The 256,796-nt window shown below is 35.1% G+C and overlaps 27 protein-coding genes, 1 long non-coding RNA gene and 5 pseudogenes across 39 annotated transcripts; 16 read left to right on the top strand and 17 right to left on the bottom strand.

The window, feature by feature from the left end:
- The first annotated feature begins 466 nt into the window (after positions 1-466).
- On the top strand, positions 467-2,958 carry LOC125214882 (Regulator of Vps4 activity in the MVB pathway protein). The gene is made up of 7 exons (XM_048116089.2): positions 467-643; positions 735-867; positions 1,242-1,345; positions 1,428-1,599; positions 1,716-1,856; positions 1,940-2,028; positions 2,107-2,958. The coding sequence occupies exons 1-7, from the start codon at positions 558-560 to the stop codon at positions 2,813-2,815; spliced, it is 1,434 nt and encodes a 477-aa protein (XP_047972046.1). The 5' UTR covers positions 467-557; the 3' UTR covers positions 2,816-2,958.
- A 77-nt stretch (positions 2,959-3,035) lies between these two features.
- On the bottom strand, positions 3,036-4,880 carry LOC125214883 (outer envelope protein). Its single transcript, XM_048116090.2, has 5 exons — positions 4,770-4,880; positions 4,039-4,101; positions 3,749-3,925; positions 3,479-3,677; positions 3,036-3,393 (listed from the first exon to the last, which is right to left on the bottom strand). Exons 2-5 carry the CDS (start codon positions 4,095-4,097, stop codon positions 3,199-3,201), a joined length of 630 nt encoding a protein of 209 aa, XP_047972047.1. The 5' UTR covers positions 4,098-4,101; positions 4,770-4,880; the 3' UTR covers positions 3,036-3,198.
- Positions 4,881-5,670: 790 nt separating this feature from the next.
- On the top strand, positions 5,671-10,681 carry LOC125214564 (thiol-disulfide oxidoreductase LTO1-like). Its single transcript, XM_089068930.1, has 7 exons — positions 5,671-5,991; positions 6,088-6,403; positions 7,469-7,725; positions 7,808-7,920; positions 8,370-8,517; positions 9,608-9,745; positions 10,005-10,681. The coding sequence occupies exons 1-7, from the start codon at positions 5,863-5,865 to the stop codon at positions 10,083-10,085; spliced, it is 1,182 nt and encodes a 393-aa protein (XP_088925056.1). The 5' UTR covers positions 5,671-5,862; the 3' UTR covers positions 10,086-10,681.
- A 29,567-nt stretch (positions 10,682-40,248) lies between these two features.
- On the bottom strand, positions 40,249-44,567 carry LOC125211050 (putative prolyl 4-hydroxylase 10). The gene is made up of 8 exons (XM_048110730.2): positions 44,260-44,567; positions 44,080-44,164; positions 43,600-43,697; positions 42,411-42,508; positions 41,570-41,699; positions 41,305-41,492; positions 41,053-41,159; positions 40,249-40,439 (listed from the first exon to the last, which is right to left on the bottom strand). The coding sequence occupies exons 1-7, from the start codon at positions 44,454-44,456 to the stop codon at positions 41,086-41,088; spliced, it is 870 nt and encodes a 289-aa protein (XP_047966687.1). The 5' UTR covers positions 44,457-44,567; the 3' UTR covers positions 40,249-40,439; positions 41,053-41,085.
- A 7,321-nt stretch (positions 44,568-51,888) lies between these two features.
- LOC125209636 (uncharacterized) lies at positions 51,889-53,205 on the bottom strand. The gene is made up of 2 exons (XM_089066487.1): positions 53,187-53,205; positions 51,889-53,090 (listed from the first exon to the last, which is right to left on the bottom strand). Exons 1-2 carry the CDS (start codon positions 53,203-53,205, stop codon positions 51,889-51,891), a joined length of 1,221 nt encoding a protein of 406 aa, XP_088922613.1.
- A 2,556-nt stretch (positions 53,206-55,761) lies between these two features.
- On the bottom strand, positions 55,762-56,460 carry LOC125195192 (secreted RxLR effector protein 161 pseudogene; annotated as a pseudogene).
- Positions 56,461-70,087: 13,627 nt separating this feature from the next.
- STR16 (sulfurtransferase protein 16) lies at positions 70,088-72,210 on the top strand. The gene is made up of 7 exons (XM_048111109.2): positions 70,088-70,245; positions 70,344-70,439; positions 71,033-71,143; positions 71,237-71,310; positions 71,561-71,631; positions 71,703-71,756; positions 72,009-72,210. The coding sequence occupies exons 1-7, from the start codon at positions 70,175-70,177 to the stop codon at positions 72,081-72,083; spliced, it is 552 nt and encodes a 183-aa protein (XP_047967066.1). The 5' UTR covers positions 70,088-70,174; the 3' UTR covers positions 72,084-72,210.
- Positions 72,211-80,742: 8,532 nt separating this feature from the next.
- On the top strand, positions 80,743-82,757 carry LOC125210721 (NEP1-interacting protein-like 1). The gene is made up of 5 exons (XM_048110300.2): positions 80,743-81,008; positions 81,532-81,710; positions 81,847-81,930; positions 82,022-82,189; positions 82,304-82,757. Exons 1-5 carry the CDS (start codon positions 80,825-80,827, stop codon positions 82,424-82,426), a joined length of 738 nt encoding a protein of 245 aa, XP_047966257.1. The 5' UTR covers positions 80,743-80,824; the 3' UTR covers positions 82,427-82,757.
- A 4,072-nt stretch (positions 82,758-86,829) lies between these two features.
- On the bottom strand, positions 86,830-90,996 carry LOC125212027 (la-related protein 1C-like). Of its 2 annotated transcripts, none has more exons than XM_048112036.2 (6): positions 90,158-90,996; positions 89,225-89,810; positions 88,975-89,122; positions 88,802-88,892; positions 87,716-87,787; positions 86,830-87,438 (listed from the first exon to the last, which is right to left on the bottom strand). In XM_048112036.2, the coding sequence occupies exons 1-6, from the start codon at positions 90,590-90,592 to the stop codon at positions 87,301-87,303; spliced, it is 1,470 nt and encodes a 489-aa protein (XP_047967993.1). In that variant the 5' UTR covers positions 90,593-90,996; the 3' UTR covers positions 86,830-87,300. The 2 variants fall into 2 exon arrangements, with proteins under 2 accessions (XP_047967993.1, XP_047967992.1); XM_048112035.2 differs by having other exon boundaries at positions 90,143-90,995.
- Positions 90,997-94,035: 3,039 nt separating this feature from the next.
- On the bottom strand, positions 94,036-97,544 carry LOC125212028 (la-related protein 1C-like). 2 transcript variants are annotated; one of them, XM_048112037.2, is made up of 6 exons: positions 96,864-97,544; positions 96,324-96,753; positions 96,083-96,248; positions 95,906-95,996; positions 94,856-94,927; positions 94,036-94,659 (listed from the first exon to the last, which is right to left on the bottom strand). In XM_048112037.2, the coding sequence occupies exons 1-6, from the start codon at positions 97,185-97,187 to the stop codon at positions 94,537-94,539; spliced, it is 1,206 nt and encodes a 401-aa protein (XP_047967994.1). In that variant the 5' UTR covers positions 97,188-97,544; the 3' UTR covers positions 94,036-94,536. The 2 variants fall into 2 exon arrangements, with proteins under 2 accessions (XP_047967994.1, XP_047967995.1); XM_048112038.2 differs by having other exon boundaries at positions 96,083-96,227; positions 96,864-97,539.
- Positions 97,545-98,924: 1,380 nt separating this feature from the next.
- LOC125212029 (rac-like GTP-binding protein RHO1) lies at positions 98,925-102,256 on the bottom strand. Of its 2 annotated transcripts, XM_048112039.2 has the most exons (8): positions 102,134-102,256; positions 101,762-101,899; positions 100,934-101,021; positions 100,700-100,809; positions 100,503-100,566; positions 99,592-99,656; positions 99,399-99,464; positions 98,925-99,294 (listed from the first exon to the last, which is right to left on the bottom strand). In XM_048112039.2, the coding sequence occupies exons 2-8, from the start codon at positions 101,858-101,860 to the stop codon at positions 99,193-99,195; spliced, it is 594 nt and encodes a 197-aa protein (XP_047967996.1). In that variant the 5' UTR covers positions 101,861-101,899; positions 102,134-102,256; the 3' UTR covers positions 98,925-99,192. The 2 variants fall into 2 exon arrangements, with proteins under 2 accessions (XP_047967996.1, XP_088924241.1); XM_089068115.1 differs by lacking the exon at positions 101,762-101,899 and having other exon boundaries at positions 100,700-100,804; positions 102,134-102,253.
- A 139-nt stretch (positions 102,257-102,395) lies between these two features.
- ATRAD17 (RADIATION SENSITIVE 17) lies at positions 102,396-108,783 on the top strand. 4 transcript variants are annotated; one of them, XM_089068114.1, is made up of 12 exons: positions 102,396-102,722; positions 103,907-103,964; positions 104,405-104,484; positions 104,567-104,614; positions 105,359-105,415; positions 105,550-105,652; positions 105,786-106,096; positions 106,176-106,530; positions 107,141-107,260; positions 107,503-107,689; positions 107,759-107,819; positions 108,266-108,783. In XM_089068114.1, the coding sequence occupies exons 1-12, from the start codon at positions 102,516-102,518 to the stop codon at positions 108,479-108,481; spliced, it is 1,803 nt and encodes a 600-aa protein (XP_088924240.1). In that variant the 5' UTR covers positions 102,396-102,515; the 3' UTR covers positions 108,482-108,783. The 4 variants fall into 4 exon arrangements, with proteins under 4 accessions (XP_088924240.1, XP_047967989.1, XP_047967990.1 ...); XM_048112032.2 differs by having other exon boundaries at positions 107,135-107,260; XM_048112033.2 differs by having other exon boundaries at positions 102,638-102,722; positions 103,907-103,954; positions 107,135-107,260.
- Positions 108,784-109,202: 419 nt separating this feature from the next.
- Positions 109,203-111,088, bottom strand: LOC125213249 (L-ascorbate peroxidase 3-like). The gene is made up of 9 exons (XM_048113682.2): positions 110,951-111,088; positions 110,738-110,862; positions 110,592-110,641; positions 110,456-110,521; positions 110,336-110,384; positions 109,868-109,950; positions 109,718-109,797; positions 109,541-109,643; positions 109,203-109,454 (listed from the first exon to the last, which is right to left on the bottom strand). Exons 1-9 carry the CDS (start codon positions 111,049-111,051, stop codon positions 109,272-109,274), a joined length of 840 nt encoding a protein of 279 aa, XP_047969639.1. The 5' UTR covers positions 111,052-111,088; the 3' UTR covers positions 109,203-109,271.
- Positions 111,089-112,180: 1,092 nt separating this feature from the next.
- LOC125213247 (pentatricopeptide repeat-containing protein At5g08510 pseudogene) lies at positions 112,181-114,594 on the top strand (annotated as a pseudogene).
- Positions 114,385-119,416, bottom strand: LOC125213248 (uncharacterized). The gene is made up of 5 exons (XM_048113681.2): positions 118,903-119,416; positions 118,402-118,438; positions 116,932-117,168; positions 116,786-116,833; positions 114,385-114,988 (listed from the first exon to the last, which is right to left on the bottom strand). The coding sequence occupies exons 1-5, from the start codon at positions 119,205-119,207 to the stop codon at positions 114,557-114,559; spliced, it is 1,059 nt and encodes a 352-aa protein (XP_047969638.1). The 5' UTR covers positions 119,208-119,416; the 3' UTR covers positions 114,385-114,556.
- A 3,322-nt stretch (positions 119,417-122,738) lies between these two features.
- Positions 122,739-123,320, bottom strand: LOC148930476 (50S ribosomal-like protein). Its single transcript, XM_089067894.1, has one exon. The coding sequence runs from the start codon at positions 123,207-123,209 to the stop codon at positions 122,868-122,870; it is 342 nt and encodes a 113-aa protein (XP_088924020.1). The 5' UTR covers positions 123,210-123,320; the 3' UTR covers positions 122,739-122,867.
- A 6,214-nt stretch (positions 123,321-129,534) lies between these two features.
- Positions 129,535-132,870, bottom strand: LOC125210664 (putative lipid phosphate phosphatase 3, chloroplastic). Of its 4 annotated transcripts, none has more exons than XM_048110225.2 (9): positions 132,740-132,870; positions 132,143-132,208; positions 131,066-131,287; positions 130,897-130,984; positions 130,676-130,785; positions 130,483-130,573; positions 130,174-130,362; positions 130,033-130,092; positions 129,535-129,888 (listed from the first exon to the last, which is right to left on the bottom strand). In XM_048110225.2, exons 3-9 carry the CDS (start codon positions 131,279-131,281, stop codon positions 129,710-129,712), a joined length of 933 nt encoding a protein of 310 aa, XP_047966182.1. In that variant the 5' UTR covers positions 131,282-131,287; positions 132,143-132,208; positions 132,740-132,870; the 3' UTR covers positions 129,535-129,709. The 4 variants fall into 4 exon arrangements, with proteins under 4 accessions (XP_047966182.1, XP_047966179.1, XP_047966180.1 ...); XM_048110222.2 differs by lacking the exon at positions 132,740-132,870 and adding an exon at positions 132,388-132,612; XM_048110223.2 differs by lacking the exon at positions 132,740-132,870 and adding an exon at positions 132,312-132,507.
- A 2,019-nt stretch (positions 132,871-134,889) lies between these two features.
- Positions 134,890-136,894, bottom strand: LOC125209640 (putative pectinesterase/pectinesterase inhibitor 51). The gene is made up of 2 exons (XM_048109227.2): positions 136,006-136,894; positions 134,890-135,661 (listed from the first exon to the last, which is right to left on the bottom strand). The coding sequence occupies exons 1-2, from the start codon at positions 136,892-136,894 to the stop codon at positions 134,979-134,981; spliced, it is 1,572 nt and encodes a 523-aa protein (XP_047965184.1). The 3' UTR covers positions 134,890-134,978.
- Positions 136,895-141,226: 4,332 nt separating this feature from the next.
- On the bottom strand, positions 141,227-141,583 carry LOC125209641 (uncharacterized). Its single transcript, XM_048109228.2, has one exon. The coding sequence runs from the start codon at positions 141,581-141,583 to the stop codon at positions 141,251-141,253; it is 333 nt and encodes a 110-aa protein (XP_047965185.1). The 3' UTR covers positions 141,227-141,250.
- Positions 141,584-142,621: 1,038 nt separating this feature from the next.
- LOC125211735 (putative pectinesterase/pectinesterase inhibitor 51) lies at positions 142,622-145,133 on the bottom strand. The gene is made up of 2 exons (XM_048111649.2): positions 144,141-145,133; positions 142,622-143,416 (listed from the first exon to the last, which is right to left on the bottom strand). Exons 1-2 carry the CDS (start codon positions 145,030-145,032, stop codon positions 142,740-142,742), a joined length of 1,569 nt encoding a protein of 522 aa, XP_047967606.1. The 5' UTR covers positions 145,033-145,133; the 3' UTR covers positions 142,622-142,739.
- Positions 145,134-156,369: 11,236 nt separating this feature from the next.
- Positions 156,370-158,566, bottom strand: LOC125216392 (putative pectinesterase/pectinesterase inhibitor 51). The gene is made up of 2 exons (XM_048118086.2): positions 157,583-158,566; positions 156,370-157,275 (listed from the first exon to the last, which is right to left on the bottom strand). The coding sequence occupies exons 1-2, from the start codon at positions 158,457-158,459 to the stop codon at positions 156,593-156,595; spliced, it is 1,560 nt and encodes a 519-aa protein (XP_047974043.1). The 5' UTR covers positions 158,460-158,566; the 3' UTR covers positions 156,370-156,592.
- Positions 158,567-169,442: 10,876 nt separating this feature from the next.
- LOC125209110 (uncharacterized) lies at positions 169,443-171,769 on the top strand. 3 transcript variants are annotated; one of them, XR_016136770.1, is made up of 7 exons: positions 169,443-169,760; positions 169,848-170,410; positions 170,617-170,735; positions 170,821-170,862; positions 171,024-171,122; positions 171,302-171,388; positions 171,498-171,769. It is a non-coding gene; the product is annotated as an uncharacterized LOC125209110 (long non-coding RNA). The 3 variants fall into 3 exon arrangements; XR_016136769.1 differs by having other exon boundaries at positions 171,024-171,107; positions 171,498-171,765; XR_007174304.2 differs by having other exon boundaries at positions 169,443-169,768; positions 171,024-171,107; positions 171,498-171,765.
- An 11,295-nt stretch (positions 171,770-183,064) lies between these two features.
- LOC148930475 (non-specific lipid-transfer protein 2P pseudogene) lies at positions 183,065-183,505 on the top strand (annotated as a pseudogene).
- Positions 183,506-184,506: 1,001 nt separating this feature from the next.
- Positions 184,507-185,107, bottom strand: LOC148930474 (protein SEEDLING LETHAL 1, chloroplastic-like; the record flags this gene model as incomplete). Its single annotated transcript, XM_089066988.1, has 1 exon — positions 184,507-185,107. A coding segment is annotated over one exon (558 nt), but the record flags the coding sequence as incomplete, so codon positions are not given.
- A 2,039-nt stretch (positions 185,108-187,146) lies between these two features.
- On the top strand, positions 187,147-187,592 carry LOC148930473 (non-specific lipid-transfer protein 2 pseudogene; annotated as a pseudogene).
- A 14,286-nt stretch (positions 187,593-201,878) lies between these two features.
- LOC125213744 (putative glutamine amidotransferase GAT1_2.1) lies at positions 201,879-203,720 on the top strand. Its single transcript, XM_048114453.2, has 4 exons — positions 201,879-202,135; positions 202,261-202,988; positions 203,061-203,249; positions 203,333-203,720. Exons 1-4 carry the CDS (start codon positions 202,045-202,047, stop codon positions 203,573-203,575), a joined length of 1,251 nt encoding a protein of 416 aa, XP_047970410.1. The 5' UTR covers positions 201,879-202,044; the 3' UTR covers positions 203,576-203,720.
- A 2,542-nt stretch (positions 203,721-206,262) lies between these two features.
- Positions 206,263-211,481, top strand: LOC148930472 (uncharacterized). The gene is made up of 6 exons (XM_089066486.1): positions 206,263-206,289; positions 206,726-207,256; positions 207,350-207,599; positions 210,943-211,094; positions 211,191-211,277; positions 211,323-211,481. Exons 1-6 carry the CDS (start codon positions 206,263-206,265, stop codon positions 211,479-211,481), a joined length of 1,206 nt encoding a protein of 401 aa, XP_088922612.1.
- An 809-nt stretch (positions 211,482-212,290) lies between these two features.
- Positions 212,291-213,071, bottom strand: LOC148930471 (uncharacterized). The gene is made up of 2 exons (XM_089067397.1): positions 212,979-213,071; positions 212,291-212,893 (listed from the first exon to the last, which is right to left on the bottom strand). The coding sequence occupies exons 1-2, from the start codon at positions 213,069-213,071 to the stop codon at positions 212,291-212,293; spliced, it is 696 nt and encodes a 231-aa protein (XP_088923523.1).
- A 4,970-nt stretch (positions 213,072-218,041) lies between these two features.
- On the top strand, positions 218,042-221,087 carry LOC125213743 (LEAF RUST 10 DISEASE-RESISTANCE LOCUS RECEPTOR-LIKE PROTEIN KINASE-like 1.4). The gene is made up of 4 exons (XM_048114452.2): positions 218,042-218,912; positions 219,351-219,377; positions 219,472-219,807; positions 219,906-221,087. Exons 1-4 carry the CDS (start codon positions 218,120-218,122, stop codon positions 220,793-220,795), a joined length of 2,046 nt encoding a protein of 681 aa, XP_047970409.1. The 5' UTR covers positions 218,042-218,119; the 3' UTR covers positions 220,796-221,087.
- Positions 221,088-223,729: 2,642 nt separating this feature from the next.
- On the top strand, positions 223,730-224,320 carry LOC125209642 (uncharacterized). Its single transcript, XM_048109230.2, has one exon. It carries the CDS (start codon positions 223,822-223,824, stop codon positions 224,212-224,214), a length of 393 nt encoding a protein of 130 aa, XP_047965187.1. The 5' UTR covers positions 223,730-223,821; the 3' UTR covers positions 224,215-224,320.
- Positions 224,321-227,637: 3,317 nt separating this feature from the next.
- LOC125212180 (zinc finger CCCH domain-containing protein 14-like) lies at positions 227,638-229,434 on the top strand. The gene is made up of 2 exons (XM_048112275.2): positions 227,638-228,327; positions 228,848-229,434. The coding sequence occupies exons 1-2, from the start codon at positions 227,692-227,694 to the stop codon at positions 229,160-229,162; spliced, it is 951 nt and encodes a 316-aa protein (XP_047968232.1). The 5' UTR covers positions 227,638-227,691; the 3' UTR covers positions 229,163-229,434.
- Positions 229,435-244,515: 15,081 nt separating this feature from the next.
- On the top strand, positions 244,516-248,209 carry LOC125212115 (calcium-dependent protein kinase 28-like). The gene is made up of 12 exons (XM_048112180.2): positions 244,516-245,248; positions 245,683-245,813; positions 245,918-245,959; positions 246,056-246,167; positions 246,236-246,314; positions 246,420-246,589; positions 246,823-246,949; positions 247,024-247,139; positions 247,262-247,369; positions 247,468-247,530; positions 247,610-247,783; positions 247,858-248,209. Exons 1-12 carry the CDS (start codon positions 244,769-244,771, stop codon positions 248,020-248,022), a joined length of 1,767 nt encoding a protein of 588 aa, XP_047968137.1. The 5' UTR covers positions 244,516-244,768; the 3' UTR covers positions 248,023-248,209.
- A 4,090-nt stretch (positions 248,210-252,299) lies between these two features.
- On the top strand, positions 252,300-253,794 carry LOC125215903 (U-box domain-containing protein 21 pseudogene; annotated as a pseudogene).
- Positions 253,795-256,796: the final 3,002 nt, after the last annotated feature.

Below are 256,796 nucleotides of genomic sequence, written 5' to 3'. Positions count from 1 at the left end.
ATCAAGGAATATATATAAAAAAATTTCTCACCAAGTAAACTAATATAAAACAAATCCATGAAGTGACATTTTTTCTAAAAATATAAACTTTGAGCTTCTTTGAAAATAGAATAAGATATTCGTTATAAAAAACATCAAGGAATATTCAAAACAAATTACTCACTAAGTATATTATAAAACAAATTCATGAAGTGACCTTTTTTCTAATAGAAAATACTCTTTTAGATTATTGATCATTCTATAATGTTCCACCCTGGAAAAGAAAAACTTTTTAATAATACATTAAATTTACAGCATGTTACTTATTTTAATTTTAATAATCCTACATAGGATTCCATTAAGCCATGTAACGGCTCTCTACCCCATAAATTTGTTCATTCCTCGCCGAAAGAGCATTCCCAATCCCCATCCGCCACGTCCCTAATAATTTCTTAAATATAAATAAACAAATCTCTATTTTCCATCCGACCGTTGTACAGACCTTTTCCACTCTCTCTCCACGCTGATTCTCTCATTACTAAAAAGTAAAAACACACATTTTTGTCGAAGAAAATATCATGCCAAGCGCCGCCGCCGACCGCTGGAAGAAGGCCGTCGCCATGGGTCTCTCCCTCTTCGGTCGCACTTTCAACCCCTCCAAATGGTTCTCCTTCCTCTCTCTTTTTTTCCTGCTCTCTTTATGTTAAAATGTGCTGACATTCTGCTTTTCCCCCTTTTTGCCCAATCTTTTGAAGCAAAACCTCGGCCAAAATGGCGGTGGCGAGGATAAAGCTGCTGAGGAACAAGCGAGAGGTGGTGATCAGACAGATTAGGCGCGATATTGCTCTGCTTCTCGAGTCCGGCCAAGACGCCACTGCTCGTATTCGAGTAACTCATTTACCTCTGCTTCATTTTGCGTTTAATTTAGGGTTGATTTTGTGTATTTTAGCTGTTTTTGGGGTTATTAGAAAGCAAGGTTTGCCCCCATACCCTTTTAATTTGTTGGCAAATGCATTACTTGTAATCTATCATCCTTGATTTTGAGCTTATTAGTGGCTACTTTGGATGTTAATTTATGTAGGTAGAAAAATATTGGCTAATCCACTACATACTCTGATAGATTGAACAATTCTGAACTTGTTTTATCGCTTATTATCGATCTAACCTTATAATCCAATGTAGATTTCGTGGTTGCAATGTTAGCCTTACCTCAAACAGTTTGTGTTGTTGCTCCTTACTAAATGCTTCTCATGGCTGTGTAGGTTGAACATGTGATAAGAGAACAGAATATTATGGCAGCGAATGAGTTAATCGAACTTTTCTGCGATCTAATTGTGGCAAGGCTCTCTATCATAGCAAAGCAAAGGTTGGTTTGGATGAATTTGGTGCCATTTGACATGGAGTGATGTGACTGGTGAAAAACATAACGTTTCTGGTGATGGTTGCAGGGAATGCCCGCCTGACCTTAAAGAAGGGATATCGAGTTTGATATTTGCTGGCCCTCGATGCTCAGAGCTCCCCGAGTTACTGGCCATACGAGACGTATTCCAGAAGAAATATGGCAAGGATTTTGTTTCTGCAGCTACTGATCTGCGACCCAATGCTGGTGTCAACCGATTGGTATGTGTTCTCGTTCATAAATTTGAACTTTATATTTGATCAGACGAGTTCTGTTGTTTGATAAGTTGTACAACTTTACATGATGAAGCTTGCATTTGACTCTTGTCTGCTTGCAGCTTATTGAAAAGCTCTCTGTTAAAACGCCATCGGGTGAAGTGAAGCTGAAAGTTTTGAAGGAAATTGCGAAGGAATACCAGGTTCAATGGGATACAACAGAATCGGAGGAGGAGTTGCTCAAGCCTCCAGAAGAGCGTATCGTATGCCCTCTCTCAATCTCTTTCTCCCACTCCTATGCATGTTCCAGCACACTCTTAGTCTCCAGTCTTGTTTTTTACCACAGGAAGGTCCAAACGGTTTTGTGAGTGCATCGGGTATGCCATTGAAGCCTGTCCAAAAGCCGTCTCTCGAGCCAAATGATGCATCAAACAGGTAAAACTCGATTACTTGCACGAGTTGTTATGTTGGGGCATCTTCCATTTTCACCACAAAGTTAATACTTTTGAACAGGGGACAACAAGGCAATGTCATGAATTTTCAAGATGTGGCATCCGCTGCTGGCGTTGCTGCTGAGAAAGCACTTGCTGCTGCTGAAGCAGCAGCCGTCCTAGCTGCCTATGGAGGTAACAAGCAGATGCCTGCTTCTCACAACAGTGGGGGAAGCTTCAACAACACTTCTCGTAAATCCAGTATAAAGTTTAAGCCAACTCCCCCGGCTGAGTATTCCACCATTGATGATCAATCTGAAGATGAGAGAACAACAATACAAACAAACGGTTATGAATACTACACTCACTCGGGCGTCGAAAATGAGCAGAAGGTTGATGATGGTAGGAAGGTGATTAGGAGGCAGAGCTATAACTGTCAGAGAGCGCCTACAGGCACCAAGTTTGATGAAGAATCAGACTGCGATGAAGAGATTGAGATGGAGGAGCCACCAAGCGCCAACGCGGGGAGGATTAATCGAAGACATAGCTATAATAATGCTCCTCCACCCGCACACTCTGGCGTCAAATATGATGAATACAGCGATGACGAAGAAGATGAAGAAGTCAGTGATGATGAGTTTCGCCAGCCTGCAAGAGGCACTGCTGATCGGCCACCAGAGCGCCCGGCTCCACAAATTCCAGCGCGGCGTGTGCACCCCAAGCTGCCTGACTACGACACACTGGCTGCTCGTTTTGAAGCACTGAAACAGCACAAGGCGCAGCCTAGGTAAATCAGCCGGTGCACATTCGTATATGTTTGTCAATGAATATAATATACTACTGGACGTTATACCCATCTTTTGCCTCTTGTAATTCGTTCATTTTATGGATACTGATATTGAAGAATATATACATATAATAATATTGTAGTTTATCCCTTACTTTGCCTCCCATCTTGGGTCTTGAATCAAATGGTGCAAAGCTCTATGTTGTTTACAAGACATCTCAAAGTGAAAAAACTGTATCACTTTATGGCTCAACACAAATCGAACTGCACATTTCGTCTTTGCAGTTTCCAAACATAAACTTAAACAGAAATGTTCAATTGTGAACTTTTTTCAATATATATCATTAAACCAACGGTTACAGCAAAGAGTCGTAGTATCAGGGAGCATTACTTATCGTCTAACTTTGTAGATAAATGTTTCTGCATTGCTAAGGCTGACTCACGAGCGAAATGCTTTTGCTTGAGAAGTACATAGGGGTATCCAATAAACGCCAGAGGGTTTGCTGGCTTTGAAAATGAAAGTATTTCGTACCACACATCGTTCTGTTCATCCATTGTAATCGAGAAGCATTCTTCTCCTGCCTGCTCGCAACCAATACAGACCACCATATAAGCATTCATTTATGTTATCGAAAGAACTAAATAAACCTGAGCTCCTAAACTGTACCAGAAGGTGCCCCTGAAGAGTCCCACTACCATAACTATATGAGGCCACAGCATTTCTTTCTTTACTGGAGTCATCAACGTAAACAACTTTCAGTGGCATCAGAAGCCAAGGGAAAATCGCTTTCGTGCACACACAAAACTTCACCCCGCTCTGAATAGGAGTCTTGGGGTCAACGAATGCCCAGTTCAGATTGAAATGCCTGCAAGGTTGAACAATTACATGAAATAATTTTTACTTTGCATTGCTTGTACAGATGAACGTCCCAACTACCTCCAATTCTGAAGAGCGCTTTTGCCTTTCTCAAACGTCTCAAAACCTGAACCGACTAGAACTCTGGCATGGTTAATCAGAAAACTGCTATCTGAAAGTTCCTTGTCTTCCTTAAGAGAAGAAGCTGATTTAGCAGTAGCGCCTTTAAATTTGGCGTCGTAATTAAAGTCACCAGACCTGTCGATGGAGGTATGCAGAGTATAATCATGCATAATGCAAACAGAGATAAACACCTAGAAATAAAGAGTAAACAAAAAGAAAAGCACATTTCAAGAAGAGATGAAGCTTACTTCTTAATGCATTTCTTCTGTTCTTGATTAGATGGACGGTACATAGATAGGAAAAACATCTTCCTGACATGGAGACGACACTTACATAAAATTAATAACTGAAAAACAACTATATCAAGAGACATGCTGTTCACAAATCACAACAAATCATTAAGGAAATATTGCTGCTTAAATATGCATACAGTTTATTTTAGGAGCTAGCTCTGTAATCCTCAAAATTAGATTAGAACGAAAATGTGATGACATCTGATTTTGAAGTCTAGTTTAAAGTAATACTCCATCAAGCAATAGATGCATTTCTTTTTGGAGCAAAAAGTTCCCAACTTTTTAATTTTCTACTTGTACACAGTTTGTCAGTCAGTAATCAGTATAACAACAAAACAAGAAAAAAGAAGAAACACACACATAAGATTAACATAGTCAGTCATGTAACACAAATTCCGTGAATTTGACAGAATTATTTTCTCATTTTGATTCAATTCTGTCAAATTATATCGAGCCTCCTCGTTATACCGATTTTCCAATGCTAAATTGGATAAACTAATTCAGGCTAAAATCTGCAAAACTAGGCTACTCTTCCTATCGATTTTAATCGGATTTTTTCATGTATGCATAGCTCAAAACAACAATCAATTTGGCTAGAAATTGCAATTGAGAAGACAAATTTAGGGTCGAAAGAGAATCCCCATAGTTTGTAGTGGGAAAAGAGAGTGAGTGTGTGTGTTAGTTACCTGAATCGCAGACTACTCTTCAGTCTTCGCAGTTCGCATTAAACAGAGCACGGAAATGTAGAGAGCCGCAATACCCTTGCATTTTAATTACTACTCGTATTTTTCTCGCATATTAATTATTTTTAATGTGATATTGACATACGGAGTATTTCCCTATTTGGTATGCAATAAATTTAAAATGAAACATAATTTTTTGAGGTACTAATATCGAATATAATCACAATATCTGAAGATGAAAAATGCCACATTTTCTTCTAATACTCCCTCCGTTCCGCCATAGTTGAGTCATTTTACCATTTCGGAAAATTTCTTCATAGTTGAGTCATTTCCATATTTGGTAATTTTTTTCTCCTTCTTACTTTACTCTCTCTTACTTTATTCTTTCTACTTTATTCACTTTATACTTTATTCTCTCTACCTTTTCTTCTCTCTTACTTTTTTATCTATTTATTTAACACACCCAACATTCATTTCTAAAACTCCCTTCCCAAAAGTTCCGCCTCAGTTATGGCGAAACGGTGAGAGTATTACTTTTTATTTGGTGTTGAAGATCAATTTAACACCTAGGTATGTGATTGGTTTTGCAACTTTGCATGACGTGAAAACAGGGGAGAGGAGAGGTGAAGTAAGTTGCTTTGCGGCTACAATATGTATGAGAGAAATGCCACTTGCTGTGGCACAAAGATCTGATAATATGACAAATTCAACAAAAATAAGAACGACCCCAGATTTTAGATGAAAACCCTCTCAATTTTAATTGTTAGAATAGTCTTCATGTTGTGTTGTCTTTTTTGACACACAAAGTCAAACACTCAATAAGTCGAATTACAATATATTGTTACTAGAAGCCTAACTTTATAAACATAATTCTATATAAGATTTTCCCAAACAAGTTTATCGCACTGATGGACACTCCTTCATTAAAATGATTTTAACATTTTAAAAAAGATATCGAATTAGTGATAGTGCTGACTGATTGAGCGACGCACAGTTGTAAACAATCGATCTCCCCACATTAACTGCGCCACCGCCATACATCACCTTCAACCACCACTGCGCCGGAAACCGCTAACACCAGCACCTGCGCGAGCTAATGGCGGCGGCGGCGTCGGCCAGTTTCTTCAGCATAACGCCGTCATCATCTTCATCATTTCTATTTTCCAATCGAACTCCATTTCTCTGTCCGACTTCATTCCCCGCTACTTCGCTCCCCCAATTCAAGGTCAGACGACTTCCTGCCTTCCCGCGCCTCTCTTATTTCTTCTCTCCTTCGTGCAATACGATTAATTGGTGTTTGTAATTGATTTCGAATTGGTAGAGAAGAGTTCCGGTGCTAGGGCACGTGTTGGTTCAGGTGAATTGCGTGTCGGAACGTAGCAAGCAGGCTGCTGAATCGGAGCCTGAAACTGCTCCATCGCCTTCGTCGGAATCTCCATCTTCTTCTGCTGCTGCCGCTGCCGATGACGACGATGCGGACGTTTCGGCTTATAAATGGATTGCTGCTCTCGGAGGAATTGGATTGATGGAGACGGCGTATTTGACTTACCTTAAACTCACGAATTCCGACGCTTTTTGCCCCACTGGTGGAGGCTCGTGCACCACCATCCTCACCAGTGATTACTCTTCTGTTTTTGGTAATCTTTAACCTCGATTTGGTTCTGTGCTAGATTTGTGTAATCTACGTATTAGGGTACTGTTGCGGTATGACATATATTTGCTTGTATTTTTGGTATGAGTGGCAAGCATAGAAGATGATAGTTTTGGGGGTTGCCTAGGAAATGTGAAAGGCTTTAGAGAGGACTGTGGGAATTTAAATTGTTCGAACATTCACGAACCAATCACAAACGAAATGCTGATGAGATCAGGCCACATTTACTAAGCAAATATTGACAACATTTATTTATGTATAATATAGAGGTTGAAAGGTTCTACTTACGGAGATGAAAATGAATCAAACTTAGGACCGGACCAGATGCGTGAACTCACATGCTTTCACTCTCTTTGTCTGAATCTTGTTGAAGAAATCCTATGATTTTGAGACATTTGAGATGACTGAGAATCCTCTTTTATGTAAGGGCTTCAAGTGCTTGACGAGTAGGAATAATATATATTACCAACTTCTATCCATCTCTATTGCATTATGGAGTATATATTAATTTTTTTTGTAGGTTCCCCAAATTCTATTGCAGGTTTATGTATATTTGCTCCTTCATACGCATAGTACTTACACTCCAATTTATATGAATGAATATCTTTATTTATGATTCCAAAAATAGTAATTAGGAATTGATTGAGTTGGTGAAATTAAAAGAAAACCTAAAAAAGTATGTGTTGGTAATTAGACTCGGATTGTAAATTGTAATTGTATGTAAACCTTCTCTGGTAATCTTATTGCTTACCAATCATACCAGCAGAATATGTTCTTGCTAGCAAGTATGTTGACACTCAGTTTAACTTCATTTTACATGTCAGTCATATAGTTGTTGGTATCACTCCCACTTTCTCAGCATGTCAGCTGATGCTGATGTTAGAACGATTGTGTTGCTGATGTTAGAACGATTGTGTCTTTAGCAATGTTCTGATGAAAACTTATTTGCTGCCTCATGTTGGCTGCCCGCAGTCTCTGTCTCTGACACAGGTGTTGATCACTTTTCAGTCTCTGTAAAATATAAATTGCTTTCGTTTTTTCTTATTTCCAGGTGTTCCTCTGCCATTGTTTGGCATGCTAGCATATGGTTTAGTTGCAAACCTTGGCTTACAATTGGGTAGGGAGAAAAGGAAATTTGATACTGGAAAATCTAATGACGAGATCATCTTAGTTGGAATAACTACCTCTATGGCAGTTGCTAGTGCATATTTCTTGTACATTCTGAGCACTGAGTTTGCTGGAGAGTCATGTTTATATTGTTTGGCATCTGCAACATTGTCCTTCAGCTTATTCTTCATAACGATAAAGGTTTGTCGCCAGCAAAATGCTTAGTCTTTTTTAACTGCTTAGTTCTATTAAATTACAAGAATGTTTGGGGTCCAAATTGCAGAGGTTTGGACTGCAAGAACTTCAAAAATTATTCGGCTTACAGCTATCTGTAGCTAGCTTGGTGGTTATTGTGTTGACTGCATCTTATAATACTGCCCAACCAGGTTCATCAAGGTAACTGAGTTCTCAAGTGATGTGATTGTAATTGAGGTGTGGTACAGCGACCTTGTGGTAGGAGTGTTGAGTGTGGAGTTGAACCCAAAGAAAAAATTTTCCCGTATCATTGTGATATCAAGTCTGAAAATTTAAAAAGACCAAAAGAATGACCGACTCACTTGAGAAGTTCTAATGATTAAACTTTGGACCTCCTAGTAAATTGATCATCTACTTGAAGATTTGCTCCTCTAGGTTGCCAAATTGTAGTTTTTCTTAATTCGTTCTAAAATGTGCACCTTGGGCACTTGTAAATGTTGCTTTCGTACATTGGATGCATAGTTAGTTTCGTATATTGAGTAGTGATTAGACTTGGCTTAGGTACTTCTGGGATGTGCTATAATCTGCTTTATGACCTTATGCTCAATGCCAACATATTCTGTGTATATGACCTTATAAATGTGCAACAGCATGTTGGAGACTGAAATACCTTACTTTGAAACTGAGATCACGAAAGAGTCAAGTCCTTTTGCTATTGCTCTGGCAAAACATTTACATTCAATTGGAGCAAAACTATACGGGGCATTCTGGTGTTCACACTGTCTTGATCAGAAAGAGGTACTTTCCTTTATGTTTCACTTCCAACTGATTCATATTGGTTGTTACTAGGACAAACATATTATCTGTTGTTTTTAAAAAGATGGATTTGCCGAAACAAGATATGCCTGTATAGCGGCTCTGATAGGTCTTGGTATCTAAAGAACTAATGGATCATGAAAACGACAAGAATGATCTCAGACATAAGTTAAAAGACATCCTTCAGAACATGTGTCATGGGTTGGTCAAGTTACTAGATTAAAAAGTTTGCTTGGTTTCTGGGAAATTGAACATTTAGTCTCAACTTGTCAGATGTTTTATGCTATAAGAAATATCAAGTTGTAACATTGGATTCCCATTTCACTTCTAATCTGCTAGAGATTATTTTGCTTAAACTAGTATATTTTCAACAGTGATTTTACTTTCCTCCAATACAGAATAGGACTCATCAAAACGTGATACTGTTACTGGTGGCCGGCCCTGCCTATGAACTTTGTTGCACCCAGGCTTTAAGATAGTGCTCGACTGCCTCCATATACTAATAATAAATAGAGAATTTTTGGGGAAAACTATGAATTTTGGTCAGTTTCTGTTTCTGGTATATCCCGCATCTTGGAAAATCAGCCTTAAAAAGTAGAAACCATGAACTTGAACATTTATCTCAATTTTCCCATGACCTAAAAATCCGATTTCCTATTTGTAATATGATGTTGATTTGGCGCACACATGTTTCAAATTGATGACGTGGTTGTGTTATTTGTTGTGTTGAGAAAAATGATAAAATTCATGGGGTGGTGTTGTCCTTGTCGAATTTTTTTGGATGTCACATTAGATACAATTTCACTCAAATTAGATCCCATGAGGAAAGTGAGAAAAATGTTAAATTCATGATTTTTACAGCTGATTTTCAAATTTGCGGGGACACCAGAATTTGAACAAAATTCATGGTTTTCTGGCAATTTACCCTAATAAGTACTATAACTTTCTTATATCAAAAAAAGAGAAAACAGTCGCACACATGATTCATATCACCAAATATAACCATTCCAAATTTCGAGATTGGATGGTTTACCGTTTACAGACTAACTTTTGTTTTATGCTGGCTTGATAGTTTTTTGGGAGGGAAGCAGCAAAAATATTGGATTATGTGGAGTGCTTCCCTGATGGTGTAAATAAAGGAACTAAAATGGCCCAGGCCTGTGTAGATGCAAAACTTGAAGGATTTCCAACCTGGATAATAGACGGTCAGGTATACTCGCAGTCTAAATGTCTTTTACTTGGACTCTAATGATTAATTTCTTTTAAGAAACTTTTTTCCTGTTTTGTATTCATTAAACTTGGTCTGATCCCTCGGATGGCTGTCTGGCCTATCCCTTCACCTTTAAACCTCTCAATGGGTCTATACTTTGCCAGTACCATCAAGATGAAAATGATATGCTGTTTTCAATCCCTCATTGCTTGTTTATGTTGAGAGAGATGGCCACACGGTAATATGATTCCTATTGCAGGTTTTGAGTGGGGAAAAGCAATTGTCAGAGCTTGCTACAATATCTGGATTTGGACTTGAAGATAAGGCTGAGACAAAATAGGATGTTGTTCCCTCCATTATTGTCTTGCATTCCCTTTTACAAGACGATGATATCATCTCACTTACCGTCTTACTCTAATATACAATAGAATTATCATCTCGATAGTAGCCCTATACGGAGTAGGTATTGGGGTAAACTAGCTAATTCAGTAAATGTTTCATCACTTCTTGAATAGAAATGAAGAGCATGGGTGTAAAGATGGATAACAGTGTAAAGCGGGACTTGCATTGTTTGGATGCGATTACCAAAGAGATCTTCCGCTTCTTCCTATGTGCCGGGACTTGCATCGTTTTGATGCGATTACCAAAGAGATCTTCCGCTTCTTCCTATGCGCCGACGTGAAACCCAGTACATTGAGTTGTTAGGGATGTGACTTGAGGCTATCGTTTTCAGGATCACGTTCTCCACTCTTAATGAGAGTATGAACAATATTTATGATGTATTGCGCTTTTAGGTGACATGAATATATGTATTGTGTTATGCAGATGGCTCGAATAATCATATGTTATAAAGCTGATATTACATGGAGTAATTGTAAAACGAATAATTTTGCAGATCCAAAGTAGTTGCAGCAATTAGGCAATTCTGTTACTCTATTATCTTTTTGCTTACATATATGGTCTTTTTCTTATTTGTTTGGAGCGTTTAATTTGAAAGATTATTTTTCATTATTGAATACTATGTATTAAATTTTTAGTTTATGAGATTGAATCTCATAACTTAGTAGTCGATGGATAATTATATAATAATGAGTCATAGACGCCTTCCTTCAACTTGAGTAATCTCACAATTATATTCTAGCTCGACAATCATATATTAATGAACCACAGAAATCGAAGGGAACCATTGTGTATATGACAAAACTCAAAACGTTTTCTAAAGCCTTCCCTTATATTTGGTTGTTAAAGAGAGTAGAATAAACCATCAAGAGTAGTTAAACCATAAATGCTTATACAACTGGCATTATGGTGTTGCAAGAAAAAAAAGTTAGATGTGACAATTGGAGGTCACAATTTCAATTCCAAGATCCGAATTCCATGGTGGTACCGAACAAAGCCAAATAGGATTTCAACGTGGAATGGCCAAACCTCATGGAAACATAGTACACAATATATTAAACAAGAAAAACCTCATTAGAGTACATCCGTGACCACAAGCATTCAAATAGAATCAAATGTGAAGGTCATGACTACACCATAGTTAGCACAAGGATATAGTACTTATTTACAAGTTAAACCGTTTACCAATTAAAATACTTTCAGCTGCATTTATTATTCATTTGTCCAATTGCAAGAACCATCTTACATATCCAAAGTGGAGTCTGCTCAGCACGACATATCAGTGCTATTTTGTTGCTATAGAAGAAAAATATCACATCAATAAAACATCTAGAAATTGAAGCTCACCGGTCCCATTGGCATGATGATATGGTAAATCAGGCCTTGTACCCAAGAACGTAAATAAATTGTGATAATTTTTTTTTATAAGCATGAATATATGTAGTTTATTCCATTATTGTCATCATCACCATAGGATGATTATAGATTTTTTTATATTCTAGTATATCTACAAGTTAATTAAGCCGAGTCAAGCTCGACTACAACCCAATTCGAGCTTAGGTCTTATTGTTCGAGTTAAGCTTACCAGTTGCAAGCTACCAATTATCGAGCATAAACATCATTTGAATTAGGCTCCTGAAATAGTCAATAATATCATGTTCGAGTTGGAGCTTGACCTCAAGTTCAGTTCTTCTGACATTCAAATAATTGTAATAAGCTCGAGTACATTAAAATCTTGTGAAAGGCTTGAAAAAATAAAAAAAATCGTGCTCACTCAACGTATTACTCGAGCGGTTGAGCTCAACTGAAGACTTGATTAAAAGTTCAACTCAAGACTTATATACTTACTACTACTAGCAACCGAATGTTCGTCTAAGAGCTTGACTAATATGTTCATGAAAAGTCAGATGAAGTTACGAACCGAACACAATTATTCAATATGAGCTTGGCGAATCGATCTGGAGTCTCTGCTTACGCTTGCTAGTTTTAACTCTCCTTTTACATTCATACAAACTCTTAATTTTCCCTGAAATTCACAAAGCTCAACGCTTGAGAGCTTGAAATACGTAGGGAACTCATCACTTGATTGAGACTGACCTTTAATAGAGACTTTGAACTTATGATAAAAAAAATTATGTAGGATAATATGAAAACATTAATTCCACTTTTAACTAAAAAATAAAAAAAAAATGGAAACTTTGTTCAAAAATATGAAAATTGATGATGATTAGGAATGCAAGAGAATCACACACCACAAACAAGGTGGAATTGGGTCAAAGTATTCTGCAATTTCTTTTGTTTGAACAAACTAGTGAGTAAATAAATCACATTACACAAACACAACTACTGCAAAACAAATCCAAACACAACATTAACTCATTTTAAATACTAGTAAAAGAAATGAATTCCTAGAAATAGAGTTACAGAAGAGTAGCTGCTGCAAAACAAATCCAAACACAAAAACTGAACTGATCTTAAATAAAAGAAATGTAGAGTTACACAAGAGTCCTTAAACTCAAATCCAAGACTTGATCACAATATCTTAAAGCTGATTGAGCTGAGTAAAACTCCGATAAAATGGAACCATAGAAGAGCACCTGACCTTAAGATGCATCCACATTCCCACGGTACGATCAAACACCACTAGCTCATCATCAACTAAGCTTGTAAAATACAAGAGATTACCATCATGTGAAAACCACAATGGCCACCCAAGAGTACAAGTACGGAAAAAAGTCTCGATCATCCACGATCCATCATCGCTCAAAACCCAAAGTTGAGGTTCACGAAAGGCCTCACCTGCACTCGCAAGAACGCATAAGGATCCTTTATACTCTAGAAAATCATAGCGAATCCCGTCCCTATAAATGGTGGGTGTGGGTAGGAAGGAAAAGGTTTCAGTAGAAATGTCAAATGAAAGGATACAAGGGCCACTGCCTTCTAGATGTGCTACACAATAAAAAACCCCGGATATGCAAGCAATGCCGTTGTCTGTTTCAATATAATCAAAGTCGTGAGTGCATGGTATTTGCCTCCATGAATTAGTTTTGAGCGAATACAATTCCAAGTGATAAGGCGAAATGGCATCTACAAGATGCATCAGTTTGCAATCTTGAGATTCATGGTCAGACCACATTGTAAATCCAAAAGAAAGATGTTCTCTGACAAAGGGCTTATGAAGGGTCTTATACTCACCCGTTACCGGGTTCCAAAGAACATGACTACCCGAGTTTTGAATGTGAAAATGAAGTAGACCATTAGAAGTAGCCCCGGTGAAGATATAACCTTGTTTGGGTAGAAAAGAGGGAGGATATACGTAATGTTGGGGTGCGAGGTCAAGAGAATATGAAGCAAAAAACTCACGATCGTGTACATCACGACATCTCAAGAGAATGTCTGGCTTAGGATTAGGATTAGGCTTCGGCTTCAAGCATGATGTAATAGTATATTTTATCTCTTCGACCATGGGAGGAGGTAAGTGTTGGCGGAAGAAACAGCTATGGCAGATGCAGGCAGGAGGAGACTGGCATGGAGGATGGAAAGCTACAATTAAAAAACAAAATGGAATCTTTTTTCAAAAACAATCTAAATAGTGAAGAATTGAGTTTATGATTTAGAAAGCTAAAGCAATTATTCATCATACGCGGGGGACCGAAGATTAGCTTATTATCCATAATGCTATCCTGATTGATGATTCTGTCATGATCCACCGCCTCTCTAACCAAACTTCACAATTAAATTTAAACAAGTTAGTACATACAGTACTACATCAATTTCCTTTTTTTTTTTTAAATTAAAAAAAAAAAAACAAACCTGCGGAGGAATTGAGCTCTTGATCCAATACCCCGCCGTGAAAAGAAATTCATAGATCGAACACAACGACGCGCCGCGGAGGAAGCCAAATGGGCAGCCATGATAAATTAGGATTTAGCTGGTGACGAAATAAGATTTGAGAATACAAGAAATCAATTTATTGAATAAATTCCTAATCAATTTCAAATCTTTTGTTTGGTATAATTAAGGAATTGATATGAAATGGTATTATAATTCCAAATTCTTTATTTGGTAACTTAAAAAAAAAGATTTGGAATTCTAATGCAAAATTTAAAACAGTTTTACTTTTGTCCCATGCTCTCTAATATTCAAAATAATTATACTATTGTGCTGATTGATCTGATCTATGAACTCGATTAGACAACAAGAAATGAAAGTTTGGGTGCATTATGCACATACATTTGGAGTGATTAATTAATAAGATGTACGTGCTACATACCAATTCATCTCACATACAATAATAATAATATCATCTCGATATATGGAGTAACCAACTATTTAGTAGTAGTTGTAGTAAATGTTTCATCTCTTCTTGAATAGAAAGGAAGAGCATAGGAATACGGATAGGTAAGAGAAGAGATCTTGAGTTGTCTGAGGCATGTGACTTGAGGTTATCATCTTCATGAACACGTTCTCCACTCTGAATGAGAGTATGAACAATAATTATGATGCATTGCGCGTTTGGTTATTATATTTGAAGCATATGAGTTGTGATCAATGTCGAACTAATTTTAAAGACCGAACTAGAGACCAAATCTGGACCATTAGATCTAGTGTTTTTGATGAGATGTGCTGTTGTGTAAATTTTTTCTACTTCATTACAAGCCCATTTTACTTCATTGTATAGGTATATTACTTCATTCCATACGTAATACCTTGAAACTACAACATGTTTTTACTTGCTTCCAGTAGGTTTTGAAATGATTCACCATATGCTTCATTCAAATTCATTGACTTGAGTTTTTACTTGATTAACATTTTAAAATGCAATTTATTCAAGTGGGTTTATTACTTCATTCAGAAACATTATAACTTCATTGGATAAGATTTTTACTTCATTCCAGTAGGATTTCAAATGCTCTACACATACTTCATTCCAATAATTTATTACATTATTCCATGTGTTTATTAAACCATATCAGCGCCGTGGAGGTGGTGATAGATATTGTAGAGAGAAGAATGGCACGCGACAGCGAAACCGCATTTACGTACTGGAATGAAGTAATAATCCTATTGGAATGAAGTAAAAACCTTCTGGAATGAAGTAATATATTCTGGAATGAAGTTAAATCTTCGTAACATGTTAGTATGACTTATTTACCTTCGCATGAATTAAAATAGGCTCGTGCTGAAGGCGAAAATAATTTATAAATTCGTGTATCTCATCCATAAAAAATTAGATCTAAAAACCCTAATTTGGTATGGTTCGGTAGTTCGATCTTTAAGAGTGGATTTGTGGATAATGCAACTCTGAGCATATTGTATAGAATTATTTTAAAGTTAAAATATAGATTCATCAAAAGTAGACTTAGACATGAAATCCTAAACCTTTTGGATTGATATGCACTTCATCGTCTTCTTATTTTAATATATTTATTATATATAATGTGTTCAAATAAACAATTGAGGCTGATTTTTCTAATTAAAATTTGTAGATAATTAATAGTAGAAATATCTAGGAATAATAAGAATATATAAAAAAAAAAAGTAGAAAACTCTAGAAGAGAAAAAAATATGATGAAATCTTTGGAACAAATACTTAGGTAGTCTATATATATATATATATGCATATGGGGAGTGATCAATTGTTAACTCATCATTTAATTGTTAACTACAACTAATTTAAGACCATAGGATTTTAGAAAACTTGTGGCTGTACCTCAATGTCCTTTTCCATCGAAGTTGCATCCTCAAACTTCACAGTGGCCACACAAACTCTTTGTTGCTGCAATAAAACATATAATTCCAAGTTAATTGTGAATATAGCAATATACATCCAATCTATCAGTTGAGAACTTATTTTGTAAAGAGAAAAATTCATGCTCGTCGACATTCAGAATCCCCAATTTAATAGACTTGGTATGTGGCAGCGGAATTCGATAAGTCGAAACATAAAGAGCCAAATCAGCCAAATATGGGTGGCGCTGATCTCCCTATCGCAGCCCATGGAAGGCTGTTGTCAAACGAAACATTGTCATAAGAACATAACTAGCGAAGGGGGATCTTTTCAATTCGTACAAGGGTTTAGCCAACATAAAAACTCCACAACACGGTTCACAACCGTGCTTGTGAAAAGCTCCAACCAATCCTAGCGCTAATAGAGGTTGTCCAATATTACACAAACACTTCATTCCAATCTCTAAAATTGGGGGATTTATCGGCGCTTCATCTCCTTTATACAATCAATGGCAACGTCATAGTATCCCCTCTCCTCCATACGACACAACAGTCTTGTAAATGACATGATATGCGGATAAGGGCTTGCCATCATTCTTTGAAACCGGATCTTGGCTTCAAGTTCATATTCCTACAATTGTTCAATTCATAAAGAATGCTATAGACAAAGAACATAATCTATTGGACTCGAATCAGACAAAACAAATTCCAAAATTTAAAGAGATCACAGATATCTAAGACATGAATGCGTAAACCATTTTAGATATGAAAATGGATTCAAATCAGAGACGGTGCCTAGGATCAATTCAATTCAAATCACACAGAACGAATTCAAAATTAAAAAGAAAACAAATATACTCAAGACATGATTATGAAGAAGACTAGAAGAGTAACTGCATTAACCATTGAGATATTGAAAGTTGTTTAAAATCAGAAAATCAAATGAACAAATTCAAAATTGAAAAGAAAACACAGATTTTCAACACATGATTATGAAGCAGACTAGAAGATTAACTGCATTAACCATTGAGAATAGTTTAAAATCAGCAAAACCACTTCAAAATTGAAACAAAAACACAGAGAAATAGTGCCTTGGATCGATTTGATTCAAACCATACAAAACAATTTCAAAATAGAAAAATAACACAGATAATCAAGACATGAATATGAAGTAGTAGCTGCATTAACCATTGAGATAGTGAAAATGGATTCAAATCAGAATTTAAACAAACACACCAAGGGAGATGGATTAGAAGTTACCATTGGAAATGTGGAGGAAGCAGAGGAACTCCGATGGATTTGAGGCACAATGCAGCGCAACAGCAGGAGATGACGGAACACAACGGCCATGACGTGAGAAATTGAGAAATTTTGGAGAAGATTGATGGTTATGGAGGGTTGAAGATGGTTTTGGAGGGTTGAAAGAGTGGTCACTTGATCATGCAAGGGTTTGACGCGATATGTTTTAAAGCAATATTTTAACCATTAAGAAGATAGCCTTTTTAAAATACAAAACTTGCGTTTGCGTTTTACATTGATAGTTTTGCAAACGCGATTTATTTAATAAATCTTTTTCACCGAGCTTGTTTAGCTATACATGGGATTATGAATGATTAGCTATAATTATCCATAGATAAAATTTAAACTTTAAGCGAATCAGTGTTATAAAATAGGAGAAGAGCTAAGTGATTCCTATTTATGTTTCTAATAATTTGAGTGGTGACTATTGGGAATCAAAACAACCCAAATTTTTTTTTCAAAAGATATAATAAAAAAAGCTATTCAAGGTATATATCTAAATACTATGATGCAATCATTTCCTACTGTATAAACATGGAGAATCAAAGAAGATGTATTACTATCATTTTCTATCGTCCCAATAACGTGTAGAATCAAATAAAATACTACTATCATTTTCTGCCAACGTGTAGAATCGATACAAGTTTGGTGTATATGTATCTTCTTTAGCCAAATATTAAAGTCGAATCGAAATATAAACATGTTTGTGTTGGAATCTATGCCGGTCAATGGACTTTGACCAATTATAATTTCAACGAGACATTTAATTTTTGTGAAATTAAATGATATAGCGTCGATCTACGTTCGGAGTAGATGACTGTGGTATATTCATTTTCTCAAATCCAATTCCCGGTGAGTGAGAAATAATGGATTAAAGTTGTGCAAAATTGCAAACTTAATGAGCTACGAGAGAAGCTTAGGGAATAATTAAGAGAGTTAATTATCCCACATTGGAAGTTACAACCTTATTAAACTAGTATTTAATAAGAAGGATTATTACATGTAATAATTATAGTGGACTAAGATGAGCTGTAGAGCCCACACGCGCGCGCCGTGGCCGCTCGCCCCGCCGTGAGCCTCGAGCCCACAGCGTGCTCGTGTCCGTGCCCTTGGACTTGGACTTGGTCTTTGGGCTGTTCTTTGGGCCTGGTCCGGGCTTGGTGCTTGGGCTCGACCTAAGGCTAGTGAGTCTAATTCTTTTTAGAACACCACCGTTTCCACGTCAGCGAGCCAAGCGGGATGACACCTCGTCAGTGTGACGCGGGAAGCCAACGTGGCTGACACGTGATAGTCCACGTCATGATCGAATCTAGAAGCTTCTAGATTCAGCCTCTCAGCTCTGTAACTGCTTGTAACGCCTCGTAACCGACGACTATTACGGTCTAGCATTGATGACAGCCATCATGGATGTTGACCCCCTGCAGTGGACCGAGCCTATAAATAGGCTAGCCATTCCATGCATTCTACACATCATCAAACAATAGAAAGCATTCTGCATCATAAGTTCTCTCCCTCTCTGCATTGTTTTTCTGTCGAAAGCTCGGCCCTTTCCTCCATCCAGTTCGCCGGAGCTCTGCTGATAGCGGTGCTGCTTCACCAGAGACGTAACCATTTTATCTTTGGGGACGAAACGCCAATCCTCTAGCACTACCGGGGCGTATCTCGTCTTGCGGAAAGAGGACTCCTCGACTCGGCTAATTCTTTTACGGTTTACAGTTTTGAATTTGTATTTGTAATATCGTTTCAGCTCTTCTTCCGTATTCCTTTTTTTGGATTGTATTACGCCCGGTATATATCTTGTAAATTCAGAAACCAACAGTTTGTTTGCATTTTCGATCGATCACGAACATCCAATGGTAATGGATGCCCGTTGATCTATTGGTATAATTAACAACTAAAAACATAAAATAACACCAAATCGAATAAAATTTAAAGGAGAAGTGAAGAGAGGAGAAGATAGATGAAAACGTGGAGAATACCAACTCTAAAACTCTTCTTTATATAGGTGAGGTGCATCTAATTTTGGTATTTAGTGGCATTTACTTTCATAGAATGTAAGTTTCAAAGTTTTGAAAATTAGGGTTGATAATGGTAAGGGCCCATATCTAAATTGTGATTGTTTTTTTTTTTTTTTTAAATAACAGGGCCGTGAGTCGTGTCTTATAAGAAATATTGGATTTAATGGTTTCATTATTATATATGATGATTCCTATAATTACAATTGTAAGTTGGTTATTGGTCTATATATAGGAGTAAGTTTTACATACGAGAGTAGGGATTTTGTTACATGTATAGATATCGATGATATTTATTAATACTAGTTTAATGGAGTACTATAGTGTAGAAGTTAAAATAATTAAAATCACTGCGGATGTAATCCATTGCTAACTAATTATCAATCTCAAATTGAGACCAATTTTCAATCATTAGATTAGAGAATCTTGTGGTTAATATAATGCCAAGTGCAATATATTTTAAATTTAAATAATAATTAATTAAATTAAAAGGGTATTAATGTGAAATCCTATACGTAGTAATTATAACTAACTATTTTCTATCTTCTCAAAATCATCTCAAATCTTTAAATTTACGTAACTCTCTCAATTTAAATTATTTTTTCGCAAAAAATATATCAAATTAAAGATAATTTAATAAGGATTCCAACGAGATCTCAATTGCATATGTTCCGACGATGTTCGGGTGATGAAATTTGATAATTATATTTCAATTTTCGTACATGTTGATAAGCAGCTATTTTCAACAAATACAACAAAAAATCTCAATATATTGTAGACAAAATCTCAATATTATGCATGTCCAATCTCAATAAAAATGTGTTGATATTTTCTTGTCCTTGTGTTGATATTCTAATGTCATATTGTTGATATTTGTAATACACAATGTTGATATAAAAAAACACTCACGAAAATTATCATATGATAACATAATGACGATATTACCCTTTTGTTGATATTTTGTCTACTATTTATTGAGATTTTGTGAGCTTTAATCTCATCCACTCATTTTAAAATCAAGAATGGAGATTTAGTCTTGATTTTGGATTAGGGTGCTATATGCATTAAAAATAGGACCCCCACTGTTATTGTTTTAGTCAAAAATTATACTTTTGAAGTTATGATCTTTTGACATATAAGTATGGATATATTTATGACGTAATTGAAAAAGAATCCTCTATTTATTATTGTGAATCGAAATTATCTTCAACTTTAGAGGGCTATTGTAATATTTATAAGTTTATATAGTTAGTTTCTTAAATACAGTAATTAATTACTAGTACTATACTACTTTCCAAAAAAAGAGTGATGAACAATAAAATCATGATAAAGTTGGGAATGCAGTTATTTGCAATATATATGTATAGACGCGTGATTTAAGGATAAATATAGGAGTGATACTTATTTGCTTTCAATTGAGTTATACTAATTTATGTTGTTATTTATTATATTAGGCCCTATACGTTGAAATGATTTCAGAATGTGAAGCAATTTTAACATTCAATCTGCAAATTAGCATCACTCATTTACATAACAGGCGTCCATTATATATAGTAACTGAATTCAATTAAGAAATAGCGTTAGAAATAGAAATAAACTTTATTATCAATTTTTAACTGTAGTAAAATTTGAATATTCATTTGAACATATTTATGGAGTTAATTCTCAATCAATTCTTAAAGTTGATTATAAGTTTTGTGTTAAAAAATTCAAAAGTTACGGAAATTTAATTAGAGTAGGATTATGGAGCGGAGTTAATTATCAATTAATTTCGGAAGTTAATTATAGTATAATAAGAAGAAGAGATATTATTATCTTTTCTTATATGGTATTATAATTATACTTTAGTCATATGTTTGTACTTTAATCGTTATATTTTTCTATTATTGATATTATACCAAAAATATGTTCCGTTTCACTATAGTTGAGGCGAAACTTTTGGGAACGGAGTCTAAAAAAGGAATGTTGGGTGTGTTAAATAAATAGATAAAAAAATAAGAGAGGAAAAGGTAGAGAGAATAAAGTATAAAGTGAATAAAGTAGAGAGAATAAAATAAGAGAGAGTAAAGTAAGAAAGAGAAAAAAGTTACCATATATGGAAATGACTCAACTATGAAAAAACTTTCTGAAATGGAAAAATGACTCAACTATAGTGAAACGGAGGGAGTATCATTTAAACATAATTTTCAAATTTGTAATGAAACCACAAAAATGATCTTATAATTTGTTATGAACACTAATAAGGCGCCAGCTAGCAAAGATCAGGGATATGACCACTGCATTACAGCAAAATCATTGAACACTAATAATACTTGCAATATTCTAGCCGAACTTTGAATATTGACTACAACTCTCTTCATCAATTTAACTTAGTCAATATCATCATCATGTAGTGATTAACACCCCTTAATCAAGTTGTTTAGTTTATGTAACAAATACTAGTCTATACCTCAATGGCCTTTTTCATCGAAGTTGCATTCTCAAACTTCACATTGGCCACACAAACTATTTGTTGCTGAAGAAATAAAACATATAATTCCAAGTTAATTGTGAATATATCAATATACATCCCATCTATCAGTTAATAACTTACTTTGTAATTTCTAACTTGAATTCCATTATCTGTTATGGTGCCGAATTGGCAGAATATGTTGCCAATAAATTCTTCAGTGGTACTCATAGATAGTCCAACTATATAAACGGATAACCCTCCCACTACTGCATAAAGGAAAACATGTAAATCTATACATTTACACAACTATAACCAAAGCCAAGATGAAAAGAATACAGCGCAAAAATAAATGTTCACCCTCTCTATGAAATTCATGCTCGTCAACATTTAGAATTCTCAATTTAATAAACTTGGTATGTGGCAGCAGAACTCGATAAGCCGAAACATAAAGAACCAACTCAGCCAAATATGGGCGGCGCTGATCTCCCCAATGCAGCCCATGGAAGGCCGTTGCCAAACGAAACATTATCACATGATCAGTGAAGAAGGACCTTTTCAATTCATATAAGTGTTTAGCCAACATAAAAACTCCACAACACGGTTCACAACCGCGCTTGTGAAAAGCTCCAACCAATCCTAGCGCTAACAGAGGCTGTCCAATATTCCACAAACACTTCATTTCAATCTCTAAAATGAGGGGATTTACCGGTGCTTTGACCTGTAGCATCTCCTTTATACAGTCAATGGTAACGTCACAGTATCTCCTCTCTTCCATACGACACAACAGTCTTGTAAATGACATGATATGCGGATAAGGGCACTTTGCCATCATTCTTTGAAACCGGATCTTGGCTTCAAGTTTAGATTTCTACAGTTGTTCAATTTACTGGCATGACTTTTAACTTAGTGAGGGTATGTAAAATTATCTAGGAGGGAGAGCAGCTTCTTCATCCACTGTCAATTATATAAATAATAGCTCATTAGACATAATTTGCTGTTAACAAGCAACTAATTTCAGCCCATTGGTAATTAACACGATGGACAACAGTGTTAATCATCACTCATATATTATATACTCATTTACAACCGTCAACTAGCAACGATCAGGGATGGCCACTGCATTATAGCAAAATCATTGAACACTAATAACACTTCAATATTCTAACTGAACTTTGCATGGTGACTATTGAATCCTGAAATATCACAATGGAAACACAAACAACTTGTTTATGCAACAATCATGTAATTCCAAGTTAATTATAATGGTGTGAATATAGCAACATACATTATTTATCCATCAATCAGTTAAGAACTTACTTTGTGATTTCTAATTTGAATTCCATTATTTGTTATGGTGCCGAATTGGCTTAATATGTCGCCAAGAAAATCCTCAGTAGTACTCATAGGAAGTCCAATAATGCGAACAACGAACCCTTGCACTGCATAAAGAGGAAAACATGTAAGTTTGTACATTACACAAGAATAACCCGAGCAAAGATGAAAGGAACACAGCCAATAATATGTCCACCCTCTTTATGAACTTCATGTTCTTCAACATTCAGAAAACCCAATTTAATAGACTTGGGATGTTTCACCGGAACATGATAACGAAAAACATAATGAATTAAAATCAGCGCGACAGTGATATCCCCATGGCCGGCCATGGAAGACTTCTACCAATCTAAACATAGTGAGGATAACGTAATTAGTATAAGGGGAACCTTTCAATTCCTCCAAAGGTTTAACCAAAGCCAAAAGTCCACGGGAAGGCTGACAATTGCGCTTGTAGAATGCTCCAACCAATCACAGAGCGATCATGGGGCTATCCGATGTTGCAAAAACACTTGATATCCACCTCCAAAACGAATGTATTTTGAGGTGCTTTGAACTCAAGCATTTCCTTAATGGAGTCAATAGCCAAGTCATTGGATTCCAACCTCTCCATAGTTCGCAAACGTTCTACAAATCTATAGACATGTGGAAATGGGCATTTGGCCATCATCCTTTGAAACTGAAAGCCAAGATCAGTTGCCTACAAACAAGATCAGCTCGACTCAAAACACACAGAACAAAATCAAAATTGAAAAAAGTGCTTTGGATCGATTCGACTCAAATCACACAGAACGATTTCAAAATAGAAAAATAACACAGATAATCAAGACATGAATATGAAGTAGCAGCTGCATTAACAATTAAAATATCGAAAATGGATTCAAATCAGAGTTGAAACAAACACACGGATTCGAAATTACCATTGGCATTGGAGATTTGGAAGAAACAGAGGAATTCCGATGAGGCACAATGCGGCGCAACAGTGGCAAGAGACGACAGAGCAGGAGACGACTAAACATGATGTGAGAAATTGAGAAATTGAAAGAGTGGTGACATTCATTCAAGGGCTTGGCTCGATATTTTAACTATTAAGAAGATAGCTTTTTTTTAACATACAAAAAGTGTGTTTGCGTTTTATACCGAGTTTTGCAAACGCAATTTATTTAACAAATCTTTTTCACAGATCTTGTTTAGCCATACATAGGATTATGAATGGTTAGCTATAATTATCCACAGATATAAAATTTAAAAGTTAAGCGAATCAGTAGTATAAAATAGGAGAAGAAATAAGTGATTACTACTACGTTTCTAATAATTTGAGTTGTGACTATTGGGAATCAAAACAACCCAAAAAAATTAAAAAAATAAATAAAGTATTCAAGGTATAGATCTAAATACTATGATAAAATCATTTTCTACTGGATAAACGTGTAGAATCAAAGAAGATGTATTACTATCATTTTCTACCGTCCCAACAACGTGTAGAATCAAATAAAATACTACCTATCATTTTCTACCAACGTGTAGAATCGATACAAGTTTGTTGTATATGTATCTTCTTTAGCCAAATAATAAAGTCGAATCGAAATATCGAAATATGCACATGTTTGTTTGCATTTTCGACCGATCACAAATATTGAACTTTGCATGGTGACTACAACTCTCTTCAGCAATTTAACTTAGTCAATATCATGTAGTGATTAACCCCCCTTAATTAGGTTGTATAGTTTATGTAACAAATACCGGTCTTTACCTCAATGGCCTTTTTCATCAAATTTGCATCCTCAAACTTCACAGTGGCCACACAAACTCTTTGTTGCTGCAATAAAACATATAATTCCAAGTTAATTGTGAATATAGCAATATACATCCCATCTATCATTTAATAACTTACTTTTTAATTTCTAACTTTAATTCCATTGTTTGTTATGGTGCCAAAGTGATACTCATAGATAGTCCAACTATATAAACGGAGAACCCTCCCACTACTGCATAATGAGGAAAACATGTAAGTTTATACATTTACACAACTATAACCAAAGCAAAGATGAAAGGAATACAACGAAAAATAAATGTTTACCCCCTCGATAAAATTCATGCTCGACAACATTCAGAATCCCCAATTTAATAGACTTGGTATGTGGCAGCGGAACTCGATAAGCCGAAACATAAAGAACCAAATCAGCCAAATATGGGCGGCGCTAATCTCCCCAACGCAGCCCATGAAAGGTCGTTGACAAACAAAACATTGTCACATAATCAGTGAAGGGGGACCTTTTAAACTCATACAAGGGTTTAGCCAACATAAAAACTCCACAACACGGTTCACAACCGCGCTTGTGAAAAGCTCCAATCAATCCTTGCGCTCGCAGAGGCTGTCCAATATTACACAAACACTTCATTCCAATCTCTAAAATGGGTGATTTACCGGTGCTTTGACCTGTAGCATCTCCTTTATACTGTCAATGGAAACGTCATAGTATCCCAATAAGGGCACTTTGCCATCATTCTTTGAAACCGGATCTTGGCTTCAAGTTCAGATTCCTACAATTGTTCAATTCATAAAGAATGCTATAGACAAAGAACAGAATCTATTTGACTCAAATCAGACAAAACAAATTCCAAATTGTAAAGAGAATACAGATATCCAAGACATGAATGCATAAACCATTTTAGATATAAAAATGGATTCAAATCAGAGATGGTGACTAGGATCAATTTAATTCAGATCACACAGAACGAAGAAACCACAGATATTCAAGACATGATTATGAAGAAGACTAGAAGAGTAACTGCATTAACCATTAACATATTGAAAGTCATTTAGAATCACAAACTCAAATCACATAGAAAGAATTCAAAATTGAAAACAAAATACAGTTATTCAAGACATGATTATGAAGCAGACTAGAAGAGTAACTGCATTAACCATTGAGATATTGAAAATCGTTGAAAATTAGAAAAATCACATCAAAAATTGTAACAAAAACACGGAGAGATAGTGCCAAGGATTCGACTCAAATCACAATCACACAGAACGGATTCAAAAGTCAAAAGAAAACACAGATATTCAATACATGAATAAGAAACATACTAGAGATTAACTGCATTAACCATTGAGATATTGAAAATCGTTTAAAATCAGAAAAACCACTTCAAAATTGAAACAAAAACACAGAGAGATTGTGCCTAGGATCAATTCGACTCAAATCACACAGAACGATGTCAAAATAGAAAAATAACGGAGATAATCAAGACATGAATATGAAGTAGTAGCTGCATTAACCATTAAGATGTCGAAAATGGATTCAAATCAGAATTGAAACAAACACACAAAGAGAGATGAATTAGAAATTACCATTGGAAATGTGGAGGAAGCAGAGGAATTCCGATGAAATTGAGGCACAATGCGGGGCAACAGCGGCACCTGTGGCAGGACACGACGGAACAAAGCTGCCATGATTGTGGAGAAGAAGGTTTATGGTTTTGGAGGGTTGACAAAGTGGTGACTTGATCATGCAAGGGTTTGCGTTTTATACTGATAGTTTTGCAAATTGTTTAGCCATACATAGGATTATGAATGGTTAGTTATAGTTATCCACAGATAAAAATTAAAAATTAAGCGAATCAGTAGTATAAAATAAGAGAAGAGCTAAGTGAATACTAGTATTTACGTTTCTAATAATTTGAGTTGTGACTATTGGGAATAAAAAACAACCCAAAAAAAAAAATTCAAAAAAAATAAAAATAAAAAAGGTAATCAAGGTATAGATCTAAAAATACTATGATACAATCATTTTCTACTGTATAAACGTGTAGAATCAAAGAAGATGTATTACTATCATTTTCTACCGTCCCAACAATGAGTAGAATCAAATAAAATACTACCTATCATTTTCTACCAACGTGTAGAATCGATACAAGTTTGGTGTATATGTATCTTCTTTAGCCAAATAATAAAATTGAATCGAAATATCGAAATATGCACATGTTTGTTTGCATTTTCGACCGATCACAAACATCCAATGGTTATGGATGCCCGTGGATATCTATTGGCATAATTAACAACTAAAAACATAAAGGAGAGGTGAAGAGAGGATGGATGAAAATGTGCAATTAAAAACATAAAGGAAAGGTGAAAAGAGGAGAGGATGGATGAAAATGTGGAGAATACCAACTCTAAAACTCTTCTTTATATAGGTGAAGTGCATTTAATTTTGGTATTTAGTGGCATTTACTTTCATAGAATTTAAGTTTCAAAGTTTTGAAAATTAGGGTTAATAATGGTAAGGGCACATATCTAAATTGTGATTGTTTTTTTTAAAAAAATAAAAGGGTCGTGACTTATAAGAAATATTGGATTTAATGTTTTCATTATTATATATGATGGATGATTCCTATAATTATAAGTTGGTTATTAGTCTATACTAGTGTTAATCCACGTGCGATGCACGACAAAATATTTTTTTTATCACATATTTTAAATTGTTAATTGATTAATTAAAATATGAAAATATAACTATATAAAATTTAAAAATAGAAAAATATACATATAATAAAAATTCAATAAATATATGCTCCTCGATGCATTTTACACTTAAAAACATAAAGTTAAACATATTTGAAATGGAATCAAGGTAGACACAATTATTTGGACAACGATGAAGAGACTATATCAAGTGTTAGACACATTTAAAAAATATGTTTAAAACAATCCTTCATATTTCTCAACTAAAAATAATGTATATCACACTTTTAACAAAATAATAAATCGATAACTCATAATATTCAAAATGTCAAAACTATGAACATAAAAAAATTCAAATGATAAACTATACAAAAAATATTACATTAATTGGTTGAATTAACACTAGGGTTGGCACGGTACGGTATACCGCACCGAGAATGTCATACCGCATACCGTACCGCAAATTGCGGTATGACTAAATGCCATACCTATACCTTATCGAATTTTTCATTATACCGCATTGCGGTATACCGAAAATTCGGTATGTCAATATTTGAAAACCTTTACCTTACCGACATTTCGGTATGTCGTACCATGTTGCGGTATACCGCGGTATACCGCAAATCATACCTGTTTGATATATAAAATATTGAAGAATTGAGATTTAGAATTAGGGCAGAATAATGAATTAATGATGGCTGCTACTGCTTTACGAATTATGCCTCTAATCTTTCTTTAGTTTTAAAAATATAAATATTATAATTTTATAAATAATATATATATATATATATATATATATATATATTAAAAAAATATATTTATTAACGGTATATACCGCAAAATTACGGTATATACCGTAATTTGCAGTACATACCGTAATTGCGGTATGATGCGGTATACCGCGGTATATGCAAAATTCATACCTTTATCGTACCTTAATCTACTCGTAAGGTATCATACCGTACCGAAAAGTGCGGTATACCGAAAATTCGGTATTTTCGGTATTTTTTCGGTATGGTAAGTGCGGTATTTCGGTATTTCGGTATGTTTTGCCAGCCCTAATTAACACTATTATATTAATGAATAATGATAGCCCTTTTGAATGTTGGAACGTTTACCTTTATTTATTGTACATTTAAACGTGGCTTGTTGGAATATGAAAAATCTATATTATTTTTTATGCTACTTTACAATTCTCAATGCTGCAAATTTTCTTTTTGTAAAATATATTTAATATAAGTATATATTTTACTTAGTTGATCACCTATATATAAGATAATTAGATTCTCTATAGAAAATCAGTTGTATCCCGGAACAATTAAGTGTCAAATCCTAATTTCAACAATAGTATTATTAGTAAACCAAAATTTGGTTGTAAACTATTTTATTTTGTTTGAACAACTCTATTTTGAAAGGTTTAATTATCTCATTGCAAATATACATATTATGCACCACTTATTAATTCATCATAAGTCATAAAATATTATTTTTGAGACACCATATAATATAATTACAGCACAAGTTGGAATATAAATATATAAAATAATAAATTGTGTAAAGATGAAGATATACATTATGCTTGTTTGAGTTAAGGATGTTACAATTCTTCCATCTCTAAGAATTGTAAAAAATATTAGCATAGAATTCTCGAACCATATACACGCAGTACTCTAACTATTGCAATAAAAAAAATGAAATGGAAATTACAACAAAAATTATAAAATAAACCGAACTATAAGTCTAGTTGAGAAAAACCCTCTTTCCGCACGACAAAGTACATCACGGTTAGTACTTTCGAATTGACGTATTATCCCCAAAGATGAAACGTCTTCCTCCTAACGTGTATAACTTCTCAAACCCCCTGGCACCGATGAACTTGATGGAGTTCCAAAAATTGAGCAATACTCTAAAATATACAATAAAATGTTGAGAGCTTGAGAGAGAATGGTGAATGTGTAATTCATCTACAACTCTATGCTTTTTATAGGCACAAAATTAGAATATGAGAAATCATGAAATTAAAACATCATAAATTATAAAATTAAGAGAATAGAGGTTACAAAATTTGTTAAATGCTCATTATCCTATTTAAAGATTAGTCAAAGCATTAAAATATTTAAATAAATATTCATGAGAGTTACATATTTTATAATAATTCAAATTCACCCCATAACTTTTAAATATACCAAATTACGACCAAAACTCGCTTTTTATATATGTATAGATAGATATAGTAGGGCTGGCAATTTTTGACACGACACGATAACACGACACGAACTGGCACGAAATTAATGGGTTTGGGTCAGAACTTATCGTGTTCGTGTCCTTATCGGGTCGACCCATTGAGGACACGAAAATTTCGTGTCGTGTTTGTGTCGGGTTCGTGTTATCCGTTAACAATGCGTGTTCGTGTCGTGTTCGTGTTATCCGTTAACACATAATATTTTAATATTATTATTCTTATTATTTTCATTTTTCAATACTTATTTTCGTGTCATTAATGGGTTCGTGTCGTATACGTGTCGTGTTGACCCGAATCGGTTCGTGTCATTAATGGGTTCGTGTCGTGTTCGTGTCTGAGGGTAGCAGGTCGTGTTCGTGTTCGTGTTCGTGTTTGAGGTTTTCTTAACGGATCGTGTTCGTGTTTGTTGTTATCGTGTTCGTGTCGTTATCGTGTCGACACGATAACGACCCGACACGCACAATTTGCCACCCCTAAGATATAGGAGTAAGTTTTACATATAAGAGTAAAGATTTTGTTACATATGGATTATATTTATTAATACTAGTTTAATGGAGTACTATAGAAAGTTATAATAATTAAATTTTTATCATTGTTATTGTTTTAGTAAAAAATTATACTATGAAATTATGATCTTTTGACATATATGTATGGAGATATTTATGACGCAATTGAAAAAAATCCTCTATTTATTATTGTGAATTGAAATTATTTTCAACTTTAGATGGCTATTATAATATTTATACGTTTATATAGTTAGTTTCTTAAATAATTAAGGGATATTGGTCTCTAAAATCATGAACTTTGGTCAAATTTTGGTATTTTCCATTAACTTTAAAATTGGTCTAGAATATTACAAACTTTACATTTTGATTGTTATTTCCCATGGCAGCCTAAATAAGATATCTTCAGCGAAAATCTTATTATATGTGGGCAACCGTGAAATGTTTATAATATTTTTTTATTACTTTTTAAGTTCGTGACAAGTAGGATAAAAAGCTACATAGAAAATCACGTTGATTTAGTCGTCCCAAGCAGGATAAAAAATGCACGGAAGTTGTTGGATATGGTGTTTGACCTACCATTGGAAATAACAAACAAAATATAAAGTTTGTGATATTTTAGACCAATTTTAAAGTTGAAAATACAAAAATTTGACCAAAGTTCATGGTTTTAGAGACCAATATTCCAATAATTAATTACTAGTACTATACTACTTGCAAAAAAAAAAGAGTGATGAACAATAAAATCATAATAAAGTTGGGAGTGCAGTTATTTGCAATATATATGTATAGACGCGTGATTTCAGGATAAAAATAGGAGTGATGGCCATTAAAACCGGTATTAACTTGACCGTTACTTATTTGCTTTCAATTGAGTTATACTAATTTATGTTGTTATTTATTATATTAGGCCCTATACGTTGAAATGATTTCAGAATGCGAAGCAATTTTAACATTCAATCTGCAAATTAGCATCACTCATTTACATAACAGGCGTCCATTATATATAGTAACTGAATTCAATTAAGAAATAGCGTTAGAAACAGAAATAAACATTATTATCAATTTTTAATTAGTAAAATTTGAAAATTCATTTAAACATATTTATGGAGTTAATTCTCAATCAATTCTTAAAGTTGATTATAAGTTTTGTGTTAAAAAATTCAAAAGTTATGGAATTTTAATTAGAGTAGGAGTATGGAGCGGAGTTAATTCCCAATTAATTTCGGAAGTTAATTATAGTATAATAAGAAGAAGAGATATTATTATATTTTCTTACATGGTATTATAATTATATTTTAGTCATATGTTTGTACTTTAATAGTTATATTTTTCTATTATTGATATTATCCCAAAAATATGTTATCATTTTGACATAATTTTCAAATTTTTAATGAATCCACAAAAACGATCTTATAATTTGTTATCAAATTTTAAAGGATAGTAGTATTTTGTTTGTAAATTCAAAACCTAACACTAATTTGAATTCCATAATTATAAGGATAAATTTTAACTGATTCATCTCTATCAAAGACTCCAAAGAAGAGTATTTTGTTTGCAAATTTTAAACAAACACAAATTTGTCTTCCATAATTACAGGGATAGATTGTAACTAATTTGTCTATTAAATATAGCGCAATATTGTTGCTATTTAAAGTGGAGAATGGGAAAAAAATAGCGTAGTCATATGTTATACGTACTCACATGGCAAAAATTAATGTACTCATATATCTATCTATACATATATAAAAGTCGAGTTTTGGGCATGATTTTAAATAATTATTAATTTTGAACTAAATTTTGAATATTTATGAGCTTTATACTATATTGTGAGTATTTATAAATTTTGGATAGTATTCTCAATAATTTAAATATTTATAGTAACTGCCATGAATATCTATCTATACATATATAAAAGACGAGTTTTAGCCTTAATTTGAATATTTATAAGTTTTGGGAGAGATTTTAAATACTTATGAATCTTGGGCAAAATTTTTAAATAATTTTAAAAAATATAAATTATTTTCCTGCATCATTATTGCAAGCAACATTTTTTTTTCAAAACGTGAAAAAGATTATGTGATGTTTTAAAAAGTTTAATTTATATATGCGTGGTTAGTGGTACATGTGATTGCACTATCGATATTGCTTATAAAAAAGTTTTTCAAAACATATGAACTGCTAATATTTTATTGTCATCATATAAACTTATTTATGTCATGCATACTTAGCTATTCTACGTATATATTTTTTAATTTAGACTCTTTAGTATTAATGATTATTTGTATATTAACTTTTTGATGTGAATGATATTGAAAGGTTTATGTTGTCTATTAATACAATATAAAATTGTGATAGTTGTTTTATGGTATACCTAGATAAAAAAAGTGATTATTGGAAACTTTGAATAATTTTATAAATATAAGTGTATGCCCTTGTTTGATTTAAAAGTAGTTTAATTTTATGCTTTGGGATTGTACATTTAAATTGTTTGCATGTTTGTGATTTTTAACCCTCATATAATATAGTTGTATCTGACTTTTAAGTAGTAATTAATTTCAAATATAAATTTACTATGATGAATTAAATCTATCCGTATATAATCCGGGTGTGTCACTAGTTAAAATATAGCGCTAGATTGGTGCTAATTAACATGTAGAATAGAATCATAACCGTCGCCTAAACATTGTATTAACTATCATGTACTCATTAACCAATAATCATTACTAATTTATAACGTTAGCAACCGTTATCTTCGGCACTATAGATAATAACGTACAGATAACATTGATGACATTTACTTCCATTTATATGCATGATTAGCCTCCGATAGCATTATGTGGCCACATTATGGTCAGCTATAAACTGGTTTTATAGTAAAAAAATCGATTTATTTAAAATTTTCGGTTTAGTCAGTAACTGATTTTACTTTTATATCCTTTTCATATTGGGCTCTTTGCTCTTCTTCTTTTCATATCCCAGCTGGTATTAGTTTCTCTCTCATATTTGGAGCCATGACATTTTGTGTCGTCACTACTCTCTCTCTCTCTCTTCTATCATGTTCAGCATTCTCTCCCCCATGTCTAGAGCCTTTCTCTCTCATCTCCACAAAAATATGAAAAAAAATAAAAATTGATGCAGCAGCGAGACTTTGAGACTGAAAATATCTGGAACCCTCACCCATTTTTAGTTTCTCTCTCCCATATCTGGAACCCTCACCCATCTCCACATAAATATGCAAAAAAAAGTCCCCATTTTGCAAATCGACGAGAATAAGATTGAAAAAGAATATGTGCAGCAATTCTCAGTCACACATTTACATTTTCTTGGATAAAATTTGAATAGGTTTAGAGGCAAAAAAGCCCCGATTTACATGTTTTAGACAAAATTTGAATAAGTGGAGAAGTTCTCGAGAAAGAGTCTACGTAATTTTGATATTTTGACTGAAGTTCACAATCGATATAGCGGCGATGGGAAAGACTCCAGTGTGGATATTTTTGGTTTTCTATGAAGGTATTTTTGATGTTCTGTAAATTTTTGTTATTGTTTTTGGTTAGATTCATTGTAAGATAAAGTAGAAATTTATATTGACATGAGCACAGTGTGTGAGTTGATAAAATGTCAGAAGGAGTTTATTAGTATTTCTTGCTCTACTCATTGCTACTGCCCTTTGTTGATCTCTAAAGTGTTCCATCAGGGTCATCCCTTCTCCCATGAATGAATAATAAGGGACAATTGGAGTGCAAGTCCAATTATGCAATTAAAGGTTAGAATGCAAAAGTTATCTTCCTAATTGAATGGACAAATAAATGAACGAAAAAGGAGCAGGAATTTAAATGTACATTATACAACTAGTGGAAGCAGCATGCTTGTATTGATAAATGGACCAATAAATGAACGAAAAAGGAGTGGGAATTTAAATGTAGATGTTGTAGACAATTAATTGAAATCTTGCAATCAAAGAAGCATCCTATCTATCATCCACAATTTTAAGTAAATAAAATCAGTAACTCCATCGCAAATTTTAACAATAAAATCTGATTCTCAGTTGATTTGTTTAGTTGAATTTAAATTCACCTTACCTGTCCAATTAATCTAAAAATGAATGCAAAATGTAATAGATTAAATTGATAATTTGATATACATGTTTGTTTGACTAAAAGTAAAGTTGCCATGAAAAATTACTCCAAAGAAAATGAATCCCGAAAATATGATTTCTCTACGTTTGGGTTTAGAAAATGTCAAAATATTTCAATTTTATATATAATTTTATTAATTATATTTAATTTTATTTGGATTTTATATTTAATTTTATTTATTTCAACTAAATTAAGAAAAATGTGGAATACAACATAATATTAATTAAAAATAGATATAAGAATAATTAAGCAACAAATAATCCCTGAATAAATTAAGTTTAATCTAAAAATCTAGTCAAAATTTAAAAGTATCGAATCCGATTATCTAATTTAATACTATTATATTAATTTGGTGTTTGATTCAATTGAGTTATTAAATTAAACAATATAATTGAAGTTATATTCACATGAACAATTCAGTTGAACTTATATCAAAATTTAAAAGTATCGAATCCGATTATCTAATTTAATACTATTATATTAATTTGGTGTTTGATTCAATTGAGTTATTAAATTAAACAATATAATTGAAGTTATATTCACATGAACAATTCAGTTGAACTTATAATCGATTGAACAATTTAATAGTGCATAGATTTACTTGAATTTGAAAATCATATTTATTGTTCAATTATATCTAAACATGCTATATAAAAAAAATAATCGATTAAATTGATACACTTGACAACTTGAGACTTTACTAATACGCCACTACTTAATTCAATCGAATCTTAGAACAAATTGAACAATTCGATTGTTTAAATTCACCCGATTAAAAGATGTAACTAAATAATTCAATTGAATTTAGAATCAATTGAACAATTCAGTAGTGCTTATATTCACTTGGATTCTTCGTTTGAATTTGAAATTCACCTTTGGCCAATTGCATCTAAACATAGTACTACTCCATATAGAAGGTAATCAATTAAAATAATACACTTTAGATTTGTTACATATACTACTTAATTCATTTGAATTTAAAATTTACCTTTATTCCCAATTACATCTAAACATAGTATATAAAAGGTATTTAATTGATACACTGATACTACTCAATTCAATTGAATCAAAAACCAAATCGAACAATTCTACTATTTAGATTTAATCGTATAAGATGTGTCTAAATAATTTAACTGAACTTAAAACCAATTGAACAATTAAATAGTGCCCAGTTTCAGTTGAATTGTTCATCTAAATCTAAAATTCACCTTTATTGCATAATTACATCTAAACATAGTATATAAAAGGTAATTGATTAAATTGATTCACTTATGTTTTTTTTACTGTTACTACTCGATTTAATTGAATCTTAGATTAAATCGAACAATTCTACTGTTTAGATTCTGTTTAGATTCACTTTATTATAACATGTAACTAAATAATTCATTCAAAAATTCAATTGTGCTTAGATCCACTTGAATTGTTCATTTGAACCTAAAACTCACCTTCATTGCCCAACCACATCTAAACATAGTAGTATATAAAAAGTAATCGATTTAATTGAATTACTGATACTACTCAATTTAATTGAATTTTAGATAAAATCGAACAATTCTATTGTTTAGATCCACTCGACTGTAAGATGTAATTAAATAATTCAAATGAACTTAGAATCCATTGAACAATTCAATAGTGCTTAGATTCACTTGAATTGTTCACTTGAATCTAAAATTCACCTTGCCCAATTACATCTAAACATAGTACTGTAGTATATAAAAGGTAGTAATCGTTTAAATTGATACACTTGAGATTTTTATTGGTATTATTCAATTATCAAATCCAACAATTCCACTATTTAAAAATTCACTCGATTATAAGAAGTACTACCTCCGTCCTCCAAATTTTCCTACACTTTGACCCGACACGGGTTTTAAGAAATGTAATGGAAAGTGAGTTGAAAAAGTTGGTGGGATGTGGATCCTACTTTTAAAGTATTAGTTTTATAATAAAATGTGAGTAGGAATGAGTTAGTGGAATATGGGGTCCACTACCAAAAATGGTAAAAGTGAAGTGTATCAAATTTTCAGGGACGGACCGAAATGGTAATATGTATCAAATTTTCAGGGACAGAGGTAGTAACTATTTAGTTGTTCATTTGAATCTAAAATTCATCTAATTGTTCAACTACATTTAAAACTTATAATAATAAAAAAAAGTAGCAGATTAATTTTCTCTAATTGAGTTACTAATACACTTATTTTTAACTTTTCATTTAAAAAATTACACTTCATGCTAACTAAGATTCAGTATTATATGTTTCAAATTTATAAATATATTTTGTTAATATATAATTTAATTTTGTAGTATAGTAAACAATATATTAATCGATTGGAAATTTAAATAGAACTCAATTAATTAGTGTTTGCTTTGATTCAAATTCCAATTAGAGGGCTATTAAATAGGAAGTGGAGTAGTTATTAATGCAACTTTATTTAAAATATTGAAATTTGAAATAGTATACATATTCCCTCCCCGTCTGAAAATTTGAGATGAGAATAAATAAATAAAAATAAGGCAAAGGATATATAAGTAATTTTAAGTCATCCACAAACTATAACTAATATTATATTTATTAATGTATACTTAAATTTACTAATTTAACCTTGTGTGGTTGGCCATAATGTGACCATTTAGCTTCACTCTTTTTTAAAATTATGGCTAGTGATATTTTTCAATTCATAGGTAAACGTAGCTTTTAAAATGCCTAAAAAGCTTCACCAAAACTCGCCTTTTACTATATGTTAAGACATCTAAGAGCATCTCCAATGGTACATAGGTCAGCAATAGGCTAGCCATTCTCTCCCCTGCCACGTCAGCAACACTAAAAAATCTACATGCCACATCAGATTTAGGCCAGCCGCAATAAAAATAATTCAAAATATACTACATTTACGGAATTAAAATTACGATTAAAATACGAAATTAAATTTACGAGACATATACGGGAAAATTAATCCATTCCATTAAAAAAAAGTACAAAGATTTAAGAAAAAAAAAGTACATGATTTTTTTTTTTTAAAAAAAGGGCTTCCACACACGAGCCCCGCCACTCTCTACTCCTCATCGGCGTCCTCGCCGTCGCCGCCGCCGCTGCCGCTGCCGTTGCCGCCACCCGTGATATCTGAGCCCACGTCGGAACCCGCTAGCCGTGCCTCGCGATTTCCAAATCAACCCGCATGCTCTCGAGCATCGAGTGAAGAAACATCTTCTCCGTGGGGTTAGTGGCGGTCCTCCAATCTTGGAAGACCTTGTACATCTGATCCCGCGTATGGTTACGCGAATGAAGAGTGTACTCGAGTGGGGCGGGTGGGAGGGTGGAGGACTGGACCTCGCGGGGCGATAGGGGGGATCCGCCCCTCGCAGCCCGTTGCGAACCGGGCGGGGGCGACCAGCAAATGAAGGAGGGGATGGAAACTCCTCAGCATCCGAGGGGAGGTCGTGGGATCCGCCGCTGCTGCCGCTGTAGTCGCCACTATAGTTCAGTCTCTGCTTCTTCGGCCACCCAGCGTCGCACCCCGCCCGGAACTTCTCGAAGTCCTTTAGCAACAAGAAGCACTCCCAGAAGGTGAACTCCTTATACTTCCCCGCCAAGGGGAACTGACTCTCGGCTATCCTCCGGGTGTCGTCCTCATTCTGCCCACTACTGAGCTGACGGAGGGCATTGGCGTACAAATTCGCAAAACGGTCCACCGCGGCCCTGGTGCGCTCCCACCCCTTCCGGACCTCCTCCCCGCTGAATTCCTTCCCATGCGGGCAGTGCCTCCTATAGGCAGCTCTGATCTTCGCCCACATGTTGACGACCCGCTGGTTGTTCGCAACTAGCGGATCGTCGCACACCTCCAACCACCCCCTGGCCACCCCGGCGTACTCATCCTCCGTCCACTTCCTCCGGCCAGGGGTGTCGTCAACAGCGGGCTGCGATGACTCGCCGACCGCCTTGGCCTTCCCCCTCGTCTTCTTCTTCGGCGCGGCCCGCCTCGCTGGAACGGGAGTATCCGGATCCCCGAGATCGATCCACATATCATGCAATGACAGAAGGTCATCGCCAGTGAACTGCGTCTCCACTGGGGTCGACGTGTGAGACGAAGCCGTCAAAAAATCAAGCGAGGGACGATATACCGTGTCCCCTCCCGGTGACCCCTGCACCCCCCTGCATCCCGGGATGCATACCGTGCTGCATTCCCCCCCTGCATCCCGCCCTGCCATATCATCCCATCATCTGCTGCAACATCATCTGCTGCTGCATCTGGGGCATTCCCCTGCCCCCCGCCGGCATACCCCCTGGTTGATATGACCACGGGTGCTCGACGTCAAGGGTCCTCCCTTCGGCGTGAACCATGGGTTGATTGGGGCCCAAGGATGAAAGAGAAGACATGCCAAGGATCCAATAAAGCTAGAGGGCCTCCCGAGGGTGCGAGGAATAGAGAAGGCTTGGATTTGAGGAAAAATCCTTTCCAAGAAGGGGAGGATGATACGATCATGGAGGCTGTGCGTCAAGGATTTCAGCTACAGCTGGATTCAACCGAAAACCGTCCTATCGAGATGCTATCCGAAAGCTATGAAACTGCCACCATTTTCTTCGTCTTGGAAACGGCTTCGCGTGGGTATCTTGCTCATCCCAATCGGAGTCCGAATGAGGGAGTTATGGCGGTTTTACGGAAGTCGCGCAGAGAAGGCCGGGAACTTCAGGAAAAACGCCCAGCCGGGCCTTTTTTACCGTGCAAAACGCCCGGGGACAGGGAAAACGCCCGGGCGGGGCATTTTGGCATGTGAAAAAAGCCCGACCGGGCGATTATGCCGATTTTTAGATTTTGTAGGCCAACTTTCTATTTTTGGACCCATAGTATAAATATCTCTTGATGTCATTTTTCATTCTAGATAAGATTGTGATTAAGATATCTCCTTTGTGAGTTTTTCCTCTTTGAGGAATGTATCGAATTCCTTCCTTGAAGGTTGCTTGTTTCCATCTTTGATTGATTCAAGTAGAGGTATGCATCAATGGAGTGTATCCATTGAGTAGTGGAGCCAAGGGGTGATAGAGCTAATGAAAGTTGCCTAGGGTTGTCTCCATCTTTTTGGTTAAGGTCCTATGATTGTAGCTCTCTTATCTCATCTTTATACACATGCTTTACATTCCTAATCTTCCATCCATTCTTGTTTAGATTCAATTTTTGTTGGTTGGATCTTTATTATCTTTTGTCTTGTGTTGATAAATTGAAAATCAATCTCACAAAAATAGTTAGATCAAGCATCATTAAATGGGTAATCCTTGGGAAATGGATCACAAAATACATGGATCCACATCACTGGTTCCCCCCCAGCACCCCCCCCCCCCCCCCCCCCGCGCACCGGCCATCATCCCCATCATCTGATTCCAAGGGATGTTAAACCCCGGGCCCATCTGCCCCCATCCAGATCCCATAGGTACCGTGGGAGTCTGAGATCCACTCGTCGCTGGACTGGACTCGTTGTTGTGATCCATCGCTCGATGATGCTCTTGTACAGAAAGTTAGAGAGAGAGAAAACTCGTTAAAACAAGTGGTGCAAATGAAAATGAAACGAAAATCGCGTTTATATAGGTTTTTTAAAAAAAAAAAAACAAAAAACAAAAAATCGGCACTGGCCGATCGGGCCGCTACAATAGCGGCTACCCGATCGGCCAGTGCATCGACCAGCCCACGCCGGTCCGCTTGCCGATTTCGCGCTGGCCGCCTCCAATGGTTCGGCTAGCCGATCGGCCAGCGCGAAGAATCGGCTAGCCGGTCGCTAGCCGACCATTGGAGATGCTCTAAAGTTATAAAATAAACTTCATGTCGTCATAGTAACTGAAGGGTGCCAGGAGTATATGACTTCGAGTTCTGTTTTCTGATGATTTCCTTTATAGTCAGTCAGCTGTTAAAGAGAAGAGAATAAACCATCGAGAGTTGTTAAATCATAAATGCACAAATCCATATAAAAAGTTGTTACAACGTAGTCCTTATACAAATGTATTATGGTGTTCCCAGAAAAAAAAAAAAAAAAGGTTAGCTGTGTAAAATAAATTAAAGTATAACAACAGCATAAATGCCAAATTGTCTCCCAAAGAAGACGCAGTGTTGAAACCTCATCGTTGACCCTGCCAACAAAATCAAATGGATTATCACCACTTCACTCAAAATGAACTATTAACCATGGTGATAATAGTTTTCATGTGATTGGAGTAACATCATATGTACACAAAAGAAACATTACACAGTAAATGAAAGTCATTTTCTGGTTAACATCTTAAAAAAACAATAACTTGCAACTGTAAAATCAAGAACACAAAACCGAAGTAGTACTTGTTTATTAGAAAATTCAGACCGATTAAATAGGATTTCAACCTGTACTGGCTAGACCTCATGGATACCTAGTCCGCAACAAAATGAACCAGAAAAACCTGATTAAAGTCCACCCGCAACCAATCAACATGTGAAAAAACATCCTATGGTCATGACTTGCTGAAATGTTAATTTTCTCTCTTAAGTGCGACTAAGCTAAAGTTAACATGGATACATACCTATTTATAAGTTAAAAACTAGTATAACCATAAAAAAAAAAACTTTCATCTGCATCTATTACTCATTTGGCCAACTGCAAGAACCATCTTGCATATCCAAAGTTGAAACTCAGCATGACACATTAGTTCTATTTTGTTGCTATTGACATAAAATGGCACATTAACAAAACATCCAAATATTGAAGCTCACCACCAGTCACCAGTTGCATGATGATGCGTTGAATCAGGCCTTGTATTCATGAACACGAATCCATTTTGTTGAAGACCACTTGTTCCCTTTTATAACAGGACAGCCAGCTGAAGAAGACCAGAAGCATGTTTTTTTATTACTCCATTAAATACATAATGCATCATAGAAGAGAAGATAACTGCCTGGGGATATATCGAAAAGATCAATATACTTAAGTGAACACTTAAACTACTTGTCTGAACCACAACTAACCGTGCAAACTTGATGAATCCAAAGTTGCATCCGGCTTCATGCTCCAGAAAAGTAGCGCATCGCCCATTTTTGGTCTAACTGAAAGTCCTCCTTTCCCACATTCAGATAGCTCATTCCAATAGGGTACCGAGCTAAAATTTCCCTTTGCAGCGGGAAATACAGTTTCACCTCCTTCTTCAACATCTGATCTGTATTTCACATTAAACATTCAGAAGAGGGAAAATTTGCATGTATACTTTAGTGCTGAAAAAGAGAAGCCACTTACAAGTACATTAGAACAGTGGCAATCCGTTGGCCACCATTCTGAGTGTTATATTCATCAAGAAAATAGTCGTAGTGAGGCTCATACTTTTGCCCAGGTTCATAATGAAGAACTTGAAGGCCTTCACCATGCTCTGCAGATTAAAAACAATGATATATGCGAAGCCCAAAATGTGAATAACAATACATGGAATGAGACTGATGATACATTAATACTTCCACATATCATAGGTGATGTAGGGGATATCTGTTTTAAAGCCCCAGGGAATCTATAGAAAGTCATAGCATGTATATTCAGTAAATTAAATACAATAAGGCCCAAGCAACATAAGATCTTTTATGCAGGGGCAAAAACAACATAATAACTTAAGCAAACGATTAAACATAGAATTTGATGCAATACAATTGCCAATGAAAAAAGTATTTACTTTCTTCTCTAATTGCAGATACATATGATACTAGAAACAAATTCATTTAAGTTTCCCTATGAAAACTAGGTTACGATCTGTACCAACAGAAAGGTTTTGGCACTCCACAGTTAAAAAACAACTGCATTTGGCAATGTTGAATGAAAATATAACTCAAATTGATTTTAAGAATGTTTCCCTAGCTCCCAATGCCATAATAGTCCATATGAAGTTTATCTAGCATGGTGGCAAGAAATTTATAGCGCAATCTGCAATCAGATTGCAACATAGAACTACCTTTCACAAGTATTGGCGACAGAGAAAGACACTGAAGTGTGTCACTGATCCAATATGATTCAAAATAGAACTACTTGTAATCTAATGACCAGATTTCTAAATTGATTTCAGCACATGGACTTTTCAATGCATATTGCATACCTACAGGGAGGAATGTAAAATCAGCAATTCTTTTCTCGATTCTCTGAACAACTTTATCACGTCCTCTCGTCAGAAATGTTCCATAACTTGTACGAACTCTGCAAAGATTCAAACGAAAATCAAGAAAGAACACAATAGTATGTGTTAGATTTTCCTTCTTGGTGGTGCATAAGACATGGTAAGTGAAAAGCATGTAGCTATGATTAGTATATGATGAATAATCAGATTGATATGCAGAATTTGTGAAAGGATCAGAAAAGTACCTAATTGCTAGAAAGAAAACTATTAATGCTTTTGGAAATTTTTGGAAATCAGAATAAGATCAAGTATTCCTATTGGTTTTTAGTCGGCTTAGAAGAATGAACTGGTACTTTGGAGACTGGAGGTGAGTACACCAAAAAGGCAAGGCTGGAAAATATTGCTTACACAGAAGGCAAGAATTTGAGGCTAGGTAAAATAGGATTAAAGCTGGTTGGGTTACATAAGAGCAGATCAGATCAGCTCAGCTTAAGGATCTCACATGTCACAAGGCAGCTAAGAACATACAACAAGATTCCATAGGATCTCACAACTATGTTATGCACATGAAATTAAGGTAAAAACAGAGTGAGAAAGTGTGAGAAATGGAATTGAAAGTGTCAGAAAGTCAGTCATGGTAATGTTTATCCAAAGGTAATCTTGTGGAAGGCGCATTTGAGTATTGTAAGACATACACAGTAAACAGATAGACTAGTTAATGAACATGACTTGAATAATATTTCTAGAGTGTAAAGACATGATGCGAATCTGCAATCCACTGCTTGATTCCTAACTTTCATGTTTTTTAAAAAAATCAAGTCAATGGTTTCAATATTTATTCCAGATCTTGGTGGTTTTCTAGTAGGTTCTCTGAATAGTTATTGAAGCTGTTTCCATTTCATATACTCAGTAGACAGGAAGAACAAAGAAATTATGCACGGTATACAATCTGGTATTAGTAGATTTGACAAGTAGAGTCAATGTGATTTTAAGAGAAAGCAATTTGAATAACATAGAGCAATGTATAGCAGAACATATTAGAACATTGTGATATAACATTGGCATAGGCCTGTTCTGTGAGAAAGAAGGTTAATCATACTACAATAACTCAGCCTAATAAGTAATAAATGAGTTCAATTTGATAAAAATAAAGGAATTAGAATAGGCAAACCTGCTGTCTCTGCTTTTTCCAGTTTCAGAATCGACAACAGTTGACTTTTCCATATGAGGCTGAGCAATACTAATTAGATATTCGCATTCCTCTTTTGACTGTCAAGAAAAGGATGAAAATGTTTTAGCAAACAAGCTTCCCTCACAGATACAAAAGGTAATCTGTGTGCTGAATGAAATCTCTAATAGGCCATGCCAACTGGATCTTCCTCAAACACCAATTTCAAGATCTAACAGTCAGACAATTAATAGCAACCAGTTATACTTTCCTCTCACAAACATTAATCACACCTAACCTACTTCCATTGTCTAATGTAAACTACACAGTAAAAAACATGGAATTAAAACCAATGAAATCAGACCTGCAGAGTATACGGATTTGAATTTACAGGATTAACAAGTGCATGCCTAACATAAACGACGGATCTAAATAAATAAGAAGCTAAAACTTTCGATTCCGAAACATAAGAGAGAGAATCACCAAGAAGTGATGAAAAATTGATGCTCTCGGCTCCCAGGAAATAACTTCAACCCATTGATCCTTGCTCTCCTCATCGCCACCACGTCTGAAACACAATCAAAATCGCACAAATCATCAAATCGCAACTTCGAATAAAAAAAACAAATCAGAATTGAGGTTTGGCGAATTGAGTAGAATTACGCGTGTAATGAATCGTGAGCAATGACGCTGAGGTCATGCGCTTTATGCTTTGAATTGCTGCTGCTGGAAAGGATTCCGAAAGCCAAAACAATCACAATCAGCAATGACAACAAAATCAGCCCGTACAGCACCAGCGTGGACGACGCCGTCTTGCGCCGCGGCGCGCTGCTGTAGTGCTGCCGCCCCTTCCCCGCCATGGGTGATCGAGTGCAGAATTAATTAGGATCTGGATTGCGAAAGAGGAATTGATTCGATTCGACGGAGACGTAGAAATCCGAAATCCTTGAGCTAGGAAGAACGAGTACGATTTATTAACTCGCCTCATTTCAGCTATTTTTATTTTTACCTGTTTTGGTCAACTCTATAATTTAATAAACAATCTTTTTCCTCAAGAAAAAATTGATCCTCCATCTTAAAACACTGGATTTATTGCACACCAATTAAATTAGGTGGATTATTTATTTCAATTGTTTTAGGAGCCAGATTATTAGTCGTCGTGAAAAAAAGTCTTCTTTTTTTATTTCATCGCATTCCTCATTAAAATTAATGTTTATCTATTTAATAAGATGAGTTTCATTCTTTATTAATCATATATTAACAGCTTTTTTATATCTTATTATTTTAATAATTTTGCATTAAAATTCATATAGTTTATTACCAAAACTAATTTTCTTATAGATGTACATAACACGATTTGGAGTTATGCTAAGGTTTATTTTATTTTTTGAGATCAATAATTGATTAATTGTAAAATAATGGTGTCTAAAAAGATGGTCATGAAAGCATATTAATACGCAATACTGTAGTGTATGTATGCTATGACTTCAAATTTGATGGAAATGATGAATATATTTTGAATTCATTTGATTGTTTAGTATTCATATGTTCGAAAATTATAACAATACAAATTCGTTCGTACTGTATTTCATATAGGCGGGTTGCATACTTATATATTCAGATAACTGAGCCGTGACCTTGACATTATTGCTATATCAATATTGATATTATTTTTTTTAGTTTATATATTTAAATTGTTTTTAATACTCAAAATTGTTATTTATTTTACAAATTACATAAAAATAAATCTTAATTTATTCTTTTTTCCATTAAAATTTCAAATAAATAAACAATATATGCTTGGAGTTTTCTATAATTTTCAGAATCAATCATGAGAATAATAGTCATTTTTAGATATTGAATCAAACTAAACGTAGAAAATAAACTAATGTGAAATGAGAACGGTATCTGTATAAATAGGTAATACATATTTTCTCTCTATCTAATATATCCATGTTCCAAATACATAAAAGTAAGTAAAATCAGTTCAAGTTTTAAATGTAGAGATATAGGCTCTAGTAAGTGTTTGAAAAACATGTTTGATGTTTTAGAATTGTCAATGCCTAATTATATTTAAGTGGCAAAATTAATTAATCACAAATTGCTCCTTCGCATGTGATTTAAGGTTTATTTCTGCTGACGAATGGTGGCACCATTATATGAAAAATAAACATTTGTATGTTTGTGTGTGATGTGGTCTTTTAATTAATTACTAGTGTCTACCCTCGTGCGATGCACGAATCAGTTTAATTTTATCACTTTAGATTTATATTTTAAATTAATTACTTAAAACCAAATACGACTAAGGATTAAAACTCACAAACATATAAAACAATTTAAATGTGTAATCCCAAAACATAAAATTAAATAAATTTAGAAATCAATCAAGTGCTAAACATATTTAAGATAATTGTACGAAAGTTGCAGTATTTATAAAATAATTAAAAGCTTCCGATAACTACTTTATTTATGTATACAACATTTTAAATTAATTACTTAAAATCAAATACAACTAAGGATTAAAAATCACATACATATAAAACAATTTAAATGTGTAATCCCAGAACATAAAATTAAATAAATTTAGAAATCAATCAAGTGATAAACATATTTAAGATAATTGTACGAAAGTTGCAGTGTTTATAAAATAATTAAAAGCTTCCGATAACTACTTTATTTATGTATACTGCATTTTGTAAACAATATTAATAGTTAATATTCAAACCATCTGTATCATTAAGCATGTAGATACAAATTACAAATTTCAAAATATTCACACAATGTCTCTCCTATTTAGGAAAAAAACTATATTGCTTGCACAATTATGCTTAAAAATTTATTTTCAAACCAAACCCAACGCTCAAAACTCTAAGCACAAACTTAAATGTACTTATAGATTAAATAAACAAAAGAAATCTTAACCAAACAAAAACAAAAACACAATGTCACATCTTCTTCTTCTATTTCTCCTGCAATCAACCCATGTTCATCCTTATTCTCAATTAACTGGTGGTCAGACATCAAATTTCATTATCTCAGAATGCATATTTTTAACTTTTAGATATATAAATTAAAAGAAGGAAATATTGACAACTCAATATCAGTTCTCGAAATAAACTACAAATCTCATACTTACATGAAATAACTTTACTTTTATACGTAAACAATTGCCTCTAATGCCACAATTCACATAGTGTATATAATTCCTGCAATTATGTAAACAATGAGGGTTAATCAAAACCATTCTGTCACACTTATAGATTTATGAAACTATTGATTATAAATGTATTCCTTAAAAATATAATTGAATATAGATAATGTAAGATCTTGGAACTACATATATTTAACATAATTAATCATAAAATATAATAGGATCGAAAACTTCTATACCGAAAGCGATTAGGGAAGGAGAAGAAAGCTTCCTTGAACTCTAGTGGTGCTACTCCAATTCTAAGGAATTGTTTCTCTCTCGTTCCTTCATTTTCATGTTTTCAATTCCAAGGAGTAATGTGTATGACTTGATGAACTTAATATTTATGGGCAGAAACATGACAAATTTTAGTCTATTTCCATTAAAATGGTTATTTAAAATATTTAATAGGAGTGTTTCTTTTATTAAAAATAGTTGACCGATTTAATTAGAATCCTATATAGGAATTGATTCACTTAAATTCTAACGGTTAAATTAAAAATTACAATTGTACACTAATTTGATCAGATTTATAGGAAAGATATAATTCATAAATCGGTTATGATGATTAATTAAATCAAAATTACATGATTTGATTATAGTAAAGTCACTACCAAATTGATTGCAATATATATGCCCATTTACCATATTAGTCGACCAAATTTGAATGGCTAATTAATTTAATGCTAATATATAAAAATATTATATATATATATATATATATCCATTTTCATATTAGTAATATACTATTAGTCTATTAGATATATTAGTCATACAATTAATTATATATAGATGTTATGTTAATTTATGAAATATATATCTGTATAGAGAGATATATTGTGGCTAATTAATATGATGATTAAGGAAACGTCACTTTCTAAACACTCCAAAACGCACAAATATTTGCAATTGCTATTTATAGTCTAAATTAATTACTTATGCCGTTTATAGCCTAAATTATTTCATGGCCTTTATTATACATAAATATTCATTAGTTATTATAAATATCCAAATTGGCCCAAAATTTATAATTATTAAAATTCATGCCCAAAACTAATAAATATTCAAAATGAAGCCAAAACTCGGCTTTTATATATGTATAGATATAGATATATAATCGAACATAGAGCAATGTATCATCTGATGAAATCATACTCATATCGATATCATAATGCAATACTACAATTAAGGGGGTTAATACGGAAATTAGACGATCTCTTCCGAAATAGTACAAAATCAAAATTAACATGGTCAGTCAATCTAATCTATAGAAACATTCCATGAAGATTTCAAACCAGCTATGGATCATAGCCATATAACTTAATACCTACTTAAATTGATTAATTCCTAAAATGGGGCAGATGATGTGCGATGCATGATTCTCTTCTCTTCACATTTCTCACCATCTGCTACGCCTATGCACACCTGCCAAATTTGACTCCACTCAGTACAAGTTTTGACAATACATAGTACTATTCGTTTCTAAACTTAAGTTAAAATCTTGTATTGATCGTGCTCACTTTTATTATGATAAAAGTCAAATTATTCCAGTTATTCTTATAGATTGAACAAACCAATATGGGGGTATATGACTTGGTTCAATACCTTTTTTTTTTTTTTTTAATTTTTAATTTTATAAAGGTCATGACTCGAGAAGAAAGATAAACAAACTAACTAAAGAATTTAATAACCTACCATGCTTTGATTATTCTTTTAGTACATTTCACGAAATATATAATACTATACCTGTTGCTGTTGCTGTTTCTTGAGATTGGCATTTTCTTCCCGCAAAAGACTCACTTGTGATTCTAACTCCATCGTATATGCCTGTCAGTCAAAATGAACGTACAACTTGTTTTCATCTCATTGTTACTTTATCAAAGTGCAAATTAGTTTAACACAACAAATAAAATGCGCTAACACAAAATTATCATCAAAACATGAAAAGCTCTAACTTATTTTATGATTTTTTATGAAAGATGACGTGCATAAATGCTAATAAAGAAAATCCATATATTTAGTGTTACCGTAATGGTAGAGTGGTTAGTGTTCTAAAGGAAGATCGTTTTTAAAATGAAATGAAATGGAGGGTTGAAAAAAAAATGGTAGTTTCCTGCTTTCTAGCTCGTGAGCGAGCGGCGGAGACTCGGTTCTTCATCATACGCTTGCGGCTGCGATCGCCGGAAAAGGTCTGAGATTCCGGCGGCAGTGAGCGGAAGTGGTGTTGCGCAGTGAGGGGCGGAGGGCGCGAGGCGGGGATCGGCGGCTCTTTGGGGAAAAGGTCCTGCAGGATGAGGCCGGCGGAAGGGTGGCGGGGATCGGAGGGAAGGATGACGTCATTCCAAACTTGTTCAATGGGAAAAGTAGGTTTGTGGGAAGTTGAAGATGATGAAGAAGATGAGGCCCACATGGAGTATATATCAATGGAGATTGTCTGAGGAAGTTTGCCACTTCTGGCTTCAAGTACAAGTACAATATATATAGAATATAGATGGTAGGCTCTTAATATGGTGAGTATTTTCAGGAAAGCTTCCAACCTTGTGGACACAGTATCGTAGTGCACCCACAAATGAAGTAGCTGTAGCTATGATGTCAACTGCATCTGTTCACTGGATTTCATGTCAATCCTACTTGGGTAAAATTTGGACGTCAACTAGTTGGATTATAATTTTATCAAATTAAATATTTTCAACTCTAGTCCTGACTGATTGAGTTTCGAGTTAGCCTAGTGAACCAGTTAGTCTAAAAACTATTACTACCTCCGTCCCTGAAAATTTGTCTCATTTTCCATTTCTGCCCGTCCCCCAAACCCATTTCATTTTTACCATTTTTGATAGTGGGCCTCATATTCCACTAACTCACTCCTACTCACATTTTATTATAAAACTAATATATAAAAGTAGGACCCACAATCCACTAACTTTTTCAGCTCACTTTCCATTACATTTCTTAAAACTCGTGCCGGGTCAAAGTGTGACAAATTTTGGAGGACGGATGTAGTACCAACTAAAATTATCTTGTAAATTTTTTAATCATAAAAATTCTATATTTTCTATAAATAATACTGTACATACACATCTACATCATTAGAAAATTAACAATATACACTATAAATAAAAATACATTTTGTATTTATTAATATTAGAAATATAAAATAAAAATATAATGTGGATAATAGATAAAACATCAAAATTCATAAGAAATCACGGGAATATAACTAATTCTCACTCAAGAAAATATAATCAAATCTAGAGCATTTATCTATATAAAAAATATGTTTTGTCTTTTTATTTTTAGTTTGAGACAATAATAATCCGTATAGGAAAAAAAAAGAAGAAGAAAATGTATAAGGAATGATTTAAATAAAATGGTGTGACGCAATACAAACGAAAACAAGTAAAAATCATATTTCCTTGAAGCCCAATGATCCGGTGCGCCAACCTGAACGGGCTAGACTGATTTCTAATCGGGTTATAATTTTCTAGCCATAATACTCTAAACTAAGCGGATTAATCGGGTCATTACATTGGGTTCAGGTTGAACTAATATCCCTAGTTGTAGCGGCCTAACAAGTCGCTGACCTAGACAGTCGCACACCACTCCATTCTGCATCATGCAGTGGTAATGTTGATGAAGAACACTCCAACACCAAAGATCTTGTTCATGATGGTGTAGAGATTATTGATTGAGCATTCTAAAAAGAAATCTGCAAGTTGCAATTAGATGCACAATTAGCAAGCAAGACAGTAGAGAAATAAAATCCTAATATACTTGCAATGTGTATTAGTTTGTAGATCTTAAAATGTCTCACGTGTTTCGTTCAATTCAACCCTCATATCTTCTAACTCATACTATGAACACTTGGATATTGCGTGTTGCAAACAAGAGGATTTGAGCAACAAATTAAATGCATAAATCGGCAATTTAGAATTTAACATATTCTTTCTTTAAAGAAAATGAAAAATTAGTGTACAATTTTGAAGAACTGGTGGAGGGCCCCTACGTGTCTCAGTCGCAATAACAGTGTACCAATTTTTTTAAGTAGTTGTCACACTCATATTCTTCAGCTTTTATATACCAGACTTGTCATAAATAAAATTTGCAGTGGCTTGGCAGCTTACTAACTTGGTGTGAATTTGCTTACTCGAAAGTCCTCAAGAAATTAAAATCAATAGCAAATACCCCTTCCGTCCCCTGTTAGGAGTCACTCTTTGACCGGACACGGGTTTTAAGAAATGTAAAGAAAAATTGATTGAAAAAATTAGTGGAATGTGGGACCCATTTTTTATATTGGTTTTATAATAAAATGTGAGTGAATTGAGTTAGTGGAATGTGGGACCTACTTACTATTTATGGTAAAAATGAAGTGTGACTCTTAATTGAGGACGAATCGAAATATAAAAGTGTGACTCTTAATTGGGGACGGAGGGAGTACATGTATATAATCACATAGTACTACAATTAATTAATTCAAAAACATACAATGCTTTTACTTCAAAATATAACATAAATAGCTTAAATAAAAGAAATAAAAAGTTAATGTGGGAATGCAAAATCGAACAAAGTACAAGCTAAATCTAAACAACTGCATATAGATTAGTAGTATTACTATTACTAGGTTGGATGTGTAATAGAAGGACACAGACGTGCGCTATCGTGCATGCTACCATTCCTAAAATGAAAAATCAAATCAAAATTAAAGTTATTGTGTGTGAAATGTGGATTGAGTTCATCAAGTTTAATTAATCATAAATGGAGATGATCATCTTTCTTAATGAGGGTAAAATCGACATAAATAAAGGCCCTTCAACCTATTTTACATAAAAATATATAAGAGCATCCTTAACCCCGTCCCGGATTTGGGCCGCAAGTCCCCTCCACGTCATCATTCCCTCAAATTAGGGGTTCCAGGCCACAACTCCATTAATACCGCAGGCCACAACTCGGGCCACAACTATTCATTTGCACTATTCACAACATATTTTAATCGTAAAATAGAATACGTTGAACAATTTAAACCGGGAAAATTCATTGTTCAATCGGAAAATAGAAAATTACAACATTGAAATTTAAAAATTCGAAAAAAAAAATTAAAACATAAGTCAATTGCGGTTCCAAATTACTTCAATTAGATCCACTTGGAGGCGTGTGTGTTGATCTTCTTGGCGCATCGCCGCTGAACGGGCCATGACATTACGCACGTCGGGAGGAACACCTTGCACGGCCGGATCGGTGATAGTGTAGCTACTGCTGGCGCTGGCGAGCGGATCGTCGCTCCAGAAAGTGACGTTGTCTCCCTCGTCCTCAACGATCATGTTATGCATTATGATACATGCATACATGATGTCGGCGATTAGGGGACGGTGCCAACCACGGGCCGCTCCCTTCACTATAGCCCAACGTGATTGGAGAACTCCAAATGCGCGCTCCACATCTTTCCGAGCCGCCTCTTGCTTTTTCGCAAACAACTTCCTCCTATCCGTAGTCGGAGATGTGATGGTCTTCACGAACACGGGCCATCTAGGGTAGATCCCGTCTGCCAGATAGTACCCCATAGTGTACCGACGGTGGTTGGCCGTGAACTCTACGGTAGGCGCTCGCCCGGCACACAAGTCGTTGAACAAAGGAGACCCGTTCAACACATTGAGGTCGTTGTTCGACCCAGCGACTCCAAAGTAGGCATGCCAGATCCACAACCGTTGGTCGGCAACGGCCTCCAACACAATCGTTGGATGTGTGCCCTTGTGCCCGCTAGTGAATGCTCCTCTCCAAGCCATTGGACAATTCTTCCACTGCCAGTGCTTACAGTCGATGCTGCCCAGCATCCCCGGGAAGCCGTGGGTCTCCTCGTGCATTTGCACCAATCTGCGAACATCGTCGGACGTTGGCTTTCTCAAGTATGTGTCCTTGAATGCTTCGATCACTGCCCGACAGAATTTGGCTAGGCAAGCGCGTCCAGTATGCTCGCTCACATGGAGGTACTCATGAAACATATCTGCAGTTGTTCCGTAAGCGAGTTGGCGGAGGGCGGATGTGCATTTCTGCAAAGTCGATATACTTTGCCGCCCGACAGCATCGAAGGTTTGCATAAAGTACGCGTCACGAGCTACAACTGCGTTGACAATGCGCAGGAACACATGCCTCCGCATCCGGAACCGGCGACGGAACATCTGATCACTCCAGCGAGGATCTGCAGAGAAATAATCCATGAAAAGCCGCAAACTAGCTTGCTCACGGTCTCGGTGGATATACATCCGAGTACGCGGTACCCGGTCGTGTTGCTCGTTCCACGCTTGGATAGCAGCTTAATAGCGTTCCACCTCGTTGTTGATTTCTTCTTGGATTACGGGCATCGCCGTCTCTAACATTCGAGCCATTTGAGCTTCGATTGCTCGTTGACCTTCACGACGAGGAGGCATTTTTCGAATTTTATTGTGAGAGTGAGAGAAATGAAGTTGAAGTAATATGAAAATGGATGGAAGAGTGGTATTATATATAAATTTTTTGAATTTAAAAAAAAATTGAATTTGCGTCCCGGCCCTGCCCGAACCCCAAATAACGCCGGGCCGGGACTCACCGCGGCACGACCCAACACAAATAACGCTAGGCCGGGACGGGCCTCGGGACCGTCCCGGGCCGTGACGCCAACATCTCCAACGCTAAAAACGGGCCGGGACTCGTGAGTTGCGGCCCGGCCCAGCTGCGTTATTGATGCTCTAATGACTCAACTCAAAACAAAATAAAGGTAAATGTATTATTTTTGGTCCGTCTTAAGATATTATCGTTTTAAAATAGCATTTGAGATCCATACTTTTCACTTTTTTTTAAAATAATTGAGCAAAAATAATCCAAAGGTTATGAAGAGTAATCCCTCCGTCCCACAAAAGATGTCACACTGTGGAACGGCACGAGGCTTTAGGAGGTTTTGTTTTGTATGTTAAATGGAGAGAGAAAATATAATTTTTATATTCATGTGAGAGAGAACTTTTTCCAAAAAGGGAAATGTGACATCTTTTGTGGGACGGAGGGAGTATTAGTTATCTCCCTTTCTTTCTTCTTCCCTTTCTTCCTTCTCTGTTTTTCTCCCTTTCACTAAATTGATACTATGTCTTAATGGTTAACTCACGCACAGTTCAACCAAAAAGAGAGATATCAAAATTAGTGATAAGTTATGTGAATTTGTATTTCTCATCTATGCATCAAATCTTCATTCCCCTATCACTTCTTTGGCAATTCATGTTCTTCTTCTGTAATTGGCATGAAGTCTTGATTTTTCGGTGCATAATACAAGAGATAGCGGTTTGGGAGAGGGCACAAGCTCCACTTGGTCCATGCTCTTTGGTGGAGCTTTACTAGCTGCTAAAGGAGGTCCTCGAGAATTTGTAGACCTCTTTTTCGCAACAATAGTTTGGCATCCACGAAGTGTAATCGGAGAAGCCTATAGTTCGACGACTAATGAAAAACAACAAAAATTAGTGAGGATCTGTAAAATTATCAAAATGAAAAATGTTGGGTTTTCTTGTATTCATCTAATGAGCGCAGCGGAAATTGCATACAAGAATAACAGATCTAGATTCATAATTATATTGCAAGTTGAGCATGTAAAACACAACGGAACTAAATCTTACTTGTTGTGTTGTTTTCTTCTGCGATTGAATCCTGCAAGTTGAATCCACTACTATCGAGGTCCACGTGCAATCCAATCCGATGCAGGAACTATCCCGGTACAATTGCTCCGTAGAAGAATGCTAGGAATTCTCTCTACAAAGCTTTACGTATTTTCTCTCTAATGTTACGCTATTTCTCATGTCCCACAATGGAGAATAAATAACCATTATATAGATGAAGAGTCACTAGGGTTTCATGATTGTTGGGCTTATGAACTAATATAATTATAGCCCAACTATAATTAATTAATCCATATTAATCTAATTCTAGCCCATTTCCTTTCAATCTCCCACTTGGACTAGCATTAGATATAATACACAGTTCCAACTTTGTACCCTTGAGCGGATCAAAATACACTTATAGTGTGACCCTTTAGGCCCTCATTATCGACGACGATCTAATCGAAGTCTGCACAAAACTCCTAGACTGCGTTGGCAACGTAGCTCGATATATGAAGGACGTTTACGTGAATTCGGTAAACAAGCCTTTACATAAAGTTTATAGTAATATCCTTTCATTCACGAACCACCCGATTGAGCCTAAGATTTGCTATGTGTCATCCAAATAGCTCAATCACTTTATCTCATCTTTATTAAATGACCCATTCGATCATATTCAATTACTTTAATCGAATATATATTTGCATTGGCCAATGACTTAGTGGTCAAGTAATATAGAGAATTTGAGTGTTCTCTCGAAATTCTAATCGAGGAATGAATCTCATTCTTGGCTCAACTACCATTTTCATTTATCTTATGATATACCCAATACATGTCCGTGTCTCAATCCTCCTTTGGGAGGCAAAGCGTTGGACAAGATCAAAGCACACCACTCAACAAACAAAATGTGTAATGACCTCAGATCCAAGGACTATTACATACTTTATGCACTAATAAACTGTAGACACTTAACAAAACAGTTTAATAGTAGGGTATACCAATACTCTCCAAAGTATACCATGGGTCCATCACGAATATCTGATATCTCATAGTTGTGAGAACAACTACATTCTCGAAGAATGTGATGCAAACTCCATGCTAACCTATAACATATCATCAATATCCCATTTTTGATGATCATTGGTTAGGGCTATTTTAGAATTATACTATATCTTTAATGTCTCACACCATTAACGACAGTCATAATTCAAGGGAACAAATATTTAGAATAAAGACAAACATTTAAAACAATTATTCCAATAAGTGCACAAAACCCATAGAAAATTAAATTTTCATAGAATGTGATCAGGTAATATTGTCTCAACACAAAATGTTTCTAAGACATATAACACTTTAACTCCCACTGATTCAAAGCCATCTACCAACATGCTTAACACCTAAGCTCTCAAAGTGCTTGTTGTGTTTTGCTATACATAACGGTTTAGTGAAAGGATCAGCTAAATTATCATCAGTGGGTACTCTTTCTAATTTTATGTCACCTCTTTCAATTATTTCTCTGATCAGATGATATCTTCTAGGAACATGCTTGTTCCTGTTCGTAGCTCTGGGTTCTTTTGCTTGCGCAACAGCACCAGTGTTGTCACAGTACAAAGGTATTGCACTACTGGCACTCGGAACAACACCCAGTTCCTTAACGAACTCTAACAAAGCAACAGCTTCTTTGGCAGCTTCAGATGCAGCAATATACTCGGCTTCGGTGGTGGAATCGGCAGTTGTACCTTGTTTGGAACTATTCCAACTCACTGCTCCACCATTGAGGATAAAAACATATCCCGACTGAGACTTATAGTCGTCATGGTCTGTTTGGAAACTAGCATCAGTATACCCAGTAACTGATAACTCTGGTTGTCCACCATAGACTAAGAAATATTCTTTAGTCCTTCTAAGGTACTTAAGAATAGTCTTAACAGTTTTCCAATGTTCCTCACCGGGATTTTGCTGAAATCTGCCTGTCATGCTAAGCGCATAGGCCACATCTGGCCTAGTAGATATCATGGCATACATAATAGATCCTATAGCCGAAGCATATGGGATCCTTTTCATGTTGTCTCTTTCTTTGTCATTAGAAGGACAATCCTTCTTTGACAACACAATGCCATGTCCCATAGGAAGAAAACCTTTCTTAGAATTCTCCATTGAGAAGCGCCTTAACAACTTGTCTATGTATGTGGATTGTGATAATCCCAACATCCTATTTGGTCTATCTCGATAGATCTTAATTCCAAGGATATAGGAAGCATCACCCAGATCCTTCATCATAAAGGATCTAGACAACCACTCTTTCACGGATTGCATCATGGAACGATCGCTTCCCATAATCAAGATGTCATCAACATATATGATAAGGTATACGACGTTTCCATTTTCGCGTTTACTATAAACACATGGATCCTCTTTGCTTCTGACAAAACCAAACAATTTGATTGTTCTGTCAAAACAAATATTCCAACTCCTCGAAGCTTGCTTAAGTCCATAAATGGACTTCTTTAGCTTGCACACTGCATTCGGCCTTTCTTTCGATACAAAACCTTCGGGTTGTGTCATATAGACATCGCCTTCTAATTCTCCATTTAGAAATGCGGTTTTGACATCCATTTGCCAAATATCAAAATTGTAGTATGCAGCAATTGCAAGTAATATCCTAATGGACTTGATCTTAGCAACTGGCGAAAAGGTTTCATCATAGTCAATGCCTTCGCGCTGACTATAACCCTTTGCCACTAACCTAGCCTTGTAGGTTTGTACTTTGCCATCTGCATCTCTCTTCTTTTTGAAGATCCATTTGCAGCCTATGGGGTAAACCCCATCTGGCAAGTCAACTAGTTCCCAGACTAAGTTGAAGTACATCGAGTCCATTTCAGATATCAAGGCTTCTAGCCACTTCTCTCGATCGGTGTCTGACACCGCCTCAGCATAGGTCTTAGGCTCATCGTCATCTAAATCAACTTCATCATCTTGGTTCTCAACCATTAGATTCAGTCTCTCAGGTGGACGACGAGTCCTTCTAGGCCTATTGAGTTGGTTTTGCTCTGGATCAGGCTGTTCATTCTGTATGTGAGAAGGTTCAGGAATATCACTATGATCTTCTTGAGGTGGAGGTGATGCAACTATTGCATTATCTTGTCTTTGATGCATCTCATTGTCTTGAGGTGGTCCCTCGAGAGTCTCTCTAAGGTCCTCTCTAAGAGTAATTTCCCCTCCCAATAGATCATCAAAAACTCCCACTGAGTTATTGTCCAATCCAGTGGATAATCCCTCATCCTCAATGTTATCCTGTGGTTCTTGAATTTCTTCAAGATCTACTATATTTTGACCTTGTTCCTTGGAGACATAACTGTCTTCAAGAAATGTCACATTCCTAGAGATTATCACCTTGTGATCTCCAGGGCAGTAGAATTCATATCCTTTAGTTTCTTTAGAATATCCCACAAAATAACATTTCTCACTTTTAGTTTCCAATTTATCAGTCATCATTTTCTTAACAAAAGCTGGACAACCCCAGGTCCGAATATGGTTAAGACTTGCTTTCTTGCCACACCATAACTCATATGGTGTTTTCTCGACTGATTTAGAAGGAACCCTATTTAGAATGTAAATAGCCGTTAGTAAGGCATGGCCCCATAGGAATAAAGGGAGACTGGCGAAGCTCATCATGGATCGAACCATATCTAATAATGTTCGATTTCTCCTTTCAGATACTCCATTCATTTGAGGTGTACCAGGAGGTGTCCAGTCTGACTGGATTCCATGTGACTTCAAGTAATCAAGAAATTCTCGGTTCAAGTATTCCCCTCCTCGATCTGATCGAAGAGCCTTGATACTTTTCCCAAGTTGTTTCTCAACTCCACACTTAAACTCTTTAAATTTCTCGAAGGCCTCAGATTTATGTTTCATAAGATACACATATCCATACCTTGATAAATCATCAGTAAAAGTTATGAAGTACGAATAACCACCTCTTGCTTGAGTTGGAAACGGTCCACACACATCTGTGTGAATTAACTCTAGCAAATCCTTAGCACGCACCCCTTTCCCAGAAAATGGTTTACTTGTCATTTTTCCTTTGAGACAAAATTCACAAGCTCCATATGATTCTAAATCAAATGAAGTGAGATAGTCTAACTTTCTCAATCTTGCTATTCTTTTCTCATTAATATGACCAAGTCTGCAATGCCATAGATAAGTTGCATTATTCGTATTACATAGCTTAGGTCTTTTGTTTTGCACATTGAGAATATTTCGTTTGTATTCAAGCATATATAATCCATTTTCAAGAGCGGCATTTCCATAAAACAATCCATTAAAAGAAAACGAGCATCTGCTGTTTGCAAAATGGAAGGAAAAACCTTCAATGTCTAACATCGGAATGGAAATAATATTCTTAGAAATAACTGGAACGAAATAACAATTGAACAATTCTAGTCTATGTCCTGAGGGAAGATCCAATCTGTAAGTCCCCACGCATTCGGCAGCAACTCTTGCTCCATTCCCAACACGCAAATCAACTTCCCCAAGCCTCACTTTCCTGCAGTCACTTAGACCCTGCACATTATTACAAATGTGTGAGCCACAAGCTGTATCTAATACCCAAGATTGTGATTTATTCATAGACATATTTATCTCAATGACAAACATACCTGAGCTCCCACTTTCTGCACCTTGTGCCTTGAATTTTGGGCAGTCTCTCTTCCAGTGTCCCTTTTCATGACAGAAAAGACACTCATCCTTTGATAACTTCGACTTCTTCTTAGCCCCTCCACTCTTAGGCTTTAGAACAGCATCCTTAGATGCTTTCTTCTTCTGTTGCTGCTTATTCTTCCCTTTGGAAGACTTCGCAGAAGAGCTCACCATGAGCACAGATTTTACCTTAGTAGTGGAAGACTCATAAGTCTTAAGCATGTTGTGCAACTCTGGCAGCCCAACCTTCGTGTTGTTCATGTTGAAATTCACAATGAAATTCTCAAAACTACTAGGAAGAGACTGAAGAATTAGATTTGTTGAGACATTTGCGGGAAGCACCGTTCCAATCGATGCTAACCTCTCAATCAAACCAATCATTTTCAGCACATGCTCAGAAACCTTGCCTCCATCATGAAGCTTGCACTTGAACAGATCGCGAAGTATCTCATACTCCATAGTTTGAGCTTGTGAAGCATACAAACTCTCCAAGTGTTTAACCATCTCATATGGAAGCATGTGCTCATGTTGTCTTTGAAGTTCCAAACTCATGGATGACAACATGATGCACTGAGCATCATTTGCATTTTCAACATGTTTCTCATGAGCAGCTGCGTCAAACGTAGCAAACTCAGAAGATTCCTTACTGGGAACGACACCAATTGGTTTGTCCAAGACATAATCAATTTTGTCATGCCTTAGCACCAAGCGCAAACAACGGAGCCAATCCGTGAAATTTGACCCAGTCAACTTGTGTGTTTCCATCAAACACTTGTAAGTCAAGTTTGACATTTTATCTGAACAGAAAAATACAATGAAAAGTAAATTAGAAAAACATATAAAGATCACATTCGTATCTCTAATCAAACAAGGGTTTATTGTATTGATTAGCTCCCACTAATTTAACATATATTATGTCCCCCAAACATAAAATACGAATTTATATCAAATATAAATTTTAGTGGTCCAAGATCCAAGTCCATATCATCGCAGCCCCTGCTTTGGCTGATCACTACAATAATATTACAAGGTAGGCCTCTAAGCCAATTGCAACAACTATTTTGCAATTCTTGGTTTATTAATCCAATTAATATGCATCCATAAACTATTTAGGTCGCTTTGGCTTTACTAAACAATTTAAGCAAGTCAACCCCATCACATGATGTCAACTATGCATCTATGAATGAGCCTAGACCTTGTGGATTTAGAGTAAACGCTTTGGCGTAAAACTCGTGGTCAAAAAGGCTAGAAACATCAAACAATTATGATGGACGATGCATTTGTTTCAAAAACAAGACTTATATTTTATGGGGATAAGTGTGATACTAGTTATGTGAATATAATATCCAATATTAAATTTCAAACAATTACTGAGCGCCGCCTACCCAGACATAGTATAACACGGACTACAAATACTGGGCGCCGCCTACCCAGACATAGTATAACACGGACTACACATACTGGGCGCCGCCTACCCAGACAATAAAACGGTCTCTAACTACTATAGTTAAAATAAATAAGCATAAATCAAATAGCATGCTTATCACATAGGATATCAAATAATGCTCAATAAATAAAATCAAATTTTATTCTCTAATTAAATGTGGATTTAATAAATTATACTGATTCTAAATTAATATAATATATATTTAGTATTAATTCAAAACTAATATTAAATGCTTATGTACTGTTATCATTACCAAGGTGATAAACGCAGTACGACTTACTAATCAAATTAATAAGCTCATTTATGTAATTGGGATTTTATTACTATTAGTTCTAAACTAATAAAATATTAAAACTTACGGCCCATCGAAATAGGCACAATATTTAAAATTAGGTTATTAGAAAATTGAAATCGTGGCCAAGCCACTTTCGTTATCTTCTTCCACACGTTACCCAGTAACGTAGAGCATCCCTACACTGTCTCACCATCGTGTTACTGCCTAGCAGCAGCGTGCCAGAGGGTTTTTCCCTCCCATGTCTCCCAGTAACATCTCCGGGATGCTACTCACGCCGTCACGGTGTTATGCCAAGCAAAATCGGTGTCGGCGCATTTGCGCAGCTAATGAGAATAACCCAACGCCCAGCCATTGAGCGCAGATAAGACGTGTAGAGGAAGTCAGGAAGATGAAGTTTGAATTTTGGATTTTTTTTAAACATAAATTTTCGAGAACACTGAGAAGAGATTTCGGTATCTAAAACTCCCAACAAATTTATGATTTTGAAAAACATTGACAAATCATGGTTTGAAAGGATTTAACATTGATATCTATTTAGACTTTCTTTTCCAAAAAATTCGAAAAATTTGAAATCAAACTCCAAAATCAGTTTGCAATTTTCGGTAATTTTCACAAAATACTTTTGAAGGAATTGAAATCTAATTTCAATTTCCAAACAATTTCGGAACCAGTTTCTTAAAGTTTTGAAATCAAATTTCAAAACAGACCAATCACATAATTCGGATTTCTAAAATTATTCCACGATTAATTAGATTACAAAATTAATTAAGAATCGAGCCCTGGGCTCTGATACCACTGTTGGGTTTTCTTGTATTCATCTAATGAGCGCAGCGGAAATTGCATACAAGAATAACAGATCTAGATTCATAATTATATTGCAAGTTGAGCATGTAAAACACAACGGAACTAAATCTTACTTGTTGTGTTGTTTTCTTCTGCGATTGAATCCTGCAAGTTGAATCCACTACTATCGAGGTCCACGTGCAATCCAATCCGATGCAGGAACTATCCCGGTACAATTGCTCCGTAGAAGAATGCTAGGAATTCTCTCTACAAAGCTTTACGTATTTTCTCTCTAATGTTACGCTATTTCTCATGTCCCACAATGGAGAATAAATAACCATTATATAGATGAAGAGTCACTAGGGTTTCATGAGTGTTGGGCTTATGAACTAATATAATTATAGCCCAACTATAATTAATTAATCCATATTAATCTAATTCTAGCTCATTTCCTTTCAAAAAACACAATCTCTGCCCTTAGTACCCAAAATAAATCACCTTTCTTTTTACTGTAAAAGTATCATAGACCACAACTGAAAAATTTAAATCATGTAACTATAAAACCCATCAACCACCAAACTAATTTTATATCATGTACTCCCTCCGTCCGCGAATAGGAGTCCCATTTTTCCATTTTCGTCCGTCAACGAATAGGAGTCTCGGTTTACTTTTACCATAAATGGTAATATGGTCACATCTTCCACTAACTCATTCTACTCACATTTTATTTAAAACTAATATATACAAGTGGAACCCCTATTCCACTAACTCTTTTCCATCCACTTTTTTTTAACATTTCTTAAAACCTGTGCCACTAAAAAATGGGACACCTAATGGCGGATGGAGGGAGTAGCTATTAATCCCCTTAATCTGGTGGTATAGTTTAGGGGTGGTGAATTATACCGAAATATCGGACTTACCGTATCGAAAAAATACTGATTTTTCGGTATACCGTAGTTTTCGGTAGGTATGATATCGTACCGGAAGATTCGGATAACGGTATTAGATTTCCTATACCGTGGTATACTGAATATACCAGTATATACCGGCACAATGCTGATCCAAGCAAATATGAAAGGAATGTAGCCAAAAATATGCCTTCACCCTCTAGTTGAACTTCGTGTTCTTCTTCATCATCAAGTTTGGGAATCCCCAACCTTGAATGTGTTGGTGGTAGTCACCATTCCGTGTTGGTAACGGTTAAGCCCGGTGTAGCTACACTCTATCGGCTATCTCATAATGGGGAGCTGGATTTCTTGGATTTGAAGGACCATCTGCCACTCGGTGGACGTGTCTGTCTCTCTGAATCTATTTGTGTTTCTCTTGGGCGTAATGGGCAGCTTAAGGTTTTTGATGCGGTAATTGGTACTTTCTCTCCACTCGAGATGGTGATTTGTTACGGCGCTGCTTGTGTATGGTTGTTGGAAGCCGTTTTGTCTTAGTTGCGAATCGCGATCACCTCGCTCTTTTGCATGCTTGATCTGGATGTCTTATTAGTTTGTAACACTGTATCTGTTTTGGCGAATTCGTATGAGAGTTACCCCAAGTTTAATATCTGATCTGGATTTCTGTTTAATTCGTAACAGTGTATCTGACTTGGCGAATTTGGATGAGAGTTACTCCAATTTTAGTGACAAAAAAAAAAGTTTGGGAATCCCCAATTTAATAAAATTGGATCACCGTCGCCCACAGAACGCTTTTGCCAATCTAAACATTGTCGGCACAATATAATCAGTATACGAGGACCTTTTCAATTACACCAGAGGTTTAATCAATATAATAAGTCCACATCAATATAATAAGTCCACAGTAAGATTAACAATCAAGCTTGTGGAAAGCTCCAACTAATCCTAGAGCTAAAAGTGGCTATCCAATATAGCAAAAGCACTTCATTCCGACCTCTAAAATGAACGGATTTGAGGTGCTTGGAAATGAAGCATTTCCCTTATGCTGTAAATAGCCACGTCATTGTATTTCATTCTCTCCATGAATTGCAAAAGTTCTACAAATGAATTAATACGTGGAAAAGGGCACTTTGCCATCATTTTCTGAAAATGAATCTTGGCTTGAAGATCAAGTATCATTCTTTGAAAGTGAATCTCGGCTTCAAGGTCAAGTGCCTACAATTATTCAATTTATATAAAATAATCTACACAAGAACATAATCGATTCAACTCAAATTAGACAGAACGAATTCAAAATTGAAAAAAAACACATATTCAAGACATGAATATGAAGTAGACTAGAACAGTAGTTGCATTAACCATTGAGATATTAAAAATCGATTCAAATCAGAAAGAACCACTTCAAAATTGAAAAAACAACACACACAAAGATGGTGCCTACAAACCGGATCGATTCGACTCAAATCACACAGAACGAATTCAAAATTGAAAATAAAACACAAATGTTCAAACTAGAACAGTAGCAACATTTAGAAGTGCCCAATGTTTACGGTTCCGGTGGTTAACCGTGAAATCGTAACCGATGGTTACGGTTCCGAACCGGAACCGTGAGAAATTACTCGAACCGAAAACGTTGATTTTAGAACTGTGGTTCGGTTTTGGTTCAAATCGCCGAAAATTAGTGAAACGGAACCGTAAAAACCGCCGAAAACCGGCAGTTCGGAACCGTAAAAAACCGTTAAAATCACCAAACAATAGTGAAAAACTAACCGTTAAAATCACCGAAAAACAGTGGATAACTAACTCATTTGATAATAAATTGAAGTTTATAGACTTCAATTGTTATTTTAAAATATTACGGTTCAAAAATGTTATCCTGATAAAATTTGCAAACAAAACGAAAATTTCATTTCCCTATATGTATAATAGGGAGCAAAAATTTAGTGGTCAGGCATACCAAGTGGCAAGATGACTTTGTATGTCCCACTAATAATACTTTGACCAATGGATTTATAGAAGTCCCAATAAATACTTTCATTATTTTTTTAAAAATGGACATTATTATAAAATTTAGAAATTATTAAAAAATTAGAGTACTTTTATTTAATATAATGAATGCATATATATTTGACCAAAATACTTCCACTATGAACTAGTAAAAAAAAATTCGTCCTTTTATATTTCTAATTCTAAGAATACTTTAATAAACAAAATAAGGAGTATGTAGTAATTATCTTATTATATTTTGATTTTTAGAGTTTTTTATGGTACGTTAATGATAATTTAATATGATAAAATTAACTTTTATGTCATTTTCTTATTATTAGCTACTTATATATTTAATACTATAATTATTCATATAGTCTTTATCAATGGTAAAATAAGTATAAAAATGTAACTATATAATCAATCATAATTACAACGTTTAATATAACAAATTTTGTTTATGATTTAGTTTAAGGGTATAGTAATCATTTGTAATTTGCATATATATAAAACAAGAAATAAAGTAAACAACAAATTTAAGTTATCATTACATTAACTGAGCGAAAAATAAAAAATCTATTAATATATAAAACGACAAATTTTTGGAAGCCCATGTGGCATACTTTTGGACGGGAAAACTATCTATTGGGCAATTTAAAGACAAATATTATTGGATAAAAATTGGTCCAATGAAATGCAGAAAAATTGACTTCTACAAGAAGTTTAAGACATTTATATTGACAACATTAATTGAATCTGCATTTTTGTGGACTGATTTTCTGAATTTTGATTGCAGCATAGCGTGGTGCTTGGAATCCGGCGACAGCTCCGACGAGAGGGTGGTAGGCTGAGGGAGACGGGGCGGTGGCAGAAAGGCGGCGGCTGGCCGAGAGGATAGGAGGGATCCGGAACGAGAGAGATGGGAGGAAAGTTGAGAAGATGAGAAAGAAGAGGAAGGAGAGAGAGAAGTACGGCGGCGGCAGCAGCAGATTCATTCAAAGATCTGATCTTTCTCGTTGGAGAATAAGAAAAAGGAGAGGAAAAGAGAAGAGTGTCGGAGTCGGGAGATGAGGGAGTTGGCGGGTGAGGTGAGCCCGGCGGCGGCTGAGGTTCGGCTGTGTGTTGAAGGGGCACAAACTGGAGGTACTACTGCGGCGACATGGAGATTGTTGTTCAGTGGGCCGACGGACAAGAGGAGTTGCCCGGCGGCGGCGGCAAGTTGGTGTTTAGCGGGTTCCACCGATTAGAGGGAGAGATAGAGAAGGAAATGAGGGAATGAAGGAAGCAGTTGGCGCTGCTCACCGGCGAGGTATGTGAGGCGGCGGCGGTTAATGGAGAGAGACGGTGAGAGAGAGTGAGAGTGGTGCATCATTAGTTTTGGGTTTCATCTGTTGTATACTAATTGAGCTCTAATTTGGGCTTTTAGTGTATGATATAATTTCAGCTGTAATAGTGTAGCAGTAGTATAGATTTTATAATTAATGTTTTTATTTATTTAAATAGCATTTTAATTTGGATGTTGAACTCTATTATTATTATTATACTTTAAATGGTTCTAATTTAGACTTCTAAATTATTGTAGTTTGTATAATATATATTTTATTAAGTTAAATTATTTTTTAATTGAATAATTTGAGTTTTAAATTTGGGTGCCATGACTATAATATTATTATGTCTTAAAAGTTTGGTTTTATTTGACTACTAAGTATTACTATTATTTATTCGTTCAAATAGTTTGGTTTTATTTGACTACATTCATATCAAATATTAAAGGGATATTGACATCTAATATCACGAAACTTTCAAAAAGTTGAGTTTTTTCCACGAACTTTAAAATTGGCAAATAATATCACGAACTTTACACCGTGTTTGTTTTTTCCCACGAATGAAAAAATTTCCACAAATAATATTATGATACGGATTTTTTTTCGTAATTTCTCGACAACAATTTTGAAAGCTTCAAGTTTTTCAATCTTTGAAGATAGTTTTCTTGAAGCACACCCTCCAAAATTATTCTTCAATCTATTAAAATAACATGAATTTTTTCATTCGTGGGAAAAAACAAACTCGGGGTAAAGTTCATGATATTATTTGCCAATTTTAAAGTTCGTGGGAAAAACCCAACTTTTTGAAAGTTTCGTGATATTAGATGTCAATATCCCAATATTAAAATAGTATATAATCATCTGCTAAAATATGAAATGTTTATATTCTTTTTACTTCTCAAAAATTTGGAATATGTTTATACTGAATTCAAATATGGCTAAACCAAATAATTATGAAACACCAATAAATAATGATATAAAGTGAAACTAAATTAATATCATTATCAAACAAATAACAATATTTGTATGTCTTATTCTATTTCATCCACACATCTCCTCTTTTGTTATTTCTTTTATTTTATACTACACTCATATCAAATATTAAAATAATATATAATCATCTACTAAAATATAAAATGTTTCATTGAGAGTGGGTTGTACAAATATTTTTTTGTCGTTGTTTATAATATTACAAATACTTATGTTATAATTACTCCCTCCGTCCCCTATTAAGAGTCACACTTTTCCATTTCGTTCCGTCTTCAATTAAGAGTTACACTTCATTTTTACCATAAATAGTAAGTAGGTCTCACATTCCACTAACTCAATTCACTCACATTTTATTATAAAACCAATATAAAAAAATGGGTCTCACATTCCACTAACTTTTTCAACAACTTTTCTTTACATTTCTTAAAACTCGTGTCCAGTCAAAGTGTGACTCTTAATCGGGGACGGATGGAGTAGTTCTTATCTATAAATATATTTTTATACTTATTTACTCTATACTATTTATTATAAATTAATATATCTTCATTATTTAAAAATCTTTTGTCATGTGCATAACACAGGTGTAAACACTAGTATATAAACTAAATTATAAATAAAGTTCAGTGGCATTACAGTAACTATGCATGCGAAATCAGGAATAATTATATAGTTTCATTTTTATATTATTTTACCATTGCATATATGAATAATTAGGTCATCCACAACGCTATCTCTTATCCATCTCTTAATTCCCTCATCTCTTCACTATTCATGGACCCCACTGTACTTTTCACTTCATCTCTTAACTAAGAGTATCACCTACATACATCCATCTCTTAACCATCTTATCTCTTAACTATTCATTCAATTTTATTTTTTATTTTTATTTTCAACAAATCCAATTAATAAAAAACACACTTCATTAAATAAAATAAAATTACAATTTAAAATCCTAAAAATATAAAAAACACATAATTAAAATTGAAAAAAATTTACAAATAAAAATAAAACGGCTATAAACAGCTAGTATAATTTTTGGAATTTTTTTATATATTTTTTTAATTTTTGAATTTTTTTCTAGATTTTTTTTAAAAAAAAATCAATTTTAACGGATATAAACGACGCCCACTTCCGAGCCAGCGAGTTGGCGTCACGCACGAACCACAGCTTGCCACGTCGCCAAGGCGTGTGGCGAGCTGTCTCGCAAGCCGCCTCGTCAGAACGAGACGCGGGACGCGACGGAGACGAGATGGCGACGAGACGGAGCTTGCATTGTTGTCTCGCTGAGATGGATAAAAGACTCGCCGTGGATGGCCTTATAGTATTATACTTAAAGGCGACAGTAAATGACCTTAATTTTGTTATACTATTAAATACTCGTCTGCATTCTTATTGACAATAAATTTGGTCACAAAATATGAAAATATATAAGTGTGTTATACACGTATTCATTATATAGGTACTAATAATTTTTGGACAGTTTCCAAAATTTGTAATAATGTCCATTTTTAGTAAAAAGATGAAAGTATTTAGTTGGACTTTTATAAATTAATTTGTTGAAATATTATTAGTGAGACATACTACAGCACCTTGCCACTTGGTATGTCTTGATCACTAAATTTTTGCTGGTATAGTAGGAGCAAATGCACGGGGTAAACTGATATAGTAGATTTTTAATGCAGAATTAATTTGATTTTAGAGGTAGGTGTATTTCGCCTTTCGGGGTTATTTTAGCCCAAATATCGTAATTTTGCATAAATTTAGGTCTTGTACATCAATTTTATTAACTATGAAGAAATACATTTTTTTAATGAAGCAACACAATGCTTAAAGCCTTAAACCATGGACCACGATGATCTAAAAGGCCCAATAACAAACAAATTTTGTGTTGATTTATCGAACTACAAATTGACATGAATTAACGTCTTGGGAATTAAAGTCAAGCAAGTAACAAATCTTCAAGTAATTATCTATATCTGCTCCATATCATGGCAACCAACAAATTTAAAATTTATGAACATACTAATAGAGTTGTATTTCTTTAATAGAGTTATTGTCCATTTCAGCAAAAAATATCTCTTTATTTCACATACTAAATGTTTTTCTTAATTTTCTTAGTTAGAAAGTTACATTTATTAACATCGAATTGGAGGGGAGTACATTAAAAATTATAGATATGCTCTGGGGAGAATAACCACATGAAGAGAAGGACCGCACAGGATATGATTAGTGGGTCTTAAGAATAAATGTGATTAATAAAAATTGAATTACAATTACTATACGATAAATTAAGATAAACACAAAGAGGGATGGGGTGGCCACCTCAGACATATGTCATCATCTACACCTCAGAAATTATCCACATCAAACATGGGCAATTTCAATCACGTGTCTACCCATCTTCATTACGTGTCTACCTTTCCATTATTCCCGATATTTTCGACCCAAATAATACAAACATTTCATGAGGCCAAAAATTAATAGAGAATAATTAAAAAAATATTTGTCTTCACTAAATTACGCAGAACACAAAATACATTGAATTATGGAGTATGAATTTCAAATGAGTATAGGGATGCGTTAAAATAAAAAATAACTTTTAAAGTGATATTGTAATACCACGTGGCTTGTAATATTATAAACACTACTCCATAATAGTATAAACGCTATACTGCAATATATAGATTGCAGTCTAGTGTATTGGATATTGCAGATGAGCAAAAATTACAGTCTAGAGTATTGGATATTGCAGACCCGGAAAATTTATCTTTGAGCGTTTTTTATAATTGCCACATTACAGCTACTTATTAGTCCATATATCGAAATGATTAGCTAGGAATGATGGTATAGTGTCATTTTAAGAGGTGGTGTAATTTTAACATAATCCTATAAATATATATAGAAACAAGCGTGTATATGAGTATTATAATATGTCATGTCCTATTTTACTTGCTTTATTCTTTTTGGCACGATTGTTTAGGAAGATAAGATTGTAAAACTATAAAATATAATATATATATATATATATATATATATATATATATTTTAAAAATAAAATAAACTACACTATATTCTATTTTTCTAAATGAAATAAACTAAGTGTAGTAAATATTCATTATAGTAAAATTTTATAAAATAAATCAAACGGCGGAAATTGGGTGCCATTCACATATAATTTGTGGTACCAATCTAGATAGACTCGTGGAGAAAAAACCATAGAAATACACAAATATCACAATTTCACACATATATAGGTCCCAATTCCCATACATAATAATGCAAACATCACTGTATATTCATATCACCACTAATTCGTCTTCAAAAATCAAGAAAGTTTTTTTCAAAGAATACGATGAGCTCCATCTCTCTCTCATTTTCTGCTGCCTTACTTCCTCTAAATCTTCAACAGGATGTAAATACTAGGTGATTTTCTTGTTCACTTTACTCTTTTTTTTTTATGAAATTGCTGCTGCATGTGTCAAGCAATGATTTAATTTTTGAAATTTCTCTATATGTTTTAGGTGTGCATCAGTGTCCTCTAAAAAGTTGATCAAGAATCAGCTTGGGCCGATCATACGACGTAGTTTTAGCACCACCCACCGAGTTCCCGGCTTCAGGTAATAATTCTTGATTTTCATATAATTAAATCTTGGTTTTTGAGTTCGATTGCATTATGCTCTTTAATTTCATTTGCAAATTGCACCCTAATAAATTTTTCCCAGTGATTTGAGTGGATTATATGATTAAATCTTGTTTAATTTCACTAATGTTATTGGAAATGGCTCACTCACCCCTTAAAAGGCCTCGTAAGGGAGAGGGTTATCCACACTTATATAGAGAAGCTAGGATCATCACCAAGCCGACGTGGGACAATGATTTAGAGAATTTAACAAATGTCTCACTAGGTACTAGTACAGATCTTGCATGTCATCATTTTGAGAAATCATTTTACACTTTCCCTATCTGTGGAGTCTAATTTGGTTTAGGGGAAAATTGTCCAAAATTTTCCTCTATTGATCTACTCCATTTTCACTCATTTGAAGTTGTTGAAGTAAATTCTGAAACTAGGATGTTGAGGCAAGCCTTGGCTGATGCACACAAATTTGATTTTGAACTTGCATTATTCGTATTGATTTCGCTCTCATCCTTAGCCAAGATTCTTGACCCTCAAAGTCACAAATGATCATTGTTGTTACTGATTTTTGTGCAGAGGGATGGTAGCAGAGAGCGGGAACGTGCAGTCGCCTGCAGTGCCAACCTCGGTCCCTGTTCGTGTGGCAAATGAACTACTTCAAGCCGGTCATCGTTATCTCGATGTTAGGTGATCATTTTCTTTAATTTGCCAAATTTCCTAGTAGTATTACTCTTTCAGACATGAACAAATCTGATGATTGGCAAATTTTGCACTTTGCAGAACCACTGAGGAGTTTAGTGCTGGCCACGTCGTCGGTGCTGTTAATGTTCCTTTCATGCTGAGGCGCGGCTCAGGTTCGCCCTTGCAATATTCGTTCACAGTGACTAGAAAAAAAATTGTAATTTGACATATAATAGAGAAAGTGTGAAAGGAAGTCCTCTGGTTTTTGTCACAGCTTAAACTTTAAAAAGGGAAGATTGTTTGTCGAAATTGTGATATGTAAATAATCAGAATATGTTTGTTCAATCTAGACAGAGATCAGTTTTTGAGTGTTTTCTTTGAAGTTTTCGATTCCTTACAGTTGAGCTGTATATGATGAAACAGGTATGGCAAGGAATCCTAAATTCTTGGAAGAAGTATCAGCTCTTTTTAGAAAAGATGATGAGATTATTGTTGTAAGTTGTGCAAAACTAGTAATGTGCTTGTTTTTTGGTGTTTTGGGTGCTAAGAATTCGTCGGATTGCAGGGATGTCAACTGGGAAAAAGGTCGTTAATGGCTGCATCGGAGCTCGTTTCTGCTGTAAGTTCAATCTTGCCTTTGAGGATGGATAACTTTACTAAGCTTCAATGCATGCCTGATGAACTACATTAAGAGTGTGACATATGTTGTAGTATTAATTATTGCTCACATTTTTGTCTATGTATTTGTTCTTCATACATATAAATGGAGTTCACCTCTTATCTGTTTATGGTGGTGGTTGTTGAAGATTTTTTTTTAACTTGTAGAATACAGGTATAGTAGTATTAATGAGGTTAATATATATGTTTGCAGGGTTTCAGTGGGATTACTGACATGGCTGGAGGATATGCTGCCTGGGTACAAAATGGACTTCCATCTACAGAATGACCCTTAAAAAGAAATAGGAGCAATGTGCATGTAGTAAACTTATATCTAATTAATTATGTTTCATAAGAACAAAACTTTCGATTTCATCTAAGCACAAGTTGAATGATGACTCAATTATACAATCAAATGGGATGAGTATTACAATAGGATAGAAATGAGATGCACAATTAGAGTTATGGCTGGGCAATAAAACCTCATTATTAGAGCATTTTCGAGGAGTGAATGTATACAGAGAAGGTATATTATCATCTATTTATCTTCTGAAAAAGGAAATATTTCAATGTTAAAAGGGAAATATTTCAAAAAGTAACAAACCCAAAGAGAAAAGATATATAGAAATGTAAATTATTTTCTAAAGGAAAAAATAGTATAAGATGCATTTCAAGACATAAAAATATACTAATACATTTTTAAATACCATTCCCTTTGGAGAATGGTTTTTCGTTAGACTAATATGATAGTTATAAGATTTTACCTCTTTATTGGTGGAGAGATAAAAAGATATTTCTTTAAAATGGATAAATGTATGATACATTCTCAAATATCTCTTCTTGGGGAATAATTTTTCTGTAAAAGAAAGCAAATGGTAGTTATAAGACTTTACATCTCTATCTACCTTTCCCCTTGGAGATGGGAGATAATTTTATATGGAGTATTATAATTATTCTAGTTTTAATATAATTTTAATATATTTATTCTAAATTTTAGATTAATTTATATTTTTAAAAATTTCTTCTTATATTTGAATTTTCTTAAAATTGATTGAAAATACAATAAATTTAAATGTACATATTTATTCAATACATAAGTATAATATTTTTATTTAATTTTAAAATTATCCAACAAATATATATAAATTATAACTGAAATACAAAATCTTATAAATAATTTAAGTTTTTATATACAATTGTATTTTTTATTGTACAGGTATTCCTCAAAAATTTAAATTAATTTGAGAAATAAAAAAAATATATGAACTTTTATTTAGCAGAATTCAGCCCAGCCCAGCCTATTTAGTTAAGTGGGACTGGACTAGGTCTAAATTTATTGGAAAAAAAAAATCAGCCCTATCCGGCCACGCCAGTGGTGGGCCTAAGTTGGGTCAGGTCCCAAGTTGCCTGGTCTGAGGCGGGCTTGTGCGGAACTGGGCTTGACCAACGCAATCCATGTGACAACTCTACGAGCGAGCGTGATTATATTCTTGGGTATTATAAATTAGTAGGAATACTACATTCGTCCACCAAAAATAGACTAATTTTACAATTTCATTGTGTACCTTAGTCCAAAAAAATTAGGCTGATTTTACAATTTCAGGGTGTTCATCTAAATTAGACCAATTCTAAATATAAAAAGTTTTAACAAATATACTAATCATACACATCATTTTAAATGTGGATTCCACAATCTAGTAAAACTATTTCCACCATCTTTTTTCTCCATTTCTCTTACTTTACCAATTACACATTAAAATCGGTGTTATTTATAATTTTGTCTATTTTTTTTTTTGAACAGATGTAGTATCTAAGACTGAGATTGTCATTCATTTCTCACCACCTTTAATTAATGTTGGAATAAGCATGATCTCAATGGATCCACAAAGCTAATTAAAAGTCCTAGCTATGACGAAAGTTGAAATAGTACTACTCCATTTTTAACACTATGAAAGTTTTTATTGCAAATAATCATGGAAATTAGTATATAGGAGCACATAATTATATTTGTGTGCGCATTGTTGCATTTAATCTATGTCAGTGTTTCTATTGTACTTTCAATTTTTTTTACTGTATAGTGGAGTAGTATCTTATATACATAATGGAATCATTAATTTATATATTACATAGAAATCAAATTTGAAGATATATGAATTTTTCATTCACTTTTAAGAGATGGACGGAAGTGCATATTAAGGTTTGGCAAATGTTTTGCAATAGTTCTCCAAACAATTTTTGAAAAAATTATACTAGTAGACTTCAATTTTCTAATTACCCCTTTATTTACAAATAATCATAGAGCGTAGGGACTACGGAGAGGGGATTTAAAAGATGAAATACGTCATTTTCTTCAAATTTAATCCTTTTATTAGTAGTAGTTTAGAATCTATTGCTCTATTAAACTGAATACGTCATTTTCAATATAATAAGAATAACTGTCTTTTTCTCTTTTCCTTTTATTATGTATTGTATATAACCACACTATATCATAATTATCATTATTAAATATTTTTTTATCTAAATTCATGCAATTTGGTTCTTAAAATAGTAGACCTTCCAATATCATTTTCCTACATCTGATATTTCAACTAAATGGAAAGGGTACTCCATATTATTCAGCTGCAATAAATGAAGTGTATTATCTTAGTGAGGAAGAAATAATAATGTCAGTAGAAGTAGGTTGATTCCACCTCCTTTCCAATTTACAGTTGAGGAATATCATAAATAATAATATAAATTAATTAAACAATAAAAGCCTTCTACTAGTTTTGCAGAGGATCCGACAAAATTCTTCATTTCTTCTTCGAATTAATTATATTTCAGATTTTGGGTCCACGAATTTGTACATATCTCCAGACGCCATTAATAGTATTTTTAGGTTTTCTTATTATAAATTTTGATATAAATAATCATAATTTTGAGTAACCTCTACCATCAATATTTGCGTGGCTCACCTTCCTCTAATTATTGGCACATCATACGGCAACATCAATAGTTGCAAACTTGCATGCCATTAGATTTGGGGTCGAGGTCTACCCTAATAAAGTGAATCATGTAGTATACCTATTTACAAATTTTTTTTGTTTGACTATCGAATCCCAAAATCTGATTAATCTTATTTGATCGGATTTGAGGATTAAGGCTCTTAGCGAGTTGAACTCGTGACCTCAACGTCACTATAACTCTATATTGTCAACCACGCTACGACCAGTTGATAATACTACTGTATAAAATTTAATACTACAGTATTGATATGAAATAAAATATTGCGCATGCATTTAAAGATTGAATCTGATCTGGACCCCCCTAACCCCCTTATATAACCAAAACTTGAGATTTAAAGTTTGGATCTAATTTTTATAACTAAAAATATGTATTTTAGACTTCGTGACTAATTATTTATTTGCATGACGTCTCACACACAAAGTCCGATATAATCATATTAGTGTAAGTTGCCGATCCAACTGGGAACAATAATTTTTTCGTGTTATTATATAATTATCAAGTAGTATTTATTACATATCTAATTATGTAGCTCTAAAAAAATTATTAGCAATTTTCTTTGTTATTTGAATTTACCGATATGTCCTTTCTCTCAACAATTCCGATTCTAACTTCTGCGTTCGGAGTCAATGTAATTATTTAATTATCATAATAATAATAAATTCTTTTAGGTATAGCCTGAGATATTAGTGTCCACAACGACTTGTTCAACTAAAGTAAGACTAAAAATCTTGATTAAATTGATTTAATTAAGATTTAAAGTTGAAACCGCCCATGGGTTGAAATAAAAACTGAGTGCATTGTAAACTAGTGGATGAAGAGAAATTAGAGAAGGTGAAGCATGTGACAATTAGTGGACCATTCTCAATACTTTTATAACACGCTTTCTATTTTGTCAAAAAAGAAGCATCCCCTCTCCACTGTCTCTTTTTATTTATTTACTTTATTCCTCATGTAGAAGAAAACGACACAACGGTTATCATCACAAAAACATTGTTGTGGTGTTGGACTCTTTAGTTTATACTCTCTGTTAACAAATAATAATCTTGTTATGTATATTAAATCCTTCATAAAAATTAGGAGTACTAGTATTCATTTTCTATATTAATAATTTACCTTCTAACATGATAAATCAGGACAAAGGCAGATTTTAATATTGGAAAGCTCAAAAAGAAGAAATACTTAGTTCTACCACCGTTAATAATTGCAAGTATTTCTCTCGATGCTCGTGTCCCCAAGAAGAATAAAAAAGAGCGGACATATAAGAGGTGTAAAAATAGCACTGGGAGAGGGTGGGAGAGGGTAGAACTGAATAGTCAATATCTCATGATAAGGCTTAGACCATCTCCAAGAATACACTAAAACCTAAAATGGGATAGATATTTAGCTCTAATAGTACTTAAAAATGAATCTCGTTTTTGGTTTTTGACAAAAAAAATACCTATTTTTAGATTTACACTAAATCAAAACCTAAAAGTTTTTCAAATTTTGTGAGTAAAAAAAATAGTATAATATAGAGAATATTCTTTTAAGTTTGAGTTTAGTGTAAATAATTGGAGTAAAATCATATTTAATATGACATTTACACTAAAATAGGTTTAAGTTTAGTATAAATAGTTGGAGATGCTCTTACATCCCGATCAACTGCACAATCAGCCTAAAATACTATTTCCTAAATTTTTGAATTTAGCTACATCCCCAACAATATTAGGTTGCCCCTGACCATATGCATACGTATCAATATTTTTTAGTACTTTTTATATGCATATAATATATAACTAATTTATTTAGTACGGAGTACTTAACTAATTTTACATTTAGATTTATATTACTTAATATCAAGACAATCGACAGTGAACAAAGAGAGTATTTTTTCAATCCATCTGCATCAATAATGTGACAATAATCAACCGTTAGAGCATATACAGGGGCATGCTTAGTGGCTGCCCAAATCAGCTGGTGACTTGGTGCGTGCTTAGCGCTTAAGCACGATGCTACGACAATAAAATATATAATGGGTAATTTTCTTTTAAACGATCATATTTTATTTTTCATTTTATATAACCAAAATTACCCATGAATGTAACCCCCAAACATTTTCTATACGACCCACCATCTAATTTCGTATTATATTTCACAATCTTATTTCTATCTAGTACTTAATATTTTTGGTTTCGATTTTGATTTTTCATTTTATATAACCAAAATTACCGATGAATATACCTTAATCCCCCAACATTTCCTATACGACCCATAATCTTATTTCTCTCTAGTAGTACTTTTTTCGATTTCGATACATCCAATCGAAAATGATGATGCTCCCTCGATGAGGAGTTGCCGAGCACCGACTACAACCAATTTTTTGGGTGCGGCAATGTGATAACTGAAAAGCACAAGAGATCAATGAATGTCGTCGTAAGACATACAAACATCGGAAAAGAGAAGCAACATACCAATGATTGTTTGTGGATCATTTCTTCGAAACCCCGTAATGGGGTCTTGGAATATTTCCTGTCGATTCTGTACTAGTCATGGTTTATTCCTGCGCATTGGCAAACCAATTGTGATCACTAGCAATATTGGTTTAATGAAATTACTAATTTTTGTTTTTATTATAAATCTCTACTGTGACATATAAAAAGAATAATCGATGATGAATGATGATGATGATGATGATGATGATGATGATGATGATGATGAAATAAATAAATGTTAATAAGTGTTAAATATAGTATAAGTGTTTTGTGTATATAATCGGTTGGGCATACTTTTAAATCATGAAAAAATCAGTGTACAATCAATTCAGATTTTCAGTGTGATGCATCCACTTACCAAAATGAATCGATGGTGCATGCTCTTAAGTTGCTTGAAATTCATGCAATCTTCAATCTTCATTATTCAATTCATGTTTTGAGTGTGATGCATCCGCTTATCAAAATGTTTAATCATATTTCTTTCGTTGTCTTATATACCAATCAATTTAATATTTCATTTAATCATCGTGCCAAATAAATCAATTTGGACACGCATGCATTTCTTCTCTATGAACAAAATTATTTACTATACTTTTATTCGTCTGTTTTTCAATTTAGTAGAGGAAGACTAACTTCGACAGTTTCCAAACACAAATATATAAGCAAATAAAATTGATTATACAAATAAAGACGTACTAGTATTGTGTTTGAGTGGAGTTCCTGAAGCCGACTGAATAAATCAAAAAGAAGAAGATTTTGTTGTTTTATTTAGTGAAAATTGTCTTAAAAATCATAAATTTTGGTTTAATTATGGCATGTCTAACAATTTTAAAATCATCTTACAAATCATAAATTTTACTAACATTTTTCTTATTGCAAAACATTTTATTTTCCTATTTGTAATATGTACTGATCATTAGCGGACAAGTGTTTCAAATTGATGACATGCTTGAATCATTCACTAAATTTATTTTAAAATAATTAAATTTATTTAAAAAAATAAGTAAAATTTATTGCCAGTCTTGTCCTCGGCTAAGTTTTTATAAATTATTATTTCACTCAAATGTACTATTCGAAAATTGATAAAATTGGAAAGTTTTATGGCAAAATTTTCTTGAACTTTTCACTGTTCCATAGGTTTTGTCAGTATTTTTACTATTAAAAGCTATTGGTTTTGCTATAATTTTATTGTAATCAATTACTACATACGTATATAAATTTCTTTTGATATGGTTATGTCATCACCCTCATCAAATTGTGCGCTGACATTTTAATAGTTGTATATAACAAATAACTACTCCATATGCATTGGAGTTGCGTAGACAAATTCACTAAATAATTAATTTCAGGATTAATTACATTTTGAAAGTTGAATTTATGAATTTTTATATTGCATGTGCCCAGTCACATCGCAATTGTCACTTGAAATACTATACATTGCATTCATGGGTTAGGAATCAATTTATAACTTAAATTTCTATAAAATAAAAATAAAAAAACGAAATGTGGTTGGGTTTTTGGTGAGCATGTTGAAAAAGATCAATAAACTATATCAAATTGACAACTGCAAATTTCATGCTAGTAGCAAAAAACAAGCGAAAAGGGATATGCAATCAATCATTAATTTACTATGTACTTTACAAAATCGATTGCTCATTATCATGTTATATTAGTAGTAACTTTTTGACTTTTTACATATACGTCACACGTTCACGTACTTAGGCTTTTTCCTAGAAGAAAACTTGATTGAAAATGTTGAAATATCAAAAGGGGGAAAAGAGAAGGGTCTGAAGATTGAAGCATTTATTGAGTGAATTATATACCATATATATATATAACTATATGGGCATGTTTGATAAGTTAGTAATACCAAAATAGAGAATTATATATGGACATTTCTAATTGTTTGATATCATAATTAAGCTTAACTCAAAGCCCAATATAAAACCAGGACCCTATCTAATCTTACCAAAATTATAACATTAACCTTGTTTATGTATCCCACCAATTTGTCAAGTTAAGCCATGTTATTTAATATACAATACAAATTTAGATAATTTCTTTTCTATCAAACAACAACGGAAAAAAATTATATATTTGCATATCTTGACATGAAGCCCGTATTTCTTATCTTGTTTTACATATCTTCTCATATCCCATCTTTTTTATCAAACGAGTCCTAAGAATCATTGACTATTTCCGTATACAAGAATTATTTGAACGCGATATAAAATGGTCATTAAATTGAATTGAGTAGTTATGAAAATTCGTAGCTTCAAAACGAGTTTATATAATGAAAGACATTAAATGAGCAATGAAACATTTCGTGGCAAGCGTGTTATGTGACGACTTCAACAATCAACAATCAACAATCAACAATTTTGAAAATTATATGTATTACTATTACTTCAATATTTTCTAGAAATCTAATTTTATGTTCTGACTTGGTTAAGTTCGTCTGAATTAATCTTGCACTTATTATTGTCATTTACTACTTCTTTTGAAAGTCCACTTATTGATTAATATGAAATTTGTAAAGTGAATAGTAATATTAAGAAAATAATAATAAAAATAAAATTATTGTTCTATCCGTTCATAAAGATAGATACTTTGAGAATGAACGAGTTTTAATGTGAAATTAGTAAAATGTAGGAAAGATATAAGAAAACGTGATTAAATATTGCTAGCGGAGATTTAAGCTCACACCACCAAAGATAAAACTTATCAAAAAGTGGAAGTTTACTGATTATACAGAACTAACCAATATGATAAGTTGTTGAAAAATGCACGATTTCTAAGCTTATTTAGCCATTTTCTATATCAACAATTTCAATCCTAGTTTTTCAGATAATTTTTCATTGTAAAAGAAAATTTTACTAATCATATTTTAAGAATGATAATAATTAGTAGTAGTATTTATTCTGTCTTATTTAAGATCTCTATTTTTTATTTTATAATTTCTCATATTTGCATATTTATCATAAATTTCTCTTTCTTTCATCTCATTGAAATATTAAAATATACTATTTTTTCTAATTAATTGTACTAAACAATTCTACCTAAATTTGCATTCAACTTACATGTGCATAATTCGCAAACTAAAAATCACCCTATTCATCTTTCATTTTTAGTCTGTCCATCTTTTTTATATTTTGCCAAAAAAAAAAATCAATCTTCATTCTCATTAAAATATTAATATTTTTATTATTTAATTACACTCAACAATTTGACGTAAAATATAGTATTTGATCAGCGAATTACAATCCAACTGAAATTTAGTCGAGTAAATATAAATAAGTGTGGCTGTTGCAGATATTTTTCGGAAATGAATAGATTTATAATAAAAAAATTGGAGTCGCGGAAGCGCAGAGATATTTCCAAATTAGTAAATTGAATAAATAATTGGTGACAAATGAAAATGAAAATGAATATTAAATTGATACGTGTTTATATATTTGGGACAGCTGTTTCCTCACCTGAACAAAATAGGGGAAACCAATTTCAAAGAAAGAGAAAAAGGTTTGTAATTGTAGACTCTCCGTTTCAGGAATCAATGGAGTTTTACGCATACCCGTCTCATCATTTCCCCCAATCATCATCATCATCGCCTTCCTCCTCCGAAACCTATTCCTCCTTCGGATTTCTACTCAATAAGATCAAAGATTTCATTCGATGCGCGGTTTCTGCTCTACTGGGGAACGTGTTCTCCGCAATTTTCACATTTTTCTTCGCTTTGAGTGAGTAATTCCTCATTTCATTCCGTTTTGCTCATTTTTTTCTAATTTATTCTGCACATTTTTTGTGATCTTTGCATGTTGTTGGGTTTCCCTAATTCTTGTTCGTGCTTTGTGTCTTATCCCTCAATAATTGGGCGAATTAAGATCTCTGTGCCTGAAAATCTTTATCACCTAATATTATTCAATTGCTCTCAAAATTGGCTTCTTTTTTAGGCTTTTTAGCTGTATTGATTTTAGCGGGGGAAAACCAAGGTTTGGACTAATCTAGGTTTTGAGATTTTGTCTCTTTTTGAGGGGTTATTATTTATATGCAAAGTTGCTATTTTGCCATTTTACAATGCTTGCAATGTTAGATACGAGGTATTATTGGACCTGGATTTTTTTTATTTCGAATTCGATATACTATCATTATAGTTTTGAAGATTTGGTGCTGGGATGATGCATTTTGGCATCATATACTTCTCTGTTTTGTGTCCTTTTTAAATATTTAAGCTAACAAATGCGTCGGTCCATGTCTATGCAGTTGGAACTCTACTTGGGGCAATTACAGGAGCTTTGATCGGCCAAGAGACGGAAAGTGGGTTTATTAGAGGGGCTTCGGTGGGAGCCATTTCCGGGGCTGTTTTCTCTATTGAGGTCTTCGAGTCGTCTCTGCTTTTATGGCAGTCGGATGAATCTGGATTAGGGTGTCTCCTCTATCTGGTGAGGGAAACGTCCTTCATCTGTATCATTGTTGCGTCTTTTAGTTTGTCCATTAAAGCAATGTGCATTGTCAAGAATCACATTTTTAAATATGTTCAATTCCAAAACCTTATAATTGGTTTCTTGGATTGTGTAGATTGATGTCATAGCGAGCCTCCTGAGTGGGAGACTTGTACGTGAACGTATTGGACCAGCTATGCTTAGTGCAGTGCAAAGCCAGGTATATAAGGCTGTGTAGGTTCCAGGAAGTATTACTGGACTTGTACATGAGTTGATACCTTTTGCTTACTTAGTTCTTTTTCTTGAATCAGATGGGAGCTGTCGAAGCACCTTTTGAAGAAGTCCCAAACATCTTTGACACGGGAGGGGCAAAAGGTTTATTGGTAGACATGGTTGAGAAGATCCCAAAGTTCACAATCACCGGAGATGAAAGTGCTGATACTTCAGGGGATGGAGTCTCATGTTCAGTTTGTCTTCAGGTACCAATGCAGTTTCTCGTACCATCAATTGCATTTTGTTTATTTGTATTAAAAAATGATCTCAGTAGCCTTATTGAAAAGTTTTTCTCAATAGTCTCCTTTTTGAATGTATAGGACTTTCAGCTTGGGGAGACTGTACGTCGCTTGCCACATTGTCACCACATGTTTCATCTACCTTGCATTGATACTTGGCTGGTTAGACATGGTTCTTGCCCATTGTGCAGAAGGGATCTGTGATATTTATTCTGATTATATTACACGGAAAACTGCTTTCTTTTTTTAAAAATTTCTTCATACTTACATGTAGGGTATGACCATTCATCCTTTCGAACCATTAGTTGTAGAATATCTCCCTATAATCTCATATGTATGATATGTAAATAAAATTCTAGACACTAGTTTCAGGTTTGGTCATTCTGCTTTTTTGATCATCCTTTAGTGTAGAGAAAATTTTGACTTGTGATACTGGTCTCATTGTGTCCTATGTTCGGATTTAGCTGTATACATTGTAATTTAACAACACCAAACCTTGCTTCACAATAGGATGTTACACTGTTAATGTATTCTACTCCACGAGTTAGGGTTTCTTGGTCGAAAAACGGTTGGGTTCTCATGCATCCTTAACTACTAAACTCTGTTGCTAATTCGCTAGTCTTTAATTATGTCGACCTTTGTCACTTCACCGCTGTTGCACCCGGATCCAACTGTAATAGCTCTGTTATTTGGTGATCTAATTGATTTGGTATTTCAGTGGTATTGCATGTATATGTGATTGTACAGTTTGAGATAAACTAAGTTTTTCTTGTATTCTTAAGCCTGTCCTTTGCACATCATGCCATGCTCCTACTCATTCACTTTAGACAGATTGATGTAAATCATATAATAACTTAGGTTGGCTCAATATTTATTAGGTTTTTGTTTCACCCAATTTTTGAGGCTAGTTATCTCAAAATGTTAATTTTGAGAATGTCATCATCCCTGTGTGGGGCAAGTTGGCATTTTGATCTAAAGCTACACAGCTGTCGAATTTTCATTTGCATCATAATTCACAACATTGGATAAATTCCAATCTTTTTGATCAATGTGAAATATATATTTCAGATCTATTTTTGACGTTCCTAATTAAGATGTTTTAGTAGATGCTACATTTGAAAAGATAACTAGTTACTAGTGCATTATTAATACTCTCTGTGGAAAACAATTTCATTTTTTCGATTTTGGTCCATTCACTAAAATTAACCTTACTGTTATTGCATCTGTATCTCTCTAATATGGTGGATTTTATTTTTTACTAATAATAATTTAATTATTTTATTTAATATTCTTTTTCTTTATTAATTTTGTTATAAAATTTTAAATTTGTATAGCTATATGGATCATTATTTTTCGTGGATGGGTGCAGTATAATATGTTATACCCCTGTGACTAGATTGTCTGATCTCCAATCATCCTTCCTACTGAAATATCTGAGTTTCCACGATGCTATTTTTTTGGATATGCGTGTGTTTTCGGGTTTTTGTGTGGTTTTTTTTTTTTTTTGTTGGGTGGATTTTATGTTTGACAATGATGATTCGGAAATGTAGAGAAAAGAAGCTGATGATGGGATAGTGTTAGTTTGATCATATTGATTCTTAATTAATGACATTAATGGGAGTTAATTATTTATTTAATGGATTAATTAAAATTGATTCATATTTATAATAAATATATTTAAATTTTATGTTATTCTTATCAACCAAACACCTTATTAAAATTATTTTAGATATTATCTTGACAACCAAACATCTTATTATAAATCAAGTACTATTAATTTAGTACTCCTTTCGTCCCGGAATAGGAGTTCACATCTGTTTCGACACGAGTTCTAAAAAATGTAAAGTAGGTTAAAAAAATTAGTGGAATATGAGTCCCAATATATCTATATATATATATATATATCATTTTTTTAATAAAATTTAAGTGAAATGAATTAGTAGAATGTAAAGATAAGTATTTATTTTTATAAAGTACGAGCAAACTCTTAGTATGAGAGACAAAAATAACAAGAGGGGAGTTATGGGACGGAAGAAGTATTAGACCAAATCTATATTAACTCGTCAAATATTGTATCTCATACTAATTTATCTTTCAAACTGGATATATTCATGTTTATATACGAATATACATAATTGTATTCATCAAATAGTGAATTTTGCGATTGATAATTTGACACAATTAATCACCGAAAAATAGCTGAGTGTCTTTCTTGGAAGGAGAATAGAAAACAATGGGAATGATAAATAAATGGAGGCTAGTTGGTGACAATAACATTAAAACAAAAACATAAGATATTGACCTCCTAAAAACAAAAATAGAAGAAATATTTAGAGCATCTTCAACGGCGGACGTCGCGGTAGGATGTCGCGGAAGTTCGACCGGACGTCCGCCGTAGTGAACGAAATGGTAGGACACACCCGTCCCATTTGCCCGTCGGATGGGCTCGGACGTCCAAGTAATTTTGATTTGTTTTTTTTTGTTTTTTTTTAACCCTATAAATACGGCTCGTTGAACTTCATTTCATTTACACCACTTGTGTTGACAAGTTTCTCTCTCTAAACTCTATTTTCAAGTATATCTAGAATGACTAGTAGTCGTGCGGGTGGTAGTGGCGGAGGCGCTAGTGATAGTGATAATGAATTGGATCTCGCTGTGGAAGGGGCGATTGATCGATTGCTACGGCAGAGGCAGCAGGCAACAGGCGGCGGCGGTACCTCGGCCGATCCATCGCCGACGTCATGTACCCCGGGACCACATTGTTGCACATATTCGGTTGTATCAGGACTACTTCACTCCGCAGCCGCGTTTTGGGGATGCCTTATTCCAACGACGTTTTAGGATGCATTGTCCGCTGTTTATGCATATCGTGGGTGCTTTAGAGAGAAGATACGAGTTTTTCAGGATCAGGGAGGATGCGGCTGGCAAACCCGGACACACGCCCTTACAGAAGTGCACTGCCGCAATCAGGCAACTGGCGTACGGAGGCCCGACCGACATGCTCGACGAGTACCTCCACATTGGCGAGTCTTCAGCCGTCGAGTGTCTGCTGAATTTTTGCGCGGACGTTAGATCGATATTCGGGGATCACTATCTTCGGAGTCCGAGCCCCGAAGACTGCCAGCGGCTGATAAATATGCACGGGTCGGTGCACGGGTTCCCTGGGATGTTGGACAGCATAGATTGTATGCATTGGGAGTGGAAGAACTGCCCCGCCGCCTGGAAGGGGATACACACTTCAGGCTTCAAAGCCAAACATCTCACGATGATCCTTGAAGTTGTAGCTGACTACCGGCTGTGGATATGGCATGCTTATTTTGGAGTCGCCAGGTCGAACAACGACCTCAACGTCCTCCAGTCGTCGCCTCTGTTCAACGATCAGTGCAATGGCGTTGGTCCCGCCATCAGTTTCGTCGCCAACGGCAACCAACACAATATGGGATACTATTTGGCGGATGGGATACACCCAAACTGGCCCGTTTTTGTGAAGACGATCAAGCATGCGATCAGACCAAAGAAGTCCTACTTTGCGAGCCGTCAGGAGGCAGCGCGCAAGGATGTTGAGCGGGCATTTGGTGTGCCCCAGAGTTGATGGGGGATGGTGAAGGGTCCTGCACGGTAGTGGTATATTCCCAACATCGGCGACATTTGCACAACATGATTGTCGAAAGTGAAGGGGACGAATTGACTCAGTGGACCTACGAAGATGATACGGGAGCCGGTCCAAGCCACGGCGTGGCCAGCACGAATGTGAACATGGGGGTACCTCATGGAGAGGTTGAGCGGTTGCGCGCATTTGCCGACATGCGGCAAAGAGATGCCCATATTCGACTTGAGGAGGATATCATCGAAGAGGTTTGGACGCGGAGGGGTGGACGTTGATGTGGTTGCTTTTTTTTATTGACTATGTAATTTTTTTTTCCGAATAATGTATGCTTTTTTTTAATGAAATATTCGCATTTCCCCGTTCGTATTCGTGTTGAAATTTTAATTCCGTAAATTGAATAATTGTGAATTTTAATTTTATTGCGGGAAGTCTTAATTAATGGATGTCCTAGTGGAAAGTCCTAGTGATGTGGCAGTAAAATGGGAAGTCCTAGTGATGACGTGGCATGAAGTTTTTGTGGGAAGTCCTAGTGGGAGAGACGCCAACGGAGATGCTCTTAGAGAGTGAACCTATGGATCCAATAATGATGCGACCCACTATGGATCCAAACTATTCTTGAGAAGGGTGGTTGAAACCAGAACTTTCACTAGTATTTATATCCAAGTTTATAATTTCATTACCTGAGCATAATTAGTAGTACAGTTAAAGGCATGGACTTATATCTCAACCAATAATTCACGTGATATTTCATAATCTCGCATCAATGCTTTTGACACTATTATATCGTTCAATACAATGCATTTAATACTATTTGGCCTCTGCCCAGCCACTTGTAAAAAAATTAGATTCATACCCACACTATATAAAACTACTTTTATCTTTCTCAAGGTGTTGAATGAAACTTCCTGTCAAACAAAATATATGAAAACGTAGACAAATTCAAATATAACCGAAAACAAAGGATCATCACCTTCTCAGTACTAAAAAATGCAACACAACCTTCAGGCGAAGAAATAAGTAATTTATAACCATAAAGCATCCACAAATGCCCACGCAGCAAAAACATCAGCCACGAAATAGCGAACAATGGCATACAAAAGTCGAACCCAATATTTTAAAACAAACTGTCCATTATTTTCTATCCTCCTTTGTTCTTCACCAAGCTTAGTGTTTTTATTTGTCTATAGAAATCATCCCATCACATATATTAAGATCAAAATCAACTATCTCCCGGTAAATAAATATCCAGCATAAACGGCTGGTCGATCTTTCATCAGGTTCTCTCCAAAAAAATCACAGAAGAAGGAAGAGACAGAGAGTGATAGATAGAGAGAGAGAGAGAGAGAGAGAGAGAGAGAAACAAAAGTTCAGCACTGTGGGTGCGGTGTGCGTCATCTGAACAGCTTGGTCTGTCGTAAAAGATTGTGCCAGTGATTCCACATTTCTAGAGGAAGGCGTGGGATATGCCTCTCTATTTGGCTGGTTTCTCATCCAGTGTTGCAAGCATATTCGGACTGAATCCGTTAATTGATTGAGGACTCATTACAGTGGCTTGAGAGGGTGGCATTATCCATTTCATCCAATCTCCTTTGCGCCTCACTTTATCACCCTGCAAAGCAAAGAAATTCTCACTTAAGCTAACTCGAAAAGTAGCTAAAATGTTATCCATCCTAGCATAAAATACTATAGTAGTGCAGTGGGACTAGAAATTCAATATAAACCAAATAAAAAAGGACCAAACCATTCAAGATCAATATAGTGCTAAATACTAAATCCAATATAAACAGAATTTGACTGAAGTTGATTATCCAATGTAATTAGAACTGCCCTGCCTCACATGGGAGACATCATGGTGACGGATACAAAGTACTATCTTATTAACTCACCTGCACTTCCACAGCATTCGAAGATTTTATAACATCCAAGATAAGCTGAATATTGTCTGTCAGCTGCATGACCTGTAAGCATGAGTTACAATAAACAAAACATATAAGGAGAAGATTGTGGTGATGTTAAAGCTTATATCAAACAAAAATAAAATAAAAATAATTGAATAATGGCAAATACAGTACAGGATCAGTGAGTACTGTTCTGACAACTAAGAGTATCCAGCCTAATATTGTTACAGAGTCAATTTACAAATATTTGACAGAAAAATCTTCATATATCTCAGCTTTATAACAAATTAGATTAGTTACAGGTGGTGCTAAATACTCCCCCCGTCCGATTAGAAGGCCCATTTCTTGGCAGCACGGGTTTTAAGAAATGTTAAGAAACATGGGTGGAAAAAAGTAAGTGGAATATGGGTCCCACACTCCCACTTGTATATATTAGTTTTAAATGAACTGTGAGTTGGATTAGTTAGTGGAATGTGGGACCCTATTACCATTTATGGTAAAAGTGAACCGGACTCCTATTCGCGAACGGACTAAATTGGAAAAACGGTAACCCTATTCATGGACGGAGGGAGCAATTCACAGCAGAATTTGCAAGCCGCCTACTGAAACTAGATTTTTTTTCTGATGGTGAATTGGAAGTGAGAGCTTTGGAAGGCACATGAAAAAATTATAAATGGTATTTCCAAACATTTTAAAATCCTCCAATATAATACTCCATATGACCCTTCATAAAAGATTTCTAGCAACCTAGGCCTAGAACATAATCTTCTAACCAACTTGTGGTTTAGATTAACTCAGTATACACTATGCACAAATCTTGTGCTATTGACATTCTTAAGGACATTGATCCCTTTTATGAAGGTACCAAATCTCACCAAAAAGATTCTTTCCATTCTCATTCATTATATATTGAATCAACTAGTTCCACCAAAAGTTATAATCACACAATTTAATTTCCCAATTTTGATTATTTTTGGGGCCACTCAATAACTTGAAGGCCCATAAAATTCAATATAAAAGACAAGGAAAGAGAAAAAACAATTAAAATTTGAAAATCGATTGTGGTTTTCTTACTTTCTTGAAGCCTGCTATTAACTTAATAGGAACCCATCCCTCGCCATCCATATTCTGACGCAAGAATGTGTCTTTTACCAAGTTCTCGTTACTACAAGACATTAAATACAGTAGATATGAGCTAAAGAAATAAGACCTAAATGCAAAAGACAAAAGAAACCACCAAACGGTACCTAAAATAATAATCAATCTGATTCACTATCTTGGTAGGCAAGTGAGGATCAGGCATGGGGAAAAACATGGATGGCATTGGAACCATAGACATAGGAGTAAGTGAATCTGGATGAGGTCCAGGGACATAAAACACAGGAGATGGCATTTCTGTATATTCACCAAACAATTGTAAGAAGAAACATTATGTTATATAAGCTCCACAAATACATTCTACACACTCAAAAGATTAATTCAAAAGAGCAAACTCACCGGTATAAACCACAGGTGCAACAAAAGGTCGTACAGCAACCGGAGGTGGGGGAACAAAAGGCGTGTTAGGAGCTGGTCCACGTAGAAAAGGCCTAGAGCCCGTTCGCTGTTGGGATCCATGACTTTCTCTATTATGGTTAAAACTTCGATGACCCCAATCTTGTTTTCCACCACGTTCTTGATCACGTCGTCCTCCATGGTGATAAGAACCATCACCTCGAGTAAGTGGCCCACTATTATTCCTTCTATAAGTACGTTGTTGTTGTGGTTGTGTCTCATTCGCACTATAAGATCCTCCTCTTTGTGCATTGTCCTTATTTTTTGTGTTGTTATCCCTAGAAGGTTCTCCGACTGAAAGTTTACCTGTACTATGAGTCAGAGCATCAACCGTTGAACCATGTTGTGGAAGAGGAGCTTGAGAAATATTGTCCGTAGATGGCATGTGCGGACTAGAGCTGCCACTGCTATGCTTAGCTGACTCTCGCTTGGGGCGAGAGGAGTTAACATGGTTCGAAACTGATTTTGGACTTGAGACACTACTACCAACTTCTTTTGGTGAAGACACAGATCCTCCAGTCAAATCCTCCTATACATCACAACACAAACACAAACACAAATTTACAGATAATATTTTCATTTTCAACAAACATTCAGAACTAAATTAACACTAATATACATTCATTTCTTTCAAAGTGTAAAATAATATAGGCATAACATTCAAGTTCAACAAATCAAATAGTACATAATTCTATATATAGTAGTAGTAATAACAGACATAATAAAATCAATATGCAAGGAAAAAACATCGATCCTGAAAAATAGATTAGTAATAAAAATCATTCAAGCTCATAATAATCTAGATGAATACGAATATAACGAATCAGATTAAATTGAAATCAATGCACAACGACCAAAAACCTGTGAGATACTGACTGATCCATGAGAGAGAGGCTTGAGAGAATATGTAGGAGATTTAGGGGATGCACGAGCAGACTCGGACAGAGCTGGCCACAACTCAGCACCCATGACAGCACCCACCGCCTTGGCAGCTGCCCCATTGGATGGCTTGTTCCACACTGGCTTCTTTCCGGCCTCCCCATTTTCCAGCTGAAAATCTTCACCCGCCGCCGCGGCAATACCATCATCCACCACCGTGTTGACTTCTTTGACAGGTAAGGAATCCGAAGACGTTGAAGAAGAGGAAGTCAAAAAGTGTTCCTGATCAACGATTCCCGAAATCGGCATAGACGGAGGAGAGGCGGAGGGGGAAGGCACGCCGCGCGCCGCCGACGACCTCCTTGATTGGCGGCCCCTGGGAGAATTCTGAGCTTGGATAGGATCGGAGGAAGCGTCAAAGGCCGTCGACATCCCAAAATTAGGGTTTTCTTCCTCCACCAAATGAGGGTTTTGGTACTCCCCAATTCAACAACTCAGCAAATTCGAAGAATTAGTAGTAGCTTTTGGAATCTGATTCCAATACTTGATTGGGTTAGCGAAATTTCAGTGGATCAAAACTCAAGACATCACTTGGATTAAAGCCGATCAATTGAAACCAAAAGAAAAAAAAATCGAAGGAATAGAAATGAGAAAGAAAAAAAAAATCGAATCGAATCCAATCGAATCAATCAACGAACATTCCAAAAATCGATCAGAATCGAAGGAAAGAGCGGAGACGGAGAGATTTTTCTCGTCACTGAAGTTTCCTTCTTTTTTTTTTCTTCTACAGAGAAACAAACCTCGACTCTCGCTCTTCTCTCTCTCTTACTAGCTTTGTCTTTTATTCTTTGCTTAGCACTAAATATTACCACCGCAATTTCTTTTTATTTAATTTTGAGTAAAAGTATAATAAAATAACGTATGTTGTCCAATTGTACGTATCAAACAAGTGTATTAGTAGTAACTAAATAATCATGATTTAAAATTTAAAGTACTTAGGTCCATCTCTATAAATAGGTGTGAAAAAATAAATGTGATTTCCTCCATTAAATTTTCGGCAAGTTAAGTAAGTAGGATGTACACTTCAGTTTCACAATTACTACGTTGAATGTATATATGAAAATATTAATTATAGTAGGATTATTTAATGCCAGTGAAATCAAGCAAAAGAATTAGAATTTATTTTCACGCCTTAAACTGTCCTGACTCTCACCAAAAAAATTCCAGATTTTATAGTAATTTGTTTTAATGAGTCTATAAACTAACTGAAATACTAGAGCAGTATTAACAAAGTAAAAAAAAAAAAATTAAACTTAAATCGGGATAGAACGTGCATACTATGCATAGAAATATGTAGTGTAAATATAGAAAGGAATGATAGAGTTAGAAATATGTAAAAAATTGTACTTCTATAATTTAGATATTTATTCGATTCTATTAGTACTCCTATAATTTAGATCTTTATTCGATTCCGTTTTAGGTTTATTGTAATTAATTTACAAAGTGGTAAAAATAATTTGTCTAGAAAGGACAATTAAAAGAAATTGTCGCAATTGTTTTAAATCGTTTTTTAGAAGATAGCCTAATTCAAGTGGCTTGATGGGACTCTTGATGCTAGTAGACAGGACACTACACGCATACACAACAGATTCAAAACGTGTAAGAGTAGTAATATAGAATTATAATATCAATAATTAGTCATCAATTTAATTTTAATTAATTGATTGTATTTTCGGATAAAATTGCATTTTGAATATACTGTATTATTGTTGTAGATTCTCGTGCAAGAAGAAAAAACCAGGTAAATGAAAAGCTAAATTTAATTTCTTATGTACTCCTATAACATTACGATCAAACGTTTTCATTTTTTTACATTTTCTCTTTTAACATGTTCATTGTAACAAAGCAATTTCCAAATGACAAGAAGACGAAGGAAAACTCTTGAGGAATAATGGAGTGATAAGGTATGTTATTCACCTTCCAATGCATTCATTCTTATGATATCAAAATGTTAGTACATTTGTGAAGTACGTATAGATTGGTATGCATAATTTGAATTAGTATCTAGGTCATCCTATGCATTGGAAGGTGAAAGTTTGGTATGCATGGTATGAATTCACTAATTCAAACCATGAATACCAGACTTACACGCATACAACCTGTGTGTAATGGGCATCGGCACTGCATGGTTATTTGGAGAGATGATCGGAAACTTCATCCCAAAGTGAAATATTGTATGTTTTAAATTTGATGACTTTGAGTGATAGCCTATCGTACTCTGAGTAGTCGTTGTTTTCTGTAATACTCTCTCTATCCTATAAAAATATAGGCATATGAAATGGCACAAAAATTAAGCATAAATGATAGTTAAACTAGTGTTAGTGGTTAGTGGTTAGTGGGATCTATATTATTATTAGTGTTAATTTATTCAGTTGTAATGGTGGGTTATAGTAGTATAAATTGTAAATAAATTGATATATATTGGTAACGAGTGGGGAGAACTTTCCATAAAGTGAAATGCTCATATTTTTATGAGATGGACAAAAATAAAAAGTGCATAAATATAATTTTAAGAGATTAAGGGAGTATACATTAGTGGTCAAATAAACTTTTGAATAACTATCAAAGTTAAATGTAAGAAAGCTTGGTACTTTTTTATACCGTTAATGCAGTCGAGAGAGAGAGGGGAGGAGACTAGTTAAAGAGAATTGTCGAGAAAGACCAAATAAAGAGAGAAAAGTTAAAATGAATGAGTTAAGAGCATTTATATTTCTATATCTCAAAATTTGGCTACACAATGTGAAAATAAAATTAGTTGTCAACTAATAATTTTGATTATAAAAATGGCGTATTATTATATTACAAAAACTGTAGTTTAGAAAATATAAATGGTGGAACTAACAAATCTTTTTGGTGGATCTAAATCATAAAGTGATCGTCTTATAAAGAAAGAAATCAAGAATCATATACTGGTTGAAAAAATCGTCTCGGTCAAATTGTGCAGCTTAAATCTTCTTATTCAATTAATATATTATTGTTGGTCAAAACAGAGGAAGAAGAAAAATCATCCAATGAATTTTAAGACTACGCGAGGAGGAATTTCTATGAAAATAGGCTCGATTTTACTAGTTTCTCACATACGATTTACAACGTGAAACTTAGGTATATAACATGATAATTTGTTTAAGGGTGTTTGGTTATAGATAAAAGAAAAAGTGAAGGGCAAAGGGTGGAATGTCATTGTCATTATTATTTGATATGTTAGGTTGGAATATAAATAATTTAATGAGTCCCTTTATTTTCTTTGCCATGTTTTTCCCATTGATAATCATTTATTTTTTTTCTTCTCTTCAATTCAATCGTTGTTTGTTTCTTTAGATCTTTTACAAAATAACGGCTCAATGTGCTATACACATTATAAAATATAAGCATACTATATATCAATTTATTAAGCTAGAAGGGCAAATAAAGAGCTAATTCCCCTGGTCGCAATATCCGACAAATTGTAATTAGTTAAAAGTTAAAACCATAGATTTTATTAGGGGCATGTACCTAAAGGCTACAGTTTTTTAATTGATCGAGATCATGTCCATAAATAATCTTGGTTAATTGAGAGTAATTCATGAATTTGACTACAAAAGTAGGAGGAGCTAGATAAATTAAAACAAAGAGATATTATTCCACAATGCTATGTTGAAAATCAATCTTCCCAAAGATGGACACATCCCATTCTTTAAAGTTTTTATTTACTTAGAATGATTTTGAGCTGCCTTTTATATTTATTTATACATAAAGTATTAACTAAGAGAAAAGCTAAACACATTATTAAAATGATGGAACAAAAAGGAAAACAAATAAACAAGAAATCAGCCATAAATGAAGAAAACATGAAACACCTTCAACAAATCCAAGCATTGGCTCACAAATTGGACTTATTCTGTACATATCTCATTTCTATGAATTATAAAGCTAGGCAAGAAGAAAGTAAAGAAAAAACTCATCGGAAAGTTGGAAACAAAAATTGAACCTGAAAAATCAGGCTATAAAGTCACAAAATTCCAACTACAAATAATTTTCTACCAATTGTTCTCTTATTTGTGATTAACCAAGAAGTGAAGCCGCTGTCAGTAAGGAGAAAGACATCATTCCGTCACACATTTGTGATCAAAATCAGATGCCTGCTGCTTAAAATAATCGTTCCGGCATATGCTGCCAGGGTTCTTTTTTTCCTGTTTTCTCCTAAAATAAAAGCAAACAAAATTGTGCCAAGGGGGGAGACATGGGGATTGTTTTCCATTCAAATGCATCTTGGATAAATGCACGCTACGCAGTTTGGGTGGCTTGAGTTCCCATACGGCGTTAAGCAGGGCAGGTCTCTAGCCAATATCTTCTAAATAGTTATTCTGACTAGAAGCATAAACTGCAGGGCTTGTGGTAGGATTTTGAGTAGGCGGCATCAACCATTTAAGCCAATCACCTCTGCGTCTCACTTTATCACCCTGCAGGCAAATGGAAAGGGGGAAAATGCATTAAGCGACAGACCAACATAACTAAGGTCCCAAAGATTTTATGAAAAAACATTGATCTCGCAGACTTATAGCACAACTAGCATTACGCCAATATGATTTGGACTAATATGTATGTATAATAGGTATGTTGGAAGTAGTGGATAAAGACTAAAGGTCATATATTTACCTGCACTTCGATGATAGAGGAAGCTTGTAAGGCATCTAATATAAGGTGAATATTGTTTGTCAGCTGCCTGACCTGTAAAATTGATGAAATGTAAACTGAAATTTACAGCAAAGGCTAAAAACCATCCCATCAGACAAGTGAGTTTATATGGATATCCCAGAGAGCAAATTCAGACATTGTGAACCAATAAAAGAAAAGGAGATGCAACATATCCCATAGTTTGTCAAAGGACTATAAACTTCCAACATCACAATGAATAAATGAACATAATCCATTGATATAATTAAGACTACGATCCACATAAGCAAAACAGACATCTACTTTGACCCCCACTCAAGATATCAACTCATAAGCACATCAGGAGCTGAATATGTAACAGTAAGTACTCTAACTAGGGCATACCATAATTCTTATGTATAAATATGAATATATGATTACAGAAGTACAATCCAAAAGACATATTTTTAAAAAGTTAACATATTTACTGTCTATAATTAGTTAGTTTTATTTTCTTTATGAATAAATATAGTACTCCCTCCGTCCCACTCAAGATATCCACCTTTCCTTTTGTTTGTCCCACTAAAGATGTCCACTTTCTATGTTTGGAAATAAATCCATCTCTTCTCTCTCCTCATTAAAATATTCAATCATCTTTTCCACTCTATTTTATCACACAACTACTTCACCTAAAATCCCGTGCCATTCAAGATTGTGGAGGTATTGAATGGGACGGAGGGAATACTTATTAAGAACCAAAAGTATCTTATCACATTTTTTCCAACAATTCAAAAACTGATTTTTTGAAGAACCAGAGTAAATAGTTAAGGATTTCACCTGTGTCACAACTTTTTTAATAAATAGAAACACATTTATCTCTACTTTATTCCTTCTCCCTTACTTTATTCTCTCCACCTAACACACGAAATAAAATAGCATAAAATCCCGTGCCGCCCAAGGGGTCATCTTCCCTGGGACGGAGGGAGTATTCACCATTGAAGTTTGCCAGAACTCAAACATCAAACTAATAACAATATCTTGTAGGCAACTTACTTTATTGAACCCAGCAATAAGGTGAACAGACACCCATCCTTCACGGTCCATGTTCCTGCGCAAATGTATGTCCTTGACCAGGTTCTCATTACTACAAGACAATAGTGAGAACAAATAAATAAGAGGCTCCACTTAGAAGAAACCAGGAAATGAAGGCCAAACACAAGTAACAAATACCTAAAATAATAGTTTATCTGGTTCAAAATCTTGTTAAGTAAGTGAGGATCGGGCACAGGAAACAAAAGTGGCGTATATGAGACCATAGGTGGCGGCCTTGGTGAATCTAGGTGGGGGCCAGGGACAAAAAATACCTGTGGCATCTCTGCAAGATTCATCAAAACATCTGCATCGTAATTACATGAAACACTATTCTACCTTGGTAAACCATGGGATTCACAAAAAGGTCACATAAACATACCGTGGTAAACCATGGGATTTACAAAAGGTCGCATAACTACTGGAGGAGGTACAAAAGGCCAACTTGGGGCTGGGCCGCGTACAAAGGGCCTAGAACCATCTCTCTTCTGAGATGCAAAGCTTTCCCTCCGATTATGATCACGTCTTCCACCGTGTCTATGATGGTAGGAACCATCAGGTCGAGCTTGTGGCCCATTATTATTACCCCTAAAAGAACGATGCTGTGACTGCTGTTCATTACCACCAAATGATCTCTCTCTCTGCCCAGAATTTCCAGCATTCTGCTTCTGTGATTCAGCTAAAGCTCCTATGATGCAAGGAGCTTGAGATATGGTGCCATCAGCCTCAAATCTGATGTGTTTCATACTGTAACTGCCACTCGTAGCCGTGTGGTTTTGAGGAGAGATGCTAGTGTCTGATACTACTACTCCCTATAAAAGAATTATAGATTCTACAGATATTTTGTTAACAACATGAAACGAACAAGAAAGGCAAAAAAAGCATTATAAACAACAGAAACATAAAATTGAGATGATGAAACCTCTCCATTTGACGAAACTAGCGGAGACTTGGGGGATCCACGAGCAGTGTCCGAGAGAGCAGGCCAAGCCTCCGCCCCCATCACCGCACCAACCTTGCCAGCTGCCCCACTCGAAGACTTGTTCCAGACCGTCTTCTTCGGCGCACCAGCAGCAGATTCATACGCAGTCAAATAATAGCGCGAATCAGGCCGTTCGTAATCAACAATGCCCACAGATGAAGGGCCAGGAGGCGAATACGCGCCTTGCGCCTCCATGGACTCCACGAACATGCGATAATGATCCTCATCAAAGAAAGTAGACGGAGGCTCCAACGACGCTGCCATCCAAATCAAATTTAGGGTTTTTCGATGCTTTTACGAAATCAAACTCCTCAAGCAGCAGTATGCGAATCCAATTTCGAGAAAAAATTGAAAGAACAAGGAAATTGATTCCAAAAATGGGGTTTCGATCACACAATTGTGAAAATCAGGTATTACACCTTTCCCTCCCAAGCTAGTTTTCTGAGAGAAACTATGAAATGAAAAAATTACTGTAGGTTTTCACCCACATTATTAATTTTCCCCTATGAAATTTGATCCAATTAAAATGTATACAATCCCTCAAAATCGGAGCTAATACGAATTCTAAGTCTATACTAACAAATCTTTTCCAAAATTTTGTTTCATTTCATCAGCCCTTAATATTTTCTTTTCTTGCATGATAACCTTTGCTTAAAAAATTTCAATGTTATTATCATCATATGCATTCAAAAGCAGCTACGATTATTCAATTAAAATAAAAAAAATGGAATAATAGCAATTTACATTTCGCCTTTTCTTATTTGTCAAATACTTATTTTAATTAAACATATCGATTTGAATATCGTTAAAAGACAGATATTTTATATGTGAATGAGACCATTGAGAAAAATTGAAACTTTGTGATTTCATATTTCAATTTCGAAGTTCATGGGATAAATTAGAATTTGACCAAACTTCGCGATTTAAATAATTATTAATCCTAAAAAATTACAATGGAAGTTGTCATTTATGTTTCCAAATTGTTATAATTCTGGTTAATTTCACGACATTTTGAAATGAAATTTGATATTGTTAATTTTAAACTACTGATAATTATCCCACTATGCCCAAGTGTGATAAACGTGAGTTGGTCCCAAACCAAGAGTGCCATGACGATTGCATGAGGCAAGACGGCTCGTGCATGTGTGCATGTATGTGTTTCACAACCCATCATTTGTGTCTGTGAACACGATTATTTCACGTAGTAATAGAGCATCTTAAATGTAGACATGTAGTATTGAAAGTTCATTTTATCATGTGGATTCATTAACACATTAATTAATTTAATAACTTCATAATTAAGTGACAAATCTTAATTAAATTTATTTCACTATCAAGAAGTGGTCTAGAGAAAATGATATACTTACCACAATCATCTAAATTATTTGATTTTAAAAAATTAAATATGTCAATCTACATTGGTTGGGCTAAATTTCAACATCTCATTCACTTCTCAGCATCTAACACATAATTTGACCGGGCTTAGATTCCTACATGTCATTCGGTCTCATCATCTAACGCGTAATTTGATTTATAATATTGATAGACATGTACATGAATGACCTGTAAGGGGTGAGGAAGGGCAGTTTATGCATGTTCACTCTCTGTATCCCGGGCCACTCGACTTAGCATGGTTTTTCAACTAGATAGCAAGGTCGCAGTTGATGGTCCGAAACAACTGTCACGCTTTTATGAATCCGGCGAAATTCTTCGATGTGCGAGGTTAATTTCGTAGCTCGTGCTCTTGCCCCTTCTGATAGGGTGTTTCTAGTTCTTAATCTATCTTGTTTTGTTCTTCATAAAAACATGACAGACATAATAAGAATGTACTATCAAGTATACTTCTACTTTTATATAGAGCAAGTATGTTTATGTGCAATAATCTAAACCGACAATTGAAAAATGAAGTGTGATGGATTTAGAGATATATAAAAACATTAGTGCAATTCTAAAAAAATATTACTGCAATTCTCTAGTTCTTGAGATGAATTACCTTGAAAGTAACCAAATAGAAGCCCACATTCACACTTTATAGATTTAAAACTCATGATTACAATACACAAAATAAGTAGAAGAAAACAAATTCAAGAACCATTAGCCAAAATCACAGTTTTATGTCTGATCGATACATAAAAAAAACAAAGGAAAACATAAAGGGCACAATGAAGGCCTAAAAGTGTGATCTCCTACTTGTTATGCAAAAAGAATAGAAACGGACATAGATGGGTGGAAGGGCGGGAGGTGGACGTATATCTTCACCTCAAGCTGATCACAATATGGAGCAAGCTTTTTGAGCCTTTCCCTTCTTTTTCTTTTGCTTGGGTGGCTGGAGAACAACTTTAATGGCAGCATCAAAAACTGCTTTCACATTCTGTTTTCATATATTATGTCACCAAACATGTTCATTTTTATATCTCGATATCGTGATGGAAATGGCTTTGTTTTAATAAAAGTGGCAACTCAATAGGATCATACCTCTTGTGTTTTTGAACTACATTCAACATAAGATGGAGACGTAATCAATTTCCTCAGCTCCTCTCCCTGTAGGTTTAGAGTGACAAGAATGAAATCTACAGCAATAGGGCTTAGCCATCACAAAAACCAGCACCACATACTAGAAAGAAAAACAAAAATAAGGCTGGTATAACCCGGGGTCACATAGTTTCACCTGTGCGTTAGTGATTGGTACAGAGCCTGGATGATTTTCGAAGAACTCCTTATCATCACGAAGATCTGAATCAAACACAAGTCGTAAACAAACAACAAATAAAACTTTCACCCAATGGATTATGCCAATTTTAACTTTTAAATCTAAGTAAGAAAACAGAGTGAACAAATCTCGAACAAATTTTCCATCTTTTAAATATGTGAACAAATCACACAAAATTTCAACAAGTGACAGACCAATATTCTATGTTAAAGAATTATAAAATGACCATCTAGAAAGGAACTCTAGAATCATACAATGACACCAGTACAAGGTAGACAGATCAATACAATTAAGAAAGACCTTGGAATTCCAAGTTTAATCATGCTACTTGTTTGATATGTAACTTGATATACACGGAAAAAGTCCTATGAAGCAGCCAGTGCGCTTAAATGAATATAGTCTGTGAGATGACCAAAGGAAGGTGAACTCTTAAGACTATCACATCACAGCTTCTAGAGGTGAGAAAGAAAGGATGGTGATTTCAAATGCTTATCACTTCACCTAAAATTTACTATTGGAAATATATTAAGCTATCATCAGCTAAAAATATGGGCAAGGATTTGCTTAAAAACATTTTTATCCTACATTATGATAGCATGATAATTGCAAAATGGATGTTTGTATTCATACAAACTAAACAAAAAGAGTCCCCTCACTCTTGGTTCTTGTATATTATTCCAGTATATTTACTACCCTTCCGACAGAAGCATTAGGGTGGTTGCAGAAAGCTTGAAGCTGACACAAATATATCTTTCATGCTCTAAAGAAAGCAATCATAATATTCCCAATACCAGTAAACACAATATCATCATAAGAAACTTAAATAAGGAAACTGACTATTTAATGCACTTTTAAATTTGATATCTCACCAAGTTTTGTGCCAACAAGAACTATAGGGACACCAGGAGCGTAATGCTTCAATTCAGGAATCCACTGAATCAGAAATACACCAGAGCCCAAAACAGAAAAAAAGGACAATTAACAAAAAACAAATTGGTGCAAAAAAAGAGAGTAGAAAAGTGATGAATATACAATTATACATACTGTATGGCAATCAAATCCTTACCTTCTTGGAAACATTTTCATAGCTTGCCTTGCTGATAAGAGAAAATGCCAGAATAAAAACATCAGCTCCACGATAACTCAAAGGCCTTAATCTGTTGTAATCTTCCTGCCCTGTTCCACAGAACAATAACCATAGGCTCACATGTTTGAACTATAAGAAGTACTATCATATAACTAAATTTATCCCAGGTGTAATCACCTACGGAAGTACATGGAAATTATCTCTATTACTTACCAGCAGTATCCCACAGGCCAAGGTTAACAGTGGCTCCATTGACAACGACATTGGCACTGAAATTATCAAACACAGTAGGCACATAATCCTGTTCCGCATAAAAAGCAAAACAAAAAAGTTAAAGACACATGATGGAATAATAGATCACTTTTCAAAGAATGAAGTGTAGAATCATATAAGATGCAAATAACCACCACAACATTTTGCTTTCAGGACTATTAAAGCTAAAACAAAATGAAATAACATAAGAATAAATCAGAAAGAAATGTTATGATTGAACTGGCAACAAAAGTAAATTGCCCCGAAATTTGCAGCACAATTACTGAACAAGTAGCACCAATATTATGGTTGACTTGTCAAGGGAAGAAGGTCCAGATGAACACAAAAGTGTAGAATCGATTCTCTTGCCACATATAGTAAAATACTTGGCCATTATTTAGAGCAAATATCACCTATGCAATATGAAATATGCAAATTTCGATGAGAAATAACTGTTCTCTATCTCGATGTGATTCTAACAATAACGAAACAAAAAGTTAAAATCAATAAACGAATACCGGTTTTTCTCAAAATCTCAATGCCCACATGATCAGTAACAATATGGAAACAAAATAAGGTGCCTCCATGCATATTTGGTTCTTTTCATTCACTAAAGCCAAGACAATCTCCTCAATCCTTCACAACGAGATCCATATGATCTATTTCCTAGTATTTCACAATAATAGGCATACAACCAAAAAGGGGAAATTTCATGTGATGTGAATAATTGTAGCATGCCACCAATTAAAATGGCAGTTCAGACAAAATTTAGGAATAAAAATGTCAGACCGTGGGGAAGGTGTTGCTGGTGTATGAAATCAAGAGACATGTCTTTCCAACAGCACCATCGCCCACCGTCACACATTTGATGAATCTTGAAGCGCTCATTCTTCCCGAATAAAACTATCTCTCTTTCTCTCTCTACACCTAATTAGCAGAAATGCACAACACACAGGTAAAAGGAGCACAGACAGTTTCTAGATTTCTCATTGTTCCTCCCTATCAAAGCTAGGACAACTAGATAATCAGCCAATTCGGACCCTAACCCTTGAGCAGAATGTACAGAAGAAGAATGTGGGATCAGAATCTAGAGAGAGAAACAAGAATAATAAGGTTAATTGATTGGTGTGGTTGAGATCGAGTGGCTATGACGCATAATACCTTATTTAGCCGGGAAACGCTGCCATTGAACCGCTCTACTCTCTTCCTCTCTCCACCATTTTTCTCGCTCTCCACCTCTAAATTTTTACTCCTTTAATTTTACTTACAAACTTTTGGGCACGCCATTTAAATGGGTTAAAATTTAGTAGGAGTAATATTTATAAATTAAATTAATAGGATTTGAGAATATCAATTTTAACGAATTTTGGAATACTTGAAATCATATTCATCAGTTAAACGTATGCGGTACGCTTCAATTTTATTTGATTATTATTATTTTCTTCAGAGAAAACCCGCGCAGGATTGCCATTTCGCTAGGGTTCCAAAATCTTACTGATAATTTGGAAATTTTGCGGAGGAGCCAAACTACGGTTGGCCTTCGATGGGGAAGGGGAAAAGGAGTTCAGCCATTGTAATTTCATCATCCGATGACGATGAAGTTAAAGATAAACACTTATCATCTAAAACTGGTGTCAGATTCTCGAAATCAGCTCCACCTCGGAAAAACCCTAAAAGAGCTAAGAAGCTTTCAGTCTCCAGCTCTTACTCATCGCCATTTCACAACTCCAGCGCCATTGATTTCGATGAGGTACATTCTCACATCTCTTACAATTTCATTTACCTTTCTACGACTGTTTTCATTCAATCTAAATGAAATTACTGGCTTAGCGAATTTGTGGTTAACCATGGCTCGGAATTTTTATTTTGTGATGGAGATTTGGGGTAATTTTGTCGAACTAGTTTTATACTAGTAGTATTAGTGGAGGGCTATAGGGAAGTTGAAGATTTTATTTTCGACCAAATTAATTTAGCATTCAGTAATACTAGTACTTGATTTCAAGTTGGTGCAGTAGAAATTTTAGCTTTGGCAGTTTATGCAGGCTATTTTATGTAACGAAGCTGAATATAAATTTGATGCTACTTATCAGTGGGTTATCATATGGTTACTCCTATTCTGATATATTGACTTTAACCGACTGATACATTGCTCCACGACGAACTAAGAAGACCATGGAAAATCATACTAGCCTGAGTCTTGGTCTTGACAAGTGGATGGAAGTAAGACTGAGAAAACTGCAATTGTAGTGATAAGATAGATTCTTACTCCTTTTTCATTACTCATTAGGCAAATGCATTTTGAGATATTCCTGAAAAATTACATATTATGAAGCATAAAATTCATAAAATCTGTTTGATCCTTGAGTTGATTTGTCTGTTAAAGTGGAGGCAGTAGCCACTGGAGCTGTTGGGTCTCTCATTGGCCCAAGGGAGCATGTAGTTTGCCGTCAATTTTTTGCATGATGACATTGTTGGCCTCATTCTGAGTCTTGATGAGCTGCATGAATAATGCATAATTTTCCTGTTATGTTGGAAATTGATGGGTTTGTTGGAAACTAGATCTTACTCAAGAATGATATCTTATTGTGATTATTGAAGTTATATATCATTTGATGATGTTAGTTGAACTAGAATACTAGATGAAGTAAAGCTGAAGACTGTGTGAAAATATTGTTTCCTAAATCCTAATCAGAATAACCACTAAAGGTTTCTTATGAAACATCAAATTTCAAACACATCTAATCTTCTATTTTTGGAAAATCATGTACGAGGTTTCCAATCCTGTTTCTGGTGAGTAAGAAAGATTTCTTAAAACCAGTGCATTGGTTGACTAGACCTAGTTAACGTTACTCTGGATCTCATTCCATTAATTACTTAATCTCTCAGTTTCTTATTGAAACCCTACACATTTTCTCATGCTATTTCTCAATGCAGGTCAAACAGATTTGTCAGGAATTTGATCAAGGGTTCCCTCAGTTCAAGGTAACATCTGGTATGCCATTATTATAATTTTATGCATTTGTTGCATTTTCTCACTCTTTATATTGAGATTTCCTTTCCTATTTTTTCTGGAGTGTATAGGATTTGACCTTCATGACTAATGGCTCTTTGTTGTTGAATTATTACTAATATACTCATGTTTGCTATCATGAATTCACGACCATGCTGTTGTAGAAATTGGTCTTCATTGTTCATTTTGTCTTGCTTGTTGAGTACTCTGAATATTTCACATTCTCTGTAGATTCATGTTGGCTTGTTGTATGAGAGAACTTAATCTTGATTCATCTGCAGTTGCTAAAATGTTCTGTTTTGAAGTATTGAATACATGTCACTTCCTTCTCCCAAATAGGCTGGTTTGTCTTCTAACATTTGAGGGATGTGTAATTTAAATTGATTTCCATCTGATCTTCTGTACCTACGGTTTTTGCGCAGATTCCAGTGGTAACAAGGATATGTGGGTCGAAAAGTATATGCCGAGTTGCTTAGGGGATCTGGCCGTTCATAAGAAGAAGGTACAAACCGCTTTATGATTGCTGTTCCTAACTCATCCATACCTAAGTCATGTAATGTTCATGGTTCCGTCGTGGTTGGCAGGTTGAAGAAGTTAAATCATGGTTTGAGGAGAAACTCAAAAGTAGTGCGGTACTCTTCTAACAAACCTGCCTGACTCTTCTTGTTCGTTTTCCTACTACCAAAAAATGCATCAACCATTCTGTCATCATTGTTTCTTGCTTATTATTTCACAGTCCTATCAACTTTTAAGAATTTACCTTTTAGTTTTTTTTGCGGGGTCTATTATCTTAGTTGGCATTTTTTGACTTAGTGTAACCTAAAGGCTAATGTTACCATGTCATTAACAAATGAAAACTAGGTATATCTCTCATCTGATTGGCGACTTAGTCCTACAATGACTTTTGTAACTGTTTGAGTTTGATGTGTGCTATTGCCACTTTGCCAGAATAAATTGAATAGTTCATAGCAAAGCCCAGAATACAGAATAATCAAGATGTTCAATATGTTAGTTATTTGTTGCAATCCTAAATGCATCTTTCACATCAATAAAGATACATAATACTGAATATGGTTACTTGGTAATTTAGGGTATCATATTTTCAAAATGCCCCAAGTGACAGAAACTATAACAACCAAGATAACTCTTTATGGATAACTGGACGGTAGTTATACCTTTTATGTTATTGCATAACTAAGCAAGAGTATTTTATATTCTCTAAATGTAATGGTCACTAAATAATTGACTTCTTTCCATTTCATTTTAACTATTTACAAAAAAACCAGTACTGGACATAAGTTGATTGGTTACCATTGAAAATATATTGTTCTTCTGCCACCTTTTAAGTAATAGGTTTTGTTTCTTACTATCTGCAGGATAATTCATTCAGTAATGTGATCCTCATCTCTGGTCAAGCTGGAGTTGGAAAATCTGTACGCTCTATGGTTCTTAGCACTGAAAATTATTAGCATTGTGAAAAGTGAAAAATAGACATTGTCTGTTAAGATAATTTCTGCTGATGTTTCAATATTGCATTATCCATCCATTGAATGGCATAATATTGTAGGCAACCATCTATGCTGTTGCATGTCATCTTGGAATGGAAGTGTATGAATGGAGAACACCTACCCCAACAATTTGGCAGGAACATGTGCATAATTCCAATTCAGGTACTCACAGTGTCTCTTCTAGTCTCCAAATTTATTCTAATTCAGGTCCAAAATTGTCATTTGATAATGTTCTATTCAATTTATTTCTATTTTCTATATTCACGTGTCTCTGGTTTGTGAATATGTGATATAGGGATCCAGTATATGTCAAAGTTGGATGAGTTTGAAAGTTTTGTTGAACGGATACGAAAATATGGATTAGTTTCTTCATCCTTAACCAGAGTATCTCCAGCATCTGTTGTACTGTTAATTGATGATCTCCCTATGGTGAATGGAAAGGTCTCTTATGGAAGACTTCAGAGGTGCTTGTATCTTCTTCTGCAATCTGTCCGCCTTCCCACAGCCATATTGATCAATGACTATGGCCGGTCTGAATCTGCAGAACAGCATAGCTGGTATTGGGAAGAGCTCCAGTCATCTCTTCAAAATGCAGGGGCTTATAAGGTTTTGTTTCTTACCTTGTCATATTCCAGAGCTACAACTTGGGTTTGCTGATGTTTTAGCATCAAACTCAATCTATCAGGTGACGTTCAATCCAATCACTGCCAATTCCATCAAAAGAGCACTTACAAGAATTTGCAGATTGGAAAGGCTCAAAGTGAATGATGAATATGTTGATTTTATAGCAAAAGCCAGTGAAGGAGATATAAGAAGTGCTATTACATCTTTGCAGTACTTCTCGTTGAAACCACATCCCCTTGATACTTTATCTGTTCTGAATTCGGTAAAGACATATCGAGAAGAAAAACAGACTGAGACTAACAGGTTGTATGATAGAGTTCTTCTGCCATTTGGCAAAGATCCGACTCTGTCACTATTTCATGCACTTGGAAAATTTTTGCACAACAAGAGAGAGACTGGAAGTGCAGTTCCATCAGGTATATTCATGCAATTGGCTTTTTGTATATCATACACTTCAAGTGTTGGATACTGATGGAGATATATTGAATGCAAATGTGGTGCATGAAATTATAATCTGGATTTTATGCGAAATGTGAGCTCAAACTTAATTTTGGTGTTCGACCACCACCATGATGGTGTGAGCTAGACCCACCTGCTTTACCTAAATACACATAAATATTACTTCCTCCGTCTAATTGTAATTGAGATCCTATTTTGGCTGTCCCACACTCCCACTGTAGTTGAGCCATTTCCTTTTTGGCAAAAATCAACACATTTGATCTCTCTTACTTTATTTTGTATTCACTTATCTACTTTATCTCTCTCCACTCGACTCATTAAACATCCATTTCTTAATTTCTGTGGCCAAAACAATTGCCCTCTACTATAGTGGGATGGATGGAGTAGGACATAACAACTTGTTTCTTTCGTAAAACGAGCCAAACTCTTGAAAAGATAATCCTTCAACAGTCATCTTCAGATGTGTATTTGAAATTCCCATTCATAATTTTATATTCATGCAGAATAAGGAAATTTATAAATTTGTGGCTGCTATACTGATTTTTTTACATTGTTCTGTAGATACAGATGTGATTCTTTTAAAGGAAAAATTTTCCAGGTGTCAGATCAAAATGGATGATCCAGAGCTGGTACTTTGTCAAGCACATGGGCAGGCACGGCTTGTTACTGATTTTCTCCATGAAAATGGTAATCCATACTATTATATGCTATCTTATCCTATAAAATGGTAGCTTCTTTTGCATTTGAATGTTTAGTATTGTACTATTGTCTTAAATCTTGTGAGAAGGCATGTTACCCCATTGTTTGTACTGTTACCCTGTGGTATCAAATATGTGTTCCAGATTGCACTTTTGTTATTTGCTATGGGATTGTTCAAGTAAGAGATGGGCCATTGGTGATTTTATTTTGTTTGATGATTGCAATTACAGTTTTAGATTTTGTGAATGAGGAAGCAATCGAGGATGCATGGGTTGTAGGAGCATACTTAAGCGATGCCGACTTGCTTCTCACCCCATCCAGTAAAACCTGGGAAGCTGAGAATGTCTTACAATCTGCTGCTGCTTCAGTTGCTGTCCGTGGAGTTTTATTTGGGAATACCAGTCCCCTATCTTCTCGGTATAGTTCCTGAGAAATCTGTTCTTTGTTTTTTGTGAACCAGATGCTAATGGTATTCTGAATATGCAGGTGGCATGCAATTCGCCGTCCTGTGCTCTGGCAGATTGATCAATCTCTGAAGCACAATAAGGTAAGTCAGATAACCATCTTCCGCATAACATAATAAGATTTTCAAATGTACCTAATGCATCCTTTTGTTATGAGTTAATCGCTTATGAAAAGAACCATTCCGAGGCTTACTCATAGTTTGTTTTTATTTTACTTTTGGAGTCAATAACACTCTTGGAACCAGCTTCTTCTTTTGGCTAAGAAAATATCCTTTATTTTGGTAACCTTTTAGTTCCACATCCATTCAGGATCTTTTTAAGTATCAATCTATCTCTCTCTTCGTCTTGTGATGGTACCCTTTACTCATACCCACACATCTACATCTTGTGTCATCAAACTATCTTTACTCTGCAATGATCCATTGCTTGTTGGTAGTGTTTAGGGGCCTGGTGCAGGACAGACATGTACTTCCCGTTATGGTTTGTTTCTTATTCATACTGTTTTCTTCTCTTGTGAATGCACTTGCAGAGTCGAATACTGAGTCGAAGGGTAGATGATCCTACTAGTGCAAGTTTGTACAGCCATTCTACTTTAGCAACTGAATTTAATCCTGCACTCAAATGGCTTGGACATAGAGTTTCAGCAGACCATCAAGTCCTAGCTGAAGTTAGCTTTGATGAAGATGACTGCAATGGTATGAGTGTAGACGGCGAGGTTGATGATGATGAAATAGAAGAGTGGTAGCTTTTGTTGCTTTACTGCAGCGTTCTATTTTTGTGAATTGTAAATGATGTACATATATCAGTTCTAATTTAGGAGGTTTCTTATCTTTAGTCAAAATATTACTTAAAACCTTCATATTGAGGAATTGTTAACTCAAACTGCATTCATCTTGGCAAGGGGTGAAAAAGTCTCGAAATAGTTCATACATGTGTTTTGGTTTGAGGAGGTTTAATCTTCTGACATGTTTGGTTTGTGAGAATGGCTACATATTTATTGCCTTGTTTGATGAGTTTGATAAAGATATTGAACGAAGTTATTTATGAGTTTTGTGGTTTGATATGAGGATAGTTCGATGCCATATTATGTGGTAGATGCAATTTTGAGGGTTTGAAATTGGTTCTATATATTACTCCCTTCGTTCCATAGTAATAGAGTCATTTTGCCATTTTGGTACGTTCCATAGTAATAGAGTCATTTTCCTTTTTAATGAAAGTTAACACATTTTTCCACGCTTACTTCACCCTCTCTTACTTTTTTTCTCTCTTCTTTTCTCTACTTTTTTCATTTTCTACTTTATTCTCTCTTTATTTAACTCATCTAACACAACTTTTCTTAATCTCCGTGCCGAAAAGAAACGCCTCCATTACTATGGAACGGAGGGAGTAATAATTGTCTTCTTGTTACAACCTTTTTTGTACAGTAATTTATTGACTCTAATTCTAATGATTTTGGGGTTACACGGTTTGTTTGAAATGGATTAAATGAAATTTTCAATTTGGTGAGAAATGTAATTACAAGGCAACAATGCTCATCACTTAAACAAGTCTCTTTTGTTCATTTCATAGAAGTAACTCAGAAGTGCCACTGTCACAGCTACAGCAGCCGCGATCATTGTCTTCTTGATAACTAATCCCAAAGACGACGGTGGACTGAATCCTAGCTCCGACAGCCTTTTGTGCGAAGCAGCATAGTCTCTGAAGAATGCTTCTTCATCCTTAAATACAACATACACACTAATGATAACGAGTAATGACTACGACAATGGTTATTTAGAAGAATGTATTATAGTCATGAGTGTACCTCAGCATACAAGATCACGTATTTCCTGAACTCGGGATCCTCTACGAGAACTTTATCAGTCGGTAGTTTTAGCAGACCTTTTGAATCTCCTTTAAGAAGCTCCCTGTCCATTTTAGATATGAGATACAAGTTGATTATGAAATATCAGTAGTTTGTTGTTTAATAGTAATATCTTACACAAAGTAAGAATTGTCAAATTTGAGAGGATCTTGTGTCCAAGGGCCTTCAAATCCTGACCTCTCACGATGTGCTCTTCCCTGATCGATATACAAAGTTACATTACATGCATTTCATCCAAGATTGCGAAATTCGAGATGTAAGAGTTACCAGTGTATGCCCCCCGGATAGTGCTACAATATCTTGGTCGGAGAGGCCCATTCGATTAAAAACATTCCTTAGGTGGGAAGCACCTACAAATATGAGTGTGAAAGAGAGAGGAGAGATCAGTTGTAGAACCATAAGCTGCACCAACACTCAAAGGAAGATTGTATAGATCAGTGAAAAAAGTTGCTTGAACCAAGAGGAAGGAATCATTCCATTTAATTTTCCTGTTACTTTTGGACTATCCAAAATCAACATATTATATCCAGTATCTATTCAAGTTAATGTTCACAAAATAGAAGATGAATGGAAGACTTTAGACTTTAGTATAAGGTATAGGATGGGAATTGGTAGGACCAAGTTCTTTTACATCAACTTCTAAGTTGATGATGAATGCAAGTCACTTGAATTATTGAAGCACAAAAGGATGACAAATAAAGATTCTAGTGTCAGAGAGATTGATCGATTCCTAACCTTGTTTGGCATCGGGAAGGCGCCCTTCTTCCGGGGAGGCCATGGAATCCTGTCAAATAGAAGCAACGATGTTGGAATGTTCCAAACAGTCTTTACCAAATTATGTCAAGATATCTCTACCTTTCGGCCTGGAACAAAGTCGATGGTGGGGCCTCCGGTTACCTCAACAGCAACGACGCCAGCAAGCTGAAGACTCAGGAAAGGATTAAATAAGTACAAAGCTCATCACATTCTGCAAATCATATACTTATGCTACCTGGTAAAGATCTGCATATGAGATTCTTGGATTTTTAGCTTTTACTTCCTCTGTAGTCAAAACAAAAAAAAATGGTATTTAATGAGAAAGAAAATAAGTATTGTTTGGTATTGAGAAAAAAGAATAGATTGAGATTAGAGAAGGACCACAAAGTTGAATGGCAATATTGAGACCAGCATTAGCAGCATGATTGAGCTCAGCTTGGTTCCTAATAGAAGCATTGGGACCTCCAGTCTTTGTTTTTGCATCATATGTGCCTGCATCATGCCACCTACAAACACATGTTTATTACTCCAAAGTGAAAGGAAGAGCCTCAACTAACTTGGGACGAACGGAGTGTATAATTGTATTAGACTTACGCCAAGCGAAGCATGATGGGGGCACAGTTGTTGGAAGAGATGAGGGCTCTTAGGTCCCTTCGCGCCCTCTCCATCTGCTTTGAATACTCTCTCTCTGCCATTTCAGTTCCAACTTAATGACTTTTTCTGTCAAACAAAATCCCCACCACTATAAATAAATGGATGGTTCCCTTCTCACAAGAAATTTGGAGAACAAGTCATGAATATTTATATTGGATCAACACAAGAAAAGTAAAGAATCCAGCATCTCTTAATTTTCAAACTAATTTATTCCTTGCATGCGATTTTCTTTATTCAATTTCTGATTCTCTCATGTTTCTCAACACCCGCTTACTCTATCCAACACCAATTAGTGACTAATTAGAAAATATGGAGAAATCGGTGCTTAATTTTAATAATAAATAATCAAATACTCCCTCCGTCCCATTAAATATGCAACATTTGCTTTTCGGCACGAGATTTTATGTAGTGTTGTTTTGTGAGTTAATGAAGAGAGAGTAAAGTAAGAGAGAAGAAAAAGTAGAGAGGGTAATGTTTCCATTTTTAGAAACGTTTCATTTTTAATGAGACAGACCGAAAAGGAAAACGTTGCATTTCTAATGGGACAGAGGGAGTATAAAACTATTTATAAATTATTTTCAATGGATCGCCATGTCCAAGAACATATAAAGAAATGTATTAATGATTGGAAAAGTACGATTAAATAAAAGATTTTGGTCTCTAAAATAATACGCCCTCCGTTCCATAGTAATTGAGGCATTTCTTTTGGACACGAAGATTAAGAAAAATTGTGTTAGATGAGTTAAGTAAAAGGAGAATAAAGTAGAAAATGAAAAAGGTAGAGAGATGAAGATAGAAAAAAGTAAAAGAAAGTAAAATAGGTGTGCAAAAATGTGTTAACTTTTACTGAAAAGGAAAATGACTCTATTACTATGCAACGTACCAAAATGACAAAATAATTCTATTACTATGGAACAGAGAGTACTAGTAGGAGTACTAAACTTCAACTACTTTTCTTACAACCCAAATTTTGGTAGAAATAAATCATAAATTTAGCCAAAATTTAAGGTTGTGAAAACTGAAAAGTACCCAATATCGATTTAAATTTATGATTTTTTGGACTAATACTAGCAATTTAAAAAAAAATTATTTTTGGGTGCTAAAAGTTTAAATAACTAAAATTTACGCGGTAAAGTCTTGAATTCCATAAATTTTATCAGTATCCATTTTGAGACATGAATTTTTCGTATTTGAAAACATAAACCCCAAAATCCCAGCCACCGTCTGCACCCCTCCGCCGCCACCATTTCTCGCCGCAAATTCTTCATGAAATGGAACCACCAAGCTTCTATGAGACCAGCAATGGCCATACTTCTAGATCCCCTCCTCAATTCATCCCAGTTCCAACACCCACCCTCCTCCTACGCCACCGTATTCCAAGCTTTCACCGGCAAAAACCTCCTCAAATTAGGTCAACAGCTCCACGCACACATCGAAATCCGCGGCCTCCGCCCCACGCCCTTCCTCGCCGCCAAAATGGTTGCAATGTACGCCAGCTCCGGCGACATCACTTCCGCCGCCAGGATCTTCCACTCCGTCCAAAACCCCTCTCTTCTCCTCTTCAATTCCATAGTTCGAGCTTACAGTCTGTATAAATACTCCGAAGAGACTCTGCAGATTTTTACGAAATTGCATTCCTTGAATCTTCGCGGCGATTATTTCACCTACCCTTTCGTGTTGAAATCAGTCGCGAATCTGGAGCTTCTCCGCATCGGCAAATGCATACATTCGATGAGCATGAGAGACGGGCTGGAATTCGATTTATACGTGGCGACATCGCTGATCGTCATGTATGTGAAATGTGGGAAGCTCGCCGATGCGCGCAGGCTTTTCGACGAAATGCCTGTGAGAGACGTCTCGTCTTGGAACTCATTGATCTCGGGTTATATGAAAGAAGGCGCGGTTGATTCAGCACGAGAGCTGTTTGAAGAAATGCCAACGAAGAACATTGTGTCGTGGACGAGTATGATATCAGGTTACACCCAAAACGGCCTTGCAGCTAACGCTCTCCAACTGTTTGATAAAATGTTGGGGAGAGGCTCGGATTTGAAGCCGAATTGGGTGACGATCATGAGCGTTCTCCCCGCTTGTGCCCATTCGTCTGCGTTAGAGCAAGGCAGGAGGATCCACGGCTTCGCACGAGAGGAGGGCTTGGACGGTCATCCGTCAGTGCAGACTGCGTTAGTAGGAATGTATGCGAAATGTGGGAGCCTTCCCGATGCCAAGCTGTGCTTTGATCGAATCAATCCAAGATCGAGGAGTTTAGTCGCCTGGAACTCGATGATCAGTGCTTATGCTTCTCATGGGCGAGGCGAAGAGGCAGTCCACACATTCGACCTCATGGTTCAAGAAGGTTTTCGCCCGGATAGCATTACGTTCACAGGGCTTCTATCGGGTTGCAGTCATTCCGGTTTAGTGGAATTAGGGTTGAGATTCTTCGATTCCATGAGCTCGGACTATCAAGTGGAGAAAAGGCACGAGCACTATGCATGCATTGTGGACTTGTTGGGGCGCGCTGGGAGATTAGTCGAGGCCTATGAGGTCATCTCCAAAATGCCAATGCCGGCTGGGGCAAGCGTGTGGGGGTCATTGCTGGCTGCAGGGAGAAGCCATCGCAATCTTGAGATATCTGAGCTGTCAGCCAAGAAGCTATTCGAGTTGGAGAAGGAGAATAGTGGGAACTATGTGATACTTGCGAATATGTATGCAGAAGCTGCAATGTGGGATGAGGCGAAGGCGTTGAGGGCTCTGCAGAAATCGCAGAATGTGAGGAAGAATCCCGGATGCAGTTGGGTTGAGAATGACGGGAATGCTATTATTTTTCTTGGTGGCGATGATATTTCATCAAATCCTCAAACAGTAGAGATTTGATTTGCCTTTTTCTAGCACGATGTACTGGGATATTAAACAAGCGCCCAGGGCAGTTTTGCGCGTAACGTAGAACCTTAGGGGACCACCACCAACGCGTTCAAATTGGTGTTGAAGGCGTATGAGAGGGAGAGATTGTGGTGATGGATGTGAATCAGTTTCATCGTTTGGAGGAGGGGAGGTGCTCTACTGCTGAGGGAGATATGAAGGATGCATTTTGAAGAATTTTTTGTGGCGGAGATTTTGAGAGTTGGTTGCCACCATTTGAAGGGTTTTTTGGTGGAGTCTCACAGTTCTTGGAAGATTGAATCATATGATCTTGTTAACATATACTACTAATTAGAAACAATTTAATTCATTAAACTATTTAGTGGATATATATGATTGGAGTTAAATGGCAACTCAAATCAACACGCAATTTTTGCAGTGAGAAATATGGTGACATGCTGGAGATCTCATAGCAACTTCTTTCCTACAAACCACAGATATAATATACAGAATTGCAGTTAAAAAATAACAGTAAACTGCTCGCATCTAATCAACACAAAATTTTACAATTTAAAACAAATTATTTTGACAAGATCAGATCAAATATGATTTGAGTTAAGTTACTAAATCAGCTCACAGAAACCTTCCCAGCTGAGTGAGAAACTCAGGTTGAACAGAACCTGATGTCTACTACCAGATCAACCCTTTTCTTCTCCGGAATCTTTCGACACGATCTGTGCTCATTCTAGACTTTTCAGGCTTGCTCGTCTTCTTGGACTTGTCAAGTCGGCTATCCAAACTATTTCTAGAAATGTCTGGAACATCTGGTTGCAAATCAAATGACTCTGTGCCGCTGCTTTCACCAGCTGTAAGCTTACTGTCTGAACTAACTGATGTTGTAAGCTTAATGTCTGAACTAAGTGATGGTGTTACCACACCATTCACAGCTGGCTTTGCTCTCCCAAGAGCCAGAACAAACCTTTTTAAATGTTTGATGAACTCGGGATATAGTTCAAGATTGCAGTGCCCACCTCCATTTATCCATAAAGGTTCATATTTTACCTTGCAAAGCTCCCAAAGCTGCTTCCCATGGGAGCAATCGACAACTTCATCAGCAGTACCCTATTATAGAACCAATATTTAGAGACATTCTCCCCAATGCAAGAGAAAGCTAAAATCACCTTAAACTATTGGAATTTCATGTTAAGTAAATGTCTAACATGAAATAGTTATGCACAACGTCCATCATATCCCAAGTAAAAATAATGTTACACCAAGGCAAATACTCATTGTGGCAGACCAGCCAATTAGGTCTGCTATAAATCTCAGTGTTAAGTAAAACTTAATCATGCAAGCGTATAACTTAGTCTGACCATGTAAGCTATATATGTCAAGAAATGTCTAATTGTAAGGTTTCTGGATTACATGTCTCTCTTCCCCTCAGTCCGTTTAATTCATCAGGTATTTTGTCATTCGGAATTTACATACTCAGAGTCATTCTGGATTCTTTGGCCCACACTAAACTCAATCTGAGTGAAATGAGCCAAAAAATGAAATAATGTGAATTATATGCTAGCTTAACATTTCACAAGTTAAGACTTCATGGCTAGTGTTTTAGACTTTTAGTAGTTTCCTCATACTTAAAATTGTACAGTTTATTAATGGTCACTATTCCATCAGAGCTAAAAGATCAAAACAAGTCTCGAGGGAGAACTAATTCCTCTGGAAAGGATTCCACTTCAATAACATAGTTGTTTATGCATATTCAAAGAAAGAATAGTAAAGCTTCCCCTACCTTTTTTACTTTTTGTTTATTCTTCTATATATCATCTTTACCACTTACATCAAGACACTAAAATTTCATATGATCTCTAAATACCTTCCAGGCATCTCATAAATTCAGCACCCTTGGGCTTGTCTAGTAGCTGATGCCTTGATTGTGTTCCTAGAAATATTGTTTATCTCGTTCCCTAATAGAGAGAGAGAGAGAGACTACAGCCAATTTGTTTTATCTCATCAAGACACTAAAATTTCATCTCGTTCCCTAATCTTCTGTTCTACTTCTTCATTTGTTTATCTCTCTAGTCCTATTCAGATCCCACTTCAGTCAATTCAAAGTTTTATGAATTCACTTGAAAAACTCAACTCCACTTTACTCCTGGACCCTCTTCTGATAGAGAGAGAGAGAGGCTACACATAACAGCCCAAGTTATTAGATATGCAAAATAGAAGTCAGAAGTATGCATTTGTCACATATAAAAGTTGTGCAGAATACATAAGAATTGTGCAATTGTTTTGTGTTCGAGCTTTTCGTAGGAAAGGAGTCATACAAGGTCCTCATTTCTGGTCCCAAATAAGAACCTCATGTACTTCTTAACTATGATGCAGATAAGAATATTATTTTTACGAAGTTACTCCAGATGTATCAGCCAGCCAACAATAATAGGAAGTAACCCTTGGACATAAGCAATACTCCCTCCGTTCCGTAGTAGTGGAGTCATTTTGGTACGTTCCATAGTAGTGGAGTCATTTCCCTTTTCTGTACAAGTCAACACATTTCTTTTCACTTACTTTACTCTCTCTTACTTCTCTCTTCATCTCTCTACCTTTTTCCATTTCCTACTTTATTCTTCCTTTACTTAACTCACTTAATAAAATTTTTCTTAAATAGCGTGCTGAAAAGAAACGCCTCCATTAGTATGGAACGGAGGGAGTATTAAACCAGTGCTAATCAATGCATCTCAATTGCAACCTACACACAAAACGAGGGAGGTCTGGTGGGGTTGCTAATAACCAAGAATTAACAAGCAATTTCTTACTATTAATAGACATAGTTTCATTGATCAATTAATTATGTGCAATAAATGTTCAGAAAACAGGGAAAAGGCAAAAATAAACATACAAAGAAAAGCAACTTACATGGATAACAAGAACTGGACATTCTATAGCACCAATTTTGTCAATATTCTGCAGTTAGAAAGAAATAACTGAGCGTTAATCGTTGAAATGTCCAATTACCAATACAACGAAAGAGACAATGAATGAGCTGTAAGATCAATGATCACCTTGTAGATATCAAACCAATATGTCCGCTTTACAGGGTACAATACTCTTAAACCAGATAATATCGGGCTATGTAAAACAACACCTCTCAAGTTTGGTGACCGTGATGCTAGATCAATAGTGGGACCACTACCAACAGACTGCCCATAAAGTATTAACTGTTCGTCTTTCACTCCATACTTCTCCTTCAGGCATTTATATACAGCATCAATGTCTGTGTATGTGTTACACTCTGACGGCTGTTTCACAGAAAGCAGAGGGTTGTGTCATACCGTGACAAGAACTAGTGGCATAAGCACTTATAGGGAAATTCAGAATTTCTGATAAAGCTATTCGATAAACTTTATTATCCATAATGCTTATTCAGATCAAAGAATGAACAGACTTTTGCAGATACAAGGAGCAAGGAAAGTGCCCCATGAATCTTCCAAGATATACTAGGAGATTCAAATAGCATGAAATCTAATAAAAAAAATTGAAGCACACTTAATACATAGTCACTTGTATAAATCCAGAAATTGCTTTTCCCTGTGAAATTATAACCACTTAGCACGTGATGGCATGACTAAGGTGGCAATAAATATGGAGCATATCTTAAAAAAGTAGTTATACTACTTTAAAAAAACAGCTTAAAATTTAATGTAATCTTGAGCAGATTTTGCCTTACTGAAAGTGCACATATCCAACCGAGATGCCAATTCCAATTCTGAACAAAGGTAAGCTGATGCTTTTTGCAGTGTAAAATTAACTAAAATACACAATTATCACTACTCATAATTTATATTCTCACCCTAACCTTGATAGCTTGGACCGATTTTCTTGTCACTAGATTATTGAAATTATGAGTTGGTGATTGCCTAGTGAAAGGGAATAGCAACTGACGAGATGTGATATTTGGGAAAAGAGGAAACCTATTGCCGGTTTTCATTTCCAAGTTGAATGCATATTCAGAAAATAAATCAACAAGGGCAAGGACAATACACAACTCATCATGTTGGAACTATGGATTCTTCACAAAAACTTTTGCGCGGCCGTGTGATTAACGAATCATCTCAAATTTGAGCTTCTGCGAGGTGGTATCTGGGTTCTTACGTATACAGTTACATTTCTGAACAACAACCATCTAAAACCTTGTCGTTTATTATACACTATAGGAAAGAATGAAGAACCATGTCAATGGCCGATATTTCCCCCGATTTTTTTCATCCATCACTTTTTAGTAACTTGTATCATGCTTTCTTGATAATGAAACAGTACATTTGTCATTGTTATCATCACGGTCAAGCTTAAGCTAGCAGAAAACAAGTGAAAGATGCAATACCATTTTATCATGATATATAACCTTCCTAAGGTTTCGAGAAAAACTGATTTCAAAAGGAATAACCGATTTTACTAGCAAGCAGTCTGACGGTCCCACTAACTATAACCTTCTAAGTTGGAAAAATGTGTTGCTGTTCAAAGTAGGAAGCTACCTTTCCGGACGACTGACCATAACCTGAGTAGTCATACCTGAAAAAACAGAATAAGCAAGTAAGGAAAATAACCACTGATACCATTATAGGTAACTAATTTTAACAGCCGAGACGGAAGGTAACGACTACATTTTGCAATGCTTGGAGGATCTCTTAAGGTATTTCTTATTGTAATCAATTATAGATGATTATCCTAGCATATACTTATCCTAAGTATTCTTCATTGAGAAAATTTTGAAATCTGTCCAGATTTAAACACTGTATTCTCAGTAGATTCTGCTACCTGCAGCTCAACGGTTTTATCCTCTCATTCCAACTAGTCTGATATGGAAATCTGCTCGACAAGTATGACCAAATACTACCAAATAGTAATACTAATTGATTAATGTAAATTTCACTACAAATCTCTTCCCTAATTTTGACCTTTCCAAGTTTACAAGCGTTACTTGAATTAATACTACCAAATAGTAATTGATAAATGTAAATAAATCAAAAAATTACCCCATCAGATTGATGCGAAGGCGGAGGGTAATCTCCACGAACAGCTCATACATCTGACCTAAATCGGCGGCGTTTCCGTGTGAATAGAGCATCGTAGCAGTGGCCTTGGGGTGGGTGATGTACACCGCGACCACATCGTTACCGCGGCGCGTCCTCAGCTTCAAGACGTCGACGCCTTCCCTCTGCGGAACCTCCGGTATGCAAAGCGCTCCGCCGCGAGAGTCGTCGGCCACGACCGTGTATGAAGGCGGAGTCGGAGGGAAGAAGGCAAACTTAGCCGCGATCGATGACGTCACCCCGCCCATACCTTTTTGTCCTCGTCAAACTATTCCCCTTTTTTCTGTGGCAGCTGACTGAATTGACTTGCACAGTTCATAAATCAAGCTCAACTTTCTCACTGTAGCAGCTACCGCAGTCGTATTGAGATCTCCTTTCAGTGAATGAAGGCGGCCGGCGCGGGGAGGTGGTGGCGCGTGTGGAAAAGGGCCGAGCGAAGAAAAAAGTAAGCTGAATTTCAAAGGAGGGTAGTTTTATGGGGATTTTCGAACGTTGGAAAAATTAAATTTACACTAGTAAATTCAGAATACAGTAATGTTCGTTAAATTAGAAAGTGTTTTTTAGGGTTATTTTTAGTTTATTTTATACGATATTCATTTTAATACGGTTTTATTTTATTTTTAAAAAAATAAAGTACAATGATATAAAAATGAAGTAAAGTGATCTAATACTAATAAACTATTTATTGATTCGACAGTAGTAATTAGTATATTAGAATTTTTTTGAATATGGAAATATAAAAGGAAAAAAGAATTAAAAAAAGGCACAATAGTCAATTAGTAGCAAAAAAATTCGAATTACATCCACAGAAGTATGTTAATTACAAAAAAATTTTGATAGAGGGGAAATGTTTTACTACGTCAAGTGTGTTGATATATCTAACGAAAGGAAGAAAATAAAATTAAATATTTTCATTAATTGCTTTCCATCAAAAATTAATTTAGAATGTGTCTTTGAAGGCGACTCTGACTCATATTAAATGTAGGCATATTTAAAATATGTGCTACTTTAAATTTATGCGAACAAAACTATTAAGCTAATGTTCTAAACACTAATAACTACTCCCTCCGTTCCACTTTAGGTATCATACTTGAGTTCGACACGAATTTTAAGAAAGGTAAAGAAAAGTTGGTAAAAAATATATACTGAAATGTGAGTCATATTTTTTTATATTAGTTTTATAATAAAATGTGAGTGAAAAAAAGTTAAGTGGAATGTGGGGCCTTAATACCATTTATGGAATATTTCAACCGGAACTCTAATACCATTTATGAAATAATTTAACCGGAACTCCTAAAGTGAGACATTCAAAAATAGTAAATCGGAACTTTAGAGAGAGTATCATATTAAAGAGACGATAAAATTGTTTGATCATTTCCCAAGTTAGAAGGGAAACCCACTACCAATGTGCCATCTATCATCTGTGGCTATGCACATTCCCTACCTAATCTCACAAACAAATCACGGACAATAATTTGTTATAATAGGAATAAAAAAGCGAAATCACATTGAAAGTTGATTTTAGATATAACTTTTACACTTAATCTAAATTATAGACACAGATTGCTGACCTCAACGTGGAACACATGAAATAGATAGTTAGCGCATAAGAAAATTAGATAACAAAATATAGAATAAATGTAGCAATAACAAAGATGGTGTCACATTGATATCAAATCAATTTGATAACAAGTCAGAGTCCCAGGATCGGGCCAGCTTGACGATATTGCGCTTATGCCTAGGTTTTTTGTTGAGGCGATGTGATCATGCTCTGGGTACGAAGACTCATTTGGTTTTTCCTCCGCCGTGGTAGTTGTATCAAGGCTTGTGTCAAGTACATTTTCAGCGATGCCCCATCATTCAGCAGAGGCCGAGAATTTGAAAATGAGAATGAACACATGGAAGAATGTAATGAAACAAATGAAGATAAAACTAGAATACCATATTGTCGTCAAAAAAGTTCTGTTCTAGATCAGAAAAATGTGGTTCACTATAATCCATGTCCACACCGTAGGTTTCGAGAAATTGTTTGAGCATTTTCGTAGATTAGGAAGTCCAAATGGAACTTTCTCGAAGAACGGAAGAAGAAATCGTTTGAGCATTTTGTAGATTAGGAAATCCAAATGGAACTTTCTTGAAACATGTCTAAATGGTCATTGCCGAAGTCTGTATTGTCTAGCAACAAATCTAATTCTAGCATGTCCGTATATTTGAAATCTCTTCAATAAGAATGTGGTTGTTATCTGGCAGAAAGAATGTGATGGTTTAGGGTGTGTTCACTTTATAAGAATTCTAATTCTAACATTTTCAAGAATTGAGGGAGAATTAGGCACTTATATAATTTAAGGCTCCATTATTCAGTGTACAAGATTTGATTTCAAATATCGCCCAAATAGTAACCTAAATGCTGACTTTGACCTAATGGAATTATTGGTTGACAAATTTAACCCCAAATGATGAGTGAAAGAGAAGGTAATAAGGTGGAAAGGTGGGACAAATATGTAAAATCAAGTTCATTCTTGGTAGAGAGCCCAATACATAAACAAATATTACCTATTGTCCAAGATTTCAATTCTTGCCCATTTCTTTGAACAGTGCGGGCCTTTGCCCAATTCTAGGGCTTCCTCCAATTAATTATTGGAAGGTGAACAATCATAATTCCCCCAATTGGGAACACGCTCCTAGGCAACATTTGAGATTGAAACGAAAATTAAATTGTGATCAAACAAAATAAGAAAAAATATTGATCCACCCCATCATATCCCACTAGACACTTAGAAAAATAAAGGTATGGAGCTCGAAAAACTATACTAACCCCAAAGCTTACTAAAAATAACTTTTTATTATCAATCAATACAATAAGAATGATGCTTTTGCAATCTTGCTATATTCTTGCCAAATGAATAACTTCTCTGTCACTTGATGTTAGAATCATTATCACAAAGGACTGTTCTCATCATTAATATAGTTTAGCTAGATGTACATCAATACACATATGATGACATGTAACTTAACTAAGTAGAGTGATACTCATGCTCTTCAATACATGTTATCATCCGGCGAATCAAAGAATGGCATAATATCATGTTCAAGTTTTTAGCACAAAAATGGCAACGTCAAAGTAGAATCCAAGGCACAATATAAAAGAGCAAGCATGCTTAACACTCTAAAAAAATACTATACATTAATTTAAAGCTCAAAATCTTTGGGTTTGTCCAATGCTCAAGATGAATGCTAAAAAATGCACATTTAACACTCTTCATTTGTTTCTCCATCTGCCTGATGTCATTCTAGAAGACGTGATGTGTTGAAAGTAAGGTTTCAGAACTCTTCTATTATCCTTCCTCTAAATCCCTCGACACGAAACTCCGACAAACAATCAGGTTCCGTTGTGTCTCTCCAACCATCACATTAAGAACGGAGGTATGAGACAGATTTGAATTCGCTTCTGATTAAATTAAGAACTGAAATAAATAGATGTTGAGGTATTGAAATGAATTTGGGCAATAATGTTGATGTGTATTTAGATATTTGTTTTTGTATTTGGTTGAAAATATACATCATACTCCCAAAACAAAACATTATCAAATGTAGGAGTATGAATATGTGATAACTTTAATTAGCCTGGGGAATACAAATTATGAATTCACTTTTATCCAAGTCTGGTTATACTCTATAAATATTTTTTTTATGTAAGGTTTTTAAAATTATTGACGAATCAGGGATTAAACCTTCACATATCTAAACAATTTCAAAATTATTTAAATCAGAGCATAGCATTTCAATAATCCGATTTTTCCAAGAAATGAAAGGGTCAAAATATTTAATTATGGTCGCTCAAAACATGGAGTAATAATTAATAAAACGCAAAAAGCACTAAAAATTTTCCATAGAAATTAAACAAATGGTCACTCAGGTATGGCGACAAGTGCCGGCCGCCAAGCCCTCCTCAACAACCGTTGCCGAAACGTCACCGACAGCGCGCGGGCCCCACCACCTCTCCTCCCTCCAACCCTCTCCGGAGCCCTCTCGCTGAACGACGGCGGCGACGACACGAACAAATCCTTGAGCTTGTGGCTGACGGCGACGGAGGCCTTCTCCGGCGAGCGATCGGGATCGCAGCGCCTGCGGCTGAGAAGCATACGGAGGGTTGTGCGGCGGCGGAGGTGGATTACCGGGCTGGTGGTCGGGCTCCGGGTAGGGCTTCCGGCGACGGCGCATTGCGTTGCTAAGAACTTGAATTTCTGCATAGAAAAGAAACCAATTTGGGGATTGGGGAATATTCAGGTGGTAAACTGAGATCTACTTATGTATGTATGATGCACCCTTTAATAATGGAGTATTGTGTTTTTATAAGATTTCCCCATAAATATACATACACAATACCATGTATATTCGTAGAATGAATTAATATATATCCAAAATTTGATTACTAGGATTTTGTGTATTCGATAATATTATTCAAAGTTTGATAATTTTATCTCAAAAATAAAGTTCTATGTGAAGAATTATGAGTATTATTCGAATTTAGTCTCCTCCATTATTCATTTATTTCTCCATCCACGACGCCAAAAGAACAAAAAAAAATTGTACATAATATTCCAAAATTTGTACTCCCTCCGTTCTATAGTATTGGAGGAAAACTTTTCGGCACGGAGATTAAGAAAAATTGTGTTAAGTGAGTTAAGTTAAGACAGAATAAAGTGGAAAATGAAAAAGGCAGAGAGATGAAGATAGAAAAAAGTAAGAGAGAGTAAAGTAGGTATGGAAAAATGTGTTGACTTTTACTAAAAAGGAAAATGAGTCTATTATTTTAAAACGGACGGAAATGAAAAAATGCCCCTATTACTATGGAACGGAAGGAGTACTAGTTTTCATTGATTGATTATAAGAAACGGAAAAATCACCGTGCAATCATTGACGGAGCATTGCAGAAAATGGTTCATGGCCTTTAATAAATTTAAAATTTTCACAATATTTTAACTTTAAGTTTCAGAAATATTATTCAACCTTCCAAATAAAAAAGTCCACTGTATTCCAAAAATTCATTTCTAGAGTATTAAATTTGGATTGAATAATAAAATAACGAAAACTTATCTTGTACAGTAAAGTTTCATTTTTATTTTTTAATTATAATTAATTTTGTAAAAATTAAATAACAGGAGTACTATAATAAAAAAAAAACTACTCCAATTAATTTTTTTTAATCAAAACTACAATTTCTGAAAATTTAAAAATGATTTAAAAATAACTGTATTTATTGAGTTATAAATTTGAATTAAAATAATAATTTTTCGCCCGCCCTTCTCCTCACCCTAACAGTGCAACGACTCCCGAGAAATGAGCATAGTCATCGCCCCGCACCCCTACCCGACCGTGGTGCCGTACCCCTCTTTCCCATTAAAAATGCCTAACGGAACGAAGGCAGCAGTGGTGGATCCAGGATTAATAAATGGAGGGGGCAAAATATATATTAGTAAGTTGGTTTAGGGCGAAAATGATAATTTTTTTCGATATTTGGGGCGATGTCGGGACAAACGGAGGGGCCGGACATGATAATTTTACGTCTAGATAAGAAGAAATTAGTCGCACGGAAGGGGCGACCGCCCCCCCCCCCCCCGCCACTGGAAGGCAGAGAGGGAAACTAATGATATCTTTATTGGAAATGGTTGTCTATTTATTAGTAAGACACGCACCAAACTATGATAGTGTCACATAAGACGACACATTACTCATTTGAATCTTTGGGGTTCTTCTTTTTCGTACTTTAATAATGTGTGTGTAATCATTCATTTAGCACAACTCATCAAAGATAACTATACAATAAATAATTAAGTACTAGACGTAAGTTATAGGATAAAATGCATGAATATTTTATGTGATACTACTAAAAACCATATGTTATGCAGTTATAGATTTAATGAGTGTGCTCAATGGACATGTAAGGATTAGTTATAGTTTATATCTTGAAGTTTATGACTTTTAGCAATACTATGCAAGATTTTCACACTAGAATTATAGATAACAATATTGACAATGATAATGGTAAAATAGCTGATGGTATGGATTGAAACAACGAATTTTAGATAAAACTTTGTCTGAATATAGTTAGAAGTGCTTTCTATCACTATATAAGATATTAATGATAATAAATAATGATGTTTGGTTGGCTTTTTCCTAGTTTCTTTTGTCTTAATTTAACGGTCTTGTTAGCTTTTGGGTGTAGGGCTGGGGAAAAATACCGAAATATCGAAAAATCGGTCTTATCGTACCGAAAAAATATCGAAAATACCGTTTTTTTGGTATACCGTGACTTTTGGTATGGTATGATACCTTACCGAAAGATTGCGGTAAGGTAACGATATGAATTTTCAAATACCGCGGTATACCGCTGCATACCGAAATTCGGTATATACCTTAGTTTACGGTATATACCGTAAATTAAGGTATATGCCACAATAATATAAACACAATTGTATATAAAATATATTTTATATATTTTTAAATTATAAATCTATTGTGAAATATAAATATAATTATGAATAAATTATATTTAATTTATTTTTAAAATTATAAATTATAAATAATATTTTAAAAACTCTAATTTTCTATTTTAATTGATGTTGAAAGTCAGGTATACCGCAAAAATAAGGTATACCGAACTTCGGTACGGTATACCGAAAATGAGGTACGGTATCGGTATGAAATTTGTCATACCGAATATAAGGTATACCGAAGTTCGGTATACCGAAAACTTTGGTAAGGTAAAGGTATGACTTTTTCGCATACCGTATTTACGGTAAGGTATACGGTATGGTGGTTTCGGTAAGGTATACCTTACCTACCCACCCCTATTTGGGTGCCCGTTGATTATCTTTTGTTGTTAAAACTAAGGGAGTTTGCTTGAATAGCAATTGTGAACTCATGCCCATCACTCATGACATGAGCCTTTTATTTTTAGAGTGAACTGCCTAATTGGGCCCTAGACTTGTATACTCTCACTTTTGCGGTGCCTGAACAAAAATAATATCATCAGCGGTACTCGGACTTGTAGTTATGCACGTTTGAAGGTTTTTTGCACTTTTTGATACTTTTTCTAGACATTATAATCATTGAAGGGGTGAAAGGCTAATTCGTCCGCACAATATCTTTCTTGTCTACAAGTCTGTCGCCTTTTCATTTGCATTTAGATTTGAGTGGATTTTGGACAAGTTTGAAATGATTTAATATCAATTCATGTTCAGATAGTCAGTAGAATAGGACAAAGAAGTGTACGTCTGTCTTCCTAAACACGAAAAAATTGACCAACAACAACATTCCCATTCCTACCATTTCATTTTCGGAAGCTCAAATCACAGCCCCCCTCTTCCACTTCACCCATTTCCACCGCCTATACCATTACAACCATTTCACCCTCCCTAACAATCCACACCCCATTTCGTTTTCGTCAAGAGATGCCTCTGCAGAGAAAACGGGGAAGACAAGCTCAAGCACCAGCTCATGCACCACTTCGACATTTGTATGGTGGCGGTTGTACAACTCCAAAATATACAAATCCAAGACGAAAAAAAAGAACAAGAGAGGGAGGAAGAGATGCACAAAACAAATTCAATCTTGGGAAGAAGAAAAGAAAGAAGATGACTTGATATATAGTGAAAAGGATGACTTGATATATAGTGAAAAGGGGACAAGGTATTTCAAAGAATAATGACAATTGACAAATCTTGGGAAATTAAGATGTCGCAATTTATAGCTTGTGGACAGAGAAAGATATTGTGTGGACGAATTAGCCCTTCACCCCTTTGAGGGTTATAATGTCCAGAAAAAATATCAAAAAGTGCAAAAAACCTTCAAACGTGCGTAACTATAAGTCCGGGTTCCGCTGGTGATATTATTTTTGTTCAGGCACCGCAAAAGTGAGAGCATACAAGTCTAGAGCCCAATTAGACAGTTCACTCTTATTTTAATAAAAAAAAGTCAACTTCATAGAAAATCTAACGACGTTATAAGTTTGTAGTTGAGAAATTGTACGTACATGATAAATAATCAGATGAATGATATGAGTATGAAAGACGTAGTAATACATATTTGGTTCTAATTAGTTAGAGCATCCCCATCCGTGCTCTTAAATAAGAGCACGGAGGTGGGCCCGGACCCACTTTTACTCCTTGTCCTTAGGCAAGAGGCACAACACTCACATCCATGCTCTTCCACAAGGACAAGCTTGGTCCCACCATTCTATTATTCAATTTAAATACTTCAATTGCAAAAAATATTTCTACAATATAAAAATACATTAAAATATAAAAATTACATAATTAAATCCTAAAAAATAAAAATTACATAATTAAAATCCTAAAAAATAAAAATACATAATTAAAATCCTAGAAAATAAAAAAATACATAATTAAATCCTACAAATTAAAAATTACATAATTAAAGACTAAAAAATACCACGTGGAAGACTAATCCTCTATCCCCAATATTCTTCGGAGACCCGTATAAATGGGAAAATTGAAAAATAAATTAAAGTGGGTAGAAAATGGATATAATTTATTGGGAAGTGGAAAAAATATTTTTTTTATTTAAAAACAACTTTTTAAATTAATTTCAATTTTTTTAAAAAAAATATATCTATGCCGTTGGCCAATCGCAGCCCGCCACGTAAGCAGCACCGCCCTGCCGCTGGCAAGGACGGATAACGTGCATTGGTGAGCAGCGGCGTCCTTGCCAGCGACAAGGACGGACAACGTTACCGCTGTGGATGGTCTTACAAACGTTATGGTTTTGAGTAAACATATGTGCCAATGACAACAAAACAAGTTTATATGACAATGCTGTACTAAAAATAATTGTCATATTAGTATAAATGGCAAATAAACATATTTAATATAAAGACAAAAGTCTAAACGTTATACCTTAAAAGGATTTGATATTTTGATTAATAAATTTGCTCAAGATTACATATAGGCTATAGCTATTAGTAGTACTCCATTTTTCTTTACAGCAATATTCGTATGTACCAAACTGTAACAGGAGGGCTTGTTCAAGATTTTTATAGAATGTTATTGTATGCAAAGAAAATAAAGAATAATAAGATTATTAAGAAATTATCTTAGAACCATCAAAGCCATGAGGTTCTATCCAAGATCAGTTATAAAAAAAACATCCCACTTACATTAAAATAAAATATAACAATTCAGTGCAAGTGAAAATATGAATTGATCGGGTGATAAAATGATTAATATTTGAGGCCAAATATCTCAGATTCAAACATTAGGTTTAAAAATTGATTTAAGATAAAGTCGGTGGTATACATCCATATATGGGTATGAGGTGCAGTTGGTGATTTGTTTGAGACAAGAAAATCTGAGGCGGGCTTTGCTTCATATCTAAACACAATTTTCCATTTAATTTCTCACCCACCATTTTATTGGACTTGGATTCCTATGTCCCTACTACATATACACATATGTATTTTCACTAAGGTTTTCGTCATTTTCAACACTATCTAAATTAGGTGTTGCATATTACCAACGAAATTAGTAAGCTAGCCTTAACTGCTAAAATAAACAAAATACATAATACATAATACATATACGATCTAAATTACTATGTTATTCATACACTCTAAAATAAATAAAGATACTATAAATGCTTATTATTTTTAAGAATACATGCTTTTATTAGGGGTGGGGAAACAGTCGGTTCGATTAGAATTGAACCGATTAGTCGGTTAACCGACTCTCATTTTTTCCAAATACATGAACCGTTCCTTGAGGAACCGATCGGTCCTAACCGACAGGTTCTTCGGTTCCACCAAAGGAACTGAAGGAGAGAGTAGCGGCGTGGAGAGTTAGACAGCAGCCTCGTCGTCGCCGGGGTGAGAGAGATCAACAACCTCTTATTGCCTCGTCAGAGAGAGCAGCGCAGCGAGGAAAAAGCAGCAGCCTCGCCATTGTCGGCATGGGAGATTATTTGAATTGACTTCATTGTAAACACTCGGTAATTTTTTCACGGAAGTATGGGATTTATAAGTTATTTGCTAACGTTCCATAATTATCGAATACGTTGAAGTTCCAAATTTAATAAACAAAGTAGCTGTCATGAGATTGGTTATTGAATCAGAGAGATTATTTGTGTTTTCTCTTGTTTGAAATGCTGACAAATTATAGGGACATAGAGTTTGATTTCTATCGCAGCGTTGTTCTTTGAAAATTGAAAGTTGTAGGGTTTATGAAATTAAAGTGAATCTATATAAAATCAAAATTAAATCTACTAATCGGTTCTTCGGTTCTAACCTTTCGGTTCTTGGTCCGAGAACCGTCCAAATCCTAACACTAACCGACAACCGAAAAAATATGGTTCGATTCTCGGTTAACCAAGAACCGAGAACCGTTTCCCCACCCCTAGCTTTTATAACGTTTGATAGATATAGATTGAAACTGTGGTGTTGGAAGGATATGAAATTGAAATTTAATTCGAAATCCAAACATTTATGTGATAGCACAATAATGATTAGGAATTGATTTCTCTATTTCTAAGTCAAATCCATAAACCTGACAAAAAAAGGGATTTTGTGACATGAATGTATAAGCACATATGAAGAAACAATTCTTGTTATACATAAAATATTCCTAATCATAATAGCTCCAACATCATTAACTACAGTGAGATTTCTCTCTTCAAGAAAGAAAAAATGTCCTAACTCATATGCACATTAGCTCCACTAAACTGCCAACCTTTGAAACTATCTTCTTCCAGATTCGATATCTTCATCTGGCAAGCTGGATGTACCAGCCTTGGCAGAATTGTTGTTCATTTGATTTGGCTGGATTTCGACCTCGGCAGCCTGCCCGTTGACCTGACCATTGTCCATATTGGCTCTCAGCTCCTCCAACACGCGCAAGTAGGCGTAAGTCATCCAACCTGCGCGGAAGCAACCAAATCTAACTCAACAACATTTCTCTTGCATTTTAAAGCGGCCGATTTTAGCCTATCCGGAGGCACTCTGATAGACGCCCAAGTTGTAATAAAGAATACAACTATTTATATAGGAAGATTAGAAGATACCATTGACATGATATGGAGGTGGAAAGAACTGCAAATAGCAGACAGTAGCAACTACTAGACCTGCCAAGAGAAACTTCCATTAAACTTGGTTTCGGAAACTTACAATTTAGCTATCAGTTACTGTAACTGCAATAGACCAACCTATCAAACCTCCTGCGAACACATCCTGCCAGTGGTGCCGATAGTCATCCACACGAGAAACGGCAACCAGAGACGCAATGAGTAGAGGGAGCACAACCAGGCACAGTTTGGCAACATGGCCTCTGCGATCAAACACCTTTATCTTCCCTGATAAATATAGAGACAAGAAGCCCAAGCCAGCAAATGCCCCTGTGTGTCGGTTTGATTAGTCTTTTAATTGATAGAACAAGATATTCTTAAAATGGTGAACAGGTGAGAGTTTCTTTCATTGAAAACTATAATGACGTCCGAATGAGATCTCAGTCTTACATGAAGTATGCCCACTGGGAAAACTCTTATGCCCATGCATTATGAGATGTTTGTCACCATGGCAGATTACATTTCCCCATCGATCGTATGCCTGAAGAGCTATTGAAAATTAATTAGGTGAATCGATGTCTTAAAAAAAGAAACAAGGTTAACCAGAAAAAAGGAAATACAATCAAATATTGAGGCCACGTACATCCTGTCCATCTGGAAAGCATCGCCAAAAGAAGTCAGGCCGAGGGCGGCCAACCGCATTTTTTATCGCATCAGTTATGACCCCCGTTATGAGGTCAGAAAATAGGAGTCCTATACATAGACAATAGCATTAAACTTTACAAACAATTGTCAAGTCATCCTTACTGCATATTAGAATATGATGTGCTATCAAAGGCCAGAGATCTGAAAGTATCATAATACCTAGAATGGAAGCATGAAGATCATATACATCTCTTTGGCGAAGATAGAATAGTAGGAAAATGAAAATCGGCAATGGAACTGCAGCTAGCTAGAAAAAACCAAGAAAATCAACTTACAGTGCTAACTATTAGGAAAACTCGAGATTTCTTAAGGAAAAGTATTAACTTACCACTACAGCCCAAAAAGGAACTGTGTTGTTCTTATGAGGATATTTGAGATCGGACATCATATCCTTCCCAACAAAGCGATAAAAGGGATGGATGACATTCAGACTAAGTATAAGAAAACCAAGCAACACAAGTATTAGCCAATCATGCATATGTATCTTTGCTACTCTGACTCCATGAGACCTCACGGTATGAGCTCCATCCCTCGCTTGCCACATTTCACTCTGCACAATATGACACATACTTCAATTTCACACCTCTGTGAAACTTCACATTTCAGAGAAATAACAAAAATTAAATAAGTAACTTTCTTCATCTTCAAATATCTACTTTAGGCAAATATGGATTTACTCACTTCATATAAATGCATAAAGAGAAAAATTGATAAATGGAAAGTTCGATGGAATCAGCTGTGCAGTCTTCGTTCAGAAATCAGAAATAAGTGCATATGGTTGTATATTTTGTTTGAATATGTACAGCATCTACCTCCATTTATTTTCTATGCCTTTATTTGAAATGGTTACTATATTCTAGCCTTAGTTTTGGTCTAGAGATTAGCATGATGACAATTTAATTGAGTAGTAAACAGACTAATGGTGTTGTACTTAAACCTCAGTAACACTCTAATTATACTGCACTTGATCTAATCCTATCAGAGCTGCAGGCTTTAGTGCCAATTAAAATAGGGATGATGTAAATATCACTTCTAATGATAGCTTCAATAGGTTGAGCCATAGTTAGATAATTGCCAATAAAGATGAAACATGCTTTGACCTTGATTTGCGACATCAACCGAGGGGAGATTCGTGATACTGCTACCCTCCTCAGGGAGGACAAAGCAAACAAAACTAAAAATCTGTTCAACAATCGATGAGATAAAACTCGAGATATATCTAATTACTGATTAGTACATACACATTGACAAACTGCCAAAAATGATGATATGTGAGTATAGCAAGAATAACATTGTTGACTACTGCTAACTGCTTATAGGTTTCAGTTACATAATGATAAAACTGAAGTAAGTGTGAATGCCATTCATATTCTAAGGAGATCCTCAATATTCAAAAGATCCGGACCTGGTGGGGGTTGGAGCCGATCAAAGGAGAATCTAGTTGAGAAAACCTATCACCGGAATTGCGCCTCTGAATTCGAAAAACATAAGTCAAATTAGTCATCTTTTTTCTTAAAATCTGCCAACGATTTACTTGTCAATCAAACAGCAAAAAAGAGAAACATTGAAACCACCCGAATCGAGAAGCACAAAATTCGTGAATTTATCACACAAAACGAATTGATTATCATCACTAGAAATCCCAGAGACCTGAGACTTGAAAGAAGCTCGGAAAATTCTAGAACAATAGTTGGATTCGGAATCCAGCGACGGCATGTTTGGAGATGAATTGGTGGTAAAAATGCAAAAAAATGAAATTACAAAGGAATAAAGGTTGCAGTTGAAAGACTGCTTTTATAAGTAGAAAAAATGGCACTATTCATGAAAGCAAAGTAGATACTACAATTTGCAAGAATCAAAGGGTCCACATGAATTCCAGCGAATCAATAATTGGGCGGAAGGCTACTTTAACGGAATTATAATTCTTAATTTAATTAGTAGTAATATAAAAATTGACATGAGAATTAGTAGAAAGATGACGGGAGGAAGAACACACATTCACCTTTTCAATTAATTGAGAAATTCGATGTTCAAAGCGAGAGGAGGTTTAAGGTTTGGTTGATCGGTGGCTTTGAAGATCTTCAGAGTGCGTGTGAGCGAGAGGCTGAGGCCACGTTGATACTCCGATGTTTCGTTGTCAGTTATTGCCGATTCCTATTTCACACTTTCCAGTCAACTATTTACTAAGTCCATGCATCCAGTAAATGAATAATTACTGAAATGAGGGGTATTTCCTTTGAAAATTCGACGCAACTACCAAGTTTAAAAATTAAATAGATTCACCAAATTAAATAAACTTTTCCTCATTACTTAGGTGATATAGCTTAAGGATAGCAAATTACAGTGGTCACGCTAAAAGCAGAGCCAAAATTCAAAATAAATTAACTCAATAATTATTAAAGGCCCATTAACAATGAATGTTTAGTGCATCCCAACGCTAGAGGTCGGGCCGCAAATCGCGAGTCCCAGCCCGGGATCAGGGTTAGACGGTGGAGAGTCACAGCCTGGGCCGGTCCCGGGGCCGCAGTTGCGTCCCTGGCCGTTCCCGGGGTCCGGCCCGGCTCAGGGTTACGCGCGACGGGACGGGCTGCAAACCCCCAATTTTTTTATTTTTATTTTTTTGCCTATTTATACCAATTTATTCAACATTTTTCCACCAATTTCTTCATTTCTATCCTCTATGTTATTTCAATATTTTTCTAGGACTTGTAATTTTTATTTTTTAGGTCTTAATAAATTTTTTTTCTAGGATTTGTAATTTTTTTTTTTCTAGAATTTGTAATTTTCTTTTTTCGACTGAACAATGAATTTTCCCGGTTTTAATTGTTCGGCATTTTTTAATTCATGCGTAAAATATGTTGAAATTGTGAATAGTGCAATTTAATAGTTGTGGCTGGGATGGACCTGCAAGGTTAGAGCAATTGTGGCCTGGGACTTAAATTTAGAAAAATAATGACGTGGAGAGGACTTAAGGCCTAAATTGGGGACGAGGTTAGGGATGTCCTTAAGCTATCCAAGATGTACGTGTGAATGGATCAAAGATCGAAGCAAGTAGACTGTAGACTGACATGTGAATAAAAGAGTCCAAGAGTTCATAATAATCTCAATATTTACGTATCTTGAAAGCTACTGAATTGTTTTAGTACTCCATATTTATTTGTTTCCTAGTTCATAGATATGTGAAATTGTATTAATTGTCTTTTCTTCAACCAAATTAAAGTTTTCATTCATGTTTATCTTCTACTAGCCTATTTCCTTTATATTTTATTATGTTTGAATAGGTAGACACATTTAAAGTGTATTTAATGATTCAATCTAGTACTATTTGATATGTTAGTTAAATTTTTTATGTGGCCCGTTCAATGGAGAAGAGTCCGTTGAATCAAGACTGGAAAATGGTGTTTTATTATCATGAAAAATTGAGTGATAATAATACATGCAACATTATTTCAATCTTAGATTACCTAAAATTATTAATATAGCCCTCAGTCTTGAAAATATAGAAAAAGTCAGAGGATAATGTTGTAATTTCCTACTATTATGTGACTTTAATAAACCAAACATGTGATTATTAAGGACTATAGATATATAGCATCAATTCAAACACCACATATATATAGAAATGAAAAACCAAGAAAAGCATTACTACAAAATGGTTGTATTCTTATCTGATGAAAGATAAACTTCAATTCAAACACACAACTAACGCTTATAAAAGGCCCCCGTATGTTGGATGAATTTCACACCTATTTTTGAATCATATTTTATGAGTTTTACTTCTCTTGAGTTAGTATACAAATTTCCAATTCACTGAGATCTTTATCTGACTTATTAAACGAATTTCATATTCGTCTGTGGCTTCATATACTCCATATCACAACTTATCAAATGGTCCATATATCCCGTTTGTGGCTTTATTCATTCACTGTATCAGTTTGATTCGTTGTTAGATCTTATATCAAGAACGAGGATCGTTTCATTAATACTTAGAAAATGATCAAATTTTTAGTAAATATATTAATTAATTTAATAATCCTTCCATAAATCAACTTTTGATAAATAGACAGGCCAGTAAAATACTAGGATGAAAATGATGGCATACACATGGGTGATTATGATGGGTGCAATTTACAGGTGCATTTAACCAATATAACCGAGAGTTTTTACTGCTTATTACCAAGTAATGTTAATTATTTTTTCAATTATTCCTACATTTGAACGTTCGAACAACACGTTAGAACTTATATGCCATGAATCCACTGATCTCCTTGAACGAAATTTCCAACGGAATAAGACGCAACATGCTCCGCCGGAATCTGGCTGCTCCACCGTACTCTTCCCGACGTGCCCGATCCGGCTCCGGCATTCTTGTACTCTCCATAGTACAAAGTCTTCAACCCAGAATCCCCGTCCCACGGCATCCATCCATCTGATGTAACAATAGCTTCCAAATCACACGAGATAAAAACAGTCCTCGAGTAGGCCTTCCACGGCCTCCCCAAGAAATTAGTGTGCACCTTCGGATTGCTGCGGAACAGAGCCATGTAGGCCTCTGTTCCGTTGACCACACAATTTTGGAAGACGAACCCTATTGACTGGGCAGGGTCCGTCCTCCCGTGGGCCGTGACAGCATTTTTCTCGCCTTTCTCGGGCTTTTGCTGGCGCGGAGCAACGAGGATGTGGCAGTCCTTGAAGAATGCGGCTGCATTACCGAAGATGAAGTCGACGTTCCCTTGGATGCGGCAGGATTTGTAGTACTGTCGCATGCTGTGTGCGTAGAGAGTGTCTTGATTGCCGAGGAATTCGCAGTTTTCGATGATGGAGCGGTCGCTGTCGGATCGGAATGCCACAGCTTGATAAGTTTTCGGGCCAGCTGTGTTTTGGAAGGTAATGTTACTTGCCATGAATCCATCTCCAAGAACTCCTGTATAGACAAGAATAAGTTTCATAAACCCTAATTTTTGAATAATTCGGTTTCAAAATATAACATGATATATTGGTAGTCAGTAATGGATCATATATTTGGATTAAAGAAAATTAGAATTATAGCCAATTAGTCATCGTGCCTTATTAATGGTTGAATGGTTGCAATTTAAAAATGTTTATACTAGTACAATAAATGGAATGCAACAATAATACTCCTTTATATCGGAATCCAAATGAAGATTTATAGAGTGGGAAAGAAAACCAATTCAATTAATGACACATTCCACTACTTTTTTTGAAGGCAAATACACAAAACAATAGATTTCATTCAAGTAACCTTACCAACAGTGAAGGACCGGTATGTGGACATCCCGGGCTGGCCAGCATTTTTCGACCCGGTAATGACCGTTTTGCCCATCCCATCTCCCAAGAAAAACACATTCCTCTTATCCAATCCCACCAAAACCGTCTCCTCATAAACCCCGGTTTTTATCCAAATCACGAACCGCTTATCCGAACCGGAAGGCGCCCTGTCGACCGCATTCTGCACCGTGTCGTAGTCGCACCTGCCTCCGCCCTTGCACACCACCACATCAGCCTTCAACCCCCGCGGCACGCCACCACCGGAACCGGGTTTAGAACCGGAAACCGGTTCCCAGAAGCCATCCCGCTCGGTCCGGACCGGGCCCCAAGAACCGGTTTTCTCACCATACAAATCATAGTTGACCAGCATCGCCAGAGTGGCGCTGCTGCAGCAGATCAAGGTAGAATCGAAGAACGACATCGTTTTGACCACCTGGGACGTGTCGTTGACGTACTTGAGCGCCGACCAGCAGTCGTACTTGTACCCGAGCGAGCCGCTCATCCAGGCGCGCGCCTCCTTGGTCTCGCCGCGGTGCAGGGCCCGGGCGACGAGGTCGGCTCGGTATTCAGCGTAACGCACCATCTCGAGGCAGCTCTGGGCGGCGGCGGTGCGGTTGGGGTTGCCGGCGGAGGAGGCGAGGATGTCTTGGAGCATTGCTCCGCCCTTTTTGACATCGGTGGAGATGGCTTGGAGCGATGATTGGATGAGCTGCAAAGCGGTGGCGTTGGGAGGCACGTGACCGGAGAGGGAGAGCCAGTCCTGGCATCGGAGAGGGTCACGTGAGGCTTTGCAGGCGTCGTGGATGATGCTACACGAGGAGTGGGCGATGAGGAGAAAGAGGAGGGTTAGGGAGAGAAATGCTGCCATTTGATTTGAAACACTGAGTTATTGTTATATGATCTTCAATATTTGATTATATAGGTATCCTACAATGAGTCGTATCCTTTTTCTTTAGTAGTAATTCATAAACGAATGTACTCTCTTTACAATTATGAAAATTTATCTGAAAAAGACAATTAAGCAATCAAGGTGGATTTTGAAACATGTCAGGATGCTGGGATGAGATTTATGGCATACACGCATTATTGTATTTCATTTGTTTCTACAAATTGTAATACTATTTAATGCACTAGGTAATTTTTCTGGTCAATTTATACAATATACTATGTGTGGACGCAAATTTGGTAATGGGTAGTATGTATTCGATCAATTTATAATTTTATAGCATATATAAAACATGTGCCAAATGTCCATACCTTCTATTACCATACTCCTCTATGCCCTCGTAATTGAGGCAGAACTTTTTAATGTTGAGAGTGGGCTTTCTGATGTTCCTTGGATAGGGTCGATGCAGCTTGAAATGGTTGGATGGAAAACTCATACTCCCTCCGTCCCATTGAAGATGATCCACTTTCCTTTTTAGTTTATCCCAACCAAGATGACCCATTACTTAAAATGAAATTACTTTTGTCTCACTTTATTCTCTCTCTCTTACTTTACTCTCTCCTCTCAACACACAAAATAAAGTTGCATAAAATCCCGTGCCGTCCAAGGAAGGGGTCATCTTCCTTGGGACGGGGGGAGTATTATCTCCTTTTATCAATGGGCTGGATCCAAGTATAATCTAAAATTTTCAGAATAGTTTTTGGACTTTATTTTTGGATATTTGGCATATAGTCGTATTGGGCCTTGACTGTCGTGATTATGGGCCAACATTTTTTGGGCATTTTTTTAGGAATTTCATTTTATTTGAATTGCATGTTACTCCCTCTATCCCGATTAAAATGACACATTTCTTAGCCGGCACGAGATTTTAAGAGTTATTAGTTAAAGTGTTTAATTGAAAAGAGAAATGGTGGGTGTGATTATTAAAATAGAGAGAGAAAGAAAGATAAATATTTTAGTAGGAATGAGAAAAAGTAGTTGGGTGTATTAATTGGAGAGAGAAAGTTTCCAAAAAAGGAAATGTGTCATCTTAGTTGGGACAAACTAAAAAGGAAAACGTGTCATCTTAAGCGGGACGGATGGAGTAATATTAACTCATAGTACTATATAAATTGCATTTCTGAATAGTCGTCTTCTATCGAGTTTATCACCTTAATTCCAAATTGAAACTGAATATGGGCTCTTTGATCCAAAAATCAAAGGTTGAGATTGAATAAAAAAAATATCAATAAATAGTAGACAAAATATCAACAAAATGGTAATATCGTCATTATGTTATCATAATAATTTTCGTGGGTGTTTTTTTATATCAACATACTGTTATTGATATTTTACCTACATAATATTGAGATTTTGCATACACTATATTGAGATTTTTTTTTGAATTTGTTGATAAAATCTGCTTATCAACATGTACGAAAAAGTGAAATATAATTTATCAAATTTCATCACCCGAACATCATCGGAACATATGCAATTGAGATCTCGTTGGAATCCTTATAAAATTATCTTTAATTTGTTATATTTTTTGTGAAAAAATAATTTAAATCTAGAGAGTTACATAAATTTAAAATTTTAAGATGATTTTGATGAGAGAGAATTGACATTAATATCCTTTAAATTTATTTAATAATTATTTAATTTAGAATATAATCCATTGACATTATTTCAACCACTAGATCTTCTAATCTAATGGCTAAAATTTATTCTTAATTTATGATTGCTAATTAGTTAGCAATTAATCACTCCCTCCATTCATATTTTTAAATGCAGCAGATTTTATTTGTGTTTATCAAATTATTAAAAGTCATGTGTTTAAAACATAAGTTGTACGTATATGGAGTACTACTATAATCTATCAAATTTACAAAGATTCGCATAATTTTTTTAATAAACACTAAAAAAAAGGGTGTTCACTTAGCACACGAGCTTGGTTGTCAGAATGTTAAAGAAAATGTGCACAATCCTACCACATTCCCAACATGGTCAACGTACTAAGAATACCTATTGCAAATTGCGAGCATATTCCGAGCACCATTAGAACGTGCTAGGATAAATTCGAGCACCTACTACGTGCTCGAAATCAATGTCACGACTTTGACATGAGGTATGCTTTCCACCCACATTTTGCGAGCGCGCTAAAAGTGCTCGAAATATATCCTTGCACAACTTTAATGTGCTCGGAAAATTCCTAGAACAAATTGAATGTGCTTGGAAAAATTCCTAGCACTTGCAAGGTGCTCGGAAAAATGAGGATATTATTTCAGATCATATCTGAATCTCACTTCTCTAATTTTACTTCTTTCATTTTCTCTTCAACTCGATTTCTTCAATCTCTTCCTACATTTTTTTCAATCTTACCCTATTATTTCTTCGAATCGAAGTAGTCTCTTTACCCGTAGCCACCTCGGCCCTCGCCTCTTTATCTTTTTATTATCTAAAGGTACAATTTTTACTTATTAGTTATTCTCTCTAACTTCTATGTTAATTAATTGATAATATTATTATATCTGTTTTAATTTACGTTAATTTTATGCTATAAGATAATAAAATGAGTAAGTTATGTTGATTTATTTTTGGATCTAATGACTAATATATAGTAGACTTACCCATGAAAACGTTAGATTAGCAAACTATCATAAATTGCCCACGAGCCTAGCAAATTGTAGATGCATTTCCAATATACTATATTGCAAACATAAAATATAAGGTGAAGTATATATAAAGAGCTCTTTCAGTATTTATCAAAAGAATTTTATGCTTAATAGATCTATACAAAATCAAGTAAACAACAATCAAGATTTAAATTAATTTATGGTTACATAGACAACGAGCAAACATGTACCTCTACCATATTGAACAACCATGTGAGATAATGAGGTGATTATATACTACTCTTGTTATTGACAATCTAAACTTATATGTTCAAAGGTAGCTGCTTTTTTATTCTATGCCAAAATTATACTTTCCATTAGCTATTTCATCATATGCATCTATACACTTGACCGGCAACGACCCTAGCAAGATGGATGAGCTCTTCGAGCAACGACTTCAAGAAGAGCATGTGAGTAAATGAAAGCCCATATGGAAGAGAAAGTTAGAAAATAGAGGAAGCGTCGGATAAGAAAATGGAACAGATGAAGGAATAGATGAAAGAACACATGAAGATCCTATTTAGTGAAAAATTTGGTGAACTATAAATTTAGACTTGAGCATTTTGAACTCATGACTTTGTGAAACAATTTAATTCTCTCAATCCATTGGGCATTTTTTAAAATTTGTTTATGTTATTCTTTTCTTTTGTTTGTTTTATTCCTATTTTTAGTTTAATGTCATTTTAATTTCACTGAATTAACAATTTTAAATGAAGCTGAAATAATAATAAAAAAAATAATAAAAAATATGAAAAAGTCATAGAATTCCGAACACTTATGTGCTCGGAATATTACATGGCCGAAATGTCCGTTCCTTGAGAACACGCATGTGATAGGAATCTCATAAAGGAGTTGACAATGAAAGGTGCTCGGAAACTAGCTAGAGTTTTGCTCGGGAATAATCTCGAGGAAGCAAGTGGCTAGCACCTTATGTGATCGGAAACCTCTATTTTTCCTAGTACTTTGGGTTTCTCCTAGCATTTCGGTGCTAGATAAACGTGAATTTTTTTTAGTGAAATACCAACAGTTTTTAGTATGGCACACTTTTGCTGCATTTTCAGTATTATTGAATAATTAATTACCAATTAGGAAACAATTAAGGATTTAACTAGTGTAAAAAATTAAGTAATTTAATACTACTAGGAAAGAGGCCGCCGTTAGTCCTCCACACAAAAGACCGACCCACTTCTTAATGATCTAAAATATAGTATGATTTTATCATTAATTTGTATGATTAACTGACTGATTAAAAATGTATATTAACAATAAATACCTTCGATGACTCTCTGGCTATCTAGAAATATGTAGACAACCTACATTTTGCCATCATCATGATGCCGAGGTTAAGATAACTAATTAGAGTGAACACAAATGCTTTTTAGTCAAAGAATTCACTTTTATATAAGTCTAATTATACTCTAGAAAATTTGTTTTTTCACGTTATCAAAACAAATACTACTTCGAATCAGGGATTAAATCTAAATAGTTAGATTAACTAGAGCAGAGAATAAGATCCATAAAACGCATTACAATTATATCTGAAGTTTATAAGATATTAAATGATCAATATAATCAAAATATTTATTTATGATCCCTCAAAACCACTGAAACCAACCAAAAATGATCACTCAGGTATGGCTACAAGTACCGGCCGCCAAGCCCTCCTCAACAGCAACCGTTGCCGAAACGCCGTCGACAGCGAGCGGGCCCCACCTCTTCTACCTCCGGCCGCCGGCATCAGTCTCTCCCCAACATTCTCCGACGCCCTCTCGCTGAATGACGGCGGCGATGACACGAACAAGTCCTTCAGCTTGTGGCGGCTGACCCTGACGGGGCGCTCTTCGTCGTTGCGATCGCAGTGACGTGGGCGGCGGAGGTGGATTACGGGGCTCCGGGTAGGGCTTCCAGCGACGCCACATTGGGTTGCTAAGAATTTTAACTTCTGCAGAGACCCCATTTTTGTGTTGATTTAAATGCAGTCAACTGTATTTATACTGGAATTCTTCAGATACAATCATTGATGGAGCGAGGCAGGTCCCACAAATTTGAAAATTTTAATTATCAATGTGTAAAAGTATTATTTTAAAATTAGTTTCATGAATATAGGCTGTTGAAAGTGCACTATTATTTTCTTCAAAACTAAATTATCATCGATCGGAAGGCATGAGTTTTGTCGGGAGACGTTTGAGGTGATATTCATTGAAGATAGATCATGTTTGGAATTTGGAGTAAAGCGTAATAATTTAGTTCAGTTTCAAAAATTTTGAGAAAAAGTGTCATTATGGTTGGAGCTGCAAAAGAATTTGACATTGAAGAAAAGTTTTGATAACTTTATTGCTAACTGTGGCAAATCAGTTCAAATAATTTCTTTTTAACTATACCCATATTTTCTCTTTCTCTCTTCTACTTAATCAATAACCCATTAAAATTTATGTCATCCACAATATATATAACTAAATTTCATTCAATATTTACATTAAATCATTGCAACTATGTATTATAGTGATAATGAAATTGGTTAAAAAGAGTATAATTTAATTAATAGGAATTCCAAATGCATTTCATCCCATTCACTCAAAAATACCTACTGTAGTTAAAAGTGAGCAGTTGATGTAGTTTCCGTAAGAACATTGTTTAAATTTTTAATATTGAAGTGCATTGTTTTTTTGTTTTTTTTGCATTTTAATTAGTCGAGATGCCCTAAGCAAACTCACGTCATTCTCTAGTATGACATGTAGACATTTTGGTGTTAAATATGATTAACACATTTTTATTATGATTATTACTTTTGAAAAGCATGGACGCAAACTATGTGATAGCTTAGTGGACTGAGTTAAAAACAAGGAGGTACGATTGAACCCCAAAAACTCGAAATAGCCCAGTGGTAGAATGCTCCAAGACCCAGGTTCGAATACGAAGATAATACTAATGTATTAATTGATATCTCATTTTCCTTTATATTTTATCATCATCCCATGTTTGCAAAGATAGCCAGTTCAACTAATGCCACATTCCACTATTTATTCAATGAATAACACATCCAATTTTATTTTATTATAGGAAACACTAACAACATTCTTATTTCATTCCAAGTAAAATTTACCAGTGGCCCATCAGTGAATCCACTGATCTCCTTGAATGAAATTTCCAACAGAATAAGACGCAACATGTTCCGCCGGAATCTGGCTGCTCCACTGTACTCTTCCTGACGTGCCCGATCTGGCACCGGCATTCTTGTACTCTCCATAGTACAAAGTCTTCAACCCAGAATCCCCGTCCCACGGCATCCATCCATCTGATGTAACAATAGCTTCCAAATTACACGCGATAAAAACAGTCCTCGAGTAGGGCTTCCACGGCCTCCCCAAGAAATTAGTGTGCACCTTCGGATTGCTGCGGAACAGAGCCATGTAGGCCTCTGTTCCGTTGACCACACAATTTTGGAAGACGAACCCTGTTGACATGGCAGGGTCCGTCCTCCCTTGGGCAGTAATGGCATTTTTCTCGCCTTTCTCGGGGTTTTGTTGCCGGGGAGCAACGAGGATGTGGCAGTTCTCAAAGACTGCTGCAGCGTTGCCGAAGATGAAGTCGATGTTCCCCTGGATGCGGCAGGATTTGTAGTACTGGCGCATGCTGTGTGGGTAGAGAGTGTCTTGATTGCTGAGGAATTCGCAGTTTTCAATGATGGAGCGATCGCTGTTGGATCGGAATGCTACAGCTTGGTAAGTTTCGGGGCCTGCTGTGTTTTGGAAGGTTATGTTGCTTGCCATGAATCCATCTCCATTAACTCCTGTACAGATAAGAAATGGTAAGAAAAGTTAAAAAAGTGGATGAAAAAAAGTTAATGAAATATGAGTTGAGTGAGTTATTAGAATATGATGTACTATTTATAATAAAATTGAGCTGTGACTCCTATTTATGGACGAACTGAAATGAAAAAACAAGACTTCTATTTATGGACGTAGGGAGTATATGCAGCAAAATAAAATACTAGAAAAAACATAAAGACTAAAATGTACAGCATATTTGTAAGTTTGTAGTATTAATCTAAATAAATCTACTCTTAGGAGTGGTGGGCCAGATAAACTTCTGGGTCAGTCATTTTTTCGGTTTCGGCCCAGATATACTGCTGGATCAGTTAAATTTGGCCCACAATCGGCGATTCTGATACCATGATAGATTACATGTGACCCATGAGAATTATATATTGATTTCAGGTCTATGTGAACACCGATTTGGGATAGTTATAATTTTATACTATCCAGTTTCAATTGCCAACAAGTATCATCTAACAATTGGCAGAACGTATGTTGAGAAAATGAAGATCTATAGAGTGGTAAAGATAAATACTTCAGTTAATGACTTATTCAACCATTTTTTTCAAGGCAGACACATAAGAACAAATTTAATTTAAATTATTAAGATTTATAGAATGGGAAAGAAAGATAAGAAATTCAGTTAATGAGACATTCCACTATTTTGTTTTAAGCAAATTTCATTAAAATTAAACTTACCAACGGTGGCGGACCGGTATGTACCCACCCAAGGCTGGCCAGCATTCTTGGAGCCGGTAATGACCGTTTTGCCCATCCCATCTCCTAAGAAAACCACATTCCTCTTATCCAATCCCACCACAACCGTCTCCTCATACACCCCGGCTTTTATCCATATCACGAACCGCTTATCCGAACCGGATGGCGCCTTGTCGACCGCCTTCTGCACCGTATCAAAGTCGCACCCGCCTCCGCCCTTGCACACCACCACATCGGCCTTCAACCCCCGCGGCACGCCACCACCGGAACCGGGTTTAGAACCGGAAACCGGTTCCCAGAAGCCATCCCGCTCGGTCCGGACCGGGCCCCAAGAACCGGTTTTCTCACCATACAAATCATAGTTGACCAGCATCGCCAGAGTGGCGCTGCCGCCGCCGATCAGAGTAGAATTGAAAACCGACATCGTTTTATCCACTTTCGACGTGTTGGTCAGGAGCGCCGACCAGCAGTCGTACTTGTACCCCAGGGTACAGCTCATCCATGCGCGCGCCTCCCTGTTCTGGCGGCGGCTCAGAGCTCCGGCGACGAGATCGGCCCGGTACGCGAAGGAAGTCACATCCTCAAGGCAGCTCTGGGCGGCGGCGGTGCGGTTGGGATCTCCGACGGAGGATTTGAGGATGTCTTGGACCAAAACACGGCCCTTTTTGAGATCGCTGGAGATGAGGCGGAGCGACGATTGGATGAGCTGCAACGCGGTGGCGTTGGGAGGCACGTGACCGAAGCGGGTGAGCCAATCCTCGCACGCGGGAGGGTCACGTGAGGCCTTGCAAGCGTCGTGGATGATGCTACACGAACACGAGGAGTGGGCGATGAGGAAGAGAAAGAGGAGACTCAGAGAGACAAATGCTGCCATTTGATTTGAATGAATGAGGTATTACCGTATTGTTATTCGATTTGATCTTCGAATCCTCATTATATAGCTTTGCTGCAATGATAATGTCATTTTTCTCTCCTATTCAAGATGGAATATTTGTATAATCTTTTAAAAATAATTAAGCAATCACGCAAGCAATCATAATGACGACAATTAAGGTCAGTTTGACTTTTCAATTTGGCAAATTTTGTATGCTTTATTTGGAGTAGCTCATTAACTCAATTTTCTTGTCAAAATCACATTAATTAGTTTTCTGTTACAAATATATATTTAAGCTGAAGATATATATAGGAATTGAAAGTTTTGAGGTAGTATTTAGAGAAGGATAATTGTTAGTTTTCATAATTATATGTAGACATTGTTACATTTTTTTATTTATTAAATATTTTTTAATTTTAAAATATAATTTATATAATATTATTTTAATCATTAGATCTACAAATATAATGATTAAAAATTAATCTCACTAATTATTTAGTCATCCAGTTAGGATTTTAAATACACCCTAAAGTAGTTCATCTAATTTGAAAACAAACTGCTAAGATCTATTTTCAGAAGCTATTGTAATGATGTCAACTATGGTTTACTGATGTCAATTTGTGTGTAACTAATGTCAATAAGGGGGTAGTAAAATAAATTTGGGTAGCTATAACTAATTTTAGAAAATATCTCAAAGCTTCAAACTAATACAACTATCTCGATTTAAATTATTTTTTCACAAAATATATACTCTCTTCGTCATATAGAAATAGGCTAGATTTTCTTTTCGTCGTTCCCATATAAATAATCCATATCCATTTATGGAAACATTTTCTCCTTCTCTTTTACTTAATCATTTATGGGTCTCAGTCTCACCATCCACTACATTATTTCAACTACTTTTTCTCTTTCTCTTCATTACCAATTACACATTAAAACTCGTGTCGTCCCCAATTAGCCTATTTCAATAAGACGGAGGGAGTATCAAATCAAAGGTAATTTTTAATGATTATAACAAGATCATAATTGCATAAGTTTTGATGATAAAATTTGATAATTTTATTTAAATTTTCAATATTTTCAGCAGTCAGATTCGTGTCAACAACATTATATTATGTCAATCATATGCATGTCCAATATTAACAAATTTAGTTGACATATTCTAGGTATTGAGTTGACATTATTACAATATCGTGTTGAAATCTCGAGAATCATGAAAATAGTCATGTACTCCCTCCGTTTTTTATAAATAACAACTCTTTCCATTTTAGTCCGTTCTTTAAAATAACAACTTTCAAACTTTCTATTTTTGGAAATCTTTACACCCTTATACATCAATTTATTTACTAGTTATGCCATTTACACCTCCCTAATAAAGTGGGCCTCATAATACACTAACATTAATTCTATTACTTTTTTCTCCCCCCTCTCCTACTTTACCAATTTTTTTCGTCCTCTCTCTAACATTACCATTTTTTATGTATCTCTCTCTTACTTTACCAAATTGTGCATTAAAACCCGTACCATTTCAAATGTCCTTATTTTTAAAAAACAGAGTGAGTATAATATGACAAAAATTCCCTTAAATAAATTAATGAATATAAAATAAATTTTCACGTGGCACGACTAATCCTGTTCAACTACTCCATATGTTTAACTACTCCATATGTCCATCGTTAAGGGTAGGGGTGACCGGTGAGTATTTGGGTTTCGGTTTGGTTTTTTTCCCAAACAGAACCGAATCCGAAAAATCGAAACCGAAAACATTGAAAAAACCCAACTTAAGAAACTGAACTAAACCGTAAAATACGATATTATAGTGTAAAATTTCAAAAAACCATAAAACCAAAAAAAATATACTAGATATAATGTACTCTATATACTATATAATATACTATATATTTTCTATTAATTAAATACTAGTATAATACATTATATTACATTATATATATTATATTTATATTCTATTAATATATAATAAAATATAATATATTATATTAAAGTAATAAAATATTAATAGCAGGTACACCTCACTTTTCACTCATATTTTTATTATAAAACTAATATATAAAAAAGGGTCCTATATTCCACTATTTTTTCTCACCCACTTTTTTTTATATTTCTTAAACTCGTGTCGAACTCAAATAAGACTCCTAATGATTGAGGAAGGGAGTACATTTTTTCTAGAGAGAGAGAAAGTAAATAGTGAGTGAGGTTTGATCTTTTAATTTAATAATTGAGTGGAACATTTTTCGTATATAAACTTTAAAATTGTATCAAACGTGGTAGTCAAACTTTTAAAATTGTAAAGAATTGAAAGTGAAATGAAGAACCAACACACAAAGAATTACGTGGTTCGACGTAAATGTCTACATCCACGGGCATAAACGGCTTGAATGATTTTATTTCAAGATAGTATGTAGGAGATACACTATTGAATTATACAGAGAGTATCACAAAAGAACACCACACACTTGGCTTCTCTAATCTCTCTGAACTCACGAAGAAAACTCTTCCAGATGATCTCTCTACCAAGTGAGCTCCTCACTCTCTTCTTTTGTATCATCTACTTGAGCTAAACCGTTAGCTCCAAATCAGTTACAAAACGTTAGCTATGAACGTTACAACCAATTTATTCTCCAATTTATTATGCTTTTCCAATATTGCATATGTAGTCCCTCATAGTTTAAATATTTCCATGGACACCCCTCACTACAATCTCCACCTTGGACATGGAAAAACTCAAGCCTTCATGCCATAACACCTCCTCCTTACTCGTCAGTCACACCCACCAGTTTCAAGCAATGCTTGAATTTTGAAACTGGTAAGGCTTTGGTAAGAGAATCTGCAGCATTCTCCTCTGTCTTTACTTTAGTGATCTTGATGTCTCCTTTCTCAACTTCATCTCTTATAAAATGAAGTCTCACATCAATATGTTTACTTCTCTCGTGAAAGACTTGGTGCTTCGCCAAGCAAATGGCACTATTATTGTCACAAAAGATAATGACAGCTTCCTGCACAACTCCAAAGTCTTGCAGCATTCCTTTCAGCCATATTCCTTCCTTTACTGCCTCAGTCAAGGCAATGTACTCGGCTTCTGTAGTACTTAGTGCTACCACAGATTGAAGGGTAGATTTCCAGCTCACTGCTGTCCCATACAAGTTGAAGATATACCCGGTCTGAGATTTTCTATTATCCATATTAGAGGCGAAGTCTGAATCACAATACCCTACTAATACCTCATTCCCCCTTTCCATCTTCTGCTTATACAGTAATCCAACATTTTTGGAGCCCTTCATGTATCTCAAGATCCACTTCAGTGCAGACCAATGCTCCTTCCCATGATCCTGCATGTATCTACTAGCAACACTTATCGCGTGTGCTAAATCAGGCCGTGTACAAATCATGCTGTACATAATACTTCCAACTATGTTGGCATATGGTATCTTTGACATTTGATCTCTTTCTTCTTCGGTCTTTGGAGCCTGGTCCAGCGACAGCTTGAAATGTTGTGCTAGAGGAGTAGAGACATCTCTGGAATCTTGCATTTTGAACTTGGCTATGACTTTGCTAATATACTCAGATTGATTCAGCCACAACGATCCTTTAGCTCTATCTCTCTGAATATCCATGCCAAGAATTCTCTTTGCTTCACCCAAGTCCTTCATCTCAAATTCCTTCTTTAACTGCTCTTTCACATTCTGAATTTCCTTCAAGTTCTCAGCTGCTACAAGCATGTCATCTACGTATAGAACCAAGTATGTAATGCCAACACCCTCACTGTTATATTTGATGTACACACATCCATCATATGCAGATTTTTTGAACCCAATATCTGACATGTGAGTATCAAATTTTCTATACCATTGCCAACTACTTTGTTTCAGGCCATAGATACTTCTTTTAAGTAGACAAACTTTATCCTCTGACCCCTTCACTTCAAAGCCTTCAGGTTGAACCATCACTATTGTTTCTTCAAGTTCTCCATGCAAAAACGTTGTCTTCACATCCATTTGGTGTAATTCCCATCCTCTGTGAACAACAACAGCCAACAAAATTCGTATGGAGCTATGCTTAACTACGGGTGAGAATACCTCATTAAAATCAATCCCCTCCTTCTGATTATAGCCCTTAGCCACCAACCTAGCTTTGAATCTGATTTTGTTTGCTTGAGTCATTTCTATCTTTTTCTTGAATATCCACTTGCACCCTATAGCTTTCTGATATGCAGATGCATCCACCAAGATCCAAGTTCCATTTTAAGCAAGGAAACAATTTCTTCCTCCATTTCCTGTCAGCCATTGCTTCCATTCCTTTGATCTCATGGCTTCTTGGTAGCTGCTAGGCTCGTAATACTCTATGTTTTTAGCTACACATAGAGCATAGAATACCATCTCATAATCACTAAATTTCTTTGGAAGTCTCCTCTCTCTTCTAGGTTTATCCAAAGTTGGCCTATTATGATCATCATGCTGTTGTGCTTCCTGACTTGGAATTTCAGTGACTCTCTCTTCTCTCCCATCAACCTCTTCTTCATCACTTTGAGTTCTGATACTTGAGTCATTCTGCTCAACATGAGGCTCCACCTCAAATCTTGTACCATCCTTCTCCTTGATGAGAAAAGGCATTTGTGTCTCATCAAAATACACATCCATGCTAATGATCAATTTCTGACCTTCAGCTGTAGGACACCAAAGTCTGAATCCCTTCACTCCGTCCTGATACCCAAGTAAGACACATTTTATGGCCCTACTATCCAGCTTGCCTGTTTAACATGAGCATAAGCTCTGCAGCCGAAAGGCCTCAAAGTGGAATAATCTGACTCCCTCCCATACCATCTTGAATCTGGTGTCTGATTATCAATAGCCGAGGATGGTGATTTATTTATCAATTTTGATGCAGTAAGAACAGCTTCTCCCCAAAAACACTTTGGCATTCCAGAAGACAGCAGCATGCACCTGACTCTTTCAAGAATGGACCTATTCATTCTTTCCGCCACTCCATTTTGTTGAGGGTTTCTAGGAGCAGTCTTGTGTCTCTTTATTCCTTTCATCTTGCAAAATCCTTCAAATTCTGCTGATAGGAACTCCAATCCGTTGTCAGTTCTTAAGCACTTTAGGCTGACTCCCTTCCCCCTCTCTACCTGCAGCTGCCACTCCTTAAAGAAACTAAAGGCCTCTGACTTTTCCTTGAGAATTTTCACCCAAAGTTTCCTGGAATAATCATCGATTATTGTCATGAAATATCTTCCTCCGCTGGCAGTGGCCGGATTACAAGGACCCCACAAATCGCTATGGGCATAATCCAAGACTGCGGTGGAGGTGTGCTTGCCCTTAGGGAACGGAAGTTTCTTTCCCTTCCCCATAATGCACTCTTCACATTTCTTGATCTCTTTTGCATCACCTGTACTTAGGATCAATCCCTTTCCTAGGAGCTGCCGCAAACCCTTCTGACCAATATGTCCCCGTCTCCTATGCCATACATCAAGATCAAGATGTTGGACTGCATTTGAACCCCCTACAATCACTTCTCCATTCAAGTAATACAAGCTGCCTTTCCTGACTGTACTCATCACCACCTATGACTCCTTGTACACTTTGAGAATTCCTTGTTCAGACATAAAACCAAAACCTCTGCGCTCCAACATACCCAGCGAGATAAGATTTCTTTTAACCTCAGGTATAAATCGAACTTCTCCTAGTACTCTAATGCTCTCATCATGTAATTTCATTCTAATATTACCAATGCCATGAATAGTGCATACTTGGTTATTTCCTAGCAGGACCGATCCTCGAGCAGGCTCTAGTTGTTCGAACCATTCCTTATGAGAGCTGATGTGGAAGCTACACCCTAAATCAAGGATCCGCTCTTCTTCTATATCTCTCTCACCAACGTTCAATATCTCTGTTGGATCAGCCTCTTGGATCACATCAGATGTCCCTTGATTCATACCCTCCTCCTTCTGTTTTCTTTTTCAAGCAAAACAATTTTTCTTAATATGTCCGGGTTTCTTGCAATAGTGGCAGGATCGGGTCTCTTTACCCTCGAATTTCTCCTTCCCTTTATGAGGTTGAGGCTTGGGAAATACATTCTTCCCCTTCGTACTCGATTGCTTGGACTTCTTGACGTTCAAAACTTCCGTTGCAACTTCTTGGCCACCATTTGATTTCTGGAATTCTTTGGTTTTGAGCGCTGATTGCACCTCCACGAAGGTGATGCTCTTCTCTCTGCCATACAACATAGCGTCCTCCAATTGCTCAAAAGATCTTGGCAAAGCGGCGAGTAGGATAATCGTTTTGTCCTCATCATCGAGCTCCACGTCGATGTTTTCCAAATCGTCAACATACTTGTTAAATTGATCCAATTGCTCTCCAATCGATCGATCCTCGCTGAACCTAAACGCGTACAGCCTCTGTTTCAAGTACAGGCGATTGGCTAAAGATTTCACCATGTAGAGCTCTTCCAATTTATTCCAGATCCCAGCTGCCGTCGTCTCTTTCGAGACCTCGCGCAACACCTTGTCGTCAAGACTCAGAATAATCGCGCTGTGTGCCTTTTCCGCGATCTCAACCTGCTTAGCCGAGGGTTCTTCGGCTCCATCTTTATCCGGTGTCAGGGCATCAGCCAATCCATGCTGAATGAGGAGCGCTTTCATCTTCAAGCGCCATAACCCAAAATCATTTTTTCCGGTGAATTTCTCAGCTTCAAACCGTGCCATCGCCATCAACAATCTTCATTCCCACAGACGGCGCCAATTGTAAAGAATTGAAAGTGAAACGAAGAACAACACACAAAGAATTACGTGGTTCGACGTAAATGTCTACATCCACGGGCATAAACGGCTTGAATGATTTTATTTCAAGATAGTATGTAGGGGATACACTATTGAATTATACAGAGAGTATCACAAAAGAACACCACACACTTGGCTTCTCTAATCTCTCTGAACTCACGAAGAAAACTCTTCCAGATGATCTCTCTACCAAGTGAGCTCCTCACTCTCTTCTTTTGTATCATCTACTTGAGCTAAACCGTTAGCTCCAAATCAGTTACAAAATGTTAGCTATGAACGTTACAACCAATTTATTCTCCAATTTATTATGCTTTTCCAATATTGCATATGTAGTCCCTCATAGTTTAAATATTTCCATGGACACCCCTCACTACAAAAATACTTCCACACAACCTTAGACTTTGATGTAATATTGTTGGAGGGACTTTTGCACTTTTTATACCTTTTTTAGTCCAAAATACCCTTCGGTCCTTTAGAGCATCTCCAAGGGGAGAGGTAAATGGAGAAGTAAAGTTAGATAACTACCATATTTACCTTTTTTGCATGAAAAATAATTCTCCAAGTGGAGAGGTATTTGAGAAAGTATTATACCTTTTTTCCCATTTTGAATAGGTATCTTTACCTATCCATCAGTGGAGAGGTAAAATCTTATAACTACCATATTTGCCTTCTTTTCATAAAAAATCATTCTCCAAGGGAGAAGGTATTTGAGAAGGTATTACGCTCTATATTTTTTAATGCATTTTGTAGTATTATTTTATTTTTTAAAAATCATATACCTTTCTATATACCTTTTTTCTTTGGAATGTGTTACTTTTTGAAAGGGTATATTTCACTTTTTGAGAAGGTAAATTGATAATATACCTATTCCATTTACCTTTTCTTGTTGGAGATGCTCTTAGGGGTATTTCAATTTATGATGAGAGGCACTGCTAGCATTTCTTTTTTTTGAATTTGCAGATACATTTCTAAAGTTTCTAGCAATTCCGGTGCAACAGAAGGTCAATTGTGATCGCGGCAGCTGATGCATTCTCAAAAGATTCATTTGTTGCTGGGGGACAAAAAAAAAAGTAAAAAGAAGGTGCTTGGAAAGAGAAAATGTAAAAGAGAGTCAAATAAAAGTAACTGAGTCAAGATTCAAACACGGGTCCAAAATGAAAAACGGACACGACAACTACTACATAGCACTTTTGTGATGTATTCCACAAAGTTATATACGTATTTATTAGAATTTTAATCGGGTATTTAGCCGAATTTTTCATGGGAAACCGAACGGACACCAAGAGTTTAAGTTATCAATTAATCAGTAATGGAATTTATTTAGTTCGATTATCGATTAATTGATAACTGACTGTCGATTACCTGTTCCTTGAAGGGATTGTTAGTGTGGACGCGTCCATGCGACCACCTAATTAATAAATACAAAAACAGATACATTCAAAGAGAACAAACTAAGAAAAAATCAAAAGAAAATACCTAATAATCTGAAATTTATGAAACAAAAATTAGAAAAGCTGTAAAGATTAAGAAAAAAAACTAAAAGCATTTAAAACAGAAAACACTTATGGTTCGTTTGATAGCCGCCCAGAAAACAGCCTGTTTCTGGTCAAACACTTGATGTATGTATCTATTCCCACTTACAGCAGTTACCTTTTTTCTGCCGTGTCAAGAAAAAAAATTCTTTCCAACATTTGTCCTTCTAATGATCTCTATTTCTCTTCTGCATTCTATATTTCTTATCACCACAACTTTCTCCAATGAATCCATAGTTTTCATGTAGGGAGATTTCACTGGTTATTTTGCTATGAAGTTACATTGAAATATTTGGAATTTGTTTGACAAAAAAAACGTGGGACCGCTGCACGTGATAGCCCAAAATGTCGCCAGCGTTGTAGTTCGTTGAATTGTGATTATTTTTCATCAGATTCGCGAATGAGAAAATCGACAAAGAAAGGAAATAACTTACTAATATCTAAGGCGGATCTTGAAGATGAAGCTGCAATTGGTGAAAATCAATAGCCATTTGAAGGCTGTTAAGATTTGAAGAGGTGAAGCAGCTAAAAATTTCTTTTTTAATCACATGGGTTATGATTTTGATTTTTTAGGGGCTATTGATGGGAGTGCGAAGAACTTTGATAAGGTTTTTTTGCTGCTATTGATTCAGTTGAGGATGAATTCTGAATAAAAAAATTTGGCTGCCATTGATGACAGTGGGCAGGTTTTAAGGTCGTTGCAAAGAAATGAACATTAATGAGATTAAAAATATAAAATGGGTGCAAATGTAATTCTAATTGACACATCATGTTTCTGGGTTAATCTCAGCAGCGTAACAAACATACAAGTAAGAAAATAATTTCTGATCAATTATCTTGATTATTTTCTTATATGCTATTTTCTCGACATGGGTATCAAACACTTAATAAAGTGAAAAGAGATTATTATGAGTGTCACTATGAATGCAACTGGGAGTCGAACTTGGATGAATAAAATGGGTAGGAGTGCATAACAATGTTATCGATTTTTGGGGTACAATTTACCCCTTTGTTCTTTAGTGGTTCCGCTGGTAGGAAGACTGGATATCAACAAACATGGTGAGGTAGATCAGTCTGCCTCGTCAGCTATGGTACCCAATGAAATAGTACCTAATGTTCTTGAGCGTGTCGACGGTGATGAACTGACATTGGCGTTTGACTCACCGAAGAATCCATATGGGGATATGGCCTAGAATCCTTCATCTCGAAGAAGGTATGTCTTAGCAAACATCAACTACACTTGGTGCATCAACCACACAGACGACTCCCGAGGCACACTGGCTTGGAAATGTCAAGACCAACGATTAGCAGCTTGGCTATTGTCTTCTTTATCAGAGGCATCTTTCATCCAAGGGTTGAAAACCACAAACGATATCTGAAAAGCTTTGCACACTAATTATGCTAGCCACTCGAAGGCCATCTAAAACAACTTCAAAACATCAAGAAAGCAAATATGTCAATGAATTTAAGGAATATCTCAACAAGATGAAATCTTATATAGATTTTCTGGGATTAGATGGATCAAATTCCTTTTACTATAGGTGGACTATCACTAGCATACAACTCTATTTTGGTTTCAAGGTGTGAGCCTTGGTTAGTGTAGGAAGTGAGTTCACTTTAATTAAACTTTTGAGTCAAGATTTAGTGAAGAAATAACATTTGGTAGCATGGAGGGAACTAGTAATATGTACTATCAGAGCATTTATATTGAGAGTAGTTTAGGATATTTTTATACACAATATAGTACTCTGAAAAATGAATTATTGAGGACAAGTGAAAATTAGATTTCTAAATGCAAAACAAACAGAGGTGTGCTTCGGCACTGCAACTTTTCTTTCTTTCTTGCTATCTATGTGCTTTAGCTTTCTCTAACCCACTTTCTATTCTAATTTTTTATGTTTTGCATTATATTTGAACATTACCTAACCTATTTATAGATATTCAAAGATGAAAAGTGGTCAACTATTGCTAGGTAAAGTACGTAATTTCTCTACGTCACTTTCTCTTATCATTCTTGAAATCATTTCCTTAATTATTAAGACATCAAATACAAGTCACTAGCTTCACCACATGATTATGTAGTGTGATTGTGACCTCTTTTCTATTCATGAAGAAACTCCCAACAAAAGCTTTAGGATGATGCTTGCTTCACTTCCAACTTGAGCTATTCTTTACTTTGAAGTTTTTTCATTGAGTTTAATAAAATCAACATAGTTCCGTGACTTAATAAGTTTTTTAGTTTTCTTCCTGCGTTTGTTTTCAGCTTTAGTTTCCAAGATAATTCAAAACAATTAAATTACTTTAGTTTCAAATCGTTTTAGTTAAATTGTTTCAGTGTATGTTCTGATCATGTTCTATTGCAATTAGAAGTAATTTTAGGGAATTTTATTACTCCCTCTTGGTCCCCATTAAATATCTCATATTTCACTGGTGCAAGGTTTAATAAATTGTTTGACTTTATTAGTAAAAGTAGATAGAAAAAATTAGTTGAATGTGAGTTTTACTTTTATATATTAGTTTTATAATAAAATGTGAGTGAAAATGAGTTAGTAGAATGTATGATCTAGTGAAATAAGACATTTATTAAGGAATGTTCAAATTAATAAGAAAATTTGAGACGTTTAATGGAGACCGGAGAAAGTAATTGTTTGTTTGTATATTGATGCTTATATTTCATACCTCAAAATTCACCACACGAGGCTGCAGGGTTTTTAAGGTCATGTTACCTATGTCTTGAATCATCTCCAAACACTCCAATATAGAGAGAGAAGAAGATGAGAAATATTCACAGACCCAAATTTTTGGATAATCCGATTTTAAGTGGCAATTGGACATAATCCATCAAATACTCTATCTGTGTCATTAGAAATGAAACGTTTTCCTTTTAAGTTTGTCTCATTAAAAATGAAACGTTTCCTAAAATGGAAATATCTACATCTCTACTTTTTCATCTATCTTACTTTACTCTTTCTTCATTAACTCACAAAACAACACTATATAAAAACTCGTGTCGATTCTCAAATGTTGCATATTTAATGGGACGGAGGGAATATTTGGATTCACAAACATATTTAACTAGATATTTGTAATTTTACTAATACCCTATTGAATATGGTCATTATCTATATACCCCGTAACAAATAGGTCAACATCAATAACGATGAAGATTGGAGAGAGGTGCATTTAAAATTAATACGTATTGACTAAAGCAATAATGAAACAATACGTTAGATACTTAGACGCCATTAATCCACCGATCACCTTGAATGAAATTTGCGAGAGAATAAGACGCAACATGCTCCGCCGGAATCCGGCTACTCCACCGTACTCTTCCCGATGTGTCCGATCCGGCACCGGCATTCTTGTACTCTCCATAGTACAAAGTCTCCAACGCAAAATCCCCGTCCCACGGCATCCATCCATCTGACGTAACAATATCCTCCAATTCACACGAGATAAAAACAGTCCTTGAGTAGGCCTTCCATGGCCTACCCAAGAAATTAGTGTGCACCTTTGGATTTTGGCGGAACAGAGCCAAATAGGCCTCTGTTCCATTGACCACGCAATTTTGGAAGACGAACCCTGTTGACATGGCAGGGTCCGTCCTCCCGTGGGCCGTGACAGCATTTTTCTCGCCTTTCTCAGGGTTCTGCTGACGCGGAGCAACGAGGATGTGGCAGTCCTCGAAGAATGCGGCTGCGTTACCAAAGATGAAGTCGACGTTCCCTTGGATGCGGCAGGATTTGTAGTACTGCCGCATGCCATGTGGGTACAGAGTGTCTTGATTGCCGAGGAATTCGCAATTTTCGATAATGGAGCGGTCGCTGTCTGATCGGAATGCCACAGCTTGATAAGTTTTCGGGCCAGCCGTGTTTTGGAAGGTTATGTTACTTGCCATGAATCCATCTCCAAGAATTCCTGTAGAGAAGACGCAAGGAGAGGCTTACAAATTTTCACAAACCTTAATTTTTGGATAGTTCAATTTTAAAAACAATCGATCAAATATTTGGATGCAACATATTCACTAGATAATTGTAATTTTATAATATCCAATCCCAATCATTATCTGTACATGTAATAGGTCAAGATCAGTGACTACGAATGTGATGCATTGCTTATGGATAACGTCACCATCCCTCAATTAGTCAATTATTGTTAAACGGTTCAAATTTATGATAAAATATTTGGAATCCAACATATGTAAAGAAACTTAATTTAAACATACCAACAGTAGCAGACCGAAATGTTGACACCCCGGGCTGGCCAACATTCTTTGACCCGGTAATGACGGTTTTGCCCATCCCATCTCCTAAGAAAACCACATTCCTCTTATCCAATCCCACCACAACCGTCTCCTCATAAACCCCGGTTTTTATCCATACCACGAACCGCTTATCCGAACCGGAAGGCGCGTTGTCGACCGCCTTCTGCACCGTGTCGTAGTGGCACCCGCCTCCGTCCTTGCACACCACCACGTCAGCCTGCAACCCCCGAGGCACGCCAGCACCCGAAAAGGATTTAGACCGGGAAACCGGTTCCCAGAAGCCATCCCGCTCGGTCCGGACCGGGCCCCAAGAACCGGTTTTCTCATCATACAAATCATAGTTCACCAGCATCGCCAGAGTGTGGCCGCCCCCACTGATCGGAGTAGAATTGAAGAACGGCGTCGTTTCATTGGCATTCGACGTTTCATTGATGAGCTCCGTCCAGCAGTCGTACTTGGCCCCAAGCGAGCTGCTCATCCACGCCCGCGCCTCCTTGGTCTGGCGGCGGCGCAGAGCCCCGAAGACGAGATCGGCGCGGTACAAGCTGGAATCCACTCCTTCAAGACAGTTTTGGGCTTTGACGGTGCGGTTGGGGTCGTTGAGGATGTCTTGGACTAAGACGCGGCCCTTTTCGAGTTCGCCGGAGATGAGGTGGAGCGATGATTGGATGAGCTGCAACGCGGTGGCGTTGGGAGGCACGTGAGTGAAGCGGGAGAGCCAGTCTTCGCATTCGGGAGGGTCACGTGAGGCTGTGCAGGCGTCGTGGATTATGCTACACGAGGAGTGCTGGGCGATGAGGACAAAGAGGAGACTTATTAGAGAGAGAAATGCTGCCATTGGAATTGAATGAGTTTGTTATTATTCCATCTTCATATTCTGATTATATAGGTTTGGCTGTTTGCTAATGATAAATTCATAATACTCAAGATGGAAACTTTGGAGTATAGTCTTTGTACAATCTTGGAAAATATAATTAAGCAAACGCGTCATAATGTCTATACATGGAGTATATGGAAATTAAGGTCAGTTTGACTCTTCAAATTTGCCAATTTGTTCAACGCGTAAATTTTCTGGTCAAAATTACATTAATTAGTACTCCCTTCCCTCTGTCTTCAAATACAAATTTTATTTATCCATTTTAGATATGAATAAAATACTGGTTTATAATTACTGTAAATGACAAAAAGGTCGCATATTCCACTAATTCAATTCATTCATAATAATCATTTAAGATTACGAAGTGGAGAATAATCAAAATATGGTGTTGTGCCAAAATAGGACAGGTCGACAGCATTTGATTTTTTTGGATGATTATTATACTGCATTTTTGGTTTCATTGGATGTTTTATTTTTCCTATTTTTTTCGGTTTTTATTACTCTCGTTTAATTGGTCGGCTATTAAGTGAATTCTCTCCATAGTTAAAATAAAATTATGAGAATCATAGTTACAATTTAATAATGCTATTCACTTTGACTTACTATTTACAATAAATGTATAGGTGTGTTTTATACAGAAAAGTATAACAAAAATATACTCCCTCCGTCCTGCTTTAGCAGTCCCATTGACTTTTCTGCGCTCGTTTTATAAAAATGATAATAAATAGTTAAAATGGAGAAATAATAAAGTAAAAAAAAGAATAATGTAGAGAAGAGTCTTATCCACATTATTCTCATTTTTATTTTATTATTTCTCCACTTTAACTATTTATTATCATTTTTACAAAACGAGTGCAGAAAAGTCAATGGGACTGCTAAAGCGGGACGGAGGGAGTATATATTTTGAATTTAATTAGCCAACAAAATGGAGTAGTAATATTTTTTTGAAGTATAAAGTTTTATATTTTTTCGTAAAACATACTCCTTCCATCCCAAAGTAATTGAGTCGTATTCCTTTTAGGGGTTGTCTTAAAGTAGTTGAATCATTTTCATTTTTGGCAAAACTTTATATTTTCTCATACTCACTATTTTTTCATCTCTCTTACTTTACTCTCTCGATTTTAATCCTTAATAAATTAATTTTTTAAATCTCGTGTTCACAAGGAATGTCCAACTATCTTAGAACAAAGAGAGTATAATTTAATTTTTTCAATAAAACTTTGGCCAATAGAAATCTATATAAGAGTTTTGTGAATTTTTATACGCGCAAGCAGTGGCGGAACCAGCGTAGGACAAGCCCCCGCGCCAGCAGGGGCTTGGCCGGTTCCTGATCACTAAATATCACCGGAAACTTTAAGGGCGCCGCCAGTTGCAGAAGCTCCGTGAAGTGCCGAGGAAGAAGAAAGTTACAGATTTAGGTTTTTTGATATTGGGCTGTAACTTCAAAATAGAATTAATTGGCCCGTTTTTAATATTAGCCCAGCTATTAAATAATACTCATACTCCTATTTAATTCTTGGACCAACATCTCACTTCTCTTTTTGACAGATAACTACTCATTTATTAGTATTTTTTTTTTCAAGAAGTAGTACTACTGATATTTTGATTGATCAAATCGAAGCCATTAGTTTTATTAACTCTAACTCATATATTTAATTCCTTTTCCATTAATTTGCCTACAAAATTATACTATCAATTTGTTAATTCTAATTCATGTACTATCAATATGTATGGTGTATGAATTTATAATTCCTTGTACCATCAATAATTAATATATTTATTATGTATATTACTCCTTATTAGATTATGTTCTCTTTATTTTGATTTATTTACTTTATTTAAATGTAATATATTAATTACTAATGAGAGCAAGAGTTTAGGGATATGATTTAATATGAAAAAATGGTAATATTTCATAAATTTATAATTTTTATAGTTTTATTTTGAATTATTATATTTTTTTATATCTAAGTGTCCTAGAATTTTGGCGTATGATTTAACTTGAAAAAATGTTCTCTTTAACTTTTGTAAAAAGGTTATATGTAAGAGTAAATATTAGTACTAGTATAATATATTACTACCTCCTTCCACTAAAATTCGTCCCACTCTGACCCGGCACGGGTTTTAAGAAAGGTAATGGAAAGTGAGTTGAAAAAATTAGTAGATTGTGGGTCCTACTTTTATATTAGTTTTATAATAAAAAAATGAGTTGGAATGAGTTAGTGGAATATGGGGCCCATTACCAAAAATGATAAAAGTGAAATGGGACAAATTTTGGGGGACGGACGGAAATGAAAAACTGGAACAAATTTTGGTGGACGGAGGTAGTATCATTTTTTAAATTATTTTATTATTATTAATATTTCAGCACCAACTTGTTTGTATTTCTGGTTCCGCCACTGCGCGCAAGAGTTAGTGAGAATTTAAATTAAAGAAGATTCGATATTAAAGAAGAAAGGTTGAAGAAGATTGAAGCAGGAAAAGTGCAAAAATAAGAACTTTGTTACTAGGAGGAGAAAAAAAATAAAAATGAAGGCGATGGAAAGGAAGAAAGGTAGAAGTGTCAAATAAAAGTAACTGAGCCAAGATTTGAAAGCAAGACTAAATGGTCAAAGGCAATGCAACCAATTAACTTCATTCACTTTTCAAGAGAAATGCTCAAGCTGAATGCGCAGTAAACAAAACAATCGACAATAAACAAACGAACAAAATAAAAAAAGACAACCAAAAATCATGCAAACCCCCCATTTACCTGTCACTGAATTAATAAACCATTAAGCTAAGCAAATAAACACTACAAGTCAGCAGCAACCCGACCACGACCAGCAAACTGCCTTCCTCCACTTGAAAAGCCACACCACCAGCTCAACCAAGAACAAGACACCAACAACAGAAAAACAGACACTGAAGGAATGAAAGAGAGAAAAAGAAACAAACCGTAACAGAGAACCCCTCAATTAACTTCATTCACTTATGTCTATGAGATATATTTATCAGAGTTATTAAATTTGAAAAAAAATTTAACCGATTTTTAGGTTATTCACTACAAAAATACTTACTACTGTACTTTAAGAATACAAAAATTGAGACGCAATTATTTAGATTAGAATTTTTTTAAAAATAATAATAATTTATAACGAAAAAAAAAATAGTTTCTAAACGAAGGATAAATTAACTAATTTTTTTTTATTGTTTAGGACTCTTCGAACGGAAGCGTCTTAAAAAACCATTATAATTGTATTTAATATTTAGAAACATAGATACCTCCTTAACTATATTGAAAAAAATATCCTTAGTGAATTTTATTTTTTAGCGATTATTGTTATTGACTATAACTGATATTCATTCTAGGAAATCGAACTGACACCGAAAATTTTAGTAATCTGTAACTATCAGTTATCTGGTGTGGATGGGTAACCATTAGACATAGTGAAAATATAAATATAAAGTTCGCACATTGTTTTTACAGCTTTTATCATTCGTGTGCAAAACAAATACCCTCAAAATTCTAAGTAGGAGTATTAAGATATTAGTAACTATTTTTTCATATATATACTCTTTATAAGTAGACTGCGTATAAGTCTCTAACATTTTGGGTCGTGACAACATACCTTTAACAAAAAAAATTGCACCAGAGGACCAAATGCAATGCATTGAGCCACTCTTCGGAAGAAAATGTCAAAATGGCTTGAAGGATATTTTATGGCAATACCTAAATTCGCTCACATATGAATTCTATCATATTTCTTTCAGTAACTTCTTATGTGATTTCCTAATAAGTTCATCAGGTACTTCATAGTAGGTGATTAAAGTTTTGTCATTATTTGCACAGAAAACATTTCTCATATCCATCTATTTCGAGTTAGTGGTAACAATATACTAGTTGTATCATGTACTACTTTCGTCTCACAATAAGAGTTACATTTCACTTTTACCATAAATGGTAAGTAGACCCCACATTCCACCAACCAATTTTACTCACATTTTATTATAAAACTAATATATATAAGTGGGACGCTGGGACTCATAATCCACTAACTTATTCAACCTACTTTTTTGTACATTTCTTAAAATTCGTGACCACACTAAATGTGATACTTAATGTGGGACAGAGTTAGTATGATTTTTAATTTTTTATTGAGAAACAATAAAAACATGGAAAAGTGAAGTTATTTATGCAATAAAATCTGAATCTATAGTACATATAATAACAAATATTTCACATTTGGTTAAATGATATAGTAATTATTTTCATAAAAACACTAACGTTTAAAATATTATTTCATTATATATTATCAAGCTAATTTGTTACTCTAGGCTTAACTTTAAAATGATTTTTATGATTGGTATTTTACCAAGAATTTTAATTTAGCTCAAACTGAAATTTTTAGCCCCATATGAAAATTCAATCTCAAGATAGAAATTCGCATAGTTTGTTGTCATTCATGATAAAATTGAAACATGAATAATATTTAAAAATATTCAAGCATGTGATATTAGCTATTTAGTCATTTGATAAATTTTTTTTATCAATAATAGTATTTGAAATTAAGAGAATGTAAATTTATAAATTAATATCGCAAAATTAGGATATTTTCATAAAAAAAATAAAATTGCACCATAAATCACAGTAAAAATAAAGAAAATTTAGGTAAAATAGAAACACGGAAAAAATAACAGAAAATGAGTTTTATAAGGAAGAAAGGGTCTCATACTATTATTTTTATACTACCTCCATCCCACATTACGTGTCACATTTAGCGTGGGTACGGATTTTAAGAAATGTAAAGAAAAGTGGGTTGAATAAGTTAGTGGATTATGAGTCTCACTTATATATATTAGTTTTATAATAAAATATGAGTATAATTGGTTGGTGAAATGTGGGGTCTACTTATCATTTATGGTAAAAGTGAAATGTGACTCTTATTATATAATTTGATTAGTAATACTCCCTCTGTCCCGCTAGAAATGAAATGTTTTCCTTTTTCTTAAAATAGAAATAACTTTATCTCTACTTTTCTCTCTCTCTTACTTTATTCTCTCTTCTTTAACTCACAAAACAACACTACATAAAATCTTGTACCGAAAAGCAAACGTTTCATATTTATTGGGGCGGAAGGAGTATAATATATATACCCATTAAAAGAAAAAAATGCGCTAGGTTAGATTAATACAAATTAATTAATAATTATAATTGAGCTTTGATTGAATTATTTCATGCAATAGGTAATGAGCCCATGGCCAAGGGCCCATATAGCAAATTAATCTACTTATGCTTTTCAGTGAAGTGGGACAAAGAAAACCCACATCATATAAAGTTCTTTTTAGCTTTCTACTGTACAAATGTTTATATCAAAATTGTTCCGTACCATAATATGCATGGACTACGTACGATAGCACTGAATTCAACCAATATAACAAAGTAAGTAGTACTAGTTTATTAGTACTTTATTAGTATTTGTTTTCAGTTGCTCAATTTACATAATTGAATATGCATCTTGATCAATATTCATATTTATTTTTCTGCTGCGCTTTCATTAGATAAGAGACGAATTTTTAACATTAATATCATATTAAATCCTTTTACATCCATTATCTTTAACACGACTTTAGGATGGGGAAATAATAGATAATTGTCAAATGTCAAGATATTTGGATATTACTACTTGTTACTAGGGTTGGCAAAACTTGACTACAAAGGCGTTTATATTTCGAAATGCTTCCTCCATCCCCCATTAATTGACACCAATTTCATTTTTCGGCTGTCCCAATTAATTGACCCTCTTACTATTTTTGGTAATCGACCTCACATAACCACATTCCACTAAATCATCTCACTCACAGTATAAAATTAACATATAAAAGTAGGACTCATATTTTCATTTTTCACTGCATTTCTTATAATCCGTGTCATGTCAAATGGTGTCAATTAACGGTGGACGGAGTGAGTAGTTAAATATGGTTTTTCTAAATTACTACAAGGTTGACAAACCTTGATTTCGTACGTATTGGGAAAAAGGAGTGCAGAATTCAATAGAAATTGGACTTTGAGAACATGACATAATTGTATCATTAAATTTATCATAAATTGTTGTTATAGTATGGTTTGTATAGTTTTGTATGCGCATAAATAAAAATAATACTGAAAAGTGAAAATCCTTATATAGTTGATACTACTACTAGTTTTTTGGTTACCTTTTCTTTAAAAAACCCTTGTAACTGTTAATTTGGAAATATTTTTGCCCGGTAAGTTGTTAGGAGAAATTAGGAATGTACAGGGCGTGGTATTGCTTTCAAAAGGGTATGTCCCATAGAATATTTCTTTATTGCATTTAAAAGATATATAAATTCGTAAAATGAATTTCAAAATAGTGCAATTTGTTCATAAATAAATGAGCTTTGGTTGATTTTATGTTTTTAACTGAACTTTCAAATATATACATATGAATTATTTCTCCCCTGATTTTTTGTTTTAAATTGAAGTTAACGTGTTCTCAGAATGTCAACGTGACAAAATTGAACGATTATTGAAACGACATCGTTTGGGCGCGGATAAGCATAGCTGCGTTTTCATGCAAGGTGAATTATACCACAAAATTAAATGCCAATTCCAATCCTCTCACTCCTATAAATACGGTTATTTCTCCCCACTTAAAATACACAATTCTCAACATACATACATATAGTGTGAATTATTTAAGATGAAGAAGGGTTTGGTTGCGGCCTTGTTCGTGATGGTGGTGCTGCTACATGAGACACGGCGGCCCCACTGCCACCGCCGCCCTGCGACCCGATGAGGATCTCGTCGTGCACATTGCCGATAGTTTTGGGGAGTGCTCCATCGAGGGAATGCTGCAGCAGGCTCAAGGAGCAGGAGCGTTGCTTCTGCGAGTTCATCAGGAACCCAGACTATAAGCAATTCCTGCAATCTCCCAACGCTGCCAAATTAGCCCGTGCCTGCAACGTCACCATTCCCACAAATTGCTGATTTTCTAAATTTCCAAATATAAAACGGATCAAATTTACTTTGATTCCTTCTTTACTACTCCTACTACTATTGGAATGTAATAATTACTATAATTATAATGATAAACTAAATACTACTGGTAATAATAAGTTGTTTTGACGACACTTCCCGATTATATGTATGCTTCTGTCTATGATCTGAAATTCTATGTCCAAAATATGTTCATAGCTTATGGTATAGTACTATAAATTATAAACATACAGGGTGATTATCAGATTAAATAAAGCCCATCAATGTCATAAAACATTAATAATTAAACTACCCTGAATTATTCACAGTTTAATAAAAAAAAGGTTCTCATTAATGTTTTTGACTGCCCGAATGTTGCTTCTATTTTCACGTGCCAAAAACGATGTACGTGATAATTTTACAAACAGTATTTTCATTTCTATCAAAATAGTTCAGTTTTATTAAAATAAGGTAGATGAATACACAAGCATTAAAGGCGGTGACGAATCCAGAATTTTGATTTGGGGGCACGATAAATAATTATATTTTCGAGTTTCATAATCGGTTAATTATCTTTTCTTTCCCATGTCATTGTCTTTTTTGATGCTTCATTATCTTTTATTTGGATGACTTCCACCGTCAAATATAAAAATTCTTATATTTATATATCAGGGATAATTTATTTAAACTTTTGCAAAGTGCGTTATTTTTAATGACAATACATCTTTTGGCTTATTTAATAAAAATTCAATAATTTTAAAAATAATAAAAAAGATATGCATTAGAAATGCAAAAGATAAAAATATGAAATGTGTTACAGAATTAAGATACTTACTTTGCAAAACATTTGGTTAATTATTAAAATAATCTAAATATATTAAAAAGGACAATAAATACATGTAATAAAAACTAAATGCATTACAAAAAAAAAGTTTAAAAATACAAAAAATTGAAAGGAATTAAGCTCGACTGCTCGAGAATAGTGAAAAGATAAGGAAAATAAATATATTAGTAGGAAATTAAAAAAATGTTATATAAGAAAAATTAAAGGCTTTAAATATTTTAATGCATTAGGAATAATAAAAGGTAAAAAAAAGGGGGCAAATCAAAAAGGAGAACAGAAAAATATGAAAAAGCACTCAAGGGGTGTCGAACTTGGGACTAGCAGGAGAAATCCGGAGCATTCAACCGGGCCAATGATATTTATATTTTATTGAATCCTATTAGACCTGCCCAAAGTTTACCGAACCGGTGGTTAAAACCGAAAACGTAACCGTCGGTTACGGTTTCAAACCGAAACCGTCGATTTTTGAACCGTGGTTCGGTTCAGGTTCAAAAATTTTCGAACCGAAACCGTGCCGGAACTGTCGGTTCCGGACGGTTCAAAACCGGAACCGCGAAAAATCGCCGAAAAACCATGAAATCAAGCTGGAACCGCAAAAAAACCGACGGTTCGGAACCGTAAAAAACCGCCGGTTTCGGTTTCGAAACCGGCGGTTTTGGAACCGGAACCGTAACCGTGAAACACCCTCGCGGTTCGGTTCCGGTTCAACAATTTCTAAAACCGGAACCGGCGGTTCCGAAGGTTCCTGAACCGTGGGCACCTCTAAATCCTATATAGTATTATTCCAAATTTTTGGGGGTACAACTGTACCCCCTGCTCCCATGTAGATCCGCCAGTGATTAAAGGCCAGGGACGATGAACGACCTTTCAGTCACGACACTCATCTAGCATGTGACATGCAAACGTGCTACAAAAATAACCGAACTGATAGAGAAAACACATAAATCTTACTTTTTGAAATTAAATTTATTAATAATATAAAAAATCCTTGTAAAACAATGAAACTCTTATTTATAAGTGGCCTAGAAACCCTAGTAATCTAAAAAGAGAAATAGTTAAATAAATTAATATTAAATATTGATAAATTTGGAAAAATAATAAAATTAAACTAAATTTGATAGCAAAATTCTAACGTAAACAACATGGCCTAGTGACGACTTTTATTTTTCAAACCATTTCCCAAATTATGGAAATTAAATTAGTTTGGCAGATTTTGAAAGAGAAAATAATTTTTAGTGTCTTGTTTTCAGGTTGTTAAAGCATGGAACAAATGCTAATACTTTATTGATTAAAGTTTATAGTAATTGAAAATAATTTAAATCGCAAAATATATGGAATTCGTGATTAGATGGACTGAGATTGTTTCCAAACTAATTCTAGTGCTGTTCTTGAAATATTTTATCTATGAAATACTCATCTATTCCAAAACAATAGTTTTATTTTTTTATTTTTTTTTTGGCCTATTCCATATAATTAGTACACTCTATTTTTGCCATGTTTTTATACTCTTATGAGTTGGACTTTATTTTTCATTAGCAATACTCTAATAATTTTTTTCTAATTCCGCAATGAAACTTATTCCATCCTAATTCCCTATTTTTATGATCAAGAGGGAGTAATAAACAAAAGGTGAGGAGATTGAAATTATTGTCCCAATATTGAAAATTAAGAAATTGAAGTCTTTATATACTTTGAAGAGTCAAAATTTGGACGATATGGGCTCTGAAATGCGACCACAAAAATCATAAGAAAAAATGGCCCAACTAAAATAATAAAAGGCCCAGCAGAAAAGTAATAAGTTAAGCCCATTTGACAATTCATCTTCTACATCAATTTTTCTGGTCCCCGGGCGCTGGAGCGCTGGCCAATACTGCGTCTGTCCTTGTGTTTGTTTGATAGGTTTTACAACCCAACTATAATCTTAATTAACGTTCTTCATTTACTTCTTTCATACTTTCATTTATCTCTAAATCACAAGTACGAGAAATGCTTACGTGAGGTTGACACAAGACAATGACGCATTGGATGTTGCTAACATGTTGAGACCATCTAAGTCAAAATGATTTTTTATATGATGGACTAAAGGAGTAAATATTTCACTTAATCTGTTATGGAAACAATAGATATAAAACTTGTCCAGATTTAAATTGGTATGGCCCACCAATTCTTAATTGAAATCTCTGCGTTCAGTGTGTCTAATTTGGATATACTAGTGTTAACACCCGTGCTATACACGGGCCAAACGATTTTAAAAAAATAATGTTGAATAATAAAGAAAAAAAGAGAGAATAACAATGGCGTCTATAATTAGAAAAATGTTTTAATTACAATAAGTATAAATATTTAATAACAATATCAAGAATTAAAAAAGGAAAACGTACTCCTTCGAACTCAATCTAAATAAAAAAAGTTATAAAATTGATATAATTCAATCTGAATATAGATAGAAAAATACCTTCAGATTGAAACAAAGATGATGATGCAATAGTGCTCCCTTCCATATTAGACGTATCAAGTTCATCACTATCAACATCATTCATAAGCCAAAACCCAATTAATTCAAGCCCAAAATCCAATCCTATTATAAAAAAATTTAATAGTATAAAATTAAATTTTGTAGAATACATATTAATTAATAAAATAATTAAAGAAGGGAAAAAAAATGTGAATAGTTTAATCTCATGGTACATGTTATAACTAATTCAATAATTATGAATAAAACAAATGAAACAGATTTTTTGATAAATACAGAATTTATTAAATAAATAAAAACAACAATATATAATAAAAATAAAATTCTCATATTTACATATAAATATTAAAAACAATTATTATACAATCATTATAAATCTCTAATTACACAATTAAATGGCCCAACACATTAAAACACACACCAAAAAAAGAATGGAATAAGCCCAATTCGATCTTTTAAATTGTCCCATGCATCTAAATAATGCAGGCCCAGAAAATCAAAAGTCCAATAACAATATTATCATTAGTTGGAACTAATTAACTTAATTAGACTACATCAAATATAATTAACACACTTAGGAAACAAAACCATAATTTATACACCATATATAAGCCATTCACTCCTCTCTCTCCTCCCTCCTTGTCAGCGCAAACCCTAAACTTTCTCCATTACAATTAGCCGGAAAATCTGTCGTCTACCACCGAATCGCCGCCGGAGACGACACCGCACACCTTACAACTCCTTACCACTGTTAATCCAAAGATTTGAACCTAAATGACTACCAAAACAATCTCAAAACCTACAAATTCGCCGATTTAGATGCCCGACTAAATTCTATTCGCCCAAAGCTTATCGAGGCCTCCATCATCGGTTTAACGAAGACGACGGAGGGTGGTGTAAAATCCGTTTCAATACAGCAAAAATCCATTGATATTTCAGCAATTACATCGAAATCGGTTTCGGTTTAAGGCATATTCGTGAGAAAATCCATTGAATATTTAAAAATGTCGAACAATAGATCTATTCCGACTCTTTTCATTTTGGTGTCTTTTTCAGATTCGGAGAAGTAGTAGAAGACTTTCTATGATTCAATAAATTGATCGAAAATATTGGGAAAAAAGACCCAAAAAATTCGAAAAACCCTATAATTACATGGCTATTCAGATAAGTTTCTCACACTAAGTTCGTTTCATCAGTATTTTGAGCAATTACATGTTGGAATGTTGTTGATAGACTCTATTAGGCAGAGATCCACAGTTGTGACCAAATATAGAAAAATTTTATATCACTTTGAGATTTCATTTTGATGCAACACTATTGTATAGAAGAGCATTTTATAGAATTTCAGAATCTGTATAGGACTTGCTGTCTGTTAGAAATTAAAGGTTTTATGACAATTTACATGATTCAAATGCTTTTTCTAGTGTATACATTCTATAGATGTTGTGAAAGGAGATTATACTATACTGCAAGCTTTATATCTATATATGATCAACTACAGTTAATAAATAAAGACCCGTTTTTGACAGGACTGTACTGTTGGTTTGCTATGTGCTCTTCTCCCTATCCTTGGTGGTAGTTTCTTGTGCCCTTCAAGGAATTGTTTCCATGACAAAACTGTAAGACAGTAGACCTTGCATAATGATTTTTTCGTATTTTAGTGACTTGTTTACCTAATTTGTACTCGCAACATTTTCTGGAATTGATATTCAGTAAAGATATTAGTAGTTGGTAATGTGTAGGAAAATGATAAAGCTACCTGCAGATGTTCTTATTGCAACCTTCTCCTTTGTGTGAAACTAACTACTTCAACCACTTATTTTAGAAATTGGCAAACACCTCTAGTTGCTGATGAAGAAGAAGAAGAAGAAGGAGAATGAAAGAATATGTAGAAGCAAGATGATACCGTAAAAAAACTCACCTGTTTCTGCCACTGGCCATCAGGTAATGGTTGTCCATTTCCGTGTCCCTAACAATCCTAGCTTGAGTTTTTGCAGTGATGACATTTATATTTCCTGATGGAATGCAGATTGATGAACAAATATTGACATGTGATATGATATGCATTCAGGTAAAAAGTGAGTTCTAATAAATTCTTAATTTAATGGCAAGGATATGAAAGGTACTGTAATATTGCACAACATCTGGTTTCATTGCAAACCCTCAAACATAGAGAAAACAAAATAAGATAGATATGTTATCTATGCAGTTAACTTTTCTTATATCTTGCAGGTTTGAGAAGCAAAATTTCTGTTTGTATATAGGATGAACAACATCCATTAAAGAGGGATCAGAGTCTGTCTCAGGAATAATAAGGTTAAGACGCTTAAGGCAAGATCAATATTCAGTTCTAAATGTGTTTAGAAGAGCAATAAATGAGTATTCAAACTGAAATCTAAGCATCACAGATCAAGAAAAAAAAAGGAAAGAATCACTAAGCTGAAACATGTAGAAAACAAACACAAATGGCAAATATGTTACCTGCAGTTAACTTTTCTTGTATCTTGCAGGTTTGAGAAGAAAATTTAAAAACATAGAATGAAAAACATCCACTGCAGATGATCAAGAGAGTTTTTCAGAAAGCATAAAACAGTAAGGTAAAGAATCTGAAGCTAAGATCAATATACAGTTGCACGATTGAGTTTATATGAATGTTGGCAATGAAATAGATAAATATTCTATTATGCTACTGCTTGAATATTGCAGATTTGAAAGGAAGCAACTAAAGATATGGAATGCAGGTTAAAAGAGAACAAATTTGGGAAGAAAGAATGTGGAGTTAAAAAGACTGAACTACCTAATATTCAGTTGCTTGTTTCAGTTGATAGTAATTTTGGAAGAATGGAGTAGGTTTTATAGAGAAAAAAACGCGAGCTTACGTGATAAAAGATGGGCCTGTTGTGTAATCCAAAAGTATGCATGTTCCCCATAAAAAGTTAAAAACATAATCATAGAAAGGACCTTCCAAATAAAACAATAAAAAAGTATCAGAATTATCATCCCTGAAAAATATTAAATATGTATACTATATAATTAGGTTTAGTAAATCTTAAAATAAATAGAGTTTGGTATAGCCTGTTAATCTGGAAACCCATTGCATTTAATAAATAGAATTTATTATAACCACCTGCAAACATAATATTACGGTTAGTCAAGTATAAATGATCAATTTATTAGGTTAAGTAAATCTTAGTATACATGTTTAACTTTCATAACAAATAAACAAACGTATAAAAAGATTCACCAAACAATAGATTAAGGAGTAGCTGCCACATGTCAATTACAAAAACATTGCATTTTATAAATAGGGCTAGCATTGCCTAAAAAGATAGTAGCAACCACCTTCTTTGTAGTAGTCCATTATAGCCTAGACTGGTTCAGGAAGTAGGACAAAAGAAGATAAAAAGGTACAACTATTAAAACTTCATTCACTAATTCTTCGAATATAATATGCTCAACTTTTTCTATAATTGGATATACTTTGTTTAAAACAGAACCCTAATAGCATATAGTGTGAGTATATGTTATATATGCTATTAGGGTTTTATGCTTCCTAAGACTCGATACTTTCTGCAAAAAAAAATTTAAGAATAGCACCCCTCCAAAAATTGCATCCATACAGTATCATACTTTGTCAATAGCTTTTTTTTATGAAATAGAAAGATTGTAAAAGTGTGTATGTAATTTATTTTCGTTTTAAGTTATGATTTCAGAAAAGAAAAATGCAGAATATATGATTGCCAGTTCAAAACAGTGTTAGTAATCTTGGTTTTCAGAAATTGACAGTTCGATTAGTTTTAGAATTATGCCCATGTAATAATTAATATGTATGTTATCAATTAATCTCTTATGAAACATATTAAGTTTATACGCTACCGTTATGGGGGCTTGGAATACTTATTTTTATGGCAGATATTTATGAAATGTTTTAAATACTTATTTTCATGAAAGGTTTTAAATATGCATTTAACATATGAAATATTTCTTTTTCAGAGACAAAATGCATTGAAAACAGGAGTAAATCAGACAGCTTTGGAAGAGTGGAATAAATAGAATAGAATATTTTTTATAAAGCCTATGCAAAGTTAACATGAATAGGCCGCAGGAAGGCTGCTGCTATACACTTAAATTCTCGTTCCATATCAACTAATCAGACATAAGATCTATATTAAATAAACTGCATTTTACAATAAGATAATAAAATTTAATCCAAGATGCTGCCCAAATTTCATAACGTTTCCCGCCAAAATGGGGCCCAGTGGCAGTTCTATAAATTTTGCAAACAAGTCTCCCTTTATATGAGTATATAGATTCCAGGGAACTGATTTCTCCATTTCATATGTTTGGACCAAAAGACCCCTCCAAGTTTTTCAAATTTCCACACTTTTACCTTGTCGTCGTATTGTAGGCAACATGAATTTATGAAACCACACTTTAATTGTTGTGCTAGAATTCGAAATCAAGTTGCAAGCAACATCAACTTTTCTTCCAATATTCTCAAAATCACCAAGTAATACCAAAGCAAGAACATAGACATCTCCGCTGCACAGCGAACATCCTCGCTGCCTCGGCTCTGGCCCCGACGCCCTTGCCACTCAATGATTGAGCTCCCGAGCCGCTGACGGCGAGCTCAAGAATACAGATTGAGATGATCTCTAATTTTTGCAACCAATTTAAAAGGCCCGAATACAGATTGGGATGATCTCTCTCTAATTTACACAATATCAGAAGGTCAAGTGAAAGTAAAATAAAAGATAATGTATCCCTAACAAAATACCTCTACTAGGAGTATTTACTGAAAAAAGAGGCAAATTTGATGATAATCTTGGGTGGACAGAAGATCCCAACTTTGTCATATAATTCAATTAATTAATACAATCCTTCAACTCACAGAAAATCGAATTCAATGATGTTATCTACGACGACGCCAAGATGAGGCTGCTGCCGCCCTCAATCGGACGGACCGGAGCTTTCGAGCCACTGCCAGCGAGCTCAAGGCGGTCGGAGTCGACTATCGGCGGTGAACAAACTGTCGTGTATGTAGGAGAGGGAGAGGGGGGATGCACGAGGTTGCTGGTGGCGTGCTGTTTTAGAGTGAATAGTGCGGGCCCTAGACCAATTCTAGGACTTCCATTAAATATATCTTGGACAGTGAACGGGTAATATTATCGTTACATCATTAGACTCGGTATATTTACAACCAGTGTTTCACCTGTACAATGGACGAATCATTGTACTCCCCCCGTCCCATTAGAAATGAAACATTTTCTTTTTTGGTCTGTCCCATTAAAAATGAAACGTTCTAAAAATGGAAACAATACTCTCTCTACGTTTTCTTCTCTCTTACTTTACTCTCTCTTCATTAACTTACAAAACAACACTACATAAAATCCTGTGCCGAAAAGCAAACGTTGCATATTTAATGGGACGGAGGGAGTATTTCCTAAAAAAATTAGAGTGAATTACATAAATCGTACCTGATCTTTCACTTTTGCACATAAATGGTACTTGATCTTTATTTTATATCGTTTTTGGTACCCAGTGACAAAAATAACCCTAGGTACCAAATATGTGACTTTTTTTCATGGAGGATATTTTTGGAAATTTCCATTAAATAGTACCAAATATGTGATTATTTTTTCTTCCTTTCTTATTTCTCTTTTTCTTCATTAGTTTCTTCTTCTTTCTTTTTTCTTCATTTTCTTCTTTCTTTTTAGCATTTTATCTTCCTTTCTTTTATTTTTTTTCTCCTTAGTAAAATGTTTCTTCTTTCTTCTTTTTTCTTCTTTCTTTTTAGTGGTTTATACATACATCTAATTGCATTCATAATATAAATAAAAAATAAAATACCTAATTAAATTAATTATATAAAGTAATTAAATCAATTGAATATTTTTTATTAAATTATTTTATACTCATTTTAAGGTTGAAACACCTAACTAAAAATACAATTCACAATGTTATATTTTTATTAAGGCTATATTGATTAGTTACTAATTTAATGTAAAATAATAATAATTATTATTACATAATATTATGTGATTCATAATTTATATAATTATACTACAATTATTTATTAATCACTATCAGTTTTTAGTATTATAACAATAATAATCTATATTGATTAGTTACTAATTTAATGTAAAATAATAATAATTATTATTATGTGATTCATAATTTATATAATTATACTACAATTATTTATTAATTACTATCAGTTTTTAGTATTATAACAATAATAATCTATATTGATTAGTTACTATTTAATGTAAAATAATAATAATTATTATTATATAATATTATGTGATTCATAATTTATATAATTATACTACAATTATTTATTAATTACTATCAATTTTTAGTATTATAACAATAATAATTAAATATAATTATAACTATAGTTATATTTAAGTATATTTGAATGATATTAAAAAAAAATTAATATTAATATTGATTAATTATAATAGTATAAAGAATTAGGAGAATGAGAGAAGATATTATAATATCACTTTTGGTACTAATTTTATGTTTGCCCAAAATACCTTCTATGACATAAATGAGAAAATATATTTGTTTAAAGGGCATTTTCGGAAGAAAATTGCATCAGGTACCAAAAATGTGATTTATAAGTACCAAAAACGATATAAAATAAATATCATGTACCATTTACGTGCGAAAGTGAAAGATCATGTACCATTTATGTAATTCACTCAAAAAATTAATACTAACACTCTCTCCATCTCAGTTAAAATGACACATTTTTTTTTGTCTCAAATAAGATGACACATTTCTATTTTTGGTAATCTTCTTTTCTATTTTTGGTAACCTTCTTTTTCTATTTTTGGTAACCTTCTCTCTCCAATTAATACACTCAATCACTTTTTCTCACTCCAATTAAAATATTCAACTATTTTTCTATCTCCATTTAATACTCACACCCACTTTTTATCTCTCGAATTAAACACATTAACCAACAACTCTTAAAATCTCGTGCCGAATGAGAAACGTGTCATCGCCGGGACGCGGAGAGAATTAAATTATTACGCATCAAAATAGGACATCCAGTTTCGGACGTGGACAAGAGATCGTCCTACTTCGGGACGTCCTACCTCTTGTCCGCTATTGCAGACGGACACCTCCCACGGACTAACCGCTAGTCCTACCTCTTGTCCACTATTGCGAATGCTCTTATATTACTTATAGCATCAAAATCCAAAATTAAGACCAATTCGACATCCTTGGATATTAAAATGAATGGATGAGATTAAATCTCACGAATTTCAATAAATAGTACTCCTTCCGTCCCATAGTTGATGTCGCACTATCCCTTTTAGTTTGTCCCACAAAAGATGACACATTTCCTCTTTTGGAAAAAGTTTCCTCTCACAACAATTATAAAATTATATTTTCTCTCACCACTTAACACACAAAATAACATCTCCTAAAATCTCGTGTCATCTCCCAAGTGTGACATCTACCTTGGGACGGAGGGAGTAGTAGATAAAATATCAACAAAGGGGTAAGATCGTCATTTAGTTAACATATTATAATTTTCGTGATTTTTTTATATCAACATAATGTATTACAAATATCAACACAGTGATATGAAAATATCAACACAGTTTTATTGATATTATGAGATTGTTTGATACATTTATTGATAAAAATCTGCTTATCAACATATACGAACACTGAAATAAAAATGATCAATTTCATCATTCGAATGTCGTCAAAACATATGCAATTGAGATCAAATTTATTTAATTATTATTTAAATTTATATTATAATCCACTTGACATTGTTTCAAAAACTGATCTACCCATCTAAAGATTAATAATTGGTTTTAATTTTGAATTATTATTTAATTAGCAATCGATCCATCTAAAGATTAATAATTGGTTTTAGTTTTGAATTATTATTTAATTAGCAATCGATCGCAAACCTTGTCACTAGCTTTTATGTAGACGATAGAATTTTTCAGTATTGCATTTAACAGAGAATTCAGGTATAACATGATTAAACAGCCTAACTAAAATAAATGAAGGCTCAACATAAAAGTAATAAGTTAAGCCCATACGAAAATTCATAGTACTGTTTTTTTTATCAAATCACTTTGAAAAAAACATTTGTGATTTTACATTAAAAATTTTATACTCCCTCCGTATACAAATGAATATCTCATTTATTTTTGTATTACTCCACTACTTACTAATGGATCTCATATTACACTAACTTTATTTCGCTCATACTATTTTATTATAAAATCAATATATAAAAAGTTGGATTCACATTCTACTAGCTATTTCTATTCATTTTTAATTACATTTCTTAAAATTCGTGCCCAATCAAACTTGGTCTTATATCGGTAGACGGAGGGAATACTAGGATCCTTGTTATTCCTATTACGCAAGACACACATTGTTATTCCTTAAAAAATACTTGTACTACTATATAGAAGTATCAAATACTCCATATATCATCAAAAATAGAAAACAAAAAAATAATTTATTAAAATAGGTCCATAAATATTAGTTAAAATCATATGCATGTCTAATATAAATGCAAACACACGTACGAAATAGTACTCCTTCCAGCCCTTAAAATAGACTATTTTCGAAACTTTACGAGTTTAGTAAAATATTGGTTAAGTATAAGAGAGATATAAATAAAAATGATGAAGTTTTGTTGGTGGAGAATTCACCCTCATTAGAGAGATACAAATTGTACTCCCTCCGTCCTACTCAAGATGACCACATCTTGAGTGGCACGAGATTTTGAGAAATGTTGTTAGGTGGAATAAAATAGAAAGAAAAAAAGTAGTTGAATATTTTAATGAGGAGAGAGGAGAAAGGAGGTTATTTCTAAAATTGAAAAATGACTATCTTGATTGGGACAAAAAAAACAAAAAAGTGATCATATTGAATGGGACGAATAGAGTACTATAAAATAGAAGTGAACTTTTTTTATGCGACCAGAGTATATAATGAAACATATACAATTCAATAGCGAAACACCACCAAGAAATAAAAGAATATAAAAATAAAACTTAGCATGAAAATTGTTCTTTCCATTCCCAATTAATTTACACCATTACTTTTTACTACTATCTCTGCCCCTGAAAATTTGTCTCATTTCTCCATTTTCATCCGTCACCCAAAATTTGTTCTGTTTCATTTTTTACCATTTTTGGTAATGGACATCAACCACTAACTCATTCTTACTCACATTTTATTATAAAACTAATATATAAAAGTAGGACCCACAATCGTGGCCCGGCCGCGGCTCTTGGGCGGGAGCCGTGGCTCTCCTATTGCAGCGGCCACAGGCCGCAACTCTCTCTATTTTTTGATTTTTTTGATTTTTTTATTTTTAATTTCTATAAGTATACACATTTTTTTACCTCATTCCTACACAAATTCTATAAATATACTCATTTTTAATTAAAATATACACAAAATGAAAAAAATAAATTATTTGGTGGCTTGGGCATGTCCACTATAGTGTAAAACATGGGCATTGGTGGCCCGGCCACGATTTTGTGGCCTGGCCACGTTTTGTGTCCCGGCCAACTATAGTGGACACCCTTATTTCACTCACTTTTTATTACTATAAAATTAATATATAAACGTTGGACCCACCTACCATTAACTTTATTTCACCCACTTTTCACTATATTTTTTTAAACCTGTATCAAATCAACCACTGTCAATTAATGAGGGAGGGATGGAGTACAAAATAGTATTAGTACTTTATAGGTTTTGAAAATTTGTGCTCGGAACACACAGCAAGGCTGATGCGGACAGTTTCCGAGCACCCAAGGTGCTCATACATAATCCATAATATTGCGAGCACATGTAGCTGCTTAGAATTTCTGTGCACAGTGGTCAAGGTGATCGATATTGCGAGCGCACTAAGGTACTTGAAAAATCATGAGGGCGTTGGATAGTTGATAGATAAAGTTAGGGGTGGCGAAACGGGTTATCCGCGGGTACCCGCACCCGATAAGTCAGGTACCCGTACCCGTACCCGATTTTAGTCAAATTTATTGTCCCAATACCTGCCCCGCGACATACCGGGATTATCTGATACCCGTGTCGGGTATCCCGTACCCGACATTGCGGGTACCCGTACCCGACCCGAAATCCTAATAAAAAATTTAAAAATTATAATAACCGTCAATGTTCCCTAATTTACTTTATTAATATCGATGGTAAACGTTGAATAGATTGAGTATAAAAGTGAGGAGACACTCTATAGCTAATTCCGGTGAGTTTTCAATTGTATGTCCGTTAGAATATAAAAATGTTTTAAAAAAACTCTTAATTTTGGAAATATAATAATATAAACACTCTTATCTACATTATTATCTCTCTTAATTTATTTTTTCTCTATTCTAACTATTTATTTTTAATTTTTTAAAATGAGTGTGTATACGGCTATTATTATCTAACTATTTAATTTTTTTTCTTCACTTTAACTATTTGAAACACCTCTATTAATATGGAACGGAGGGAGTATTAAAAGATGAAATATGGCTAATACTAATAATAACGGGTATTATCGGGACTAACGGGTATACCCGCTACCCGCAAAATTCTAAAACACACTATCCGATCCCGTCCTGTTTCCCGTTATTGTCGGATAGCGGGTACCCAATACCCGGTGGGTAGCGGGTCGAGATGGGAATTACCCACTACCCGCTACCCATTTTGCCACCCTAGATAAAGTGCTCAATAAACAATGTTTTCCGTTATTGATAGATAGACTTGATATAAGAGTAGTGATATAAGACAACCACTACTTAAAGACATAAGTACTAGATAATACAAATTTAGTTTACTATAAGAGCTATTTTAGTTCACTGTTGGTAAGTTCACAAAATGAATATAAAAACACGGAGATAACCAAAATGTTATTAGTGACGTGAATCTTTCCGAAGTAATTCCACTATAAATTATAGTGAACTAAATTACTCTTGTAATAAACTAAATTCAAATTTTCTAGTTATGCATCTAAAATTAATTACTTGGATCATCTCTATGTGATATTAAATTCTTTTACGTCAAATATCTTTAACACAAATTTAGAAAGGTGGACACGAATATTAGATAATTGTCAGACGTCAACATATTTAAATATTGCCTGTTACTAGCTAGGGTGGGCAAACCTTGATTTGGTATGTACTGAGAAAAAAAAGAGTGTAGAAATTAATCGAAATTGGACTTTAGAATATGACATAACTGTTTCAATTAATTCATCATAATGCAGTTCTACTATGATTTACAAAATAATAATACTACGAAAATCCTTAGTTGGTACTCTAGACGGGAAAATTATTAGCCCAATTCAACACTCCTATCTAAATTTGGCTGTGGCAAGGCAAAAATTTCACAATGAAAGAAGGATATAATTCGTTGAATACCTATAAAAAAAATATTAATATTCTGTTGATGTAATGCAGTATCTTGTTCTTTAAAGATTTTTTCTACGATACACGTAAATTTTCATTTAAAAAATAAGAATGTCACTACATTTCATATCGTAAAATTTTTTATTCAGACAATTGATTTTTTAAGTATTGCATTTAACAGAGACATCGTAAAATGAATTTGAAAATATGGTTATTTGTTTGTAAATAAATGAATTTGGATATTTTTATGTTTTTAATTCATTTTTATAATTTAAATACATGAATTGTTTTAATTTTTCCATTGATTTTTTTTCCTAAACTGAAGTAAACGTGTTCATCTGTCTTCACAAATGTTAGCGTGTGACAAAAATCAACGATTATTAAAACGATGTCGATTTTAATAGAATAAGGTAATTTGTTTCTAAATTACATGAACTTTCTATAGATTTGATGGTTTTCCCACTAACATTTTACATATATTTAAGACTTCCTTTGAACTTTTGAGAGTTTATGGTTTTCCCAAACAATAAATTTTCTCTAGAAATTTTAAAGTCCAAATATGGAAATAACAAACACATAGTATACCATAGCATAACAGGGGAATATAGAGATTCTCATTATAAATTTTGCTCTTTGTCCCATAGAAATAGAAATTCTTTCCAGCTTTGTTTGTTTCATAAAAACGGTTAACTTCTATTTGTAGTTTGGACTTCTTTCTCTCTTGAGTCATGTTCTGCGCTAACAAACAATACTCCAACTATTTTTTTTTATCTCTCTCTTAGTTTACCAACTATGCATTAAAATCCGCATCATCTCAAAAGATTTACGTGAATCCATGGATAGGTGCCAATAAATCACAATTCTGGTACAATAAATTGTAAACACACCGTGACACCGAAGCAATTGAAATTTGAATGACTAAAACCACAAGGAAAAATGTTTTAGAGACATAATGTCTCCAAGCCATAATGCCATAAAGAGGTTAAAATAGTCATTTTAAATAGGATTTCATTTCTTATTAAATTAATATTTTGTAAATATACATTCATGTCCCTATAAGTCTATAACCGTTATATCTCTTCTAATTAAGATGAATGAGATTTGCTATTCCTATAATTATGGAATTCTTCTAATACTTTCTAAATTAACTAATTAGTTACAACAAATCTCTATTTAATAATTTTATTGGTTAAAAGTTGATTGTGATTCATTTAAAATTCGAAAATGTTGATAAGTTAAAGTGATTAATTTTGGTTTAGTATAATTAATAAAACCAATACTAATATTAAAAAATATAAATACAAAATAAATAACAAACATTTAATAATAAGTTAATTGAAGATATACCATGCAAAATATAATAAATTAATAAAGTCATACACGGATTTTTTAAAATCAAAATTATTGTATTATTTAGTCCGGGATATATCTTTCAAACTAACTCTATCATGATTAAATTTTATAAGTAGTTTATTTTCTCCTTTATTTTATAGAGGAGTATTAGAGTTTTAAGCTCAATTGCTATGAAATAAATTAAAATTTGATTAAGGACTTTAGTTATATTAATTGAGTTTACAATTTTGATTCGAATTCTTTACTTTTTAAAAGTTTAATTTCTGTAAAGTCTTTTTAGAGCGTTACGGTCGAACTTTGATAAAAAAAAATAATCACATATTTTTAACTTATTTATTTAATATTTTAAGCCATATAGTTAGTATTTTGTCTTTCATGCTATTAAAATATTATAGTTTTTAAGTCATTTTTTAATAATATGAAACAAAAATTTGATAAATGATATATTAATACCGACTATGTTTATGTATTATTTTTCAAACATTTCATAATTTTTATTTAACTATTTACTTTTTTAATTTCTAATTTCATTTAATTCTTATTTTTTAGTATAACATTGCAAATGAATGTATCTATTAGTCAAAGAACAAAAATATTAAATTTTGGAGTAATTTTTATACGATGATGAAGTGCAACTTAATTGATAACATGCTTCCATCCAATTGGTCGAATTAAGTGTTTGAGTCATCACATGATAAATGCAAAATGACTATTGATCTTTTAAAAGCAATACCTTTCATTGATCATAACAATAATTTTTATTCACAAAAATAATACTAGTATAGAGTAATTTTTATTCAAAATAATGATATTTTATAGTATTACAATAATAATTTTTCTTAGTAAGAAGAATAACTTTTATTAGTTAAAAACATTAACTTTTATTTAGAAGAATTATAATTTTAGTCCTATATAATATATTTATAATATTAAAGTAATAGAGTAACTTTTATAAATAAAATAGTACTCCGTAAATTATATTTTTAAGAGCAATAATTTTTAGTTTTATATTTTAAAAATCATATGAGCTCTTTCTCGTAAAAAATATGTATGTTTTAAAAATTATTATTTAATTGATAAAGTTTTATACCGTTAAAGTAAGTATGCAAAGAAAACAAAATCAAATTGTCGCACCATTCCATAAAATTATAATTAAGATTAAAATACTCTAATTACAACTATAGATCAATAAAGTAGCTAATTTAATTTTCATAATCTAAGCTATCTTTCTAAAATAACATTAGGGTATATAAGTCAAAATATAAATTACACTTATGGCAAAGTGACATAGAGGTATTATGGCATAGAGACATTATGTCTCTAAATCACTATCCAACCACAAATTAGAACGTATACCTTAAATTGCTTTAGTTAATTATAAGAGTCTTTTTAAAAAATTTAATTGAGTACGTACATAGGCAGGTGAATTAGTCTATAAAAGTAAATGCCAATTCCGATCCCCACTCCTATAAATACCGCTCTTAAAATACACATTTCTCAACATACATACAAAATACATACATACATACAAATTAGTACTAGTATTTTTAAGATGAAGAAGGGTTTTGTTGCGGCCTTGTTTGCGGTGGTTGTGATGGCGGTGTTGGTGCATGAGACGACGATGGCTGCACCACCGCCCCCCGTGGTGTGCAACCCGACAGAGCTGGCGTCGTGCGCGGGGACGGTATTTTTTGGGCTAAGGCCGACGGCGGAGTGCTGCAGTAAGCTGAGGGTGCAGCAGCCCTGCTTCTGCACCTACATCAGGGACCCACAGTTTAAGCAATTCCTCGTCTCTTCCAACTCCGCCAAATTCACCTCCGTCTGCAACGTCACCATTCCCACCACTTGCTGATTTTCCTAATTTCCAAATAATGTAAAGGGCATCAAATTCACTTTGATTCCTTCTTTACTAATAATAATAATAATAATGATGATGAATTATGAGTACTATATTCAGATGTTTTGTTAAGTACTATATTACTATAAATTATAAACATACACTATAATTATCAAATTAAATCAAGTCGCATCAAATTCAGTGTCATAAAACCCTAATAAATCATTTAAAAGAAGAGAGCAAAATTGGTTAAAGGGAATTTGTCATCACTTACACAAATTGTCGTACAGCTCTTTATAAAGTTGGGCTCGAAAATGCTCTATTATCTCCACAATAGTCTAAAGATAAAATGGCCCAACTAAATAAATTAAAGGCAGGGCAGAAAGATAATAAGTTAAGCCCATTTGACAATTCATCTTCTTCATCAAATTTTCTGGGCGGTATGTGAATTCCAGTATTATCATTAGATCATAAAAAAACTTTTGTGAAGTTGCTAGGAATGAGGAGAAACGAGAGGAAAAATACGAGATCATGGATTTCAATTTTCACAGGGATATTTATCCATGGTGCGATATTTAGCTATCCACAACGGGTCTCACCCGTTCAATACACGACCCATTTATCATATTGTTAATGCATCAAAAATATTAAAACTAGCCTATAAATATTACTAGCTAGTAATTGTCAAATTTTAGTTATCCACAACTAGCGACCCACCCGTACAAAACACATTTGAATTATTTTATAATAAAGCATATACAATCAGTAGTAAAATACACTAAATTAAGAAAAATAAAACTTTGAATGAAAATTACAAAATAATTGTAATTCATAAATTTTAGACAACTTATATGTAAACAACTTTGATGAAAATATTAACTGTGCTTAAAATACAAGATAGAAGTGTAACATAAAATTGGATATATATTTTCATATAGAGTAAAGACCAAAACTGGTCCTGAATATATGGTCATTTTACGATTTTTGTCCTAAACTTTATCTTTTGAATATTTTGGTCATGCACATTTCAAATCGGATCACAATTGATCATCCGTCAATAGTTCCGTTAATTGTATAACAGTCAAAGGGTTTAACTAATTTTGACCAAATTAGACTTTAGTAAATATTCAATTATTTCTTAGTTAATGAATAGTACATTAAATCCCCTGGAGGAAGTAGAGTGCGAGGCGGAGCTGGCGGTCGACGCAGCAGGTGAGGAGGCGGGGGCGGCGGCGGCGGTGGATGACGCGGTGGAGGTCGGGGGCGGCGACGCGGGCCTCGCGGAGGAGGAAGGTGGTGGCGCGGATGACGGTGGCGGAGGTGGGAGAGGAGAGGAGGTCGGGGCACATAGGGATGATGCGGCGGAGGTCGGGGATGGTGAGGCCGAGGGAGAGGAGGAAGACGACGGTGGATTGGATTTGGGAGACGGGGGTGGAGAGGAGGGGAGGGTGGGAGTGGAGGCAGTGGAAGGAGTCGACGCTGAGGGAGTCGAGGTAGAGGATGATTTCTTGGATTTGGGAGGTTTGAGGCGTCGGGGGAGAAATGGGATTAGCAGGAGACTTGATTGGGGGAGGGATGGAGATGGTTTTGGTTGAAGAAGGAGGGGGGAATTGGAGGTGTTTGGGGCGGGGAGTGGAAGAGAAATTGGGATTGGGATTGGGGTGGGGGAGGGGAGTGATGGCGGCGGAGGAGACAAAGACAGACGCAGATGGAGAGAGATGCGAAGGAGATAAGGTGAAGAAGGCGTGTGAATTAATTGAATATTTATAAAAGAAATTAGGGAATTAATTAGTGACTTAAAAATTAGAATTACAAATCTAATTTGGTCAAAATTGGGTTAAATCCGTTGACTGTTATAAAATTAACGGAAATATCGACGGAGGACCAATTGTGATCCGATTTGAAATGTGCAGGACAAAAAAATCTAAAAGATAAAGTTTAGGACCAAAATCGTAAAATGGTCATATGTTCAGGACCAGTTTTGGCCTTTACTCTTTCATATACTACCAAAAAGTGGTTATGCGTCTGTATTTTCTACTCCCTCCGTCCCCCATTAGCAGTCACAGTTTGACCGGGCACGAGTTTTAAGAAATGTAAAGAAAAGTTAGTTGAAAAGTTAGTGGAATGTGGGACCCACTTTTGTATATTGATTTTATAAAAAAATGTGAGTGAAGTGAGTTAGTGGAATGTGGGACCTACTACTATTTATGGTAAAAATGAAGTGTGACTCTTAATTGGGGACGGACCGAAATGGAAAAATGTGACTCTTAATCAGGGACGGAGGGAGTATCTCCTAATAAAATTATGACTTAAAACAGAATATCTCTATTTTGAAATCAATTACATCTCCTTAAATTATGACTTAGAATCAGTAACATCAAACAACTCTATCTATTTTAGAAACCATGATAACACTACAACAAACAAATGGACATATTTTAATGCAATTAAGGTGGCTAATTCGTGTTTCTAAATATACCACAAACGCTTCAAAAAATGTCCTTACCGTAAGTTCCCAACTAAAATTAGAGAACGCAAATGGAAGTGTCCTGAAAAAAGATTATTTTAATTTGTCGGGATTCTTTCTTTTGCGTCCTAAATTGTTGTTATTTTTTAGAACTTTCCAATGCAAGTAATTGCATCTCAATTTCTGTGTCCTTAAAAAATAAATTTTTTTGTAGTGTAATTCTAAATGCATGACTAATGATACGATTACGAAGCCTATAATTTGATCTCACATGATAATGTCTGTGAACAAAGTACTCCCTCCGTCCCAATAAATATAAAACATTTACTTTTCGGCATGTGATTTTATGTAGTGTTGTTTTGTGAGTTAAAGAAGAGAGAAAAGTAAGAGAGAAAGAAAAGTAGTGATAAAGTTATTTTTATTTTAGAAACGTTTCATTTCTAATGGGACAATCTAAAAAGGAAAACGTTTCATTTTTAATGGGACAATCTAAAAAGGAAAACGTTTTATTTTTAATGGGACAGGGTGAGTATTACTTCCTCTCATGTCCATGCTTTTCTTTCACAGGATTAATTGATGATTAATTTTTCCTTTTTAAGAAGATAATTACCTTTAAGTTACTAAGAAATTATCTCACTTATTATCGATTATTAAAAAAAATTATTTTTCCCTCTTAACTGCCCCTTCATAAATCAAACTCTCACCTAACTTTTATTTGAAAACCATTTGATTTGACAAATCTGCTGTTAGGCTAGCAAATTTGTTATCTTTCATTCCTTCAGGGAATAGGACTATAGGAGTGTAGTTTCATATATTATGCTTATACATCTGGGGATATATCACCATTGACATATTTAATTCCATTAAAGAGAAGATTAAATACAGAATGGTATGACACGTAATACTACCTCGTCCCATATAATTTGACCCAGTATTCCATTTCGGTCCGTCCCAGATAATTTGACCCATTTCACCTCATATTCCACTAACTCATTCCTACTCACATTTTATTATAAAACTAATATATAAAAGTAGGACTCACATCCCACTAACTTTTTCAACTCACTTTTCATTACATTTCTTAAAACCCGTGCCAGGTCAAAGTGAGTCAAATTATCCGGGACGGAGGGAGTATGTAGTAATTGAATAATTCATTTGAACAAAGAAATTCAATCAAGTCATGGAGTTGCTGAAATGTCTATGGCAAATCAATAAAAAACAATGAAGACAAGATTTGATTTGAATCGCCTATAAATAAGTTCACTTCTCCCCACTTAAAATACACACTTATACATACATACAAACGTAGTATTTAAGATGAAGAAGAGTGTTGCGGCGGCGGCCTTGTTTGTGGTGGTTGTGATGGCAATGGTGGTGCATGAGACGGCGGCCGTGGTGTGCAACGCCACCAGGCTCACGCCGTGCGCGACGTCGATATTGACGGGGATTCCATATCCTCCGACGGCTGACTGCTGCAGTAGGCTCAAGGAGCAGGAGCCCTGCGCCTGCACTTTCATCAACAACCCAGACTACAAGAAATACCTCGAATCTCCCAACGTCCCCAGAGTAGCCTCCTACTGCAATGTCACCATTCCCACCAATTGTTCCATCTCTTAAATAAACTAAAGGGACTATGCTCATGTGCATGTGCATCATTCCTTTTTTTACTACTATTACTACTACTATGAATGTAATAAGTAAATAAATAAACTTGTGTTTATCACACTTGATGACTTTTCATGTTTTATTTCACATACTACTTCTCCATTATATTACTCCTATTTTGAGTACTATATATTTATATCTATGATCTGAAATCCTTTTCCAAACAGGGATAAGTAAAGCAAGAGAGTTGACATGGGAATAAGAGAAGGAGCCACACATGCAACATACAATTTGGATTTCAAAATCCATGTCTTAATTAGCTCTAGTAACCATGTAACGGACCGAAATTACATAAATTTATAATTAGTTAAAATGCAATGAAAGTCGACTATATTAAATTAATCGGGTAAGGTGTTTTACATGTTTTGGTATCAGAGCCTAGGTCTAGTCGGTCATTGAGATGTGTATAGAAACATGCCACATGGGAGTTGGAAATCTGCTTATATTTCTCTTGATGAGATTGCACGTGAATTCGAATTATCTTGCACTTACTCTTCAGTTTATTTTCATTTGCAGAGTTTAATCTGTACTCTCTTTGTCTCATTTAAGATGTCTATCTTTCTTTTTTAATTTGTCATATTTAAAATGTTTACTTTCTATATTTGAAAATAAATTTCTCGCATCTCTCTTCATTAAAGTATTTAACTTTCTTTTTCCTCTACTTACTCACCTAACAACTCTCCTAAAATCTTGTGCTACTCAAGAATGTGGACATTTTGAGTGGGACGAAGTGAGTACTTTTTTGTCTCACACTTTTATTGATCATCGGCCTGAATGGCTATCCTTGACTGTTCAAAGCCAGAAACTGCACATGTTTGTGTAAAAAATGATCTGGTTTGGTGATTCCTTCATACATTTTGCACCTCCGATAGTAAATATCGAATTTATTAAATGTTGTATTCTTCTTTATTCCTATGTGTTGGAGGCTATTCCTCCATCCGAAAATCTTTCAATGCCTCGACAATTGAGACTTTTGAGTCACTCTGCAAAGTGCCAAACTTTGTAAAATGTAACACAAATTATTGAGACTTTAATTCAATATTGTTTCATATGATAGTTTGGACTCGTTTATTTTACCTTTGCTTCTGACGTCATTGATTCCGTGATCATTTGTGATGCATTGATTATGAATTTGAGCGTTTTGATCATTGAATTTGAGTTCATATATATTTTTTTGGATCCACGACTTTCATATTGTACATTACTCCATTATTTTAGACCTTCGAACATGTTGCATAGTGTTTTTGTAGATCACTATTGACATTTCTACTAGATATCAATATAATTATATTTTGGGAATTTCTTTTATGATAATTGTTGGAAATGTGAGAATTTGGAAGGATTTCAAACCTTTCATTTTCTAAAGTCTTTTGGCTTTTCAAGTTAAGGTAACCCCCAAGTGGTTTATGAGGATCCTTAATGCCGAGATTTTTGGAGTGGTCTCTCATATCCTATAAATAGGTGGGTTTGAGAGATTAGAAATACACCAACAAAAGCATTACATCTTCTCTCAAGCTCTACATCATAGTGTGCATCTTAGGAGCATTGCATAGCTCGATTCTCAGACCATCAAGTTCGCCGGTGCCTAGCGGGTTTGAGGTGCTTCTACACGCTAGAAGGAAGTCGTTTTATCTTTGGGGGCAATACGCTATTCTGTGAGCACTAGCCGGGGCGTAATTTGTCTTGCGGAAAGAGGGCTTCCCTCGACTCGACTTATAGTTCGGTTTGTTTTATTAATTCCGTTGTAATTTTCATTCCACTTTTATTGTTGTTATCTTCCTTCGATTGTAATAGTTAGAGTACCGCCCGTACACGGCTTGAGAATTTTATCCCATTATTTCTAACAATCGCAAGACAAATTAGTGTACTCTTCTAAGACAGAGTTATACCAATCGAAGTTGGAGGAAACATGAGCTCCAAAGCTGGAATGAAGAAACGAACAGTCGCAATGTCGATGTGCAATGAAGTGGTCAATTCCTTGAGAGCTATTCTCTTGAGAATTGTGTTTATCGTTTGTCATTTGACAAGCAAGACCAATTTTGACTTGGTAGTAATAATTGGGATGCATGTGGTGTTGAATATACCAATGCACATATGGTTCAATATAATTGTGTACTTATTGATGGAGACAATATTGTGTAAATTATTTGAACGTGTTGTTATAAACAACAAAGATCACGAGGTGGTCGCAATGGTCTCCGACGTGGACCATGGTAATAATCCAAATGAATGGTTTATTGATACGGGTGCCACATGTCATGTGTGCTCCGAGATAAGCATTTTTTCTACTTACAGATCTGTTGGAGGTAGAAAAGTACGCATGGGAAACCAAGCCCCTTCTGAGGTAGTTGGTGTGGGTAATGTGTTCCTAAAACTAGGATGTGGAAAGGTTCTTACCCTTAAGGATGTGCTGCATGTCCCAGACATCCGAAATAATTTGGTGTCAGGCTCACTTCTAGTAAATCATGGATTTTCACTAGAATTTGAGTGTGAAAAGGTTATATTGACCAAGAATAGAAAATTCATAGGTGAAGGCCACCTAGTGAATGGGCTTTTTGAGCTGAATGTTACAGTCATTCACCGTGGAAAAGGAAAATGCAATAAGGAAGATGACACATCCTCTTATTTGCTTGAGAGCTCTGATTTATGGCATAATAGATTGGGACATGTAAATCAAAATGCTATAAAAAGATTAGTAAATCTTAATTTACTAAAAGTTGATAAGTTTAACTCACAAGAAAGATGTGAAGTGTGTGTTGAAGCCAAAATGGCTAAGCTGCCGTTCCATTCGGTAGAGCGGAGCACAAAACCTCTTGAGTTGATCCATACAGACGTATGTGATTTGAAATTTGTGCAAACAAGAGGTGGTAAAAAGTATTTCATCACATTTATAGATGATTGCACAAGGTATTGTTACCTTTACTTATTAAGAAGTAAAGATGAGGCAATTGAAGCGTTTAAAGACTTCAAAAATGAAGCCGAAAACCAACTTAATTGTCGAATTAAGTGTGTTCGAAGTGATAGAGGTGGTGAATATGTGGCGCCGTTTGCAGAATTATGTCATGCAAGTGATATAATTCACCAAACCACGGCTCCATATTCTCCTCAATCGAATGGTGTTGCTGAACGCAAAAATCGAACACTCAAAGAGATGATGAATGCTCTGTTGATTAATTCAGGTTTACCCCAGAACATGTGGGGGGAGGCCGTGTTAACGGCAAATTATATCCTGAATAAGATTCCACTAAAAAGCAGGGATGTGACTCCCTATGAGTTGTGGAAAGGCAAGAAACCTTCGTATTCATACCTCAAAGTGTGGGGGTGTTTAGCAAAGGTAGAAGTGCCGCCTCCGAAACAAGTTGCTATTGACCCTAAAACAGTCGATTGCATCTTTATTGGTCATGCACTTAATAGTAGTGCATATCGTTTCCTAGTCCATAAGTCAGTTGTGCCTGGCGTGGCTGAAGGATCAACGATAGAGTCAAGGAATGCTATATTCTTTGAGAATGTTTACCCTTGCAAGAGGCAGGAAGATCTTTCTAGTGAAAGAATGATGGATGAATCCACTAGTTCTAATCCTCCAAAAAGGACGAGGTTAAGTCCCGAGGATGTAGAACCAAGACGTGGTGAAAGAGTTAAAATTGCTAAGACTTTTGGTCCCGACTTCATAACCTTTATGTTGGATGATGAACCAAAGTCGTTGGCGGAAGCGCTGTCTGGCCCAGATGCGCCATTCTGGCAAGAAGCAATCAATAGTGAAATTGAATCAATTATGAGAAATAACACATGGGTGTTAGTAGACTTGCCAGAAGGTTGTAAGACCTTAGGGTGCAAGTGGATCCTGATAAGGAAATATAAAACTGATGGTACTATTGAAAAGTACAAAGCTCGCCTAGTTGTAAAAGGCTTTAAGCAGCAAGAAGGATATGACTTCTTCGACACGTATTCACCCGTTACGAGAATCACTTCCATTCGGGTGCTTCTTGGGATTGCTACTTTGCACAATCTTGAAATTCACCAAATGGATGTGAAAACTGCATTTCTGAATGGTGAATTGGAGGAATAAATTTATATGGAGCAACCTGAAGGGTTTGTAGTACCTGGCCAAGAAAGGAAGGTATGCAAACTAGTGAGGTCTCTATATGGATTAAAACAAGCGCCTTTGCAATGGCACTTGAAGTTTGACAATGTGATGTTGTCAAATGGGTTCACTATCAACGAGTGTGATAAGTGTGTTTATATTAAGAACACAAATAATGGCTTCGTTATTGTGTGTCTTTATGTGGACGATATGTTGATTATGGGCAACAATAGTGTCATTATCAACGAGCCCAAAAATATGTTGAATAGAAATTTCGACATGAAAGATATGGGTCTAGCTGATGTGATTCTCGGAATCAAGATTAAAAGGAATCCTGAGGGAATAGCTTTGAAACAATCTCATTACATTGAGAAAGTGCTTAAAAAGTTTCACTCCTTTGACTGTGAGCCAGCTAAGACTCCATTGGAACCCAACGTGCATTTGAGTAAGCACACGGGTGAGCCTGTAGCTCAAGAAGAATATGCAAGGATCATAGGGAGTGTGATGTTTATCACAAACTGCACCCGACCAGATCTTGCGTGTACGGTGAATAAGCTGAGCCGATTTACGAGCAACCCAAGCAAGGAACATTGGAAAGCTCTGCGTAGGGTTTTGAGATACTTGAAGTATACTCTTAACTTTGAGTTGCAGTACACAAACTATCCCCAAGTACTTGAAGGGTACTGTGATGCAAATTGGATCTCTGATTCAAAAGACTCGTTTTCGACGAGTGGGTATGTGTTCACTGTGGGGGGTGGAGCTGTTTCGTGGAAGTCAACGAAGCAGACGTGTATAGCTCGATCCACCATGGAATCTGAGTTTATCGCTTTAGACAAAGCAGGGGAAGAAGCTGAGTGGCTTAGAAACTTCCTAGAAGATATTCCATGTTGGAAGAAACCAGTGCCGACAGTAGTGATACACTGTGATAGCCAAGCAGCTATAGCGAGAGCACATAGTGGCTTATACAATGGTAAGTCTCGACACATTCGTCGGCGACATAATACCGTGAGGCAGTTGATCACAAGTGGTGTTATCGCAGTTGACTATGTAAGGTCAGTGGATAACTTAGCGGATCCGTTAACGAAAATTTTAAACCGTGATCAAATGCATAAATTGCTAAAAGGAATGGAACTGAAAACCACATTTTAAAAGATGATTATAGTGGTAACCCAACCATACGATTGGAGATCCCATGGGCTTGGTTCAATGGGAAAACAAAGCTATATGACTCTAGTTGTAACACTCGGAAGATATTTTATCTTCGCCCATTCTTTTGAAAGCATTGAGTGTTGTAACCTGCATGTGGTAAGAGGCTAAGTTTTGACTTTTAATGATTCTTAGAAGCCTCGAGGAGGTGGGTATTGCAGGATACCTGGAAAAGAATCACCTATGTAAGTGAAGAAGTGTGGGCAGCTTCAACGTGTGAATCACTTATGAATCCAAAGTGGTGTACCATGGCCAGTAAAGGACACAAACGTGAGAACTGATGAGTTTGTAAATAGTATTGTGTCAATATTATTGTCTCGGTATACACCAAGGAGGAATGGTTCAAGGCATCACGTCCACCAGGCCGCCGGTATGCCCGATAGTGTTGACTATGGAAAGTTCAAAGCCCCAAGCTACTATTCCAAATGCAATATTGTTTCCCGAGGATTGAGCGAAGAGTCTGCATGCACGCATACACGTCTTGTGTTGGTTTGAGCTGGCAGTGCTCTAACCAATGTGGGGGATTGTTGGAAATGTGAGAATTTGGAAGGATTTCAAACCTTTCATTTTCTAAAGTCTTTTGGCTTTTCAAGTTAAGGTAACCCCCAAGTGGTTTATGAGGATCCTTAATGCCGAGACTTTTGGAGTGGTCTCTAATATCCTATAAATAGGTGGGTTTGAGAGATTAGAAATACACCAACAAAAGCATTACATCTTCTCTCAAGCTCTACATCATAGTGTGCATCTTAGGAGCATTGCATATCTCGATTCTCAGAACTCCATCAAGTTCGCCGGTGCCTAGCGGGTTTGAGGTGCTTCTTCACGCTAGAAGGAAGTCGTTTTATCTTTGGGGGCAATACGCTATTCTGTGAGCACTAGCCGGGGCGTAATTTGTCTTGCGGAAAGAGGGCTTCCCTCGACTCGACTTATAGTTCGGTTTGTTTTATTAATTCCGTTGTAATTTTCATTCCACTTTTATTGTTGTTATCTTCCTTCGATTGTAATAGTTAGAGTACCGCCTGTACACGGCTTGAGAATTTTATCCCATTATTTCTAACAATAATTGTGCCATTACATGACTCTGATTGTTTTCTTTTATTTTCGCTCATATTGCATCGAGGTTGTCTAGCTTATGTTTTATGACTCTTGACCTTGACCTTGACCTTTATTTTGAGTCCCCTGTCCTTTCAGAGAGCTTATTATCGAGCCAACAAATACTTCCGCCTCTCCATTTCTATAAATATGTTGTTGTTCAATAAATAACACAAAAATAATAGTAGAGTTATTCAGTCGACAAGATGTTGGACTTTAATGCATGCATGGCCCTTAGTGTGTATCAACTTTCTTTATTTTATTTTTATGTTGATTCATCACACTACATCTTATATATACACTAAAATAAATAAAATTTGTATTTTATCAGAATATTTGAACTTTAAATAAATTATTTCTATCTATACTTTTTTTACGGATCTCATACGTTAGCTAAATAAAATCTTAACAAGCTTCCACATAATTTGCAATAAAAACTGTATTTTATGAGAATTGAACTTTAACTAAATTACTTCTATTTATACTTTATATTTATTACGGATCCATATTTTAGCTAAATAAACTCTTATCAAACATCCACATAATTTGCATGCATATTTTAAATTTAATTTTCTTCAAATAAGGAGTGATTTTCCTAATTTTTCGTGACATTATTTTATTTTGTTTAAATGTGAATACTAAATCTATAGACTAAATGTATCATTTTCCTTTATTTTTTTTATTTTATGTTTATTCATAATACATCTTATTTTTTGTACTAAAATAAATAAACAGTAAAATTATATTTTTTTAATTAGAATTGAACTTTCACTACTCCGTATAATACTTCTCTTTATCTTTTTAATCGAACTCGCATAATATGATTATTTTATTTTAATTTACTTCTAATCATGAGTGATTTTTCAACAAATTTACGTGTTCAATTCTCAATGATTTCACTTTCTTAATAATTGAACTTTTTACTACAGTACTTCTATTTTTTTAACTTTACTTTTTAATACTGTTAATACTTGTCCTATTAGTTTGAATATTAGTATTTACTTATTTTTAAGGAGGTGTTTGATAGAAATTATAAGCTCAAATACAACACGAGTGTATCTGGGCTAATTATGTTGCTTAATTGGTATCTTTGGAAGCACACTATTAGGGTTTGAATCGTTAAAATTTCATTACTCTCGTTATAAACAATCATATCCCTTTAAACTATTTCTTCTCATTTAAACAATTATATTGATAAAGAAGGAACTTTTGCCCTTTCGACAAGAACTTCCGAGAAGCTAGCAACAACCAAAGAAGAAGCTTTCTATTTACTTCCTAACCATTTTTGCCATTTTGACAAGAAGAATTCAGAGAAGCATTCTCCCCCTCCTAACCATATAAAAGTAGAGCATTTGTATTACCTTCCTAACCATATAAAAGTAGAGCATATGATGAAAGTAGAACACTAATTTATGTTTTCATTCCTTTTGATGGTAAAATATGGTATACTAGCTGCTGACGTCGGATTCTCAATCACGCGGTGGCACAACAAAATTGCCACGCATATCAGTCTTTGAAGTCATATGCCCCTTCCTTAACACCAAGGGCTACCTTGAATAAATAACCTTTCCTTTTCAATATCAAAAATTTTGGAACTCGAGTATTAATTAGTGTTACACTACTTAAATTCTCACTTTCATCCCAATTCTACACAAACTAATGATGTTACAATTTCGCTTTAGTCCCAATTATTTTAGTTGTAATAGTCGCACGCTTTATTTGAAAAGGCCTAATTGATTCAATTCGTCCTATTAATAATGACATGTTTTTTATATGAATTATTTATTAACAATGATTTGTTTCTATTTGGGGAAATAATTAATGTTTGATTAGTGGTATACGATTAACATCCCAACCCATGGTTCCATCATTTTCATCTAAGCCTGTATATTTACAGCACTATTATAGATTTAGTACTGGTCAATCCCAAGTAGCTAATGGTTAGAGTATTAATATTGTATTAATCGAAAATGTGTATGCGATATAAAATCAGCTATTGACATATTTGGATTTTACATGGTTTTAGAGGGTGGTTATGTATGAATTTGATCATATTTTGTCTATTATTGGACGTGTTTATATCTACTTCTCTATTATGTTGGTATGTTGACCATTTTGTTAAGAATGTGAAGAAAAATGTAGTACAAAATATGTGGATGTGCAGCAGCCTTGGTTTGAGACAATATTTACTGGATATTTTGAAGTCCAATCAGCCACTAATGCATATCAATCTCTTCGTCTTCGAAAGAGCTTCGCGTGGGTATCTCGCACGCCTCAATCGGAGTTCGGTAGAAGAAGTTATGGCCGTTATACGAACACTGCGCTATCCAGAAATTCCCACCCGGCCGGGTGAATTATTACCCTATAATTCCACCCGGCACCCGGCCGGGTGGCGTAATTAAGCTTGCGAGACTCCAGAGAGTACCGAAGAATTCCCACCCGGCCGGGTCCGTCAATCTGACGTTTTTCAAAGCAGAAACGCTATTTTTGAAGAGGAGAATAAGAAGGAAGAATTAGGTCAATTCTAGGCATTCTCTACAAGCGACAAAACACATCTCTCTCTTTGTGAAGAACTCTTGGAAGAAGATTGAAGATTCAAGCTTCAATTCTTCCGCCAATTGCAATTCGGATCATGATTTCCATTGTTTTGCTTAGTTTCTTTTTGTTTTCTACCATGAACATGAGTAACTAACCTTTTCATGTAGAATTCTTGGTGAAGATGCATTGATTTATAGTTTTAATCCAATTGACTTCATTTTTATCTTGCTCTTGCAATTGTTTGAATTATTCTTGTGCTTTTTCCTGTCAATTGCTTGATCACCAATTGGGAGTGTAAGGTTTCTTAGAATAATCGGGAGATGAAATATTTAACCTTGAAAGAAGAATAATTCACACCTTAATTCAATAAAACTCGGGAGAGTTGAGGTTTTGAGTGAGATCTTTAATCTAATCGAACTATTAGGAGTTAGGTCTAAGAATAAGAAGGGGACTTCAATTATTACACCTAATCTACGGATTTCTCACCTCGGGAGGGGGTTTAATCTATATTTGTGATTGATTCAACAATTCTGGAGACTTTAAATGGTAAATCGGTTTCAATTGGGTTAGGCTATGAGTTGTGCATCGGATCCTTGAATTCTGCATATTTCTCTATCATTTTCTACAACTTGCTTAATTGTTTTCTTGTTTAAATTCTTATTTTAATCTCTGTTTTTATTTGCTTTTAGTAGTTGTTAGAAAAAAACCCAAAACTTTTGATCATCTGGATAGTAGTTGAAATTTGTTCGTGGTACTTAGGTTTACACTTAATTGTCTCTGTGGGATACGATATACTCTTGTTTGCTATTTGCTACGATAACCCCATACACTTGCGGATATTATTTGGGTAAAATAAAGTTGAGTCAGCTATCTATTTTCAATAGATGAATAAGTGAAGATAAAAAATGCAACTAATTACTTAAGTTTGGACTGCATATATTCCCCCAATTTTATGTTGATATTCGACCTTGTTATATAAGTTGTTTGGATTATGTGAGTAGTTTGTGCACTGTTATTGATTGTTAAACAATAACAAAGAGTTGCGTAGATACATCATATATCAAACTAACAAGTTCGTATTTGTATTAAAAAAATTATAAGTAGAAAAGCGTAGCCAAACAGTTTTGGGGCATAATTAAATATATACTTATGTTATTTTAAGAGAACAATATTTAAAAATGTTACTCCTCTCATTATATACTAATACGATATATTCATCATGCGTACATATTCTCTTTGGATTTGGATATGGATATGTAACCATTCTTCGAAGACTAACGTGACTGGCTATTTGCATTGCTACGGATGTGATCAAATGAAAATTCTAAATATTGTACAAACTCAAAACTATGATCTGAATTATTGAAAAATGTCAACGGATCACAAAAAAATATCAATATGAAAATGTCAACAGAATTTCAACGGTAGTCAATGATTGATGCTGTGTTGACATTAAAATCTTAAAATTTTACACTGTGTTGATATTGTATTGAAATTGTGTTGAAAATGTCAAAGAGTTATGTTGAAATTGTGTTGAGGAGTTTTGAGTTTGTACAATATACGAGTTTGCATTTTATCACTACCCTGGCTAATTATATTTGAAATGATTAAATCGAAAATCAGTAATATTTGGTAAACGTGTGCCAAGATCGTGGTTGCCGACTGTTCATCAAATAAATAATTTTGCTCCAAAAATACTAGGACTTAAAATAAATTCCAATTTGATGTATCTTATCTGCAACTCGAAATTCAAATGCAACATAATTATGATGACACTTAACTAAAGGCATAAAATACAATGAACCTGGCATAGATAAACTCCCAGTGTGAATAATGTTTATTTTTCATGCTATCGTTCAAATGCTTAATTTTATTCTTATATATTTATCAGTTTTGCACTAAACTTGCATAAAAACAGGTATGTAATTACTTGTGTTGGCAAATTTTAGAAATATAACTACTCCTAGAATTTAGGATGCATCACTAAGTTGAGGACAAATAATTTTACTCTTTCGCTTTTTCTATGACAATTCTATTTGTATCTCCTAATTTTAGTTGCACCAAAACAATAAAGATAATTTTTTTTTTTTAAGTATTGGGGGTATACTTACAAACTTCCAATAAACAAATATTGCTAAATTTTCAAAACATGCAAGATAAAAGAGAAGATGTAAAAAGATCTAAAATGATACATATCTTCTTTTAAAAATCATCATTTAAACAAAGTTGGATGGTAGCTAGATAGGAATTGTCTGGTCGAAACTCGAAACCGTCTCTCATTCATGGATTGAATCAAAACTGCAATATCATTTTCGGTTCCAATATGGAATTTTTTAAACTGTTACATTGAATTATACCTCAATTTAACCATAAAAAAAAAAAATTCATAGGAAATACTACAACTAGTAATTAAAAAATCAGCAAAAATCACCTAAAAACGACGGCTTTAAACTACAACCGCTGGTTAATGTTCAAAAACCCATTTTTATTGGGACGTTTATTTATTGGGACGATCATGTTAAAATCGCATACTCTCTCAAGATAAGCAATTTTCAAACTAAATTAAACTCTCAAATCATATATACTCCGTACTATAAATTTAATACTTATTTTATACAAATTAAAATTTAATAACTAAATTTGATACAGTATAATATTGTTATAATTTGGTAATCATTTATTAATTAAATTAACAAAAGTAATTATCGAAGAAAAAGCTTTCTCCACTAACTTTGCTCCCTGCCTCAAAATTCTATAAATGTTGACATCTTATTTTTAATAAAACGTGCTCTTATATAAAATAAAATGTGCACTACTTTGAATTATTTGCATATTTGTGCACCTCATGGCCTACGTTTTAAATGTCAAATGTGTAACGCGAGGATCCTCTCACTTTCAAAAAAAAAAAAAAAAAAAAAAAAAAAAAAAACTTCTCACTTTCATCCCTAGGCTACCTTAAATACATTATCGATATTTAATGTGTGACACATTAGAAACGCTCTTTTGACTAAAAGGCAATGATGTTACAATTTCGCTCTAGTTCCCATTATTTTAATTGTAATAGTCGCACGCTTTATTTGAAAAGGCCTAATTATAGTATCATTTCGTCCTATTAATAATGTTATGTTTTTATTTGAAACATTCGTTAACAATGATTTGTTTCTATTTGGGATATAATTAAAGCTTAATTCGTGGTATGCGGTAATCATCCTAACCCAAATCCTGTGCACATGGCTCCTTCATTTCATCTAATCCTGTAGTATATTATAGATTTTGTACTGTTCAATACTACCAAGTAGTGGTTAGGGATGTTAATAATGCATTAATTGGAAATCAGAAATGTGGTATCCGATATAAACATCCCTTTATTCTCTTTCAATTTCAAAATTATTAATTTTATGGAGAACTCCGTATTAAATAGTACTCCTAATTAGTTGTCAACCATATCCGATCCATTAGTTTTTTAGAAGTAACCACCTACTTTTTTCCAATAAATAAATAAGTGAAGAGAAAAAAATACAACTAATTAAGGTTAATATCTTCAATTTGGATTGCATGTTTATTTTCCCTAATTTATGATGATATTCGACCTTGGTATAGATGTGATAGTTTGTTTCGGTTATGTCATGAGTCGTTTGTGCACTGTTATTTGCGAATATCAAACTAAGAAGTTCGTAATTATCATTAACTTTTATTAATTAGTAGATAAACGTATCCAAACAGTTTTCCTCTATAATTTAAAATGTTTTTTTATTAAGAGTAACATATTTAAAAATGTTATCATTAAGTCCTAATACAATATCTTCATCATACTTAATTCTCTTTGAATTTGGATATATATGTACAACTCATCCTTCTTGACCAACATGACTTGCCATTTGCATACCTAATTATATTTGGAATAATTAACTCGGATATAGTATATGCTAAACGCATGCCAAAATTGGTGGCTGCCCACTGTTCATTGAATAAATTATTTGGTAAAGGATGAATATGATATAGTATATACCATATCAAGAATTTGCAGTTTGATGTGTCATGTACTGCATATCGAAATTCAAATGCAATTTTCTTCAAAAATTAAAACTTTAGAAATTACGAATTTTAGTGTACAATTATAAAATAAAGAGAGATTAAAACAAAGGATTATAGTATTGTTAGTGGATAATCGAGCTCATCATCCCATTACAGAGAAAAATATTTTCCAACATAAATATTTTTAAGCGGAGTTAGCTTTGATTGATGAATTGATAAAAAAAAATCTAATAATTCATCATTAACTTTAATGTGGTTGTTCTTAAACTTATTGATCATGTTATCTTTGAAATACTCAATCTTATTAGTATTATGTTTTGTCAATCTCTGCCATTTAAGTATATATCGGGACAAAGATGGAAGTTTTGACACATGAAAACTTGTCATCAATAAGCGTAAAATAATAAGTTTGGATCAAATTTTACCTAATAATTTTTGGGTTGATTTCGGATAATCCGTTTAAAAATATTTTTCTATAATTTTTGGAAAAAAAAGTTATACTTTAATTTATTCTCTAGATTCGTGAAAAATGTGATTACATCGTATAGATCAGGTTTTTATTATATAAATCAAGTATAAACATGAGATTTAATCATATAATATCATTTTTTTAATTGTGAATCCGTTTTTACTATGTAAATTAGGTTTTCATAATGTAATTAAGTTTAAACATCAGGTTTAATCATATAATAATGTATTTTAATTGTATATATTAGGTTTTTATTGTGTAAATCGAATTTAGTTGACTTGAGTAATATCAAACGTTTGTTGTTATCGTATCAATCCATTTTGCTATCTCTTCATTTAATACTTTATTCTATTATTTATTTAATCATTAAATCACTTTCTTAAATCATGTTTCCAACTCTAAAATAACTCGTATAACATGTGAGGCACGTAGGTAGTACTGTACTACTAACATTTTATGAAAAATAACCAAAGTTACATATGATAAAATTAAAAAAAAAAAAAAAAAAAACATAGATCACGTGTCCCGCGGTCGACTTCTAATTCATTGTTACTCAAAGGCCAAAGCAGAGAAAGCATGTCATAATTAATTATGAAAAAATATGTAAAATAGAAAAAGAAAATATGTAAAATAAGAAACAGGTTTTAAGTGGTGAGGAAACGAAAATGTGTGTAGATCCATATGCATGCAAATTGGAATGCTATTGCTAAGTAAGGAAAGAAAAAATAAAAGCGAATTTGGTTGTATAATTTTAGATAAGACCTCCACCAAATTAGCATTTAATCCATACAATCCAGGTCAGTATAGCCTCGGATTGACCCACCTCAGTCGCAACCGATTTCATTTTGCCGCCTCTTGCCACGTGTCCGACTTACCGTTTGAATAGCATCCCAATTCGCTGCTCCCTATAAATACCGCCTCCAATTCTCCACACTCATCACTATCGCCTTCTTCTTCTTCATCTTCTCCATAAATAAATTCAAATCCGCACCTTCCCCTTTTTTTTCTTCCAATTATACCCTTTTCCGATTTTCACAAAATCTTCTCTCACATTTTCTCCATTTGATTTGATTTTGCTCGGCGTATTTTCCTTCTGCGCATGGCTGCTGCTGATCTCTCTGTCATCCTGCCTCGCGTTCTCATCGTCTCCAGACGCAGCGTTCGTAAAAACAAGTTCGTCGATTTCGTCGGTATGAATCCGCTTCTCTCATTCTCGAATCGTGTAACATGCATGCACAATTTCTTCAATTCGAAATTGAAATCAAAATTAGGGCGGAATGAATTTGCTGAATTCAATTTTTCCCCCAAATCGCAGGGGAATACCATCTAGATCTGATAGTGAGCTATGGCGCGGTTCCGGTGATCGTGCCGCGAGTGACGGGGGTGAACATGCTTCTGGAGAGCTTCGAGCCCATCCATGGCGTCCTCCTCTGCGAAGGCGAGGACATCGATCCCTCTCACTACGAAGCCGACGCATCCAACCTCTCCCCGGAGGAATTGGAGGAAATCCGGAGACTACACACCAGCGACACCGCAATTGACAAAGAGAAGGACGCAATCGAGCTCGGATTAGCCAAGCTCTGCCTCGAGAGGAACATTCCCTACTTGGGAATCTGCAGGGGATCTCAGATCCTCAACGTGGCCTGCGGCGGCACCTTGTATCAAGACATTGGGAAGGAGGTGTCGAGAAATGTGGCGCAGGATGAGAGGGTTGTGCACATGGACTATGACAACTACGATGGCCACCGCCATCCGGTGAGGATCGTGGACGGAACCCCTCTGCATCAATGGTTTAATGACTCTTTGGATGGTGAGAAGGAGATTTGGGTGAATAGCTACCACCATCAAGGGGTGAAGAAGCTGGCGCAGAGGTTTGTGCCGATGGCGTTTGCTCCGGATGGCTTGATCGAAGGGTTTTACGATCCGGATGCTTATAATCCGGAGGATGGGAAGTTTATAATGGGGCTGCAGTTTCATCCCGAGAGGATGAGGAAGCCGGATTCCGATGAATTCGACTACCCTGGCTGCCCTTTTGCTTATAAGGTGTGTGTCATCTACTTTTGATTGTTGGTATATATGATGATTTGAGTGATTAAAATGGTATTGCATTTGCAGGAGTTTGCGAAGGCGGTTTTGGCTTATCAGAAGAAGCTGAATAGCATGACAAGTGCTCCTAAGCTTGATGTGGAGATGGAGAAGAAAAGGAACATTATTGTGAGGAGCTTTTCACTTGCAAGGAACTTATATCAAGGTGGGGGTGGGGCCAAGGAATCAGACCTCGAGGCGGGAGCAGAGTTTCTTGAGGTATAGTCAGTCGTATTCCTTTTTAGATTGTCTGTCTTATTGTGTTTATATGTAGTAGCTAATATTGGAAAAATTGGATGCAGTCGAATAGGGCGTTGAGCGTGCAGCAGGAGACGAGGCTGAAGCAGATGGGGGCGACGGTGAGGAATGCATCGTCGTACTTGGAGAGGCTGAGGCTGAGCGAGGAGAGGGAGAAGCAGGCTCGGAATGTGATAGGGAAGATGTCGGTGGAGCAGTTGTCGGATCTGACGGCGTTCTACCATATGATGGGGAAGATATGCTCGGAGGTGTTGGAGACGAAGGTGCAGGGCATTGTCAACTTGTGATGTTGCTATTTGTATATTGTGTTGGTGGGGAGACACACGGGTATCATGCATGGGGTTGGGTTGAGTTTGCCTTCTCACTTTTGTTCACATCATTGTTAGAATCCAAGTTGCAGTTTGGTAATGAAAATTCACTTTTCACTTTTCACTTTTCTCTTACTCTTCATCTTCTATTGCCAAGCCAAGTTTGCTAACATATTTATATACTACTCCATATGATCCATTTCTCTTTTCAGTTGTTCTTAAATGTTAAATCATAGTTTCAATTTTGACACTGATTTTTGCAAACTCTGTTATGGTTTATGAATTTTTTTAACTAGAAGATTTGAATTTTGATTCACAATATATGAGATCGCCGTCTATAATTTACTTAAAGGGAGTATGATGCGTGTTTATGGAAAATAAGACATTTTTGTTATAAATTCGCGTAAAGATGCAAATTAAAAAATCATTATTTCATAATGCGCTTTATCTCTTACCTTTATTACTATACCGAAAAATATCTCTTAAATATTAACCGTAGTGCCAAAAATCCATTGGAATTGTTAGCATTGGGACACATTATAAAAATACATTGGAATTATTAACATTGGGCCACATTATAAAAATTCCAGCTTCGTCATTATATATAGTCATTCATCTTATAATAAAAATCACATTTGCCATTTCAATTCGTCTCAGAATAAGAGTTACATTTCATTTTTACCATAAACAATAAGTAGGTTTCACATTCAATTATAAAATGTGACTTCTACTGGGCGATGGAGGGAGTATTTATGTTATTATGTACTGAACACAAATTTTAATGGGCATATTTATTTGGCAAGGATTTTAGTTGATTTTGTGTTTAGTTGATTTTTTTAATTACTTACACATTCTGCATTACTTTATTTCAAATTATTACTATATTTTTATTACATTAATTATTAAATTACAAATTATAATATTTATTATGATTATTTTCAGTTAGGAGTTTCATTTTAGAAAATACTATCCGTATATCAGAAAAAATGCATATTAAATTAGCACTTATATTTAATTATTGTTCGCTAATAATATAAAATTCAGAATCCTGAAAACATTTTCTTAGTTTCTTAAACATATTATTTGCAATCATCATAAATCATTTTCCATAGATATCATATTCGCAAAGATTATATTTCTTATAAAAAATATTTCTGCTAAACAAACAAATTCTAGAAAAAAATCAGATTGAATATGCCTATCATATATTATGAATTGGCTAAATATGACCAATTTTAAATTCGCATGATTCTCAAATTGTATATTCTGATATAATATAGTTTACTTGCGATTAAACTACTAAAAAATTAATCGAAAGAAGAAGAATTCAAACTGATTAACTTGAAATATCTTTATTAAATTAAAATATGGATTATTAATCAAGCTTAACTGTAAATTAAGTTTAATGAGCAAATTAATATATAGGCCAAGTGAAAATAATACTATAAGGAAAAAGCTATTTTAATGAATCAGCACATTCTGGACTTAGCATACAAAGCCCATAATTTAGTTAGTATATTTTAATGAATCAGCACATTATCGACTTACATACAAACCCCACGATTTATTCAATTTAACGAGACCTACTTAATTATTTTGACCCCAAATCACATCATAACCTTTTAGAGCATATCCAAGGATTAGATTTAGGCAACATATATAGAAGAGGCATATATTCTTTTAAAAAGTAATAAATTTTAAAAGATTTTTTATACAAAATGTAAATTACCAAAAAGTAACAAATTTCCAAAGAAAAAGGAATATATAAAAAATATAAATTATTTTCTAAAATAAATAAACAGTATAAGATGCATTCCAAAACAAAAGGTGAGTATAATACATTCTCAAATATTTTTTTTCTTTTGAGAATGATTTTTCATGAAAAGAAGGCAAATATGAATATGATAGTTATAGAAGGAAAATATAATTCTCAAATACGTTCCTTTCTCCTTGAAGAATGATTTTTAACAAAAAATATATAAATATGGCAGTTATAAGGCTTTATTTCTTCATTTACCTCTCTATTTAAGAGGATCTCTAAAGGAGAAAAGTAATTGAAAAAAATATATTTCTCATTTATTTTCTTAAAAAGGTAATTATATCTTCTTAAATAACACCAGCCTTGAACTCATTAGCGAGCAACTGCTTCTAATTCGGCGATAGCAACATTGCTAAACTTTGCTAGCCTTCCCTCCTCAGACCACTAAGGGCTGGTTTGTTTGCTTATATAATCCTAGATATCTCATCTTATCCATGGGTTGTTGAGCGTTTGTTTTCCATGAGAATCTAGCACTATGACCTGGTATAAACAAGCAAACCTGGAACTGTTCACATTGTTTAGCCCAAAAAATTCGCATATGACTAACCCCCAAAAGCCACCGATTGTCCAATATCTCTAAATTCATGATATACGATTCTACTTGTACATACTAAATTATCCCTGCAATTATTGCCTCCACAAACCAACAACTACACAAAATCAAATCCGAAAGATCCCAAAATCAATTGAACGACGAACAACGCTCATTCTAAATTCGAAGAACAATTGAAATCAGCCGATTCTTGCTGGGTATAGTTTCTAGAACATTGGGCTAATTGCGTTTCACATTTCTTAGGTTTTCAGGTTTAGTCCAGTTGGAAGGACCGTCGTTTTGGGAGGAGGCGCCATGGACAAAGAAGATGAAATTAGCAAGGTAATGCTATTTGTAACGAGTGAAATTGGGTTTCGATGAAGCAAATATACCGAATTATGTGTAATTTTTTGTTAGTTGCTTTCCCAATTTGTTAGGTTTTCTTGCTTTATATGGATGTGAATCGTGGAAATCCAATTAAGAAAGTTTTTTCTTATGCAATCTTAGAAATTGGGTGGAAGATTGTGCATGAGAAGGTTGGTTTCATTCCAATTTTTTTTGGTAATTTGAAGGAAGTGGTGTCTGTAACTGCACAAACGATTTTAATGCTCATGCACCGCTTTACAGAAAGGGGAATTGATTAAAATGGTGTACATAACTTGTGTTTCATTGCAATAACATGCACAACCCTTGATTTGTTGATCTATGATAACTGAATGAATGCATATTACCTCTAAACTGTACATATTCAGCACTTTTCTGTTGCTTGTCCATATAGGTTGAACAGAAACGTCATGCATTGACGACGACACTGATTTTGCTTGAGGAAATTCTAAGAAACCATCGAATAAACATCCTTCTTATAAGCTTGTTACTCATATTGATACGACCAAAAGGCGGTAAAAGGAAACGAGGTGGTAGAGGTACAGCCGAGCCCTTGATGGATACAATTCTTGCTCATGTGAAGCAGTTAGATAGGCTAGTGTGCATCTCAGATCAATCATGTGTAGACAATTTAAGGATGGATAGAAACACATTTGGTCAATTATTTCGCATTATGCGAGACCGGGTAAGTTTAATTGACCAGAAATTTGTTACCATCGAGGAACAAGTTTCCATGTTTCTGTGCATTCTATCCCACCATAAAAAGACACAAATTATCGGTTATGATTTCATGCGATCTTCACATACTATGTCGAAATACATGCATACAGTTCTTCGTGGTGTGCTTAGTCTCCATGATTTGTTTTTAGTGAAACCTACTCCGATTGATGATGATTGCAATGATTCAAGGTGGAAGTGGTTCAAGGTAGTATAGAAGTCATATGTTATCTTTTTGTGTTGTATTTTTTTGTATTCTAATGAACATGCTCATTACACCTCATCAATGATGATGATGCAGGGTTGTCTAGGGGCTTTGAATGACACCTATATCAATGTACAGGTCCCTCTTGCCGACGCACCCCGCTACAGAAATAGGAAAGGACATATCACGATAAACACACTTGCTGTGTGTAATCGACATCTTCGCTTTGTTTATGTGTTGTCTGGTTGGGAAAGATCTATAGGTGACTTGAGGATATTACGTGATGCAATTAGCAGGCCACTTGGACTTAAAGTGCCTAAAAGTAAAACATATATCATAGTTCCAAGTTTGCAGTTTGTTGAATTATTTCTATATTTTTTAGGTTGCTACTACCTTTGTGACAACGGTTACTAAAGTAGTGAGAGATTTGTCACACCGTTCAAAAGAGTTCAATATCATCTTAAGAAGTGGGGACCTGAAACCCAAGTGCCCCAAACCCACGAAGAACTATTCAACTTGAAGCACACGAAAGCCAGGAATGTAATTGAACGGTCATTTGCAGTGTTGAAGATGCGTTGGGAAATTCTTCGCAGTCCCAACTTCTACCCAATCGACATTCAAACAGGTTTAATTATCGCTTGTTTCCCGCTTCACAATTTTATCCGGAGTCAAATGGAGGTAGATCCTATCGTTGGGTGGTCAAAATGAGGAAGGTTATGGGAGTGAAAATGATGAAGCAGTTGTTGATCACATCAGCAGTGTCAACCCAACAGCATCTTGGAACAAGATGATGGATGGTCTCGCCGAGGTTATGTGGCAGAGAAAAATAATGCTTGACTAATGCTTAAACTGGTTGCCATGATTTCCACGTTGAAACATTTGAACTTATGTTATTGTCTACGTACGACTATAACTTTTTTATTCACTGATTGATATGATTTCATTAGTGTTGTGACATTTTTGGGCGAACTATATATTTTTATCAAATGTTGGCACAATGCTGTCGTATTTTATTTTTGTTAGCTTCAACCTTGTTACTTGATTGAAATAATAGCCTAAATTATATATTTGTGATTTACAAACACATTTTTTATGTCCACAAAAGTAAATTGTCTGCATAATAATTAAAATTCGATAAAAAAATGACCTTCTGAACATAGATCTCTTGCCATCTTGCCTGGAATATTTTGTAACAAATTGTGTTTGGTTTATTTAAAGGAGTTCTTGGTGGTTGATATGTTTGCATACGAAATATGATTACTCTTGCTCTTACCACCGACATAAATCTTGCAAACCAAATAATTAAGCTATTGCAATGCCATAATAATATACTTCCATATTCCAACAAAAGTGGAAATTGCTTACTAATATGCTTTTGTGTGACCATGACAATTGAGGCTGAAAATTTGGCACATAACTTTGGGGATACAAAATACAACAACTATCAAGTTAAGATATAATATAGGAATTTCAACAGATTAGTAGGACGAACTATAACTAAGCTAATTATGGACCCCCTGTGCACGATCAAACCAAACATAGACCTGGACATCGTCGGCATCAACCAACATGAAATGGCAACGAACTCCCACGGCTAGACGATTGTCATCTCTGAAACGGCTCCATCCCCGCTTGACCCATATCTTGGATAAGCTGTGGCTGAGGACAATCTTCCATGTTTTCCCATCGGCCAAGAAATACACAGGGGCTTGAAGAGCCCCCATGCGAATATAGCGTTGTCAAAACCGAAAAAGTAATTCTAGAGTGCGATGCAGGTGCGACCTTGTGAGCTTCACAACAAACTCTAGATACCCGTCGGTACCTAGCACACCCTTGTTTTCGTCGCCCGGCGAGTCAGTTTCAGTCTCCGAGGGCTCATAGCCATTGGATGTGTCGACGTCAGGGTAACTATCTGCTTCGTCGATGTCAAATAGTTATGCGTGTATTCAAGTATGTTAACAAATGCTAGATGGTAGGACAAGAGAGTTGAATAGAAGCTGACCTTCGGTATCCATCCGGGGGGCATCCAGTCTTTGAGATAAAACGTTTCATACCATCTCCTCCATGATGCGTTCACCGGAGATCACCTTCATAAAGGAGATGAGTCGGAGATAATTGCCACCGTCGTCTGGATTGGGGTTTATACCGTCGACTGCCATACGTACCGGGTATGAGATTTTATGGAGAGAGGTTGCTTAATTAAGGTTCTTGTAGAGTGATATTTAATGGCTCAAGTAGATGTCTCTAGTGCACTGGTGTTGACAAGATTTGGCATGGGGAGAAGGTGGGATGAATTGATGAATGCAGAAGAGGTGGTTTACGCAATAAGTATTTGAGCTGCTACCATACGTTACCTATCCAATATTGACTACTCCGACTGTTGAGAATTCACTCCTTTTCAATCGACCCTTTATTTTTTTGCAGTATATCACAGAGATAATACAAGATATTAGGGATCTAGAATCACCCGAAGTCATGTTAGTGCCAACGCGTTCGTGGAAGATGCATGGTCCATATTATGTTGAGATTTTTATGCTTAATAAAGAAAAAAAAAATAGGTCAAGTGAATCTTTGACATATTTTAAGTAATGGCTACATCAAATATACCGAATATAGTGCATAATAAGTTTACCATAAATACTTTATTAGTTCAATATAGTAGGGAAATTAACTTATGAGGAAATTTACCAAATATTTGTATGATTTCAGTCGGACATGATATGAAGTGAACGGTATAAAATGAGTGTAAGTACAGACGAGACCATTTGCAAAAAATGAATTATAAAGTTTGTCGGGCAATAAACGCATTTACAATAAAAGAAGGTTTTTTTAAAACTTTATAAGCACATTTTCCAATTAAATATTAATGAATTATGTCGGCCAATTTTTGAATCTAACATTATTTATTATTTGGGTATTAGACAAAAGTTAATAATTTCAACTACTAATTCAGTCGGTCAACACATGAATTGAACGAAAAAAATGAGTAGATGTATATAAGACCACATTTGTGTATATCAATTAGCAAATTTGTCGGTCTATTAACTAATTGAAAATAAATGCATCTACTCTTTTCTTCATAACCACATATACCAAGTTTTTGGTAATCAATTATGTTGGTCACTATATGAAATAAACATAAATAAATGAGTAGCTGAATATATTCTATTAGGAAAAGAGAATTGATATTACCAACGAAATGACACAAAAATTCCATAGGAGATTAGCATTGATTAAAATAAATCATATATTGAACAGAGTGTCGTTTGTGATATTACTGCATCGTCCCACAACACATATATGAAGATGAAAGCATGGATGGAGTCACAGGTGTAGGGCGGCGTCGACGTGATGTTGTGTACTAAGCCCTATTACATTTGACAAATATCTACCGAGGTGCAATTGTTGAGCCGTTCCCATTTAATAATTTGTAGTAGTAGTTGTGATTTAGGGTTCTATACATTTTAGTTAATTAGTTTAACTCAACTACAACACCATCTGAAAAATGAACTCTCACATTCCTCAACAGGCAATATTTTTCTATCAAGGAAAATGGGTTCAAATGATGAATTCGTTGTTGCTTTCAACTATTATCGAGAAGAGGAATGAGCATGGGTGGGACGATGCTAGTATGCTCGTGGGTGTGCTTCAAAAGGTTCGTAAACTTATCAACTCTTGATTTGGATCAGCACTCACGTTGGGTGATATTCGTGATCGCATTAAGCTGCTTAAACATCGGTATACCACGTTCAAGGATATGGTTGGCACGCACGAAGTGAGATGGGAATATGTGAACAAGGTAGTAATCGCCGACGATGAAGTATGGAAGAGCATATTTGAGGTGTGTATACTGCACACATTCGTTTCACCAAATTCTCTCCACAACGGGTGCCACCATTGGATTATGTGGAACTAACAAGTTGTGGGTACTTTGCAGCGGAACCCCTACGCCGGCGCACACTACCACCGGGACGAACCAGTGTTTAACCTTATGCCAACAATATTTGGGTACTTCGACGTTAAGGTCGAGGAAACTACCGAAGTGATAAACCTTTCAGAAAACACATAGATGATCGTGGTATCGGACTCCGTTGTTCCAAATGTTCCTAATGATGGGAGCGGTTATGCCTTACCTGTAGATCCGGATGAAGTCACCTCTCCTATACCGGGTGCAGGCACACGAGTTCGCCGCAAGCTGTTTGATGACGTTGAGTGCAACGGCGACTAACACTCTTCCACCAAGTTGCCTTCTCGCTTTATCCGGGAAAACATAGTGCATGGTTCGTCGCCGAAAGGGTCGTCATGCGCCTCGTGGAGTCCACTTCTGACGTCCCGCAAAACAGCACTATAAAGGGATGGTAATACTCCGTCAGTTCACCAACCCATTTCAAATGCAGTATTATATATTAGGCTTGCACACCGATGGTATTGTAGGAAATATAATCGACTGTAGCATTATATGTTTTGATGTGGAACAAATGGGTAGCTAGTATCCCCATAGGCCGGTTGTCTTTTGTCTATGTAATGGGACGTTGTTTGTATGTGTAAAAGTATTTTGGTGGTGTGCATTTTAAGAGCAAGTATTAAGTAACTAAAATAGACCTTTGCATAAGTTATTCTTTGATTTGTTTATCAATTCGCATGAAGCACATTAAAAAAGAAGTTGTAAGTATATAAACAAAGTCAGTAAGCATGGTGCCTTCCGAATAGCATGGTTATGGATTGGAGTAATGACTAATAGAACTAGAATAATGAATCCCTAATATACCAAGTAACCATAAAGAAAGCATTTACCAAAAAGAAAGTCTGACTTGCGTATTGCAAATTCAGTGAAGGCACATTTGGGTACTATTTATCAAAATACATAAGTGTTTTTCGCTTCACAAAGCCTAGCGTACCTGAATAGAAGTTTACATAAGACCACCAACATAAACTGTATTGGACAAACCATAGTGCAGTGGCAAAATATTAGAGCACCTAACACGATATTTTTATATATAAGACAAAATGTGGCACGAGCGAATGAAGCGAGTGCATTCATATCAGCCCATCGTCCTCAAGGAGGTCTAGAACAAAGGCTGGACGAGAAACCTCATCCAATCCCCTGAAGAGATCCATGAGTTCGGGCTCCTTCACAAGCTTTTTCGAAAAGTAAAACAGTTGTTTCATGGTCAGTCCGGGTATCCCTTTCAATTGTTGGAAAATCTCGGTCCTCTTCGTGCTAAGATCATAATTATACCCAATTCTAGAAGAAATTTCCTCTAGGCTCCCGTTTGTATCTTCGTGGATACGACTCATCAAATTGAGGACTCTATCCATCTTGTCTTCCACTTTCCTCTTCTTGATTACTTTCGGTGACACCTTATTAGTAGCTCGCTCAGATGGTGATGGGCTCTCGCCAATCATCTCGGGAAGAATACCGTCGGGCAGTACTTCATCAGGGAACAGTTTTTCAAATGTCATGTAGTCATTAGTCCCCGAGTCCTCGTTCGCGACAGCCGTTGCACCATATATTTTGTTGACATAATCCCCAAGGTCTACGCTCCGAGCTCCCTCTGCACGATCTTTTTCAAAGACCTCCTTCTCGTCCTCAAACATTGGCCAAGACTTGTTCCTCATATACTTTGCATTGATATCTTTCTGTCCAAGTCATTAACAACAACAAACAGTCAGTAGTCTAATTACAAAATATGCTACATTATGAGAATACAACTCAACAACCAACCTGAACGACTTCGGACCATTGCACATCGTCAATATCGATCTTGTAATCACCGTGAGAATTGAACCTAACACCACTACGGTCAAGGATCATCATTAGCGAGTAGTAATTCCTTTTTCAGGTTGTAATATTGTAGTAGATGTGAGGTTGAGCACAAATATCAGTTTTTGGAAATTCACACTTAAGAGCCTCCAAGCAACGAGTTAGATATCCCGATCGGGACCCATTGTCCGACTTCCATCCGGTTGCCACCAACTCCTTCAGTGCCGTCATAAGGATCGCCTCCTCACGGGGTGACCAACAATGCCTCGACCTGTCACATTTATCCATTCTGTTCGATAGATCCAAGGTACCTGAAAAGACAACAATGGATCAGACAGCAGCTATGAAAGTGAACAAGGTAATACCAATACGGTGAATTAAAGAGTTTAAAGTAGTGTGCTACCGTCCGTTAAAGGACTACTGTTGCTCCCACTAACACTCATCTGTTGGATAGACATCAAAACAAATCTGATTTGATTAGAAGGGAACAAGCAATATCGCCAAAAGACAATAGAAAAACAATAACTTCAATTGTAATGTTTACATTATAATCGTCAGAAGACTACAATCAATAGCCCACCCATAGAACAACAAATTGGAGATGAATGAACTAAAATAAGGGCTCAGCGGAAATATGCCCAGTAACTGAGCGATTAAACGACTAAAAACAGACCTTATTTGTGAACTTGCCAACAAATTGAAGATGCAAGGCATACACTCATGAATTCGCGTAGTGAAGCCTTGCAATACGGCTATGTCATACAAATCGACAGTATAACACAACACGGAATTAAATAGGCCAAATTAGGGCACACCGGAACAGGGATAAACAATTGAAACACAGAGCATCATACCAGATTTGAGGATGGAACGTTACCAGGTACTCCCAATTTCAGCCGACGGACGAGGTTGAGTTGCTAGTTTTTGAGTTCACACCTTGTGTCCTCAGTCCCAAATAGCTGAATAGGCAATGTAAATTTGTGAGCGGGAACGAAAATTGAGTTTTACCGCCAAGGTGGTAGACGAGGAGAAAACTGCCATTTTGAAAAATTAATAAGGACAAATATGTCACTATTTATGCCACCACACTGGCTGGCTGGTGAATTGGCCTTACTGTAATAAGTCCGACAGGTATGACTCTTCGATTAGAATGATCCATATCTCGTGACACGCGGAGCGTAGCATTTTTTTTAGAAAGTCCGTATGACTTCAAAAGATTCATTCTTTATGAATCAAGTACCATTCAAAGATCAAAGAAAGGGTGCATTGCCTCTTTGAGTGAAGAAGAGAAGGGCTTTGTATAGACACTCTTGAGCTATATCAGTGATTATACTTTCCATATCAAACCGAAGTTAACAAAACATATGAAAAAAATCAGACCAACCAAACAACATACTACGATAGCTACTCCATATCTAAATCATAAATAATGGATTGTTTCTATGAAATCCTGTCAAACTCTATATAAGCGATCAAACCAGCCCTAAGTCCACAATAAAGTCCAAATAAGTTATAAACCTTTCCCTCCTCGATTAAATGATAAAAACAACGAAAACCATTGTGTATGGACATAGTGATAAATTGATTAATGTAATTTTAATAATATAAGTTCAAAATCTTAAGAATATTTTCTTAGTATTTTCAATGTATGATATGCAATCTATCAGAAATCATTTCCATGGATATTATATTTACACAAATTATATTCTTTATCAATACTCTTTTTGTCCCATAAAAATAAAGAATTTGAAAAATTGCCAGAGTTTTAATATAAAGTCCGTAAAATGAGAGAGAGATACAAAGAAAAAATATAATCGAAGTATTGTTAATGGTTAATAAAGTTTAGGTCATGTTTATCAAAACAGTTGACCCAAGTCAATTAACTACTTTTTCAATATTTAATTAGATTCTATCTCTTCTACATTACTAATAGTCATCCAACCCAATCATACATTATTTTGGAATCTCCACTAACAATACTATAATTATTTTTTCTTTCTATATCTCTCTTACTTTACCAGTTGTGCATTAATTATTGTGTCGTCCCAAATGTTCATATTTTTCTGCAATGGATGGAGTATATATATGATATCTTTTTATATTGTTTTTTAATAATATTATTATTATACATACTACTAAAATATTTTATAATTGTGAATTTATAAAAAAAAAAACTCAAAAAATAACGCACTTGAATATATAGGAAACAAACAAAAACATAATTGAATTGAATCAATTGAAATAGACACTCTACATAATTGGTACTTAGATAAGAGATATGCATAGTTCTCTTTGTTTGTGGAAAGAACTATAATAAATTTAGTCTCTATTTATAGATGACAAAAAATTATGATTTTTGTTATAAAATTTTATTAACAAATAAATTGTAACAAATGGTGCAAACCTCATTTATCAATAAAAAAAAGTTAATTGGGAGACCATTTGGTCTCTTTAACCCAACCCGTCGACTATTGTCAAAGAGAGAGATCTTGTTTTCAATTTTGTTTTTTTTTTACTACCTCTGTTCCTGAAAATTTGACATAGTTTACCATTTCGTTCCGTCCCTAAAAATTTGATACACTTCATTTTTACCATTTTTGGTAGTGGACCTCATATTCCACTAACTCATTCATATTCACATTTTATTATAAAACTAATACTTTAAAAGTAGGACCCACATCCCACCAACTTTTTCAACTCACTTTCCGTTACATTTCTTAAAACCCGTGTCGGGTCAAAGTGTAGCAAATTTTGGGGACGGAGGTAGTAGTTAGTAGTGAGGAGTGACTAGGGAGGGCTCCGATAAAGGTGGTCTCGTCTCATCGAAAAGAAAAAAATATTCATGAGTAAAAGTTACGTATTTAGATTTGAATTAAAAAGATAAAAATGGAATCGAGAGAGTATTATTTTTCATGCCAAACAAAAAATTTCTAAAAGTTTTTTCAAATAGAATACTTTTTAAATCAACCTTATAATTTAATGTCTTTATATTGATATAATCTGTACTTTCATTTTTTTTATTGACATGGATAAAGATATCGTGTGGACAAAAACGACATATCACTAACACTCTGATCACTTTAATACTACATTGGTATACATTTACATTCATAAACACCGAGCGAGTGACTCGAACTTAAAGTCATTGTTTTAAGGATCAACCTATAATTATTTGATTTTGTAACTACTTTTTCATTTATATAATAACTTGATTTCATAGTCTTACATATATTCATCTTTTTACTATATAAATCATGTATACCATGTATTTTATGTTGTAGCGGATTTAGAATCTATAACGAGGGAGACGAAATGAATATTCCAAAATTTATAAAAATTATACTACTAGTCTTAAAAAATTGAAGCTTTTAAAATGTTATGAATTATAATACTGATACACTAAGAGAATGACAAAAATTAAAAATGATTGAAGTATTATTTGTGGATAATGGATTCCATCTTATGAGAAAAAATATTTTTTTAAAAAGAAATTTCTAATATTAAGAAAACGGACCAAAATAAAAATAGTTTTTAATAGAAATATTTTACAAATTATAATATTCTTTATTATTATTATTTTAAATAAGAATTTGATTTTAGAAAATACTGTACTAATATTAGAAGAATGCATATTAAATACCACTCCCTCTGTCTGCCATACTTATCACTAGTTTTCTTTTTAGCCGATCCACCAATATTTTATATTTGTCACACTTATTTTTTATTTCTCCCTCCGTCTCAACTAAATTGAGTCGTATTTCTCTTTGGTATGTCTCAACTATGTTGTTGAGTCATTTCCTTTATATAAAAAAAAAAAAACATCTAATCACTCTTACTTTTTCCTCCATCTACTTTACTTTCTCTTTATCTTTCCTACTTTATTTCTCTCTCATATTTTTCAACACAATTTCTTAATCTTCGTGCTCAAAAGATTTGTTTCAACTTAGTTGCACAAAGTACTCCCCCCGTCCCAAAATAAGTGACTTGTATTCCTTTTTGGGGTGTCCCACTATAAGTGACCTATTTCCATTTTTAGCAAAAAGTCATCTCTCTTACTTTATTCTCCACCTACTTTATTCTCTCTTCTCTTCTCTACTTTCCCCTCTCTCATACTTTACTCTCTCCACTTTAACTTATTTAAATACCATTCCTTAAATTCCGTGCCCAAAAGAAGTAAGTCACTTATCTTGGGACGAGGGAGTACTATTTTTGGTATTGGATCATACATTTCACTAACTTATTTTCACTTACATTTTATTATATACTACCTCCGTCCCTGAAAGTTTGACACAGTTTGCCATTTCGGTCCGTCCCTGAAAGTTTAACACACTTCACCTTTTACCATTTTTTGGCAGTGGACCTCATATTCCACTAAATCATTCCTGCTCACATTTTATTGTAAAACTAATACTTTAAAAGTAGGATCCACATCTTACAAACTTTTCCAACTCACTTTCCATTATATTTCTTAAAACTCGTACGGAGTCAAAGTGCGCAAATATTTGGGAGACGGAAATAGTAATTAATATTTAAATTTAGGATCATTATTCTACTACTAATATTTTAAACCTGTATGATTGTATCAAGTCAACTTGTGACAAGTATTGGTGACCGGAGGGAATAGTATAATGATAGTTATTTTTTAGATTATTCCACCACCATTTATTTAGGCCTTGTTCATGATTATTTTCCCCTGCCCCACCACCCACCACCGACCGTAAAATCAAATATTCAATGCAATTTCTATGTCAGCAAATGAGTCAAAGAAGAAGCCATCAATTATGGATTTGCATTTGCTAAGTTACTTCACCTAAATATTTATATTGCCTAACAAATAGAACCCCACAACCATATAATAGTTGGATATCGTTAGATACAAAAACATAATAATATGAAAGGCAGCGACGTAAGATTGAGATTGATTTGCTACTAATGAAAGTCGCGAATTTACAGATAAATAAATCCGTATGATTCCGAAAACGACGTGAGAGTCAACAAAAGGCAGCTAAGCTCCGATTCCATTTGAAATTCAACGTTCAAATATCTCCCCACCATGCCTAAAAACTCACCAACTCCTTCCCTCTCACTCTTCCACCGCCGCCATGCCCCCCCTCCTCATTCTCGCCGCCCTCCTCTTCTCCGCGGCGCATTGCCAGCTCGAAACCTACCCCAACTGCGACCGCACCTTCTCCTGCGGCTCCATCACCAACGTTACATTCCCCTTCCACGGCGGCGACCGCCCCTCCCACTGCGGAATCCCCGATTTCGCCCTCACCTGCCGCACCGGAAACACCACCGAGCTCGCCGCCACCTTCCGCGTCCTCCACCTCGATCAGAATCAGAAATCGCTCCTCCTCGCCCGCTCCGATCTCTACAACAACACTTGCCCTTCCCAATTCCGCAACCTAACCCTAAACGCCTCTTATTTCACATACACCACTCTCCCCCAAAACGAGCAGCTCACTATGGTATACGGCTGCAACACATCCGCCTTCAATTCCACGGGGAGAAACACCACCGAATTGATCCTCGAGCGAGACAATCGCATCAAGTGCGATTCCACTAATTCTAATCTCTCCAGCGCGTTTTATTGGGTCGGCCCACTTCCCATCGATCCGATTCTGAAAATCATGACCTGTAACATTAGTGTGATTGTGCCGATGTTGAAGATCGCCGGCAATCGGCTGACGAACTCGACGCTGAGCCTTGGGGAGGCGTTGATGCAGGGTTTCAACGTCAGTTACAGCGTGCGGGATGAGAGATTGTGCTCCCAATGCAACAATTTGGGCGGGCAATGCGGGTTTACGGATCAGCTCATTTGCATTTGCGGCGGTAGGGTTTGTCCTTTTCCTTTGACGCTCCCGCCGGCACCTAGTCCTGAGGATGCTCCAGACGGTAATTATGTGTGTGTTTGATTGGAATTGGTGAATTAGGTAGTTAGATTGTGTCATTGATTGGTCATGTTCATGGAGGAATTGTTTGAATTGAATTTGTAGATAATGACATGATGTTATGGTTGTTATTTGAATCACTGTGAATGACATGTTTATGTGAGTAGAATCGTAGTTGCAGAGTTGGGATAGGTACATACTATATAGCAATGCCATTTTTTGAAAATTCGTTTGTTTGTAATGACTCTGGAATAGATTATAAACTTGTTGATTGTTTGTGCTGCTATGTAAATTGTTAGAGTATAGATGTTCTTCATCTCTATTATTCTATAGTCTATATAAGCCGGTTAACTTCCAGTTTCGTTCCTAGTTGTGTAGTATAATCCTGAGGTTCTTAGAATTCTTTACATACTCTTATTTTGTGAGTTCTTGGTTGTTGCAGGAAACCGAAATACGGAAAGGAGTATAGGTACGCTGCCATCAGAAGTGTAGAACTTATTCTCTTTCACACAAATGTCTAATGATAGAAAAGCTTAATATGTTTTCGTTATGTGCGTGTGCAGGTCTTTTCATAGCTGGTGCAATTCTTACCGGTGTTGGCCTGGGATGGTTGATTTTCCATTGTAGGCAAAAGAGGAAGCAGAAGCTTGCATTGATGTCCTCTCAGACTGCAAGCAAGGATATTCGTTCTTCTCCTTCCATGAGAGGCCTACTTTCCTTGCCTTCGAATCATTACACCAAGAGCATACCTTCGTATCCATCTACCAAGTCGGAATTCGGTAGGGAAAGTTCAGATTTTGGGGTGCAGGTCTTCAGCTGTGCCGAACTTGAAGAAGCCACTGACAAATTTGATCGTTCTAGAGAACTTGGAGATGGTGGATTTGGTACTGTATACTATGGTTCGTATCCCATCCTTCGCGATCATCATGATAAAAAAAAATAGTCTTCTCTTTGTTAAGTGCAGAAGCTGAAAATGTGACTTTCAATTTTCAAACAGGGGTGCTTTCTGATGGTCGAGTAGTTGCAGTTAAGCGCTTATACGAGAACAATTTCAAGCGTGCAGAGCAGTTCATAAATGAGATTGAGATTCTGACTCGGTTAAGGCACCAATACCTTGTAACACTCTATGGTTGCACTTCTAGGAGAAGCCAGGAGCTACTGCTTGTGTATGAATATATACCGAATGGGACAGTGGCAGATCATCTGCATGGAAAACGTGCCAAATCGGGCTTGCTATCTTGGCCTATTAGGCTGCAAATCGCCGTGGAAACAGCTGATGCATTAGCTTATCTACATAAATCAGATATCATACACCGGGATGTGAAAACCACCAACATTCTTCTGGACAATGATTTCCATGTAAAAGTTGCTGATTTTGGGTTGTCGAGGCTATTCCCCAACGACGTAACTCATGTGTCGACTGCTCCACAAGGGACTCCTGGCTATGTGGACCCTGAGTACTACCAGTGCTACCAACTCACAGAGAAGAGCGACGTGTACAGCTTTGGGGTTGTGCTAATTGAGCTCATATCATCACTGCCGGCAGTAGATACCAACAGGCATCGCCATGACATCAATTTATCAAACATGGCTATCAACAAGATTCAAAACCACACATTGCACGAGCTGGTTGATTCAAGCCTGGAACTCAACACGAATGGCTCGGTGAGAAGGATGGTTACGTTGGTTGCAGAATTGGCTTTCAGATGTCTGCAGCAGGAGAAGGATATGAGACCTTCGATGCAAGAAGTGCTGGATGCTTTGAACGGGATCAAAAACGAAGACTCGAATGCACATAAGGTGGAAATTGTCGACCTGTGTATGGATGACGATGCCGGTCTACTCAAGGGTAGCATGACATCCAAGTCGCAAGATTCGCTTCCTTGACACTGCAAGGGTGTTCACCACCAATTTTTGTGGCGTTTGGCTTAAGATAGCTGACAAAGCAAGACACAGGCACTCGAAATTGAATATGTTGTTGAATTCTTGATTTTGCAGATTCCCAGGTATGTAAAAATTCTCAAGGATCTTGAATTCTGTATATTGGATTTGGAGTAAAATGGCTTGCAGTATCCACTGTCTATTTTGGAAGAGTGCTTGAATGCAAATTGATACCACATTTGTATAGAGTGTGACATGTTAAATGAACAATTAATATGTCTAATTTTGATGTTTATTCCTTTTCTTGTTGTATAATATTTGCAAGTCAAGGGAAAGACGATGCACATTCCATTTTGGCGGGTGAAGAATCAATAGTTTCTTAGTCTTTGTTATTACCAAATATATAAAATTATTTTAGTCAAACTTGAAAAAAGACATTTTTATGTTTTAGTATTTAATTGGGCAATGTCTTAGTATTTAATTGGGCGTAAGTAGATATCTTATCGAATGTAATCAAACGCAAACTTCAAATATTGTACAAACTCTAAACTATAATCTGAATTGTTAGAAAATGTCAATAGATGACAAATAATATCAACAAAAATATCATTATAGTGTTAATGGTTGATATTGTATTAACATTATGTTAACACCGTGTTGATATTTCTTTTTCTGTTATTTTGTCATCGATTAACATTTTTTAATAGTCTAAATCATAGTTTGAAATTTGTAAGCATGACTGCGCATCATCCCCATTCCCCAATACTATAGATTTATCTAACTTTTGCTATGGCATAATGATAGCACGAGAATCAAATCAAATACAATGGAAGTGCCTAAATTCCTAATCGGTCTGCTAATTTCAAAGATTAACAGCTAATTACGTAAAAATATGTTTCTTCCTTCATCACTAATCTGTCAGCTCCTTCGCCTAAGTACATATTTTAGGCTCTCATCATAAGAATTAATTCATCTACTTTTCCCAATCTTCACTTTTAATCATCTCTCTCTCTAAAAATCTTCACTTTACATAAATATAATCTTATGTTACTAATTACTAACCTTAGGTTGCATTCACTTTGGTTATAGCTAGTAGTAACATATGAGGGATAATGATGGATAAGAAATTCTCACTCTTATTTCTTTTCCATTCTTACCTTTAAAAGTAATTTTGTCCTCTTTAATCTTTATTCGCCATTTTCATTTTGGGATAATACTATTGTTGATTATTGGTGTGCTCCTACTTCTTTGCCGACTTGTGATTTTATTCTCCAGCTAGTAATTCATTCCGTATCTAATTTGATGCTCCAGATTCGAGAAGCTCCATTTAAATATATATCCGCATTTATTTCCTTTTATACTTATAATAACTTCTAGTAGTTGCAGGGCATGTAATTAAAATAAAGCCGCGTAATTCATTATTGCTTTACCACCATCTATAAATATAGATATATCTAATATTAGGTGAATACAACCACTATCTTATCCCTAGTATAATAGTTCTTGATTAATGTTAAAGCAAACAACAATAATATTTTGTTGTATACACTTCATATTCCATTATTTAAGGTATTTTGCACAAGAAAACTAGTTCATAGTTCAGGAGGTATAAACTGATTGAGAAATGGCTATATGATCATAAAAGTTACTAATTTAGATGATGTAAAGATGAATTAATCTACTCAACAATAGGCTAGCTAGAAGTACCGTTTGCATCTCATCTAGAACAATTTTTTGAAACTATATTTATGTACTAAGTATCTGAAACCTTTCTATAATCATATGAAATTAAAGTATTCAATATGTGCCTCGTTATTATTAAAAAATTTGGTCATTGATTGTAGTTAATTACTTTAAAATAAGAGTGGTCTAAAGCTTTAGGTGGTTGGTTATTTTCAGTTTAAATTCATCAAACTAATTTCTTAATTACACTCAATTATAAGATGCTGACAAAAAATTATAATTTATTCTAGACCCATATAATGTAGATATATACGTGTTTTTCAGAACGTCATGGGTGACTACACAATAGAAACAAAATATATAAAGGATAAGTAAGCAATAATACAATAATAATTTGCTCTGACCACCGTAACTTGACTTCCGTATGGTGATCGCGACCCATTTCATCCGGAAAATCCTCGCCGTTTGTAATTTGTTTATTTTATTATGTTTTTCATGATTCGTTGTATAAATGTTTGAATGGGGGATGATACTATATGCTTAATTTGACTGCACTTGTACAAATCAAAATGAGAAATAAAATAAATGCTGAATAGAAAATATTCAACCTCAAAACTTTACATAGCAAGTTTTCACACCCACGTGTTCCCGTTACATTTTTTCTGGGCTTCTGAATTTTTCTAAAACCAAAATTTATGCGATCTTTCTAATTTTATTATTAGGAGTTGAACTAAATTAATATAGAATAATTGAAAATTCTACTTCCACCCTTCAACTTCTCCACGCCACCAAAAAATATCATGCTTTTGTTTCTTGACTAAAATAAGATGCAAATACTTAATGAACGACTCAAGAAAACCTATTCAGTCTGAACTTGTAAAGCCAATAATTTTCCAAATTAAAACTGTAAGAAAACTTAATTCTTTATATTGAATCCAATTCTTCATCTTTCGGTATCCCCAAAGTAACCCTCTTGCCAACAACCAGATGACTAATTCTTCGCGCATCCCAACAGTCAATGCAATAAGCGGTCGGGAACTGGCCAAATAGTTTGCTTCATTCACATGGACAGAAGGACCTCATGCTTAAAAGGACGAAGTACTTTTATGTAATTGGTAAACCCAATTCTAGAATTAGACCTTCCACAAATATTGGTACGCAACAATATAAATATAATCTATATTAAAAACAATAATTCAGCCATAAATTATACCGGCTTTATTTGACTTAAAACCTTAGACCAACCCTACAACAATTTCCCTTCCCATATAAACAAGATAAATCCCTCCTCAAACTTCACCTTCATCTTCACCAAACTCTCTCTCTCTCTCTCTAAACAAATTAAAGCAATGGAAATAACGGCGTTCAACGGGAGCCCGGTGACGAGGAGGTGGAGGAAGAGAGGATACAACCGGCTCTCCCCGCCAAACCGGAGAAGCCTGAAAGTGGTGAGGCTGAACAGCTCAAAGCGGTCATGGCGGCTGCGGCTGACCCCAAAGCTGCGGCTGGTGAGGCTGGCGTCGCCGATGAAGCTGTGGTGCAGATTCAAGAACGCGTACATGAAGATGATGCTTAAATTCGCCAACATCGCAGGCACCTCGGGCGCAGCCGACACGGCCTTCGGCGCCAAGCGGATCCGGGATGCTCCCATGGCGTATTCGAGGACCGAGTTCGAGAACCGCCTCGTGCTCGAGATTTATAAGTCCATGGTGGCTTCGCTTGAACTCGGCTACAACAAGTAGTCACTCACACCTTCTACCTTTAATTAATTTGCAAATATTTTGTCATGTTAAAATCATGTTTTCTACTACTATCATCTTAATGGGATTGAATATCTGATTTGTATCATGGATATGACTATTTTTACTGTTTTCTTGCAAGTGACTTTTGTTGGGGGATTTGATTAATTTGTTGAGGGATGTGATTGTTGGAGTGACTTGATTATAGGTAGGATGTGCAGTGGTTATATTAATAATTAAATTGGTTTTTTTAATGCTTCTTCATAATAAAGGTATTGTTTCTTGGAGCCACCCAACCGTTGTAGGTATACATTTATTTTGTATTTTTATATTGGAATTGTGTGACTTATTGCATTAGGTAACATATTTATAGTTCTGGAGATATAAATTGCAATATATTCATTGACATTCATTGTATATAATTTTAGATAAAATAACAATTTTTTTACCTCGATATATGATGGCTCCTTATGCTTGCATCATGTCTCAACTATTGTACCAACGACCTGCATCTTGCCAAATAATTCATGGCCGAATTAGGCTCGATATACACATGCCACACCACTACATCAATTCATGTCGCATATGCCCCGAATATTTCTAAGAAGATTGTAGAAAATCTCTCATCTCCTTTGTCCGAGTAGATAAATAAGAAGTCCTCTATCATCTACTCAATTATCATGTATACCTCAATTAGTGTTGGCACTACTCTAAGTCTACCTAACCTAATCACATGCTCAAGCAACGTTTAACTAGCGCTATTAAATAAGGTAAGAATTCATTCATCACTTCATGTAATATACTTTTCTATCTTTTTCTTTAGGATGCAATTTTCAAACATAGCCTGCGATATGTTGCAAATCGAAATGAGTATAGTTGCTTTCATGGAATTAATTTCAAATTCATTATGATTGTTGACTATTACTCATCTAGCTCCTAGAAGGTTTAATCAATGTGTGACTCATTTTACATTTTTTCCAATAATAAATTTTTATGAAGAAAAAAACACCTCGCTCCACGAAAATTATTACTCTGGAATGAATTTAGTCTAATACTATAACAACTATGACGTAGGATTCATTATAACCAAATGTATGACTATTTTTAGAATTAAAATTTAATAGTTTTGTTAATAATTTTAAGCTTTAATTTGTAGTGGAAAATATTAATCAGGATTCATATATTCCATAAGATTTATTTTAATCATGATTATAGTTACTGAAACACTGACACCTATACTTGTGGTCGTGGACTAATGGTTTCGGGCAAGCACATACACCTGTCCTATATTTTAATTTATATATTTTCTATAAAAATTACAGAGGTCGTGTATATATCAAGATAAAATATGTTTTGAAGTTAAGATTCGTTAGTGATTTGGGCACGTATGAATTTCGAAGTATAGTTGTCAAAATTGGTTGGGCCACATATGAATTTGAATCATTTGATGGCAGCACCTTTTTTTTTTCTTTTTGGGCCACACGTGAATTTTAAACTACAGTCAAAATTGGTTGGGCCAATATGAATATGATGAGACTTATTTTTTTGGTTCAGAAAATTTAATCATACTGTAACGCAAATTTAATGTCTTATTCGAAGAATAATACGATCTTCAAATTGAGACTAGTTTATAGTATAAGTTTCAGACATTCAAATTATTAATCCAAGGATGTAAACATTTTGTTTGACTTTTCTTTTCTGTTTATTGTTTTTCTAAAAAAAGGTAGATCAACGTGGCATTTCAATGATATAAGATTAAATATGTTACATAAAAAAAAGAAGGGACTCTTAAGATGATTTAAAAACATATATACGCAATTTTCGTGCAAAAGTAGAACCTAGATAGCCGACAACGTTGTTAAATTAATAGTCATAACTTTCAATAAAATTATTGATTATTTATTCTGCTTTTTTGTGGGACTAGGTTTCTTGCGATATATTGTGGCTGGGCTGCAACTAAGAATCTCCATGTCACCAAAAATCGTAGAACATAAATTGAAATGTAATTAAACGTGCGAGTGGTAAAACTTTACAAAATTAAAACGTACAGAAAAAAGAAATAAGGATGAAAGTGAAGAGGACAAAAATGTAGAAGTTAAAATTATTGGATACAAACCACGCATACTAAATCTTCCCTGCTCATCCCAGACCTTGCTCATCCTACTTTGTTATGCGTGGTTTGAATTTTCATATATGAACCACGCGTACCAAAGTCTTTAAAACACATTTTAGATATAAAAATAATGTGATAAAGGAGTGTTTATGATAAAGATGACCGGAAATTTTATAATCGATGAGATGTAAATGAACCACACTAAGGATCAAAGAGTGGAAATGTATCATCTAGTTTGATGCCATAGTAAAAAATACGCATATTTAGCTTGGGAAAGAGAAAGAAAAGTAAGATTCATCTTGTATTAATTTTCAGTTACTTTTATTATTTTAATAGTATAAATTAATTTATGAAAATAGGAGTCACATTTGAACTTAAAATTTGTTGTGTGATTTATTATGAACGAAGTGATTAGTACTTTGAGAACAAAGTTAGTTGGAGTTGGAGAATTAAAAGCGGGGCCTTGACAAACTAAATTTGGTGGATTTGACTTTTGGAGGTATTAGTAAATTACAATAATTTTTTCTAATAGAAGTTTAGAACAAACATGACAAAGCCCACAAGGAGAAGGCCCTACCACAAATTCATACATGCATATGGATAGGGATATATGGAGGTTAATCTGTTGAATTAGTTAGAGTAGTATTAACCAAGCAACTATCTCTCTCTACACACAATAGGTCAATACCACAACATACCCTTAGGCCTTAGCTATGAATATTAAAACCAAATCCAAACACTAATTAAATTAGACTAGACAAAATATTACTGATTTTTTAAAACGAACTAATTTATCTTTACATAAGATAGTCATTTGCGTACATACACAGAGAATTGAATAAAATCATATTAGAGTAATATGGTAACTGAAAGGTGGTTGCTTAAATTAGCGAAGAAAGCCTTTTTTTATCAACCTCATATTCTCAATCATAATTATCGTCAATTTAAGTAAGACTAGTGTCGGAAAGCAGCTTCTTCACCTTACTAATCTTATATCCCACGCCACATTATTCAAATATAATAATAATAATAATAAATAGAATTAAATTAAAAAAAAGAACTTAAATAATGGTTTTATATGTTAAAAACTCATTCCAACAAACTGCAGAGTTTGGCAGTGATGTCACTGTCACCACCTTTCCTTTTCGTTACGCTTTTCCTATTAACGGTTCCACATCTACCCTTGTGTCCCTCCTCCTAACAGCAATTTTTCCCCGCCAAAAATTCAATTCCACGCAACACACCCCCTGCACCCGCGCACACACGAGTATTTCCCTTCCCCTGCTTTATATTTCTGCTTAACTGCATTCTGTTTCCTCTACAGTTTCAATTCTCTTCTCCCCTTTCTCTTTGAATCTCAATTCAAAATGCAGAGAGAGGATGTTTCATACGATTCTCTTCTCGCCTCCTCCGCCGCCGATAAATCAGCGGCGGCGTCGCTGCTATTCTCTTTCACCAATCCGTTCCTTCCTCCGACGTCGCCGAGTTACGTGAACTCAGACGCCTCCTTCTACTCCTCGCTCTTCCAGAATCACTCGTCGAGCACCACCTCCGATACCGCCTCCTTCGACGGCGGCGACGACGCCGATCGACGCATCCAGGACGCCAGCTGCGTCGTCGAGTATCAGCAGCTCTACAATCGCTACACGCTCTGTCTCGCTCAGCTCCACGACGCGATCGAGGAGGCCGACGCGCTCCGCCGCGACAACGACTCTCTCCGCCTCTCCAATGCGGATCTGACGCACCGGATTGCCTTGCTATTCTCGCGCGGTCGCCTCTTATCCGATTTCAACCGCCTGAACGTCGCTTCTCCCTCGGCCGCCGCCGCTCATCTGAGCCTGACTCAGCCTCTCGCCGAACTCAATCGTGTCGAGCGGAGGAGTATTGAGAGAGTCACGCTTCCGAAGAGCATTTCTGTGCGCACTAGTGGTTTCCTGAAGATGACTCGGCCAGGTCGAGACACAACTGGCGACAAAGTAGTGAGTCAACCCACTCCTGAATTGGTGAGTCGCTCATCAACTTTAATTAATCGCAACTTTTTGATTAGTCGCAATCAATAGCACATTATGTTAAATAGTGTAAAATCGATCGTCTCATATTTGATTTGGAGTATCTTAAACCTGGCACATTTTGTGTATACACCTAATCAACGATTGGTAACAGTGGATTGGAATCGAAATTGGTACAAATCGATGCTCTATATGTATATTTTCAATGTTGATATGTGTGAACGTTTTCTTCGCATATATGCAAAAATCAATAAATGCACAGGCTAATTTAATGTATAACGATGTTCATTGTGTTGAATTAAAATGTCTCGTAAGCTGAATCTGATCTAATGCCGAAATCCGATCATTTCAGCTGTTTTGTGATGTGCTGGTATTACGGAAATCCTACGGTGTTATTGAACTTGAAGTCATCTCCTATTTCTTTGTGACTGAAAAATAGATTGAAAATTGATTAAGGGTCGGAAATTAAGTTAAGTGTATGACTATGTGTTGGTGTTGGTGTTGTTGTGATTAGCGTGAGCAGCAAAGAGTGTATGTGGGTGGGTCCACAGCAGAAAATGTGGAGGAGCTGGATGTGTACAACCAAGGAATGACGAAAACGGAGCTTTGCAACAAGTGGCAGGAGACGGGTGCCTGCCCCTACGGAGAGAACTGCCAATTCGCGCACGGGATCAACGAGCTGCGACCGGTGATAAGGCACCCGCGCTACAAGACCGAGGTCTGTCGCATGGTGCTTGCCGGAGACGTCTGCCCCTATGGCCACCGCTGCCACTTCCGCCACTCTCTCACCGAGGAGGAGCGCCTCATGGTGGCACCTCCGCAGCATTGAGATTTTCATGGGCGATTGGTGAGAGTTGTCAATAAGTTGTTTATTCTTTAAAATGTTTGTTTTTTGGTTGCTATAGTAGATGTATAGTAGTTGATCGATCCCTTGAAGGAGACATATATGAATGTTGAGTAAAATTTGATAAAGATAGAGAGAAATTGCATAAATGGTTGTTTGTTGCCGCATTGTGTGATGGTGATTGCGGCATTATGACACTAGGCTCGTGTGTCTGTCGGGGGATTTTGTTATTTAACTGAAAATCATATTCCTTCTTATTACTATTTTCATGACGTACAAGATACACAATTATGCATTCATGTGCCCACCACCTTGTATATTACGATTTACGGCAGACATTCTATTTTCGGTATGCCTTAAATATTGTACAGAATTTAAATGTTTCACTGTTCCGATTTGCTATTATTTCAAGATAGTGAAATGTTTATCAATATCTATAACTTAGTGTTTTATCTTTATCATGAAGGATATCGTTGTAATAAAAATACTGGAATTAATGGATATTCAACTGCTGCAAATGTGATAAAATATTAACGTGTACTCGATAAAGTTCGAGTTTACTAATATGGCAAAAACCAATAATTGAAAAATAAAGTACTAGTAATAAAATTGGGAAGGTAGTATGAATATTTAAAATGGAAGCGAGTTTAATATGATATAGATAAGTAACATTTTAAACAACACGGATTTAATGCACAATTGATAAAGTAAGAGAGAAAAAGAAAAAGTGATTGGAGTATTGTTAGTACGAGAATGAGATCCATCTCATTAATGAGAAAAAAAATTCTTTAACTGATAAATGTAGTCTATTTTGAAAGAATGGAGATCTTTAAAATTTAATGTGGCAGAGACCAAAAATTGTAAAATAAAAAGAAATGGGAAGGTTGCGTGAAAATTGAAAATGGAGGCAACTAGTCCTGTAAAAAATCCGCCACACTAATATTTCCATAGCGTCGGCGGTTTACACCTTTAAAATGAAAAACATTAAGTTTATCTACTATATTTTATTTAAATTTTTTGGGTGCTCTGGTGTTTTGGATATTACTACTAATAAATTATTTTTGAAATCGTGAAGGTAACTATACTTTTAAGTAATGAATAATAAGTTTTATCCAGGTAATAGTTAAGTTGCATGAATCACAATTCACAAGGTTTAAGGCCGTTTATCGAAAGTCATAGTGGGCTTTATTAATAAATTTGAAAACAGGATTAGTAAAATTGGTGTTGCATCTCAAATTGATGCTCCCATTTCACTACAGAAACATTTCTGAGTTCTTTTTTTCTTTTTCTTTCTTTTTTTTGTAAAAGCTACTGATTTCATACAATTAATTATACTTAAATAGTCTATTTTCCTATTATATTTAACATATAAAGATCCAAATGACTTAATACACCATTTTGAAATTATACTAGTAGTACATAGATTGGATGCGAAAGATTGAATTTTACGCCAAAGTCCCCATTATAGGTGCATTCCTGTCAAACATAAAATGATCCAATTGAATTAAATATGGGTAGGGCCAAAATCTAAAAAATAATAGTGAGAAAATCCACCTTCCTAATTTTCACTTCTTCTCATTCTATAGCAAAAACACTAACAGCGATGACAATGGAGATTGTGACGAATGACGATTCAAGTAGTGATTCAAGAAAAAAATGGTAATTTTCTAGAGTTCATCTATCTAATTTTTTTTCTATTTTCAATGAAGTTTATTGCGGCTTATTCAGAGATTTTGGAATTCAATTTTTATCCAAATTTCTCATATTCATTTTTTCTTTTATTTTTCCAATACAAGCAATTTGATGCATAATAAAATATACCATGCCTTGTATATTAAATATCATGGTAAGATATTTAATTTGATATATAATATTGTGGATTTTGCAATAAGGTCCGAAAAACAACCAAGATACCGGGCAGACCACTGGGAATGCGGCTGGAAAAGAATGAGTCTTGCAAGAAGGCCGGGAATCACGTCCTTATTGTGAATGACCTTAGAGTTTGATTAACTACTCCTGTGTATGATGCACACAAATAAGACTACATGCTTTTCAAATATTAATGACAATGACATCGCATTTGCTTTGAATACATCATATATGCAATTATGAATGACTAATTATTCAAAAAAGTATAGACATGAAATGACAAATCCTATTTCATATCTATAGATTAACTTAAAAGTGTGGTGTTAAATTTTATTCTATTCCTTAGATAATTGTATGGGGAAAAGGTGGGATATTCCACAGAATTCATGATCCTTTCATGTATTGATGCTAACGCTAAATTATTGGATTTGAGTTGAATACAAGTCAAAGAAAAGATGACATACACATCAATTTATGCACAAGCTAAGCATCATTCCACTTTGAACCGCAGATATACTAAACAAACTTTAAAAGGCGAATATGAAATATGTATATATGGAGGCAAACCTAAAAATGCTCAATATGAATATTAAAATTTAATAGATGGTTATGAATAATTTCAACAAAATAGAGTAGTTGATTTTTTTATGTTCTCGGACAAAAATGATCATGGTGAATACAAACATTTTAAAAGGTCGTAGGCTACATCCTGTTTCAAAATTGTCGACGATATATCTTTCGTAAATTGTTGATGCCTTGATGGTAACTATTTTGTGAGTTGATATGGTTTAGTTCTTTTGTTGTACATACCAGCTAGCTCTTCTGTGAATGACATTGGCTTAGCCTATATCTAACTAACTAAATGAAGGACACTTTTATGAGGTATATTTGTGCACTTATATATTTGTGATTTTTTTATATATATATTTGAACAGGCGTACCAAACACGCCTTTGGCAAATTCTGACTAATCCTGTCTGACCGGATTTGTGGATTAAAGCCAAAAGTCTCCCAACGAGTGGCAAGGTTTGAACCCGTGACCATAAGGTCACGACAGCTCCGCGTTGCCAACTGTGCTGCGACCCGTTGGTTGATTTTTATTTTTCTTTAAATTGCAGTTTGTTTGGTGCTTTTACGATTCATTGTTCACTTTTGTCATTTTCATCCGTCCTTCATTTATTGCTCACTTTCACTCATTGTTCACTTTTGTCATTTATTGCTCGATTTATTATAAATGGTAAATAGATCTCACATTCTATTAACTTATTTCACTCGCATTTTATTATACAAATAATATAATATAAGGGCGTGTTCACTATGGAACAATTGGTCAATTCTTGGTATTATGATTGTTAACAATACACCAATTAATTGTTGGAGGCCTCCCAAATGGCAGAGGGCCCGCACCGTAGAAAAGAATTGGGGGAGAATTGAATCTTTCGAAATAGGTAAGAATTGGGTTTGCGTTGAAGACTCCACCGAGAATTGGACTTGGAATGACTCATTTGTCCCACCCTTCCACCTCATTATCTTCTCTCTCCTTTTTGGGAGTGGAGGAGTATATTTGCCCTTCCATAATAGAAAGGTCAAAGTCTTTATTTTTTCTGAATATTTGGGCCAATTCTAGGATACTAAACAATGGGGTAAAGAATCAATTATGTGGCTAATTATGTCTCAATTCTTGGAAAATTTAATTCTTCCTAATGTTAGATATGGAAATGTTCTATAGTGAACACGCCCTAAAAGTGAAACCTACATTCCACTAACTTTTTCAATTCACTTTTGCAATTCTTAAAACTCGTACCAATTACAAAATGGACTAAAAATGGCATACAGAGGGAGTAATATAATCGAAAATTTGTGGGCAAATGTGTAAAGATTATATATAATCGCACAACTTATCTAACAAAATTTGAATACGACTCAAACTAAAAAGTCATCTTACAAGAAAGACACATATGTCTGTACACTACAAAAAACTGTCGGTTTACTAGCGAAAAATCTTGTTGTTAATTATCATAATTCCGCTGGTAAAATTGATTAGCAACGGAATAACAACAGATCTGTCCCGCTGCTAAATACTTCGCTGCTAAATTTTAGCAATGGCAAAATTGTGTTGCTAATATTTTAGTAACGAACTAGCAACATAACGGGTCCGTTAGTAAATGTTGGCATCGAAAATGGATCAAAAATTTTACCAACAAACTCAGTTCATCACTAACTGTTAGTAGCCGATTAGCAACGCCATTTCTCTGCTGCTAAATTGTTGACATCAAAAAGGGATCGTAAATTTAACAGCAAATCCATTTCGTTACTAATTGTTAGTAGCAGATTAGCAACGCAACTAATCTGCCCCTAAGTTATTGGCATTAAAAAGGGATCGAAAACTTAACAACAAATCCAGTCTGTTACTAATTGTTAGCAGCGGATTAACAATGCACCAAATCCGCTCCTAAATTATTGGCATTAAAAAGGGATCGAAACCTGTAGCAACAAATTTTTTCCGTTAAAAATTGTTAGCAACGGATTAGGAGCACACTTAATATGTCCTAAAATTTTCGGCACTAAATAGGCATCTAAAGCTTAAGTTGCACATTATTGTTACAATTATTTGCTTTCTAATCCAGTTACAACAAAATGATTACAACAAACCAACAAATTATCAAATAAATAAATTAATTTGTAGACAAAAATAATATAGTAATTGATAAATAATAATGTATTCAAAAAAACATGATGTCTGATGTTGTTACGAGTTTAAATTGTAACGATGTGAAAATAAAAAATATCAATCTTCTAATTCTGTAGAATCAACACGACTAGACGAGCATTAGAGTGACTCGAGTGTTGGGACTATTGGGGCATATATTGGTCGATCCTCTCTGTTATAGTCTTCACTTCTTGTGTTGTGCCATGAACGATTCATACACACTGCCACTAACAGGAACACCTTTTTCTGCCGCCTATTTATCAAAATATAATAAGACTAACATTACTACAAATGATAAATCTACTATGAGAATTTTTATATATATCACTTACCAACTTCGGAGCTTTTGCTGCGGAAGATGATGAGCCTCCCATCATCACTCGTGAGATTGACATCCTTAAATGCCGCATTCATATCTTTGGGAGAGGCCATCCTTTATCCAAAGGTATTCAAGATTATCAATTTATAGATTCGAAGTAAATATAGATTAGTACATTTATAAATTAATACAAATACAAATAAATTACAAGGATATTGTAAAATAAACTAGATTTAGTAATTAATATACAAACATAATACCGATTATAAATACAAAAAATTAATACACATTATTTGCTGGTTCCATCAATGCATAATAGCCAAAAAAAAGTTAAAATTGATTGTAGTTTATGCGAACAAACCAACACAGATATACGGTAGTTTTTATAGCACAATGTGTCCATATGTTATTAACTAGTATAAAAAAAAGTGTAATCTTCTTCTTACTCTCTCCCTTCTCTAGTTTATTGAACTTAGGATCGAAAGGGAGTAGGCTTGTTCTTCTCGAAAATCCTAAGGAGTGGGGAGTCCTTTAATTGTTGTGAAAAGGAAGGGAGAAAAAAAAATGGTGTGATAGTGATTACCTTTGGCGGAACTTGAAAATTTCAGGAGAAAGAATTGAAAGTAGTGTCTCCTCTTCTCTGGCCTCTATCTTGATTCTCTCTACTTCTTTTGTGATTGTGAAAAGCAAAAAGAATATTGTATGTGTGTGTGTGTTTGTGAGGGAGGCGGAACAAATTAGGGTACAAAACCGTGTTTTGGAGCGTGAGTGATTTAGGGAAGTAATTGTTGATTCATTTAAATTGATTTATTCTATTGTAGGCAATTATTCTGCAAATTTGCGTGAGAAGGAAGAAGATCTCTGGCGCTGAAAATAAAAAATAATTAGGAGTCTTTGGGCTCAAGACATACTCCCTCTTAGGCTCATCTTGATTGGATTTAATTTTATTAATTTGGACACTTTATTTTATTTTGTTTAGGCCTACATAACTTTGCTATTTTTCAAATTTCTTCTGTATTTTTATCAGCTAATAGAAAATGTTTTCTTCTGCAAAATATGTTTTTCACTAGCTTCTAAATTATTTTACATTATTTTTGTATTTATCTATCATTAGTTTAATGCAAACAATATTTTTTTAATACAATTTTATTTCCACCGGCAAATTTCTACCGAATTACTTTTATAAGTATATTACATTAATCACTTCTCTTCCTTACAATGGTTTATTAAAAGATTTTAGTTTATTTTGTCATTATATTATATTTAAATTTTATCAATTCACTACAATAAGATAAGGACATTTTTTAATGCTAATTTGTGTGTCTAATTATATTACCAATGCTTCAAAAAGCTTCAAAAACTAGAAAGAATAAGAAAAGAGAAACTCATAATTAACTAATACTTCCCTCCGTCTCACCTCAAATGATTAACTGCTTTTCGGCACATGTTTGGGGAAAACGATATAAATAGTTAAAGTGGAGAGAAAGTAAAGTTAGTAAGAGAATAATGTAGATACCACTCTCTTCTATATTATTCTCTCTCTTGCTTTACTTTCTCTGCACTTTAACTATTTATTATCATTTTCGCAAAACAACGGCAAAAAAGAAATCAATCACTTGAGCTAGGACGAAGGGAGTAGCTAGGACGAAGGGAGTATTAATAGATTTCATAATATTATTTTATTACCGACAGTAGAAATGTCTTGTGACTATTACAATTGATTGATTTCTCTTCGAGACTGGATTTTAGAAAATCGTATTCAATTAAATGAGAGAAAATAAAAGTAGTAGAGATAAAAAAGAATAAAATAACTAAAAGAGAGTAATGTATTTTTTTTTTTGCGAAATATCAAAATCAATCATTGGTGGTTAGACAAACATAAAAGGGAAATCAATCACTTGTATAATGAGAGAGTATGATTGAAAATGTCTTCTTCTTATTATTATTAATTTACATTAAAATGAACAAACATAATAATAATATAAGTCAGAGTTATTATTAATTACTCCCTCCGTCCCATTAAAAATTAAACGTTTTTCTTTTTGAGTTGTCTCATTAAAAATAAAACGTTTCCTAAAATTCAAATAACATTATCTCTACTTTTCCCTCTCTCTTACTTTACTCTTTCTTTTTTAAAACTCACAAAAACAACACTAAATAAAAACTCGTGCCAAAAAGCAAACGTTTCATACTTATTGGGACGGAGGGAGTAATATTTTGTAACTTTCTATTAAAATAGTTATTACCTGTGGAATTTTTTGTTGTTAATTAGTCGCAGATCATTCGCCGTTGCTAATTTGTTGGTAATTTATTACCAATGACATTGTCTGTTGCTACTTACCCGTAGTCTGCTATAGTCTCGTTGGTAATAAAATTGCCCACGAAATTTGTCTGTTGCTACTTACTAGTGAATATCAATCAACTGCAATATTGTTAGTAATTTATTACCAGCGACATTTGTTCGTTGGTACATACCAGTGAAAATTAGTCTGTTGTAATTTCGTTGGTAATTTATTACCAACAACATTTGTCTGTTGCTACTTACTAATGAAAATCAATATGCTGCAATATTGTTAGTAATTTATTACCAGCGATATTTGTTCGTTGGTACTTACCAGTGAAAATTAGTTTGTTGTAATTCCGTTGGTAATTTATTACCAACGACGTTTGTCTGTTGCTACTTACTAGTGAAAATCAATATGCTGCAACATTGTTGGTAATAAATTACCAACAACATTTTTTCGTTGGTACTTACCATCGAAAAGTAGCTCGTTGTAATTCCATTGGTAATTTATTGCCAACGACATTTGTCTATTGCTACTTACTAGTGAATATCAATCCGTTGCAATATTGTTGGTAATTTATTACTAGCGACATAAGGTCGTTGCTACATACCGGTGACAATCAATTTGTTGCTATATACGCTGCTAATTATGACCCGTAATTGTGAAATCAAAATTCATCATAAATTTGCTACTAATTCCGCTGGTACAATTACTAGTGGACCTTCCGCTGCCAATCCGCTACTAACAGCAACATACTATATCCGGTACTAATTTTCACTGGTAATCTGACAGTTTTTTGTAGTGGTAGTACTCATAACCCAAGTTTCAAATTGAGCTATAAGTATCCAATCTTATTATTCTGCAAAATGTTTGAATGTGGTAAGATGAAGATGGATAGAGGATGGAATCAATAAATTTAAAGTGAATATATGGGGTGATGACATGTGGAAGATGAGTCCCCAAATTGAAGCATCTCTCATTCATACTTGATAAGGAATATGTGCTTCTCCGCCCATCACCAAATATTTACTACTAATCCAATCTCATACCATTTCTACATTTTTTTCTGCCTCAATTTGGAATCAAGTAACCTCTCTCAATCATACTACATCTATATACGTTATTAATAAGGCTTTCATCTGCTTCTACTTTTCTTGTAAAAAATAATTAAACGTAATCAAAATATATAATGGTATTTGTGATTTATTAGTAACATGCATTGGGCTCTTGAATGAATAAAGTGTGGAATATGTGATGTGGTCTAACATAAAACAAATAAAGCTTCCAACTCTATCGACACAATGAAGTTGATTCTTTAATGCACCAAAATATATACTTGAAAGTTATTTATTCTTATTCTCACTGCCCCCAAATATCAATTGTCATACATTTTATATTATATTTCCCGCGCACCCCACATTCAAAATATTCTTCTCAAATCATCTACGAATTTCATATGCAACTAGTGGATTTTCTCTAATGCTAATACAACACAAATGAAGGTTTAATCTCCAATTGCATGAGCTTGATTGATTCTACACATCTTCGCATACGTAAGCAAAGCTACAGTTTTGCACTATAAATAGAGGTGCTTCTTCAACATTCTAAATCGTACTACAAACTTAGTTCACTCTTCTTCTTCTACTATACTATCAACATTTCTCCCTTCTATTATGATCCAATTAAACAGCTTGTCCAATATTTTAAGTGCTATTTGTTTAAAGATGCTATGTATATTTTTTGGTTATATGTATAAACATATGTTGTTTAGGAGTGATGATAGCATTGGTGATGTGTTGACAGAAGAGAGAGAGCACAGATGATGAGAATACAAATAGGTGTATCTCAATCTTTGTGCTCTCTTTTCTTCTGCCATCACATTCTTGCTCTTGAATCTATTATCTAATACTATTACTTTGTATGAAATTATATACATAATCAATGTTTGTTTGTGTGTGTTTGAGGAGGGAGAAGAGATGAGTTGTTGACAGAAGATAGAGAGCACAGATGAGGGGATGCATAATGGATGCATCTTGCCTTTCGTTTGTGCTCTCTATTCTTCTCTCATCACCCCTCTTACTCCATCCCAAACTTCATGTTTTTATATTATTGGACTTCAATTTCTAGTTTATTTATATGTAAAGGATGGTCTCCTTTCTGTATATTCTTCTCTATCTCCTTCATGTGTATTTTCGTAGAGTTTTTGCATGTTGATACAAAGTAATTCCACTCTTAATATTGTTATGTACTCCCTAACATACAAAACATATTTTATGTACATTATTGGTATTTGTCGTCATTGCTTTCTTCAACAAGTAGTATTTATATAGGTGTTTGAGAGAGAGAGAGAGACTAAGTGTTGTTGACAGAAGATAGAGAGCACAGATGAGGGGATGTATGATAGATGCATCTCTTTTCGTTCGTGCTCTCTATTCTCCTGTCATATACTTTCTTGTTCCTCTCACCCATCCCTAATTACTGTATAAATCTGAAATTCTGTTTTAATAAAAAATGATATCGGTTCTTCTTGATAATGGGCTGGGTTTTAGATGAATATATTTTGGCATTGCAGCTAACTAATTTCTTCACATGTGTGCGATCAATGATCTTTGCAATACGGAGGTATTCATTAAATTGATTTGCCACCCGTCCATAAGACAACTGCCTAATTATCACGGTGAACTTTTGCAGCTTCAAAAGCACGGGTCTTCCAGAATAGTGTGTCCCACCAACGTGTTTGCAATGCGTAGAAATAGGTATGAACGCATACTGTAACTGCAGCGCCCCACCATGGCTTCTCGATAAAACAATCAGCGACTAATCGTTCAATGGCATAATTAACATGCTCCCGGTGCACGCACCCAGTGAAGGAATTGTCTAGGCAGCCTTACTTTCGTATCCTTGTAGTACTTTTGGATATACTATTCCATGAACTTATCCTCCGCTTTCAAAGTAGAATTGCTCTTGTCCGAACTCATGGAGATTTTAGTGAAAGTAAGAATGGAATGGAATAAGACTTGAAGAGAATAGTCAGGGTATATAGATAAAATTATGCACTAAAATTTAATCAAATTCATATTAAAAGATTAAAAAACATATGTGACGGCCGCACTGATATACTTGGAATTTGCATGGTTTTAGAGGATAGTCTTGCATGGTTTTAACCTATTCAGTTTATTATTTGGCGTGACTACTTCTCCATTAGTATTATGGAGTATTGGTTTTAACCATTTTGTGAAAAATATGTAAAAAATGGTCCAAAACAAATTTAAAAGGCGAAAAGGAAAAGTCGGGATTGAAAATGGGGAAAAAGCCGTACAGAGAAATCGATTCACCGTGCAAACGAGTCGCATGTCGTGTTGCGATTTGCGGTCTTAACTAAATGTTCACATAACACCTAAAAGTATCAAGCGAAAAAAATCGATTGGATTGATAAAATAATGGCAGCACCATATATGATGAAAAGAAACAATTAGTTGATATGATACCCTGAACCCTAACCCTTTTCACCCACAAAGCCAAGCCCAATAAGCTATAGCCTATAGGGTATAAACTGTAAAATGTGACGATGAATTATTGTGACGTAAGTACAGCTGGAATTGACCAAAAGCGTTTATATTACAGATTCAAATAGACGACACTTCGACTCTACTTTCTTGTCAAAGTCAATATGTGATTGAACATATTTATTAATTCACTGACTATTGTTTCTGTCTGTGTGGATGCAACATATATTAATATTTTACTTCTTACAATTTTCACCACATACTAATTATAAATTGAGGTGGTCCAACTTTGTGTGTGAAAAAGTTCATTGGGCATGTGAACAATCAAGAAAGATAAAAGAAATCAAAGTTAATTTCTCTCTTTTCTAGGTTAAAATGGAAATATTTTCTTCAAATTATATTTATATATTCCCTTTTGTGTATAATTATAAAGAGGTGGCTTGTGGATTTAAGATAAAATTGTTATCCTCTAGGAATCATCAGATCTAAACACGAGGCGCACGACACGATATAATAACCATGCACATCACAGTAAAAATCCTAATTTACACGATTTAAATATTATTTTTACAAATCTAGAGGATATATGTAGACTTAAATTTTTTTTAGAAATAATTAAAACTATAGTAGTATTACTTTTAATGGGTAATCTGCCACAACCCAAACATCTCGAACTCAACCCAAAACTATCAGGTACCTAATGGTTCAATCTGTTAAGAATGCGGACACAGTAAGGTCTAAGCTAAATCCACTAATTTCGTGTTATTCGTGTCAAAGAGTATACGTTTAATCCAATACTAATACATTCTATTTTATTCCATTCACCAACTAGTTTGTTTTTATTCTTGGTAATATGGTACTATCACTTTCTTTCTAATGCAAATATGATTGGACATTAATTAGCTTCGATTTATTTTTCTTCCATGAATTGATTTCTAAAATTTTTAAAGTATGTTGTTTTGGTATTTATACGCTTTCCTAATTAATTCGAATAAAGAGATGGAATTACAGTTATTGACCAAGGGTGGTAGTGATATAATGAAAACCATATATCTAATACAAACTCCACACTCTAATCCTAGCCACTAATTATTAGTGATCAACAGTTATTAAGCTGCTAGATTAAAATTTCAATAAGTTCTATGAATTTGGCAACAAAGGGTATATTTGACAATTTCGTAATAGGGTGAATCACCACTCCGATTTCATCGTTCCACAATTCACGTTAATTAAACGTTTCAATTACTCTCCCTCATTCCAACCTTTCATTCCCTATCCTTTTCGACTATTCTCCCCCTCCGTTCTCTCTGTGTCGACGATTATTTGTGAAGCAGCAACGACGGTGGTAATAGTCTCTGCAGCAGCGGCATCAAGTTGCAATGAGTTCTGGTGGACGAAAACCTAGGCAGGAGTCCTCGAGGAGTGAGTTTTTCAGCCAAAACCCTAGTTCAAACAAGTAGTTAAATTTTTTTTCCGCAAAAACTTGCTTTAATTTTACGCCGAAATTGCATTGATTCTGGGTTGATGTTGAATTTTGGGTTGAAATCTTGTAGATTCTATATTGATTCAAAAATCTGTCTTAGTTTTATGAAATTTTTTTTGTTGACATTGTGTTGAATCGATTGTGTGGTTTTTCTGAAATTTTGTTGATTCTTATGTTGATTTTGTGTTGGATTACTTATGTTGATTTAGTGTTGAATTTGGTTTGCTAAGTTTGTACTGAATTTCTATTGATTTCCCGTTGATTTTATGTTGGATTACTTATGTTGATTTTGTGTTGAATTTGGTTTGCTGAGTTTGTACTGAATTTCTATTGCTTGCCCGTTGATTTTGTGTTGAATTTGGTTTGCTGAGTTTGTACTGGAATTCTATTGATTGCTTGTTGATTTTGTGAAAATGGTTATATTGGCAGGAAATGGTAAATCTATTGATGCGGGTGGGACAAGTATGAAAAAAACCCTTCAACAGATTGTGCGTTTTCAAGGCAATTAGGGTGATCGTCTCCCAACCACTACAAACCATCCGACCAAAAAACTTTCGAAGATTAAAAGAACGACTAAGTTCTTTGTGAATAATCTACATTCTGAAATGATTGAGACTGATAGACAAAGCAGCCAAATGTCAACAGTTAATAAAAAATTTGGACTCACACAATATATATCAATATAGAATCAACAAAAATGTCAATAGAATTGCAACGCGGATTCAACCGTAGCTTACAAATTTCAACATAGGATCAGTATACGACATATCAACAAAAATTCCAATAATTTCAACACAGGTTCAACTAAAAAAATCTTCAACATATGAAAAACTTCAACGTTGTTTCAACACAGGTTCAACAGAAATTTTATTAACACAGTTTCAACAAACGCGATCTGAAAATGAAAAATCTTCAATATATTGAAATCACGAATGTGTCAATCTTCAATGTTATCACGAATGTGTCAATCTTCAACGTATGGGAATTTTGAATCACGAATGTGGAATCTTCAACATATGGAAAACAAGAATCTGGAAATGAAAAATCAAAATCACATCCGGCGAAGTCATTACCTTTATCAGCTATGGAAACCTCCATACTATGAGATTCAGGCGGGGGTGATGGTAAAGTCATAAACTAAATTCTTCAATTCATTGGCGTATAAATCAATTTAAGTTTTGCAGTAATTATGTGTTAAGATCTCAATATTTTCACTTTTGGAAGGTGGGAGAGAAATCAGGAAGCATAAACCGTTCAAAAATAATCTCACAAAAATACCCAAAAATACCCTTGTTGCCAAATTAAAGAGTTTTGTTGACATCAAATATCTACGCAATCTTAACCACAAATCTGTAAAAAATAATGGCTAGGATTGGAGTTTGGAGTTTGTATCATATTAATGGTTTGCATTTGATCACATCCCTATTGACCAATATATTAATTAGTTTTGATATTTTATTTTATGTTTACAATTATGATTTTTTTTTAGTTAATTTTTTGTCTAAATTAATTCCTTTTAACTTCTATTTCCTTGTATCTATATACTAGGGTTCTTTATTTTCTTTAAATTTTATATTCTTATATCTTAAAATTAGTGACTATACAAAGACTTCATTATGATGAATGAAAGTTAGACTTTTTATCTTTAATACTCTTTTGAGTTATTTCTTGAAATTTTAATTTATCGAGACTTGACTTATCGGACGAACTTTCTCACTTGTTTGTGTCGTCAATCATTTTATCATCAACTTATTAAATTGTTCATCCATCTGTTTGTGGCGTCATCCGTCCATCCATTTCAAGTCTTCAATCGCGGTTTTAGAAGATCTGTATCAAAACTTTTAGATTGTTTCCTTATTGTTCATCAATCAAAAGACGAGAATCATATCACTTTCACAATTTAATACTGTAATTTTTTCTCGCCTCTCCTATTTATCTACAATTTACTATTACCTCCGTCCACGAAAATTCGTCCGATTTGACCGGGCACGAATTTCAAGAAATGTAATGAAAAGTGGATTGAAAAAGTTAGTGGATTGTGGGTCCTACTTTTATATATTAGTTTTATAATAAAATGTGAGTAGTAATGAATTAGTGGAATATGAGGTCCACTACCAAAAATGATAAAAGTGAAATTGGATAAATTTTTAGGGACGGACCGAAATAGTAAACTGGGACAAATTTTCAGGGACGGAGATAGTAATAATATTCGAACTACATTTCCTTATATTTTACTACATGCAATATTTAACTATTTATTGATAGTGAACAGATATAATACTCCTATAATACTGTAAAGATTGTAATGAACAGTGACGAAGCCACGTTTGGGCCAAGGGTCATGGTCCCCATCATTTTTCCGTTTAGTTATATATTTTATATGCAAACTTTGATTTACACGTGATTTCAGTGGTGCAGTTGGTTGCAGATGTCGTCTTGTCACACAGATGTCTTGAGTCTGAATCCCTTTGGCGACTTCTTCTTCTTATTCTTCTTGATACAACTTTTCTACTGCTCCTACTATTTATGCAATATAATGTGTTTATTGTGTTTCTCTTTGCTTTATGCAACTTTTCTCACTTTTCTAGTACTACTACTATTTATGCATTATTGTGTTTCTCTTTGCTTTCTATTTTTTAGAACATAATTTATATTTGTTCTTTTTTACATATTAATTATGATAATTTAAAATATTTGGCTAATCATTATACTTATAATAAACACTAAAGGAAAATTAGTATTTTATTCTATTTGTTAAAATTTATGTTTTCATTTATATTTTCTTTGCTAGACATTTAAACATCATATTCTATTTTATTTATTTTTAAATTTGTTATTGTGGATATTTAAACATTATAAAAGTTCATTTTCATCCATTATATTTTTGTAATAATTTAAAATATTAATTCTTTTAACTTCCGATGTCACCTACATCGAATAAACCCTATTACTATTAATGGTAAATTGGGCTCTGATCGTAAAAGTCTTGGCCTCACTACTGGTCATGAATATTAATAAATGAAAGGTTAAATTACTGTTATAGCATAGTTAAATCAGTGGGTGTAGGCGAATTGAAAATTTATTAAACACAGCCCTCAAAAGGTTTTAAATAGAGCCGTCAAAAATGGAAATTTGAAGACAAATGAAGAAAAAAAAAGAAATTACTAGGAAGAAAGAACCGGAGAAGGAGATTCATTACAATTGCCCTCCCTTTTACCACAACATTCTTTGACCATCACCTCACCTCCTTCCTCCCTTCTTCCTCATCTCGCTGGATTTCATTTCAATTCATCATTCAACAACCTTTTCCCCCTTCTATTCTATTCATATATCTTCGCCTCTTCCCATTCTCTTTCCCACATGATTCAGCCGATCTCCCTTCAATCCTTCGATTTCCGACCAAGAATAGGAAATCTGTAAATGGGTATCTGCAATTCCACCCCCAAGGACAGCGCCTCCAGCAGCGCCGCCGCCGCAGAAGCCCACCACGAAAAAGGCAGCGCCGCCTGGCCCGTCGCCAAGCTACGCCCCCACTTCACGTCGAAGAAGCAGGAGGGCTCCAATCACAAACCCAAGGATAATAATAATAATAATAATAATAATAATAATAATAATAATAATAATAATAATAATAATAATAATAATCAGAAGAATAAGCAGCAGAAGCAGAAGCAGAAGCAGAAGCAAAAGCAGTCTCCGCACAATGTGAAGCACAACCCGAGAAGGCAGAATTTGTCGATCCCTTGTGGGAAAAGAACCGATTTTGGGTACGAGAAGGATTTTAATGAGAGGTATACGATTGGGAAATTGCTGGGACATGGCCAATTTGGCTATACTTATGTTGCGGTTGATAACAGCAATGGAGATCGTGTTGCTGTCAAGAGAATAGAGAAGAACAAGGTGAAATTTTCCCCCCATTGTCTGAATTTGTTGTTGATGCTCAATTCTTTTTGTGGTAATGCTTTTGATCAAAATGTGATGGTTTAGTTTTGCCTATTGTGATAGTTGGATTAGGTTTTCGACAATGTGCTGTTTTTGCGTTGATAATTGTGGATTGTCAAGCAATGTACTTGTTTAGATGCTTCTTTAGATATATTTTTCGGCTGTAAAGATCACATCTTTAGAAGACCTTTTAGCTAAGGACAGGCGCTCTCTAAACATGCTTCAAGAATACGGTACTTTTATTGATACGAATGGATGACTCGGTATGACATGTGCACCTTTATGTAAAGCTGATCTCGAAATAAGATTGTAGAGTTTAGCTTTTTGTTGGACTTGTTGCTTTGGTTATGATCTGATATTGGTTAATAGTTTGCTTATGTTTATCATGTCAGATGGTTCTTCCAATTGCTGTTGAGGATGTGAAGAGAGAAGTCGAGATATTGAAAGCATTAGACGGTCACGAGAACGTGGTTCAGTTCCATAATGCTTTCGACGATGATTCATATGTATATATAGTGATGGAGTAAGTTTTCGTAGCTTGTTTGTTACTATAACTGTTTTGCTGCATCAATTTGTTATCACTATATTAATTTTTATTTTTATTTTTTTTTGCGGTTGCACATTCAGGTTATGTGAGGGTGGAGAGTTACTAGACCGTATATTATCTAAGTAAGCACAGCCAAGCCCTAAACTGTTGTTATATGAGTTATGTGGAAGTTCTTGGCAAAGCATTATTCTAAGACTCAACCCGATTCTCTTTAACAGAAAAGATAACCGTTATGCAGAGAAAGATGCAGCTATTGTTGTAAGGCAGATGCTGAAAGTTGCCGCGGAATGCCACTTACATGGTTTGGTACACCGTGATTTGAAGCCCGAGGTATTTGGAAATAGCTAAGATTGTAACGTACTATGTTGCTTTATTTTCTGATCCGTTCTTCTCCTCAGAACTTCTTGTTTAAGTCGGCCAATGAGGATTCACCATTGAAAGCTACAGATTTTGGACTTTCAGACTTCATAAAACCAGGTTAGCAGATTTCATCCTCTGTTTTTGTTTGTTGAATACTTTTATCTTGTGCCATTCATTCAAAGCTCATTGTTTTGTAATTTGTCTAATTAATTATTAATGTAGGAAAGAAGTTCCACGACATTGTTGGGAGTGCATATTATGTTGCTCCAGAGGTATTGAAGCGCAGGTCAGGCCCGGAATCAGATGTATGGAGCATTGGTGTGATTACTTACATTTTGCTTTGTGGCCGTCGGCCCTTTTGGGATAAAACTGAGGATGGCATATTTAAGGAGGTTAGATCCCCGTTATCTACATTAATAATTTGTTATTATAATATACTAAGATTTTCAGTTTCTCACAGCAAAGATTTTACGATAATTAATAGTAGTATTTGAGTTAAGATGTTTCTTTCTTTGGCTACCCTGTAGCGTGTTTAGAGATGATTTGTCTTATTTAAACTGATGATGCATGTGTTTATTGCTTCCTTCGGCATTGGTTTGAACACATGTTCATTTAATGTTTTTAGGTTCTCAGAAACAAGCCTGATTTTCGGCGGAAACCATGGTCAAGTATAAGCGATGCTGCTAAAGATTTTGTGAGGAAGTTGCTCGTGAAAGATCCCCATGCAAGACTTACTGCCGCCCAAGCTTTATGTATGTATACTGATTCTTGAGCGAAATAAATACTTAATAATGGGATTAGTAGACTCATTTTCAAACTTGTCTAGCTCATCCATGGGTACGAGAAGGAGGTGAAGCTTCAGATATTCCACTAGACATATCCGTTCTAGCCAACATGCGGCGCTTTGTGACGTACAGCAGATTGAAGCAGTTTGCACTTAGGGTAACTCTTTTTTTTTTTCTTTCAAAATACCCAATCTTGTGTTTTATCAATCTATCATATCGCTCGAAGTAAATGCCCTTAATTATTCAAACTAGTCCATTGTGATTAATTTAATACTCCAGGCACTGGCTGGCACAATTGACAAGGAAGAGCTGGCTGATCTACAAGATCAGTTCGATGCCATAGATGTGGATAAAAATGGAGCTATCAGTCTCGAGGAAATGAGACAGGTAGGTTTTGGCTTCACTGATAAATTAGTGTTTACTTCATTCAATGTTCCTGGTGAAGTTGGAAATTCATTTTTTTGTGTTTATATTACGTGGCATAGGCCTTGGCGAAGGATCTCCCTTGGAAGTTGAAAGAATCGCGTGTTCTTGAAATCCTTCAAGCGGTATGTTTAGTCATATGGTCTGCTTGGTGGCAGTGTTGTGAGTTCCTAGTGATGAATGTCATGTGTTGGATGTGAGCAGATTGATAGTAACACCGATGGACTAGTAGATTTCTCGGAGTTTGTTGCTGCAACCGTTCACGTGAATCAGCTGGAGGAACACAACTCAGAGAAATGGCAGATGAGGTCCAAGGCCGCTTTTGAAAAATTCGATGTTGACAAAGATGGATACATAACACCAGAGGAAATCAAAATGGTTAGTTGATGTTGAAATCCATACACCTATGCAATCAATATATAATGCTGATCCCTTGCTTTGTTTGTCAACAGCACACGGGGCTAAGGGGTTCGATGGACATGCTTCTAGAAGAAGCGGATATCGACAAAGATGGGAAGATCAGCTTGTCAGAATTCCGCAGGCTGTTGAGAACTGCGAGTATGAGCTCGACCAGTGTCACCCCGAGAGGTAATCAGCATCGAAAAAAGATGTATTGACGAGCATGGTTTCGGCTTAAGTTGCAGCATAGTTTTGGGCGTTGGTCTCGTTAACACCAACAGGTGGTTTCTTGCTGTAAATTGTTTGTTGCTGCTGTTGGACCATCTTTTCTCTCTTGCATGTATGTATATACGAATCTATCAATTGATTATACTAAATTAAATGAAATTCTTTTAGTTTTTTGTATGGTTTTTTCTCATAACTATTTGCATGTTTTTTTTAAAATCTTTGGATTGGTTTAAGTATTTCTGTTTATTATTCTTTAATGGTGGTGTGGGCACATGTTTTAAAAAATATAAAAAATTTAAGTTATGTATTGAATATATGATCCACTTTTTTATAGTAATAAAGTGTGAGTGAAGTGTGTTAGTGAAATGTAGGAACTATTTACCATTTGTAAAAATGAAATGTGACTCTTATTGTGTAATGATCTGAAATGACAAAATGTGACTCTTATTGGGGGACGAAGGGAGTGCTATTATTTATTGTGATATACTGTACTTGAGCATGGTTAAGGGAATACTATTATTTATTGTGATATACTGTACTTGAGAATCGTTAAGGGAATAAGGTATATAGAAAAGATATAATGATCTATTTACCTTCTCAAAAAGGAAATATACCCTTCCAAAAAGTAATAAGAGTACTACTAAATTTTAAAAGGAGAATGTATATAAAAAAGGATAAATTATTTTCTAAAATAAATAAATAGTATAAGATGCATTCCAAAATGAAGGTTAATTTTAAGAGACAGAGGGAGTAATAATAAAAATATATGTAGCATATAATATTAAATATAAAATAAAGGATAATTTTATTTTATTTTTATGTAGTTATTCATTTTATCAAAATCACCATTAAAATTTCAAATCAATTGCCAAATAAGACAGGAGAACAAATAATAATTGCATCTAGGAATCCATTGGACTAGCCCATCGCCTATCAGATTTTGGTCATCCCTACTCGCATTACGAGCTTATTGAGCGCATGAAATTTTACCGGATTAAAAAATTTCAACACTTACTTTCAAGATTAGCGATTTATTCATATCATCCCACGAATTTTAAGCTAGGCAAATAGAATTACTACTATAAGATAGTGTTTAATTCGATTTTCAATCGTATATCTTTCTTTCTGCTAATTTTCAGTCATAGTTCCCTAATTCCCGTAATTTACTGGCCATTTTGCTTTTATTAGTTTACAGAGTATGCATAGCGATGAAAAAATTAAAAGAAAAGAATAAGTACATACTAAAATTGTCCTGTTTTTGTTGTGTTTATCATTTGCATTTGTTTTGGAGGAGGGAGTGACCCACACCCACCCACGATGTAGAGTTGAGTCAAATTTATTCATATCTAAAATTGTTCAATAACGCAGCTAAGAAATCCAGGGGTCCCACCAGAAATTTTGTTACACGCTTCTAACTAGAAAATATAATAGTGTTGAAAATGTTTAGAAATCTTGGCCCTCCGCGTTAGGCTCGTGTGACGTGTCTACATATATTCACATTGTATATTCAAGTCATAGCATACCACTCTCCTCTTTCATAATCATAATCTTTTGTCTCTTTATCAAATTTACAAATATTCGCGTTACTCTAATATCGTAATCCATTAATTTCCAATTCACCGCTCACATTCAAAATGTTTAACGGTCTATTCCAGAAATATTTATTGGCCTTCATTTGTTGTATTATTGTTAGATTTAATAGTAATGAAAATCATCACATTTGCCACTACGAAATAAACACCAAAGCCCTACATTCTTCAATTTTTCCATGTTGTCACTCTCACCAACTTACCATTTCAACTCAAGTTTTGTTCACACTATGTCTAATTTTGCATCCCATCATCTTCGCTTCATATAAATAACCAACATTAAATATTTGAAACGTCACAAGAAAAATAATACAAAATTAGTACTTATATAATGTAATGAATCATCAAATTAAGTCATCAATTATAGAAGAAGAAGAAGAAAAACGCAATTCAAGTAATTCTAACATAAAGAGTTAAAGATTAATTCCAGTAAAACAAAATGAGATATTCCGTTTTTTATAATTATATAATCCCAATTTGGACTCTACATATTATTTGATTCCCATTAGAGCACTCCCAATGGAGTTCCCTAAAAACTCCCTTATTTCTCCCTAACTCCTGCCACATCAGCGCCACATCAGCACCAAAATTTATCCCCAGTTTTTAGCCAAGTGCTACATTGGTTTCTCCCTTATTTCTCCCTTATTTCTCCCTAACTCAACATTTCATTTTTACATCATTATTTTTTATATTATTTAATTTTCCCTACAAATGTATTTAATAAATAGACTAATAATGAACAATTCATCGTTGTATTAATCATTGGAAAATATAATACAACGAGAAAAAAAAAACTACAAATAAAAAACGCAAATAAACAAAGATTTAAAAAAAAAAAATCTAAGACGGAGGGGCCGGAGGGGCGTCGGGATCGAGCCCCAGCGTACTCTGCAGGTGTTGGATGCATTTCCAGAGGGCCGCCTTTTCTTCAGGGGTCCCGCCGCCGGTGAAGTACAGCGTGTACATCTGGGTCAGATTGGCGACATTGCTCGAATAAGTGGCTTTTTCTAAGTCGATGACGGATTCCGACGCGACTTCCGACGTTGCGCCCTTCCCCTTCCGCCTCCCCTTCGCCTTCTTCACTCCCTCCGGGCGCTCGTGCGGACCATCCCCACTCAAGTCGATGTGGGCCGCGCTCCCCTCGCTCTCCGAAACGCTAAGTCGCGAGCGCACCGATTTCCCGTGCAGCGCGTCGTGCATTCCCGTCCGGAATTTGGGGAGATCCTTCAGCTTATCGTAGATGTTCCAATACTTGAAGCCCTTCGTCGACAAGTACTGGCTACTATACATCCGGATGGCCTCATCTCGGACCATGTGCTCGTTCTGGCCACTCGTCATGTGAGTCATCAAGTTAGAATAAATACCGTTGAAGTGCCCGCAGTCCCTCATGAGGCGCTCCCAATGCCGACGGATCGCCTCGCTGCCATGGTCCTTCATTGAGGCAGTCTTGTGGCTCCTGTACTTCGCGGCAATCCGCTCCCAGAATATGATCTCAGTCTGGTAGTTGCTGCGCTCCGCGTCCTGTGACGTGTCCGCCCAGCAGTCGGCTATCAGCTCGGACTCTTGCAGAGTGTAAGTAGTCCTTACCCGCTTCGGCCTCTCATCGGAACCCGTATCAGTCGCAGCCGACGACGCCGGCGCCTTCCCCCTCCCGCTCCTAGAAGGCGGCTCGGTGGGCGTTTCTTCCACCTCGAAGTCCTCCGCGCTCAGTGTCGCGGCCTGAGATTCTTGGTCGCCTGGGGTTGATCCGGGGGTGTCGAACTGGGGCCGATACACATCGTCGGCTGGAAAGGGCATTCTGCCGGCAGAGTTGAAGTACGGAGAAAGTCTCCGCGCCGGAGGAGTCTGCAAAGGAGACGGACCCCCGTATGGAAGTTGGCCGGGAGGAGAACCCATCGCCAACAACGACTGCATCCACTGCTCGTTTGCTTCATCCGTGTTGGGAATTTGTGAACTCGACTCTTTCCCCTTACCCTTATCCTTACCCGATCGGGAACTTTTCTTCCAAAAGCTCATAATTTTGATGAAAATTGAAGATTGGGAGAAGAGATTGAAAATGGAGAGAATGAAGATTGTGGGTGATGAATGGAGGAAGTGGAGGAAATATTTATAGGGGTGGAATGTAAAATAGCCGTTGGGTTCAAAAAAAAAAAAAAAAAATTTTAATTATCGCCGATTATCGCCGAGCGTCGCCACAGTGGCCGGCGATCGCTCGGCGATAATCCGGCGTTAGAACGCCACTCGGCGAAGCAACGGCAACATTATCGCCGAATTATCGCCGACTTCGCCACAATGGCCGGCGATAATTCGGCGATAACCGGCGATTTATCGCCGAGAATTCGCCACCTCCATTGGGAATGCTCTTAAAAGTGACTGGTCTTTCTCCTCCTAATTTATACAAGTAAAAGATGCGACCCAATCTTTAGTCAAATTAATGATCTCCCTATTTTTATATAGAAAAACATAGCTTCTTTTTTTTCATTAAATTTTTGGAAATATATTTGTAATAATATAAATATAATATTTTATTCCATGTCCAGTCAGGCAGTCAGCCGGATCATTGACGATTTCCAGTCCAACTTTCCCATTCAAATTATTCAAATATCTCTCTATAATAATCTATATATAGAGAGAGAGATATGTTTCCTCGTACCATAATTTACCTGGGTTGGGTTGACACTTTCTAATCCATTCACAAACGCAACACACATTGGAAAAAAAAAAAAGTTGAGGCGCGTTTGGACTCGGTCTCCTCCCTCAACACAAATAAATAAACACGCTCTTGACAAAATCACACAACCAAACAATACCTAACACCATGCTCAAATCATGGAGAAGGCGCTGCCGCCGCAACTCCGTCGCCATGCCGCCGGAGCTCACCATCCCCAACCATTTCCTCTGCCCGATCTCTCTCCACCTCATGAAAGATCCGGTCACATTGTCCACCGGCACCACCTACGACCGCCACAGCATCGAGACCTGGATCGAATCCGGCAACAAAACCTGCCCCGTCACGAATCAACTCCTCAGAGACCTTGAACCAATCCCCAACCACGCCATCCGGAAAATCATCCAGGAATGGTGCGTCGAAAATCGCTCCCGCGGCGTCGATCGGATCCCCACCCCGCGCATCCCGATCACCTCCGCCGAGGCCTCCGAGATGCTATCGAGAGTCTCCGACGAAAAGAGATGCATCGAATTCGTCGCTAAAATCAAACAATCGGCCAAGGAAAGCGACAGAAACAAACGATGCTTCGTCGCTAATGGATCCAGTAAAATCCTCTCCGCCGCATTTGCAGCGAATTCGAATTCAGATGAATCCGCCGATGTTTTAACGGAGGTCTTATCGGCGATGATTACATTAACGCCGGTTCTGGATGAGGAAACGAGCCGCAACCTCTCCTCTGAGAATTCGGTTCAGAAATTGGTGTGGTTTATGAGATTTGGCAGTTTGTCTATGCGGAGAAATGCAGTGTTGGCGCTGAGATCGATTCTGTCGTTTCAAATTGCAGTCGAGATGGAAGGCGTGGTAGAGGCGTTGATCGGGCTGATCAAAGAGCCGATTTGCCCGACGACGACGAAAGCGTCTCTACTTTCAATTTACTATCTGCTCAAATCACATGAACATTGTAGCGCGATCGCGGTGGCTCTGATGGAGATGGGGATGGTGGAGAAGCTTCTCGAAATGGCGGTGGAGTCGGATAAAAGCGTTACCGAGAAGGCGCTGGGCGTTTTGGAGGGGATGTGCGGGCACGGGGAGGTGAGGGAGAGGGCGAGGGAGAATGCGCTGATGATACCGCTGTTGGTGAAGAAGGTGCTGAGAGTTTCGGAGATGGCAACGGAGTTTTCGGTTTCGATTCTGTTGAAGATTGTGAGGGAGGAGGAGGAGAGTGCGGTGGAGGCGCTTCGAGCGGGGGCGTTTCAGAAGCTGTTGCTGGTGTTGCAGATTGGGAGCGATGAGGGGACCAAGGAGAAGGTCACGGAGTTGTTGAAGGTGTTGAATGGGTATAGGAGTAGGATTGAGTGTGTTGAGTCTTCGGATTTCAAGCATATTACAAGGCCGTTTTAAATTACGTACTAATTTTTTCATTCTATTTATATTTATATCTTTATCATATCTGATCAAAGATTAAACATACACACATTAATTACAGATTTCATCATATTCGCTCATCTCGGATTACATAATTGCATACAGAGTATTCATATGCGATTTATTTTAATAGTATGAGCTTCAAGGGAGAAATGTGTATTGATTATTGATGCTATATCATGTCTTAGGTTAAACCAGAACAATTGGTTCTCATGTTTAAAATTTAATGGCCAGTTTCGGTTTTGGAACTCTAACTGTCTAAGGGATGAATCTGATTGATTCCAAAAACTTTGATACAGTAATCAATAGATAACTGTCGCTTTTAGTCCAAAATCGAAAATATTAATCGGACACACTAAAAATATCATGGAACTCTGAGTAAAAATCATGGAAATCGCTGGAAAAAAAAAGGACAAAAATTGTTCAAATCTATTGGTTCCCCAAAACTAACAATTGAGATAATAACGGTCGATTCAAAACGGAACGAATCGTTTATAGAACTGACATCCCTATTAAAGTCTTTATTACTCTAAGTTACCACTTGATATGGTTTTTAGCCACTTATTAGATCAATAATTCCACTATTTGATGTCATGTCTCACTCGTATTTCATTGTCAATTATTTTGTAGTGTATTGTTTGTAACTATCTACAATTTCAATCTCTAGTGCTTCATTTTAACTGTGTGATTACTGGTATTTTTTAAAGATTCAATACTGATCCACCTTAGTTTATATGATTAGTTTTAACATTTAATTTATATATAGTATTTCAATTCATTGCGGATTGTTAGTTTTTTAGTAGGCTATTCAATAATTTGATATAAATTTTTTTAAACCTCAATTTTATATTACTCCCTCTGTCCCCAAAGAATATGCATTTTGGGTTCGGCACAAGTTTTAATGTAAAATTGGTAAAACAAGATAGAAGTAGAGAGAAAAAGTAATTAAAGTATTATTAGTGGAGAATGAGTGACACCTCATTAGAGAAATTTTTTTTAAAAAATTAAAAAGTGTATATTCTTGTGGGACGAACTAAAAAGGAAGGGTACATATTAGACTTGAGGAGGTATAAATGTTGAGGTTCATTTTCATCATAACCTTTTTTTTTAACATGGTTAAATTCATACTTGTAACTTCTGATGCATAAAATATAGGACATGTGATCGACTGGATTATTGACGGATCATTGCATAATTGTTTCGTAAATGGGACTAAACCGGTCAATTGACCATCATTATTAGTAAATAGACTTCAATTGGTTTGATTTGATCAAACTATTACCATTTCCATTCAACGATCATACAGAAATTTGACTATCCTTTTCCCGCTCAAATAAATCATTTTTTTTATCTAATAAAAGTGAATTAATTTTTAAAAATATATCTGTCGCGCCTCCATAAGTCAACGGTCTAATTACAGCCATGCACTTATGTAGCATTGACAGTCTGGGTCCACCGCTAGCATCGGGAGGCAGCTGGAAGTATTCATCACGTGCCTCCAACGTGTTAGCAATCGCAAGAAAAGATTTCGCCGCATTCTAAAACACCGTGAATAACTGTCATGCACCACCGTGATTCGTCGGCAAAGTAGTCCGCAATCAGCCGTTCGGCGACTACGGCATGCTCTTTTGGAAGACCGGCTCCCAATGGAAGATCGACCTAAGTACCTGTTCTTCCTGATGTTTTCGTTGTTGCTACATCATATGCTGGTAATAACGCTTACCGTAGTCTAACATGGCCCATTCTACGGCAACAACAAGCTCGTCGGCGCCGTCGGGATTCATTTCGAGCATAGAGTGGAAAAAAGAGAGATATACGATTGGAAGCGGTGAATGAAATGAGATGAGACGTAGAGTATTTATCGTGTGAAATGTAGGAATAAATTTAAATAAATAAAAAAAGTGAGGCATCCGATTGGCGGATGATGCCTGCAATGGCGCCAATCAGCGGTCCGATGCATAGGGCGTATGGGACAGCGGTGAAATCGACGGTCGACCTGTCGATCTTTTTGCCTGCTTAATTGAAAATGTTAAATATAACAAAGAAATTAAAGTGAAAATCACTTATGGGCCTAAGCCTACCAACAGCTCCTATACAACATGACTACTGGATTGAAAAGGCCCAAATTCAAAATCAACTCTAATTGATCATTCACCAAACATTAAAGAATCTACAGACATAAATAAAATGAAGATCTCTTTATAAAATTTAAAAAAAAGGTAAATCCATTCTCATTATTAACTAGTAGTAGTATACTAGTATGTAATTTTGAATGATTAGATATATAATGAATAAAGTACTCGAACTTAGTTAAATATGTTTGGTTTGCATAACATGGAATAGAGTTGCCAAATGTCTCGGACTCCATCGCAACTCTGCCTTTGCCCTAAGTGCAGCACTACATCTCCTATTTTTCGCCTCCAATCACATGACATATTATTTGGTTATACATAAGCTTCCTTGTTATCGTGTGGTGTGTTTACGTATAATTGTGCATATCTAAATTAATTTGTACAAGGAATTGTTGGCATGCTTAGCGGCAAGACTTGCGTTTTAAATTATAAGGAAATTATAATTTGAAATTTGGTACATAGTCACTTTATACTCCTACAGTTTCAATATAAACAATACGTTACATGTTGGAAATAATGTAGAACGATTTGAATATTATTTCAGGATGGACAAGAGAGGAAATTTGGAATGGAAAATTAATAGATGTAAATATAGGATAATATATTGAAAATGATAAAAGTAAATAACAGTGATAAGTAGGTGGCGAAATTGCTTATTATTTGCCTCAAAAAGAGTATATCATACACTCTCTTTCCACGTCTTTGAGATGTTAAGATTCATGGTATCCTTTCCAAATTCCTTTCACAAAATGCCCAGGAAACTGTATGTAGACTATCCACATTCAATTTCAACTGTTTTATTTATTCAAAATAAATTCCCTTAAAGCCAACCACCGCATTATTCATCCAAAATTGGATATGCAAATCTGGTTTTGCATTCTTAAATAGTTATGGGCTTATGCTATGCTCATAAGTTTTCATTATTAAATACTTCACCCATTTGCTTTGCA

The sequence above is a fragment of the Salvia hispanica genome, chromosome 3, assembly GCF_029641045.1.
Source record: "Salvia hispanica isolate PSC_SH4W2 chromosome 3, Shi_PSC_v1, whole genome shotgun sequence".
NCBI classification, from domain to species: domain Eukaryota; kingdom Viridiplantae; phylum Streptophyta; class Magnoliopsida; order Lamiales; family Lamiaceae; genus Salvia; species Salvia hispanica.
The sequence above is the reverse complement of the archived record's forward strand: the minus strand, read 5'-3'. Positions and strand labels throughout refer to the sequence as shown.

What these genes read in the sequence shown, in the direction of transcription:
- LOC148930472 (XM_089066486.1), top strand. Translation starts at nt 206,263, where the DNA reads ATGGACAAAGAAGATGAAATTAGCAAG. An exon ending in CAAGGTGGAAGTGGTTCAAG is followed by an intron (nt 207,257 to 207,349) that starts GTAGTATAGAAG and finishes ATGATGATGCAG; the next exon opens with GGTTGTCTAGGGGCTTTGAA. An exon ending in TTGGGTACTTCGACGTTAAG is followed by an intron (nt 211,278 to 211,322) that starts GTCGAGGAAACT and finishes GAAAACACATAG; the next exon opens with ATGATCGTGGTATCGGACTC.
- LOC125213249 (XM_048113682.2), bottom strand. Translation starts at nt 111,051, where the DNA reads ATGGCAGAGAGAGAGTATTCAAAGCAGATGGAGAGGGCGCGAAGGGAC. An exon ending in CATATGCAGATCTTTACCAG is followed by an intron (nt 110,522 to 110,591) that starts GTAGCATAAGTA and finishes CTGAGTCTTCAG; the next exon opens with CTTGCTGGCGTCGTTGCTGT. An exon ending in CCTTCCCGATGCCAAACAAG is followed by an intron (nt 109,951 to 110,335) that starts GTTAGGAATCGA and finishes TCATATTTGTAG; the next exon opens with GTGCTTCCCACCTAAGGAAT.
- LOC125214883 (XM_048116090.2), bottom strand. Translation starts at nt 4,097, where the DNA reads ATGTTTTTCCTATCTATGTACCGTCCATCTAATCAAGAACAGAAGAAA. An exon ending in AGCGCTCTTCAGAATTGGAG is followed by an intron (nt 3,678 to 3,748) that starts GTAGTTGGGACG and finishes TCAACCTTGCAG; the next exon opens with GCATTTCAATCTGAACTGGG. An exon ending in CTCTTCAGGGGCACCTTCTG is followed by an intron (nt 3,394 to 3,478) that starts GTACAGTTTAGG and finishes GGTTGCGAGCAG; the next exon opens with GCAGGAGAAGAATGCTTCTC.
- ATRAD17 (XM_048112032.2), top strand. Translation starts at nt 102,516, where the DNA reads ATGGGGAAGGGGAAAAGGAGTTCAGCCATTGTAATTTCATCATCCGAT. An exon ending in AGAAACTCAAAAGTAGTGCG is followed by an intron (nt 104,615 to 105,358) that starts GTACTCTTCTAA and finishes TACTATCTGCAG; the next exon opens with GATAATTCATTCAGTAATGT. An exon ending in TGATTTTCTCCATGAAAATG is followed by an intron (nt 107,261 to 107,502) that starts GTAATCCATACT and finishes TTGCAATTACAG; the next exon opens with TTTTAGATTTTGTGAATGAG.
- LOC125214564 (XM_089068930.1), top strand. Translation starts at nt 5,863, where the DNA reads ATGGCGGCGGCGGCGTCGGCCAGTTTCTTCAGCATAACGCCGTCATCA. An exon ending in GCCCAACCAGGTTCATCAAG is followed by an intron (nt 7,921 to 8,369) that starts GTAACTGAGTTC and finishes AATGTGCAACAG; the next exon opens with CATGTTGGAGACTGAAATAC. An exon ending in CCTGGATAATAGACGGTCAG is followed by an intron (nt 9,746 to 10,004) that starts GTATACTCGCAG and finishes TTCCTATTGCAG; the next exon opens with GTTTTGAGTGGGGAAAAGCA.
- LOC125212027 (XM_048112035.2), bottom strand. Translation starts at nt 90,592, where the DNA reads ATGTCGACGGCCTTTGACGCTTCCTCCGATCCTATCCAAGCTCAGAAT. An exon ending in TGCACCTGTGGTTTATACCG is followed by an intron (nt 89,123 to 89,224) that starts GTGAGTTTGCTC and finishes GTGAATATACAG; the next exon opens with AAATGCCATCTCCTGTGTTT. An exon ending in CAGATTGATTATTATTTTAG is followed by an intron (nt 88,893 to 88,974) that starts GTACCGTTTGGT and finishes AATGTCTTGTAG; the next exon opens with TAACGAGAACTTGGTAAAAG.
- LOC125213248 (XM_048113681.2), bottom strand. Translation starts at nt 119,207, where the DNA reads ATGGGCGGGGTGACGTCATCGATCGCGGCTAAGTTTGCCTTCTTCCCT. An exon ending in ATGGTCAGTCGTCCGGAAAG is followed by an intron (nt 117,169 to 118,401) that starts GTAGCTTCCTAC and finishes TCTGTGAAACAG; the next exon opens with CCGTCAGAGTGTAACACATA. An exon ending in ATTGGTTTGATATCTACAAG is followed by an intron (nt 116,834 to 116,931) that starts GTGATCATTGAT and finishes TTCTAACTGCAG; the next exon opens with AATATTGACAAAATTGGTGC.
- LOC125209642 (XM_048109230.2), top strand. Translation starts at nt 223,822, where the DNA reads ATGGAAATAACGGCGTTCAACGGGAGCCCGGTGACGAGGAGGTGGAGG.
- LOC125210664 (XM_048110222.2), bottom strand. Translation starts at nt 132,453, where the DNA reads ATGCCGTCGCTGGATTCCGAATCCAACTATTGTTCTAGAATTTTCCGA. An exon ending in GAGCTTCTTTCAAGTCTCAG is followed by an intron (nt 132,209 to 132,387) that starts GTCTCTGGGATT and finishes TTTCGAATTCAG; the next exon opens with AGGCGCAATTCCGGTGATAG. An exon ending in TTCCTTTTTGGGCTGTAGTG is followed by an intron (nt 130,985 to 131,065) that starts GTAAGTTAATAC and finishes GGTTTTTTCTAG; the next exon opens with CTAGCTGCAGTTCCATTGCC.
- LOC125214882 (XM_048116089.2), top strand. Translation starts at nt 558, where the DNA reads ATGCCAAGCGCCGCCGCCGACCGCTGGAAGAAGGCCGTCGCCATGGGT. An exon ending in ATGCTGGTGTCAACCGATTG is followed by an intron (nt 1,600 to 1,715) that starts GTATGTGTTCTC and finishes GTCTGCTTGCAG; the next exon opens with CTTATTGAAAAGCTCTCTGT. An exon ending in CCAAATGATGCATCAAACAG is followed by an intron (nt 2,029 to 2,106) that starts GTAAAACTCGAT and finishes ACTTTTGAACAG; the next exon opens with GGGACAACAAGGCAATGTCA.
- STR16 (XM_048111109.2), top strand. Translation starts at nt 70,175, where the DNA reads ATGAGCTCCATCTCTCTCTCATTTTCTGCTGCCTTACTTCCTCTAAAT. An exon ending in CAACAGGATGTAAATACTAG is followed by an intron (nt 70,246 to 70,343) that starts GTGATTTTCTTG and finishes TATATGTTTTAG; the next exon opens with GTGTGCATCAGTGTCCTCTA. An exon ending in CATGCTGAGGCGCGGCTCAG is followed by an intron (nt 71,311 to 71,560) that starts GTTCGCCCTTGC and finishes ATGATGAAACAG; the next exon opens with GTATGGCAAGGAATCCTAAA.
- LOC125212180 (XM_048112275.2), top strand. Translation starts at nt 227,692, where the DNA reads ATGCAGAGAGAGGATGTTTCATACGATTCTCTTCTCGCCTCCTCCGCC. An exon ending in GTCAACCCACTCCTGAATTG is followed by an intron (nt 228,328 to 228,847) that starts GTGAGTCGCTCA and finishes TGTTGTGATTAG; the next exon opens with CGTGAGCAGCAAAGAGTGTA.
- LOC125213744 (XM_048114453.2), top strand. Translation starts at nt 202,045, where the DNA reads ATGGCTGCTGCTGATCTCTCTGTCATCCTGCCTCGCGTTCTCATCGTC. An exon ending in CAAGTTCGTCGATTTCGTCG is followed by an intron (nt 202,136 to 202,260) that starts GTATGAATCCGC and finishes CCCAAATCGCAG; the next exon opens with GGGAATACCATCTAGATCTG. An exon ending in CGGGAGCAGAGTTTCTTGAG is followed by an intron (nt 203,250 to 203,332) that starts GTATAGTCAGTC and finishes AATTGGATGCAG; the next exon opens with TCGAATAGGGCGTTGAGCGT.
- LOC125209641 (XM_048109228.2), bottom strand. Translation starts at nt 141,583, where the DNA reads ATGGGGTCTCTGCAGAAGTTAAAATTCTTAGCAACCCAATGTGGCGTC.
- LOC125211735 (XM_048111649.2), bottom strand. Translation starts at nt 145,032, where the DNA reads ATGGCAGCATTTGTCTCTCTGAGTCTCCTCTTTCTCTTCCTCATCGCC. An exon ending in ATACCGGTCCGCCACCGTTG is followed by an intron (nt 143,417 to 144,140) that starts GTAAGTTTAATT and finishes TTATCTGTACAG; the next exon opens with GAGTTAATGGAGATGGATTC.
- LOC125212028 (XM_048112037.2), bottom strand. Translation starts at nt 97,187, where the DNA reads ATGGCAGCGTCGTTGGAGCCTCCGTCTACTTTCTTTGATGAGGATCAT. An exon ending in AAATCCCATGGTTTACCACG is followed by an intron (nt 96,249 to 96,323) that starts GTATGTTTATGT and finishes ATTACGATGCAG; the next exon opens with ATGTTTTGATGAATCTTGCA. An exon ending in TTATTGCTGGGTTCAATAAA is followed by an intron (nt 94,928 to 95,905) that starts GTAAGTTGCCTA and finishes TCAATTTTACAG; the next exon opens with GTCAGGCAGCTGACAAACAA.
- LOC125216392 (XM_048118086.2), bottom strand. Translation starts at nt 158,459, where the DNA reads ATGGCAGCATTTCTCTCTCTAATAAGTCTCCTCTTTGTCCTCATCGCC. An exon ending in ATTTCGGTCTGCTACTGTTG is followed by an intron (nt 157,276 to 157,582) that starts GTATGTTTAAAT and finishes TCTTCTCTACAG; the next exon opens with GAATTCTTGGAGATGGATTC.
- LOC148930476 (XM_089067894.1), bottom strand. Translation starts at nt 123,209, where the DNA reads ATGCAGAAATTCAAGTTCTTAGCAACGCAATGCGCCGTCGCCGGAAGC.
- LOC125212029 (XM_048112039.2), bottom strand. Translation starts at nt 101,860, where the DNA reads ATGAGCGCTTCAAGATTCATCAAATGTGTGACGGTGGGCGATGGTGCT. An exon ending in CCAGCAACACCTTCCCCACG is followed by an intron (nt 101,022 to 101,761) that starts GTCTGACATTTT and finishes TATGCGGAACAG; the next exon opens with GATTATGTGCCTACTGTGTT. An exon ending in TACCAATCACTAACGCACAG is followed by an intron (nt 99,465 to 99,591) that starts GTGAAACTATGT and finishes CTAAACCTACAG; the next exon opens with GGAGAGGAGCTGAGGAAATT.
- LOC125211050 (XM_048110730.2), bottom strand. Translation starts at nt 44,456, where the DNA reads ATGGCGGGGAAGGGGCGGCAGCACTACAGCAGCGCGCCGCGGCGCAAG. An exon ending in CAATTTTTCATCACTTCTTG is followed by an intron (nt 43,698 to 44,079) that starts GTGATTCTCTCT and finishes TTTTCTTGACAG; the next exon opens with TCAAAAGAGGAATGCGAATA. An exon ending in TTTTACATTCCTCCCTGTAG is followed by an intron (nt 41,700 to 42,410) that starts GTATGCAATATG and finishes TTTAATCTGCAG; the next exon opens with AGCATGGTGAAGGCCTTCAA.
- LOC125210721 (XM_048110300.2), top strand. Translation starts at nt 80,825, where the DNA reads ATGGAGTTTTACGCATACCCGTCTCATCATTTCCCCCAATCATCATCA. An exon ending in TAGGGTGTCTCCTCTATCTG is followed by an intron (nt 81,711 to 81,846) that starts GTGAGGGAAACG and finishes TGGATTGTGTAG; the next exon opens with ATTGATGTCATAGCGAGCCT. An exon ending in TTAGTGCAGTGCAAAGCCAG is followed by an intron (nt 81,931 to 82,021) that starts GTATATAAGGCT and finishes TTCTTGAATCAG; the next exon opens with ATGGGAGCTGTCGAAGCACC.
- LOC125209640 (XM_048109227.2), bottom strand. Translation starts at nt 136,894, where the DNA reads ATGGCAGCATTTCTCTCCCTAACCCTCCTCTTTCTCCTCATCGCCCAC. An exon ending in ATACCGGTCCTTCACTGTTG is followed by an intron (nt 135,662 to 136,005) that starts GTAAGGTTACTT and finishes TTGTCTATACAG; the next exon opens with GAGTTCTTGGAGATGGATTC.
- LOC125212115 (XM_048112180.2), top strand. Translation starts at nt 244,769, where the DNA reads ATGGGTATCTGCAATTCCACCCCCAAGGACAGCGCCTCCAGCAGCGCC. An exon ending in TATGTATATATAGTGATGGA is followed by an intron (nt 245,814 to 245,917) that starts GTAAGTTTTCGT and finishes TTGCACATTCAG; the next exon opens with GTTATGTGAGGGTGGAGAGT. An exon ending in TACTGCCGCCCAAGCTTTAT is followed by an intron (nt 246,950 to 247,023) that starts GTATGTATACTG and finishes AAACTTGTCTAG; the next exon opens with CTCATCCATGGGTACGAGAA.
- LOC125213743 (XM_048114452.2), top strand. Translation starts at nt 218,120, where the DNA reads ATGCCCCCCCTCCTCATTCTCGCCGCCCTCCTCTTCTCCGCGGCGCAT. An exon ending in TCCTGAGGATGCTCCAGACG is followed by an intron (nt 218,913 to 219,350) that starts GTAATTATGTGT and finishes TGGTTGTTGCAG; the next exon opens with GAAACCGAAATACGGAAAGG. An exon ending in ATTTGGTACTGTATACTATG is followed by an intron (nt 219,808 to 219,905) that starts GTTCGTATCCCA and finishes ATTTTCAAACAG; the next exon opens with GGGTGCTTTCTGATGGTCGA.
- LOC148930471 (XM_089067397.1), bottom strand. Translation starts at nt 213,071, where the DNA reads ATGATGATCCTTGACCGTAGTGGTGTTAGGTTCAATTCTCACGGTGAT. An exon ending in AATGGTCCGAAGTCGTTCAG is followed by an intron (nt 212,894 to 212,978) that starts GTTGGTTGTTGA and finishes TGACTTGGACAG; the next exon opens with AAAGATATCAATGCAAAGTA.